Source organism: Oncorhynchus gorbuscha, linkage group LG01 (genome assembly GCF_021184085.1).
Source record: "Oncorhynchus gorbuscha isolate QuinsamMale2020 ecotype Even-year linkage group LG01, OgorEven_v1.0, whole genome shotgun sequence".
NCBI lineage: Eukaryota > Metazoa > Chordata > Actinopteri > Salmoniformes > Salmonidae > Oncorhynchus > Oncorhynchus gorbuscha.
The window spans coordinates 13,491,872-13,780,229 of record NC_060173.1 but is presented as its reverse complement, the minus strand read 5'-3'; the positions used below and the strand labels follow the sequence as shown (position 1 = coordinate 13,780,229).

Here is a 288,358-nt window from a genome sequence, read left to right as displayed (position 1 = left end):
GGCACTGCATCGCAGTGCTAGAGGTGTCACTACAAACACCCTAGGTGTAGGCTGCCATTGTAAATAAGAATTCATTCTTATTAACTGACTTGCCAAGTTAAATAAAGGTTAAATCAATTTAAAAAATGAACCCTGTCCCTCTCTTCATCCTCAGGCCCAGAAGTACCAGGAGTTGGTGGACGACCTGAACCAGGGGAGGCTGCAGCTAAACCTGTTCCAGCTGTACCACAACCAGCAGGGCCTGAGTGCCCTGTCAAAGACCCTGAGGAAGAGACAGGAGGCTGTGGCCGGTCAGAAGACAGGACTGAATGGGTGGGAGCAGAGCATCAAGGCCCAGAAGAAAGAACATGGACGCTTTACCAGAGAGCTGCAGCAGATTGAGAAGGAGATCCGGTGGGTAGGAGTCAGGAGGGAGAAGTGTGTGTAGAGAGAGGTGTGTGTGTTTATTACTAACTAAACTAACCTCTCCCTCTCCCCTAGTGGGCAGGAGCAGACCCTGTCCCTGCGTCGGTCCCAGTACATCAAGGCCAAGGTGAATACGGCCCACCACCTAAAGAAGGTAGATGATACCCGTGGGGCCCTGGAGAAGAGCCAGAGGATGGGTGCCAAGAAAGAGGAGGAGCTGGCTGAGTTCCATCAGGAGCTCCAGGAGCTGGAGAGGGCCTGGAGGGACTATGAGAGACATGCCCAGGAGGAGTTGACCGACCGGAACGCTGACATACAGCTGGAGGAGGAACAGGTAATAAGAGAGAAACCACAACACGACATAAAGAGAGACCTAAGACAACAACATAGCATGGCAGCAACACATGACAACACAGCATGGTAGCAACACAACATGACAACAACATGGTAGCAACAAAACATGGTACAAACATTATTGGGCACAGACAACAGCGCAAAGGCAAGAAGGTAGAGACAACAATACATCACGCGAAGTAGCCACAACTGTCAGTAAGAGTGTCAATGATTGAGTCTTTGAATGAAGAAACTGTCCAGTTTGAGTGTTTTTTTGCAGCTCATTCCAGTCGCTAGCTGCAACGAACTGAAAAGAGGAGAGACCCAGGGATTACAGCTTATGAAATATGGGACCAACACTTTACATGTTGCGTTTATATTTTTGTTCAGTGTAGTTTAGGTCCATGTGCAATGTGTGTGGCTTATTTTTTTTTCACCTTTATTTAACCAGTTAGGCTAGTTGAGAACAAGTTCTCATTTACAACTGCGACCTGGCCAAGATAAAGCATAGCAGTGTGAACAGACAGCAACACAAAGTTACACATGGAGTAAACAATAAACAAGTCAATAACACAGTAGAAAAAGCTGAGAAAACAGCTGCAGCGATCGGTTAGCTGCTCAGATAGCAGATATTTAAAGTTGGTGTGTGTGTATATTCTGTGTGTCTAGTTGGAGCGCTATAAGGAGCTGAAGGAGCTGGCCAGGAAGCAGGGGGCCCTCCTGTCCCAGCAGACTAAGAAGATGCACTGGGAGGTCAAGGCTGACCACCAGAAAATCGAGTTTGACCAGCGGAGGAAGAAAGAAGTGGAGGTAGGTACTAGAGAGTGTGCGTGTTTGTGTGAAAACAGAAATTGGTGTTGACTTTCTCTGTGTATATAGGTAAGCATTAAGCACAGCCATACTCAGCTGGGGGACTTCACGAGGAGAGCAGATAAACTGGAGGAGTACACCAACACCTGCAAGTAAGTCATGTGTTGTGGTGTATGTTATTGGTTACTGATGAGTGAAAAAATAGATACAGTTGAAGTCGGAAGTTTATATACACCTTAGCCAAATACATTTAAACTTAGTTTTTCACAATTCACGACGTTTAATCAAAGTAAACATTCCCTGTCTTAGGTCAGTTAGGGTCACCACTTTATTTTAAGAATGTGAAATGTCAGAATAATAGTAGAGAGAATGATTTATTTCAGATTCACATTCATCACATTCCCAGTGGGTCAGAAGTTTACATGCACTCAATTAGTATTTGGTAGGATTGCCTTTAAATTGTTTAACTTGGGTCAAACGTTTCGGGTAGCCTTCCACAAGCTTCCCACAATAAGTTGGGTGACTTTTGGCCCTTTCCTCCTGACAGAGCTGGTGTAACTGAGTCAGGTTTATAGGTCTTGCTTGCACATGCTTTTTCAGTTCTGCCCACAAATGTTCTATAGGATTGAGGTCAGGGTTTTGTGATGGCCACTCCAATACCTTGACTTTGTTGTCCTTAAGGCATTTTGCCACAACTTTGGAAGTATGCTTGGGTTCATTGTCCATTTGAAGACCCATTTGCGACCAAGTTTTAACTTCCTGACTGATATCTTGAGATGTTGCTTCAATATATCCACATAATTGTTCTTCCTCATCATGCCATCTATTTTGTGAAATGCATTAGTCCCTCCTGCAGCAAAGCAACCCCACAACATGATGCTACCACCCCCGTGTTTCACAGTTGGGATGGTGTTCTTCTGCTTGCAAGCCTCCCCCTTTTTCCTCCAAACATAACAATGGTCATTATGGCCAAACAGTTCAGACCAGAGAACATTTCTCCCAAAAGTACGATCTTTGTACCCATGTGCAGTTGAAAACCGTAGTCTGGCTTTTTTATGGCGGTTTTGGAGCAGTGGCTTCTTCCTTGCTGAGCGGCCTTTCAGGTTATGTCGATATAGGACTCGTTTTACTGTGGATATATATACTTTTGTACCTGTTTCCTCCAGCATCTTCACAAGGTCCTTTGCGGTTGTTCTGGGATTGATTTGCACTTTTCGCACCAAAGTACGTTCATCTCTAGGAGACAGAACGTGTCTCCTTCCTGAGCGGTGTGATGGCTGCGTGGTCCCATGGTGTTTATACTTGCCTACTATTGTTTGTACAGATGAACGTGGTACCTTCAGGCGTTTGGAAATGGCACCCAAGGATGAACCAGACTTGTGGAGGTCTGCAATTTATTTTTTGAGCTCTAGGCTGATTTCTTTTGATTTTCCCATGATGTCAAGCAAAGAGGCACTGAGTTTGAAGGTAGGCCTTGAAATACATCCACAGGTACACCTCCGATTGACTCAAATGATGTCAATTAGCCTATCAGAAGCTTCTAAAGTCATGACATAATTTTCTGGAATTGTTCAAGCGGTTTAAAAGGCCCAGTCAACTTAGTGTATGTAAACTTCTGACCCACTGGAGTTGGTGAATTAATTCACTACAGTGAATTATAAGTGAAATATTCTGTCTGTAAACAATTGTTGGAAAAATTACTTGTGTCATGCACAAAGTAGATGTCCTAACCGACTTGCCAAAACTATAGTTGGTTAACAAGAAATTTGTGTAGTGGTTGAAAAACGAGTTTTAATGATTCCAACCTAATTGTATGTACACTTCTGTCTTCAACTGTAGTTGCATATCACAATATTATTTTGGATGATATATAGATACTTTGACTTCAAAGTATTTGGGATTTTTTTTAAATAGATTTTTGCTAGGTACCGCTAGTCGGCTGTACCTGTGCCAAAACTCAGCTATTTTTTATCCTATAGTGTGTTCTCCATCTTCTTTTTAAATATTGAATCAACATGTTTTCAGCACTTATTTCCATGACTGATCAAACTCATTTTATAAATCTATCTGCAGCAGATATGTTTGGAACATCAAATTGCAATAAAAAACGAATCGCAATACATAGAATCATGAGAACCACGATACATATCGTATCTAAGTATCGTGATAATGTCGTATTGGGAGGCCCTTGGCAATTCCCACCCCTATTGTATGTATGTGTTGCTGTTATTTTTTGAAGGAGAACACTACTTAAATACATTTGTCAGTATTAAGCACCCCATTCTTTATAAAGCTTCTCTTGGCTGTGCTGACATACTAAACTACTGAGAGAGAGAAGGAGAGAAAGAGAGAATGAGAGAGCAAGAAGGAGAGAGATAGAGAGGAGAGAGATAGAGGAGGAGATAGAGAGATAGAGAGGAGAGATAGAGAAGGAGAGAGAGAGAGAGATAGAAAATTAGAGAGAGAAGGAGAGTGAAGGAGAGAGAGAAAAGGAAAGAGGGAGAAATCAGGGAAAAGAGTGACAAACTGTATTTGTTTTTCTTCTGTTCAGGAGCTCTCTGGAGGAGTCTCGTCAGCAGGAGGAGGTGCTGTCTGCGGAACTGCAGAGAGGGAGGGTGAGGGTGGAGGAGGTGAACCAGGAGTTAGGGGAGGTACTGGGAGAGCTGCAGAACGCCAGGCTGGACAGCCAGGAGAGTAAGAGGCAGCAGCAACGCAACGAGGTCCTGGAAAACCTCCGCAGACTCTGCCCTGACTCACTGGTGAGACATCCCTAGACATCCCTGTCTCACTGCCACCAACACCTCATTAGATCAAACTGGGAAAATATAATCTTCCATAGTGCACCCCCTCCTCCCCCCTCATCCCTTATTGCAGTCATTTGAATGTGAGCTTTTAGGGATTGCCTTGGTAGCAGTCTTGCTTAGGATCTCGCAGAATCTTGAGATATTTTAAGATCCTGTTACTAGTATCCAGTAAGATCTATCTAAAGGTCTCGTAGGATCTTCCAAGATCTTTGTCAGCATCCAGAGGAAGATTTCTGCCAGGGTGTATTTGTTCCTCTATTTCCCAGTTTGGTCGTTTGGTGGACCTGTGCAGCCCCATCCATAAGAAGTACCAGCTGGCCGTCACCAAGGTGTTTGGACGCTACATGAACGCCATAGTAGTGTCGTCAGAGAAGGTGGCTCGGGACTGCATCCGCTTTGTCAAAGAGGAGAGGGCCGAACCAGAAACCTTCTTACCCATAGATTACCTGGACGTGAGTCAGTGGACAAAGAAGTTGAGATTGTTTGTAGGCCTACTCCTTAATTTAAAAAACAACAAAACAGCAGCTCCGCTACATTTGCTATAAAGCTGAGGGATGGGGGAAGGAGAAACAACCAGAACTACCTAAAACTAACAACAGAGGCTTTGATTAACACACCCAACACACAAACCTCACTGAGGCTGTCCCACCTCCCTGTCCCTTCCCAGGTGAGCCCTCTGAATGAGCGGCTGCGCGGGGTGCGTGGAGCTAAGATGATGGTGGACGTGGTGCAGTGTTCCCCTACCGCTCCTCAGCTGAAGAAAGTCATCCAGTTTGTGTGTGGCAACGCTCTGGTCTGTGAGACACTCAAAGAGGCCAGAGCCATCGCCTTCGACGGGCCTGAGCGACTCAAGGTGAGTTAGTCAGTCATTCAGCTTGTTTGAGGGCTATGGGATTCAAGGAGATATATAGATCAGTAATTCTGCACAGTCTGACTGCAATGTACAGTAGACAATCTCAAACATGCACAATTAGTCAGTCAACCAGCCAGCCAGTCAGAGTCCCCCCCCCCATCCACTTTACTGTGGTAGCACCCACCTTGATATTTTCCCCCAGACGGTGGCTCTGGATGGTACCATGTTCTCCAAGTCAGGGGTGATCTCTGGGGGCTCCAGCCACCTGCGGAGCAAGGCCCGGCGCTGGGACGAGAAGGACATGACCAAGCTGAAGGAGCTCAAAGAACAGCTGACTGCAGAGCTACGTGTGAGTCTGGGTCTTTGCACACTTTCAGAATCTAGATTTTTAAAGTCTGGGAATCTAATACATTTTTTATTATTGTAAGTCTTGGTTCTATAATATGCACTGCAAAACCGCAAACTTATTCTCTCTGGCTCAAGGAGTGTCAATTTTCTGACCAATTATCTGAGACAGTCCTTTATTTCCACTTCCTGTGTCATGTGACAGGGTCTGGTGAAGCTGAAGCGTAAGGAGCCTGAGCTGAAACAGATCCAGTCTCAGGCTCAGGGGGTTCAGACCCGTCTGAAGTACTCCCACACTGAACTGGACACCCTCCGCAAGAAGAGCATTCCCAACTGCCACGCGGTAAACTACACTAACACTGTTACTGTAACTTACTCTGACTACACCATCTGCAAACCACCACTTCTACTTGAATTCAACATGTGTCTACTTATTTTTACTCCAAAAAGAGCATAGTAAGCCTTCAACAGTTTTTCAGCTTGGGTGATGTTTTTGAGTTTTGAAAATCTACTGTAAGTCTCTCAATACTGTAAGAGTTTTCTCAATCTGTGGCCCATGTCGCGCACATCTCATGTCTTGACAACTTGCATGTCTCTCCCTTCAGGAGATGTCTCGCCTGGAGGCTGAGCTGGCCAACGTGGAGTCTCAGCTGGAGATGCAGAAAGAGAACATGGAGATCAAGGAGCTGGAGATGAAGAAGCTCCAAGACAGGATCAACCAGGTCAGGACGCACTGCTACCAAGACTATTTAGAATAATGTCTAAATTGGCAGGTAGCCTAGCGGTTAAAAGCATTGGGCATTGGGTAACCAAAAGGTTGTTGGTTTGAATCCCTGAGGCGGCTAAGGGGGAAAAAAACTGTCGATATGCCCTTGAGCAAGGCACTTAACTCTAATTTCTATCAAAGTCGCTTTGGATAAGAGCATCCGCTAAATAGCAGACACCTGTTATTAGTGGCGTGTCATAGCTAACACAAACAACACCAAAGGTTTTACATCAATTAGCAGACGCTCTTATCCAGAGAGACTTACAGTCGTGAGTGCATACATTTTAAAAACTCGAAAACATCGGCCCAAGACTGAAAAACTGTTGATGGCCTACTATGCTCTTGTTGGAAAAGAAGAAAGTAGACACATGTTGAAGTCAAGTGGGAATTGAACCCAACACTTCAAAGTGGGAAGTGCCATGCTCTACCAACTGAGCCACATGGGACTATACTTTCACATAATTTATCAGACACTCTTATCCAGAGAGATTTACAGGAACAACGTGCCCTGGATCAAGATCACATTAACAGATTTTTCACGTTGTAGGCTTGGGGATTCAAACCAGTGACCTTTTGATTCCCAGCCAAACGCTCTAACCGCTAGGCTACCTGCCACACTACCAAATATTTGTAGTATGTCACTGCCATAGAGTAGGAACGTTCTGCCTACTATATCTAGGGGGACCAGGTTCGTGGTCATGTTGTTGTTATTGTTCTGTGTTCAGATGGAGGACGTGGTGTTCTCGGACTTCTGTGCTGAGATAGGAGTGGCCAACATCAGGGAGTATGAACAGGAGCATCTCAAACAGCAGCAGGATGTAGACAGGAAACGGTATTGGACTGGACCTCCCCACATTACATACGGTCCATATGGTCTATGGAACGATGATGCTAACAAGTTTATATGGACTGATTGTACAGTATGCTTGTTCTTATACGGTGTACAGTGCATTCGGAAAGTGTTCAGACCCCTTGACTTTTTCCACATTTTGTTACATTACAACCTTATTCTTAACCTTAAAAATAAATTTAAAAAAATACCCACATCAATCTACACAAAATACCTCATAATGACAAAACAAAAACAGGTTTTAAAAATTTTAGCAAATGTATTAAAGATTTAAAAAAAAAATGAAAAAAATCACATTTACATAAGTATTCAGACCCTTTACTCAGTACTTTGTTAAAGCACCTTTAGCAGCAATTACAGCCTCGAGTCTTCTTGGGTATGATGCTACAAGCTTGGCACACCTGTATTTGGAGAGTTTCTCCCATTATTCTCTGCGGATCCTCTCAAGCTATGTCAGGTTGCACGGGAAGTGTCGCTGCACAGCTATTTTCAGGTCTCTCCAGAGATGTTTGATCGAATTGAAGTCCGGGCTCCTGTGTTGTCTTACATGCTGAACAGACCAGACACGTCGCGTGCGCGAGCGTCGCAAATCCATGTTATTCAATTATTGCACCCACACTGCTCGTCTGTGAAGAAGTAATAGAAGTAATTCCTATTTCTGACGCAGATCACGCTGCGAGTCCTGCCTCTCCTCATTAGTTTATAGAAGCAGGTACCCACGTGCCATCTCCTCATTGGTTATACCCACGTGGGTGATTGAAAGACAAAATGTTTTGCCTATTGTTGTGGTGAAAGTGTAGAAAATGTAGATATAAATTCAAAGATGAAAAGGCCTGGAAGGAGGAGAGATGACTAGAAACGATTCAGTTGGCCATTTTATGTGTGGATTAATTGTCGGAGTAGAGAACCTTATGCATTTAAGGTAAAATACCTCAATGTTTATATCCAAGGACAAATTAGCGAGCAAGTGCAAGCTAACTAGCTAAATTGCCAAACATGTTTAATGCTTTACGACCTCTCCCCAAATTAATGTCATTGGTTCAGAGTTTGTTTTTATGTTTTAACCTGCGTGTCGTGATCGCGTTTGGTGTAGGGGGACAAAATAAATGTATGCACAATAGCGCACGATGGAGCACGCGCGCATATCTCTGTACTGTACCCCTTTCATCTTTCCCTCAGTCTTAACTAGTCGCCCAGTCCCTGTCGCTGAAAAACAGCCCCAGAGCATAATAGTACCACCAAAATGCTTCACCGTATGGATGTAGCCAGGTTCCATACATGACACTTGGCATTCAGGCCAAAGAGTTCAATCTTGGTTTTATCAGATCAGAGAATCTTGTTTCTCATGGTCTGAGAATCCTTCAGATGCCTTTTGGCAAACTCTAAGTGGGCTGTCATGTGCCTTTTACTGAGGAGTGACTTCTGTCTAGCCATTCTACCATAACGGCCTGATTGATGGAGTGCTGCAGAGATGGTTGTTCTTCTGGAAGGTTCTTCCATCTCCATAGAGGAACTCTGGAGCTCTGTCAGAGTGACCATCGGGTTCTTGGTCACCTCCTTGACCAAGGCACTTCTGCCCCAATTGCTCAGTTTGGCCAGGCGGCCAGCTCTAGGAAGAGTCTTGGTGGTTCCAAACTTCTTCCATTTAAGAACGGAGGACACTTTGTTCTTAAATGTTTTGGTACCCTTCTCCAGTTCTGTGCCTCGTAACTAAATGTGGCAAAAGTCAAGGGGTCTGAATACTTTCCGAATGCACTGTGTATTGTTCGCAAATATTATTATATTTTTTTCTGGCCATCTCCTCTCCCACATCTCTTTTCTGTCACTGCCTGAGTGTAATCAACCCAATTCTCTTTTCCCACCCCTCTCCCAGGTTGGAGTTTGAGTCTCAGCGGACCTGTCTGAAGGCCCAGTTGGAGTATGAACAGGGTCAACTGGAGCAGCAGAGGAAGAAGATGAAGAAACTAGAGGAGACCATTGCCAAGGAGCAGTGCAGAGTGGAAGAACAGAAGCAGGCAAAACATACCTCCTCTCCTCCGTTCTCTCCTTTTCTCAACTTCCCTCTCATGTTATCTCCTTTCTTGTCCCTTCATACTCCCTTCCCTTTTCCCATCAGCTTCTCAAATCCTCCTCTAAAATCACACAGAATGTAATCCCAGTGTTGTGTTGTTCTCTTGTGTCTCCGCTAGGAGGAAGAGAAGCTGCTGGTGGTGATGGAAGAGAGTCAATCTAAAGTGTTGGATCTGAAGAATCATCTGCTGGGGAAGAAGACCCAGGCTTTTGACTCTAAGGCCCAGGTGGACCAAACGATGAAGAGTCTTCAGGAGAGCTCCAGGTACTACTGACTGTGGCTGTTCTGCTGTCAGTTATTTTTGTCCAGTGTATCAAATTGATTGCAGGTCACTTCACTGGTCTCATCGCCCTCTCTAAAAGCTGATCTTCTCCTCTCTCCGCCCGATCCCTCTTCATTTTCTGTTTTCTCTTTATCTCCCTCCCCCTTCTCTTCTTCCTTTCTCTGTCCCCTCTCCATTGTCTAACCCTTCTCCCCACCAGAGAGCAGGTGAAGCTGCAAAGGGAGGTTATCTCAGCTGAGACAGCCCTGGAGCAGTTGAGGATCTGGAAACACAACCTGCTGCTAGGTTGTAAGATCCAGGGCCTGCCCATCACGCTGCTGTCTGGCAGCTTGGACGAGATCAGTGAGGTGCAGGTAGGACAGACTAGAGACCACAGGAGGTTGGTAGCATGTTAATTGGGGAATACGGGCTCGTCGTAATGGCTGGAGCGAAATAAATGTTTTTTATATGTTTGATGCAGTTCCATTTGCTCTGTTCCAGCCATTATTATGAGCTTTCCTCCCCTCAGTAGCCTCCACTATCAGAGACAGAGTGAGGGGGGGCATAGACCAGGGTAGTGTACAGTAGGGCTGTAAAATCCAGGACCTGCCCAGATGACGGGCTGTGTTCACGTTCTCCTTGTACTGAATGTGTATTGTGTACTTGGATGTACAGTTGTTTACCTCTCATATGTGTAATTCAAATTCACTATCGGGGGAGAATAAAGTTCTCTCTCTCTGTTATGTCTGATTGACTGATCTTGCCTTGCCAGCTGGACTCAGAGTCACTCACAGAGAGCACCTGCACCACTATGGACATCTACGAGAGAGAAGCGCTGATGGTCATCGACTACTCTGGCCTGGGAGCTGAGCTGAAGGTAGACCTCATTAATCAATCATCACTCAATACAGTATCCCTTCTCAGTCTCTTAGCTTTAAGAACTGATCAATATCATACAGTTAATGTACTATATTCACCCCAGAGGACAGTTATGTATCTAACGTTATGCTGTCCAAACCTGTGTGTGTGTGTCTTTATGTCCAACAGGATCTTGCAGGGGAGGAGGTGGACCCCCAGGTAGAGCGTCTTAAGGAGACAGTGTCCTCTCTAGAGGGGGTCCTACAGCGCTCCACAGCCCCCAACCTTAAAGCCCTGGAGAAAATGAGGGTGGTCAAGGACAAATACCAGGGGGTGGTGGACGGTACAAAGTGCAGAAACACACCTCAATACACCAACTGTATAGTGGCGACACACACCTCAATACACCAACTGTATAGTGGCGACACACACCTCAATACACCAACTGTATAGTGGCGACACACACCTCAATACACCAACTGGATAGTGGCGACACACACCTCAATACACCAACTGTATAGTGGCGACACACCTCAATACACAAACGCTATTGCTTTACTTGTCTTGGCGAGTGTATTGTGGGAACCCATTGAGGGCCCTAAAAAGTTAAAATCCAGAGGAGACAGGTTTTAGTGACAAACTTTTAAGATGCTAGACTGGCATATTTCAAATGCATTGCAGCATTTATTCTCCCAATACCACGGCAGGACCTAACTTTTTAGTGCCTAAAGATCTTTGATCGACATACATTTTAAATAGCCAGTTAAAAAAAGCCATATTCAGTGAGGTTCCATACATTTAAAAAACTTGACAGGGATAACACAATAAAGTGAATCACTTTTTTCTGTTGTGGTCCCTTAAAGTTAATGGTGCAATACATATCTGTGTGTGTGTATGGCTCAATGATGTTCATCTGATTGCCTTTGTCTCCCTCTGTGCTCCAGCGTTTGATGCCAGCACCAAGGCAGCCAGAAGGAGTAACCAGGAGTTTGAGCAGGTTAAAGCCAAACGCTCCAGACTCTTCAGTCAGTGCTTTGAACACGTCTCTGTCGTCATCGACCAGATCTACAAACAACTGTGCAGGAACACCAGCGCTCAGGTGTGAAGGCTTTACTCATACAGAAACACTTGTACACACACACCTGAAAGCAATCTTCATACTACTGTGTAATAGACACACTTATCAGGTTTGTGGATGTGTAGTATGTGTCGTGTTTGTAATGTGTGTGTGTGTAACAGGGTCTGCAAAAGGTGCTTGAGGTGCTTAAAGTACTTCCATTTGGAGTACCTTGAAAATCTGACATTTTCTCAAGTAGGTACTTCAAAAGTACTTCAATTCAAATGAGAGGAGAACATGAGCAAATGCATTTCTGAAAAATATCAGAAAAATGTATTGGTCTTGCAAATTAATTTCCAGGCAGACTACTGAGTTTTATTTCTTTACGTGTTTCGCGCTGTGGTTGCCAGGTGAGCTCACTCATTCAACCCACACTGCCACTGAGCCAGGCAGTGACAGAACTGGCTGATTAGGCACAGCCAAACGTCACATTGATAGCTAAAATGCCGGGCAATTGTAGATACAATTTTGTGCTAATGGAACATTTCTGGGATCTTTTATTTATCACAGCAACAATAAGAAGAGACTTGCTTTGGCCAAGAAACACAATCAATAGACATTAGACCTGTGGAAATCTGTCCTTTGGTCTGATGAGTCCAAATTTGAAAATGTTGTTGCCAACCGCTGTGTCTTTGTAAGATGCAGAGTAGGTGAACAGATGATCTCTGCATGTGGTTCCCACTGTGGAGAAGGAGGTGTGATGGTGTGGGGGTGCTTTGCTGGTGACACTGCCAATTATTTATTTAGAATTCAAGGCACAGCTAACCAGCATGGCTACTACAGCATTCTGCAGCGATACGCCATCCCATCCGGTTTGCGCTGAGTGGGACTATCATTTGTGTTTCAAGAGGACAATGACCCAACACACCTCCAGGCTGTGTAAGGGCTATTTGACCAAGAAGGAGAGTGATGGAGTGCGGCATCAGATGACCTGGCCTCCACAATCACCCAACCTCAACCCAACTGAGATGGTTTGGGATGAGTTGGACCGCAGAGTGAAGGAAAAGAAGCCAACAAGTGCTCAGCATATGTGGGAACTCCTTAAGTAGTAGATTCCCAAATGGCCAATAAATACAGTCATTAAGTTGGAATTGTGTAGTAATGTGAATAGGACATGTGTTCACCAGTAGGCGTGTCCCAAAACTCTGCTCATTAATACTCAAATTACAACACCATCATTACTGACTTACCACTCCTGTATGTAATAAATAAGTAGTGAAACACGTATTATTGAGAGGCACTTCTAAGGTAGTGATGACTAGTAAGTTAGTTCGTTATTTTCATGAGGTTGTGGCGATATACAGCCATCTGGTTGTGACTAGAAACAATTGCATAATAGGAAGTATTACAAATTGATGGTCCTTGAAAATAAATATTAGTGCTTGAAAAAGTCCTTGAATTTGACTCACCACTGTCTGTACAAACCCTGGTGTAATGTATGGGTGTGTATATGCCTGAATGTGTGCTGCTCCCTCCAGGCCATTCTGAGTGCTGAGAACCCAGATGAGCCCTACCTGGATGGCATCAATTACAACTGTATTGCTCCTGGGAAACGCTTCATGGCCATGGACAACCTTTCTGGAGGAGAGAAGGCCATCGCTGCCCTGGCTCTGGTGTTCGCAATACACAGGTGAGAGAGAAAGAGAAAAGGTTCATGGCCATGGACAGCCTGTGGAGGGAGAAGGCCATCGCTGCCTTGGCTTTGGTTTTGCCATACACAGGTGAGAGAGAGGGAGAAGTTCATGGCCATGGACAGCCTGTGGAAGGGAGAAGGCCATCGCTGCCTTGGCTTTGGTTTTGCCATACACAGGTGAGAGAGAGAGAGAAGTTCATGACGATGGACAGCCTGTGGAAGGGAGAAGGCCATCGCTGCCTTGGCTTTGGTTTTGCCATACACAGGTGAGAGAGAGAGAGAAGTTCATGACCATGGACAGCCTGTGGAAGGGAGAAGGCCATTTGGTTTTGCCATACATAGGTTCATGGCTGTGGACAACTTGTCTGGAGGAGAGAAGGCCATCGCTGCTCTCGTGTTGGCTTTACACAGCTAACACACACAGCAGACATGAGATATGCCCATCAGTATTTTTATTTATTTTTTATTTTAACAAGGCAAGTCCGTTAAGAAAAAATTCTTACTTTCAATGATGGCCTAGGAACAGTGGGTTAACTGCCTGTTCAGGGGCAGAACGACAAATGTGTACTTTGTCAGCTCGTGGATATGAACTTGCAACCTTTCGGTTACCAGTCCAACGCTCTAACCACTAGGGTACCCTACAGCACTGAACCACTGTCTGATGTTTGTGTTTTCTCAATCAGCTTCCGTCCAGCTCCGTTCTTTGTCCTGGATGAGGTTGATGCAGCCCTGGACAACACCAATATTGGCAAAGCAAGTTGACATTTTAATTGTGATTAAATATGGGCTGTAGCTACGAATATGGCAATACAGCTAACCTGTCTGTCTCTGTGGATGCAGGTGACCAGCTTTATCAGGGAGCAGTCGAGAGAGAGCCTCCAGATCATCGTCATCTCTCTGAAGGAGGAGTTCTACTCTAGAGCTGACGCTCTGCTGGGGGTCTACCCTGAGGTACAGTACCAAAACACCTTTATTCCAGACCATCTTTCTCTCGCGGCCTGGTTCTGCTGCCTTTCTCTCGTCTCTTCCTTGCCTTCTTCCCAAAACACCAAAGAAGAACCCAGGGTGCTTTCCTCCAATGTGTCTTGAGAAGGAGGCGAGGATATCAGTCCCTGTGACTTAACTGTCTTTCTTTTTCTCTCAGTTTAACGACTGCATGTTCAGCCGCATGCTGACGCTGGACCTAAGTCCCTATCCCCTGAACGAAGAGAACGGAACAGAGAGAGGGAAGGAGATGTAAAGAAAGAAAGAACAAACAATCAAAGATATACTTTATTGGCCTGATGTGATAGACCCTGACAGCTGATTTCCTGTTTCTCTTGAGATAGTACTAAACCAATCTTCAATTGATTGCCAAAAGAATTCACCTAAAATGTTTGTTTATTAATGTTAATATATTGCTTGTTACGTAGATTTTTATTCCGGAGGTTTGAGGATGTTGTACTCCCTCTCAATACTTTTCTATCATTGTTTAGCTTGAAGCATTTTAATATACCAGGGTTCGATTTCACTGTTTTACTTTATATTTAATATAAATCGTTTCCTCTTTATATTGTCTTTGTGTTCTTTTGGACTGATCTATTCATCATTACAACCCAAAGTCCCTGTAATCACACAGATCAAATGGCATTGTGCAATGCGAATAGTAGATAACAGGTGGCAGCACTGTGCCAGTTTATGAGTTGTAACAAGGCTTTTCAAATATACCATGTTATTACAGGTCAATGAGGACTTCTGATTACAACCATTTTTTTAAATGTAAAAACCAGCCTACTTTAAATATGCAGAAGTGGTTTGGCTGAACCTTCCCATGCCCCGACTGCTGTTTTCAGCTACATTTGGGTTTCCACTTTAAACCACATCCACAGTCAAAATTGGCTAGATGATAATAATTCATGAAAACAAAAATGTGCTTTTTGGTATTACTTTAGGGTTAGGCATAAGGTTAGCAGTGTGGCTAAGGTTAGGTTTTAAACAATTATGTATACTAACCCTGGATTGCTGATGCAATGTATAGGCCACTGAGAATCTGAAGCCAACGTTCACCCATACTGGCAATCCCCAGTAGAAGCAGTCCTCCATAGGAATGTTCAAAGGACAAAATTACTTGTATTTAAAAGGTTGTTTTTTTTGTAGTGGTGAAAGTAACATTTGTACTCTTTTTAAAAAATACTTGAAGGCGAATATATTTATATATTTTTTTATTTGTATGTTTAGCTCACATAATAATTTAAAAGTATGCATTAAGGTGTCTGTAATAAATCAAACATGTCAAAATATAATCTAGACATGAATGTATGCATTTCTATACCTTCCAACATATTTTTTACAATGGAGGAGTACGGTTGCTAACTTCCCTTGGCTCATAATTTGGACCGACGACAAAGATGGCCGTAGGGATTCCCCAAGGGCATAAGGCGAGGGTAAATGGAGGAGGGTGTGTCTTTTAGGAGTTTAAAACGTGTGTGGAATGCAGCCTCCCTTTAAAATGTGATTTTAAACCAGTGATGTGTATAAACCCAGGATGACTAACTGTAATTAAGTCACCGCGCAGCCATCTTGCTAACAAGCAGTGAGTGTACAATTATGTTCAATCCGGGTCCTGAAATGCCCCATAATTCAATTTGCGATGATTGTACATCCGCTAAGAAAAGTCAAGACAAAATTCAAAACCAACATTAATATGGAGAAGTCAACATACAAGTGTAAGTAAAAACAAATGTAAATAAGTTAGAAATTGTGAAAATAATTATGTTTTTGTTTGGTTAGCATTAGGAAACGTTGTCTTGCACATATACCCTGACATCACACTTATGCATTGCAATTTTCGACTTACCTGATATATTCGGATTAGTTAAAAACAATCGATGTCTGCAGAGGCGTTGTCTTCTAGCCAAGATATGAAATGCAATCATAATTGACTAGCGCATATAAACACACAACAGCTACCTGTGGTTCCACGATGACTGAAAACACAACCGTAGGATGAATGAAGTGATACAAAAGCGGTCCATTTTAAAATGAATTTATTATTCCCTTGCCCTGCAAGTGTCAATTTGTCAGACACCATGATACATCATCAGAAGTGTCCACTTAATTTGAGGGGAGAGGGTGTGACTTTTAAGTGTTTGCAATGCAGCCTTTCTCTTGGGGGAATCAATTTAAATGTGAGGTGCTTTATTGGTGTCACGTTCTGACCTTAGTTCCTTTGTGGTGTCTTTGTTTTAGTATGGTCAGGGCGTGAGTTGGGTGGGCAGGCTGTTCTTTTTTTCTATGATTTGGTATTTCTCTGTTTGGCCTGGTATGGTTCTCAATCAGGGGCAGCTGTCAATCGTTGTCCCTGATTGAGAACCATACTTAGGCAGCCTGTTTTCACCCTTGAGTTGTGGGTGATTATACTTTCTGTTTAGTGTGGTTTGCACCTGACGGAGCTGTTTCGGTTGTGGATTTTGTTGTTCAGTTAAAATAAATAACATAAACAAGTACCACGCTGTGCTTTGGTCCTCACCTTCCACCGACGACCGTTACAATTGGCATAGGAAACATATGTTTACGTTGCCAAAGCGAATGAAATAGATAATAAACAAAAGTGATGTTAATAAAATGTACAGTAAATAGCCAACTGTTTTAGAATTATTTGTGGGTATGTAATCTGAGGGAAATATGTGTCTAATAGGGTTGGAAACTTTCCAGTAAATTTCCAGAATTTTTCCATGGGAAGTTAAGTCTGGGAATTTTGCTTAAATTCATCAAATGTTAGCTTATAACAGTGAACCTTTTTTTGTGGGATACGCATAAGGCAATTCTAGGTCTTGTGGCCTATTTTCATATAACTAATCCCCAATACAATGGAATTGCAACCCTCTGCATGCACAGTGCATTCTTCCATCACATGTACACCTGTTTCTCAAGATCTTGCACACTAATGAGATGCTATTGAGCCCATACTACTACACTGTCTGAGCCAAGGACTGCATGCTTTCTGGTAAGTTTTGATTACAATACTGGGTGGGGTGAATATATTTTATATGCCCAACATGATTTTTTTGTTAGCAAGTAAATAGTAGCTTACAGCCAAGTGTGTTTTAAATCAGTTATAACTTAACAATGTCTGCTAATTAGTTTTTGCTACCATGTGGGTTTTAGCTTGCTTGAGCCTGCTAACTGAAGAGTGTTAATTCATCTGTTTCCATACATGTTTCATTTTAAAACATTTATCTTACAAAGGAGTTGTTTAATTAATCTGCTTACATATTACCTCAATTAGCCAGACTAACCGGTGCCCCCGCACATTGACTCTATACTGGTACCACCTGTATATAGCCTCGCTACTGTTATTTTCACTATTTTTTTTCTTTCTTTACTTATCTATTGTTTACCTAATACCCTTAAAAAATATATATCACTGTTGGTTAGGGCTTGTAAGTAAACATTTCACTGTACGGTGTACACCTGTTGTATTCGGCTCATGTGACAAATATACTGATTTGATTTGAGTTCTCTCTAGACAGCCGTCCATCTCCAGCCCCCCGGGTCTTGTTGGGGGGTGTTGTTGTGCTGGTCTGTTTTATGGGTTTGTCCTGTCTGGATTGTGTGGACTTGTTCTCTGAGCTCCATGTCTCTCTCCAGCTCTGTGAATTTATCCCTCTCAATGATGGAGGAGCAGTGCAGTTGTGGGAGCTGGATGTGTTCAGTGCTGGGGGGGGGTGTGACTATCCTCGTCTGCAGGACAGTTTGAAGAGGTGTGATCAGACTATCCTCGTCTGCAGGACAGTTTGAAGAGGTGTGATCAGACCATCCTCGTCTGCAGGACAGTTTGAAGAGGTGTGATCAGACCATCCTCGTCTGCAGGACAGTTTGAAGAGGTGTGATCAGACCATCCTCGTCTGCAGGACAGTTTGAAGAGGTGTGATCAGACCATCCTCGTCTGCAGGACATTTTTATTTTATTTTAATTTTTTTATTTTACCTTTATTTAACCAGGTAGGCAAGTTGAGAACAAGTTCTCATTTACAATTGCGACCTGGCCAAGATAAAGCAAAGCAGTTCGACAGATACAACGACACAGAGTTACACATGGAGTAAAACAAACATACAGTCAATAATACAGTATAAACAAGTCTATATACAATGTGAGCAAATGAGGTGAGAAGGGAGGTAAAGGCAAAAAAGGCCATGGTGGCAGAGTAAATACAATATAGCAAGTAAAACACTGGAATGGTAGTTTTGCAATGGAAGAATGTGCAAAGTAGACATAAAAATAATGGGGTGCAAAGGAGCAAAATAAATTAATTAATTAAATACAGTTGGGAAAGAGGTAGTTGTTTGGGCTAAATTATAGGTGGGCTATGTACAGGTGCAGTAATCTGTAAGATGCTCTGACAGTTGGTGCTTAAAGCTAGTGAGGGAGATAAGTGTTTCCAGTTTCAGAGATTTTTGCAGTTCGTTCCAGTCACTGGCAGCAGAGAACTGGAAGGAGAGGCGGCCAAAGAAAGAATTGGTTTTGGGGGTGACCAGAGAAATATACCTGCTGGAGCGTGTGCTACAGGTGGGAGATGCTATGGTGACCAGTGAGCTGAGATAAGGGGGGACTTTACCTAGCAGGGTCTTGTAGATGACATGGAGCCAGTGGGATTGGCGACGAGTATGAAGCGAGGGCCAGCCAACGAGAGCGTACAGGTTGCAATGGTGGGTAGTATATGGGGCTTTGGTGACAAAACGGATTGCACTGTGATAGACTGCATCCAATTTGTTGAGTAGGGTATTGGAGGCTATTTTGTAAATGACATCGCCAAAGTCGAGGATTGGTAGGATGGTCAGTTTTACAAGGGTATGTTTGGCAGCATGAGTGAAGGATGCTTTGTTGCGAAATAGGAAGCCAATTCTAGATTTAACTTTGGATTGGAGATGTTTGATATGGGTCTGGAAGGAGAGTTTACAGTCTAACCAGACACCTAAGTATTTGTAGTTGTCCACGTATTCTAAGTCAGAGCCGTCCAGAGTAGTGATATTGGACAGGCGGGTAGGTGCAGGTAGCGATCGGTTGAAGAGCATGGATTTAGTTTTACTTGTATTTAAGAGCAATTGGAGGCCACGGAAGGAGAGTTGTATGGCATTGAAGCTTGCCTGGAGGGTTGTTAACACAGTGTCCAAAGAAGGGCCGGAAGTATACAGAATGGTGTCGTCTGCGTAGAGGTGGATCAGGGACTCACCAGCAGCAAGAGCGACCTCATTGATGTATACAGAGAAGAGAGTCGGTCCAAGAATTGAACCCTGTGGCACCCGCATAGAGACTGCCAGAAGTTCAGACAGCAGACCCTCTGATTTGACACACTGAACTCTATCAGAGAAGTAGTTGGTGAACCAGGCGAGGCAATCATTTGAGAAACCAAGGCTGTCGAGTCTGCCGATGAGGATGTGGTGGTTGACAGAATCAAAAGCCTTGGCCAGATCAATGAATACGGCTGCACAGTAATGTTTCTTATCGATGGCGGTTAAGATATCGTTTAGGACCTTGAGCGTGGCTGAGGTGCACCCATGACCAGCTCTGAAACCAGATTGCACAGCAGAGAAGGTATGGTTAGATTCAAAATGGTCGGTAATCTGTTTGTTGACTTGGCTTTCGAAGACCTTAGAAAGGCATGGTAGGATAGATATAGGTCTGTAGCAGTTTGGGTCAAGAGTGTCCCCCCCTTTGAAGAGGGGGATGACCGCAGCTGCTTTCCAATCTTTGGGAATCTCAGACGACACGAAAGAGAGGTTGAACAGGCTAGAAATGGGGGTGGCAACAATTTCGGCAGATAATTTTAGAAAGAAAGGGTCCAGATTGTCTAGCCCGGCTGATTTGTAGGGGTCCAGATTTTTCAGCTCTTTCAGAACATCAGCAGAATGGATTTGGGAGAAGGAGAAATGGGGAAGGCTTGGGCGAGTTGCTGTTGGGGGATGCAGTGCTGTTGACCGGGGTAGGAGTAGCCAGGTGGAAAGCATGGCCAGCCGTAGAAAAATTTTGAAGAGGTGTGATCAGACTCACTCAGGATGGGGAGTCGTCACAGAGGGAGAGCTGTATCTGCTGTTCTCTCTCTTTGATCCAGTAAAAGTTCCGCTGGAACTGCATGAGGAGACCCTGCACCATTACTGTCCCAGATTTGTACACGTTTATAGAGGATGTTTCAATTTCCTCAATGTCTAGTATTCTGAGTTTCCACCCTGGGCCAAAATCGTCTCTCTTGACATAGGTGTAATGTGCTCTCATAGCACTGTGCTATGCCAGGGGATGGTCTGTGTGGAAAATGAAGTTGCTTATGTTCCCCTCTTTGTTGCCATCAGCAAATAGTGTCTCTGGATTGTCCTTGAGGAGCTTCTTTTTGTACTTATTCTGTGCAGGGTTATTTTCAATATCCATGTGGTACTGTATTGTAATGACCTCTGCACAGGGATAAGCCATTGGGGCTTCAAAGGCCTCTGCAGTTGGGTGGGGCTATGAAACTCTCCTGCCATTGTTAGGCTCAAGAGTTTTCACACTTCTCACTTCACACTTCAGTGCTAATTGACGTTGCAGCCAGGTCAGTTCTGTCCTAGCAGCTTGGTAGCTTAGTAGCCTTGTTTATTAAGCTTTATATAACAAAATTACCTAGAGATTATTCTATTTTACTTTTTGGCTTCAGAAGTAGTGTAGGTTCAGACTTAACATTACTCACTCCGTTTTGTGTTGGATAGTAATTACAGGTTCCACTGTGTTTCTTCTGCAGGTTTGTTAGAAGTTTTTTCTTGATAGTCCTTACTAGTATTAGTATATTTAGGTAGTTTTGTCCAAAATCACCCTTTTAGCTATGGAATTTTCATTTGGATTGAAGGTTTTGATGTTGAGGTTAGTATCCTCTAAGTCCTTGCAAAAATATTCAAGTTGATCTACATTTATCCAACTCTAATTCTATCTTTTTGCAGAAGAACTCAGGAACCCATGAGCTCAATACCTCTCTCTTGAAACAGGATGCAGTTTGATTGCCATCTTAAGTGTAGGTCCAATTCACAAACATTACCCCCTCTGCCCTCAATTTAGCTCAAGGGAGCGAGTGAAGAACTTTGATTACTTGTGGGGCTGATATGACCCACAATTCAATGCAAACTGTAGACACGTGTCAAACTCCGGTTGCCGCGAAGTGTCAAATTTTATCAACATGGAAGCATATTCGGCATGTGAGACACAATTATGATACTGTCTTGCAAAACAAATATATAGATGACATTTATTTTAGCGTTGGCAAATGGGAGTGCCGCTCATATTGGCTTAGTCTCGTAGTGAGGAGCCTATAAAACGTAGCTAGCTTCATAAACATATTTTGGGGAATTCTGAAATGTATTGGAATAAATAACCAAGTTATAAAATTAGCTAGCCAGCTAAGTATTGTAAGTATTACTGCATTGTCGGAACTAGAAGCACAAGCATTTCACTACACTCGCACTAACATCTGCTAACCATGTGTATGTGACAAATACAATTTGATTTGAACTCTAGCGATCTACCTGACAAAATGCTAGCTAGCTACGTTAGCTTGCTACATTAATAGCTTTAGTTTGGTGTTTTTTAAGCTCACCTTCAAGATTTCCATCAAGGACGTTGCATCAGATCATCACTCTCCCTCGCTTGGGCAAAGGACATTTAAGGTACACTCCGGTGAGATGATGTCTAACATAATTCGAGTGCTGAGGGTTTAGGGCCGAGGGCTGTCTACTTTGCGTTTGGGCTGCTGCCATAGACTTAGCAAAATCAGGTTGCCCCAAGCAGCACTGGAGATATTGAGATGAGCAAGATGCAAGACTTTTGCATCTTGCAAAACACACAATATCTGTGCATGTGCATGGGTTCGCTTCAAACTGTTCACAACGTGGTAGCCAGAGCACCAAAACAGCAGATAAGTTGAGACTCACACTTCAATGCTCTTAGTTGTTGTGAAAATAGTATTTACTTTCTGCATCTACGTCATATCGCTGAGAAGATAAATTGTATAAATAGACGTGTTTATCACTTTGTGGTGGTGGTAACTAGTGAAGTCATCCCAGAGAGTTTCATACTGTACCGTCTTTGACGACCCTGCAATCAATATACTGATAGAATTTAGGTAGCCTTGTTCTCAGATTAGCTTTGTTAAAATCCCCAGCTACAATAAATTCAGCCTCAGGATATATGGTTTCCAGATTGCAGTGAAGTTCCTTGATGGCAGTCTTGGTATCCACTTGCGGGGGAATATATATGGCTGTGACAATAACCGAGGAGAGTTCTCTTGGGAGATAATACGGTCGGCATTTGATTGTGTGGTAATTCTAGGTCAGGTGAATGAAAGGACTTGAGTTCTTGTATGTTGTTACAATTACACCATGAGTCGTTAATCATGAAACATACACCCCCTCCCTTCTTCTTACTGGAGAAATGTTTGTTATTGTCGGCGCGATGCACTGAAAATCCCGTTGGCTGTACGGATTCCGACAGCATGTCCCCAGCTAGCCATGTCTCTTTGAAACAGAGTATGTTACAATCCCGAATATCTCTTTGGAAACTCTTGCCCTAATTATGTCGACTTTGTTAACTAGGGACTAGCCCCACTAGAAGACCGCTCCGGCACCCTCTCCGAAGGATTGGCTTTGGGAAAGTCGTATTCTTGGTCGTAGTGCTGGTTGTCCTGGTAAGTTGATGTCTCTCTGATATCCAATAGTTCTTATCGGCTGTATGTAATAACACTTAAGGTTTTCTGAATTAACAATATAAGAAATAATACATCAAAAAACTAAATACTGCACCGTTTCCTAAGGACTTGAGAGAAGCTTCCGGGGAGAGTTCTCTTTTCTTTGTGAAGGGCAGGGTGCCCTGGAATGGGTTTGCCCCAAGAGAGGGGCTCAAGCCCTGGAAAGCATCTTAGTTCCAGCGGCTTCCTGTGAGCTCTCGCTGGCCCTTGAAAATCCTGGGATAGGGTGTAAATCTCACGCAGCAGGTCTCCATGGTAAACGGCCTCTGGCATGTTAGAACAATGTAGGTAAAGGTAGTCGGAAAGTCAGATCCGTAACTTTGCGAAAAGGATTGGCTCTAAGGGCTGGGTCAGTCGGGCTGGAGTGCGAAGTGGGACTCAAGCCGCGTCTGGGGGAGCAGTCGCTCAGTCGCCTTCCTCTCGCCACCATTGGAAGTTCGTTTTGCAGCCCATCTTGCGTGGTCTCGCAAGGGCCTGCGTGTGGGAGTTCGTCGAGGTGGTGTCTATCGGCGGGCCGAAAGCAGACCGGTGGGTGGTTGGGTCAGTTGGCTGTGACTCTGGATGTGCGCTAGCCCCCTTCTCATGGATCTCCCCTCCTACGGGTCTCACCGGCCCTGTTCGTGCTGGGTCTCCGGTGGGACGCATCGGACGGCACCTCGCAGATGATTTAGAAATGGTGCGGACCAGGGGAATCCGACTGATTTAATTAAAACAAAGCATCGTGAAGGCCCGAGGTGGGTGTTGACGCGATGTGATTTCTACCCAGTGCTCTGAATGTCAAAGTGAAGAAATTCAATGAAGCTAAACGGTGGGAGTAACAATGACTGTCTTAAGGAGTCCTTAGCCTTAGTAAGGGAGATAACGAGGTAGCCCTCTAGCAGGGCTCTTCCAATCCCTCCCTGTATGTCACATGCTTTCAGGTGTCGTAAAGGACGCAAACCAAACAGGAGTTACCTCGGTACTAGTCTGTACGCAAAGAGAGTCCTGCAGATGGTGACTGCTGTTGATCATTAATGGAAGGCGGCAGTCGGTCCTGGAATATGGGGCTTTTGGTCAAGCATGAAAATGTGAGGCCGGTTCCACCAGTGATTTGCTGCGGGGCTCTTGGAAACTAATCCTGACCTTGACAGGAAGCCAATCAGAGAATGATGGCTCGAATGCATCCCAGCTTTGGTTGGGAGGGGGGAGTTTAGTCCTGGGAGATGGCTGATGAAGGTGTACTACAGAGTGGCTGTGGTAAAACGCTTAAAGACGCGTCTCCCGTATATTTAGCTAACTCTAAACCGCAAAGGTTTCAATCGAACGCTGGCTTCGACTGGACCCGCTAACAGTGGAGCACTAAATGGAGATGGAATATGCTTAGCGGTTATGGACACTGCCAGGTCTCAGGTCCGCCTGGTTGCGGGACTCTACCCATTCTATTTGGGAGCTCTCCTCAACGCTCGTTGGAACATGTAGTGGAGATGGCATGTGCTTTACCATTAGCTGACACTACCAGGCCTCAGGCTTGCCTGAGTGCGGGACATCACACATTGTAGGTGGGGAGGTCTCCTCTACGCTCACTAGACTCGAGGCGGAGACTAAACCCATTTTGATAGGGCATTGCATGGATCTGGATCATGCCCTACGAAGTGGAGAGCTATCTCCAGCTTGTTTGGGGAGGGAGGCCTACATCTGATGTGGGTAGTACTATCCATGCCCATTGATTTGCTGCGGACCCATAAAACGGACGAGGCCTAGGTTCTGGGCACGGATCACTGAATATCAACTTGATGAAATTCAAAGGAGCGTACCCACCTGTCGTGGTCGCACTCAAATCACCCATGCACATTTGGTGTATGTGCATGGCTGAGGAGCCAATGGTGCGAAGCCACCATCTGTGGGATTATGACTGAATGCCTCTCAGTCAGAATCCCCCCTAAACGTAACAATACCGTAGCACCACGGATCTTCGGTTGGCCCGAGATGACCTGCCTCTTTTGGCAGATGAGTAGAGCCGTTCGTGACGGGGTTGGGGTGCACCTGGATGAGTTGTAGCCCCTCTCCTGATGCACACTGCATTTTGTGGGGAACCTGGTGCTAAATCACTTGTAGACGACCAGATTCTGGGTCAGGGTTTCGTACGTAGCAGAGCAGCTCACTCGTTGCAATCCATTGAAAGTCAGCCCTCGATCCAAGCTTTTGTTGGGGACGGAAGGCGTCTTCCTCTTCCTCCACCAGGTACGGGGCTAGGTGGTGGTCGCCATCTGCCGGGGCTCGTCCTCTGGTGGGACTGTGAGTCAGGTTGGGATTCGCTGTGGAAGTCAAAGGGTCACCAGGTGCACGAGGAGGCCTCTATCAAGGCGGGGGAACTCAGTCCAAGCAGGGGGTCTGGACACGGGGGCCATGGAGGTTTGAGTGGGGAGGTTTGAGTGGAAAAAAAGCGGGCGCGTCACCAGGTGCACAGAGCCTGTTTTGGGTTAGCAGATGCACGTGGTTCCAGACAGCTTGAATATAGACGTCTTCGTGTCCAGGGAGGATTGCTTAAGTGTGGGTACCCCAGGTTCGCCTGGTGGGCAAAGTTATGGAGATGGCTGAGCCCCTGCCGAGACGCAATGATGCCCAGTGAGAGGGGTGTTGACCAGGTAGGGAGAGTAGGTGTGGAGGCCTGGAGGTCTGTAGTTCCAGGGAGTAAGCAATACACTCTCAAGCCCAGGGAGAGGGCAAGCAGGCGGGCAGGGAGTGTAGGCATGGAGGCCTGGAGTCAGAGGTCTCCAGGTCAATGGGGGGCTGTCTGGAGGTCAGGAAGGCCCCAGGGAGAAGGCCCAAGTGAATAGGTGTGTGAGTGACACTGTCCTTCAGGGGAGCAGAGCAGGCAATTAATGTAAAATTGTGTGAGATGAAAATGGACAAACAAAAGGGTGTGCCATGTATAAGGCTAGTCAATGGATATTCTGAAAGTAGTTTGAGGGTTGTAGGTCACATGACCAGGGTACTATTGAAATGAAAACCGTGTGAGATGAAAATGGACAAACTAAAGGATGTGCACTATAGAAGGGTACTCTGTGGACATTCTGAACCTTTTCAAAGGTCATTAGGTCACATGGCCAAGGAACTATTGAAATTAGAAAGTTAGAAAAATGTATTTAAAAATGTGTGAGATGAAAATTGACAAACTAAAGGATGTGCAATGTGTAGGCCCGCTGATTGTACATTCTGAACCTTGTTTGAGTCCAATAGGTCACATGTCCAAGGAGCTATTGAAATTAGAAACATTGAAAATTAATGTAAAATCATGTGAGATTAAAATGGCCAAACAGTTTGTGCTACATATAAGGCTACTCAGTGGATATTCTGACAGCAGTTTGAGGGTTGTAGGTCGTAAGACTAAGGAGATTTTGAAATTTTTAATATTTAAAAAAATGATCGTAAAATCTCATAAGATGCAAATGGACAAACAAAAGGGTGTGCAATGTGTAGGCCCATTGAGTGTACATTATTAAACGTTTTTGAGGTGTGTGGGTCACATGACCAAGGTGCTTTTGAATTTCAGAAATTTAAATAAGTAATTTAAAATAGTGTGAGATGTAAACCGACAAAAGAAAAGTGTGTGCAAAGTGTTTCTATGCCATCGGGTTAGCTAGAAGCAGTTTTGAAAGTGTTAGGAGTAATGGTTAAAGAGCTATTGAAATGTGAAACATTTGATTGTCACTATGTTGACGGTCCCTAACTGCTGTTGGTGGATGTAAGGAAAACTGCAGGTGAATTTCCGTCGAATATCCAACCTGAATCTGTCTTTACCTCGGTAATGTCAATGACAATGTGCCTTGATATGTACAGGTTTGCAAGTATGTAAATACTTGATACAATGTTTTAAACGCTCTAAAAAGCCTTGTGCGCTTCCTTCACTCACCTTTCCACATGGGAAATGCAATGACATGCAAAATCTCTCAACAACATTGAGATATTATTAATGTACTTTAATACAATGAAAATGATGTATGTATACCATGTAATTAAATATCATGAATCATTGTGCTTGAATACATTCCTTTTTCAGTGTAAACCCCCTTGGACTTACATGCTTACATATTTACTGGCAGGTTAAATAGGGGTCAAATTCCATCAGTAAACTCAGTCATCATAGGAAATAATGGATGATAATCTCCTTAATTATGCATTGAATCAAAAATGTACTTCACCCAAACTAAGCTTTTTACCAGTCCTTCTGTGTCTTAGTCTCCTCCAGCTAAAGTAGGAGAGGCAGTAAAGGCTTCCATCTGCTGGCTACAGACTCATTGACGGCGCTTTCCTCTACCAGAATGAGGTGGGAAAGGGCATCCAGGCTATGATCCAGGAGGGTACTGTAAAGAGAGAGGAGCTGTTCATCGTCAGCAAGGTGCTACTTCAAATGTCACACTCATTCATAGCATACTGTGTGTGTGAGAATTGATGGAAGTGATTGTTAAATTGTGAATACTGTTATTCCATAGAATCTTTCAGGTGACGTAGCCTACTTGAGTGTTTTCCCAGGCTATGTCACCGAATGGCACTCTATTCCCTATAACCCATAGTGCACTACTGTCTGATCTGGCCACAAGTAGTGGCTTATATGGGGAGCCTGGGCCGTTGTGGATGCAGCCCCAATCAATCCAGATTGCCATTCCTGTGCTTCTCTCTCCACCAGCTGTGGTGTATCTTCCATAAGAAGTGTCTGGCTAGAGCAGCCTGTCTTAATACCTTGAGTAACCTTAAACTGGACTATCTAGACCTCGACCTCACCCACAAACCAATGGGAATGAATTTTCTTGACATGCATACTGTTTCAACATGTATTTGAAATATCCTCACCACTTGTCTCTTGTAAAGTATTGTAATAAACACTTGAACTGAATAAATTATTATTATTATTGTTTTTGTTCTGACGAAATGCTTGTATTTAAAGCTTATAGTGCATGGCTTGCCTTTACAAATGCATTTTGCTCACACTTTCATTTTGATTTAATTTCTTCAGCCCTTTTTGTCATGCATAATTTAGAAAAACATTTTCACACTTTGATGAAATGTTGGGGGCGTGATATGCACGGATCATCACTCAATCATGACTTGTTTTGTTGTAGATTAGGGATGAGCTCGTGGAGAGGGATTCACTGTTGCCGTGGAAACCAGATTCCTGGATACCTGGGAGGTGAGAATGACAGGAAGTTAAATTAAGACGATTTCTGGGTAATTTTTTACCACCTCACTCACACCCTTTTCCATTTGGGTGTTCTGTCTGTTCAGCGCCTCTCGGGAAGGAAGAGCTTGTGGATGCAGGGTTAGTAAAAGCCATTGGAATCTCCAATTTCAACAGCCATCGAACTGAATCCATTCTGAACACGCCAGGCCTCAAGAACAAAGCTGCCAACAACCAGGTGTTCTTTGCCCTCTCTCCCAGCCCAAAATGGCACTTTGCATTTGTGATCTTTAGAGCATAACAGGTATTCAGAGTTAATCACAGTGTCATTGAGTACGTTTACATGCAAAGCAATAATTCAATATTAAACTGATTATGGCAGTATGCAGATTATGCAAAAGTCATGTAAACACTGCTGCTTATCTTAATTGTCAGAAAGGTCAAAATCGAAGTAAGCATACGCTGATTAAAACACCTGGTTTTCTGAGCAATCTTTCAAATTACTAGGACCTGTAAACACCTTCATCAGCGTTCCAGTTGTGTATTTGATCTACGCATGTGCTAGCAACAACCCAAGCAAGCCTCCCTCTTTAGCAGGAGTGAAGTGAGGGTTCGGAACAACTGAATGTATGCACCTTAGAATTAGTTTTCACATAAAAACTTAGAATCCAATATTCTTCCCAAAAATTACAGGGTTGCTGTGGTAGAACAATTATATTTTGATTGGCAATTTTCTGCATTTTATCAGAGTAGCCTAATTTTCAGATGTTTCAGGATTATTAGGGAAATATGTCTCCTTGCAAAGAATGGAAACGTTTCAATCCATCTATTATATTAATCTGATTATCCACAATAATTGCATTAGTGTGTGTATGTAACCATACTATAACTTATGTAGTAGGCTGCCTCCCGAGTGGCACAGCGCCACTAAAGACCCGGGTTCGATGCATGAACACTGACTTAGGTGGCCAGTTGTACAGTGTTTCCTCCAACACATTGGTGCAGCTGGCTTCCAGCTTAAGCGAGCAGTGTTTCAAGAAGCAGTGCGGTTTGGCAGGGTCGTGTTTCGTAAGGACGCATGGCTCTCGACCTTCGCCTCTCCCAGGTCAATATGGGAGTTACACCTGTGACCATCGTTACGTGCATCAGCGCATTATGACACTCACCTGGACTCCATCACCTTCTTGATTACCTGCCCTATATATGCCACCCACTTTGGTTCCTTCCTGAGGCGTCATTGTTTCTGTTTCAGTTTCATGGTTGTGTGTTGTTGTTTCGTTTTTTGATTACATCACTCACTCCCTGAACTTCCTTCCCGACTTTCAGTGCACATTGTTACACCCTGTCTGCTCTGACCAGATTGAGTGCCACCCATATCTGTCCCAGCAAAAGCTGATAAACTATTGTCACTCCCAATGCATCACTGTCACAGCATACAGCCCCCTGGGTTTACCTACCAGGCCATGGTAAACAACACATGGATAGACACAGTACAGACACATGGAGGGAAATGTTACACACACACACATTATTCGTAAGTTTCTACAGTAATTATCTGATCTGATGTTCTTGTATTAGGGTCAAACCAGACAACCCCTGTTTATTTCAAGACTCAAACATCAAGGACATAACTGATAAGCACCAGAGGACTATATCTCAGGTAAAAGTGAGAGCCACAGTAACATAGTCCAACTGTTAGCTACATAGAGAAAATGGGTAAAGGGTCTATGGACCTCGCTCTGTGTTTTCCCTTAATCTCATCATGGGCCCATCCTATTAGGTGCTGCTTCGTTTTCTGGTCCAAAGTGAAGTGTGTGTAATTCCAAAATCAACCACGCCCCAACACATGTACCTGGGCAACCTCCAGGTACATTAGAATGATTGGGCGAGTTTGTTTTGCGTCGCCTGGTGCCCGGTTGGGTGGAGTTTGTGCATTTAAGACCATTCCATTGGTCCTGAAGTGAAATCTCCACCTACCCACGGCACAGGATGATGCAAAAGGAACTCGCCCATTGTGAGAGGATGCAAAGACATGAAAGATGATGTTTAATATTCTGGAACTTTCTTTCAATGTTGATGCAGTTTTCCCTCTGTTTTCAAAGACTGTAGATGTTGGTTTTCATTCCAGGTGTTTGACTTTGAACTGAGCAAAGAGGACATAAGGACCATGTTATCACTGAACAGGAACTACAGTTTTTCCTCTGCTCTCATACGTAATTATAGTGCCAATCACCTCTGTCAAACGTACATACATCTGTTTTTAAAGCCTCAACTGATCTTCGGTATCTCTGTGTGACTGTCCTCCGCTGTTTTCTTCCCATAGGGGGCTGAAGCACAAAGACTACCCCTTCAGTGATGAATTTGAAGAGGCAGGTATACCCGCTATTGAAGTCTCCAGCTTCACTCCATTACAGATCACATTCTACCTTATCTTAATATGGATGGAGGGCCCTCCCCTGTGCTGTCAATCATATTTAATTATTTATATTCATTATCACAAGAACAATATCTAGTACATAAATTGTATGCATAGCATGTTGCAGAAAACATTTCTATAGCCTGGCCTGTAATTTAAGATTCTCAAAGATTGTTGTTATTGTCACTGTTGTTCTCATTTCATTGTCTCATAGCTAATTTAACACTAAATATTTCATGAACACAGATTAGTATTTGTGAGAATAAAACAGAAACATTCTCACTCAATAAATCTACGGAGTTGCTTATTGTGGTCGGTCTTCCATCTGAAACCGTTGCTGAGCCATAAGATGGACCGCAAAATGAATACGTTGACCACGTCCCAGTGTTCCATTGCACCAATATAGCGCCTCTTCCCCTTCAGGAGGCTGAAAAGATTTGGCATGGGCCCTCGGATCTTCAAAACGTTCTACAGCTGCAACAACGAGTATCTTGACTGGCTGCATCACAGCTTGGTATGGAAAATGCATTGCCCTTGAGGACAGCTCAGTACATCACTGGGGCCAATCTCCCTGCCATCCAGGACCTCTATATCAGGCGGACTGTCCACTCTGCTACTGTCCGGCAAACGGTACCGGAGCATTGGCTCTCGGACCACCAGGATCTGAGTCAGCTTCCACCCCCAAGCCATTACACTGCTAAATAGTAAATTAATGGTACCCAAACTATCTTGCACTGACCCTACGCACACTCACTAGACGGCGGCTGGTGACACTTCATTTGGGAGGACGGGCTCATAGTAATGGCACTCCATTCCAGACATTTATTAGCTGTCCACCCCTCAGCAGCCTCCTGTGATATACACACTCACACTACATTGACACTCCCACTAAAACCCCACATACATTCACACACACCACATACAGTGCATTCGGCAAGTATTTAGACCTCTTGATTTTTTTCCACATTTTGTTACATTACAGCCTTTATTCTAACTTGATTACATCATTTTTTCCCATCTTCATTTAAAAAAAAATGTATTAAAAATGTAAAACTGAAATATCACATTAAAATAAGTAGTCAGACCCTTTCCTCAGTACTTTGTTGAAGCACCTTTGGTAGCAATTACAGTCTTGAGTCTTCTTGGGTGTGACACTAAAAGCTTGGCACACCTGTACTTGGGAAGTTCCTCCCTCCCATTCTTCTCTGCAGATCCTCTCAAGCTTTGTCAGGTTGGATGGGGAGCATCGCCTTCCTGACCAAGGCCCTCCTCCCCCGATTGCTCAGTTTGGCTGGGCATCCAGCTCTAGGAAGCGTCTTGATGGTTCCAAGCTTCTTCCATTTAAAAATTATGGAGGCCCCTGTGTTCTTGGGGACCTTCAATACTGCAGACATTTGTTGGTACCCTTCCCCAGATCTGTGCCTCGACACAATCCTGTCTCTGGGTTCTATGGACAATTCCATCAACTTCATGGCTTGGTTTTTATTCTGACATGCACTGTCAACTGTGGGACCTTTAGATGAGTGTGTGCCTTTCCAAATCATGTCTAATCAATTGAATTTACCACAGGTGGAATCCAATCAAGTTGAAGAAACATCTCAAGGATGATCAATGGAAACCGGATGCACCCGAGCTCAATTTCGAGTCTCATAGCAAAGGGTCTGAATACTTATGTAAGGTAAGGTATTTCTGTTTTATATATATATATTTCGCCAAAAATTTGTCGTGATGGTGTATTGTGTGTAGATTGATGAAACTAACTGCAGCTGTTTGTTAAGTGTTGCAATAATTTCAGTCAGAATACACTATATTAGGCCCAGCCTTTGGAACTTTGGTTTTCCTAAATATGGCTACTATATTGTGATCACTACATTAGTAGTAGTGGGGATTTATATTAATTTTATTTTCATGGTAGTACAGAATTGATCATGATTGATCGTACATTCCAGCACAGTAGATGGCAGCATGCACTTAAACGATTGTTTGCTGACGGCAATGATAGCATAGAAGAAGAAGAGGGGTGGTTGTGTGTTTACGGAAGTAGCTAGCTAGTTCGATATCTTTCAGCTTGTTAACATATTTACTTAAAATAATTATAGTTTGCTACATCATGAAACTATCATGATGGTAAAAATATAATAGAAATCAAAACAGGCGTGGTCTAACAGAACAAGATAAACACAACGAAGGTAAGAGATGTGCTAAGCTAGCTAACAGCAACTTAGCTAACGTGGCTTGTTTATCAGTCCAATGTCTGCGTGGTACAGCTAACGTTCGCTTGAAAACGAACTTATCTATGTTTGGCTGTAGGTCTCCTGAGGTGGTGAATTGAAGCCATAACATAACTGACACCATGGGGGCCGAGCAGAGCGGTGATTCTGAGCACAAACACACCGACTACAGTTCCTCGGGTAAGAAGGGAGGACCGGCATGTTGTCTGCAGTGTTGGGAAAGATACCTTAATAGAAAATGACTCGAGTGGAAGTCACCCAGTAAAATACTACCCGAGTAAAAGTTTTAAAGTATTTGACTCAAAAGTAAATGTAATTGCTAAAAAACGACTTAAGTAGTAACGTTACTTTTAAGTACTTTTACTTGAGTACTTTACATTACTGGTTGTCTGTGTGTGCGACCCAGTAATGTTATTTCTCCTGAAGTGTACACGTTCCCTACTTTCCACAACTCAAAACCATATTCCTTATATCAGCCATTTCCTTTCAAGTCAGTGAAAGGAGGTGAACAAGTGCATACTTTGGGAGGAAGGAGACGTAGCCATTGACACACAATGTTCTAATGCTATATTATTCCCTCAACTCTTGCACATAGGATACTCAAATGTGTACTTGACATTATTTTTTTCTATCAGCCCACTGAGAGAAGCACATGATTGAACTTCACTCAATTTTCTAGAGTTTTCCCTGTTAACACTGTCAATGTTTCCTTTTATTGTGGGAATTGTGATCGAATCAACCCACTATTAGCCACTTTCAATGCAACATAATGAATCAAAACTAACTATGCAAGATATTTTGTTGTAGGCAGAACACATCAGAGAAGGATTCTATTGTGCCCACAACTCAGCCTGTACTCTACACAGACCGGTTGTGGCATAACCAATCAGAGCTGCGGTAGGCCTATACGCAAATAGACAATTACAATGTATGGATCTGTGCCATTCACTTTGAACTGGATTGTGTTTACAGCTGTGGTTGTGAGTAGGGCTGTGGTGGTCACAATTTCGTCAGCTGGTGATTGTCAAAAAAATGACTGTCATTCTCACGGTAATTGACAGTTAATTAACATAAACACATTTAGCATCTCCAGGCCTCCACACGCAGCCTACAAGCCATTTTAAAAAGTAGAATAAATCCATGTAATATAGTCTATACCGTCACAATAACTCCATTATTTATTTTAGACAGGTCTAAAGAAGCACGGTATGAAGAAAATGTAGTCTATTTCGGAAGAAAATAATAGTGTAACAGTATAACTTTAGACCATCCCCTCGCCCATACCCGGGCGGGAACCAGGGACCCTCTGCACACATCAACAACAGTCACCCACGAAGCATCGTTACCCATCGCTCCACAAAAACCACTACTTCAAGGTCTCAGAGCAAGTGACGTCACCGATTGAAATGCTATTTAGCGCGCAACACCGCTAACTAAGCTAGCCGTTTCACATCCGTTACAATAGCATATTCTGAGTTGTCCTTATATTAGGTCCTGATGCCCAAGTGGATGTGGGCTACACTAGTTCATTTAGCAGAAAATAGTTATTCATTTTTGAGTTATTAATTTAACTTTAGTTGTTCTACAAATGTTGGGCTATATGCTTTGATTTAATACATTGTAAGGCTGTATGATGCGACTAATGATGATTTGAAAAAAGTTGCTTGAAAGGCATGAGCTCTGCTTTGATTTTTCTCGCAGGCTGCAATAGTCTTTCATTCACAATTTGACAAGTACTTGATAATGGCTCGAATTTCACAGCAGCATCCCCTTTGTGACCTTCATGCTCCCTAAAAAATACATTCTTTTTGCGGCCCTGAGTGCTGCGTTGTGTCCTTCTCCCTGAGTGTACTGCGCAATCCAAAGCTTCTCTCACTCACATGACTCTCCGTCACCTGATCAGGTCTTTCTCACAGGCTACAAGTGAAGACGGGCACATCAGGGACGCGACTGCGCTCGTCCTTATCCAATTCCGAGGCGCATCTTGAAGATATTGGAAGAACTGTCCACATTTACTTTTCGTCAGCCTACAAGATGAGTGACCTAACGAACAGCAAAAGCACTAGCCCATGTCAATCTACTATCCCCCATAGTACAAAAGTCCACCTATTCTGTGCGAGGAAATAAATATTCCAAACATGGTCTGCGATAGATCCCAAATTAATACAACCACTAGCATCAAAAAAACATGTTTTATGCAATGTGGCTGATGCAACAGATCAGAACATTTAACTTAAAATGTTGATAAACTGCTAGGCTATTTATTCACATTATAAGTGCAGCAATGCACTCATGGTAGTAGGCTATAAGCACGAATGTTCCATTAGTGGAAAACACCATTATCAAAAGTGGCCGTGAATGTAATGCTTTTATTATAAAAGGTTCATTTTTGGGGTGAAAATTATCTTCTCCAAACGTGAAACTCACGTGCTCCTTATATGCCAGTTAGGCTCTACACCCCTTGTAAAGCGGATTAATGTGCTTAATTTTAAGAAGTTATTTGGCCATAGGCCTATGGGCTAGGCCACATGAGGTGTGCGACTATGTTTCTAAAAAGTTGCAAAAAAAAGGCATTGTTTATTATGCTGGGCATCATTCACAAGTGATAATAATAAATTGTCTTTTTATCATTTTATGTCAGAGTGATTTAGAGGGACAATAAGAGTGGGAAATGGGGATACCTAGTCAGTTGTATAGGGAAAGGGGGATACCTAGTCAGTTGTATAGGGAAAGGGGGATACCTAGTCAGTTGTATAGGGAAGGGGGGATACCTAGTCAGTTGTATAGGGAAGGGGGACACCTAGTCAGTTGTATAGGGAAGGGGGACACCTAGTCAGTTGTATAGGGAAGGGGGACACCTAGTCAGTTGTATAGGGAAGGGGGACACCTAGTCAGTTGTATAGGGAAGGGGGACACCTAGTCAGTTGTATAGGGAAGGGGGACACCTAGTCAGTTGTATAGGGAAGGGGGACACCTAGTCAGTTGTATAGGGAAGGGGGACACCTAGTCAGTTGTATAGGGAAGGGGGACACCTAGTCAGTTGTATAGGGAAGGGGGACACCTAGTCAGTTGTATAGGGAAGGGGGACACCTAGTCAGTTGTATAGGGAACATGGGATACCTAGTCAGTTGTATAGGGAAGTTGGGGACACCTAGTCAGTTGTATAGGGAACATGGGATACCTAGTCAGTTGTATAGGGAACAGGGGGGACACCTAGTCAGTTGTATAGGGAACATGGGATACCTAGTCAGTTGTATAGGGAACATGGGATACCTAGTCAGTTGTATCAGGGAACAGGGGGGATACCTAGTCAGTTGTATAGGGAACAGGGGGATACCTAGTCAGTTGTATAGGGAACAGGGGGATACCTAGTCAGTTGTATAGGGAACATGGGATACCTAGTCAGTTGTATAGGGAACATGGGATACCTAGTCAGTTGTATAGGGAACATGAGATACCTAGTCAGTTGTATAGGGAAGGGGGATACCTAGTCAGTTGTATAGGGAAGTGGGGACACCTAGTCAGTTGTATAGGGAAGTGGGGACACCTAGTCAGTTGTATAGTGAAGGGGGATACCTAGTCAGTTGTATAGGGAAGGGGGATACCTAGTCAGTTGTATAGGGAAGGGGGATACCTAGTCAGTTGTATAGGGAAGGGGGATACCTAGTCAGTTGTATAGGGAAGGGGATACCTAGTCAGTTGTATAGGGAACATGGGATACCTAGTCAGTTGTATAGGGAACATGGGATACCTAGTCAGTTGTATAGGGAACATGGGATACCTAGTCAGTTGTATAGGGAACATGGGATACCTAGTCAGTTGTATAGGGAACATGGGATACCTAGTCAGTTGTATAGGGAACATGGGATACCTAGTCAGTTGTATAGGGAAGGGGGACACCTAGTCAGTTGTATAGGGAAGGGGGACACCTAGTCAGTTGTATAGGGAAGGGGGACACCTAGTCAGTTGTATAGGGAAGGGGGACACCTAGTCAGTTGTATAGGGAAGGGGGACACCTAGTCAGTTGTATAGGGAAGGGGGACACCTAGTCAGTTGTATAGGGAAGGGGGACACCTAGTCAGTTGTATAGGGAAGGGGGACACCTAGTCAGTTGTATAGGGAAGGGGGACACCTAGTCAGTTGTATAGGGAAGGGGGACACCTAGTCAGTTGTATAGGGAAGGGGGGACACCTAGTCAGTTGTATAGGGAACATGGGATACCTAGTCAGTTGTATAGGGAACATGGGATACCTAGTCAGTTGTATAGGGAAGGGGGACACCTAGTCAGTTGTATAGGGAACATGGGACACCTAGTCAGTTGTATAGGGAACATGGGATACCTAGTCAGTTGTATAGGGAAAGGGGGATACCTAGTCAGTTGTATAGGGAAAGGGGGATACCTAGTCAGTTGTATAGGGAAAGGGGGATACCTAGTCAGTTGTATAGGGAAAGGGGGATACCTAGTCAGTTGTATAGGGAAAGGGGGATACCTAGTCAGTTGTATAGGGAAAGGGGGATACCTAGTCAGTTGTATAGGGAAAGGGGATACCTAGTCAGTTGTATAGGGAAAGGGGGATACCTAGTCAGTTGTATAGGGAAAGGGGATACCTAGTCAGTTGTATAGGGAAAGGGGGATACCTAGTCAGTTGTATAGGGAACATGGGATACCTAGTCAGTTGTATAGGGAACATGGGATACCTAGTCAGTTGTATAGGGAACATGGGATACCTAGTCAGTTGTATAGGGAACATGGGATACCTAGTCAGTTGTATAGGGAACATGGGATACCTAGTCAGTTGTATAGGGAACATGGGATACCTAGTCAGTTGTATAGGGAACATGGGATACCTAGTCAGTTGTATAGGGAACATGGGATACCTAGTCAGTTGTATAGGGAACATGGGATACCTAGTCAGTTGTATAGGGAACATGGGATACCTAGTCAGTTGTATAGGGAAGGGGGATACCTAGTCAGTTGTATAGGGAAGGGGGATACCTAGTCAGTTGTATAGGGAAGGGGGGACACTTAGTCAGTTGTATAGGGAACATGGGACACCTAGTCAGTTGTATAGGGAACATGGGATACCTAGTCAGTTGTATAGGGAACATGGGATACCTAGTCAGTTGTATAGGGAAGGGGGGACACCTAGTCAGTTGTATAGGGAAGGGGGGACACCTAGTCAGTTGTATAGGGAAGGGGGGACACCTAGTCAGTTGTATAGGGAAGGGGGGACACCTAGTCAGTTGTATATGGAAGGGGGGACACCTAGTCAGTTGTATAGGGAAGGGGGGACACCTAGTCAGTTGTATAGGGAACATGGGATACCTAGTCAGTTGTATAGGGAAGGGGATACCTAGTCAGTTGTATAGGGAACATGGGCTACCTAGTCAGTTGTATAGGGAACATGGGCTACCTAGTCAGTTGTATAGGGAAGGGGGACACCTAGTCAGTTGTATAGGGAACATGGGATACCTAGTCAGTTGTATAGGGAACATGGGATACCTAGTCAGTTGTATAGGGAACATGGGATACCTAGTCAGTTGTATAGGGAACATGGTATACCTAGTCAGTTGTATAGGGAACATGGGATACCTAGTCAGTTGTATAGGGAACATGGGATACCTAGTCAGTTGTATAGGGAACATGGGATACCTAGTCAGTTGTATAGGGAAGGGGGGACACCTAGTCAGTTGTATAGGGAACATGGGATACCTAGTCAGTTGTATAGGGAACATGGGATACCTAGTCAGTTGTATAGGGAACATGGATACCTAGTCAGTTGTATAGGGAAGGGGGACACCTAGTCAGTTGTATAGGGAAGGGGGACACCTAGTCAGTTGTATAGGGAAGGGGGACACCTAGTCAGTTGTATAGGGAAGGGGGACACCTAGTCAGTTGTATAGGGAAGGGGGACACCTAGTCAGTTGTATAGGGAACATGGGATACCTAGTCAGTTGTATAGGGAAGGGGATACCTAGTCAGTTGTATAGGGAAAGGGGGATACCTAGTCAGTTGTATAGGGAAAGGGGATACCTAGTCAGTTGTATAGGGAAAGGGGATACCTAGTCAGTTGTATAGGGAAAGGGGGATACCTAGTCAGTTGTATAGGGAAAGGGGGATACCTAGTCAGTTGTATAGGGAAAGGGGGATACCTAGTCAGTTGTATAGGGAACATGGGATACCTAGTCAGTTATATAGGGAAAGGGGGATACCTAGTCAGTTGTATAGGGAAAGGGGGATACCTAGTCAGTTGTATAGGGAAAGGGGGATACCTAGTCAGTTGTATAGGGAACATGGGATACCTAGTCAGTTGTATAGGGAAAGGGGGATACCTAGTCAGTTGTATAGGGAAGGGGGGACACCTAGTCAGTTGTATAGGGAAGGGGGGACACCTAGTCAGTTGTATAGGGAAGGGGGGACACCTAGTCAGTTGTATAGGGAACATGGGATACCTAGTCAGTTGTATAGGGAAGGGGATACCTAGTCAGTTGTTTAGGGAACATGGGATACCTAGTCAGTTGTATAGGGAACATGGGCTACCTAGTCAGTTGTATAGGGAAGGGGGACACCTAGTCAGTTGTATAGGGAAAGGGGGATACCTAGTCAGTTGTATAGGGAACATGGGATACCTAGTCAGTTGTATAGGGAAAGGGGGATACCTAGTCAGTTGTATAGGGAAGGGGGACACCTAGTCAGTTGTATAGGGAAGGGGGACACCTAGTCAGTTGTATAGGGAAGGGGGACACCTAGTCAGTTGTATAGGGAACATGGATACCTAGTCAGTTGTATAGGGAAGGGGATACCTAGTCAGTTGTTTAGGGAACATGGGATACCTAGTCAGTTGTATAGGGAACATGGGCTACCTAGTCAGTTGTATAGGGAAGGGGGACACCTAGTCAGTTGTATAGGGAACATGGGATACCTAGTCAGTTGTATAGGGAACATGGGATACCTAGTCAGTTGTATAGGGAACATGGGATACCTAGTCAGTTGTATAGGGAACATGGTATACCTAGTCAGTTGTATAGGGAACATGGGATACCTAGTCAGTTGTATAGGGAACATGGGATACCTAGTCAGTTGTATAGGGAACATGGGATACCTAGTCAGTTGTATAGGGAAAGGGGGATACCTAGTCAGTTGTATAGGGAACATGGGATACCTAGTCAGTTGTATAGGGAACATGAGATACCTAGTCAGTTGTATAGGGAAGGGGGGATACCTAGTCAGTTGTATAGGGAAGTGGGGACACCTAGTCAGTTGTATAGGGAAGTGGGGACACCTAGTCAGTTGTATAGTGAAGGGGATACCTAGTCAGTTGTATAGGGAAGGGGGATACCTAGTCAGTTGTATAGGGAAGGGGGATACCTAGTCAGTTGTATAGGGAAGGGGGACACCTAGTCAGTTGTATAGGGAACATGGGATACCTAGTCAGTTGTATAGGGAACATGGGATACCTAGTCAGATGTATAGGGAACATGGGATACCTAGTCAGTTGTATAGGGAACATGGGATACCTAGTCAGTTGTATAGGGAACATGGGATACCTAGTCAGTTGTATAGGGAAGGGGGGACACCTAGTCAGTTGTATAGGGAAGGGGGGACACCTAGTCAGTTGTATAGGGAAGGGGGGACACCTAGTCAGTTGTATAGGGAAGGGGGGACACCTAGTCAGTTGTATAGGGAACATGGGATACCTAGTCAGTTGTATAGGGAAGGGGGATACCTAGTCAGTTGTATAGGGAAGGGGGACACCTAGTCAGTTGTATAGGGAACATGGGATACCTAGTCAGTTGTATAGGGAAAGGGGGATACCTAGTCAGTTGTATAGGGAAAGGGTTATACCTAGTCAGTTGTATAGGGAAAGGGGGATACCTAGTCAGTTGTATAGGGAACATGGGATACCTAGTCAGTTGTATAGGGAACATGGGATACCTAGTCAGTTGTATAGGGAACATGGGATACCTAGTCAGTTGTATAGGGAACATGGGATACCTAGTCAGTTGTATAGGGAACATGGGATACCTAGTCAGTTGTATAGGGAACATGGGATACCTAGTCAGTTGTATAGGGAACATGGGATACCTAGTCAGTTGTATAGGGAACATGGGATACCTAGTCAGTTGTATAGGGAACATGGGATACCTAGTCAGTTGTATAGGGAACATGGGATACCTAGTCAGTTGTATAGGGAAGGGGGATACCTAGTCAGTTGTATAGGGAAGGGGGATACCTAGTCAGTTGTATAGGGAAGGGGGGACACTTAGTCAGTTGTATAGGGAACATGGGACACCTAGTCAGTTGTATAGGGAACATGGGATACCTAGTCAGTTGTATAGGGAACATGGGATACCTAGTCAGTTGTATAGGGAAGGGGGACACCTAGTCAGTTGTATAGGGAAGGGGGACACCTAGTCAGTTGTATAGGGAAGGGGGACACCTAGTCAGTTGTATAGGGAAGGGGGACACCTAGTCAGTTGTATATGGAAGGGGGACACCTAGTCAGTTGTATAGGGAAGGGGGACACCTAGTCAGTTGTATAGGGAACATGGGATACCTAGTCAGTTGTATAGGGAAGGGGATACCTAGTCAGTTGTATACGGAACATGGGCTACCTAGTCAGTTGTATAGGGAACATGGGACCTAGTCAGTTGTATAGGGAAGGGGGACACCTAGTCAGTTGTATAGGGAACATGGGATACCTAGTCAGTTGTATAGGGAACATGGGATACCTAGTCAGTTGTATAGGGAACATGGGATACCTAGTCAGTTGTATAGGGAACATGGTATACCTAGTCAGTTGTATAGGGAACATGGGATACCTAGTCAGTCAGTTGTATAGGGAACATGGGATACCTAGTCAGTTGTATAGGGAAGGGGGACACCTAGTCAGTTGTATAGGGAACATGGGATACCTAGTCAGTTGTATAGGGAACATGGGATACCTAGTCAGTTGTATAGGGAACATGGGATACCTAGTCAGTTGTATAGGGAAGGGGGGACACCTAGTCAGTTGTATAGGGAAGGGGGGACACCTAGTCAGTTGTATAGGGAAGGGGGGACACCTAGTCAGTTGTATAGGGAAGGGGGGACACCTAGTCAGTTGTATAGGGAAGGGGGGACACCTAGTCAGTTGTATAGGGAACATGGGATACCTAGTCAGTTGTATAGGGAAGGGGATACCTAGTCAGTTGTATAGGGAAAGGGGGATACCTAGTCAGTTGTATAGGGAAAGGGAGATACCTAGTCAGTTGTATAGGGAAAGGGGATACCTAGTCAGTTGTATAGGGAAAGGGGGATACCTAGTCAGTTGTATAGGGAAAGGGGGATACCTAGTCAGTTGTATAGGGAACATGGGATACCTAGTCAGTTGTATAGGGAAAGGGGATACCTAGTCAGTTGTATAGGGAAAGGGGGATACCTAGTCAGTTGTATAGGGAACATGGGATACCTAGTCAGTTGTATAGGGAAAGGGGGATACCTAGTCAGTTGTATAGGGAAGGGGGGACACCTAGTCAGTTGTATAGGGAAGGGGGGACACCTAGTCAGTTGTATAGGGAACATGGGATACCTAGTCAGTTGTATAGGGAAGGGGATACCTAGTCAGTTGTATAGGGAACATGGGATACCTAGTCAGTTGTATAGGGAACATGGGCTACCTAGTCAGTTGTATAGGGAAGGGGGACACCTAGTCAGTTGTATAGGGAACATGGGATACCTAGTCAGTTGTATAGGGAACATGGGATACCTAGTCAGTTGTATAGGGAACATGGGATACCTAGTCAGTTGTATAGGGAACATGGTATACCTAGTCAGTTGTATAGGGAACATGGGATACCTAGTCAGTTGTATAGGGAACATGGGATACCTAGTCAGTTGTATAGGGAACATGGGATACCTAGTCAGTTGTATAGGGAAAGGGGGATACCTAGTCAGTTGTATAGGGAACATGGGATACCTAGTCAGTTGTATAGGGAACATGAGATACCTAGTCAGTTGTATAGGGAAGGGGGGATACCTAGTCAGTTGTATAGGGAAGTGGGGACACCTAGTCAGTTGTATAGGGAAGTGGGGACACCTAGTCAGTTGTATAGGGAAGGGGGATACCTAGTCAGTTGTATAGGGAAGGGGGATACCTAGTCAGTTGTATAGGGAAGGGGGATACCTAGTCAGTTGTATAGGGAAGGGGGACACCTAGTCAGTTGTATAGGGAACATGGGATACCTAGTCAGTTGTATAGGGAACATGGGATACCTAGTCAGTTGTATAGGGAACATGGGATACCTAGTCAGTTGTATAGGGAACATGGGATACCTAGTCAGTTGTATAGGGAACATGGGATACCTAGTCAGTTGTATAGGGAAGGGGGGACACCTAGTCAGTTGTATAGGGAAGGGGGGACACCTAGTCAGTTGTATAGGGAAGGGGGGACACCTAGTCAGTTGTATAGGGAAGGGGGGACACCTAGTCAGTTGTATAGGGAACATGGGATACCTAGTCAGTTGTATAGGGAAGGGGATACCTAGTCAGTTGTATAGGGAAGGGGGACACCTAGTCAGTTGTATAGGGAACATGGGATACCTAGTCAGTTGTATAGGGAAAGGGGGATACCTAGTCAGTTGTATAGGGAAAGGGGGATACCTAGTCAGTTGTATAGGGAAAGGGGGATACCTAGTCAGTTGTATAGGGAAAGGGGGATACCTAGTCAGTTGTATAGGGAAAGGGGGATACCTAGTCAGTTGTATAGGGAAAGGGGGATACCTAGTCAGTTGTATAGGGAAAGGGGGATACCTAGTCAGTTGTATAGGGAAAGGGTTATACCTAGTCAGTTGTATAGGGAACATGGGATACCTAGTCAGTTGTATAGGGAACATGGGATACCTAGTCAGTTGTATAGGGAACATGGGATACCTAGTCAGTTGTATAGGGAAGGGGGATACCTAGTCAGTTGTATAGGGAAGGGGGGACACTTAGTCAGTTGTATAGGGAACATGGGACACCTAGTCAGTTGTATAGGGAACATGGGATACCTAGTCAGTTGTATAGGGAACATGGGATACCTAGTCAGTTGTATAGGGAAGGGGGACACCTAGTCAGTTGTATAGGGAAGGGGGACACCTAGTCAGTTGTATAGGGAAGGGGGACACCTAGTCAGTTGTATAGGGAAGGGGGACACCTAGTCAGTTGTATAGGGAAGGGGGACACCTAGTCAGTTGTATAGGGAAGGGGGACACCTAGTCAGTTGTATAGGGAAGGGGGACACCTAGTCAGTTGTATAGGGAAGGGGATACCTAGTCAGTTGTATAGGGAAAGGGGGATACCTAGTCAGTTGTATAGGGAAAGGGAGATACCTAGTCAGTTGTATAGGGAAAGGGGGATACCTAGTCAGTTGTATAGGGAAAGGGGATACCTAGTCAGTTGTATAGGGAAGGGGGATACCTAGTCAGTTGTATAGGGAAAGGGGATACCTAGTCAGTTGTATAGGGAACATGGGATACCTAGTCAGTTGTATAGGGAAAGGGGATACCTAGTCAGTTGTATAGGGAACATGGGATACCTAGTCAGTTGTATAGGGAACATGGGATACCTAGTCAGTTGTATAGGGAACATGGGATACCTAGTCAGTTGTATAGGGAACATGGGATACCTAGTCAGTTGTATAGGGAAAGGGGGATACCTAGTCAGTTGTATAGGGAACATGGGATACCTAGTCAGTTGTGTAGGGAACATGGGATACCTAGTCAGTTGTGTAGGGAACATGGGATACCTAGTCAGTTGTATAGGGAAGGGGGGACACCTAGTCAGTTGTATAGGGAAGGGGGATACCTAGTCAGTTGTATAGGGAAGGGGGATACCTAGTCAGTTGTATAGGGAAGGGGGATACCTAGTCAGTTGTATAGGGAAGGGGGATACCTAGTCAGTTGTATAGGGAAGGGGGAACACCTAGTCAGTTGTATAGGGAACATGGGATACCTAGTCAGTTGTATAGGGAACATGGGATACCTAGTCCGTTGTATAGGGAAGGGGGACACCTAGTCAGTTGTATAGGGAAGGGGGACACCTAGTCAGTTGTATAGGGAAGGGGGACACCTAGTCAGTTGTATAGGGAAGGGGGACACCTAGTCAGTTGTATAGGGAAGGGGGACACCTAGTCAGTTGTATAGGGAACATGGGATACCTAGTCAGTTGTATACGGAAGGGGGACACCTAGTCAGTTGTATAGGGAAGGGGGACACCTAGTCAGTTGTATAGGGAAGGGGGACACCTAGTCAGTTGTATAGGGAAGGGGGGACACCTAGACAGTTGTATAGGGAAGGGGGGACACCTAGTCAGTTGTATAGGGAAGGGGGGACACCTAGTCAGTTGTATAGGGAACATGGGATACCTAGTCAGTTGTATAGGGAAGGGGATACCTAGTCAGTTGTATAGGGAAGGGGGACACCTAGTCAGTTGTATAGGGAAAGGGGGATACCTAGTCAGTTGTATAGGGAACATGGGATACCTAGTCAGTTGTATAGGGAACATGGGATACCTAGTCAGTTGTATAGGGAACATGGGATACCTAGTCAGTTGTATAGGGAACATGGGATACCTAGTCAGTTGTATAGGGAACATGGGATACCTAGTCAGTTGTATAGGGAACATGGGATACCTAGTCAGTTGTATAGGGAACATGGGATACCTAGTCAGTTGTATAGGGAACATGGGATACCTAGTCAGTTGTATAGGGAACATGGGATACCTAGTCAGTTGTATAGGGAACATGGGATACCTAGTCAGTTGTATAGGGAACATGGGATACCTAGTCAGTTGTATAGGGAAGGGGGATACCTAGTCAGTTGTATAGGGAAGGGGGACACCTAGTCAGTTGTATAGGGAAGGGGACACCTAGTCAGTTGTATAGGGAAGGGGGATACCTAGTCAGTTGTATAGGGAAGGGGGATACCTAGTCAGTTGTATAGGGAAGGGGGACACTTAGTCAGTTGTATAGGGAACATGGGACACCTAGTCAGTTGTATAGGGAACATGGGATACCTAGTCAGTTGTATAGGGAACATGGGATACCTAGTCAGTTGTATAGGGAAAGGGGGGATACCTAGTCAGTTGTATAGGGAAGGGGGATACCTAGTCAGTTGTATAGGGAACATGGGATACCTAGCCAGTTGTATAGGGAAAGGGGGATACCTAGTCAGTTGTATAGCTCGCATCCGCTACAAGACCATGGTGCTTGCCTACGGAGCTGTGAGGGGAACGGCACCTCAGTACCTCCAGGCTCTGATCAGGCCCTACATCCAAACAAGGGCACTGCGTTCTTCCACCTCTGGCCTGCTCGCCTCCCTACCACTGAGGAAGTACAGCTCCCGCTCAGCCCAGTCAAAACTGTTCGCTGCTCTGGCCCCCCAATGGTGGAACAAACTCCCTCACGACGCCAGGACAGCGGAGTCAATCACCACCTTCCGGAGACACCTGAAACCCCACCTCTTTAAGGAATACCTAGGATAGGATAAGTAATCCCTCTCACCCCCCCCCTTTAAGATTTAGATGCACTATTGTAAAGTGACTGTTCCACTGGATGTCATAAGGTGAATGCACCAATTTGTAAGTCGCTCTGGATAAGAGCGTCTGCTAAATGACTTAAATGTAAATGTAATGTATAGGGAAAGGGGGATACCTAGTCAGTTGTATAGGGAACATGGGATACCTAGTCAGTTGTATAGGGAAGGGGGGACACCTAGTCAGTTGTATTTAAAAAAACAAAAAAACAATTACCTTTATTTTACTAGGCAAGTCAGTTAAGAACAAATTCTTATTTTCAATGACTGCCTAGGAACAGTGGGTCAACTGCCTGTTCAGGGGCAGAACGACAGATTTGTACCTTGTCAGCTCGGGGATTTGAACTTGCAACCTTCCGTTTACAAGTCCAACGCTCTAACCTACCCTAGGGAAAGGGGATACCCAGTCAGTTGTACAACTGAATGCATTCAACTGAAATGTGTCTTCCGCATTTAACCCAACCCCTCTGAATCAGAGAGTTGCGGAGGGCAGCCTTAATCGACATCCACGTCTTCGGCGCCCGGGGAGCAGTGGGTTAACTGCCTTGCTCAGGGGCAGGCAACATATTTTTACCTTGTCAATTTGGGGACTTGATCCAGCAACCTTTCGGTTACTGGCCCAATGCTTTAACCCCTAGGCTACTGAGTGCTAGTGCTGAGTACCAGGCAGTTAGCAAGTTTAGTAGGCTACTAATGATCAGCAGCATCAGCGCTTGGAGAAGCCTAGTTACCGTTACCATACTAAGCGGTCATGTGGAATTTGACTGCCTTCATGTCTCGTGACCGCCAGTGTGGCGGTAATACGGGCACCACAACAGCCCGGCTATAATAAGCGAAGTAGCAGATAGACAGAGGGTAGCATAATTTGTCAGATTACCAGTAATAATGGTATCGGGATAATAATGCATTTTATTTTGTAAAGTGGTTTCTTGCGTCAAACACAAGATTTTCAGTCACCTTATCTGAAGGACAAGTGAATAAACAGGTTCATTTCAAGCCCTGCATATTTTGTTCTTCTCCAAAATTGCTATAGAATGTAGGCCTACATTAAACACCACACATTGGTTGCTACTGTAGGCTGAATGGGTCCTCAGATCCTCAAATGGTTCTATAGCTGCACCATTGAGAGCTTGGTTGCATCACTGCCTGGTATGGCAACTGCTTGGCAATACATCACTGGGACCAAGCTTCCTGCCATCCAGGAACTCTACACCAGGCAGTGTCAGAGGAAGGCCCTAAAAATTGTCAGACTCCAGTCACCCTAGTCATAAACTGTTTTCTCTGCTACCGCACGGCAAGCGTGTACCAGAGCGCCAAGTCTAGGTCCAAGAGGCTTCTAAACAGCTTCTACCTCCAAGCCATAAGACTCCTGAACACCTAAGCAAATGGCTACTCAGACTATTTGCATTGCCCCCTCTCTTTTACACCGCTGCTACTCTGTTGTTATCATCTATGCATAGTCAATAACTCTACCTACATGTACATATTACCTCAACTAAGCGATACCCCCGCACATCGACTCTGTACCGGTACCCCCCTGTATATAGTCTCGCTAATGTTATTTTACTGCTGTTCTTTAATTACTTGTTACTTTTATTTCTAATTCTTATCCATACTTTTTAAACTGCATTGTTGGTTAGGGGCCCGTAAGTAAGCATTTCACTGTAAGTTCTACACCTGTTGTATTCGGTGCATGTGACAAATAACATTTGATTTGAATGATAGAACAACTATTTCCATGTTAAAATGTTTTCACAATTATTTTTGATGGTAGTCCTCTCTGGTAAGCCTACATTATGATCAAATAGGCTCAGTAGCCTTCTTGGCCACCTTTTTATAACTGTAATTGAAAAAGTTTACTGCCTCAGTGTTCACAGTAAACATGCTTTGGAAGTTGCACAGAATTTTCACAACATTCATTTTGCGCTCAGCAGACCTGAAATGTGCTCAGTGCTGAACCTTTTTTGAGGGAACATTGGTTAAAAGTGCATTGTTTCATATTTGCAGGATGTTTCAAATGATACCCTGTTCCCTATTTAGTACATTATTGCTGACCAGGGCCCATAGTCTCATGTCATTTTTTAGGAGCCTCTCTAGCGGTTAGCTATCTTTCAACACAAAAACAGTTACTAATTGATGGAAAAATGTATTGAAATGCTTTGTCGTCGCAGTGGTGCCGTCTCCAGCGAAGCAGAAGGCTAAAATGGACGACATTGTGGTGGTGGCTCAGGGGACACAGTCATTGCGCAACATCCAAAATGACCCTGATGTCATCAAGCTTCAGGAAATCCCCACTTTTCAGCCCTTGTTGAAAGGTAAGCTAAGGGCCTCTAATCAAGATCTAGACCTGTCCTCTGTCTCTACAGTATTGTAATAATTTTCCATATGAGAATGTGTACAATTATGGATAGGCCTAGACATTCCTTTATGACCATGAGGTTGATAGAAAGAGTGATCATAGATTATGCTTTGAGGGTCAGTCTGTCCATGTCTCTAGGTGTGCTGAGCGGACAGATGTCCCCCAGCAGTTTGTGTCTAGAGAGGCTGGACTCTGCCCAGGTGCTGCAGCTCTGCATCCGCTACCAGGACCACCTGCACCAGTGTGCCGAGGCCGTGGCCTTCGACCAGAACGCCCTGGTCAAGAGGATCAAAGAGGTTAAAATCACCTCCCCCTGTCTGTGTATGCAGGCACCTCTCCTTTCCTTCATCTGCACTAGTCTGACAGACCGGAGTCTGACAGACCGGAGTCTGGGGAAAGCAGCTTCCCCAATAGGCCTCCATCTTCTTTCATTTGTCTTTGGGTTTCATATGCGCATAGATAAGGGAGGGGAAGAAGCCACGCTACGTCTATTGAAATAAAGATAATGTGAAGTTGTTAGAATGATCTCACACTTTCTCTCCCTCCCTCCCAGATGGACCTGTCTGTGGAGACGTTGTTCAGCATCATGCAGCAGCGTCAGAAGCGCTATGCTAAGTACGCTGAGCAGATCCAGAAGGTGAACGAGATGTCCATGATCCTGAGACGTATCCAGATGGGCATTGACCAGACCGTCCCCCTGATGGAGAGGCTCAACAACCTGCTGCCGGAGTGTGAACGCCTGGAGCCCTTCAGCATGAGGCCGGACGGGGACGTTGCAGCCAAGTAGAAATATCTCTGCCTGGGTATGCTGATACACTCACTGTCATGGCCCTCTAGTCTAGCCTTCACTGCCTCCGCCATTTTAAAAGCTCTTTATTGAACCATTCATGTTGAACAGAAGAGAGAGAGGGGGAGGGGAGGGGGAGAAAGACTCTGCCCAGCTTGCTCCCCAATCCATCCTAAACCCTTCACATCCACAACTTACCGGCCCTGGACATTTAGCTCAGCCACTCAGCATAAGCAGTCCTGTCCCCATGTACCAGATGTAGTGTGTTTCTGGGACAGCTACATCAGGGGTTTGCATGTCGCTGAGTGAATTGGAAGATTGTAAAACAAGAAGTTTACATGATGATTCACTGAAGGGAACCTGCTTGGCAAAATGACTTCCAAAAATGACTGAATCTCCAGAAGTAATATTAGTCAAAGATGAGCTCTGAAGATAAACCCCTGGAGCTTCCACTGGCAGTATTTTTGTTTTTTGGGGGGGGAAACATTTTTTATTACGCTAAATTATTTTGAGTGTTAGTTGACTGAATATGTTGGATTCTCTGTGAGTATTTTAAATGGCTTACATAACAACAAATGCAAATGTTTATTTGGGAAATAAATTAATACTTGAGAAATTTGAATCATTTAAATTTCTTGCAAAGTGTATAAAGGTTCTTATATTGTTCCGTTTAAAGAATCAGTTAAATAATCATATACTGACCCTCTCACTTGGATATGATGATTTGGTTATAGGATATAACATAGTATATACACTTAGTGTACAAAACATTATGAACACCTGCTTTTTCCGTGACCTAGACTGACCAGGTGAATCAAGGTTAAAGCTATGATCCCTTATTGATGTCACTTGTTAAATCCACCTCACTCATTATAGATGAAGGAGAGGAGATGGGTTAAAGAAGGATTTTTAAGCGTTGAGACCATTGAGATGTGGATTGTGTATGTGTCATTCAGAGGGTGAATGGGCAAGACAAAGTGCCTTTGATGAGGTATTGTAGTAGGTGCCAGGCGCACCGGTTTGAGTGTCAATAACTGCAACGCTGCTGGGTTTTTCACTCTCAATAGTTTCCAGTATGTATCAAGAATGGTCCACCACCCAATGGACATCCAGCCAACTTGACACAACTATGGGAAGCATTGGAGTTAACGTGGGCCAGCATCCCTGTGGAATATTTTTGACATTTTTGGGCAAAGTGGGTGCAAATCAATATTAAGGTGTTCCTAACGTTTTGTACACTTTGTGTAGGTTCCCCTTGTTCTATGTTATGTGAGGATGTGGCCATTGAATTTTGGTAGGAGCTGAAATACTTAATTGTCAAGCAAAGTTCTCTCTCTCTCTTCTCTGTAATGTTCAATGTATCCTCATTTGAATTATGATTGCCTCTGTCTGTCTGTCTGGCAGAGGAAGGCATATCAATGTTCTTGGGACCTTTTCTAATGTCCAAAATCACCATCTAATTCTAGTGATCCGTCAGCGCCTTTTCATATGTAAATTAACAAGGAGGATATCCCTTAACGTGCTTAAAGGGGAATTGTTTGAACATTGAAAGTGGAATGGAAATGCGAGTCAGTCTGAACAGAGAACATCATTTTAGTGCAGTTCCTTTGTGAACTGAGTGTTCTACTCTACCTGCCTTTGTGCTGTGAAGTGAAGAATGGGCCTAGCCAACTGATCTTCATAGCCTGAATATTAATACACCAAGATAATCCAAAACAATTTGCCATCAGGAACTTCATTTCTGAGAAATCCAATTTCCCCATATAGGCTTACTTCTCATTTGAATATAAAAGGGACAGTTTTTCCACTTTTTTGTTTCTGTATTCCGAATCGATCCACAGCTAGGAATATGAGTGAGAGAAGATTGAAATGGCCTGCTGTAAAGTGTACAGAACCATGGTTCTCTCTTTGTCTGAGGCTGGACTGGGTGCATACTAATGAGCAGCGCTATTAGCTGCCTGAATACTCTGCTGTTGTAGAGAACCCTTTTACGTCAAGTACCTTGTAGTTATATGATTATCATTTCAAATTGGATAAATATTCAATGTTTCTCTGAACAGGCTATTATACCTTTGTTTGAATTATTTATTGGGTTGTAACTTTTAATATATTGCCAGAAGAGGAATGGAGATTTGCATGTATTGACGGTCAGGGTTTCTGTTGGAATATGATTCAGCACTTTCTGCTATTTGACATAATCACCTCAATTGTTTGATATGTTATAGGGTAAAGTTGCCCTTACATGCTGATCTTGCGTCAGTTTAGTATATTTTAGGACAAATGGTTCGAGTTAGGATTGGGGCAGAGGAAGCTGATTCTAGCTCTGTACCGAGGGGAAACTTCATCCTGGATACAGCTGTTTGATACAGCTGCGACACAACCCACTGGGAAGCAGCCAAGAGACTCAGGAATATGACATCATCACTGTCACGCCGACTCCCGTTCCCTCTCTCCGGCGCTCAACGCCGCCGGCCTACTAACCACCGGTCCTGGCAACCCACATTACACACACCTGGCAACCATAATTTCGCACACCTTCTCCCCAACATTATGCACACCTGCTCCCCATCATTATGCACACCTGCTCCCCATCATTATGCACTCAGAGTTCATAATTGACCTTTATTTAGCCCTCAGTAGCCTCAGTCTTCAGGCAGTATTATATTCAAATCAAATTGTATTAGTCACATGCGCAGAATACAACAGTGAAATGCTTACTTAACCAACGATGCAGTTTAAAAGATATGAGTAAAAAATAAAAGGAGGGCCTCCCGGGTGGCGCAGTGGCCACCAGAGACTCTGTGTTCGCGCTCAGGCTCTGTCGTAACCGGCCGCGACCGGGAGGTCTGTGGGGCGAAGCACAATTGGCCTAGCGCCGTCCGGGTTAGGGAGGGCTTGGCCGGTAGGGATATCCTTGTCTTATCGCGCACCAGCGACTCCTGTGGCGGGCCAGGCGCGCACTCAGTGTTTCCTCCGACACATTGGTGCGGCTGGCTTCTGGGTTGGATGCGCGCTGTGTTAAGAAGCAGTGCGGCTTGGTTGGGTTGTGTATCAGAGGACGCGTGACTTTCAACCTTCGTATCTCCCGAGCCCGTACGGGAGTTGGGATGAGACAAGATAGTAGCTACTAAACAATTGGATACCACGAAATTGGGGAGAAAAAGGGGTAAAAAAAAAAAAAGAAGTTTTTTAAAAGACTATATAAAGGGGGTACCGGTACAGTCAATGTGCGGGGGCACCGGTTCGTCGAGGTAATATGTACATGTAGGTAAGAGTTATTAAAGTGACTGCAAACAGTAGCAGCGGCGTAAAAGAGGGGGCAATGTAAAGCCTTTTGGACCTAGACATGGCGCTCCGGTACCACTTGCCATACGGTAGCAGAGAGGACCGTCTATGACTGGGCTGGCTGGAGTCTTTGACAGTTTTTAGGGCCTTCCTCTGACACTGCCTGATATAGAGTTCCTGTATAGCAGGAAGCTTGGCCCCAGTGATGTACTGAGCCATACGCACTACCCTCTGTAGTGCCTTGTGGTCGGAGGCTGAGAATTTGCCATACCAGGCAGTGATGCAACCAGTCAGGATGCTCTCGATGGTGCAGCTGTAGAACCTGTTGAGGATCTGAGGACCCATGCAAAATCTTTTCAGTCTCCTGAGGGGGAATAGGATTTGTCGCGCCCTCTTCATGACTGTCTTGGTGTACTTGGACCATGTTAGTTTGTTAGTGAAGTGGGCACTAAGGAACTTGAAGCTCTCAACCTGCCCCACTACAGCCCCGTCAATGAGAATGGGGGCGTGCTTGGTCCTCCTTTTCCTGTAGTCCACAATCATCTCCATTGTCTTGATCACGTTGAGGGAGAGGTTGTTGTCCTGGCACCACACAGCCAGGTCTTTGGCCTCCTCATATAGGCTATCTCGTCATTGCCGGTGATCAGGCCTACCACTGCTGTGTCATCAGCAATCTTAATGATGGTGTTGGAGTCGTGCGTGGCTGTGCAGTCATGAGTGAACAGGGAGTACAGGAGTGGACTGAGCACACTACCCCTGAGGGGCCTCCAGTACGCCTTACCTGGTTTGTATTATCTTATGTTTCTTATTATTAAACACCTTCTGCACCTGTTCCTGGCTCCTTGTCTATACGTTACAATCACACACAGCAGGGAACGTTCTGCTCATAGATATCAACAACAAAATTCACAGCCAGACAACACATTACATTTCCCTTTTTATTGAAATGCCACCACATTTATAAGTTGTTTATTTGTCATTTTTTGAACCTTTTATTTAACTAGTCAAGTCAGTTAAGAACAAATTCTTATGTACAAAGACGACCTACCAAAAGGCCTCCTGCGGGGATGGGGGCTGGGATTAAAAATATATAAATATAGGACAAAACACATCACGATGAGAGCCAACATTACATAAAGGTAGACCTAAGACAACAACATAGCAAGGCAGCAACACATGACAACATAGCAAGGCAGCAACACATGACAACATAGCAAGGCAGCAACGCATGACAACACAGCATGGTAGCAACACAACATGTCAACAGCATGGTAGCAACACAACATGGTAGCAGCACAAAAATGGTACAAATGTTATTGGGCACAGACAACAGCACAAAGGACCAGAAGGTAGAGACGACAATATGATGGACTACATAAAGTACTAGCTATTCCAAAAATCCATCAGAACTCAATCCACTGGTGTAGAGAATAGACTTGGTAAGGTAAATGCTCAGTTCAACTAGTTCCTCCTTGCCCTCTACAAAACATACAGGACATTGAGGGTGTCAGTGATTCAGTGCCACAGGGCAGTTGTCATGACGGCAGAGTAACAGCATCATTTCTCCTTTAAAGGCCTGTGGCCAAACATCTCATTATGGCTCTGCTCTGCTTTCTGTGTGTTTTTTTCTGTCCGAGAACAAGGTGACATTGGGTCACATTAATGAAACGCATGGAAAATAATTACTTTGTCATCTTACGTTTCATTTATTACCGCTCACCAGAATTCAGCTAAAATTCCTTGAAATACATTTCAAGTGGGCTTGTATTGACAGCAGGTCAAGACAACCCTACACGTAGCAGGCCTACATTAGATGATTCATCCTGAAATATATTACTGCTCTGCAGTCTGGTTTTGTAGTTAGTCAGTTTTTCTTTTCTTTGCTTCTTCTGTTAAAGGAAACAGTGTTTTGTTGCCCACGTCACCCATGATTATACTGTTGGAGGAGAGTTGATGAAAACCCACATGACAGGACTCATGTCTGTCAAAGTCTGTGTGTGTTATTCACAGAGACAACTGAGCCAGTCAAGACCCTAGTCTGGTAGCCTGCAGTGGAGTCCATGTCACTTCTTATGATCAGAAACCACTTTTAAACTTTCATCAGGAATGTACATTTTATCTATGTTCTTATGCAGTGCAATATTTAATCAGATTGAAAATACAATGAGCCAGATCAGTTGTTCCATTTGCTCTTGATAAAATGGCACTTGAATCTACTTCTTGTTAATGACTTTGTTAGGAGCTGTTACTTACTATCAAGAAATGTTCTATAAATCCATTGTTGTTAATAATGTGCAGCCTATCCTGTCATAAACGTATGAATTGTGATCTCCCTGTTATGTATTCTAACCTTAAACAGTCATTGACCACCACTTCCACATTAACCTGTCACTGGGCTCTGCCTTTAATATTCATCGTTAACACAATATTTGGATTTAGATGGACTTGAATACATCAGTGACAACAACTCCCAATATTGGGTAGGAGGAACCACCTAATGTAATGCAATCATAATTACGTTGGAGCACTTACTTTTGGAGCGTGCTCTATTGAACAATGCCTGATTGGAAAGCCATTATTTATTCCTTTCAAATGCGGATTATTACATTGTTTTAGGAGAACTCTTCTCTTAAACAGGCACTTGTGGTTGATGCTTTTTGCTTTTGAAGTTCACATTGAAAGGAAAACAAAAGGCAGGGTTTTTCCCATCACAATGCATATCATTAATTATGCAGAGTATATCCTTGATAATTCTTTTTATTAAGTGTTCAAATCAAATGACTAAATTGCTATAATTGGGTGGAAATGAGAGATCAATAGACGTGCAGTACCAGTCAAAAGTTTGGACACACCTACTCATTCAAGGGTTTTTCTTTATTTTTACTATTTTCTACATTGTAGAATAATAGTTAAGACATCAAAACTATGAAATAACACACATAGAATCAAGTAGTAACTAAAGTGTTAAGCTTTGCACACTCTGCATTCTCTCAACCAGCTTCATGAGGTAGTCACCTGGAATGCATTTCAATTAACAGGTGTGCCTTGTAAAACAATCTGTGGAATGCATTTGAGCCAATCAGTTGTGTTGTGACAAGGTAGGGGTGGTATATAGAAGATAGGCCTATTTGGTAAAAGACCAAGTCCATATTATGGCAAGAACAGCTCAAATAAGCGAAGAGAACTTTAAGATCTGAAGGTCAGTAAATGCGGAACATAAAAATATTTTTAAAGAATCTTCAAGTGCAGCCGCAAAAACCATAAAGCGCTATGATGAAACTGGCTCTCATGAGGACTGCCACAGGAAAGGAAGACTCAGAGTTACCTCTGCTGCAGAGGATAAGTTCATTAGAGTTAACTGTAAAAGTAACAGACACATCTCAACATCAACTGTTAAGAGACTGCGTGAATCAAGCCTTCATGGTCAAATGGCTGCAAAGAAACCACTACTAAAGGACACAAATAAGAAGACTTGCTTGGGCCAAGAAACACGAGCAATGAACATTAGACCGGTGGAAATCTGTCCTTTGTCTGATGAGTCCAAATTTGATATTTTTGTTTGCAACTGCCGTGTCTTTGTGAGACGCAGAGTAGGTGAACGGATGATCTCTGCATGTGTGGTTCCCACTGTTAAGCATGGAGGAGGAAGTGTTATGGTGTGGGGGTGCTTTGCTGGTTACACTGTCTGTGATTTATTTAGAATTCAAGGCACAGCTAACCAGCATGGCTACCACAGCATTCTGCAGCAATACGCCATCCCATATGGGTTAGGCTTAGTGGGACTATCATTTAATTTGTCAACAGGACAATGACCCAACACACCTCCAGGCTGTGTAAGGGCTATTTGACCAAGACGGAGAGTGATGGAGTGCTGCATCAGATGACCTGGCCTTTAAAACCACTTGACCTCAACCAAATTGAAATGGTTTGGGATGAGTTGGACTGCAGAGAGAAGGAAAAGACACCAAGAAGTCCTCAGCATATGTGGGAACTCCTTCAAGACTGTTGGAAAAGCGTTCCAGGTCAAACTATTTGAGAGAATGCCAAGAGTGTGCAAAGCTGTCATCAAGGCAAAGGGTGAATTTTAAATATATTTGTATTTTTTTTAACCAGTTTTTTGGTGGTTCCATATGTGTTATTTCATAGATTTGATGTCTTCTACAATGTAGAAAATAGTTTTAAAAAATATGAAAAACCCTTGAATCAGTAGTTGTGTCCAAACTTTTGACTGGTACTGTATATTTGCATAATTGAAGAAATACACTTTGAATCAAAATCTCAGAAAACCAAATTTGTGGGTTTGATTGAATAGGCCCTAAATAACCTTTGTGAGCTGAACTTGAGCTGTCTTTGACAAGATAGTTCACCCTCCGACTCTCTACCCAAATCATTTCAACCTCAAGCAAAGCAAACTTTATTCTCTTCAATTACAAATCAGTTCCCAGGGTGCTTTGTGTCTGTCTCTTAATGACGTGGTTTGCTGCCAGTTACTTTAAGGTGATTTTGGCAGTAGGTCATTTCAAGCATGCTGATGGTGCCCCATTCACTCCCCCTGTTTTTCAGGTCATCAGTGCTAATGTACTTATAACACATATACATAATTGTATTGAATATTTCTGTGAATCTCACAACCAGAGATACACACTGGCAGCATCTGATCTGTGCAGTCAGTGTTTCTCCTATATTCATTTATTAGTGGTGTACCACTGCTGTTAAATTGTTGCCTCCACTCCCAAAAAACAGAAAATATATACACTGAGTGTACAAAACTTTAAGAACACCTTCCTAATATTGAGTTGCACCCCCTTTTGCCCTCAGAACAGCCTCAATTGATCTCTCTCATCTCATCAAATCATCTGAGAAGCCTCCAGGGTAACTAGTTAGCTATCTTATAATACTGGAAGTCTCTGCCACCACTGCTGAAAGAAAAAAAACAGAAGGAAAATATTTGTACAGTAGAAAGAGGATATTTTCCTGTTTCACTTACGTGGAATCTGAATCTGGGTGCCACTCTGCTTCATTAAATATTCAGTGAAATTAGGATTTCCCACAACACCTCAAAATAGAGGATATGAAAATTTCTGACTCTTCCAACTCCACAGGGACAGCCAGCCCGAACCTACATGGCAGGTTGGCAGGCTGATTAGAGTGACGACCTTTGTAAGAAGTCCTTTGCTCTCAAAGCATTGCACACACATTCAACTATGCATTCACCTTTGAGTAACACTAACCTGACACTAAAGGATAACCTTGATGCTTGTCAATCCAAGCGTGTAATCAGAGTATGTAAAGAGACAGTAATTAGCATCAGGGAAGCGTAACATTGACTTTGCCCTGGTTAAAACTTCCTACTATAAGAGCAGCATAATGTCAATCCAGTTTTTATGTGATTTACCTATTTAATGTTTCAAACCCAAATGCAGTTATGTTTATAAAATACATAAGTTATCTATTTACAGTTTTTTTTAAATCACTTTTGTGCAATTTTCACAACAGCCCAAAAAACAAAACAGATCATCAAAATGCCTCGTTTCAAAACAACTCTAAGCACATTTTCAATTGACTGAGTACAACAAACAAATTCAAAGTAATTTTTTCATCAAACTTTAATCAGTGTTTCATCTAGAAACACATGTTTGACATTGCAATGCATGTTCATATATAGTAATTGCCTTCCACAATGCAATGCTCACATTACTCTTCTTTTTTTGTTAAAATACATTTGACTATTTCTTAATCCAACTACTCTTTATTGACGATCACTTTGGTAAACCTATATAATTTTCATGTCAACTGGTCAGAAAATGTATTTCTGTAGAAACAGAAAGTATGAAATATGGTTTAATCGAATGTGCTAATATGATGACAATATGTATTTTATTTATTTTTAGGGGTAGATCAGCTTTAATATTGATTGTAGCTTCCATCAATGTAATCACTTCCAATCCCCCATATATTATTTTGCAAATATATATATATCCATACACTACCGTTCAAAGGTTTGGGGTCACTTAGAAATGTCCTTGTTTTTGAAAGAAAAGCCATTTTTTGTCCATTAAAATAACATCAAATTGATCAGAAATACAGTGTAGACATTGTTAATATTGTAAATGACTACTGTAGCTGGAAACCGCTGATTTCTTAATTTTTTAAATTAAATATCTTCATAGGCATACAGAGGCCCATTATCAGCAACCATCCCACCTGTGATCCAATGGCACGTTGTGTTAGCTAATCCAAGTTTATCATTTTAAAAGGCTAATTTATCATTGGAAAACCCTTTCGCAAATATGTTAGCACAGCTGAAAACTGTTGTCCTGATTAAAGAAGCAATTAAACTGGCCTTTTTTAGAGTAGTTGATATCTGGAGCATCAACATTTGTGGGTTCAATTACAGGCTCAAAATGGCCATAAACAAAGCACATTCTTCTGGAACCCATCAGTCTATTATTCTTCTGAGAAATGAAGGCTATTCCATGCAAGAAATTTCCAAGAAACTGAAGATCTCGTAAAACGCTTGGTACTACTCCCTTCACAGAACAGAGCAAACTGGCCCTAACCAGAATAGAAAGAGGAGTGGAGGCCCTGGTGCACTGAGCAAGAGGTCAAGTGCATTAGAGTGTCTAGTTTGAGAAAGCGATGCCTCATAATGGGGTAGTATTAAACCTGAAGACAGAGGGTCCGTAGAGTGACTGTGTGTGCCAACAGGTGTGGCTGTAATGAATGGCAAGGGGTTTGTTGTGATCAGATTAGCCGTGACGGGGTTGGTGTTATGGTTGAGGTTGGTGTTGAATTCCTCCAAGTTTGTCCGTGTTCTCACTAGGCTTAACAGGTCTTTTAGATCTCTGCTTACGAGTCAATGAGAACCTGTTGGTTTGCTGTTGTGTTGTGGTACTAAGGGAATGTGAGCCTCGCCAATGTTCTGTTCGCCGACAATACAGTTCATTGAAGCCTCTTCCAACGAATCCATCTGATGCACTGACTGGTCCTGTACTCACTGGTCACACTACCACGACCGGTCTTATAGGTTGCACTGGTCCTGTCTGGCTCAGTTGCTAGAGCATGGCATTTACAACGCCATGGGGGACCAGTACGAACAACTATGAAAATGTATGCACTCACGACTGTAAGTCGCTCTGGATCGAGCGTTTGCTAAATTACTAAAATGTAAGAAATGTAAAAGCAGTTCTGGCCAGGGTTGCAGGTCTTTTAGTTCATTGTCATACCGCAAATGACCCAAATGGTTGAGATGTCCAAAACAAGATCTTATACATGTTTTACCAGAATAGATTTTTAAAACACCTATTATCAGTATATTATTATAATACCTCTAGTTAAACAGGTCTACACACTCAGTGAAATGTCTCCTTTTCCCAACCTTCCTAGGGGTGCTGGATCTATGTGTTGAGCTTAACCCCGGCATGAACACTACACATTCTGCTTCAACACAATCAAATAATGAATAAATAAATACAAACAATATTAGGATTATTACAATTATTATTATAAAACCAAAGACACTGTGTAATCATCAAACACCTATTGCTGATTTAATGATACATTATCATAAGTGAAGCCAGCTGCTGCGTTGTGAGAGGAGCACAGGTAATGTCTCATACAGGCATATGGGTGTTTAATGATTACACAGCGTCTTTGGTTTTATAATAATAATTGTAACACGATCGCCTACAGTGACTGACCAGTCCATTGCTTTATAACCACGCCCAAACCCAATCCCCCTTACGCTTTAAGAAAATATCACTGGATAAAACATTTTGAAATGAATGAGTGGTTTTCAGGATAGTTGTGATTGGCTCAACTGTGAACTCCAGGGGCCTTTCTAACTCCGCCCTGTAGTTGCCATTGGACTGTTCCAACCCACGCTCTGCTTGACATAGATTCATAAAGGCCCCCACATTAATGGGCTATTTCTTTTTGTTCACTCATAATGTCCTTCATCGTCTGACTCAGGATTGTGTGATGACATAGGTACCAAAAAGCACACCCCTGCACTTTACCCCCTGCCATCTCCAGTCTGTGTTACAACGAGTCCTTGTTGCATAACATGTTTATAAAACACAAGGACCTATTATTATGCGCAGCACCCTGTCCTACATTCCTATAGATAAAGTATATAATCAATACTGTTAAAACCACGACAGTAGAGTTTGACACAATTTGAGGGCACTCCTCCATTATGCTATTCAATGGATAGGTAAGCATCATAAGATATCATATTCACTTGCTCCAAGGTCTGTGGAAAGGACATATTCACTTTCACCCTGGTTGTCTGGCATTAGTATGTGAAGAAGCCACGGGAACATCCTATCAACCCTGAATATTCCCAGGCCTCTGAAGCCTGAGGAAATGGGCGGGCTGTAAAATTGAATTGTCCTGCATGCCTAGCATGGGGTTGTGATGGATGTGATGCGAACAATCTTTCACCTGAATGAACCCTCAATAACACTCACATTTCCCACACTCACAACACACCCACGCACTTAGAGTTTTGAAAATATACCACTTACATCTGAAAATGTAACCAAAGTGATTGAAAAAGAATTGTATTGCTCTCATCTTGGCCTCAAAGACCCAATGGAAACATTCCTCTTTCATGATCAGAATAGTAAATGAAGTAGTAGTTTTGTAGAGGGACCCAGACACAGATCTGACCACTATTATTCCTGCCAATACACATGGTCGTCATGGTGGCTCATTGCCATAACCACGGCCAACAATGGCAGTAGTGACAATTCACTTGTTCTGTGGATAAAGGATAAAAACATGTTTTCAACATTTTGAAAATGTTCTGTCGAAAATGGCTTTTCTGAAAAGCTGAATGGCCCTACAATGCTACATGGTTGTGCCAATATAAAATTGACATACATGTCCTGTCAACCTGAATGAAGCTTTTCTCTGATTCTCTACATTTACAATTTATATTTGGAGTGACTCTTAACCAACAAGTGTCTATTTTATCACTTGACAGGCTGATATACAAGACTTTCAGGCAGACAGAATGGCATGTAAATTAGTTCCACACTGTGAGAGTAATTGGACGGACTGGAGGTTACTGTGAGAGTGATTGGACTGACTGGAGGTTACTGTGAGAGTGATTGGACGGACTGGAGGTTACTGTGAGAGTGATTGGACGGACTGGAGGTTACTGTGAGAGTGATTAGACTGACTGGAGATAACTGTGAGAGTGATTAGACTGACTGTAGGTTACTGTGAGAGTGATTGGACTGACTGGAGATAACTGTGCGAGTGATTGGACTGACTGGAGATAACTGTGAGAGTGATTAGACTGACTGTTGGTTGTCAGACAGCTTGAGTCTGACTATGGAATTACTAATGCATTGCAGGAACAACAGAGGAAGGTGTATTGGAGAAGAAGAGATGTTCACACAAGGGTGCGTTCTGAGCCCTCTCCTGTACTCCCTGTTCACCCACGACTGCGTGGCCACGCACGCCTCCAACTCAATCATCAAGTTTGCGGACGACACAACAGTGGTAGGCTTGATTACCAACAACGACGAGACGGCCTACAGGGAGGAGGTGAGGGCCCTCGGAGTGTGGTGTCAGGAAAATAACCTCACACTCAACGTCAACAAAACTAAGGAGATGATTGTGGACTTCAGGAAACAGCAGAGGGAACACCCCCCTATCCACATCGATGGAACAGTAGTGGAGAGGGTAGCTAGTTTTAAGTTCCTCGGCATACACATCACAGACAAACTGAATTGGTCCACTCACACTGACAGCGTCGTGAAGAAGGCGCAGCAGCGCCTATTCAACCTCAGGAGGCTGAAGAAATTCGGCTTGTCACCAAAAGCACTCACAAACTTCTACAGATGCACAATCGAGAGCATCCTGGCGGGCTGTATCACCGCCTGGTACGGCAACTGCTCCGCCCTCAACCGTAAGGCTCTCCAGAGGGTAGTGAGGACTGCACAACGCATCACCGGGGGCAAACTACCTGCCCTCCAGGACACCTACACCACCCGTTGTTACAGGAAGGCCATAAAGATCATCAAGGACATCAACCACCCGAACCACTGCCTGTTCACCCCGCTATCATCCAGAAGGCGAGGTCAGTACAGGTGCATCAAAGCTGGGACCGAGAGACTGAAAAACAGCTTCTATCTCAAGGCCATCAGACTGTTAAACAGCCACCACTAACACTGATTGGCTGCTGCCAACACACTGTCATTGACACTGACCCAACTCCAGCCATTTTAATAATGGGAATTGATGGGAAATGATGTAAATATATCACTAGCCACTTTAAACAATGCTACCTTATATAATGTTACTTACCCTACATTATTCATCTCATATGCATATGTATATACTGTACTCTACATCATCGACTGCATCCTTATGTAACACATGTATCACTAGCCACTTTAACTATGCCACTTTGTTTACTTTGTCTACACACTCATCTCATATGTATATACTGTACTCGATACCATCTACTGTATGCTGCTCTGTACCATCACTCATTCATATATCCTTATGTACATGTTCCTTATCCCCTTACACTGTGTATAAGACAGTAGTTTTGGAATTGTTAGTTAGATTACTTGTTGGTTATCACTGCATTGTCGGAACTAGAAGCACAAGCATTTCGCTACACTCGCATTAACATCTGCTAACCATGTGTATGTGACAAATAAAATTTGATTTGATTTGATTTGATGTTCCTAACCTCTCCTTTTACCTCCAACCTTTTAATGCCTGACCCTCTAGACTAGTAATCACATACCTGTCTGTCAAGAAGGCTCACTGAGTGTTGTAAAGCAATCAATACAATGTGTCGGTTAGGCTTTGATTAGCCTGCAGGTGTAATGCATTGTGATGCAGCTATAAATGGCGTTGTAAGAACGGTCAAAATCATACATGACCTCCTTTATAATATGGCACTTTGCATGTCAGTAAAATACAGGTTTGTTAATAGTCGTATGTTCGTTGACATTACATTACATTTAAGTCATTTAGCAGACGCTCTTATCCAGAAAAGCCATCATTTTTTGTCAAAGCATTCCTCCTGTCCTCGGTTCTTATTTTACCATTTGATTTTATTGGTGAAATTTGAGGGGGAGGCAGCCATTGCTTTAAACTCCCTCCCACCTGGCACAGACGTCAGTTCAACGTCTAGTTTTGATTTACATTTGGTTGAGGTTTCAACTAATGTGCATTCAACGTGAAATCAACAACAAATGTCACCATGTCATTGGATTTAGGTCAAAAGTTGTGTAAAAAAATAAAAGCCCTTAAGTTGAAGACTTATCCAAATCCAATCAGTTTTCCATATTGATTCTACATCATCACAATAGATCTTTGGTGGGTAGAAATGATGTGGAAACTAAGTTGATTCAACCAGTTTTTACCGAGTGCTGGATTTAAGTTGCAAGGTGAGTTAGTCACCCACGGATGCCCTTGAGAGAACATGATATCACAACATTCATTTTTTATGTATTTATTCATCTATTCATTAACTTAGTCAAGCTCATTTCCAAAGTACACATGAAGAATATCCTAAGTACACAAAGAGCCCCAGTTTAACCAACAGACTACGGAGCAGACTGTCTGTCGCTCATAATCAGGCATGGTAATTGTTCGGCGCTTGTTGTCTATTCTCCCTCAGGGTGACATTGCTGTAGAGTGCAGACAAAGTATACTTGAGGCGTTTTCACACTGCTGGCAATTTCACCCCAATGTGATTTACCCCTGGGCTCAACCTGAAGTTTCAACCTAGACTGTTAAAATCAGAGTTACCGTTCTACCTCATACTTCTTTTGAACATTGCATTATATTAGATTATTACAAGATCTTAGGGGATGTTCCTGTTGTATGTAGGATAACATGGTTTCCTCACTTCAAATAAAGCACAGTTGAATTGGGTTCATGCTTTACAGCAGTGAACCTCACTTGTGTCATTGTGTTCAAGGCGTTGTGTTCTAGCTGTGCCTGTTACATGGTGTGTGTTGAATGATTTAGACGAGACTGTTCCATTTAAACTGCAGCAGCTCATTTGAAATGCCTTAGTAACACCATGAGTACGCAGAGCGGAGCACTTTACACCACAAAGCCTCACCACTGCCATTGTTATTATTCAATATTCACACATTAATCTAGGATTCATATCTAGGCATTATAAATATTGCATGAGAGAGAGCACATCATGGATGGCACAGTATAATATGTACTGTATATATCTACATTTTTAGGTGTAGAAAGACACATTTTAATTCTAAATAAGTACGGGGACTGTGTAACTCTTGGCTCTTTACTTTCAATCATGCACCAGTACTCGCTTTACAATCACTGAAATCTGTCCCTTAACAACCTTAAAATATGCTCTTTGGCTGAATTTTGACTGATTTAAATCTCTGTCTGACTGAGAGTGAGAGGCTTATCTCAAGCCAAGGGGAGTTGAGGCTGGGGGGTGCATTTCAATATGTTACGACTTTAAGACAGAACATTGGAAAGGGGAGGAGGAGGGTTAGGAGAAGGAAAAATGGACAACCAATGAGAAGTAGGGTGTGCAGACACAGTCTGACACCTTGGTGAGGGGAGTCAGGGAGAGGGGCAGGGAGGTGGAGAGAGAGGGAGAGGGCTGAAAAAGAGAGGTGGAGATCAGAGAGAGAGAGAGAGGAATGGACACAGAGAGACAGAGAGAGAGGCTAGTAGCCGGCGTTATGATGAGTGTTTACTGCACTGTTCTGAGAACCAATGATCTGCTCTTGTGTGAGTCATGGAGATTATTTAGACTGGTGACAGCGTGCAGCACAGAACATCGGCAGAACTCCCTCACGCTCCTCACACTGACAACAGGAGACGTACAGCAGGCAGGTGAGTATGCATGCAGCTGCATGGGCTATTGAAGCAGATTCTGCTCTTCTATTCTGTGCTGTAATGCTGCTCTTTCTCTCTCTCTCGCTCTCGCTCTCTCGCTCTTTCTTTGTGGGTAACTATAACTTTTACCCTACTATTACCATGTTATTACCTCTTCATTTTGTGCTGTAATGTAAAAATGCTAACATGGGTATGTGTTGGTCGCATTGAACTACTGTTCCATTGTAAAACCCACTTTCCTCTAACTGAGACCGCTTTATCCTGAGTGATGGCGCTGTGTCCCGGGTTTTATCATGGCTTTGCTGGTGACACAAATCCCCTTCCTCTCAGCGATGTGGGAATAACCTGCTCTCATCTCCCCGCCAGATTACACTGAGGTGATGCACTACTGCTCTCACCTCTGTCAGCCAGGGTGTTTGTGGCTGGCTCGACCTATAATAGCATCATCTAATGGTATCCTATGTTGTGTCCTAGATGGTGTGTTCTCCTCTCTGTCAGACTGCACAGATTTGAGCAGCTTCCACTAAGCACATCGTGTTAGAACGTGCCAAACCAGTTGATACTTATGTTCGTGACCCCCTACACCTCCCGGTACTAACCGAGGTGTTAGACAAATGGCACCCTATTCCTTATATAGTGCACTACTTTTGACCAAAAGGGAAGAATTGTCTCTGGTTTAAAGTAGTGCATTATGTAGGAAATAGGGGGAAATTTGGGCTTCACTTGCAGCCAAATCTATATTAAATCAAATTGTATTGGTCACATACACATGTTTAGCAGATGTTATTGCAGGTGTAGCGAAATGCTTGTGTTTCTAGCTCCAACAGTGCAGTAATATCTAAGAAGTAATATCTAACAATTTCACAACAATACACACAAATTTAAAGTAAAGGAATGGAGTTAAGAATATATAAATATTTGGACGAGCAATGTCAGAGCGGCATTGACTAAGATACAGTAGAATAGAACACAGTATATATTCTCTTTCTGGTGCTAGACAATCATTTAGGGAGCCCTTAAGAGATTGAACAGGATCGTAAGCACTTACAAATTCATAACATATTGTGCAAATTGAAATTCGTAACATCCACATCCACGTTTCAGGATACAAAATAAATACAACATTTGGCAGGATGTATCAAACAAAATGGATGACGTTGTACACGATTGTGCACTATTTTTGGGGATAAATTTTGTCTCGTAAGCGTTACTTTCAAAACTACTGGCTGAAATTATACAAAACTTCTGTAGCATCACTTTTTAAATTAAAAAGTACTTTAATCACAGATTGGATATACAGTCAGTCAGACCGCTGTCCATACATTTTGGGTTGTGTGTCCCCAAATGTCAACCTATTCCCTATATAGTGCATTACTTTTGAACAGAGGCCTATCAGTCCTGGGGGCTCCTGAGTGGCACAGCGGTCTAAGACACTGCATCTCAGTGCTAGAGGCATCACTACAGACACTGGTTCGATTCCAGGCTGTATCACATCCAGCCTATGGGAGTCCCATAGGGCAGTGCACAATTGGCCCAGTGTCGTCCGGGTTAAGGTTTGGCCGTCATTGTAAATAAGAATTTGTTCTTAACTGTCTTGCCTTGTTAAATAAAAAATAAACAGTAGCACACTAAGTAGGAAACATGGTGCCATTTGAGACGCAAACTTGTTTGGGTAAAGGATGTACCTGGGGCTATTTTCATGTCGTTTGGCCTGGTCACTGGATACTTATCTTATTGCAAAAGTAACCTATCTCTTTTATTGTTCCCCTTCTATCAGTCTCACCACGAAAGCTGGGCTGGAGTTGCATCGTAACAGGAGTGTATTGACTGAAATATTGACTTTAAAAATCAATAGTTATTCCACCTTTTTCTTTGCTGATCTGTGTGGGGTGTAATGAGACGGTGACCAGGCTGGATGGGCGCTATGTGGGGAGCTCTTCTAGCACTGAGATAGACCTGTCAGATCATCTGAGAAAGTGACGCTGACAAATCTCATACCTGAGAGGCAGTTATCTGTAGAGCAGATGGAAAAAGATTCTGTCATGCTTTGATGTCAATTGAAGATTTCGCAAAAGTTATAGTTAGGTGCACCACAAATTTGAGATCAGAATTTTAAGACCCACAGTGTTACATTTAACACTTTCTTAGTGTGTATCTGTGAACCACCAGAATAACGTTAAAATAACACTATTCAGTGTTGATAAACTAACACCTCCAGTGTGTTGGCTCCCTACACCATGGGTGTTGCAAATTCCAACTTAAATGAACACTTTATTAGAGCTGAGGATGTTGTACTTTCTCAGTGTTAAGGAATAAACACCTGTGATTTTACAGTAACTCATTTTTCGTGGTTGTTTTAACACTGTAGGGTGTAAAGCCTATTTTGCACATTTATTTCCGAGGGTGCTTTTTGAATTTTAGAGGAAGCAGTACCACCCATGACTGTTTTTGCTAGTGACAGATGGCTTGCCGTCCTGTAGCCTTCACCATGTGAGTGTGTAAGTGCCTCAACACCAAGATCTTTTTAAATCCGCAAATTTGCTGTGATTGCAGATGTCAAGTTAAGATTGGGTCCTAATTGGTTCACACGTTAAACTCTCCCAAACACACCAGAAGATGTGTGACTTCCCATGGTCAAACTGTATCTATATCAAAGCTGTCATTGCTGATGTTATCTTTCACAGATATATTCACGATCAGCGGTAACTGTGGACCCCATAGTGTTCCATGCTTCTTCCTTAAAGACATCAAATCAAAGTTTATTTGTCACATGCGCTGAATACAACAGTTGTAGTAGACCTTACAGTGAAAAGCTTACTTACAAGCCCTCAACCAGCAATGCAGTTTTAAGAAAATACCTTTAAAAGTATAAATAATAAAAGTAACAAATAATTAAAGAGCAGCAGTAAAATAACAATAGGGAGGCTGTATACAGGGCGTACCGGTACAGAGACTAATGCATGCTAGGTGACGTGGAAAAGCTGTAGAATAGAATTAAATGGAATATAGTATAACAGAACTTTATTCTATACTTGAGCGATTTTGTTTTTACGTGATGTTTTAAAAGTGCCAACCAAATCCAGAACCCCCTAGAGTCTGTTGACGCACCGGTGCATCGATCGAAGTAACATAATGAAGCCCATACAAATGAATGGAAGTATGGAGATATATATACAGTATATAAACCTTAATCTGAAGGTAACCCATGCAAATTAGTGGAAGTATGGAGGTTGTTTTGTGCTAACAAAAATAAGGGGTTAAATATGTGTAAAGATATATATTTCCTGAGCTTTCTTATATCTCCTAGATTTAAGACAGACACTTCCAAACCTTATGATTTCTTTTTTTGACACTCATGAATGTGTTATTCATTGTGTGTCTATTTATTTATTTGTATTTCACATTTATTTAAATAGGCAAGTCAGTTAAGAACAAATTCTTATTTACAATGACGGTCTACCAAAAGGCAAAAGGCCTCCTGCGGCGACGGCGGCTGGGATTAAAAATAAGAAAAATAAAATAAATATATTAGGACAAAAACACACATCACAACAAGAGAGACACACAACACTACATAAAGAGAGATCTAAAACAACAGCATAGCAAGGCAGCAACACATGACAACACAGCATGGTAGCAACACAACATAACAACAACATGGTAGCAACACAAAATGGTAGCAGCACAAAACATGGTACAAACATTATTGGGCACAGTCAACAGCACAAAGGTCAAGAAAGTAAAGACAACAATACATTGCACAAAGCATACACAACTGTCAGTAAGTGTCCATGAATGAGTCATTGAATGAAGAGACTGTCCAGTTTGAGTGTTTTTGTTCCAGTCGCTAGCTAAAGCGAATTGATAAGTGGAGCAACCCAGGGATGTGTGTGCTTTGGGGACCTTTAACAGAATGTCACTGGCTGAACGGGCATTGTATGTGGAGGATGAGGGCTGCAATAAATATCTCAGACAGAGGGTTTTATAAATAAGCATCAACCAGTAGGTCTTGCGACGGGTATACAGAGATGACCAGTTTACAGAGGAGTATAGAGTGCAGTGACGTGTTCTATGAGGAGCATTGGTGGCAAATCTTAATGGCCAAATGGTAAAGAACATCTAGCCGTTTGAGAGCAACTCCCCCCCCCCCCCCTAACAGCTTAGGCCTTTATGAATTAAAGGGTTCTTCGGCTGTCTGCCTTGAACCAAAAAGGGTTCTACCTCGATCCAAAAGGGTTCTCCTATGGGGACAGCTGAAGAACCCCTTTGGAACCCTTTTTTTCCAACATGCTGACCACACCGCTCGCACGCATGTTGATTTTGTCCACCCACACCAGATGTGATCAGGACACGCGGTCAAAAAAGCATTAAACATTTATGGTAATTTAGTTAGCTAGCTTGCTGTTGCTAGCTAATTTGTCCTGGTATAACAGCATATTTACCTGAAATGCACAAGGTCCTCTACTCCAACAAAAAAATATATATTGTGTTGTTGACTGTATGTTTGTTTATTCCATGTGTAACTCTGTGTTGTTGTTTGTGTCGCACTGCTTTGCTTTATCTTGGCCAGGTTGCAGTTGTAAATGAGAACTTGTCTCAACTAGCCTACCTGATTAAATAACGGTGAAATAAAATACATTTATAAAAATAATCCACAGATTAAAGGGTAAACCGAGTTTGTTTCTAGTAATCTCTCCTCCTTCAGGCTTCTTGTTCTTCTTTGGACTTTATATGGTGGTTGACAACCAACTTTAAGGTGCATTACCACCACCGACTGGAGTGTGGACCTCAGTTCATCTTTCAATCACCCACATGGATATATGATAATAAAAACCAATGAGGAGATGGGAGAGGCGGGACTTGCAGCACGTCAAGCATCACAAATAAAACTAAGTTCTATTCTATTCTAGTTCTATTTTAGCGCGTGGCTACGCAGACGCTCATTGCTGTGTGCGAGTAGTGTGGGTGCAATGGTTGAATAACATATGTGTAAATGTATTTTGAAATGCTCGCGCATGCGATGCGGGCGTTGTGGTCAGCGTGTAGGAGTGTAGGAGTCAATGATGGATGCTACATTGACTACAATTATACCTAGTCAAAACAAGCTCACTGGAAAATAGAATACTGATGGAGATAGTTGTTATGAAGGTTGTTGTGAATGATACTCCAACATTCAAAAAGATGTCATAAATAGTGTCAGAAAGGTGTTATGAAAGGTGCCTTATGTGACTCACTCACCTGTTACCTTCTTATTTGGTCCATTTTGGTTATTCCTGCACGTTCGACTCCCGAACAAGGACAGCAAGGATCGTGTAAGGATAGCAAGGATCGTGTAAGGATAGCAAGGATCGTGTAAGGATAGCAAGGATCATGTAAGGATAGCGCTTTACAGATTTATTAGAACATTCCAGCATTGCATTAATTATATTTTGCCAACCAACTGCCATGGAATGAAGGGTGATTGATAGTTGCACTGTAAATGTGTTTCGGTAATGACCACAATGTTTTGGAGATGCCACTAATGAGTGTGGCCATTAGGCACAAATGACATTCTAAAAACCTTCAACTGGGGAGAAGGGCTGGAAGGCCTCAGGTTGAACAAGTTGAACAGGTGCAGGTATATATATATATATATATATATATATATATATATATATATATGTACATATTCTTATTCCATCCCTTAAGATTTGTGTGTATTCGGTAGTTGTTGGGGAATTGTTAGATTACTTGTTAAATATTACTGCACTGTTGGAACTTAGAAGCACAAGCATTTCACTACCCTCACATTAACATCTGCTAACCAATCTGATTTGATAGATACCAGCTGAAAATGTGTCTGGTATGTGTCTATGGCTTTAAGGCTAACATCTATGTTTGTTTTTTTGTTTTTCAGATGCGTGACTGTTTGATCTGTGAAAAAGCGGCCAGCGGGTCACACATATTGGCACAAAGGAGAAGCTGACAAAGTAAGAGCCTCTTGGTGGATTATTCACTCATTCTATTTCAATAGGATCTGACTTTGAGCTTCACTCTGTAAGCTCTGAAGAGACAGATCCTATTAACGGGGGCCTTCCGAGTGGCGCAGCTTGAGGTGTCACTACAGACCCGGTTCAATCCCAGGCTGTGTCACAACCGGCCGTGATCGGGAGTCCCACAGGGCGGCGCACATTTGGCCCAGTGTTTTCTGGGTTAGGGGAGGATTTGGGTGGGGGGGGGGGTTTACTTGGCACATGGTGCTCTAGCATCTCCTTGTCGCCTGCGGCTGATTTTGGTCGTCAGGTCCTCCGACACATTGGGGCGGCTGGCTTCCGGGTTAAGCGGGCAGGTGTTAACAAGTGCGGTTTGGCAGGTCATGTTTCGGAGGACGAATGACTCGACCTTCACCTCTCCTGAGCCCGTTGGGGAGTTGCAGAGATGAGACAAGATCCTAATTGGATATCACAAAATTGGGGGTAAAATACAAAAAAGTAATCTGTGAGCTCTAGAAGTGTGATGAGAGAAGTAGCATCCAGAGTTACAAGCCAATCTATTGCACTAAGGGGTGGCAGAGACAGTAGTGTTTTCAAGAAATCTGTAGTGGCCTTTCACTTTGTGGAAACAAACAACTTATGGATTAGCCTGAGTGTCACTGCATTTTTAAGTGTGTGATATTACCGTAATATGTGTGGGTTTGAAATGTTCTATTTTTTGTAAGTCGCTCTGGATAAGAGCGTCTGCTAAATGACTTAAATGTAAATGTAAATGTAAATGTTCTACTGTGTGTATCAGACGTGTGGTTAACTTCTTGATACACCCATCCCGTTAGCGGGATCATTTTCGTCAACATCCGCTGATCTGCAGAGCACAACATTTTAATTAAAATATTAAAAATATTAAATTTTCATGAAATCACAAGTACAATATAGCAAAACACAGCTTAGCTTGTTGTTAATCCACCTGGCGTGTCAGATTTCAAAAAATCCTTTCGGCGAAAGCATACCAAGCGTTTATGTAAGGACATCTCTCTCAGCAGACAAAACAGTACAAACAGATTGGTCATGAAAGTCAGAAAAGCAATAAAATGAATCGCTTACCTTTGATGATCTTCGGATGTTTGCACTCACGAGACTCCCAGTTACACAATAAATGTTCCTTTTGTTCCCTGAAGATAATTTTTATATCCAAAATACCTCCATTTGTTTGGCGCGTTATGTTCACAGGCTCGAGCGGTCACGATCGGGCAGACAAAAATTCCAAATAGTATCCGTAAAGTTTGTAGAAACATGTCAAAGGTTTTTTTATAATCAATCCTCAGGTTGTTTTTACAATATACAATCAATAATATTTCAACCGGACTGTACCTTCTTCAATAAGAGAGAGAGAGAAAATGTCTGCTGCAAACTGTTGCGCATGCAAAACAGCCATACAATGATGTGATGTGCTCTTTCTCGCTCATTTTTTCAAAATAAAAGCCTGAAACTATGTCTAAAGACTGTTCACAACATGTGGAAGCCATAGGAAAAGGAATCTGGTTGATATCTCTGTAAATGGAGTGAAGGCAAGCAATGGTACAGAGAGCTTTCAGGAAAAACAACACTCCCGGGTTGGATTTTCCTCAGGTTTTCGCCTGCAATATCAGTTTTGTTATACTCACAGACAATATTTTAACCGTTTTGGAAACTTTAGAGTGTTTTTTATCCTAATCTGACAATTATATGCATATTCTAGATTCTGGGCCTGAGAAATAGGCAGTTTCATTTGGGTACGTTTTTCATTCAAACATCAAAATACTGCCCCCTACACTCAACAGGTTAAAGAGTGTCTTTCTAATGTCATTACCAGTATATATCTACTTTAGTCGACATTTCCCTTTTTGTTTTGGCCAAAATCCATGACATAAAGTCCCTGGTAATTGCTTTTTAATGAAGTCATGCAGTAACATTTATACTGTGAGGAAAGACAATATATCAGTGGTACTGTGAGTTAATATCAGAATACTGTGTTGAGGTCAGGCAGCACTGTGTATGAAACAGGGTGAGGTGATCAGATTGTCTCTCTCTCTCTCTTTACGAGGCCCTAAGAACTGAACACGCCATAAAGCCGGACTGAGTTTGACAAAAACAATGAAGTGCGCTTTTTCCGGTGGCCTCGAGTGTCTCTCTGAATAATGAGATGGGCCTTGTGGACCACCCTCTTTCTCCTTTTCCCTCTCTCTGGTTTACTCTTTCTCCTTCACCCTCAGCCCATTCACTTCCCTGTGAAGATCCCAGAATCTCTGAAAAAGAGAAACTTGTGATTTTTGAAAACACCAAGGTAATGAGGTTATGTTGTTGAGCATTGCTCTTGTTTTCACAGTCCGCCACAACTAATGACAGAGCCACTAATGTATCCATCTATGACGCCAGCCTAGGCTCTCCTACAACCCACAAAGTAAATTGACTTTAGCGAGCAGGTATGTCTTCTGGTACATGCCTAAATGCCATGAATGCATTTTGGTTTGATTTCTTCAGTAATAAGCCTCTTCTACAGTCATAAGAACATTTTTATTTCCATCTATGCTTTTGGAGATTTGCTATAATGAGCCTGGGACGGCTTAAGTCCTTTTACCTGGAAGGATAACTGGCCGGTTAGCAGAGAAGTCCTTTCAACACCAGACACACAAGTATACAGTAGCAATAAGACTATACCAAGTAGTCTTTGAAAAACCCACTGAACTACATCCCAAAGGAAAGTCAACTAATTTGCTCTTTGTACGAGAGCATCTCAGTGCAGTGAGGCATCCCTATACCATCAGGCTTGAATGTTGACTTGCTGCGGGCAACAACACAGGGTTAAGCACACAGCCCCATCATGTGGCAAAATAAATATGTTTGACTGGTAGCCTAGTGGTTAGAGCGTTGGGCGAGCTGACAAGGGGAAAATCTATCGTTCTGCCCCTGAGCAAGGCAGTTAACCCACTGCAGTTAACCCACGCGGATGTGGATTAAGGCAGCCCAACGCAACTCTTTAATTCAGAGACGTTTGGTTAAATGTGGAAGACACATTTCAGTTGAATGCATTCAGTTGTATAACTGACTAGGTATCCCCCTTTCCCTATACAACTGACTAGGTATCCCCCTTTCACTATACAACTGACTAGGTATCCCCCTTTCCCTATACAACTGACTAGGTATCCCCTTTTCCCTATACAACTGACTAGGTATCCCCCTTTCCCTATACAACTGACTAGGTATCCCCCTTTCCCTATACAACTGACTAGGTATCCCCCTTTCCCTATACAACTGACTAGGTGTCCCCCTTTCCCTATACAACTGACTACATGTCCCCCTTTCCCTATACAACTGACTAGGTGTTCCCCTTTCCCTATACAACTGACTAGGTATCCCCCTTTCCCTATAGAACTGACTAGGTATCCCCTTTTCCTATACAACTGACTAGGTGTCCCCCTTTCCCTATACAACTGACTAGGTTTCCCCTTTCCCTATACAACTGACTAGGTATCCCCCTTTCCCTATACAACTGACTAGGTATACCCCTTTCCCTATACAACTGACTAGGTATCCCCCTTTCCCTATAGAACTGACTAGGTATCCCCTTTTCCTATACAACTGACTAGGTGTCCCCCTTTCCCTATACAACTGACTAGGTTTCCCCTTTCCCTATACAACTGACTAGGTATCCTCCTTTCCCTATGCAACTGACTAGGTATCCCCCTTTCCCTATACAAATGACTAGGTATCCCCCTTTCTCTACTGACTAGGTATCCCCCTTTCCCTATACAACTGACTAGGTATCCCCCTTTCCCTATACAACTGACTAGGTATCCCCCTTTCTCTACTGACTAGGTATCCCCCTTTCCCTATACAACTGACTAGGTATCCCCCTTTCTCTACTGACTAGGTATCCCCTTTCCCTATACAACTGACTAGGTATCCCCTTTCCCTATACAACTGACTAGGTATCCCCTTTCCCTATACAACTGACTAGGTATCCCCCTTTCTCTACTGACTAAGTATCCCCTTTCCCTATACAACTGACTAGGTATCCCCCTTTCTCTACTGACTAGGTATCCCCCTTTCCCTATACAACTGACTAGGTATCCCCTTTCCCTATACAACTGACTAGGTATCCCCCTTTCCCTATACAACTGACTAGGTATCCCCCTTTCCCTATACAACTGACTAGGTATCCCCCTATTCAACTGACTAGGTATCCCCCTTTCACTATACAACTGACTAGGTGTCCCCCTTTCCCTATACAACTGACTAGGTATCCCTCTTTCCCTATACAACTGACTAGGTATTCCCCTATTCAACTGACTAGGTATCCCCCTTTCACTATACAACTGACTAGGTGTCCCCCTTTCCCTATACAACTGACTAGGTATCCCTCTTTCCCTATACAACTGACTAGGTATTCCCCTATTCAACTGACTAGGTATCCCCTTTCCCTATTCAACTGACTAGGTATCCCCTATTCAACTGACTAGGTATCCCCTTTTCCCTATACAACTGACTAGGTATCCCCCTATTCAACTGACTAGGTATCCCCCTTTCACTATACAACTGACTAGGTATCCCCCTTTTCCCTATGCAACTGACTAGGTATCCCCCTATTCAACTGACTAGGTATCCCCTTTTCCCTATACAACTGACTAGGTATCCCCCTATTCAACTGACTAGGTATCCCCCTTTCACTATACAACTGACTAGGTATCCCCCCTTTCCCTATACAACTGACTAGGTATCCCTCTTTCCCTATACAACTGACTAGGTATTCCCCTATTCAACTGACTAGGTGTCCCCCTTTCCCTATACAACTGACTAGGTATCCCCTTTCCCTATACAACTGACTAGGTATCCCTTTTCCCTATGCAACTGACTAGGTATCCCCCTTTCCCTATACAACTGACTAGGTATCCCCTTTCCCTATGCAACTGACTAGGTATCCCCCCTTTCCCTATACAACTGACTAGGTATCCCCCTTTCCCTATACAACTGACTAGGTATCCCCTTTCCCTATGCAACTGACTAGGTATCCCCCTTTCCCTATACAACTGACTAGGTATCCCCTTTCCCTATACAACTGACTAGGTATCCCTCTTTCCCTATACAACTGACTAGGTATTCCCCTATTCAACTGACTAGGTGTCCCCCTTTCCCTATACAACTGACTAGGTATCCCCTTTCCCTATACAACTGACTAGGTATCCCCTTTCCCTATACAACTGACTAGGTATCCCCCTTTCCCTATACAACTGACTAGGTATCCCCCTTTCCCTATACAACTGACTAGGTATCCCCCTTTCCCTATACAACTGACTAGGTATCCCCCTTTCCCTATGCAACTGACTAGGTATCCCCCTTTCCCTATACAACTGACTAGGTATCCCCCTTTCCCTATACAACTGACTAGGTGTCCCCCTTTCCCTATACAACTGACTAGGTATCCCCCTTTCCCTATACAACTGACTAGGTATCCCCTTTTTCCTATTATATTTATGGACAAACAAAAGCCACTAATTCTCTCACACTTTAGGTAAATGCAGATGTGATTGTTATATTTTGAGGAGATTGTTATTCTTAATCTTACTTTGTCTCACTACCACTTGCAAGTTGTTGAAACGCTTTTAAAACATTTTAATGATCAAGTTCAATTTGAGCAATCCCCATAGAATAGAAAAACGATGAGTGAATACAGATTTGAGCACTATGAATAACCAGCTCTTGAAGTTGTTTAAAGTGAGAATGAGGGGATACAGATATACATCTGCTAGAATGGAGATACACTGTGGGTGAATGAACAATGTGCATTAAAGATTCATGCAAACAGCTGTTCTTCCTACAGGACAGACAACAGGAACCAAAGCCTGTGTGCTCACATTCCAGATCAGGGAGAAGGAGAGAGGAAGTGGGGAGATGTTTGCACATCATTATAACACTGTATATAGCCATAATATGACATTTGAGATGTCTATTCCTTTAAACATATGTTTCCCATGCCAATAAAGCCTTTTGAATTGAATTGAATAGGAGAGAGAGTATAAAAGAGAGAAAATACAGAATACAAAAACAAATAGAAAGGGAATAAGATAGGGACGGAGAGATTATCACCTGTCTGTCATCACCTGGCGGCTGATCAAAAGAGTCCATTGGCAGGCGGAGCACAGAATCCACTGGAGCCTCTTCTTTATGCCAAGTACCAGCTTCTCTGAGGTAGACAACACAAGAGTCTGGCTCCAGGCATGGAGTAGAGAGGAGGTGTGAGGAGGGAGGGAGGGAGGGAGGGAGTGTGTGTCCTAGCATTTTTGGGGCCCTAGGCAGATTTTTAGAGAGTTTGCAATTTTATAACTAATTTCACAGCAAGTTTGTTGCAATTCTACACATTTTGCCATAAGGTGGAGAAATATTTTTGCAGTTTTTAAGATAATTTCCCGCAATTCTACACATTTTGCCAGGACTTCTGCCATGTTAATATGATATCTGTGTGAGACTAACTAAATCAATGCGGGGCCCCCTGGAGGTCAGGTCACCTGGGCACGTGCCTGGTGTGTCCGGTCAGTAATTCGACCATGATTACAACAAGTTTAGATAGCTGACTAGACTAACTTACCAAAAATGGGAAAATTGAGTTACTGCATGCGCCGGGAATTGGAGTGTAGAATAAATGACCTGTCGGTTTGGAATGAGCTCTGTTTCAGTTCCTTTGTCAGGTTGAGTCATTCCAATTCTCCAATTCACACGTGTTAATTAATACACACTTGTGCATGTGTGAAATTGGACAAATACAAGCACCCACCAAATTAAATTATTATTATTTTAAAGTTATTGAGATTAACATTTCCCTTTTTTTTGTGACATTTTCAAAAACCACTCTGACTTAATGGGCTTTGTAAAAGTGACACTGCTGAAACTGGGCCTGAGTGTGTGCTGAAAAGCTACAACTAGAGAGAGAGAAGAGAGAAGAGAGAGAGAGAGAGAGAGAGAGAGAGAGAGAGAGAGAGAGAGAGAGAGAGAGAGAGAGAGAGAGAGAGAGAGAGAGAGAGAGAGAGAGAGAGAGAGAGAGAGAGAGAGAGAGAGAGAGAGAGAGAGAGAGAACTATAAGTACTATACATGATGTATATTAAAGCCTCTTGTGTTCAAATTAATTCACCAATGAAATATTGGGTGGTATTAAATTATGTGCATACTGGCTTCTTCTCTCTTGTTTAAAGAGTCTATCTACTTTGCAATCATAAATATAACTAAAGCGTTGATGTTTCAGACAGTTGGGATGTAGATTTCACATTTCACACTGTACGTAGATGTGCATTGTGCAAGGTCATTTTTTTGACCCCATAAGCATAAAACAGTCTCGCAGGTTTACCTCAAGTAAAATGTACACAAACTGAGTTTCTACACTTTTTAAATGTACCAAAATCAGTCTTGGGGAAAAGGAAACTTGGTGGCTTTTGAAGAATTAATAAGCCTGTCTCATTTAGATGTGTCTAGCGTCGCAGGCAGCGTCTGGAAGCCCCAGTTTCAGCCTCTGGAAGCCCCAGTTTCAAATTTTCTTGACAGTGCCTTTGATGATCACTGATAACGTAGCGAGACTCCCAGGGAGCGAAGCATCAACAATGCAGAGAGTCAGTGGAGACCAGCTCTACTGATCCTGACTGCAGAGAGTCAGTGGAGACCAGCTCTACTGATCCTGACTGCAGAGAGTCAGTGGAGACCAGCTCTACTGATCCTGACTGCAGAGAGTTAGTGGAGACCAACTCTACTGATCCTGACTGCAGAGAGTTAGTGGAGACCAACTCTACTGATCCTGACTGCAGAGAGTTAGTGGAGACCAACTCTACTGATCCTGACTGCAGAGAGTCAGTGGAGACCAGCTCTACTGATCCTGACTGCAGAGAGTCAGTGGAGACCAGCTCTACTGATCCTGACTGCAGAGAGTCAGTGGAGACCAGCTCTACTGATCCTGACTGCAGAGAGTCAGTGGAGACCAGCTCTACTGATCCTGACTGCAGAGAGAGAGTCTGATCCTGACTGCAGAGAGTCAGTGGAGTGGAGTCAGTGGAGACCAGCTCTACTGATCCTGACTGCAGAGAGTCAGTGGAGACCAGCTCTACTGATCCTGACTGCAGAGAGTCAGTGGAGACCAGCTCTACTGATCCTGACTGCAGAGAGTCAGTGGAGACCAACTCTACTGATCCTGACTGCAGAGAGTCAGTGGAGACCAGCTCTACTGATCCTGACTGCAGAGAGTCAGTGGAGACCAGCTCTACTGATCCTGACTGCTCTTTATTGTCTGGCCTCTCTCCAGCATCGCAAAGCCCATCAATGCCTTGGCTTAGCACTCTCATAAACAGTCGTTATCACATAAATGACACATTCCCTTGTCACAACATCACTGGGAGCGAGTACATGCGTGGCACCTTTCTCTTTTCTGCTTATGTGGCCAATCTCCTACATCGCACCTTTGTATTAGCTGGAGGTATATACGTCTGACTCGTAGCATTCATTCACACATTCTTTGAAATCATCACTGACTGAACTTTTTGAGTGCAAGACAGGCTGCATCTCATACGTATATGCCAGGTCTGGGGAACCACACAGTACCGAATTGATGTCTAAATGAGAAAAAAAATATGTCCAAGACAGTCTACCTGTTGTCTGTCTGTGGACTCCCATCTGGCCTCAGGTGTACCAGAGCTGAATCTTCAGTGTTGCTCTTATTCATTTGAGTGATGCTGTTTTTACCCGGTGGTGAACCTGTGTGTGAACCTCAAATCAAATCCAATTTATTTGTCACACACACATGGTTAGCAGATGTTAATGCGAGTGTAGCGAAGTGCTTGTGCTTCTAGTTCCGACAATGCAATAATAACCAACGAGTAATCTAACCTAACAATTCCAAATCTACTACCTTATAGACACAAGTGTAAAGGGATAAAGAATATGTACATAAAGATATGAAGGAGTGATGGTACAGAGCGGCATAGGCAAGATACAGTAGATGGTATTGAGTACAGTATATACATATGAGATGAGTAATGTAGGGTATGTAAACAAAGTGGCATGGTTTAAAGTGCCTAGTGATACATGTATTACATAAAGATGCAGTAGATGATATAGAGTACAGTATATACATATACATATGAGATTAATAATGTAGGCTATGTAAACATTATATTAAGTAGCATTGTTTAAAGTGGCTAGTGATATATTTTACATCAATTTCCATCAATTCCCATTATTAAAGTGGCTGGAGTTGAGTCAGTGTGTTGGCAGCAGCCACTCTATGTTAGTGGTGGCTGTTTAACAGTCTGTGCGTGAACCCGTGCGTGAACCCGTGCGTGAACCTGTGGGTGAACCAATGGATGAACCAGTGGGTGGAACCCGGTGGTGAACCTGTGGTGGAACTCTGTGGTGAACCTGTGGTGGAACCCGGTGGTGAACCTATGGTGGAACTCGGTGGTGAACCTGTGGTGGAACCCGGTGGTGAATCTGTGGTGGAACCCGGTGGTGAACCTGTGGTGGAACCCGGTGGTGAACCTGTGGTGGAACTCGGTGGTGAACCTGTGGTGGAACTCTGTGGTGAACCTGTGGTGGAACTCGGTGGTGAACCTGTGGTGGAACTCGGTGGTGAACCTGTGGTGGAACTCGGTGGTGGAACTCGGTGGTGAACCTGTGGTGGAACCCGGTGGTGAACCTGTGGTGGAACTCGGTGGTGAACCTGTGGTGGAACTCGGTGGTGAACCTGTGGTGGAACTCTGTGGTGAACCTGTGGTGGAACTCTGTGGTGAACCTGTGGTGGAACTCGGTGGTGAACCTGTGGTGTAACCCAGTGGTGAACCTGTGGGTGAACCTGTGGTGTAACCCAGTGGTGAACCCGTGGGTGAACCCGTGGGTGAACTTGTGGGTGAACTTTTAGGTGAACCAATGGATGAACCTGTAGGTGACCCGGTGGTGAACCTGTGGTGGAACTCGGTGGTGAACCTGTGGGTGAACCTGTGGGTGAACCCGTGGGTGAACTTGTGGGTGAACCCGGTGGTGAACCCGGTGGTGAACCTTTTAAGAGGCATACATAGGCAACCACAGCCCTGTTCACTTACAACACCTTACACTTTCCACACATTGTTACAAGGTTATACGACTGTTAGAACTTGTATTTAACCACATAACCTGTAGATTGATGCATTGAGCTACATTTAGACTGAAATAGCAGAACAATGAGCAAATTATCGCCCGAATGAAACCAATTACAATTGATTTGGTGAGAACATGGGTAGACTTTTCAACCGCCTGCAGTGAAGTAGTGATCCAGTGGTCTTGGAGGAAATATGTGTGGTAGTACTGGTGTTTCATTACTCTGTCAGACAGACAGACCTACAGAGGAGCAGATTGGGAACTAGACAGACAGACCTACAGAGGAGCAGATTGGGAACTAGACAGACAGACCTACAGAGGAGCAGATTGGGAACTAGACAGACAGGCCTACAGAGGAGCAGATTGGGAACTAGACAGACAGACCTACAGAGGAGCAGATTGGGAACTAGACATACAGACCTAGAGTGGAGCAGATTGGGAACTAGACAGACAGACCTACAGAGGAGCAGATTGGGAACTAGACAGACAGGCCTACAGAGGAGCAGATTAGGAACTAGACAGACAAGCCTACAGAGGAGCAGATTGGGAACTAGACAGACAGGCCGACAGAGGAGCAGATTGGGAACTAGACAGACAGGCCTACAGAGGAGCAGATTGGGAACTAGACAGACAGGCCGACAGAGGAGCAGATTGGGAACTAGACAGACAGGCCGACAGGAGCAGATTGGGAACTAGACAGACAGGCCGACAGAGGAGCAGATTGGGAACTAGACAGACAGGCCGACAGAGGAGCAGATTGGGAACTAGACAGACAGGCCGACAGGAGCAGATTGGGAACTAGACAGACAGGCCTACAGAGGAGCAGATTGGGAACTAGACAGACAGGCCGACAGAGGAGCAGATTGGGAACTAGACAGACAGGCTAGGCATGATAGAATGCCTCAGGTTAATTGAGTCTGGCTGTTCAGTGCCAATTAGTTGTTGGTATCGTTTTTGCAGAGTTGGCCGTTAGGTTGCCTTATCATTCTCTACAGAACTATTTGGCAGCCTTTTCTGCAAGTAATCCTAGTAGGATAAAAGGTGATTGGGTTTTCCACACTTAGTTCCACCCAAACTGTTTGTGGGATGGCAAAGCAGACAGTGCGAGTTCTGTGGATACAGGACGGGTAGTATGAGGAATATCACCCCTTCATCAGTATTCTACCAATAACTGCTGCTGCCTGACACATCCTGAACCTGTCCCTGATCCTGATCCTGTCTCTAATCCTGATCCTGTCTCTAATCCTGATCCTGTCTCGAATCCTGATCCTGTCTCTAAACCTGATCCTGAACCTGATCCTGTCCCTGATCCTGAACCTGATCCTGAAACTGAACCTGATCCTGTCCCGGATCCTGAAACTAACTCAGATACTTCTGCGTTAGTAGATGTTCACCCATCCTGTCAGCTGAGTCACTGTGTCACTGTGTTCTAGAGCAGCGCCTCCCTGCAGCCTCACTACCCAGCTCCAATAGAAGGGGTTGTCACCAACACCCTGTGTGATTAATCAACACTGCCTGTTGCAAACAATTGTATATAATGATGTTCATCAGTCATTACATTCTTTTTTCCCCTTTAGCTGTACCACTGAGATCAACCCTGCAGGACCCACTTATTGATGCTACCTTACAATTACTCTGGTGGTCACTATGGAGACCAACATCTAATCGAGACCTGTATACAGCACCATTGAATCTTCTCCTACTATCTCCTGAAATGTTAACTTCAAGACTGTAGTCATTTTTATTGGTATTTTTTGGGTTGTAAACACTAACAAAACATGCCCAGTGAATTTTACTACAAGGTAGTATAAGGGAGGGAAGTGAGGTGTATACAAGTCAATAGGCTTGTGAATACAGCTTTTATTTGACATGGGCAGGGCACATTACACAACGTTTCAGTGTTCACATCAATGTAAATGTGATGGACTTAGCAAAAGTTGTCATTTTCATCTGTAATAATATCTTACCGAATAATGTTATTCCCTATTGTATCCACAGCCATTCTCTCACATGTAAAATCATTTGAAATCAAATGAAAAATCAAAATAACAGATTTTCCCACAGTCTGATATCACCCCTATTCTCTTCTTGGCATTTGTGCAACAACACACACTGTCATGTCTCCTGAATGATCCATGGCAAGTATGGTCCCTCAGGGCATTATTGACAAGAGGGCTATTCGTCATTGGAAATGGGACTCAGACTAGCTGGATAGTTCCCAATCCTCCTCCTGGTGCAATGCTGAGAGACAGTCATCACACTGGGAAAGTCTCCAACAATATCATATTCCATAGCCTGATGGCCCAGGGCCTCAAGCAACTGGAATAATGTAATAACAGGGAATTGATTATATCTACGCTGGAGAGCAGACTGAGCAATGACCTCAGTCAAATGTGTTGTGAGTAGTGTACCCACCCACATGCCAAGATGCGAATCACCTCCCATTGTTGCTTATTGGGCCAATGGATGATTCATGAGACAAATACATCAACAATTGAGCAATTTTGTTCTGGGTGCCGAGATTAACGATTGAGTAAACTTTTTTTATTTTTTAAACGTCATTTCAACGTACTGTAGAAATGTGGGCCATTTTTGGTTGACACAGTCAGATGTCTACCTTTATTCACCCAGTCAAAAAGACTGCCAGAAGTTTGTTGAATTCCCTATGTGTAATCTTTTCAACCATCTAAAAGCACAACCAAATTCACATGGGAATACAATATCAGATGTTTTGTATTTATACAGCAACTTAATGTGTTATCACTATGCTTCATCCAGCAGAACCAAATGACCTGGATGGCAGTTGAGATTACATTAAAAGTACAGAGTGCAAGTGATCGATACTGTTGGAGATTCTGACATATTTATATTGTGAAGATCTCCACAGACCTGCGACATGCTATCTTGACCATGCATGCGTTCTATGTTTACATAATAGGACTTTTACAGTTACAGTAACCTCACTCATTTTAAGGTTGTTACATTAGTTTGTAAGATAGTCTAAAGTTAAGGCTATCTACTGTACAAAAGTCATATTGAATTGTGATACATTGACTATGCAACCAAATATCAACATTTAAAGGAGACAGGTCATTCTGAAAGTATTCTGACCTCTTGACTTTTTCCACATTTTGTTACGTTACAGCTTTATTCCAAAGTGTGAGGAGCTTACGCTTCACTAAACCCCATTATCTGGCTGTTCCTAAGGCATGCTACTGACATGATACCACTACAGGAAAGCTGATTAATTACTCCCTTTACCTTTTGAGGTTGCTCTTGATAAGTATCTATTTCACCCTGAGGGGGGAGAGAGAGCAGTGTTCTCTCTCCATCTCCCATCTTCTTTATTTTAAAAAATGTAACTAGGTGTAACAGTATAACTTTAGACCGTCCCCTCGCCCATACCCGGGCGCGAACCAGGGACCCTCTGCACACATCACATGGGACTCCCAATCACAGCCGGATGTGATACAGCCTGAATTTTAACCAGGCACTATAGTGACGCCTCTTACACTGAGATGCAGTGCTTTAGACTTCTGTGCCACTCACACCACCCCATAATGAAAAAGTGAGAACAGGTTTTTAAAAATGTTTGCAAATTTATTACAAATAAAAACCAGAAATACCTTATTTATATAAGTATTCAGACCCTTTGCTATGAGTCTCAAAATTGAGCTCAGGTGCATCCTGTTTCCATTGATCATCCTTGAGGTGTTTCAAAAACTTGATTGGAGTCCACCTGTGGTAAATTCAATTGATTGGACATGATTTGGAAAGGCACATACCAGTTTATATAAGTATCCACAGTTTACAGTGCATGTCAGAGCAAAAACCAAGCCATGAGGTTGAATGAATTGTCTGTAGAGCTCCGAGACAGGATTGTGTCGAGGCACAGATCTGGGGAAGGGTACCAACAAATGTCTGCAGTATTGAAGGTCCCCAAGAACACAGTGGCCTCCATCATTCTTAAATGGAAGAAGTTTGGAACCACCTAGAGTTTTCCTAGAGCTTGGCCAAACTGAGCAATCGATGGAGAAGGGCCAGAGCTGACAGAGCTCCAGAGTTTCTCTGTGGAGATGTGAGAACCTTCCAAAAGGACAACCATCTCTGCAGCACTCGACCAATCAGGCCTTTATGGTAGAGTGGCCAGACGGAACCCACTCCTCAGTAAAAGGCACATGACAGCCCGCTTGGAGTTTGCCAAAAGGCAACTAAAGGACTCAGACCATGAGAAACAAGATTCTCTGGTCTGATGAACTATTTAGCCTTAATGCCAAGCATAACGCCTGGAGGAAACATGGTACCATCCCTACGGTGAAGCATGGTGGTGGCAGCGTCATGCTGTGGGGATGTTTTTCAGCAGAAGGGATTGGGAGACTAGTTAGGATCGGGGGAAAGCTGAACGGAACAAAGTACAGAGAGATCCTTGATGAAAACCCGCTCCAGAATGCTCAGGACCTCAGACTAGGACAAAGTTTCACCTTCCAACAGGACAACAACCCCAAGCACACAGCCAAGATAACGCAGGAGTGTCTTCGGGACTAGTCTCTGAAGGTCCTCGAGTGGCCCAGCCAGAGCCCGGACTTGAACCGATCAAACATCTCTGGAGAGACCTAAAAATAGCTGTGCAGCAACACTCCCCATGGATCTGCAGATAAGAATGGGAGAAACTCAACAAATACAGGTGTGCCAAGCTTGTAGTGTCATATCCAAGAAGACTGGAGGCTGTAATCGCTGCCAAAGTTGCTTCAAAAAAGTACTGAGTAAAGGGTCTGAATACTTATCTAAATGTGATATTTCCAGGGTTTTTTTATATACATTTTCAAAAAATTCGAAGAACTTGTTTTTGCTTTGTAATTATGCAGTATTGTGTGTAGAATGATGAGGAGAAAAAAACAAACATTTTTATCAATTTTAGAATAAGGTTGTAATGTAACAAAATGTGGAAAAAGTCAAGGGGCCTGAATACTTTCCGAATGCATTGTATCTAATGCTTGGATAGTTTCAACTGAGCCATTAGCTTAATCCTATTTTTAAACTTTTATTTTTGGTTTAGTTGGAGATGTGAATCCAACATATAATTTGATAGCCTATTAACTTGTCAACAAGTTATTTACTGTATTTGCAAAAGTGACATTGAGTTTGTGTTTGGTTGTCAACACAAAATATCAACATTTGAAGGAGATGTATATTTTGTGCCAGTGATCTAGTGTGATTTTAATTCCAGTTTGTCTACAAATGTATAATTGATATGTTGCATTCACGTCTCCATCTCAACCAAAAAAATCTAAGTTAAAGAAAAGGACATCAAATCAAATTTTAAATGCACGTTTAATAAAGTTTTATTTGATTTAGTTTAACTTAGCTTTTGGTTGAAATGGAGACATGAATCCAACATATTCATTATTAAAGGTAAATTCCTCCCAAAACTATCTTTTGGGATTCTTTTCATTTGTCCATTGTTGCCATAGTTCTAACATGTTTTGCTTGACAGCAATGACATTTTCAAGATGTGTAACTTTCAAATTACAGAAATAATCAATTTATGATGTATGTATGATCAAATTCAACATATTTCATATTTCATTTGTCTATGTTGAAAATTGGTTCCGTGATGACATAATTAAGTGGGTGAAATGTCACTTTTTGCAAATCCAATATCTTTTCTACATAGATTCCACATCACAATACTTGACAAATTACGTTGAAACAACATTGATTCAACCAGTATGTGCCCAGTATAACTTGCACTGTTCACTGACTCTCTCCCTGTGTAGAAACACAGGGATCTGGATGGATCCAGTGGTCCACTAGTTCTAGATTTTACAATCTGTAAAATAATGTAGAGTAACCAATTGATCAGCCCTGGGAACTGACAGTTCATCTGACATCAAATATCAACAGTTGCACTGGAAACATTCAGGTGGAACAGCATGAGATAAAAACAGAGATGATGTAATTCACCAGTTAAGTGCAACTAAATGTAAACAAAAATGTAATCTACGCCTAGTGGTTAAAGCGATGGGCCAGTAACCGAAAGGTTACTGGATCAAATCCCCCGAGCTGACAAGGTAAAAAAATAAAATGTCGTTCTGCCCCTGAACAAGGCAGTTAACCCATTGTTCCCCGGTAGACCGTCATTGTAAATAAGAATTTGTTCTTAACTAACTTCCCTAGTTAAAATAAAGGTAAATTAAATAAATAAATAAATAGTCATAATTTATTATGAGGCAGCCATAAACAATAACTAGTAATGCTGCATACTCAAAGAAATTATTTTAAAAAAAATAAACTGCTGAAGACTCATTGGAGGTGACAGACAGCTGTTGCAAACAAGAGTTTCAATTGGACAAAGTCAGGTATTTTTATCCCTGTTTCGTTTGCCCCATGTTTAAGAAGTGTTTTTTTCAACAGAATTGGTGGAATGAATACACCCCTGATCACACGTAAACACAGATAATTTTCATAGCAGCCACGTTGTATTCCTTCTCGCCTCTATGTACTCTCCTCCTCTCACCCTTTCCCTTCTTTTGTGGACTTCAATGCACAACACATCAGCTGTACGTAACCAGGCTAAATAACCTTTCCAAACCAAACCATGTCCTAACCGTTACACACGGGGTACATCATTGTCCCCATATTAGCTCAAGTAATGTCCTAGTCAACATGGCTAATAAAACTGATGCGTTAGTAAACCCGCTACAATCGTGCAGTAACGTTAGTGTAAAGTCAATTAGCAGTTTAGCAGTTACACTGGCGGGCCCCGGTGGCATTACATTAATAAAACCAAAAACTTACCTTGACTTGGAAGAGTTCCAATGTTGTATTGGATAGTCATAGCCAACTAGCTAACATAGCGTCCCTCTGTTTGAGCCGGGTGTTTGTAAGTTAAGTTAAACTGAAAGTGAAAAAAAACATAATCATCTCTCCCTCTCTCTCTTTCTCTTAGTTCTACTTCATTCCTGAAGAAATCAATTTGCTGAAAACTGTTCAACTATTGTCTTTCTCTCTCTATGAGTCAACTACTCACCACATTTTTTTTGCATTGCAATGCTAGCTAGCTGTAGTCTATGCTTTCAGTACTAGATTCATTCTCTGGTCCTTTGATTGGGTGGACAACATGTCAGTTCAAGCTGCAACAGCTTCGATAGGTTGAAGGACGTCCTCTGGAATTTGTCATAATTACTGTGTAAGTCTATGGAAGGGAGTTAGAACCAAGAGCCTCCTAGGTTTTGTATTGAAGTCAATGTACCAAGAGGAGGATGGAAGCTAGCTGTCCTCCGGCTACACCATGGTTCTACCCTACAGAGTGCTGTTGAGGCTACTGTAGACCTTCATTGCAAAACAATGTGTTTTAGTAAATTATTTGGCGAAATGTCAATATATTTTTTATAGTTTTATCTAAAAAGGATAACTTTTTTATTGTTTTACAATTTGTATTTTTATGAAATTCACTGGGAAGGATGGTCCTCCCATTCCTCCTCAGAGGAGCCTCCACTGGTATGTTTAGTGTTAGAGAAAATGTGGATATTATTTAAGTCTCTTTAGGTCTAAATGTTTCACAGAGCTCTAGCTTGGCTTCCTGAACTCGTTAGGAACTCGCCTCCCACCTCAGTCTATGACAAACAGAAAGTGTTTCTTTGTTTAAAATCTATTAATTATTTTAGATGAATGGCTATAAATCTCTGAATGTGCTACAATGTAACGATGGTATTCTTTGTCAGTGGCTGAGCTGTAGGAGCCAAGAGTTGATGGACAGTCGGAAGAGCGAATGAAATGGTAGGTGGGACATCCCAGCTTCAAGTGGTTTCAGATTTCACATACTACTTCACACAGGTACAGAAAACAATGACTGTCTGTGGGAACCAGGGCTTTTGCTCAATGCAAGCCATTTCCATCTACATGTCGATTGTTAAGTAAAAATGATGGTCGGAACCGGTACCAGAAAGGACACCTTATATTTAAGAGGTTTTAATTAAAGGAATCCTGTGGCTACATACATATTGGCCAGCAAATCTCAGCTGCATTTCCAGCTCTTCATAGCTGTGTGCATGTCTGATGGATATATCCATATCATTTGGAAGAAGTACTCCATCTTCCTATTTCCTCTTCTTTGTTGTTTCAATAGTCATTGCTATTGTTATTAGTGACGTTATGAATGTTTTCCCCGAGACACAATAAAACAAACTGAAATGTCCACTAACACCCATGACCAAGATAATTGATTACTCTTTCCTTCAGCTGAGCTCTGACATCCCCACGCAAACAAGAGGAGAGAAAGAGCAGGCCAGGCCAGGCTCAGTGACCATCATCACTCATCCTGAACACCAGGCAATAATCCTCCATGCATTTCCAATCTGAGACAGAATGAAACAAGGTGACAAAATGGACTCCACAGCACTGTGCAGGGTGGGGTGGGGGGTGAGAGGACACTCAATGACACCATAACCATATTCAGCGTCACTGCTATTTGGAAGGAGAGAGACGGCCATTGTTTATGGACTGCTATAGCTGAGTGAATAAATGGTGTAGCTTTCTGTACACCATGATCATATGTTGAATATCATATTTTTAAGGCTATGGATAATAACAGTCATCATCCATTCAATAAGGGCCTCATAGATCAAGTAGCTGACTGGGTTGGTTGAAGAGATTGGTGTCACATGGTGGCTACTTCTCATTTTTACAGGGTAAATGTGACTGTAATTTGTAGTATAATTTAGTATTTTTAGTGGTGAATGTGATGAAATTGTAGGTTTAAGACCAATGAAGCTCTTCTGTGGCTGGCTGGTTGCAGTTCTTCAGCCCACACTGTAACATCACATTACTGTGCTGAAGACGACACACAGTGTTGGACATGAATATTTGAAGAGGCCGGTGCAAAGCTTGGAGAACTTTAAACTCGACTCACTGGTCCCCATGTTTGACACGGCAACAACAAGTTGGCTGATGCAGAAATAGACTGGCGCCTAGGCTGCATGTTACCTGAATGTTGACAGCAAACAAATTAACAATAGTGTTTACCAAAATGGCTTTGTTGTACAACACACCCGCTTATTAAAATGGCATCTCATTAGCCACGTTGAGCAGCCGTTTTACATAAGATTAATTGGCTTTTTTTAAAGCACTTTTTCTTCATTATCCTTCTGTGTTGCAAAAGGATTGACTCGAACAGCGATGTATATTCATATTAATTTTACAGGAAGTTTGGAAATTGTTAGGAAATGAGCCAAAGGTGGACCTCGGCTGGTGTGCTGGCAGTTGGTTGTCTGTAAAGACTATATTCACCTCTTCAATAATATGTTTTCTTTATGGGAAGAGTACGATCAATTTGTTCCTGTCAGCATACATTCATCTCAGAGGCGGTTTATACTGTACATTACAGAAAATGTTCATTTGTAAATCAGACAACCCTGCAATAGCACGGCTCATATTTCTACCAATATACTGCAGGTCTGTCAGCAACACTTCCAGGTACACCAAACTCTCTCCCACTTCTGTCCTATATTGGGGAACAATATGCTCCTATTGAATAAGGCTTTTGATCCAAGCTGCTTCCACAGTGTTATCTGGGTATTTACCTTTAAGGTCAGAAGGAAACATGAAAGGCTTTGTGGTTCCATCAGTGGCGAGCATAATGAGGACGGGAGGCGGGAGAAATGATTCATGTGTAAACGAGCCTCTCCCAGGCCCTTCTCAGAAGTTTACACTTTGACCCAGATTAGCTCTCTGCCAGAGGTCCACTGGGAATGGCTGGAGATGGAGAGCCGTACAACACACTGTACAAGTGTGTGTATGTCTCAGCGCACACACATGCACACATGCACACTACACATACATACATACACACACTCCCACACACACACACACAGTACATTACATGTATACATATGCATATCACCGATCCTCTGCCAAGTTTCACAGAGCGTGCGAGACCTGGAGAGGCCTACAAGCCACAGTGTCTCGTAACCACTGTGACATTTGGTGGAGGAACGGTGATGATCTGGGGGTGCTTCAGCAAGGCTGGAATCGGGCAGATTTGTCTTTGTGGAGGACGTGTGAATCAAGCCACGTACAAGGTTGTCCTGGAAGAAAACTTGCTTCCTTCTGCTCTGACAATGTTCCCCAACTCTGAGGATTGGTTTCTCCAGCAGGACAATACTCCATGCCACACAGCCAGGTCAATCAAAGTGTGGATGGAGGACCACCAGATCAAGACCCTGACATGGCCAGACCAATCTCCAGACCTGAACCCCATTGAAAACCTCTGGAATGCGATCAAGAGGAAGATGGATGGTCACAAGCCATTAAACAAAGCTGAGCTGCTTGAATATTTGCAACAGTAGTGGCATAAAGTCCCCCAACATCAATGTGAAAGACTGGTGGAGGGCATACCAAGATGCATGAAAGCTGTGATTGAAAATCAGGGTTATTTCACCGAATGTTGATTTCTGAACTCTTCTTAAGTTAAAACATTAGTAATTTGTCGTTTAAAAATAAATATGAACTTATTTTCTTTGCATTATTCGAGTTCTGACATCACTGCATATTTGTTTTATTATTTTGACCAGTTGTCATTTTCTGCAAATAAATGCTCTAAATGACAATATTTTTATTTGGAATTTGGAAGAAATGTTGTCAGTAGTTTATAGAATAAAACAATGCCAGCAGCATACCACCCTGCATACCACTGCTGGCTTGCTTCTGAAGCTAAGCAGAGTTGGTCCTGGCCAGTTCCTGGATGGGAGACCAGATGCTGCTGGAAGTGGTGTTGGAGGGCCAGTAGGAGGCACTCTTCCCTCTGGTCTAAAAAAATATCCCAATGCCCCAGGGCAGTCATTGGGGACACTGCCCTGTGTAGCCTGCCGTCTTTCGGATGGGACATTAAAACGGGTGTCCTGACTCTCTGAGGTCATTATAGATCCCATGGCACTTATTGTAAGAGTAGGGGTGTTAACCCTGGTGTTCTGGCTAAATTCCCAATCTGGTCCTCAAACCATCACGGTCACCTAATAATCTCCAGTTTACAATTAGCTCATTCACCCTCCTCCCCCCTGTAGCTATTCCCCAGGTTGTTGCTGTAAATGAGAACGTGTTCTCAGTCAACTTACCTGGTAAAATAACAAATAAATAAATACATCTGTTCATTTTACCCAAACACATACCTATAAACAGTAAAACCAGAGAAACTGATCATTTTGCAGTGGTCTCTTAATTTTTTTCAGAGGTGTACATAACTTACATATGCATACATGCACTGCTGAATTCAAACAAGCACAAAAAACACATTGTACAGGCAGTTCTGTGTACGCACTCACATAGACATACTGTACATTCAACAAAACTGGATTGACTTTGGGGGATGTAGATCAATATCACCTACCAGACAGTCTACAGACAGTCTTTTGCGAATGAAAACTACCAATTTGTTCAAACAACTTGCTTTAGGGGATTAAATAACAATCTTCCAGTGAGCTCCACAGGAAATCTGTGCACATCAATGATATCCTTTAACTGATTAGGCTCTGTTTTAATGCTGTTATTTCTCTTCCACCAGTGAGTGTCTCCATCATGAGGCTGGTGTGGAAGTCCCTGGACAAGATGAGGTGTTTCCGTAAACGCTCCACCATCCCCTTTCTGGGGGTCCTGATCACCTGTCTCCTCTTCTTCAATCTCTACATGGAGGATGGATACATGATGGTAGGCTGTCTCTGGATCTTCCTTCCTATGATGTCATATTTGTATTTTACATTTTGAGTAACAATACTGTCGTCGTTTTTTTAGGAGGCGGGTAAAAGACCGCTGAGAGAGACATCAATGCATCCTTCAAACACTGAGAGATATGTTCACACCTTCAGAGACCTCACTAATTTCTCTGGAACCATAAACGTCACATATCGTTACTTCGCTGGGAACCCACTGCCCCGAAAGAGTAAATGTACCTTTTAATATACCTGTAGATACACATGTATTTCATCCTGAAAGTCATTGATTTTGTCTTTTTTATTATTATTATTTATATAGTCATATCAATGTTTGTGTTTACAGAATATCTAACCATTGGATTGTCATCCGTAAAAAGAAAAAGAGGAAATTACCTCATGGAGACGATCAAATCTATTTTTGACCAGTCCAGTTATGAGGAGCTGAAAGAGATTGTGGTGGTGGTCCACCTGGCAGACTTTGACCTGGCCTGGTGTGAAAACCTGGTGCAGGACATCTCCAGGAAGTTTGCCCACCACATCATTGCTGGGCATCTCCTGGTGATCCATGCCCCTGAGGAGTACTATCCATCACTGGATGGGCTAAAAAGGAACTACAATGACCCAGAGGACAGGGTACGATTCCGCTCCAAACAGAACGTGGACTATGCCTTTCTCCTCAACTTCTGCACCAACCTCTCTGATTTCTACATGATGCTGGAGGATGATGTGCGCTGCTCACGGAACTTTCTGACATCCCTGAAGAAGGTGGTCACCTCCAGGGAAGGCTCCTACTGGGTGATGCTGGAGTTCTCCAAGCTTGGCTACATAGGGAAGCTCTACCACTCAAGAGACCTGCCACGCCTGGCCCACTTCTTGCTCATGTTCTACCAGGAGATGCCCTGTGACTGGCTCCTCATTCACTTCCGGGACCTGCTTGCCCAGAAAGACGTGATCCGCTTCAAGCCCTCCTTGTTCCAGCACATGGGCTACTACTCCTCATATAAAGGGGCAGAGAACAAGTTGAAGGATGATGACTTTGAAGAAGACTCCATTGATATCCCTGACAACCCTCCTGCTAGCCTGTATACAAACATTCACGTATTTGAAAACTATGATGCCACCAAGGCTTATAGCAGTGTGGACGAATACTTTTGGGGGAAACACCCTTCTACCGGAGACTTCTTTGTCATTATCTTACACAAACCAACTCAAATCAGCAAGATAAAAATTGTGACAGGAACGGACGATCGTCAGAACGACATCCTGCACCATGGAGCTCTGGAAGTAGGAGAGAAGCTGGTGGGGACAAAGAGAGGAAGGCAGTGTTCTTCCTACATCACGTTAGGGGAGTTTAAATATGGCAACATTGAGGTTCAAGACGTGGACCACAAGATTGCCTTTGACATTGAGTGTGTTCGTATTGTGGCGACTGCCAGTCAGAAAGAATGGCTGATTATTAGGAGTATAAGTCTGTGGACTACACAACCTCCCAGTCAATGGTACACGGAGGGACCATACCGTTTAGACTAAAGTTTTATATTCACGGGCCTATTCATTTATATTGATTATATGTTGGAGGCTCTATGGTTTCTTTTATTATCTGTTATATTTGACATACAATAAATATTTGAGGATTTGAACGTTATGTGGGTTCAACGTTGTATTTTTGTTATAAAATAAAATGCAGACAAATGTGTTTCCGTTTCCAAAAGAGCACTTAACAAAGTTAGTGATTTTCACAGTTTTACAGAAAATACCATCTCTATCATAACAAACCGTTCATAAACCAGTCAATATCTAATTTGTAGAGGAATGACCTGTGATTGCATGTTCTTCATATGTTTTCTCAATAGCAGATGTATAGCAGCCATGTATTTAATGTTGCAGCAATTATACTGACACAAGTGTGTTTTAAGATTCCTGTGTTATTTCATTGTCAAGTGGAGAACAAAACACTTGTTTTTTCCCATCTTCAGAGGAGCTGTGATACAGTCCAAACCACTCTGAGGAATGAGGTAGAGCTTTCTACACATACAGTATTGACTTCGGTGAATTGGGTGATGTGTGGCCCTCTTTTCCTGGAATTACAATAAACATTTTCTTTAAAAAAACAACAACCAACAACAACAACTTAGTGAAGCTCTTGAGCATTGGTTGATCACAGTGGAATGGCTGGAATGGAATAAACAGAACAGAGTCAAATGTGTGGTTTCCATTTCATTTATTCCATTCCAGCCATTACAATGAGCCCGTCCTCCTATAGCTCCTCCCACCAGCCTCCACTGGTTGAACATCTCTTTGAAGAACTGCATTTATGGGGTATTGTGTTCTACTTAGACCAAGAGGGGAGTAGTGCCCCCTACTGGTTCTTCAAAACCCCTTCTAGCAGTACAGTATTTGGCCAGAGAGGAGTAGATGGAGCAAGAGGCCCAACTCCCCCCTCACTTCCTTTCCGCCTGTGCCTTGGTACTTTAATTGCTGGTAGTTGTTCATGTTGGTAGTTGACCAGCAGGCATGCCACTGTGAACAGTTGAATGATTAAATCTGACAGGTATATCACTGTCTCAAAGAGCTTGTGGTCTTTGACTCTACGCATTGTCCTCTCTACCGGTCCCCTCAGTTTTGCAATGATCTGTGTCTCATCCGGCAGGTAGCCAGTAACCGGAAGGTTGCTAGACCGAGTCCCTGAGCTGACAAGGTAAAAATCTGTCTTTCTGCCCCTGAACAAGGCAGTACCAGGGTGCCGAAGACATGGATGTCGATTAAGGCAGCCCCCCGCACCTCTTTGATTCAGAGGGGTTGGGTTAAATGTGGAAGACACATTTCAGTTGAATACATTCAGTTGGACAACTGACTAGGTATCCCCTTACCCTTTCATCATCCATCACATTGCGCCCTGCTGGCATCTGTGTGCCCTTTGACCAGGAAGTTGGCCGTTGGAACTTAAAAGGTCGTCCACACTGGGGCCCTTATCCACCATAATGGCCACGTCTGTAGTGAGTAGGGGAATGATGCCACACTGCAGGAATAACTCCTAAACACTTACAGCTCCAGGATAGAGTGCAGATACAGACGTGACTGCGCCATGTAGTGCCATCCCCACCATTACCTTGAAGGTGGAGAAAGACTGTACAGCTGTGTCATGATGTTGCCTCTTTGGGTGTTGCGAGCCCCATTCCCCTCTCCCTACCTCCCCCTTTCCTCCTTCAACTAAGCTGCTGTGGCCAGAGAGACATTGTAAATTCCTGAGGATCTCCACAGTATAGAGAGAGTACATTTTCATAGAGAACAAAGGAATTCCTTGCACCTCACAGAACTTGATGTAGGAACAAATGTCATGTTCCAGAGAAAGTATAAAAGATCGGTGAAGAATCCAGCTACGAACTGGTCCGTTTGTCACAACTTGGGGAAGCTCATGGGAGACGGTGTGGCCACATTACCATAACACTGTTTATATAATAGCCTCAGATATGAGGTTTACATCTAATTGTTGTATAAGATGAATGAGTGAGTATGATACTGTTTACACAATTTTATGTGTAAATAGTATCATACTAATTGTGATTTTGGACTGTTTAATGAAGGAAAACTCAAAAAGGGAATTTGAGTTAACTAAATCAGAGGACCGCCCCTGAGTCCAGTTAGAGTCAGGCTTCCTGAGACAGCCCCTTTCTGCTGAATAATTCTGAATAAAACCCAACTTTGAGAAATTAGCACCAGACCATGTTTTTCTCCATTAGGAGGGGACAAAGGTTGTAGACCATTGCTGAATCTTTTAACCATACCACGTGGTTAAACTCTTAGACTATCGATAGCGACAGAATAAGAACAAGTCTTTGATATTAATTACTAGTCTGCAGTTAGGAATTTGGTATCATTGAACGCGAAGAATGACAATCGCCGAAACATTCATTCTATAACAAAAGAATGAATGTCTCTGAACTATCCATTCTAACCAAGACAGAGAGAGAGAGAGAAAGAGAGAGAGGATGAAACTCTCCAACAGAAACAAACTTTTCACCAGCGATCAAGACGACACACTGAGCGTAAATATATATATTGATTGCAATTGTTCCAGAATGAGTGAGGGTTCATGTGTAAAGGATTAGCATTTCAATTGTTATAATTATTAACTCTGTAGTGACTTCTTAGTCGACCCCCACTTCTCTTTTTGTCCATCAAGCTGTGATGCCGGTTCAGCCCACTAGGGCACATTCTCCTATCATTTCATGTAACCATATTTACTGTTTGTTTATGCATTTCTGTGAATTACTTAGTTAGTAATAAATAAATTATTTAAGACAATTGATGCATGGATGACTCATAGTGAAGACTGGGTTCGTGCAGATAGCCAACAATTTGCGACTTTTGGAATGAGACTAACGTGAGGTAAAGTAAATAATTAATTAATTCGAAGACTAATTGATCAGATAAAATATCTGAAAAGTTATTTTAGGAAATGATAACTATGTAATCTGAACATTTTTCCTTGGTGCCCCGACTTCCTAGTTAATTCAATTTACATGATTAATCCGTAATACTAATTACAGAGAATCTTTGATAAAAACTACAAGTCTTCAATGTAATGATAGTAAAGACACGACAGCAGATAGGAGGATGGTGAGTGGCAGCGGAGCTCTGTAAAGTCTACCAGAACCGTTATTTCTGCATAGTCCTTGAACTCCAGGGGCAGGTGGGCCCTGACGCTCCCTGGTGACATCCAGATGGACGCGGAGCCAAGCAGGCAGTACAAGATGTTGGCCCAAGAAGTGATGATGCGGCTCACAGTGGACTGGCAGACGCTGTAGCGATTGGCCAGGTCCCTCTGCTTCAGGCCCAGTGCAAGACGAGTCATGAACAGGAAACACTCATCCATCTGTGGCAGGGACTATTGAACACAAAGCAAAACATATTGGTCATCAAATAGATTATCCTTCATTTACATAACTCTTGAAATCAATAGTAATAAACATTATGTTTATCATAAGCAGAAATATTGCTTCATTGTTGGGAAAATAAGTTAAATGGCAGCATTACTTCCTCAAGACTTCCTGATTAGGCTCTATGATCTCCTGGATCATTAAACGCCTGAAAGCACTTGCCTCATTAGTAGTACCATTGTGTGTGTGTAGTATCATGCCAACTCCTTGTCACTCATTATCGTGACAAAGAATGTTTGGCTTGACAATGACAGCAATGGAGTTGGCAAGAGCCCAAACAGATCAGGAACCAGACTGGATCATCTTACAATACTGTACTATACTTGAGTAAGTAGTCACAGATTTTCTTCCAGGAAGGCTAGCCGTGGCTGTTTTAGCTTTGTTGACTCAGACCATCTTTGTTGTTGCTGCCGCCGGTTCAGTCAAATGCCAGAAGGTAATCAGGTGCTTGTGGCTTGCAAATCTTCAGATTATGACTGATATAAAGACAGTTAGTATAGTTAAACATAGTTGGATACGGTAGTTAAGATATACTAAAAAGTGCTTTTCAATGTCAGTTTTATCCCAGCATGTTCAGGGACACTGAAAACTATTTGGAACGCCCCAATGGACCTTGGATGAAAATCATGTCATCTGGACAAAAACATTTAAAAACAACATTTTGTTGTGTTACAGCCTGAATTTAAAATGGATTAAATTGTCAAAGTGGAATAATAATAATGTTTTTATAAATGTTTACAAAATTATAAAAAAATGAAAAGCTGAAATGTCTTGAGTCAATAAGAATTCCACCCCTTTGTTATGGCAATCCTAACCAAGTTCAGGAGTAAAACAGAGTTTTACTGTTCTTGCATGGAGTCACTCTGTGTTCAATAATAGTGTTTAACATGATTTTTGAATGACTACCTCACCTCTGTACACAACACATACAATTATGGTCCCTCAGTCAAATAGTTAATTGCAAACACCGATTCAACCACAATGATGAGAGAGGTTTTCTGATACCTGGCAATTTTTTAAACAAAAAAAGTATAATTTAACTAGGCACGTCAGTTAAGAACAAATGATTATATACAATGATGGCCTACCCCGGCCAAACTCTGACCCAGTTAACACTGGGCCAATTGTGCACGCCCTAAGGGACTCCCAATCACGGCCGGTTGTGATACAGCCTGGACTCAAACCAGGGTCTGTAGTGATGTCTCTTGCACTGAGATGCAGTGCCTTAGACCGCTGCGCCAGTTGAGAGCCCAACCGTATGTTCTCAACGGACCCAGCAAATCTCTGCAGACCAAACCAGTGTTGTGCTGCCAGATTCTTCAACTTCTACTGCAGTTCCTCTATCTCTAAGAAATTGGTCCTTGATCTTCATCAGGACGATATCCAGGGCTGTAGGCTCAGTGACTGCACATTACTGAATGTGAGTATTCTCCTGCTTCACATCGACTGCAAGGGGAGGGGAAGTAGGTCTAGGGGAAGGGGTCTCTCTACCCTTTCTCACACAGGTCTCTGTTTGGCCGGGATGATATCATTCCAATGGAACAAGGTAGGAAGCCTTTCTTGAGGCGTCTGCATCCTCCTACTGCGGTCACCTCTGCAAAGTTGCTCTCAACAATGAGCGCTGCATACTTTATGGTGTTTAATGAACTTTTATTTTTATGAGACATATTTTCCTGACTTCATCCACAGGAAGTGTGAAAACGAACAGTGGAGTTGTACCAATGATGTGCATAAACCCTGGATGACTAATAGGGGGCACTGTATTGAAGCCACCTAACAGCCATCTTGGCACTTCTCCTCAGTTGTAAAAAAATATTTTGGAAGCAATAGTGATTCATTTTTTTATGCATACATTTGTTTTTGACAAATGAATTATATTACAGACACCTTGATGCATACTTTTAAATTACACCATATATACACAAAAGTATGTGGATACTACAAATTACTGCATTCGGCTATTTCAGCCACAACAAAAGTTTATAAAAAAAGAAAAAAAAGTATGTGGACACCTGCTCGTCGAACATCATTTCCAAAATCATGGGCATTAATATGGAGTTACTGAAATAACTGACTCCACTAATTTGTAGATGTTGGAACATTGCTGCGGGTACTTGCTTCCATTCAGCCAAAAGAGCATTAGTGAGGTCGGGCACTGATGTTGGGTGATTGCGCCTGGCTCTCAGTCGGTGTTCCAATTCATCCCAAAGGTGTTCGATGGAGTTGAGGTCAGGGCTCTGTGCAAGCCAGTCAAGTTCTTCCACGCCGATCTCAACAAACCATTTCTGTATGGACCTCGCTTTGTGCATGGAAGCATTGAAATGCTAAAACAGGAACGGGACTTCCCCAAACTGTTGCCACAATGTTGGAAGCACAGAATCGTCCAGAAAATGTCATTGTATGCTGTAGCTTTAAGATGTCTCTTCACTGGAACTAAGAGGCCTAGACAGAGCCATGAAAAACAGCTCCAGACCATTATTCCTCCCCCACCAAACTTTATAGTTGGGGCAGGTAGCGTTCTCGGGAATCCACCAAACCCAGATTCATCCATCAGAATGCCAGCTGGTGAAGCGTGATTCATCACGTCAGAGAACGTGAGAGTCCAATGGCGGCGAGCTTTACACCACTCCAGCCGGTGCTTTGCATTGCACATGGTGCATAGGCTTGTGTACAGCAGCTCAGCCATGGAAACCAATTCGTGTTGCTCCCGACAAACAGTTCTTGTGCTGACATTGCTTCCAGAGGCAGTTTGAAACTGTAGGGGGTTTTGCAACTTCTCACAAAACATCTCAAAGTTCATAACAAAAAGGCAGACAACTTGGAGATAAGAAATAACTAAATATATTTATTAACTGAAGTAAACTAAATACAATTAACAATGGTGTGTGTAATCAGTAGTGTAAATGAGTGGTTGCATGCATAAATGTGATGAGGGGTGTTAGGTGCCAAAGCAAACAAACGGACACAACCAAAATCTAACAGTGTGTCTGCATGGAGTCACCTCAATGCCACTCAGTAAGCAATGGACCTGATCGGACAGCTCAGAGCTTCTGCTCTTTTCTGTCCATAAGAAACAAATGGATTGGTGGAATAGACAGGGCAGGCCAGGAACAAGGAAGGAGGGCGTGGTCAAGCAAGGCATCCCCCGAGGCTAGATGCTCTAAGGTTTTTATCAGAACGGGCATAGATTAGTTTCGCCTTTTTCTTTTCCCGACATGAGTTTGTGGTGTTTCCTTTTTTTAAAACTTTTTTTTTTTTAAACGTCATTAAAATTATAGTTCACAACTGTGCAGGGGGAGACACTTTCATACACACACAATTGATTGTTTTTTTTCTCCTTTCTCCCCTTTCCTCCCTTCTAGGTCAGTTTCAGCATTATGGACATGGGTGTATCTGTGGTCCATTTGGCCTGTATCTCCTCATTGAATGGGGAAGAGGTGTATTTATCCCGGGACACACCCAGGCACAGGTGTGTACCATGTCGCTGACGACCCTTCCAGCTCCGCCCACCGACATCCTATTAAGGAAAACAAGAGCAAAGAGAAGAAAAAAACGGCACAGAGTGGGAGGGTTGTCACAAACTGAGGACAGACAATTTTGGTCCCGCTCTGTGAGCTTGTATGACCTATCACATAGTGGCTGAGCCATTGTTGCTCCTAGATGTTTCTACTTCACAATAACAGCACTTATCACTGAGCTCTTCAGTAAGGCCATTCTACGGCTATTGTTTGTCTATGGAGATTACATGGCTGTGTGCTCGATCCCTCACGTCATTGTTATCTAAATATTGTGTAAATAAATATATTAGCCAATGTAAAAACAATATTTAGATAACAATGACGCGAGGGATCCTCTGATTGTGGTCATCATATTCGCCTTTTTTTGTGTGGAACTCACCACAACTAGCTAGCTACCACGACACCACAAACATCAACAACATAAAAACACAGGAAGTAAAACGGAAGCGCGTCACTGCTGGGCTGACCAATCGACGAGGAGTTGTACATTTGATCTAACCAATCACACACAACGACAGTGGCTTTGAAAGATTGGCGGTCGAAGCGCAAAGAATAGGGTGCCGTTTGGTTTTAAAGTTATTGTACTTCACATATAGCTAAATGCGTCAGTATGATGCAGGTAAGAGTTTAATTGTTAATTAAATTACTAAAGTTTCTTCCTACATTACTGTTGTCTCTAGCTAATAGCTTGCGTTAGCTTTGTTTGAAAAATGGCTTTGGCTAGCTAACATTAGCCAGGGTACTAGCTAGTTAGCTAAAACATCTATGGCCAACGTCAACTTCTGGGCAGTGCCAATGATGACGTTAGCCAACTTAGCTTGTTAAACTATTCAATCTCTTTGCAGAATAAGGAGAATTGTGATCCTAAAGGCCTACAAAGACCGGTAAGTTTCGCCACACTGGTCCTGTTTACCTTGATGATTCCCTCCTTTCCTTGCCGAGTTTTCCCAACTCCACGATGTAGCTACATCAATGGATTGAGTGTCACTAGTTACCACAATCAGTTAAAATGGCAATATCGTGTGAACTAACTTATTGGTCATAATGTAAGGTTAGGCTGCCCCAGTATCTGTGCGTTAGATATGATGGGTATTACGGTTCTCCTAACTAACGCGCTGGAAGCAACAAACCAAAAGCCCATTAGACAGCGCAGCAATCGTTATGTCAAAATACGTACGTTACTCACCAAATATGGAGTTTCGTATTAATTTACTCCCGTTATGGCCGATATATACTGAACAAAAATATAAACGTAAGAATTTCAAAGATTTTACCAAGTTAGTGTTCATATTAAAATAAATTCATTAGACCTAATCTATGGATTTCACATGACTGGGAATACAGATATGCCTCTGTTGGTAACATACCATAATTTGTATTTTTTTTAAAGTAGGGGCATAGTTCAGAAAACCAGTCAGTATCTGGTCTGATGACCATTTCCCTCATGGAGCATAACAGTTGATCACACTGATTGTGGCCAGTAGAATATTATCCCACTCTTCAAATGGCTGTATGAAGTTGCTGGATATTGGCAGGAACTGGAGTATCATGTTGTACATGTTGATCCAGTGCATCCCAAACATGCTCAGTGGGTGACATATCTCTGAGTATGCAGGCCATGGAAGAACTGGGAAATTTTTAGCTTCCAGGAATTGTGTATAGATCCTTACGACATGGCTGTGTATTATCATGCTGAAACATGAGATGATGGCGACGGATGACTAAACGCAGAGAAAAGGTCTGAGATTAACACAGGCTTATGAGATCTTATATGTTTTGTTCTGAGATATCAGTCAGGTAACCTCTGAATTTTAAAGCATTTATGTGCTTATTTAAAACATGTTTTATACAAATTCTTCTGTTAAAGATTTTCATAGAACAAAATGTATAAGATCTCCTAAGCCTGTGCTTACCACAGACTTATTATTTTTGTGAGTAACAAATGTATTTTGACATTAATACGCTTGCAGAGCTGTATGTTGGAATCGGAGCTTCCTTGGCGTTAGATCTAACCCACAAGCTTAGGGCAGGGTTAGGCATAAGGCTAGCAGTGTGGTTAGGTTTAAATTCAAAACGTTTTTGCGTGATATTCATAATCTCTAACACCACCCCAACATCAACATACTTTTGGTCATGTAGCGTGTAGACACCTGCTCGTCGAACAAAATCATGGGTATCTGGAGTTGCCCCCCCGCCCTTGCTGCTTTAACTGCCTTTACTCTTCTGGGAAGGGTTACCACTAGATGTTGGAACATTGCTGCAGGGACTTGCTCCCATTCAGCTACAAGAGCATTAGTGAGGTTGGGCGATTGGGCCTGGCTCACAGTCGGCGTTTCAATTCATCCCAAAGGTGTTAGATTGGGTCGAGGTCAGGGCTCTGTGCATGTCATGCTGAAACAGGAAAGGGCCTTCCCCAAACTGTTGTCACGAAGTTGGAAGCACAAAATTGTCTAGAATGCTCTGTAGCATAAAGATTTCCATTCACTGGAACTAAAGGGCCTAGTCAGAACCATGAAAACAGCCCCAGACCACTATTCCTCCTCCACCAAACTTAACAAGTTTGCACTACGCATTGTGGCAAGTAGCATTCTCCTGAGATCCGCCAAACAGAAATTTGTCTGATGGACTGCCTGATTGTGAAACTTGATTCACAGTCCAAGCTTTAAACCACTCCAGCCGGCGCTTGGCATTGCGCATGGTGATCCTAGACGTGTGTGCCGTATCTCGGCCATGGAAACACATTTCCCGACGAACAGTTCTTGTGCTGGAGTTGTTTCCTGGAGGCAATTTGGATCTCTGTATTGAGTATAGCAAACAAGGACTGACAAGTTTTACACGCTTCAGTACTCAGCGGTCCTGTTCCGTGTGCTTGTGTGGCCTACCACTTCACTGCTGAGCCGTTGTTGCTCCTAGACGTTTCGACTTCACAATAACAGAACTTACAATTGACCAGGGCAGCTCTAGCAAAAAAAATGAACTGACTTGTTGGAAAGGTGGCATCCTATGACGGTGCCACGTTGAATGTCAGTGAGCTCTTCAGTACAGCCCCTCCTATTGTCAATGTTTGTCTATGGAGATTGCATGACGGTGTGTTCGTTTTTATACACTGGTCAGCCACGTGTGTGGCTGAAATAGCCTAATCCACTAATTTTGAAGTGGTGTCCACCTAGTTTGTGTGTGTTGGGGTGGTGCTGGAGATGATGAATATGGAGTTCAAACATTTACATTTCCCTTTAAGAAGAAACATTGTAGAAGACGGCTGAGCTTTATCCATAATTATGATTTTGTTGTAACTAGTGACAACCCTGTAGCTCTGACTACATCGTGTCGCTGTCAGTCGATACTTATAAAATGTAAATTCTGAAACCCTTACTGTGTACATAATGTTTGTCCTCGGTAGGTTTTTTTTTAAACAACAAAAAAAAACGAAATGATTGAAATCCATCCTTTTTAATAAAACGTTGATCAAATATAACCACCAACTGTTTCCTCCTATCGATTGTGAGCGACTTGATCTAGTCGGAGGTACTCTACCAACAGTCGTCGCAACCCAACTCCACCGTGATGTACATCGTGGAGCTGGGAACCCCATCTACTCCATTCCTGGCTAGCCATAGTTGCTATAAAATAAAGTTGCCCATTTTGCTGGCTACCATTTTGAATTCATAACTTTGAACCAGTAATGGTGAGCTAGCGGCAATTAGGTTTAATCCAGGATGTTTTTCTACCTGATAGATGGCAACTTCAATGGTGTCTGTGGGTCCACAGAGAGTTCAAATACCCTCTGCCCCAGAGACTACAGACAAAAACGCAATTACAGGTACATTTCTATAGCTACCATTCTGTCTGATGTGCCATCTGAAACTGTATAGAAACACATCACACCACTTTTAATGGTGCTAACAATGTACCAAATATGTTTTTTTTCCTATTCTGAATCCCCATGATGTCACAACAGGTCCTGGGAGAGAGCCTGTCACCTCTTCCTCCGGTGCCGCTCCAGCAAAGTAAGTCTTCTGTCCAGTAATATCGTCACCTCACCCAGATGTTGTGCATTTGGAATTTCTTTAAGAAGGGTCAATTCGCCTGAGCATTTTTAGGTTTTTATCAACTAGATGTGTCATGAAGGTGTGGTTTTACAATCGCTACGTCTCTCCTCATCAGGAAATTCACCATCCATGACTTTGACATCGGGCGGCCCCTGGGCAAGGGCAAGTTTGGGAACGTGTACGTTGCGCGGGATAAGAAGCTGAATTTCATTGTGGCACTGAAAGTGCTCTTCAAGTCTCAGATGGAGAAGGAAGGCGTGGAGCACCAGCTCCGAAGAGAGATTGAGATTCAGTCCCATCTTAGGTCACTAGTACCTTGATTTGGCATTTCTCGACTTTTTGAATCTAGCCTAGTGGGGGTATAGGTTGATGTTGCCTTAATATAGTGATTTCTCTGCGGGAAATGTTTTGACTTGCTGGTTAACACCAACATCATGAAATATACTTCAGTAAGTAGATTTCAGCTGGTGTTTAGAAACTGACCAGTATTCCCTTTATAATTCAGGATGTATTTATTTTCTCAGGTTGGGGAAGGTAGATTTAAATAATTCCTTCCTCCTGTTCCTTTAGACACCCCAACATCCTGCGCTTCTACAACTACTTCCATGACCACTCAAGGGTCTTTCTGATCCTGGAGTACGCCCCACGGGGTGAGATGTACAAAGAGCTGCAGAAATGTGGTCGCTTCGATGACCAGCGCACTGCTACGGTAAGAGAAGTTGGCATTTTATTGTTGCATAGACAAGATAATTATATTCTGAATAATCAGTATCCGTTGCTTCTTTCACCCAAGACCTCCAATCATAGCATTTGGTTGTTAGATAGTATATTTGTAATAATAAAGTAATCATTTGGTCTGATAATGGTAGCTACATTTTGGCATTGATTTAAGTTGGCATTACTTTATTTGCATTTTAATTGCAACGTGGAAATGAGTAATGTCCAATATCTGTGTGTCCTTTTTTAGTACATGGAGGAGTTGGCTGATGCACTGCAGTACTGCCATGAGAGGAAGGTGATACACCGTGACATCAAGCCTGAGAACCTGTTACTGGGTCTCCGTGGGGAGCTAAAGATAGCAGACTTCGGCTGGTCTGTCCATGCCCCATCCTTAAGGTGAGCGACCCCTGAACTGAACCCTCTATAGCCTCATATGTTTGCTTCACAACTAAATACTGTCCATTTGTATGTTTGAGACTACATTACTGTCAGATTGTACAGAATTACTGATCTACAAATCACCTTGTTGCATCCCAAATAACTACTTGTTTATGTCAACAAGATTGGAGATTCTGTACCCTGCCTAGCTCAAACTGATCTCCTCAAATACACTGAATGTCATGAATTCACTGGGTTTTTCTTCATCTTACCCCCTCTAGGCGCCGCACAATGTGTGGAACGCTGGACTACCTGCCCCCAGAGATGATTGAGGGGAAGATCCACGATGAGAAGGTGGACCTCTGGTCCATCGGGGTGCTCTGCTACGAGTGCCTAGTTGGAAACCCCCCGTTTGAAACTGCCAGCCACTCCGACACATACAAACGCATCACGAAGGTTCGCTTTTTTTAAATCGGCAATTACTTGTATATCCAGTAGTAATATTATCCCTAATTCAAGTGTAATCGCTTGAGTAGTTCCATTGTGATTTCTGACTATTTAAATAGAATAGGCATACATGTAGTAGTTAGATATTCACCCAAGGCGCAGCTTTTAAACTGTAATGAATGACCTCCCATCTCTCAGGTTGACCTGCAGTTCCCCAAGGTGGTGTCTGATGGTGCTCGGGACCTGGTCTCTAAGCTGCTCCGCCACAGTCCCTCTATGCGGCTCCCCCTGCAGAGCGTCATCAACCACCCCTGGGTGAAAAGCAACTCCCGACGGGTCCTACCTGTCGTCTTTGCTCCCAAGAAACCCTAACTGTCCAATGTTCCAGCCTGTCTACACTGACAAGAAACCCCTAAACCACCATAGACCTACATATTCATATGTTTATCGGTAATAATTTAATATTCATGTTTATAAATAATTGAACACCACTCAGTATGTTCCAGCCTGCCTTTTACCTGGCTGGAGGACTGACTCTTACCCTGCTGATTGGGAGTTTCCAACTTTCAGGGTTTCACTTGTTTTTTTTTTTACTTACCCGGACAATCTTCATCCACAATTTTAGTTGCACTCGCAGATATAGATGGATCTGTTAAGCTGGGACAACCAAAGGACTATAGACTACTCTCATTTTAATTTACATTCAGCCCCAGAACAATTCAAGGGCGCCCTCTACTGTGAGATTATTTCTTGCGTTTCTTTAAATAGATTTTATAAATGTATTTACTTTGTCTTTGGTTTCCTTTCTCCTTTTTTTCTCTTTTCAACATACCTTTTTATACAGTCTGCATGAAACATCCTCTACAAAGCTTATTCTTTATGTGTTCCTTTTGCAACTGTTTTGAAATAAATATGGCATTGGGTGCTTCACAGGATGATGCCAAATTGATTTATGGAAAAGAGTGGCAAGTATCAATTAAGGTTATGAATGAAGTAGTGGGTGAAATTCCATTTTTTTACCTCTCCTTTTCCAGGTGATGTCAGTGTTCTTTTGTCCACTGGGACTATCATTATCCTCAGTTCTGCAAATGATCGTTTTTGTCTGGGAACTGCATGACTGCTGAGGGTGTATCTGAGATGGCCATAGCCCTGGTCAAAAGGAGTGCCGTTTATAGTGAATAGATTTGTTACACAGACCGGGACACTGAGAGGAAGATAAGGACAACTCTTAATACATTGTAAAGCATGGCTGGGACTGTAATAAATGCACTGAGTAATTCTACTGTCTGGTTACACCGGTCTGGCTGTCGCGATAACAGAATAATGCAGAGATTGAATACGGAGGCTATGAAGTGAATGCGATGCTCATTGAAAGAGATTTTATTTTATTCAGACCCTGAGCCCAACCAAAGCACACACACTTCATCCCCCAGCCAGTACCCAGTGAGAGGTCATATGTTAAAGGCCATTTGGGAGATTCAGTTAAAAGCAACCCCAGGGTGCCACTGGCACGTTCTATACCGTGTGAATGGACCCGTGTTTAAGCCCTCTTAGCTTGACCTATAACCCCATTCTGTTATTGTATGTCTAGGAAATATCAGTTCTCTCCATGAACCTGGTAATCTAATGGGTGTGCAAATTATTTTTCTATAGCTGGAGGTAAGCCTCTTCTGGTGTCTTTTCCCATCCTTACTGCTGGTCTGGAGGACTCGCAGCTCTCTAACGAGGCACTTGACTTCAAATCTAAAGCTTTCATAAAACTTGATATTACTTTACATTTTCCCTCAGCAGTACAGTATTTCTGCCCAAATTTCAATGAAATGAATATTACCACGTTGGTTGAATGACCACAGCCTCAGTCTTTGACTAGCTGAAAGTGTGGCAATGCATCATACAGGCATCTGTAAATGAGCTGTGATACAGTGTGAAACTACAAAAATGACAAATGTGCGGCACCTCGAAGCCAGAATTTGATCTAGAGGAAATTACCGGTCTTATAAGCTCAATAGAAATGTATGCAGATCTGTTAAAAAAAAAAACATCTTATAAGAACTCCCATTTGTATTACATGCTTGAATATGAAGTTAACATGTACACTGACCATTTATTTATACTTTTTGCTTTAGGAGTGCCCTAATGTATTTGCTCTCTTTTACTACAATATGGGAGTGGCCCAAATTAGTTTGACAAAGTCAAATCTGCTACCTTTTATCCAATGATTGCTGACCTCAAGTCTAGTCGTGTGTGTCTGTCTCCCACTTTTCAGCAAGACCGTTTGCTCGGTTTGTGTGTGAGGAGAGGGGGAAATAGAAGATCAATGAAGTCCCATTGTCTCATTATCTCTTCTGGGAGCTTTAGAGACTGAGGACGTACACAGTAATCACTCATCCTGTCAGTGGGGCTGAAGTTCACAGTCACACCATCACTATCACAGTCACACAGCTACACTGTCACAGTCACTTATCACAGCTACACCTTCACAGTCATATACACGTCACACGGCTACACCATCACAGTCACACAGCTACACCATCACAGTCACACACCGTCACTCTCACAGTCCCACGGCTACACTGTCACAGTCACTTATCACAGCTACACCTTCACAGTCATATACACGTCACACGGCTACACCATCACAGTCACACAGCTACACCATCACAGTCACACACCGTCACTCTCACAGTCCCACGGCTACACTGTCACAGTCACTTATCACAGCTACACCTTCACAGTCATATACACGTCACACGGCTACACCATCACAGTCACACAGCTACACCTTCACAGTCATATACACGTCACACGGCTACACCATCACAGTCACACAGCTACACCATCACAGTCACACAGCTACACCTTCACAGTCATATACACGTCACACGGCTACACCATCACAGTCACACGGCTACACCATCACAGTCACACAGCTACACCATCACAGTCACACGGCTACACCATCACAGTCACACGGCTACACCATCACAGTCACACAGCTACACCATCACAGTCACACAGCTACACCATCACAGTCACACAGCTACACCTTCAGTCGTTCAACCATCGAGTAAAAAGAACCGTAACAAAACAGGAGGAAATGGTCCTTGAGCTGAGCTGTGGCTGCAGCATTGTAGCGAGGAGACTACATGGTGGGAGATGATGTCAGATGTAATTCTCCCTACAAATGTCTCTGCTACAGGTGAAGTGAGGCAGCAGCGGACTGTGAAATTACATTTTAAATTACAGATGAGGGCTGTACTCTGCTGGGCCGTGCAGTCAGTGCACAGAGGCCATATTGCTCTGATGGGGGTAATAAAGGAAACCATTGCCTGGCCCAAGGGCAGATAGACCTCCAGGGTGTATTCCAATGATGTACATAAACATGTATGTTTATGGGTGTATTCACTGTGGCTGAGTGGATACAGGAGATTCCACAGTGGAGGTCAGCCATTGGTGAAGGGAAAGGAGAGATTTGGAGAAGATTGTGGGGTTGTTGGTAAACGAATAAGCAACTAAATGTGTTTCTGAGTGGGGGGGGGGTGACCAAAGAAATATAATCTTATTCTAGTTTTGTGAATTGGACACCACAATCTGAGCTCTCAGTAATAAAGCGTGTTGTCTAGAGCTTGTCCTATAAGGTTGACAAAACCTTACATCTGCTACTGGCAGTGATGGAATGCTATCAGGGTTAATATGGCGCCCACTGAAGCAGAACATGTGGTCACACAGGGGTCAATAGCATTCTGAGGAGAACTCCATGATGTTGTGGAGGTGCCCTGCTGAGTTATATAGACTAGAAACACCACACCAGCCACCTCCTGTCCATTACGAACGTATGCCTGACTGCTGTGGAAATCATGACAGTGTCCTCTCACATCATGAACCTCCCTTCAGTCTTAAATGTCTCCAGGTGTATGAGAGAGTTATTTGTTGCATCGTCTCTACTGAATACTGACCAGTAGGTGTTAATCACTGAAAGAGGAAAATAATGTTGTTTTGTTGATACCACACATTAAAAGCGAATTGACACATCCTGTAATATCCATTGGCTCTGTAGTTGGGTTCACTTCTTACAGATGACTGAATTGCTATGTGTTCTTTGTTGATACCACACATTCATAACTGACAATCCCCATAATATCCATTGGCCTGTCTCTATTTGTGTTAACTTCTTCTGGTTTGCCTCTGCAGGGTTTGAGTGTGTGGCAGAATGTATATTAAAGGGCACTGATAGACATCAGCACCCAGTCCACAGACATTAAACAAGCTGGGTCACCTAATCAGGACTGTCAGGGGAGAAAATTCATTACAGGTGCCTAGACATAGAGAGACAGATGCATAGAAGACAGGCTGAGATGGGCCTTTTAGTCTATTGATAAATGAGTGGAAGTGATGGGGGACTTGATGTCCTGCCTAATACAGCAACTGAGCCACATCATAGGGGGACAAACATTTGAAAATGGCTCAGAGAGATGAAGGGATCTGGAATATTCACGTTCCTATTTGTCAAATATTTTGTATTTAATTGCCTTGAAAAACATCAATGTTTATGAAAAACAAAGGGTGCGGACATAAAGTTAGGGTTATGGTTGAGCCGGGGTATGAACATAAAGCTAGGGTTATGGTTGAGCCGGGGTATGAACATAAAGCTAGGGTTATGGTTGAGCCGGGGTGTGGACATAAAGCTAGGGTTATGGTTGAGCCGGGGTATGAACATAAAGCTAGGGTTATGGTTGAGCCGGGGTATGAACATAAAGCTAGGGTTATGGTTGAGCCGGGGTATGAACATAAAGCTAGGGTTATGGTTGAGCCGGGGTGTGGACATAAAGCTAGGGTTATGGTTGAGCCGGGGTATGAACATAAAGCTAGGGTTATGGTTGAGCCGGGGTATGAACATAAAGCTAGGGTTATGGTTGAGCCGGGGTGTGGACATAAAGCTAGGGTTATGGTTGAGCCGGGGTATGAACATAAAGCTAGGGTTATGGTTGAGCCGGGGTGTGGACATAAAGCTAGGGTTATGGTTGAGCCGGGGTATGAACATAAAGCTAGGGTTATGGTTAGCGTTATGGCTAAGCCGGGGTGTGGACATAAAGCTAGGGTTATGGTTGAGCCGGGGTATGAACATAAAGCTAGGGTTATGGTTGAGCCGGGGTATGAACATAAAGCTAGGGTTATGGTTGAGCCGGGGTATGAATATGAAGCTAGGGGTATGGTTAGCGTTATGGCTAAGCCGGGGTGTGGACATAAAGCTAGGGTTATGGTTGAGCCGGGGTATGAACATAAAGCTAGGGTTATGGTTGAGCCGGGCTATGAACATAAAGCTAGGGTTATGGTTGAGCCGGGCTATGAACATAAAGCTAGGGTTATGGTTGAGCCGGGGTATGAACATAAAGCTAGGGTTATGGTTGAGCCGGGGTGTGGACATAAAGCTAGGGTTATGGTTGAGCCGGGTAGAACATAAAGCTAGGGTTATGGTTGAGCCGGGTAACATAAAGCTAGGGTTATGGTTGAGCCGGGGTATGAACATAAAGCTAGGGTTATGGTTAGCGTTATGGCTAAGCCGGGGTGTGGACATAAAGCTAGGGTTATGGTTGAGCCGGGGTATGAACATAAAGCTAGGGTTATGGTTGAGCCGGGGTATGAACATAAAGCTAGGGTTATGGTTGAGCCGGGGTATGAACATAAAGCTAGGGTTATGGTTGAGCCGGGGTATGAATATGAAGCTAGGGGTATGGTTAGCGTTATGGCTAAGCCGGGGTGTGGACATAAAGCTAGGGTTATGGTTGAGCCGGGGTATGAACATAAAGCTAGGGTTATGGTTGAGCCGGGCTATGAACATAAAGCTAGGGTTATGGTTGAGCCGGGCTATGAACATAAAGCTAGGGTTATGGTTGAGCCGGGGTGTGGACATAAAGCTAGGGTTATGGTTGAGCCGGGGTATGAACATAAAGCTAGGGTTATGGTTGAGCCGGGGTATGAACATAAAGCTAGGTTTATGGTTGAGCCGGGGTATGAACATAAAGCTAGGGTTATGGTTAGCGTTATGGCTAAGCCGGGGTGTGGACATAAAGCTAGGGTTATGGTTGAGCCGGGGTATGAACATAAAGCTAGGGTTATGGTTGAGCCAGGGTATGAACTTAAAGCTAGGGTTATGGTTGAGCCGGGGTATGAACATAAAGCTAGGGTTATGGTTGAGCCGGGGTATGAACATAAAGCTAGGGTTATGGTTAGCGTTATGGCTAAGCCGGGGTGTGGACATGAAGCTAGGGTTATGGTTGAGCCGGGGTATGAACTTAAAGCTAGGGTTATGGTTGAGCCGTGGTATGAACATAAAGCTAGGGTTATGGTTGAGCCGGGGTATGAACATAAAGCTAGGGTTATGGTTAGCGTTATGGCTAAGCCGGGGTGTGGACATGAAGCTAGGGTTATGGTTGAGCCGGGTATGAACATAAAGCTAGGGTTATGGTTAGCGTTATGGCTAAGCCGGGGTGTGGACATGAAGCTAGGGTTAGGGTTGAGCCGGGTTGTAATTGAAGCTAGGGTTAGGGTTGAGCCTGGTTGTGGTTGAAGCTAGGGTTAGGGTTGAGCCTGGTTGTAATTGAAGCTAGGGTTAGGGTTGAGTCTAGTTGTGGTTGAAGCTAGGGTTAGGGTTGAGCCGGGTTGTGATGGAAGCTAGGGTTAGGGTTGAGCCTGGTTGTGATTGAAGCTAGGGTTAGGGTTGTGCCTGGTTGTGATTGAAGCTAGGGTTAGGGTTGAACCTGGTTGTGATTGAAGCTAGGGTTAGGTTGAGCCTGGTTGTGATTGAAGCTAGGGTTAGGGTTGAGCCGGGTTGTGAACATGAAGCTAGGGTTGGGGTTGAGCCGGGTTGTGAACATGAAGCTAGGGTTAGGGTTGAGCCGGGTTGTGAACATGAAGCTAGGGTTGGGGTTGAGCCGGGTTGTGAACATGAAGCTAGGGTTAGGGTTGAGCCGGGTTGTGAACATGAAGCTAGGGTTATGGTTGAGCCGGGGTATGAACATAAAGCTAGGGTTATGGTTGAGCCGGGGTATGAACATAAAGCTAGGGTTATGGTTGAGCCGGGGTATGAACATAAAGCTAGGGTTATGGTTGAGCCGGGGTGTGGACATAAAGCTAGGGTTATGGTTGAGCCGGGGTATGAACATAAAGCTAGGGTTATGGTTGAGCCGGGGTATGAACATAAAGCTAGGGTTATGGTTGAGCCGGGTGTGGACATAAAGCTAGGGTTATGGTTGAGCCGGGTATGAACATAAAGCTAGGGTTATGGTTGAGCCGGGTGTGGACATAAAGCTAGGGTTATGGTTGAGCCGGGGTATGAACATAAAGCTAGGGTTATGGTTAGCGTTATGGCTAAGCCGGGGTGTGGACATAAAGCTAGGGTTATGGTTGAGCCGGGGTATGAACATAAAGCTAGGGTTATGGTTGAGCCGGGGTATGAACATAAAGCTAGGGTTATGGTTGAGCCGGGGTATGAATATGAAGCTAGGGGTATGGTTAGCGTTATGGCTAAGCCGGGGTGTGGACATAAAGCTAGGGTTATGGTTGAGCCGGGGTATGAACATAAAGCTAGGGTTATGGTTGAGCCGGGCTATGAACATAAAGCTAGGGTTATGGTTGAGCCGGGCTATGAACATAAAGCTAGGGTTATGGTTGAGCCGGGGTATGAACATAAAGCTAGGGTTATGGTTGAGCCGGGGTGTGGACATAAAGCTAGGGTTATGGTTGAGCCGGGGTATGAACATAAAGCTAGGGTTATGGTTGAGCCGGGTATGAACATAAAGCTAGGGTTATGGTTAGCGTTATGGCTAAGCCGGGGTGTGGACATAAAGCTAGGGTTATGGTTGAGCCGGGGTATGAACATAAAGCTAGGGTTATGGTTGAGCCGGGGTATGAACATAAAGCTAGGGTTATGGTTGAGCCGGGGTATGAACATAAAGCTAGGGTTATGGTTGAGCCGGGGTATGAATATGAAGCTAGGGGTATGGTTAGCGTTATGGCTAAGCCGGGGTGTGGACATAAAGCTAGGGTTATGGTTGAGCCGGGGTATGAACATAAAGCTAGGGTTATGGTTGAGCCGGGCTATGAACATAAAGCTAGGGTTATGGTTGAGCCGGGCTATGAACATAAAGCTAGGGTTATGGTTGAGCCGGGGTGTGGACATAAAGCTAGGGTTATGGTTGAGCCGGGTATGAACATAAAGCTAGGGTTATGGTTGAGTTGGGTATGAACATAAAGCTAGGTTTATGGTTGAGCCGGGGTATGAACATAAAGCTAGGGTTATGGTTAGCGTTATGGCTAAGCCGGGGTGTGGACATAAAGCTAGGGTTATGGTTGAGCCGGGGTATGAACATAAAGCTAGGGTTATGGTTGAGCCAGGGTATGAACTTAAAGCTAGGGTTATGGTTGAGCCGGGGTATGAACATAAAGCTAGGGTTATGGTTGAGCCGGGGTATGAACATAAAGCTAGGGTTATGGTTAGCGTTATGGCTAAGCCGGGGTGTGGACATGAAGCTAGGGTTATGGTTGAGCCGGGGTATGAACTTAAAGCTAGGGTTATGGTTGAGCCGTGGTATGAACATAAAGCTAGGGTTATGGTTGAGCCGGGGTATGAACATAAAGCTAGGGTTATGGTTAGCGTTATGGCTAAGCCGGGGTGTGGACATGAAGCTAGGGTTATGGTTGAGCCGGGGTATGAACATAAAGCTAGGGTTATGGTTAGCGTTATGGCTAAGCCGGGGTGTGGACATGAAGCTAGGGTTAGGGTTGAGCCGGGTTGTAATTGAAGCTAGGGTTAGGGTTGAGCCTGGTTGTGGTTGAAGCTAGGGTTAGGGTTGAGCCTGGTTGTAATTGAAGCTAGGGTTAGGGTTGAGTCTAGTTGTGGTTGAAGCTAGGGTTAGGGTTGAGCCGGGTTGTGATGGAAGCTAGGGTTAGGGTTGAGCCTGGTTGTGATTGAAGCTAGGGTTAGGGTTGTGCCTGGTTGTGATTGAAGCTAGGGTTAGGGTTGAACCTGGTTGTGATTGAAGCTAGGGTTAGGGTTGAGCCTGGTTGTGATTGAAGCTAGGGTTAGGGTTGAGCCGGGTTGTGAACATGAAGCTAGGGTTGGGGTTGAGCCGGGTTGTGAACATGAAGCTAGGGTTAGGGTTGAGCCGGGTTGTGAACATGAAGCTAGGGTTGGGGTTGAGCCGGGTTGTGAACATGAAGCTAGGGTTAGGGTTGAGCCGGGTTGTGAACATGAAGCTAGGGTTATGGTTGAGCCGGGGTATGAACATAAAGCTAGGGTTATGGTTGAGCCGGGGTATGAACATAAAGCTAGGGTTATGGTTGAGCCGGGGTATGAACATAAAGCTAGGGTTATGGTTGAGCCGGGCTATGAACATAAAGCTAGGGTTATGGTTGAGCCGGGGTATGAACATAAAGCTAGGGTTATGGTTAGCGTTATGGCTAAGCCGGGGTGTGGACATGAAGCTAGGGTTATGGTTGAGCCGGGGTATGAACATAAAGCTAGGGTTATGGTTAGCGTTGTGGCTAAGCCGGGGTGTGGACATGAAGCTAGGGTTAGGGTTGAGCCGGGTTGTAATTGAAGCTAGGGTTAGGGTTGAGCCTGGTTGTGGGTGAAGCTAGGGTTAGGGTTGAGCCTGGTTGTGATTGAAGCTAGGGTTAGGGTTGAGCCTGGTTGTAATTGAAGCTAGGGTTAGGGTTGAGTCTAGTTGTGGTTGAAGCTAGGGTTAGGGTTGAGCCGGGTTGTGATGGAAGCTAGGGTTAGGGTTGAGCCTGGTTGTGATTGAAGCTAGGGTTAGGGTTGTGCCTGGTTGTGATTGAAGCTAGGGTTAGGGTTGAACCTGGTTGTGATTGAAGCTAGGGTTAGGGTTGAGCCTGGTTGTGATTGAAGCTAGGGTTAGGGTTGAGCCTGGTTGTGATTGAAGCTAGGGTTAGGGTTGAGCCGGGTTGTGAACATGAAGCTAGGGTTGGGGTTGAGCCGGGTTGTGAACATGAAGCTAGGGTTAGGGTTGAGCCGGGTTGTGAACATGAAGCTAGGGTTGGGGTTGAGCCGGGTTGTGAACATGAAGCTAGGGTTAGGGTTGAGCCGGGTTGTGAACATGAAGCTAGGGTTAGGGTTAGGACCTTATGCATGCGCCGCCATTCTAGAGTAGTTTAGTAAGCCAACCATCCCTGTGCCTTATTCTGGTGAGTGTGAGGAGCTCACACTTCACTGAACCCCATACAACCCCATTATCTGGCTATTCCTAAGACATGCTACTGACGTGTATCAGACACACGCTGTTCCCACATGATAACACTAAAGGAAAAATGATTAATTACTCTCTGTACCTTTTGAGGTTGATCCTGATAAGTATCTATTTCACCCTGCCTAGGGAGAGATAGCAGTGTTCTATCTCTCTCCCTCCCCCTCTTCTTTATTTTACCAGGCAAGTCAGTTAAGAAACAAATTCTTATTTACAATGACAGCCTGCTCTGGCTAAACCCAGATGGCGCTGGGCCAATTGGGACTCCCAAACACGACCAGTTGTGATACAGCCTGGCATCTAACCAAGGTCTGTAATTACGCCTCTAGCACTGAGATGTAGTGCCTTAGACCGCTGTGCCACTCGGGAGCTCTTCTGCCTCTTGGCTGCAAACAGTTTGTTTAGGAGATGGCATCTTGAGGAGTCCTTTAGTGGGATGCCAGTGTTCATTAAAGGACTATCCCCTGACACACGCACGCGCGCACGCACGCACACAATGAACTGGACCCAGAGCTTTGGGATTTTCTCTGCTGTTGGGAGCAGGGAGCTGTTTCAGGACTAAAAGCTATTAGTTCTGCATCATTGGCCCTACAAGCACACTCGACACATAGATCAACAGAAGCTGTTAGGAAATAACACACAGAAACTCTCACCTCCAGATACACATTCAAATACATTTACTGAAATAATAAATTATTAGTAATGAGTATGAGCTTATTATGGTGTTGATTATTCATTTCAGCCATAATTTGTTTATCTTTCCTTAAGTCAGATTTGTTTTAAATAGGCCTATATTGATGAATTAAATGCAATAAATAGTAGTTATTTTTCACTGAACATGTTTTACTGCTTGTTTTTAGCAAATATGATGAGCACGATATCCAATAGAAAATATTTCCAATCCACTCAATAAAAATGTGATAATTAGTTTTTTACAACAATGTATTTCTTCTCAGAATGGTCTTGGTCTGAGAAACAAAGTATGGTGTAAGGGGAGACGAAAAGAGGTGTAGAAATAAATCAATTACAATTAATCTTGGTTGAGAAAGTAATTAAACTGGTATTGGGCACTGGCCAGTTAAATGTGGAAGAGCTTATCCCTGCCAAGCACAGATGTTTAGCTCGCCTCGCTCTGCCGAGGCGTTTATTCCTGCTGAATGGCTAAAAGGTGCTGTATCGCTACCAGGCATTGGTGATGAAGAAAACAGAAAATTGTCAGATCTGGATGCACTCTGACATTGTAGGTTTACTAATCATAACATGGAAACTATAAAATAATTATAATTGTATTTCAATTATTCAGGATATTGCCCTGAAACGAACCTGTTAAGTCGCATTTCTCTTTATGTGACGAGATTAATGTCGGTTTTTATTGTTTTGTGTATTCCCTCGTGTATACTTGGTCCATTAATTTGTCCAGCCAAACACCAGAGCTGGCAGCGAACGACGAGTGACAAAGCCTGCAAACGGCATTAGGCATGAATAGTTGTTCCTGTAAGAATTGTGAATCTCCAACTGAAGATGCATTGAATACATATTAGCAGTAAAACGTTCCTCGAAGGGCACCTTGCAATACTCTGACGTAGGCTAAATAAACTCCCACCGACAGAGCTTTGCATTTGCAGTTTCTTTCAATCTCGCTGCAGTCCTGACTTCTCTTCTCAGCTTCCGGCTGTCCTGGAATTTACTACAAACATGGTGAGATGCGTTCATTGATCCTCAATTCCTAGCCTAAACAATGATTGTGGCGACGTACAGTTATTTTAGACTAAAATGTATGAAAAATCACAAGTGGCACTTATTCAGTCAACACTGAGTGGACTACTGTAAATTGTACAGTAGTCGAACCACGGTCGCCGTCCATGGTGCTGAAATGCATTGTGCTGAAACTATGATGCGTCTATTTACAGCTCATTCCCTCTACTCCAGGCAGCGAAACATTCCTTACTCGACTTCTTCTGTTCAGTTTAATTGTAACTTCTGTTCAGTAATTTTATTGGCTAATCTTATTCTAGCATATATTTTTTAATTTTTGCAAGATTCTCTTCTATTGTCAGTAGCTTAGTCATGTTTATAGCATATGTGCCTGTGTTTGTGTGTTTTTACTTTGGCAAAGTAGTTTTATGTATCTCAATTTTAAAACAATAATGATTTTTGGTTCTACGCAGGTAATCATTTGATCTGTTTGGTGTGTTTACGTTTTACTGCCGTGGAGAATGCTTGCTGGGCTGGGACTGGGGGAGAGGGGCTCAACAGCTTGTCTATTGCCTATTCAATCAGAGAGAGGGGCCGCTGCTGCTGCTGCACGGAATGACCGAGAGCAAATGAGCCGTAAAATTAAAGAATCTCTGCAATAATGAATAAATAACCAATCCAGAGTCGACCAATGCCCCACCAAGGAATTGCCACAAATATGCAATACTAGTATTGAACTAAAACAACACATGCACTAGGCCTAACTGTATATATGTTATCCAATATGTGAATTGCCACCAATTAAGCCACTTGATTTTCCAGTCTATTTTACCATTTACTTTGTACAGTTGTATGTATATGCCTATATTCTAACGAATTTTAATTTCACCTTTTGTAGGATTGTTCTGAAGAGATGAACAACCGGCAGGTATCTGATCCTTCCACTCAGGAGTCGTTACCACAATCAGATACTGGAGCGGCAGGAGTAGCAATAAACAAACAAGATAATGTCCCAGATATACCCTCTTCAAACTGGCAGCATCCTTCAAAACCCGAGGAACAAACTTTTTCTCAACCGGTGGATAGGCCTAACACAAGAAATGGAACGTATAAAACCGACGCACCTGCAACGCATAATACCGACGTTGATGGAGCCGAATGTGCCTCTGTGGATCATTTTACGACACACAGTCATGGCACAGATTCCTGTCCCAATGAAAGTGTTACAACGATCCCAGTAGAGCAAAATGGCACGGGGACGGAGATTAGTCCCACCACTGTGATACTGAGGACAGATGAAAACATTTCGGTTCTACCTGGCACAGTGACTGGGGACGGGGTAAGAGTCCGTTATTTTACTACTCAGGCATGGCGCGAGTAAAAAGCATGCCCAGAACATAGCCAGTGGCTGATTTCATCTGTCAAGTGTAAACTGGTGTGCTGCCTAAACGAATTTCACTTTCCTGATAGCATGTTGCTGGTGTTCCGTCCCAATGCATTACTTACTGCAGAGCAGGGTGTTGCGGAGTAGTTTGTAGCTGCAGGCCCTCTCCTCTCCTTCCCTGGGGACCTATCAAACCAAATAGCGCCCTTTGTGTGGAAGTGATGGAACGCATCATGATTGTAGCCTAATCGAAACAGAATCATTAGAATGAATAGTCCTACATTTATAATTACAAAAATGGTGAAATGTGCAGGAACAGATCAAATTGATCGGTGATAATTAAAGACTTTTCGCATCAATCATATATTTGTGTTTTTAAAGAACCGTTAAACGTTAATTGTTTCCTTCAGGATGATGATGACGAAGGAGGGGATGAGAATAAAGCGAGAGGAAACTGGTCCAATAAAATGGACTTCATTCTCTCAATGGTTGGATATGCTGTTGGTTTGGGAAACGTCTGGAGATTCCCATACTTAGCCTTCCAAAATGGAGGAGGTAAAGGACACATATATGTAGCAAAACAATTTGATTCGTTTGCACCCTTCATCAACTGCATCTGCTATTCTCAGCAAAGAAAACAGAATATATCAAATAATTAAATCCCGATCTGTTTATTTATTTTGGAGACTTTATTCGTTTTAGCGTTTGACTTTTATTTCAAAAGTCTTTTTTAATCTATGAAATAATAATAAATGAACCATTTACATAAAATAATAATAATCATCTTTTATAATTAATTGATTCGTTTAATATTGATACTAATGCAGTTTATATTATTAAATAAAACGAATAATAATTGTGATTCAACTACAATTTACATTTATATGCTGTGAAATTACATATTTCTTGTCCAATAATTTCACCATTCAGCCTGTTTCATGCAAAAGTGTAATCGGATTGAGCTGCCTGCCATTCAACTCCGTTTCCACTTCCTTCCTGAAGGTGCTTTCTTGATTCCTTATCTAATCATGTTGGGTCTTGCTGGAATCCCCATATTCTTATTGGAGGTGTCCTTGGGGCAGTTTGCAAGCCAAGGACCCGTGTCGGTATGGAAAGCAATCCCTGCTCTTCAAGGTAAGCCAAACAACAGCGATCATACTTGAACAGTACGTAAGCATAGTCTATTTTTTATTATAACCTATACATTTCAGGTGCAAAAGAGTCATTTCTATATTTCGTCTCATTCGTTATTTTAGGTTGCGGGATTGCCATGTTGATAATATCAGTCCTGATAGCCATATACTATAACATAATAATGTGCTGGACATTGTACTACCTGTTCGCTTCGTTGAAGGGCTCACTCCCCTGGGCGAACTGCAAGAATAAATGGAACACTCAACACTGCAAGGACAAAGACATGCTTCTTCTTGGTAAGTATTCAGAAGACAGAACACCTTCCAATTTGGAATGCAAGGATTCATTGTTGTTAGAAATGTTTATTGTGAGAAAATACTGTGCATTTAATTTATTCAGGGATATAAAATCCTTTGGATTGTAAGTCATATAAATAGGCCACAATCGAATACTATGGCAAAGCATTTAATGTAAGATACCGTGCAAATGCTTACTTGACACAATTCTCCCTGGAGGAAAGGCTACTGTGGCGCCCTCTAGCGTCCATCTGTTCTTCTTGCGCTGCATCGTGGATTTATTCATACCATCAATTTTAGCCACCACAGAACTTTAACTACTTACACATGCTACCACCCACTTTCTTCGCTTTTGTTGTCCTGTCAGATTCATGCATTCTGCGGGATGCGAACGCCACCTCTATAAGGAATACTACACTATGTTTGTCTGCTGATGTCATTGGGAATCTGAGCAAACTCACTAACATCACATCTGAGATCAACAATACCTATGTCAGCCCAAGTGAAGAGTATTTTAAGTACGTATTGTTTATCATGTTAGGCTATGTAATACAATTTTTTTTAAATATGTCTGCTGTGTGTGTGTGTGTGTGTGTGTCAGTGAAAATAATATCTTATTGATTTGAAGGCATTGCATTGTAGCCTGATGTCTCCCACTCCCTCTCTCCATGCAGATATAATGTACTGAACATCTCCAGAGGAATAGAATACCCAGGGGAAATCCGCTGGCCTCTGGCCCTCTGTCTTCTCTTGGCATGGGCTATTGTCTACGCCTCACTGGCTAAAGGAATCAAATCATCTGGGAAGGTAATCATTGTCACTTTCCAGCCAACATACTTATATTATTCTTTTGATGCTTTTCCTAAGAGATATATGTTGTGGTCATTGGTGTCTGTTTTTGTATTGTTGTCTTTGTGCCTACGTTGCTGCACTGATTGACAATAGGATTATAGGATTATTAACGTTTTTCTATTCTATTTTATTGGGTTGGATTCTGTTGGATTCTGTTCTATTCTATAGGTGGTGTATTTCACAGCTACGTTCCCCTACGTGGTGCTGGTGATTCTGCTGGTCAGAGGAGTTACTCTGCCTGGAGCTGGGGATGGCATCCTCTACTTCATCACTCCCAAGTGGGAGAAACTCTACGATGCCAAGGTGTGGAAGGATGCTGCAACCCAGATCTTCTTCTCCTTGTCAGCAGCCTGGGGTGGACTCATCACGCTGTCCTCCTACAACAAGTTCCATAACAACTGCTACAGGTGAGCAGGGTTAAACCTTATGGGACGGTTTCCCGGACACAGATTCTCTATTGGGTATGCTTCTTACTCCAGAACTAGTCTTAAGGGTCCAGGAAACATGCCCTACATGCAAACTATACTGTAGATGCAATTTCAGACTGTCTTTGATCTTTTAGGGACACCATCATTGTGGCCTGCACCAACAGTGCCACCAGCATCTTTGCAGGGTTTGTCATCTTCTCTGTCATCGGGTTTATGGCTCATGAGCTGAAAGTGCCCATCGAACAGGTGGCTGATGGGGGTAAAGAAAACCGTTATTCTAGTCTATTAAAATCACTTTTTGAGGTAATATTAGTGTAACTAGACAGTTCTGTTGTCTTGTTGTGATTCTGCAGGTCCTGGCATAGCCTTCGTAGTGTATCCAGAGGCCCTCACCAGACTTCCTCTCTCTCCTTTCTGGGCCATCATCTTCTTCCTCATGCTACTCACCCTGGGACTGGATACCATGGTAACTATTGTTCTGCTTTCTGTTTTCTGTGCATGTAAGTGTTTGTATTTAATTACTTGGTGGTCTTTTATTTAAATTTAATCTTTATTTAACTAGGCAAGTCAGTTAAGAACATATTTTTATTTTAAAATGCCGTCCTACCAAACCCTCCCCTCATCCGGACGATGCTGGGTCAATTGTGTGTCGCCCTAATGGTTCATTAGGTTGATAAGACCTCTGCAAGGTCTTCATGGTTGATAAGACCTCTGCAAGGTCTTCATGGTTGATAAGACCTCCGCAGGGTCTTCGTGGTTGATAAGACCTCCACAAGGTCTTAGTGGTTGATAAGACCTCCACAGGGTCTTAGTGGTTGATAAGACCTCTGCAAGGTCTTAGTGGTTGATAAGACCTCCACAAGGTCTTCGTGGTTGATAAGACCTCCACAGGGTCTTCGTGGTTGATAAGACCTCCACAGGGTCTTTGTGGTTGATAAGACCTCCACAGGGTCTTCGTGGTTGATAAGACCTCCACAGGGTCTTTGTGGTTGATAAGACCTCCACAGGGTCTTCGTGGTTGATAAGACCTCCACAAGGTCTTCGTGGTTGATAAGACCTCCACAAGGTCTTAGTGGTTGATAAGACCTCCACAGGGTCTTAGTGGTTGATAAGACCTCTGCAAGGTCTTAGTGGTTGATAAGACCTCCACAAGGTCTTCGTGGTTGATAAGACCTCCACAAGGTCTTCGTGGTTGATAAGACCTCCACAGGGTCTTTGTGGGTGATAAGACCTCCACAGGGTCTTCGTGGTTGATAAGACCTCCACAGGGTCTTCGTGGTTGATAAGACCTCCGCAGGGTCTTTGTGGTTGATAAGACCTCCACAGGGTCTTCGTGGTTGATAAGACCTCCACAGGGTCTTCGTGGTTGATAAGACCTCCACAAGGTCTTCGTGGTTGATAAGACCTCCACAAGATCTTCATGGTAATAAGACCTCCACAGGGTCTTCGTGGTTGATAAGACCTCCACAAGGTCTTCGTGGTTGATAAGACCTCCACAAGGTCTTCGTGGTTGATAAGACCTCCACAGGGTCTTCGTGGTTGATAAGACCTCCGCAAGGTCTTAGTGGTTGATAAGATCTCCACAAGGTCTTAGTGGTTGATAAGACCTCCACAAGGTCTTCGTGGTTGATAAGACCTCCACAATGTCTTCATGGTTGATAAGACCTCCACAAGGTCTTCATGGTTGATAAGACCTCCACAAGGTCTTCATGGTTGATAAGACCTCCACAGGGTCTTCGTGGTTGATAAGACCTCCACAGGGTCTTCGTGGTTGATAAGACCTCCACAAGGTCTTAGTGGTTGATAAGACCTCCACAAGGTCTTCGTGGTTGATAAGACCTCCACAAGGTCTTCGTGGTTGATAAGACCTCCACAGGGTCTTCGTGGTTGATAAGACCTCCGCAAGGTCTTCGTGGTTGATAAGACCTCCACAAGGTCTTCGTGGTTGATAAAACCTCCACAAAGTCTTAGTGGTTGATTAGACCTCCACAAAGTCTTAGTGGTTGATTAGACCTCCACAAGGTCTTAGTGTTTGATAAGACCTCCGCACGGTCTTAGTGGTTGATAAGACCTCCACAGGGTCTTCGTGGTTGATAAGACCTCTGCAAGGTCTTAGTGGTTGATAAGACCTCCGCAAGGTCTTAGTGTTTGATAAGACCTCCACAGGGTCTTAGTGGTTGATTAGACCTCCACAAAGTCTTAGTGGTTGATTAGACCTCCACAAGGTCTTCATGGTTGATAAGACCTCCACAAGGTCTTCGTGGTTGATAAGACCTCTACAGGGTCTTCGTGGTTGATAAGACCTCCACAGGGTCTTCGTGGTTGATAAGACCTCTACAGGGTCTTCGTGGTTGATAAGACCTCTGCAAGGTCTTAGTGGTTGATAAGACCTCCACAGGGTCTTCGTGGTTGATAAGACCTCTGCAAGGTCTTAGTGGTTGATAAGACCTCCGCAGTGTCTTCGTGGTTGATAAGACCTCTGCAGTGTCTTCGTGGTTGATAAGACCTCTGCAAGGTCTTAGTGGTTGATAAGACCTCCACAGGGTCTTCGTGGTTGATAAGACCTCTGCAAGGTCTTAGTGGTTGATAAGACCTCCGCAGTGTCTTCGTGGTTGATAAGACCTCCGCAGTGTCTTCGTGGTTGATTAGACCTCCACAGGGTCTTAGTGTTTGATAAGACCTCCACACGGTCTTAGTGGTTGATAAGACCTCCGCACGGTCTTAGTGTTTGATAAGACCTCCACAGGGTCTTAGTGGTTCATTGAAGTATGTGTAGTACCAAGATTATGTCATTTTGCTTTCTGTTGCTCAACGGAATCTATTGTATTAACTAAGTATCTACTGTCCCGGTCTCAGTTTGCCACCATTGAGACCATAGTGACGTCTGTGTCAGACGAGTTCCCCAGATATCTGAGGAAGTACAAGGCCCTCTTCACCCTGGGGTGCTGCACCTCTTTCTACATCCTGGGGTACCCCATGATCACAGAGGTAAGGCCTAATCTGATCCTCAGCATTCACTCAGCATTCACTGTAGCGTTGCTACAGATGCTTTGAGAAGGCGCTGTGTCGTGCGCTGCTCTGCAACAACTAGATCCCGGCCCTAGTAATTTTGTCAACATCGCAAATGTATTATACAGTTTAGGTGTCTGAGTGGCACGTCTCAAACATTAAGGATACACAGTCAAACTAATAGAATGACATTGAGAGTCAGTGAGGCTGTGTAGAGGACTGCTATGTTTTCAGTGCTCTGATGGGTCTTGTATCCCATCCTGGCAGAATGGAATGTATATGCTTCAGCTGGTGGACACATATGCAGCCTCATACTCTCTGATCATCATCGCCATCTTTGAACTTGTGGGAGTATCATACATTTATGGTGAGTCATGTATAGTCTTGACAGGCACTGATCCAGTGTTTGTACAGTTTTTTTCAGACTGTATTCGAAAGATACCTTATTCGACAAAGACCTTATATGGCATAAGCCTTCCTGTAAATGTTTTCAAGATATGCTTTACTAATTGTGGTTGAGTAACATTATCAACCTTGGTATTGTGTGTGAAAGGACTCACACTATCTGGTTGTTGTGTTCTAGGTCTGAAGAGGTTCTGTGAAGACATTGAAATGATGATCGGGTTCCAGCCAAACATGTTCTGGAGGGTCTGCTGGGCCTTTGTGACCCCCACCATTCTCACAGTAGGTGCTACCATCCCCAGGCCAAGATTAAATATATTCTGTATTCTCATGTTGCTCTGTGTGATTTTATATAGAACATGTTGCTTTCAGCATAAGAAACAGTGTTAACTGCATAAAAATCTAATTACATGGGCATTGTGCATCACTTTACCATGTCAGTCATATTGAGTGTTTCCATGAGTGTTCCAGTCCAGGGTTTCCCAAACTCGGTCCTGGGGCCCACCCTGGGTGCACATTTTATTTTTTGCCCTCGCACTACACAGCTGATTGAAATAACCAACTAATCATCAAGCTTTGATTATTTAATCATCTGTGAAATGTGCCAGGGTAAAAACCAAAACGTGCACCCAGGGTGGGCCCCAGGACCAATAACGTGCACCCTGTTCTAGCCAAATGCAGGGGCTTTATCCCTTCTAATAATTACATTTCTATAGTTCACCTAATGCTCAGAAGAAGCCTTTAATGTCTTGGTTGTCCCTGTCTTCTGCCTGTACTACAGTTTATCCTGGGTCTGAGTCTGTACCACTGGAAGGTGATGACCTATGAGACCTACACCTACCCCACCTGGTCCATGGTGATGGGCTGGCTCATGGTGGTGTGTTCTGTTATCTGGATCCCCATCATGTTTGGCATCAAGATGCACCTGGCCCCTGGCACCTTCATCCAGGTATGAAAGGAATTACTGTAGCTATCCCCCTGCTAAAGACATTTAATGTAGCTCCCCCCTTCCCCTGAAAAATACATTTAATGTAGCTCCCCTCCCCCTGATAAAGACATTTAATATAGCTCGCCCCTCCCTCTGAAATATACATTTAACGTAGCTCCCCCTGCTTAAGACATTTAATGTAGCTCCCCACTCCCTCTGCTTAAGACATTTAATGTAGCTCCCCCTGCTTAAGACATTTAATGTAGCTCCCCCTGCTTAAGACATTTAATGTAGCTCCCCACTCCCTCTGCTTAAGACATTTAATGTAGCTCCCCCTCCCCTGCTTAAGACATTTAATGTAGCTCCCCCTCCCCTGCTTAAGACATTTAATGTAGCTCCCCCTCCCCTGCTTAAGACATTTAATGTAGCTCCACACTCCCTCTGCTTAAGACATTTAATGTAGCTCCCCCTGCTTAAGACATTTAATGTAGCTCCCCCTGCTTAAGACATTTAATGTAGCTCCCCTCCCCTGCTTAAGACATTTAATGTAGCTCCCCCTCCCCTGCTTAAGACATTTAATGTAGCTCCACACTCCCTCTGCTTAAGACATTTAATGTAGCTCCCCCTGCTTAAGACATTTAATGTAGCTCCCCCTGCTTAAGACATTTAATGTAGCTCCCCCTGCTTAAAACATTTAATGTAGCTCCCCCTCCCCTGCTTAAGACATTTAATGTAGCTCCCCCTGCTTAAGACATTTAATGTAGCTCCCCACTCCCTCTGCTTAAGACATTTAATGTAGCTCCCCCTCCCCTGCTTAAGACATTTAATGTAGCTCCCCCTCCCCTGCTTAAGACATTTAATGTAGCTCCCCACTCCTCCTGCTTAAGACATTTAATGTAGCTCCCCACTCCCTCTGCTTAAGACATTTAATGTAGCTCCCCCTGCTTAAGACATTTATTGTAGCTCCCCACTCCCTCTGCTTAAGACATTTAACGTAGCTCCCCTCCCCTGCTTAAGACATTTAATGTAGCTCCCCCTCCCCTGAAAAATACATTTAATGTAGCTCCCCACTCCCTCTGCTTAAGACATTTAATGTAGTTCCCCCTCCCCTGCTTAAGACATTTAATGTAGCTCCCCCTCCCCCTGAAAAATACATTTAATGTAGCTCCCCACTCCCTCTGCTTAAGCCATTTAATGTAGTTCCCCTCCCCTGCTTAAGACATTTAATGTATCTCGCCCCTCCCTCTGAAATATAAATTTAACGTAGCTCCCCCTGCTTAAGACATTTAATGTAGCTCCCCACTCCCTCTGCTTAAGACATTTAACGTAGCTCCCCCTGCTTAAGACATTTAATGTAGCTCCCCACTCCCTCTGCTTAAGACATTTAATGTAGCTCCCCACTCCCTCTGCTTAAGACATTTAACGTAGCTCCCCCCCTGCTTAAGACATTTAATGTAGCTCCCCACTCCCCTGCTTAAGACATTTAATGTAGCTCCCCACTCCCTCTGCTTAAGACATTTAATGTAGCTCCCCCCTTCCCCTGAAAAATACATTTAATGTAGCTCCCCACTCCCCTGCTTAAGACATTTAATGTAGCTCCCCACTCCCTCTGCTTAAGACATTTATTGTAGCTCCCCACTCCCTCTGCTTAAGACATTTAATGTAGCTCCCCCTCCCTCTGCTTAAGACATTTATTGTAGCTCCCCCTCCCTCTGCTTAAGACATTTAATGTAGCTCCCCCTCCCTCTGCTTAAGACATTTAATGTAGCTCCCCCTCCCCTGCTTAAGACATTTAATGTAGCTCCCCCTCCCCTGCTTAAGACATTTAATGTAGCTCCCCCTCCCCCTGAAAAATACATTTAATGTAGCTCCCCCTGCTTAAGACATTTAATGTAGCTCCCCCTGCTTAAGACATTTAATGTAGCTCCCCACTCCCTCTGCTTAAGACATTTATTGTAGCTCCCCACTCCCTCTGCTTAAGACATTTAATGTAGCTCCCCACTCCCTCTGCTTAAGACATTTAATGTAGCTCCCCCTCTGCTTAAGACATTTAATGTAGCTCCCCCTCTGCTTAAGACATTTATTGTAGCTCCACACTCCCTCTGCTTAAGACATTTATTGTAGCTCCACACTCCCTCTGCTTAAGACATTTAATGTAGCTCCCCACTCCCCTGCTTAAGACATTTAATATAGCTCCCCACTCCTCCTGCTTAAGACATTTATTGTAGCTCCACACTCCCTCTGCTTAAGACATTTATTGTAGCTCCCCACTCCCTCTGCTTAAGACATTTAATGTACCCCCCCCCTCCTCCTTTAGACATTTAATATAGCTCCCCCCTTCCCCTGCTAAAGACATTTACTGTCTCTCTCATCTTCCATGTTATGTAGTGGTCCAGTAATGTATCCTAATAATGGTTAATGTAGCATAATAATGCCTAAGGTAGGTTGATAGTGAAATTGAGATGCTTGGTAAGATCATCCTACAAAAGAGTGAAAATAATTGGAATATTCTTCTAATGGTATGTTACTACATTTGTTCCAGGACATCTGTCTCAAGGGACAATGGTTTTATACAACAGTGTTCTAATGTTGTCCTGATGTGTGCCCTGGTATTATGACATGTTTTGGTGATGCATTTGACTGTGTTTCAGCGTCTGAAGCTAGTGTGCTCCCCTCAGCCAGACTGGGGTCCCTTCCTGATGAAGCACAGAGGAGAACGCTACAAGAACATGATCGACCCGCTAGGAACCAACTCCCTGGGGCTCAAACTCCCTCCTAAAGGCCTGGGCCAGACCCAGTGCTAATGTCTGTTCCTGGACAAGTGACAAAGTTCACCAACTCTGCAGTAGTCATCTGTTGTTCGCTCTATTCAACGTTTGCACACTTTTCTATAGATTACACAAAGGGAAATTGAAAGTCAAAGTCAAAGATTATGCATGTTGTCTTCTGACAAAGACTGTCCCTTTAATACAGCAGTAGGCCTATGATCGATTTTACAGTGAACAGGGCTGATTTGGTGCCTACTGTGCTTAATCTCCAGTCTTCCACAATGCTGTTTATTTAATTTCTATTTAACTATTCTGAGCCCACTGGTTAGGAGAATGGTTATAGACATGTCCTCCCAGCACTCAACAATGTTACTAAATAGATTTGAAAAAAGAATGAGGTTTGTTGTGATGCATGTCATTGTCAAGATATCTGCAATAGGAAACATGTTGATGAAAGATACATTGCCACCCCTATCTGTTTGCGTGTGCTGTAGTATAGTTATAGGTAAACATGCCATGTCAGCTGCTCAATGAACTAATAAGCACATCCCAACAGAGAAAAACTGTGGCTACAATGAATGAACCAACCTCAAACTTCCCCTGTTCTAAAATGACACTGCCTTTTGTATAAGCAACGTGTAACTTTGTATGTCAAATAATTTGTGTTGCATGTACCTACAACTGAATCAGAAAACATCGTAATTTGTCAAGAATTTGGCACGTTACACATAATGTTGATCACACCGTTCTTGTATGTCATGCTTCTATTTGTCTTTGGCTGCTGAGAGTGTTTCTAAATGTATTGTATGCTTGCACTTGTTTGAATACAGCCCTCCTCTTCCCTTGTATGTAGTCACAAAGCATGCTTGGAGGCTGTACTGTTGAATCTACTGCATTACGCGTAGCCATTACACTTGTAGTTTCCATCCGGCAGAGGCACAAATAGACTTTGTACAGGGGTATTTTGGGGTGGTAAATCAGTTTACTAATTGATCTCTGAGATTTCTGCCCCATGAGAATACGACTAAGGGACGGTCCAAAAACACATTACCCATTCTGTCATCGTACTTAGAATATGCCAATATGAATCTACTGTGTTTCCATTCTTTTACACCAATTTAGGATATACAAAACCAAAGATGGCATGCTTAGTGAAAGATTTGGAGACAGAAACATCTACGGGAAGTTGAATATACTGCCAGTCAATTTCAATTTGATCACAAATGTTTTCCAGCATGTTTATACCACATCTTCAGGTAACCTTTGACCTTTGAGATGTACTCGAATTTTAAAAGATTGTATGGATTGAAAAAATAATTAAGTTATGAGATTGTTTTAAATAGTGTGCTTTTTCAGCACTTTATGGATATTTGAGGCAATACCGCAGATTTTGTATTTATCTACACAATTGCGATATGTATATTTACCTTTATTGTAAATGTTGAAAATACAACTTTAAGACTTGGATTCAATCCGACGCATGCTATAGCGCAGCTAAGGTAGAGGGGACATTTTGCATTTGAAAAGGTCATTTACACTTGAGCCGACATTCAACGCGTTAACCATGAATGTGAACTCAGCAAACGGCTGGGAAGTCGCCTTTTACAGGCACATTGTCAGCTGTCTAGCGCAGTAGCATTATAAACCATGTTCGGATTAAATCTTGGCCTAAACCTGTTGAAATCCTGAAATACCTTTATTAAAAAACATTTTGTGTATACTGAACAAAAATATAAACGCAACATGCAACAATTTCAATGATTTTACTGAGTTACAGTTCATATAAAGAAATCAGTCAGTTGAAATAAATTCATTAGACCTTAATCTACGGATTCCACATGAACTGCAGAGAGGCGAGAGAAACGCACACCTGTTAAAGCGAGGTGCTGGCTAGAGGAGTTCAACACTTGAAAAAGAAAAGGAGATCCGCACACTCTAGGAGCTAGCTCAGATGCAATACCTTAATAACCTCATAACCAACGTTTCGACTGACAAACTGTCTTCATATAATGACGAACACTGCGGGTCACTAGTTAATATAGTGTCAAAGAACACACACGTGTCTGTAACCATGGCCAGGTTTGGTTTGATATCATTGGTTAATTTACAGTTGATATCATTGGTTAATTTACAGCTATAAATAGAACATATAAAAACCACAAATGAATAGGATACGATCATAGATGCAATTTGGCTACATAGACCTACAAACATTTTCAATGAATAGCACAATTACAATAACCACAAGAATGGCTTCAGATCAAAGTCTACGTTGAGACCGAAGGGAGCAAGGTTCTTTAAATTAAAGACCCAGGCAAGCCTCTCGTTTTAACAATAAATTGTCGAGGTCAACCCCTCTCCTAGAGAGGGTGACGTGTTCGATTCCGATAGAACGTAGGGACATATCGAGTGGTTCGCTTCCAAAAAGTGGTCCGTAACTGGATACGTAGAGTTCTTTTTACCACAAGGACAAGTTATAAGATATATAACTGCCTTATTGGAGCACGTGATAACACATTTGATTGGGATTTGTTTCCCTGTTTGGGGGTGTTTGAAGGAGCTACATTTGTAAGTGCCATTGCATTACGCGCAGCCATTACACTTGTAGTTTCCATCCGGCAGAGGCGCAAATAGACGTTGTGCAGGGGTATTTTGGGGTGGTAAATCAGTTTACCAATTGATCTCTGAGATTTCTGCCCCATGAGAATACGACCAAGGGACGGTCCAAAAAACACATGACCGATTCTGTCATCGTACTTGGAATATGCCAATGTTTGTAAACGATTCCCTTAATTTGTTCAGAGCATTTTGAATAGCAATAGTATAAACGCAAAAATGCTTCTTTTTATATATAGACTTTTTATATATAGACTGTCGTTGAAAGATATCATGTTTCAATTTGTTTTAGATTTTCCCAATGGCAGTATTAATCTGACAATTTATCCCCTCGAATTCTCTTTGTGTCTCAGCCATATTTCTGTCAGAATCTGATTGTTTATGGCAGATTCTTTCAAAAAGGGCACAGCCTTGGGTTGGCATAGGCCCGCCCACTGGGGAGCCAGGCCGAGCCAATCAGAATGAGTTTTTCCCCACAAAGGGGATTTATTACAGACAGAAATACTCCTCAGTTTCATCAGCTGTCCGGGTGGCTTTGATGATCCCACATGTGAAGAAGCCGGATGTGGAGGTCCTGGGCTGGCGTGGTTACGTGTGGTCACCGATTGTACATACTGGTAAATTCTTCAAAATGACGTTGAATGAGGCTTATGGTAGAGAAATGAACATTTAATTATCTGGCGGACATGCCTGAAGTCAGCATGCCAATTGCACATGCCCTCAAAACTTGAGGTATCTGTGGCATTGTGTTGTGACAAAACTGCACATTTTAGTGTCCTTTTGTCTCCAGCACAAGGTGCACCTGCGTCATGATAAAGAATAAAATGCAAAACATAGTTTGTTCAAAAACAAACTTGCTTTATTGCCATTTTCACTACAGATTAAACACTCATAAGAGCAACAATTTAAGATTACTTCCATTTGAATTAAATAAAAACAATGAGAGTCAGAATGAGCAACATTCTGCTACAGTACGCAAGATGGGCACATCATTAAATCAGCAGATTTTAGTAATGCAAACTTTATTTACAAAACATGAATTCCTTCATGCCATGCTCCTTCCTTCACTTTGAGAACAGAATCCTTCAGGTTTTATGAGTCTTAACTTCATAGATGAAAAAGCTCATTAGCAAGTGCAGCAAACAGTGGTATAAATTAACAAGGCCAGGAAACAGGTTTGGGGTCAATTCCATTTCAAAAGTAAATTGACATTCCAATTCTGATTTTCCTCAATACTTCTGTATGACAAAAAATAAATAAATTGGAATGTCAGTTTACTTCATGAATTGAAATGGAACACACTCCAACCCTGCTGGAGGCTCAGAGAAATGTTATGGTTTGACCATGGAATTCTAAAACCTAAAAAAGGACAGGTTAAGTTACACATATTACAGCATTTTGCACATGGAAACTGTACACTATAACCCTAACTTGACACTTAAAAGCATTGAGTGGTTAGCACACATGAGTATATACAAACAATTGTGCCACGATACTAAACAGAAACTAGTCCACTTATAGAATATTATACAATGACAGGTTCTTTTTTTCAATTTATACACAGAAGAGGGGATTGCCCTGAAAAATAAGGCCAGGATAAGAGATGGGTTTGGGGGTGGGTAAAGCCAATGCTCGGTGGGTTTCAGGGTGGAGGCTGGCTAACACATTGGATAGACTGGATATAGAGGTGGTGTTAGGGGTCACTCATTGGATAGACTGGGTATAGAGGTGGGGTCAGGGGTCACTCATTGGCGGTTGCTCTTTATCCGCTCCAGCCTCTTCTTGAGGTCGTCGAGGTTGGCGGCAGGGGACGAGGAGCGTGTGGGGCTGTGGGAGTGGGACTGCTCCTGCTGGAAGTGGGACTCACGGGACTCCTTGAGCTGAGACAGTTTGCTTTGGAGCATGTCTGTGGAGGAGGCCACCGAGGGCTTGGACAGCAGGGACGTGATGGGACGCGTCGGTCCACTGTCCCCCTCCACCTGCTGCAATAGCTGAGCCTGCTGTAATGACAGAGAGAAGGAGGGAGAAAGAGGGGAGAGAATATATAGAAAAAAAGGTAGGAGAGAACAGGTGATAAGGTTTACAATTGTGGGACACTCATCAATAGCTATAATATAATGGGGACACTCATCAATAGCTATAATATAATGGGGACACTCATCAATAGCTATAATATAATGGGGACACTCATCAATAGCTATAATATAATGGGGACACTCATCAATAGCTATAATATAATGGGGACACTCATCAATAGCTATAATATAATGGGGACACTCATCAATAGCTATAATATAATGGGGACACTCATCAATAGCTATAATATAATGGGGACACTCATCAATAGCTATAATATAATGGGGACACTCATCAATAGCTATAATATAATGGGGACACTCATCAATAGCTATAATATAATGGGGACACTCATCAATAGCTATAATATAATGGGGACACGCTCATCAATAGCTAAAATATAATGGGGACACTCATCAATAGCTATAATATAATGGGGACACTCGTCAATACAGCAAGTATTACAAATCTACATCGTAATATAAATATATAAATCTAAATGTGAAATTGGTAAGCCAAGTGGCATCAATGGGATCGATATTAAACTAACCCTGGAGTTGTTCTCCAGTCCCTGTCTCTGTCTCAGTATCTTCAGTCTCTCATAGTACACAGCAGGTTTCATCTCCTCTCCGTTCAGAGGCACTGAGCCAGAGTCTAGGCCATGTTGGGGAATCCCTGGAACAGAGAGAGAAACATCCCACTTCAACTCTTCACAGCTATTTGTAAGTCGCTCTGGATAAGAGCGTCTGCTAAATGACTTAAATGTAAATGTAAATGTACTGAGCTGCTTTTTAACCAGTACAGCAGATGCATATAATATCAACGGATTGACATACAGTAGCTAGCTACTAGTAAACCACAACAGTAATAACACTCCTTATACCAGAGCACTGGAGCCAATGTTATAGGATTCCATTCCCTACTGCTCAGGTAAAGGGTTGGGACTAAAGTCTGTGGGTTGGCCATGGTAGACACTAGTCATATCAGATAAAGTTATTATTATTGATAAAGTTATTATTATTGATAAAGTTATTATTAAAGTTATTATAAAGTTATTATTATTATATTATTGGTAAAGACCAATAATTCCCTTTTAATCCTGCAGGGTTATTACCTGTGCTAGAAGGCTGGATCCTGCCTTTGCCCTCTCTCTCAGACTCAATCATGCGTAGGCCTCTCTCCACGTAGCTCTGAAAGAACTGAGACGTGTTCCTCAGGAAGGGCTCCAGATCAGCGTCTGAGTACTTCTGTTTGTACTCATACAGCTCCGTCAGACCCTGGAGAGATCACACCACACACAGCCAACTTAAAACAATTCTGGAGTGGGACTGGAAATGATTGAGAACACATCTTTTACAATTAGGAACTGAGCAGGGGGATGAAAACAGTAAAACTCAGGTATGAATACACGAACAGGAATAATAAAGAAAATAAATCACCTCTTTTGTGTTTTCCTTGGAACCAATCTTCTTGAATATCTCAGAGAGGATGTCGCTCACTTTAGCTTTCGACATCCTGTCATCCTGGAAGCAGGAATAAGAGATGAGGCTTCATGGAAGCTTGACAATTCTCTTTAATTCAGTGTATTCACTTGGTGTTCAATAAATCTAATAAAGGTTGGGTTAAGTGAACATACCTGTCCTTTCTCAGTGCCCCTGTCAGACTTCATGCCAGAGAAGTTTCCAGAGTGTTTAACCACACGTCTCAGGTGGGCCTCCAGCTCAGACTCATTCCTGTTCTCGATCATGGACATGTGGTCTAGGATCTAGCCACCACAAAACAACATTTACATTTACATTTAAGTCATTTAGCAGACGCTCTTATCCAGAGCGACTTGTCAAAACAACCACAACAGCCTACCTATGGTCTACTTAACAAAAACCAGAGAAAATAGACAGCAGTACTCCTGAATAATGAAGACCAGTGAAAATAGACAGCAGTACTCCTGAATAATGAAGACCAGTGAAAATAGACAGCAGTACTCCTGAATAATGAAGACCAGTGAAAATAGACAGCAGTACTCCTGAATAATGAAGACCAGTGAAAATAGACAGCAGTACCCCTGAATAATGAAGACCAGTGAAAATAGACAGCAGTACCCCTGAATAATGCACTAATAAATAGTAAGGTGGTTCAATTCAATACAACTTAATTGTTCCTCAAGGGGGAAATTAATCTGTGTACATAAAACATAACAAATCACTAAACAATTGGCTTTGAATGACGTGTATGTATAGTACAGTGGCTCCAGTGAGTTTACACAGTGTGTGTGTGTCCGTCCGCGCAGTAGCTTGGCTCCAGTGAGTTTACACAGTGTGTATGTGTGTGTGTGTGTGTGTGTGTGTGTGTGTGTGTGTGTGTGTCCGTGCAGTACCATGGCTCCAGTGAGTTTACACAGTGTGTGTGTGTGTTTCCGCGCAGTACCTTGGCTCCAGCGAGTTTACACAGTGTGTGTGTGTGTTTTTTTCCATCTACGCAATATTGCAAAAATCAGAAACTTTCTGTCCAAAAATGATGCAGAAAAATTAATCCATGCTTTTGTTACTTCTAGGTTAGACTACTGCAATGCTCTACTTTCCGGCTACCCGGATAAAGCACTAAATAAACTTCAGTTAGTGCTAAATACGGCTGCTAGAATCCTGACTAGAACCAAAAAAATTGATCATATTACTCCAGTGCTTGCCTCTACACTGGCTTCCTGTCAAAGCAAGGGCTGATTTTAAGGTCTTACTGCTAACCTACAAAGCATTACATGGGCTTGCTCCTACCCATCTCTCTGATTTGGTCCTGCCGTACATACCTACACGTACGCTACGGTCACAAGATGCAGGCCTCCTAATTGTCCCTAGAATTTCTAAGCAAACAGCTGGAGGCAGGGCTTTCTCCTATAGAGCTCCATTTTTATGGAACGGTCTGCCTACCCATGTCAGAGAAGCAAACTCGGTCTCAACCTTTAAGTCTTTACTGAAGACTCATCTCTTCAGTGGGTCATATGATTGAGTGTAGTCTGGCCCAGGAGTGGGAAGGTGAACGGAAAGGCTCTGGAGCAACGAACCGCCCTTGCCGTCTCTGCCTGGCCGGTTCCCCTCTTTCCACTGGGATTCTCTGCCTCTAACCCTATTACAGGGGCTGAGTCACTGGCTTACTGGGGCTCTCTCATGCCGTCCCTGCAGGGGGTGCGTCACCTGAGTGGGTTGATTCACTGTTGTGGTCATCCTGTCTGGGTTGGCGCCCCCCCTTGGGTTGTGCCGTGGCGGAGATTTTTGTGGGCTATACTCAGCCTTGTCTCAGGATGGTAAGTTGGTGGTTGAAGATATCCCTCTAGTGGTGTGGGGGCTGTGCTTTGGCAAAGTGGGTGGGGTTATATCCTTCCTGTTTGGCCCTGTCCGGGGTTGTCCTCAGATGGGGCCACAGTGTCTCCTGTTCCCTCCTGTCTCAGCCTCCAGTATTTATGCTGCAGTAGTTTGTGTCGGGGGGGATAGGGTCAGTTTGTTATATCTGGAGTACTTCTCCTGTCCTATTCGGTGTCCTGTGTGAATCTAAGTGTGCGTTCTCTAATTCTCTCCTTTCTTTCTCTCGGAGGACCTGAGCCCTAGGACCATGCCCCAGGACTACCTGACATGATGACTCCTTGCTGTCCCCAGTCCACCTGGCCATGCTGCTGCTCCAGTCCACCTGGCCATGCTGCTGCTGTTCTGCCTTACTATTATTCGACCATGCTGGTCATTTATGAATATTTGAACATCTTGGCCATGTTCTGTTATAATCTCCACCCGGCACAGCCAGAAGAGGACTGGCCACCCCACATAGCCCGGTTCCTCTCTAGGTTTCTTCCTAGGTTTTGGCCTTTCTAGGGAGTTTTTCCTAGCCACCGTGCATCTACACCTGCATTGATTGCTGTTTGGGGTTTTAGGCTGGGTTTCTGTACAGCACTTTGAGATATCAGCTGATGTACGAAGGGCTATATAAATAAATTTGATTTGATTTTGATTTGTGTCCTCGCAGTACCTTGGCTCCAGTGAGTTTACACAGTGTGTGTGTGTGTGTGTGTGTCCGTCCGCGCAGTACCGTGGCTCCAGTGAGTTTACACAGTGTGTGTGTGTGTCCGCGCAGTACCTTGGCTCCAGTGAGTTTACACAGTGTGTGTGTGTGTCCGCGCAGTACCTTGGCTCCAGTGAGTTCACACAGTGTGTGTGTGTGTGTGTGTGTGTGTGTGTGTGTGTGTGTGTGTGTGTGTGTGTGTGTGTGTGTATGCGTGTGCAGTACCTTGGCTCCAGTGAGTTTACACAGTGTGTGTGTGTGTGTGTGTGTGTGTGCATGCGTGCGCAGTACCTTGGCTCCAGTGAGTTTACACAGTGTGTGCAGTAGGGTCTTGAGGGTCCTGTGGGGTACATCACTCTTCAGCTGCTTGAGCTTCTCTTTGGGGAACACCTTCATGAAGTTGTGAACATCCAGTAGGATGCGGTCCAGATTGATGCTGTTGATGGTCTCTGGCAGGAACCGGATCATACGCCACAGGCACTGCAGACACAGAACAAAATAAATTCCATTTAATTCCAGTCATCAGTTTGAGATTGTACAGGCAGTGTAAAGGGAGAAATTCACCACTTTTTAAAGTCAAATTCAGTATCCTCCATTTATGTGTTCGTTGGGAATACAAAGAATAGGAAGTTTATGTCTGAGAAAATCACGTGACAATGTACATAGTATGTAGTGATGGGGGGGGGAAATAGACAGTTCAAATTGCAATATTATACCGATACTTTGATGGCAAGTATTCATTTGTAAAAATATAAATAATAATTGCTAGTCGGCTGTACCTGTGCCAAAACTCAGCTATTTTTCATTCTATAGCTTTGTTCTCCATTTTCTTTTTAAATAGTAAGCCAACGTGTTTTCAGCACTCATTTTCTCATGCTCACTTGTCTCTCTGCAGCAAACACATAGTGAGCAATGTTTGTAACATCAAATCGCAATAAAATCGCAGTAACGAATCGCAATACATATCGTACCGTGATAATATATTGTGAGGTCCCTAAAAATTCCCAGCCCTAATAGTATGTAAAACAACAAAAGTAAACTCTCCCACAAGAAAATAGTGAAACAGAGATATTACCTTCATGACCAGTTCAGCGAACATAGGTGACCCTGATGAAGTGGTAAGACTGTCCTGTAGCAGCACTAGAAGAGCGCTGCATAGACATAGAACAGAGACTCCGTATAAACACTAGATACTGGAACTCACTGGAAACTCAAACATATACAATCAGGAAACATAGGATGTTTGTTTGGGGGTAGGTACATTTCAATATGAATAGAAGATGAGAAAAGTAGAAACTCCTTATTAAACCAGGAAGAAGAAAAATGAGAGTGAGTGGAATCTGACCTGAGGATGTTGGTCTGGTCAGACTTCTCCAGTACTCTGACCACCAGCAGGTTGACAGAACGGATGAGCTGCTGACCGTCCTCGATGTCCTCCACCCGGGCATCCAGCATCAGGGTGATCAGACCGTGCATCATGTCCTTCAGCACACCCATCGACGCCTCCCGTGCAAGGCTCTCCATAGAGAACAGCTACAGGGGGCAGACCCAGGACAGGGACACAGATGTCAACACTATTCTACTAAGCCTACTCAGGTGTGCTTGGCTAAAAACGTTTGGTAAAATGTTTTAATAAATACAATGACAAAGAACAATTCCTTTGCCAATCTTCAGGCCTTAAAATGGTCAAACAGAACCCCCTAGTGCTGTTCATGTGTAGTCACACTCACTGAGAGCATATTGCCGATGATGCAGCTGTAGAGCTTGAAGATGTCCTTCTTGTCGAGGCGGTCGTCAGCCATGTGTGTGTTGTAGATGAGGCGCAGCTGCATGAAGGTAGCGATGAGGAACTGGTCAATGTGACCTGACATGGCCTCCGCTTTGTCCTCCTGCCTCAACACCTCGTCAATCTGGGGGAGGGGGAGGCACAAGGGTTACAGACAGAGAGACAAGAGAAGCCCACACCACACACACTTTGGTACTGCCATTATCAACCGTTTACTCTCTCCTAACCAGAGCAGAGTACCTCAGGTAAATACATGGGTGTTAAGAGATTACCTTAATTCCATTTCTTGTGGTTATTATTGTGAGAACTTGGTTGAATAGGATTTCTAATGTTTTCATTACACATTGCAACAACAAAAATAAAAACGAGCTGAGGTTTAAAGTTGAACAGTAAAGCCTGGTATTTCCCCAGTGAGTGATGTTGCTATGCCTCAGTGGAGGCTGCTGAGGGCAGAACGGCTCATAATGTCTAGAACGGAGCAAATGGAATCAAACACCTGGACACCATGCGTTTGATACCGTTCCACTGATTCTCCCCAACCAAGGTGCCACCAACCTCCTGTGCCTACACTAGAGTCAATGATGTACCTGGGCCAGAGCCTGGATGCTGGTGTTGATGTCACCACTGGCCACCTGGGAGATGACAAAGTTGATGGTGGACGCAGTACTGTTGTGGAGGTCGTCAAAGTGGGGCGACACAGAGCGGATCCTGAGGGAAGACAAGCAACTCACATCTTATATAACCATGTGTCTTATGAGATCTCTCGTGATGATTGGTCTTATGATGACAGGGTCCTTAAGTCTCTTGCACTTAAGATCCATCAACACACATCTCTCCCAGCCAGCTAAGAACACAGCTATTTCAGAACAAGGTTGGCCGGGTAGAGTACCAGGGCTGCTCAGGGCAGCCGGGTAGAGTACCAGGGCTGCCAGAGTACCAAGGCTGCCGGGTAGAGTACCAAGGCTGCCGGGTAGAGTACCAGGCTGCTCAGGGCAGCCAGGTAGAGTACCAGGGCTGCCGGGTAGAGTACCAAGGCTGCCGGGTAGAGTACCAGGGCTGCTCAGGGCAGCCGGGTAGAGTACCAAGGCTGCCGGGTAGAGTACCAAGGCTGCCGAGTAGAGTACCAAGGCTGCCGGGTAGAGTACCAAGGCTGCCGGGTAGAGTACCAAGGCTGCCGGGTAGAGTACCAAGGCTGCCGGGTAGAGTACCAAGGCTGCCGGGTAGAGTACCAAGGCTGCCGGGTAGAGTACCAGGGCTGCTCAGGGCAGCCGGGTAGAGTACCAGGGCTGCTCAGGGCAGCCGGGTAGAGTACCAGGGCTGCTCAGGGCAGCTGGACACTTACTTGGGCTCTGGCATCATGATGGGCTCCAGCAGTTCCTCCAGTTTGTGTTGGACCAGGTCAGGCAGCTCACTGACCCGTGTGTGGTCGTTCTCAATCATGTCTAGATCCAGCTGAAACTCCTTGGGGATAGAGGGGTGTGAGTGTTCCCGTTCTGCATTCTGAGCCCGTGCTTGGCTGGTGGAGGGAGGACAGAAGAGGATCATTCAGAATCAGAACCATGTCATGGAAACCAACACATACAGAGAGGCAGGCAGGCAGCACACAATAGCTCTGTTCCAATATCCCCCACTAGCCTACTACTTAAAATGCATGCCCAATACAGTGTGGTTGGCTAGTATGGACACTGGAAGGTTACCATGGACACATTAAGACAGTTGCAACAAACGAGGAGGGGAGGACACAGTAAATTAACTACTTAGTTTAGACTGGTGAGTGTTACATTACAGCCCCATTCGGAGTGCTTCTGGAGAAGAGCAGAGGGCACTGGGAGAGGCACTGGGAGAGGCACTGGGAGAGGCTCGGCAGTACTCACATCCTATATGTGCGATACATTATTCTGTCCATGGAGAGCAGAGCAGCGATAAGAAAAGAGCAATTATAAAGGAGAAGAGAGGCTCTGGATTAAGAGACCACACCATGCAACGATACTGGGAAAACTAAAGGGTGACTGACCAGCAGAATTTTATAATTTGTTCAATTTAGGTTTGAGGTTTGCGTTAGGGGTTTGTTCAAGGTTAGGGTCAGTTTAGGGTTGCCGACATTGGACTGTCAATGAGTTGCAGGCCAGTCACATGCCTTTAGTTGTACCCAATGAAACATAGGTTAGAGCAGGAGGAAAGACATTCAAGAGACATTGAGAAGGAGCATTAAGATATTTTTACAAGGGTTTGTAGTCTTAAGACATGGACAGAATTTCTTTACCATGAATGTTAGTAATGGTAAAGAATCACCAAACATAAGTATAGTAAAAACCCCATAGGTAGGTTTGTTAGGTTGTTAGGAGAGAGCCATGCTGTGGCAGGTAGTTGAGGAGGCACTAGGCCAGGGACTTAAGCCTTCCCATACTTGAGCTTGTTGGGCACTTCTTCCTGAGGTTGCTGAGCAGGCTTCCTCATGAAGGTAGCATTGGGGTTGGAAGGGTGCTCTCTCTGGAGCCTCTCCCTCTCTGCAGTCTGTCTGTTGGGTGGTGGGGCAGCTGCCGGGGTCTTCTTAGCCGAGCGCTTGACCCTCTCCTCTAACATACTCATCTCCTTCTCAGACAACTGCAGGAGAAAGACAGGATGTTTGAGATTAACACCGGAGATGATATATCCAGAGGGGTCTAGTCCAAAGCAGGATAGTAAATTGGCCAACTTTGATAAACATTCAGATTTTAATGGTTCATTAATAAATTAAATGGTTGTTGGTTGAAACAGTCCATGCCCATTTCAAGCATATCTTTTAAAATGTATTAATTCCAGAAGATTTAAGCAAGTTAGCTGGTTAACTCAATGATCCTGCGTTGTGACATACCCTCTATTGTACTGAAGTTTACACTGTGTACAAAACATATTGAACACCTTCCTAATATTGAGTTGCGTGTTGCAGTTCTTGACACACTCAAACCGGTGTGCACTTGGCACCTCAATACTCCATTCAAAGGCACTTACATTTTTTGTTTTGCCGATTCACCCTCTGAAGTGCACACATTCAATTGTCAAGGTTTAAACATCCTTATTTAACATGTCTTCTCCCTTCATCTACACTGATTGAAGTGGATTTAACAAGTGACATCCATAAGGGATCATAGTTTTCACCTGGATTCACCTGGTCAGTCTGTGTCATGGAACGAGCAGGTGTTCCTAATGTTTTGTACACTGTTTCAGTACATTGTACTAGTGAGTAGCTTACATTGCCAATGAGTTTGTAGACTTGGTCGCCACAGACGTTGTACACAGCCACCACTGTGTTGAGGGCAGCGTTGCGTACGGAGTTGTCCCTGTCTCCGATGTGAACAGCGATCTCTTTCAGGGACTTGGCCGGTGTTGGCTGACACACATTCATCCCATAGTTTTCTATCAGACAGCCCAGCTCCTCAAGACATTCTGGGGAAATACAGGGAGAGATGGTAAGATCTGGAGTTTTTCAGACAGGAATGTCACACTTCAGGTATTCAGACAGTTTCCCCAAACACAGATTAAGCTTAGTCTTAGACTAAAACATATTTTAATATTCCCCCCATAAAATGTAATAGCTTTTATCCAGGATTAAGCATAATCTGTGTCTGGGAAACTAGACCCATAGAGTGTTTATTAACCTCTCTAGGGTAGGGGGCAGCATTCGGATTTTGGATGAAAAGCATGCCCAAATTAAACGGCCTGCTACTCGGGCCTAGAAGATATGATATGCATATAACTGGTAGATTTGGATAGAAAACACTAAAGTTTCAAAAACTGTTAAAATATTGTCTGAGTATAACAGAACTGATTTAAGCAGGCGAAAACATGAGAAAAATCCATTCAGGAAATATTTTTTGTTTTTGTAGTTTTCTATTCAATGCCATTACAGTATCCATTGATTTAGGACTCCATTTGCAGTTCCTATGCCTTCCACTAGATGTCAGTCTTTAGAAATCTTTTCAGGCTTGTATTCTTCTAAATGAGAGATTAAGACCAGTCTGAACAGTGGACCCTACCGTGTTGCAGAGCTTTTTCATGCGCATTTCTTGTTTACCTTTTATATTGACAACGTTGTTTTTTGCCACTATATTTATTTTTATTTCACCTTTATTTAACCAGGTAGGCTAGTTGAGAACAAGTTCTCATTTGCAAATGCGACCTGGCCAAAATAAAGCATAGCAGTGTGAACAGACAACACAGAGTTACACATGGAGTAAACAATTAACAAGTCAATAACACAGTAGGAAAAAAAAAGAAAAAAAGGGGGCAGTCTATATACAATGTGTGCAAAAGGCATGAGGTAGGCGAATAATACAATTTTGCAGATTAACACTGGAGTGATAAATGATCAGATGGTCATGTACAGGTAGAGATATTGGTGTGCAAAAGAGCAGAAAAAAAAAAAACAGTATAAAAACAGTATGGGGATGAGGTAGGTGAAAATGGGTGGGCTATTTACCAATAGACCATGTACAGCTGCAGCGATCGGTGAAGATCATCAAAGGTATGGGATTCATTTTATCTCTATTTCTGAGTTTTGTAACGCTTCTGCTTGGCTGGTTACCGTTTGTAATAATTTGTCAACTGGGCTATGTTCTGGGCTAGGTATGTTCTGGGCTAGGTATGCTTTTGCCGAAAAGCATTTTATAAATATGACACTGTGGTTGGTTTAACAAGAAGCTAATCTTTAAACCTATGTAAAATAGGTTTTGTTTTCTGAATTTTTATAATGAGCATTTCTGTAATTGAATTTCGCGCTCTGCAATCTCACTGGATGTTGGCCAGATGGGACGCTAGCGTCCCACGTACCCTAGAGAGGTTAAGAACCTGAACGTTTTTACAATGAATTACAACATTTCTGACACAATCACTTACTGTAATGAATTCTATAACCTGTTTTAGTCCTTATAGCCTTGGTCAACCTCAGTCACAACTAAAATCTCGGTCTTACCAGCTCTCTGTTTGGAGTTTTTGGACTTGGTCCCGTCCATGAGGAATGGGAAGACTTTGCTGGCAGGGTAGACCTTACACAGCATGGTGAGGATGGCGCGCACATCTTTACGCACCACATCCTTCGACTCGCCAACCTGTCAGGTGAAAGAGGGTTACAGATGGCTAGTCAATAGTCATATTAGCATTTGCAGCTTCACAGTGTAAATATTTAACCAAACCTTTCCTTTTTTGTTAACCTCTTATGCAAGGGGGCAGTATTTTCACGTCTGGATGAAAAGCGTGCCCAAATTAAACTGCCTGTTATTCAGACCCAGAAGCTAGAATATGCATATAATTAGTAGATTTTGATAGAAAACACTCTTAAAGTTTCCAAAACTGTTAAAATAATGTCTGTGAGTATAACAGAACTCCTATGGCAGGCAAAAACCTGAGAAAAATCCAACCAGGAAGTGGGAAATCTGAGGTTTGTAGTTTTTCAAGTGATTGCCTATCCAATATCCAGTGTAAATGGATGTCCACTAGATGTCAACAGTCTTTAGAACGTTGTTTCAGGCTTCTATTGTGAAAGGGGAGCGAATAAGAGCCGTTTTAACCAGTGGTCTGGCTGAAAGCATTTAGTTTAGTCACGCACGAGCTCCGTTCCCTTTCCTTTCCGGTTGGAATATTATTGAAGATTCATGATAAAAACATCCTAAAGATTGATTATATACACATCGTTTGACATGTTTCTATGAACTGTAATGGAACTTTGACTTTGTCTGGACTTAGTGCCTGCGGTTTGTGCATTTGGATTAGTGAACTAAATGTGTGAACAAAAAGGAGGTATTTGGACATAAGTGGACTTTATCGAACAAAATGAACATTTATTGTGGAACTGGGATTCCTGGGAGATCATTCCGATGAAGATCAAAGGTAAGTGAATATTTATAATGCTATTTCTGACTTTTGTTGACTCCACAACATGGCAGGTATCTGTATGGCTTGTTTTGGTTGCTGAGCGCTGAAGTCTGACAGCAGTTGCATTAAGGAGAAGTTTCTTTAAAACCGTGTATAACACTTGTATTTTCATCAACATTTATGATGAGTATTTCTGTATATTGATGTGGCTCTCTGCAAAATCACCGGAAGTTTTGGAGGCAAAACATTACTGAACATAACGCGCCAATGTAAACTGAGATTTTTGGATATGAGCTTTATCGAACAAAACATGCATGTATTGTGTAACATGATTAGTGATTAATTTTATCTCCATTTCTGCTTTTTGTGACTCCTCTCTTCAGCTGGAAAATGGCTGTGTTTTTTTGTGACTAGGCGCAGACCTAACATAATCGCATGGTATGCTTTCGTCTTTTTGAAATCGGACACTGTGGTGGGATTAACAACAAGTTCATCTTTAAAAATGGTGTATAATACTTGTATGTTTGAGGAATTTTAATTATGAGATTTCTGTTTGAATTTGGCGCCCTGTACTTTCACTGGCTGTTGTCAAATCGATCCCGTTAAAGGGATTTGAGCCCTAAGAAGTTTAAGACTTGTTTTTTTATTTTATTTAACCTTTATTTAACTAGGCAAGTCCGTTAAGAACAAATTCTTATTTATAATGATGGCCTAATCGAGGAACAGTGTGTTAACTGCCTTCAGGGTCAGAACTACAGATTTTTACCTTGTCAGCTCGGGGATTCAATCTAGCAACCTTTCGGTTACTGGCCCATAGCTCTAACCACTAGGCTACCTGCCACCCAAAATCATACATGTAAACAAATTTTACGGCACAATTCACAGTGAGTCTACTTAGAGGAGGAGGTAGGGGTGACCCCCCCCCCCCCCACTTAGAGGACGAGGTGGGGGTGACCACCCCCCCCCCCCCTTACTTAGAGGACGAGGTAGGGGTGACCCCCTACTTAGAGGACGAGGTAGGGGTGACCCCCTACTTAGAGGACGAGGTAGGGTGACCCCCCTACTTAGAGGACGAGGTAGGGGTGACCCCCCTACTTAGAGGACGAGGTAGGGGTGACCCCCCTACTTAGAGGACGAGGTAGGGGTGACCCCCTACTTAGAGGACGAGGTAGGGTGACCCCCCTACTTAGAGGACGAGGTAGGGGTGACCCCCCCTACTTAGAGGACGTGGTAGGGTGACCCCCCTACTTAGAGGACGTGGTAGGGTTGACCCCCCTACTTAGAGGACGAGGTAGGGGTGACCCCCCCTACTTAGAGGACGTGGTAGGGGTGACCCCCTACTTAGAGGACGTGGTAGGGGTGACCCCCCCTACTTAGAGGACGTGGTAGGGGTGACCCCCTACTTAGAGGACGAGGTAGGGGTGACCCCCCTACTTAGAGGACGTGGTAGGGTGACCCCCTACTTAGAGGACGAGGTAGGGTGACCCCCCTACTTAGAGGACGTGGTAGGGGTGACCCCCCTACTTAGAGGACGTGGTAGGGGTGACCCCCCTACTTAGAGGACGTGGTAGGGGTGACCCCCCTACTTAGAGGACGTGGTAGGGTGACCCCCCTACTTAGAGGACGTGGTAGGGGTGACCCCCCTACTTAGAGGACGTGGTAGGGGTGACCCCCTACTTAGAGGACGTGGTAGGGGTGACCCCCCCTACTTAGAGGACGTGGTAGGGTGACCCCCCCTACTTAGAGGACGTGGTAGGGTGACCCCCCTACTTAGAGGACGTGGTAGGGGTGACCCCCCTACTTAGAGGACGTGGTAGGGTGACCCCCTACTTAGAGGACGTGGTAGGGTGACCCCCCTACTTAGAGGACGTGGTAGGGGTGACCCCCTACTTAGAGGACGTGGTAGGGTGACCCCCCCTACTTAGAGGACGTGGTAGGGGTGACCCCCACTTAGAGGACGTGGTAGGGGTGACCCCCCTACTTAGAGGACGTGGTAGGGGTGACCCCCTACTTAGAGGACGTGGTAGGGGTGACCCCCCTACTTAGAGGACGTGGTAGGGGTGACCCCCCCTACTTAGAGGACGTGGTAGGGTGACCCCCCTACTTAGAGGACGTGGTAGGGGTGACCCCCCTACTTAGAGGACGAGGTAGGGGTGACCCCCCACTTAGAGGACGTGGTAGGGGTGACCCCCCCACTTAGAGGACGAGGTAGGGGTGACCCCCCACTTAGAGGACGAGGTAGGGTGACCCCCCTACTTAGAGGACGTGGTAGGGGTGACCCCCCCACTTAGAGGACGAGGTAGGGTGACCCCCCTACTTAGAGGACGAGGTAGGGTGACCCCCCTACTTAGAGGACGAGGTAGGGGTGACCCCCCTACTTAGAGGACGAGGTAGGGGTGACCCCCTACTTAGAGGACGAGGTAGGGGTGACCCCCCTACTTAGAGGACGTGGTAGGGGTGACCCCCTACTTAGAGGACGTGGTAGGGTGACCCCCCTACTTAGAGGACGTGGTAGGGTGACCCCCCTACTTAGAGGACGTGGTAGGGGTGACCCCCCCTACTTAGAGGACGTGGTAGGGTGACCCCCCCTACTTAGAGGACGTGGTAGGGGTGACCCCCCTACTTAGAGGACGTGGTAGGGTGACCCCCCTACTTAGAGGACGTGGTGGGGGTGACCCCCCTACTTAGAGGACGTGGTAGGGTTGACCCCCCTACTTAGAGGACGTGGTAGGGTGACCCCCCTACTTAGAGGACGTGGTAGGGGTGACCCCCCTACTTAGAGGACGTGGTAGGGGTGACCCCCCTACTTAGAGGACGTGGTAGGGGTGACCCCCCTACTTAGAGGACGTGGTAGGGGTGACCCCCCCCTACTTAGAGGACGTGGTGGGGGTGACCCCCCTACTTAGAGGACGTGGAGGACGGGTGACCCCCCCCTACTTAGAGGACGTGGTAGGGGTGACCCCCCTACTTAGAGGACGTGGTAGGGGTGACCCCCTACTTAGAGGACGTGGTAGGGGTGACCCCCCTACTTAGAGGACGTGGTAGGGTGACCCCCCCCTACTTAGAGGACGTGGTAGGGTGACCCCCCTACTTAGAGGACGTGGTAGGGGTGACCCCCCTACTTAGAGGACGTGGTAGGGTGACCCCCCTACTTAGAGAGGGCGTGGTAGGGGTGACCCCCCTACTTAGAGGACGTGGTAGGGGTGACCCCCCCTTAGAGGACTTAGAGACCCCCTACTTAGAGGGGTAGGGGTGACCCCCCACTTAGAGGACGAGGTAGGGGTGACCCCCCACTTAGAGGACGAGGTAGGGTGACCCCCCCACTTAGAGGACGAGGTAGGGTGACCCCCCCACTTAGAGGACGAGGTAGGGGTGACCCCCCACTTAGAGGACGAGGTAGGGGTGACCCCCCACTTAGAGGACGAGGTAGGGGGACCCCCCACTTAGAGGACGAGGTAGGGGTGACCCCCCCACTTAGAGGACGAGGTAGGGGTGACCCCCCTACTTAGAGGACGAGGTAGGGGTGACCCCCCTACTTAGAGGACGAGGTAGGGGTGACCCCCCTACTTAGAGGACGTGGTAGGGGTGACCCCCCTACTTAGAGGACGTGGTAGGGTGACCCCCCTACTTAGAGGACGTGGTAGGGGTGACCCCTACTTAGAGGACGTGGTAGGGGTGACCCCCCCCTACTTAGAGGACGTGGTAGGGTGACCCCCCTACTTAGAGGACGTGGTAGGGTGACCCCCCCCTACTTAGAGGACGTGGTAGGGGTGACCCCCCTACTTAGAGGACGTGGTAGGGGTGACCCCCCTACTTAGAGGACGTGGTAGGGTGACCCCCCTACTTAGAGGACGTGGTAGGGTGACCCCCTACTTAGAGGACGTGGTAGGGGTGACCCCCCCTACTTAGAGGACGTGGTAGGGGTGACCCCCCCCCCCTACTTAGAGGACGTGGTAGGGGTGACCCCCCTACTTAGAGGACGTGGTAGGGGTGACCCCCCTACTTAGAGGACGTGGTAGGGTGACCCCCTACTTAGAGGACGTGGTAGGGGTGACCCCCCTACTTAGAGGACGTGGTAGGGGTGACCCCCTACTTAGAGGACGTGGTAGGGGTGACCCCCCCTACTTAGAGGACGTGGTAGGGGTGACCCCCCCTACTTAGAGGACGTGGTAGGGGTGACCCCCCTACTTAGAGGACGTGGTAGGGTGACCCCCCCTACTTAGAGGACGTGGTAGGGGGTGACCCCCCCTACTTAGAGGACGTGGTAGGGGTGACCCCCTACTTAGAGGACGTGGTAGGGGTGACCACCCCCCCCCTACTTAGAGGACGTGGTAGGGGTGACCCCCCACTTAGAGGACGTGGTAGGGGTGACCCCCCACTTAGAGGACGTGGTAGGGGTGACCCCCCACTTAGAGGACGTGGTAGGGGTGACCCCCCACTTAGAGGACGTGGTAGGGTGACCCCCCACTTAGAGGACGTGGTAGGGGTGACCCCCCACTTAGAGGACGTGGTAGGGGTGACCCCCCCTACTTAGAGGACGAGGTAGGGGTGACCCCCCTACTTAGAGGAGGTAGGGGTGACCCCCCTACTTAGAGGACGTGGTAGGGTGACCCCCCTACTTAGAGGACGTGGTAGGGGTGACCCCCCTACTTAGAGGACGTGGTAGGGTGACCCCCCTACTTAGAGGACGTGGTAGGGGTGACCCCCCTACTTAGAGGACGTGGTAGGGTGACCCCCCTACTTAGAGGACGTGGTAGGGGTGACCCCCCTACTTAGAGGACGAGGTAGGGGTGACCCCCTACTTAGAGGACGAGGTAGGGTGACCCCCCACTTAGAGGACGAGGTAGGGGTGACCCCCCACTTAGAGGACGAGGTAGGGGGACCCCCCACTTAGAGGACGAGGTAGGGGGACCCCCCCACTTAGAGGACGAGGTAGGGGGACCCCCCCACTTAGAGGACGAGGTGGGGGTGACCCCCCCTACTTAGAGGACGAGGTGGGGGTGACCCCTACTTAGAGGACGTGGTGGGGGTGACCCCCCCCCTACTTAGAGGACGTGGTAGGGGTGACCCCCCCTACTTAGAGGACGTGGTAGGGGTGACCCCCCTACTTAGAGGACCCCCCTACTTAGAGGACGTGGTAGGGTGACCCCCCTACTTAGAGGACGTGGTAGGGGTGACCCCCCTACTTAGAGGACGTGGGGTGACCCCCCCCCCCCTACTTAGAGGACGTGGTAGGGGTGACCCCCCTTAGAGGACGTGGTAGGGGTGACCACCCCCCCTACTTAGAGGACGTGGTAGGGGTGACCCCCCTACTTAGAGGACGTGGTAGGGGTGACCCCCCCCCCCCTACTTAGAGGACGTGGTAGGGGTGACCCCCCTACTTAGAGGACGTGGTAGGGGTGACCCCCCTACTTAGAGGACGTGGTAGGGGTGACCCCCCCTACTTAGAGGACGTGGTAGGGGGTGACCCCCCTACTTAGAGGACGTGGTAGGGGTGACCCCCCCCTACTTAGAGGACGTGGTAGGGGTGACCCCCCTACTTAGAGGACGTGGTAGGGGTGACCCCCCCCCCTACTTAGAGGACGTGGTAGGGGTGACCCCCCTACTTAGAGGACGTGGTAGGGGTGACCCCCCTACTTAGAGGACGTGGTAGGGGTGACCCCCCTACTTAGAGGACGTGGTAGGGGTGACCCCCTACTTAGAGGACGTGGTAGGGGTGACCCCCCACTTAGAGGACGTGGTAGGGTGACCCCCACTTAGAGGACGTGGTAGGGGTGACCCCCACTTAGAGGACGTGGTAGGGGTGACCCCCCACTTAGAGGACGTGGTAGGGTGACCCCCCACTTAGAGGACGTGGTAGGGGTGACCCCCCACTTAGAGGACGTGGTAGGGTGACCCCCCCCACTTAGAGGACGTGGTAGGGGTGACCCCCCCACTTAGAGGACGTGGTAGGGGTGACCCCCCCACTTAGAGGACGTGGTAGGGGTGACCCCCCACTTAGAGGACGTGGTAGGGGTGACCCCCCCACTTAGAGGACGTGGTAGGGTGACCCCCCACTTAGAGGACGTGGTAGGGGTGACCCCCCACTTAGAGGACGAGGCAGGGGTGACCCCCCCACTTAGAGGACGAGGTAGGGTGACCCCCCACTTAGAGGACGAGGTAGGGGTGACCCCCCTACTTAGAGGACGAGGTAGGGGTGACCCCCTACTTAGAGGACGAGGTAGGGGTGACCCCCTACTTAGAGGACGTGGTAGGGGTGACCCCCCCTACTTAGAGGACGTGGTAGGGGTGACCCCCCCCTACTTAGAGGACGTGGTAGGGGTGACCCCCCCCACTTAGAGGACGTGGTAGGGGTGACCCCCCCCACTTAGAGGACGTGGTAGGGGTGACCCCCCCCCCCCACTTAGAGGACGTGGTAGGGTGACCCCCCACTTAGAGGACGTGGTAGGGTGACCCCCCCCTACTTAGAGGACGTGGTAGGGGTGACCCCCCTACTTAGAGGACGTGGTAGGGGTGACCCCCCTACTTAGAGGACGTGGTAGGGGTGACCCCCTACTTAGAGGACGTGGTAGGGGTGACCCCCCTACTTAGAGGACGTGGTAGGGTGACCCCCCACTTAGAGGACGAGGTAGGGTGACCCCCCTACTTAGAGGACCCCCACTTAGAGGTAGGGGTGACCCCCCTACTTAGAGGACGAGGTAGGGGTGACCCCCCCCTACTTAGAGGACGTGGTAGGGGTGACCCCCTACTTAGAGGACGTGGTAGGGTGACCCCCCCCTACTTAGAGGACGTGGTAGGGGTGACCCCCCCCCTACTTAGAGGACGTGGTAGGGGTGACCCCCCTACTTAGAGGACGTGGTAGGGTGACCCCCTACTTAGAGGACGTGGTAGGGGTGACCCCCTACTTAGAGGACGTGGTAGGGGTGACCCCCCCCCCTACTTAGAGGACGTGGTAGGGGTGACCCCCCCCCTACTTAGAGGACGTGGTAGGGGTGACCCCCCCTACTTAGAGGACGTGGTAGGGGTGACCCCCCCCCTACTTAGAGGACGTGGTAGGGTGACCCCCCCCCACTTAGAGGACGTGGTAGGGGTGACCCCCCCCCACTTAGAGGACGTGGTAGGGTGACCCCCCACTTAGAGGACGTGGTAGGGTGACCCCCACTTAGAGGACGTGGTAGGGTGACCCCCCACTTAGAGGACGTGGTAGGGGTGACCCCCCCACTTAGAGGACGTGGTAGGGTGACCCCCCCCCCACTTAGAGGACGTGGTAGGGGTGACCCCCCTACTTAGAGGACGTGGTAGGGGTGACCCCCCTACTTAGAGGACGTGGTAGGGGTGACCCCCTACTTAGAGGACGTGGTAGGGGTGACCCCCCCTACTTAGAGGACGTGGTAGGGGTGACCCCCCTACTTAGAGGACGTGGTAGGGGTGACCCCCCTACTTAGAGGACGTGGTAGGGTGACCCCCCACTTAGAGGACGTGGTAGGGTGACCCCCCACTTAGAGGACGTGGTAGGGGTGACCCCCCCACCCGTGGTAGGGGTGACCCCCCTACTTAGAGGACGTGGTAGGGGTGACCCCCCTACTTAGAGGACGTGGTAGGGGTGACCCCCCCACTTAGAGGACGTGGTAGGGGTGACCCCCCCCCACTTAGAGGACGTGGTAGGGGTGACCACCCCCCCACTTAGAGGACGTGGTAGGGTGACCCCCCACTTAGAGGACGTGGTAGGGGTGACCCCCCCCTACTTAGAGGACGTGGTAGGGGTGACCCCCCCCCCCACTTAGAGGACGTGGTAGGGGTGACCCCCCCCACTTAGAGGACGTGGTAGGGGTGACCCCCCTACTTAGAGGACGTGGTAGGGTGACCCCCCACTTAGAGGACGTGGTAGGGGTGACCCCCTACTTAGAGGACGTGGTAGGGGTGACCCCCCACTTAGAGGACGAGGTAGGGGTGACCCCCCCCACTTAGGTAGGGTGACCCCCCCACTTAGAGGACGTGGTAGGGGTGACCCCCTACTTAGAGGACGTGGTAGGGGTGACCCCCCTACTTAGAGGACGTGGTAGGGGTGATCCCCCCACTTAGAGGACGTGGTAGGGGTGACCCCCCCCTACTTAGAGGACGTGGTAGGGGTGACCCCCCCCCACATAGAGGACGTGGTAGGGTGACCCCCCCCCCTACTTAGAGGTAGGGGTGACCCCCCCCTTACTTAGAGGACGTGGTAGGGGTGACCCCCCCCCCTACTTAGAGGACGGGGTAGGGGTGACCCCCCTACTTAGAGGACGTGGTAGGGGTGACCCCCCTACTTAGAGGACGTGGTAGGGTGACCCCCCCTACTTAGAGGACGTGGTAGGGTGACCCCCCCTTAGAGGACGTGGTAGGGGTGACCCCCCTACTTAGAGGACGTGGTAGGGGTGACCCCCCTACTTAGAGGACGTGGTAGGGGTGACCCCCTACTTAGAGGACGTGGTAGGGGTGACCCCCCTACTTAGAGGACGTGGTAGGGGTGACCCCCCTACTTAGAGGACGTGGTAGGGTGACCCCCCCTACTTAGAGGACGTGGTAGGGGTGACCCCCCTACTTAGAGGACGTGGTAGGGGTGACCCCCCTACTTAGAGGACGTGGGGGGTGACCCCCCTACTTAGAGGACGTGGTAGGGGTGACCCCCTACTTAGAGGACGTGGTAGGGGTGACCCCCTACTTAGAGGACGTGGTAGGGGTGACCCCCCACTTAGAGGACGTGGTAGGGGTGACCCCCCACTTAGAGGACGTGGTAGGGGTGACCCCCCTACTTAGAGGACGTGGTAGGGTGACCCCCCCACTTAGAGGACGTGTGACCCCCTACTTAGAGGACGTGAGGGGTGACCCCCCACTTAGAGGACGTGGTAGGGGTGACCCCCCACTTAGAGGACGTGGTAGGGGTGACCCCCCACTTAGAGGACGTGGTAGGGTGACCCCCCTACTTAGAGGACGTGGTAGGGGTGACCCCCCTACTTAGAGGACCCCCCCACTTAGAGGACGTGGTAGGGGTGACCCCCACTTAGAGGACGTGGTAGGGTGACCCCCCACTTAGAGGACGTGGTAGGGGTGACCCCCCACTTAGAGGACGTGGTAGGGTGACCCCCCCCCTTACTTAGAGGACGAGGTAGGGTGACCCCCCTTACTTAGAGGACGTGGTAGGGTGACCCCCCACTTAGAGGACGTGGTAGGGGTGACCCCCCACTTAGAGGACGAGGTGGTAGGGGTAGGGGTGACCCCCCACTTAGAGGACGTGGTAGGGTGACCCCCCCACTTAGAGGACGTGGTAGGGGTGACCCCCCACTTAGAGGACGTGGTAGGGGTGACCCCCCACTTAGAGGACGTGGTAGGGTGACCGTGGTAGGGGTGACCCCCCACTTAGAGGACGTGGTAGGGGTGACCCCCCCCACTTAGAGGACGTGGTAGGGGTGACCCTACTTAGAGGACGTGGTGGGGGTGGTGACCCCCCACTTAGAGGACGTGGTGGGGTGACCCCCCCCTACTTAGAGGACGTGGTGGCAGGGTGACCCCCCCCCCACTTAGAGGACGTGGTAGGGGTGACCCCCCCCTACTTAGAGGACGTGGTAGGGGTGACCCCCCCCTACTTAGAGGACGTGGTAGGGGTGACCCCCCTACTTAGAGGACGTGGGGGTGACCCCCCCCTGACCCCCCTACTTAGAGGACGTGGTAGGGGTGACCCCCCTACTTAGAGGACGTGGTAGGGGTGACCCCCCTACTTAGAGGACGTGGTAGGGGTGACCCCCCTACTTAGAGGACGTGGTAGGGGTGACCCCCCTACTTAGAGGACGTGGTAGGGGTGACCCCCCTACTTAGAGGACGTGGTAGGGTGACCCCCCTACTTAGAGGACGTGGTAGGGGTGACCCCCTACTTAGAGGACGTGGTAGGGGTGACCCCCCTACTTAGAGGACGTGGACCCCCTAGTGACCCCCTACTTAGAGGACGTGGTAGGGGTGACCCCCCTACTTAGAGGACGTGGTAGGGGTGACCACCCCCCTACTTAGAGGACGTGGTAGGGGTGACCCCCCTACTTAGAGGACGTGGTAGGGGTGACCCCCTACTTAGAGGACGTGGTGGTGACCCCTACTTAGAGTAGGGGTGACCCCCCTACTTAGAGGACGTGGTAGGGTGACCCCCCCACTTAGAGGACGTGGTAGGGTGACCCCCCCCCTACTTAGAGGACGTGGTAGGGGTGACCCCCCTACTTAGAGGACGAGGCAGGGTGACCCCCCCACTTAGAGGACCAGGCAGGGGTGACCCCCCCACTTAGAGGACGTGGTAGGGTGACCCCCCACTTAGAGGACGTGGTAGGGGTGACCCCCCCACTTAGAGGACGTGGTAGGGGTGACCCCCCACTTAGAGGACGTGGTAGGGGTGACCCCCCACTTAGAGGACGTGGTAGGGTGACCCCCTACTTAGAGGACGTGGTAGGGGTGACCCCCCCCTACTTAGAGGACGTGGTGGGGGTGACCCCCTACTTAGAGGACGTGGTAGGGTGACCCCCCACTTAGAGGACGTGGTAGGGGTGACCCCCCACTTAGAGGACGTGGTAGGGGTGACCCCCTACTTAGAGGACGTGGTAGGGGTGACCCCCTACTTAGAGGACGTGGTAGGGGTGACCCCCCACTTAGAGGACGTGGTAGGGGTGACCCCCCCCTACTTAGAGGACGTGGTAGGGTGACCCCCTACTTAGAGGACGTGGTAGGGGTGACCCCCCACTTAGAGGACGTGGTAGGGGTGACCCCCTACTTAGAGGACGTGGTAGGGGTGACCCCCTACTTAGAGGACGTGGTAGGGGTGACCCCCCCCCACTTAGAGGACGTGGTAGGGTGACCCCCCTACTTAGAGGACGTGGTAGGGGTGACCCCCTACTTAGAGGCCGTGGTAGGGTGACCCCCTACTTAGAGCACGTGGTAGGGGTGACCCCCTACTTAGAGCACGTGGTAGGGGTGACCTCCTACTTAGAGGACGTGGTAGCGGTGACCCCCCCCCTACTTAGAGGACGTGGTAGGGGTGACCCCCTCCCCCTACTTAGAGGACGTGGTAGGGGTGACCCCTCCCCCTACTTAGAGGACGTGGTAGGGGTGACCCCCCCCCTACTTAGAGGACGTGGTAGGGGTGACCCCTCCCCCTACTTAGAGGACGTGGTAGGGGTGACCCCCTCCCCTACTTAGAGGACGTGGTAGGGGTGACCCCCTCCCCTACTTAGAGGACGTGGTAGGGGTGACCCCTCCCCCTACTTAGAGGACGTGGTAGGGGTGACCCCTCCCCCTACTTAGAGGACGTGGTAGGGGTGACCCCCCCCCTACTTAGAGGACGTGGTAGGGGGACCCCCCCCTACTTAGAGGACGTGGTAGGGGTGACCCCCCCCCTACTTAGAGGACGTGGTAGGGGTGACCCCCCCCTACTTAGAGGACGTGGTAGGGGTGACCCCCTCCCCTACTTAGAGGACGTGGTAGGGGTGACCGCCCCCCCTACTTAGAGGACGTGGTAGGGGTGACCGCCCCCCTACTTAGAGGACGTGGTAGGGGTGACCCCCCTACTTAGAGGACGTGGTAGGGGTGACCGCCCCCCTACTTAGAGGACGTGGTAGGGGTGACCGCCCCTACTTAGAGGACGTGGTAGGGGTGACCGCCCCCCCTACTTAGAGGACGTGGTAGGGGTGACCGCCCCCTACTTAGAGGACGTGGTAGGGGTGACCCCCCTACTTAGAGGACGTGGTAGGGGTGACCGCCCCCTACTTAGAGGACGTGGTAGGGGTGACCGCCCCCTACTTAGAGGAGGACGTGGTAGAGGGTGACCCCCCCTACTTAGAGGACGTGGTAGGGGTGACCGCCCCCTACTTAGAGGACGTGGTAGGGGTGACCGCCCCCCCTACTTAGAGGACGTGGTAGGGGTGACCGCCCCCTACTTAGAGGACGTGGTAGGGGTGACCCCCCTACTTAGAGGACGTGGTAGGGGTGACCCCCTACTTAGAGGACGTGGTAGGGGTGACCCCCCTACTTAGAGGACGTGGTAGGGGTGACCCCCCTACTTAGAGGACGTGGTAGGGGTGACCCCCCTACTTAGAGGACGTGGTAGGGGTGACCCCCCATCTCCCCCGGGAAATGTCACCAACCTTTTGGGTCAAGATCACAGAGTCCAAAAGCCAGCAAAGATCTACCTCTCAGATTTATTACTATTATTTTTTGTTGTTGAAAGCATGGCTTAAAAACTTCAGCCTACACATTAACCTATTAAAACCATAAGCTTATTCTACATTAACCTAACAGTTCTGTAGCAATGAGGTTTGTACAGTAAGCTATAGGCCCAATACATTATCACTGCATATTGGCTATGCTTGAATTACCCTGTCATTGTTCTTCACAGACCATTATGAAATTAAATTTCAAAATTGTTGGTATATGATCACACTGGTAATATATGTGTTGTATTACTTTTGAGGCACAGCAGAGAGAGCATAATAATTAGCTTTTATTTTCATTTTACTGGACTGATGGCCTGCATCTGATGGTCAGTCTAAGGGGAGGCTGTCTCTCACCATCTCGCCCTCCCTCCGCTGAGAAAAGGGGACACAGTCTTCCAGCTGATGACGAAACTGAAGTCTCACTGCATTATTTCTGCCTCATGCACCAACTTACAAAGTTACTCCTATGACCAGAGAAAGTGAAATATTCCTTGATATTAAAAAAGAAACAAGCCGCTAATAATAACAATGCAAGCTTATGGGAACACTTTCCTATACTCATACTTTACAGCTGCACTGCTGGTTTTAGCACGAGTGGAAGTAGGGAGAATGCACATGTTATGTGTTGACAATGCTGAATAACAACTTAAACATGAACTTACTCATAAAAACAGCAGCTATTTGCTGTATTCATTGAGTCGCTAGTCATGGTTTTAAAAGTTTAGAAAACTCACAGTATCAACTGCTGTGTGTTCGAGGCTTCTTTCATAGCCTACGGCTTGAGGAAACTATACAGACACGGTGATCTGAACACTTGATTTGCTTCCTAGGCCTGCCGGGTATGCAGAGTTCTACTTTCAGGCACATGAAATGGTTCATAATGGGAATACCTTTCTTTCCAGGCACTAGGGCTGCTGAATCAAGTGCACCAACCGCCAACAGCGCAACACCCACTCCACCCCCCAAAAAGGAACGCAAGGCTTAATCGTTTTTTTTTTTTTTTTTTTTACATAAGTGTTTGGTGACCGACTACGAATGCCTTGGAAATCGACCAGTTGGTGACCACTGAGGTAGGGAAATTACTTACTTTGAGGATGAGGTAGGGAATGAAGGAGGAGGCCTCGTATTCATTGAGGTGGTAGTTCTCTCTGCTCAGTGTGGGGAAGAGCTGCTTGAGGTACTCCAGCACCTTCATCAGCACAGTGCTGTTGGTCTCAAAGAAACGCAGCGTGAACCACTTCAGGATCAGGTCCAAGCAGCTGACTGTGCCCTCAAGCTCATCCTCCATTCGCTACAGAGTGGAAACATAAGATTGTAGTCAGTCAAGTAACCAAGCAACTCCATTAGGTTTCTAAGAAACACTAATGGTTTTGGTCTAAGAGAAACTAAAAAACAAGATTTGATTTTTGAAGCCTTTTCACTCTTCAGACTCAAACAACAAAAGTATGTACAGAGTGCAGGTCCAGATTGCTAAAGAGATTTCATCTCAGTAACACACACCTGTATAAATAAAGGTTCAAGAAAAAAAGAAAACACTCAATCAAGGGCTCCGTCTAATAATTAGTGCGTTTCACTGTCTCCGACAGGTTCTCACCTCTCCCATGACCCCGATAGCCTTGACCTGGCGTTGGAAGTCAGAAGCATGGAAGAGCTCGTCCTGGAGCCATCTGGCGAAGCAGGTGGACATCTGAGTCTTTAGCTGATCCACGTACTCATCTCGAGGGGTCTGGAAGTTCCACTTCAACACCTGCATCACAAGTTAGATGATTATCACTAGTCAAGAACTATAAAATCAGCATTCTTATTCACATTACAAGTTATTTCTTGTTCAGCAAGAAAGGTTTTCAAAGTAAATAAGAATGTTAAATTATTTGCCAGGTTAAATAAAAGGGTAAAATAAAACATTATTTTCCTTGACACTTTTGCAGGGCTCCCTTGCAAAAGAGACTTTGCTCTCAATGGGACTTCAAGCTTAAATGAATAATTAAAATGTCTTGCTCAGAAAACAGTCTTATCCTGGGCATCCAGAAAACACTGCCAGGGAGGAGATGAAACATGACTGTCCTTTATAGCAACCTCTAGCTTCCATCTCCACTGCACAATTTATTTAGATGTTTTATTTACTCTTTATTTAACCATAGAAGTCACATTGAGATGTACATATCTTTTTCAAGTGATTACAAAGAGACACCTCCCACACTCCTTTTATCAAAAGTGAAAAGGTCAAAGGTGACGTGCCTTCAGCCCTTTCTCTTCCTTTATCCTCTGCTCCTTGCCATTGGGGACCAGGATGAAGATGACACCAGACCGGTCCTCCTCATCCTTGGCCTTCGTGACCGGGGCCTTCTTCCCAAGCACACCCTGAAGACGGGACGGGGGAGAGAGATGGGGAGGTTTACAAGCCAAAGCACAGAAACATCATCATTACAAGATCCAAAGGTAGATAAAAGCTAAAGGGTTGTGGTCAGAATATGTGGTAGAGGTTAAAAAGACAGAAACATTACTACAACATGTAAAGCTATATATAAAAGCTGTAAAACTCATGTATAGCGTGGTCAGACGAAGACAAAGGTTAAGACAAGACCACAAGACCATCCTCTTCATAATGTAAAGAGCTTTGTGATTTCAGCCTGTAAATTAAAAAGCGCTACACATTAACTATATTTTTCACCAAAAATACAAAGATGAATATAAAGCTAGATTTAAAAGTCTTGGATATTGTGCAACGCCTTGGACAGAGCGCAGTGCCTCAACACCCGACGCAAGGCTCCACCCAGTTAGTCATTCCTGAGTCACACATTAGTAGCACAGAGGTGCTTGAATCCGAACATGTACCTGCTGGCTGCTAGGCTTCCCCTTTGTAAGTCTTTTAGGACTACCGACTCTATCTTTATACGAGCTCGCAACAGATTCCTGTAGGGCGTTCTATTAAATGCAAAATGAAATATCAACTTCACAGAGAGAAAAGCTGGCACATTGTAGGAGTTTGGTTTCCCGAGAGCTGAAAGAGACGGGACTGAAATGAGACGGGACTGAAATTATATTTTCATGACATTGGCAAGTAAAATTCCCAGGGACTAGAGATGAACATTATCAGTCCAACTATATGTGGAACAATGCATCAAATGTAACTGCATGGTCCCTGACAAATACATTTAATACAAAAGAAAAGCTGAATAAATGCACACCTTTTTGGCTGCTCCAGGCTTGACCACTTTCTTAGACTTAGTCTCAGGCTCAGGATCGTCATCATCATAGTCATCAATGACAGGTTTAGGTTTAGACGGACCTGCACAAAAAACAGTGGTCAGGAAGTTCTCTCTCTCTCTCCACACTAATATATATATACATAAATAAAACAGACATCTTACAAGACAGGTTATGAGTCCAAGGGAGCTAGGCGGTGTCAGAGGAAAGCCCCAAGAAATTGTCAACGACTACAGCCACCCAAGTCATACACTGTCCTCTCTGCCACAGCACAGCAAGCTGTACAGGAGCGCCAAGTCTGGGACTAAAAAGCTCCTGAACAGCTTCCACTCCCAAGCCATAAGACAGTTGAAAAGTTTATCAAATGGCCACCCAGACTATTTGCATTGCTCCTCCACCCCACCATTTCTGGCACTGGCTCTATGCACACTCACTGGACTCTAACACACACACACACACCACACACACATGTTCAAAATGTCCTTGTTTTTTAAAGAAAAGCAATTTTTTTGTTCATTAAAATAACATCAAATTGATCAAAAATACAGTATAGATATTGTTAAAGTACTAAATGACTATCATAGCTGGAAACGGCAGATTTAACTTTTTATTTTAAAACCTTTTGGTGTTATGGGGCGCCATTTTAATTTTTGGATAAAAAACGTTCCCGTTTTAAACAAGATATTTTGTCACGAAAAGATGCTCGACTATGCATATATTTGACAGCTTTGGAAAGAAAACACTGACGTTTCCAAAACTACAAAGATATTGTCTGTGAGTGCCACAGAACTGATGTTACAGGCGAAACCCAGAAAAAAATCCAACCAGGAAGTGCCGCATTTTTTGAAACCGCCTCATGCCAATGACTCCTTATATGGCTGTGAATGCGCTACGAATGAGCTTACGTTTTCCACGTATTCCCCAAGGCGTCTACAGCACTGTGACGTCTTTTTAGGCATTTCCATTGAAGAATGGCTGTAAGGGACCATATATAGCATGTGGTCACATGGTGTCTCCCGCAGAAAATCTTGCGTAAAATACTGAGGTAGCCATTTTTCCAATCGCTTCTTATGAGAAACCAATTGCCTCGACGGATATATTATCGAATATATATGTTAAAAACACCTTGAGGATGGATCCTAAACAACGTTTGCCGTGTTTCTGTCGATATTGTGGAGCAAACTTTGAAAAAAGTTTGGCGTTATAGTTGTAGCATTTTCCGGTCGATTTCCGGCCCATCTTAATCTTTTATTTTTATTGGTCAGTCTGAGATGTGGCTTTTTCTTCTGCAACTCTGCCTAGAAGGCCAGCATCCCAGAGTCGCCTCTTCACTGTTGAGACTAATGTTTTGCAGGTACTATTTAATGAAGCTGCCAATTGAGGACTTGTGAGGCATCCGTTTCTCAAACTAGACACTAATGTACTTGTCCTCTTGCTCAGTTGTGCACCAGGGCCTTCCACTCTTTCTATTCTGGTTAGAGCCAGTTTGAGCTGTTCTGTGAAGGGAGTAGTACACAGCGTTGTATGAGATCTTCAGTTTCTTGGCAATTTCTCACATGGAATAGCCTTCATTTCTCAGAACAAGAATAGACTGACGAGTTTCAGGAGAAAGTTATTTGTTTCTGGCCATTTTGAGCCTGTAATCGAACCCACAAATGCTGATGCTCCAGATACTCAACTAGTCTAAAGGACAGTTTTATTGCTTCTTTAAATCAGGACAACAGTTTTGAGCTGTGCTAACATAATTGCAAAAGGGTTTTTAAATGATCAATTGCCTTTTAAAATGATAAATTTGGATTAGCTAACACAACGTGCCATTGGAACACAGGAGTGATGGTTGGTGATAATGGGCCTCTGTTTTAATGGAATATCTACATTGGCGTACAATCAGCCACTTCCAGCTACAATAGTCATTTACAACATTAACAAGGTCTACACTGTATTTCTGATCAATTTGATGTTATTTTAAACGGACATTTGTTTGTGCTTTTCTTTCAAAACAAGGACATTTCTAAGTGACCCCAAACTTTTGAACGGTAGTACACACACACACACACTGCTACTCTGTTTATCTACCCTGATTGCCTAGTCACTTTTAACCCTACCTACATGTTACCTCAATTACCTCTTAAGCCTATTGACTCAGTACTCCTTGTATAAAGCCTTATTATTTTATTGACTCAGTACTCCTTGTATAAAGCCTTATTATTTTATTGCGTGACCATTTCCTTTTTTCCTTCTTATTTGCCAAAAATGTTTATTTTCTTATTTTTTTAATTCTGCATGGTTGGGAAAGTGCTCATAAGTAAGCATTTCACGGTATAGTCCTCACGCATGTTACAAATACCCTTTGATTGGATTATTGCTCAAGATTAGAACATTGGAAAGATTGATCCCCCTTGCTGACATTACTTAGTTGGTGTAGCACATGATAAGGAATGTACTGGTGGTTGACATTGTGTCGCAAGTGACACCTTATTCCCGACACAGTGCACTAATTTTGATCAGAGCTCTATGGACTCTGGTCAAAAGTAGTGCACTTAATAGGGTGTAATTGGGGATGAACCCTCATCCATCATTCAGACAGTAACGGAGAGGCAAGCCAACCTGACTTTGAAGCGGGGGCGCCGCCGCTGCTAGACTTGGCTGCGCCAGCTTTGCCAGGTGGTGGAGCAGGCTTGGCTGGCATCACTGCCCGGGCCTTCTCCAGCAGGACAGACACTGGCTCCTTGGAGGCCGGCTGCAGGGAGAGGAAGACATGGACACACAGAGTCAGATGACAGAACAATACTTCCCAAGCACAGTGTCTTCCGAGTCCCTACCCAATAACAATACCCCAGCCCATTGTCTTCCGAGTCCCTACCCAATAACAATACCCCAGCCCATTGTGTTCACACAGATGGCGTCATTCTAACACGAGTGTTACCATGAACCACTGCACTATGTGAACTAAGACAATGTACTCTAGCCTCAAAATCCAGACTGAATTCAGCTCGGTTTTCCTCTATGTATTAGTAATTCAAATTATACTCTACCATCTACTGTAATTCAACTGTTTTCAAAAGCTATCCAATGAACTTGCACCTCACCATCTCTGGTAGATATATTTTAGCCAAGTTATCTTTAATTTAGCCTGTCCTAGTCATCTCTTCCATCCATAACCCACCTTGAGTTAACGTGTCTAAGTCATCTCCATGGCATAATATACCTTCAGTTTGCCAGTGGCCTTCAACATCTTCTCATAGCCCAGGTGCATCATGAAGGTGGGCAGGGCGTCCTGGGCCTTCTTCCTCACATCTCCGTTGCGGTCCTCCAGACAAATGAACAGGTAGGGCACACACAGCATCAGGTCGGAGGGCACCGTACGCATGGTGGGGAGCTTCTCTGCCAGCCAGCCCAGCACCTGGGGAGAAGGGGGTTACATGGGTTTTTCTCAAACATGGTTGGAGGTATTATGCTTCTCCTTTTTTTAACAGTCCAAATGCCCAATGAATCCACACAATACCCATGACACAGCCAACTAACCACATTGTCAGTACACATTACGCCAGCTACAAGAGGTAGGCTTTAACAGAGATTCTAAGAGTTGACCTGAAGGGCTATGTTTGTACCTCCTGCCTAAGGAAAGGGTTCTCCCTCTTGAGCTCTTCAGAAAGGTCCTCTCCCTCCAGCCAATCCTTCATGCCGGTCTGTTCTACCCAGGCCTGCAGGGTTGTCATGGCAGCAGCACGCACATTGGTCTACAGGGGAGGAGGGGACACAGAGCACCAACGCCATTATTCCCTCAATCCAATACAGAGTGTGACAAGTGATTCTGACAACTCTACACTAGTCTATCAATGGTATGAGATTATTATGGGTGTAATATATATGTACTATATAATACACTCTATCACATTAATCCTAATGTCTACTTATGCCTTTGTGCAGGTATTTTAGAGTATGATAGTCTTTACCTTACTGTCTCCCAGTACAGTGATGATGGGCATGCCCAGGCTCTTAACATGTTGTTTCAGAGCTGGGCCCATCGCTACGGCTATTTGTTGAAGAATAGTCAGGGTTTGCTGGCACTGGGGAGAGACATAATTCAGTGTTAGAAGTGCCTACAATATGGCAGGACATCTATAAATGATGTTTGCACTGATACTTCCAATATCCTGGAGAAAAACAGATTGCGTAGGATCTCTAAAAACATAGATTTTTTTTTATGTCATGGTATCTGTCAGAGCAGAGTCCATTTCTTACCAGGATCTTGTTGGAGTCGTTGAGTCGGCCCTTCAGTGCCATGGGCAGCTCTCCTATACTGGGCTGGATGAACTTGGCCTCAGAGATGACCGCTGCCACCTCATCCAGACCTTCCTTACGGATCTTCCAGTTCTTATCAGCCATCTTATCCACCATGTCTTGTGTGATCTTATCACTGACAGGAGATGAAGAAAATACATTCATAAGGTGAAATGGCTAAACCATTTAACATCAAAGCCAAAATAGTCCAAGTACTATAGGGCTTTTCACACTGAGCCAGATGAGCCAAACCAATCAAAGCAGGACCACCATACTTGTTGAAAATGTGGAACAGTGCTGAGAAGGAGCGGTGAGGTAGTGTGTGAATTCAAACCTGACGTCAGATCTAGGTAGCAGATCCATGATGTCAGGTGCTCCTCCTCCATCCTCCTCTTGTTCATCTGCCTCCTCACCGTCCTCCTCTGCTCCTCCTTTCTTGGTTCCTCTGAAAGCAGCCGGAGGAGACTGGCCTTGCATCTGAAGAGGCAAAAGCAGCAATCTCAGTCACATTGGAAAATATATACCTGTGCATATAAAACATATCTTATATGCCTTCCTGACATCAATCTTATGTTAATCTCAGTTAAAACAAAGAAAATATTGCGTAATTTGGTCCGATCCTCAATTAGGTTTGGGGGAGATTAGAAATGTAGATTTCTGGTCTTGAAGTCTCCACTAGGGGTGCAAATTTCAGTCAATTTTGCTGCCGACTAACTGACCCTCAACAAACAGTTACATTTTGAAAAATAAGTAAAATGACATGACCAACAGAAAATACTATCAGATCTGCAAACACAAGATGTTTATGTTTCCACCCCAACAATGGCAAGGCGGGATGGCAGGTGACATAGAAATCGCACTGGGCTTATTTTGGCAAGAATGAAACCTCTCGCTTCGCTTCTTCCTCCCTGATACATACAAGCATACAAGGACTGGATATTTTTCATGAATAGCAAGTCTATCGTCTTACAGTCAAAAAAGCTATAGCCTATTATTGAACAAGCAACTGCTGTAATGAAGCAGCTAATGAATAGAATTCACCTAAAACAGTTATTTCAAGGAAAACACAGTTCTAAAATTACACACCTAACGGCAAGCAGTTTCATGTGAGAGACGGAAATCTCTGTTAGAAACGTAGAAAAGGGGGGAATCTAATAGCAACTAGTATAATGGGTTGCTAATATGACTTGTCCAGAAGCCAAAGGCACAATCCAACAAAAGTAAGTGAATATGAAATCCAATAGAACAGGAGAGAAATGCTGGGTAAAAACTAAAGGCAGTATTCGGAGGTTCGGATGACTGACATGCCCAAAATAAACTGCCAGTTACTCAGGGCCAGAAGCTAGGATATGAATATAATTGGTAGCATTGGATAGAAAACTCTGAAGTTTCTAAAACTGTTAAAATAATGTCTGAGTATAACAGAACTGATATGGCAGACGAAAACCCAGATTTCTTGTTTTTTCCAATTGCTTGTCATTCCAATGCTTGTCTATTGCAGTTCCTATGGCTTCCACTAGATGTCAACAGTCTTTAGAAAGGGTTTCAGGCTTGTTTTTTGAAAAATTAGTAGTTGTAGTTTTTCAAGATGGCTCTCACTTGGACTGTAGTCTTGTGGCGCGTGTGGATGAGGGCGCGCACTTCGTTATTTATCTCCGGTATTGAACATACTACATTCAGTCTTAAATTGTATTGTTTATTTACATATTAGGGTACCTGAGGATTGATTAGAAACGTTGTTTGACTTGTTTACAAAGTTTTCCTTTGTCTGCATGTTGAACGAGTGGAACACTGAACCAAACGCGCCAACTAAACTGACCTTTTTGGGATATAAAGGACTTCATTGAACAAAACCATTTGTTGTGTAGCTGGGACCCTTGGGATTGCAAACAGAGTAAGATCTTCAAAGGTAAGTGATTTATTTTATCGCTATTTCTGATTTTTGTGACGCCTCTGCTGATTTGGAAAATGCTGGTGTATGCAGAGCGCTGTCCTCAGATAATCGCAAGGTATGCTTACGCCGTAAAGCCTTTTTGAAATCTGACAAAACGGATGGATTAACAAGAAGTTAAGCTTTTAAACGATGTACAACACTTGTATTTTCATGAATGTTTAATATTACGATTTTTGTATTTTGAATTTCGCACTCTGCAATTTCACCGGATGTTGTCGAGGTGGGGCTCTAGCATCCCACCCAGACCAAAGAGGTTTTAATGGCATAAGGAAGTATTTAGAAAATAACTGCCTGAAAGCTTCTATGGATGGATTTTCACAAGGCTATTTTACTTCAAAATAAGACATCCAGCTCGCATTACACTACCCTGCCTCCAGCTCGCATTGAAAAGTGGGTGATTGCTTACTCTTGACTATCAGCACGTCTATAGCCTATGAACCCTTAAGGCAAATGGGTGCGCTTCACCAAAAGAAAAAAAAGGGGATATTGTGGACACCAAAGTTAACACGCGAATGCATTTAGAATTGTTATTTGTTGCCAATGACTGGGCTTATAAAAGCAGGTTTCACTCCAGTAACCTACAGGCTTTTTAAGGAGCTACTCTCGTGCTGACTGACAGGTGGTAGGCTATTCAGCTCCTCAAACTAGGGTCTGTATGCTGTGATAAATGAAATGCATGACGACTAACAAAAATACATACGTACCAATTTAATTCCACAAAATTATGAAAATAACCTAGACCATTAAGCATGTATTTTCAGCAGCTAACCGATTAACATCACTCGTCTCCACCCTTGCAAAAATAAAACAGCCCCACCCCCCTGATAATTCCAGCTGTTTTTAACCAGGCTGGATATCCCCACCCCCAGTTGAACCACTGCCTTTGCCCAAACCCGATTAGTCAAAATAACCAGTGATGAAAACAAACACTGAACTAATTCTGCTCGTTATCTCATGCAGCCTAAAGCCTGATGACAGATCGACGGTACCAGAATGTTTAAATAGTCTGTTCACAAGAGAGTCATCTTATGTAGATCTAACAGATCAAATTTGAAATAAACCTCTAGCTACCAATTTCAAAAGAGGCCAGTCATTAGGAAGAAGGAAAAAAAAGACATACATCAAATACTATATTGTTTACTTCACTCAACATGCTGCTCACATGTTTTTTTCCTACCTTTTCAAACTCATCATCTATCTGTTTCAGCAGGGCAGGTTTCTCATCCTCAAAGAACATGCGTAGAGGAGCACCCATGTACAGGTACATGACTCCTAGGAGGGTGATGGCTGCTGTCCGCACCGCAGGGTTGGTCGCTCCCAACGCCGTCTTTACGTTGTTGATGAAACCCTTCACATTGATGCTGCAGGGGACACACATTATCATAAATGTTTATAACACAAAGCATTTTACCTGCAGACTTGTGTTACCACAATGATTTGGTGAATTAAAATATCTAAATCATAGGATAGCGAAGGCTTTGATACTGTTATTGGTAGATGAATACACCTCCAATAATGGAAAGCAAGACTAACCCAGTAAATCCAAATTCCTTCATGGCGTTAGACAACCAGTTGAGGGTTTCAGCTTGATTTTTTGGATTCTTCTGTGCAAAAACCATGGAGACCACCTGAGGGATGAAGCACATTAGTGAACAACTATGCGATGTCCATGAAATTCCTGGGAACGTCCTAAAAAAGGTCCTGACATGGTCCTCAGTAAAGTCCTGGGAACGTACAGGGAACTAGACAAAGGTCCCACAGAGAATGTTCCCTTAGGACCATCAGGCGACGTTCTTAGAGAAAGTGGAATCATATCTATAAACCAGTAATCCTCTTTCATGTTGTCTGCCTTGGACCCTATCCCAGTCAAATCATTACAGACCAGGCCAGGGAGGGACCGATTGAAAAAAAAAAAAAAAAAAAAAAGCCCATGACTGAAACTTAAGAGGATCTCAGTTTGATTGGTTGGGGCCAAGTTAAACTCCCTTTCATGTAAGCAGGGTTCTCCCCTCTTAAAAAAAAAAATCTAAAGCCAAAACTGCTTTCAAAATATTTGCAAAAACCTCTTTCAAAAGTGTTCTCACAATTGCATTAAGACTGCTTGTCAGAATACACGTTTCCCCTCTTATGGCTCTCGCGACTTGAACCTTGAGGAATATTTACCTTGCATAGAACACACCGCAACTAGCAGAGGTCATAGGTCAACTATGGGGCTGTCTGATTTAGTTTCATTAACACCGTTACATGGCAAAGATAGCACTGGAAAGTTCTAAAGTATCGGCTTTGAATGACTTTGCCAGCAACTACAGTAGGCTAGACACTGCTGTCTGAGTTGAGCTCCACTGTGATGTCCATTATAGACCATTTAATGATGTATATCAGAATGGCATCAACAATCCTGCATGTCAAGTTCAGCGCACATATTTTAACAGAAAAATGAAATATTTGGGAATATATTTACATTTAAGTCATTTAGCAGACGCTCTTATCCAGAGCGACTTACAAATTGGAATATATATTTTGTAGAACAGACATATGACATACTAATCTCCAAACCAGTCCTGGGATCCCTGTGATATTTATCTTACTTGTGTTCTTAGTCTGTTTTTGAATGAAAATAACAAAACTAACAGAACAGCAGTGTCATAAACAAATAGTGACAAAAACCTGTTCAGCGGTCCAGGGGAGGGAGCAGGCCTCGGCAGTAGCAGTCAGGCCCTCCTTAGCTTTACCCCCACACTTCACATCTCCTATTTTATCAACCAAGCCGTCCAGCACCACGAAGGCAGACGTCTTGGAGAAGGAGCCCTTCTGGGCTATCAGACCCACAATGTGGAGCTTCATCTGCATCACCTGAACAAACCCAAGCGCCAAAAGTCAGTTATGAAGACCATGTGGGTGGATCAAATCAAATTTTATTTGTCACATACACATGGTTAACAGATGTTAATGCGAGTGTAGCGAAATGCTTGTGCTTCTAGTTCCGACAATGCAGTGATAACCAACAAGTAATCTAACTAACAATTCCAAAACTACTGTCTTATACACAGTGTAAGGGGATAAGGAACATGTACATAAGGATATATGAATGAGTGATGGTACAGAGCAGCATACAGTAGATGGTATCGAGTACAGTATATACATATGAGATGAGTGTGTAGACAAAGTAAACAAAGTGGCATAGTTAAAGTGGCTAGTGATACATGTGTTACATAAGGATGCAGTCGATGTTGTAGAGTACAGTATATACATATGCATATGAGATGAATAATGTAGGGTATGTAAACATTATATTAGGTAGCATTGTTTAAAGTGGCTAGTGATCCATCTAGTGAATACGTTTTCTTTCTACACGCATCCAAAATAATGACAGGAGCTGGACAAAAACAAGGTCCAATACCAAAAAAAGGGACTGTCCACTAAAATATATACTTGTTTGTGATACTTCCATTTTATCGGTAAGTGTTTAAAGTTGGTATAATGTACCTGGAAGTTAGTCTCTTTCCAGCCTGGTTTCTTGGCCAGCATCCTGACCAGAGCCTGGCATGGCATCTCATTCTTGTCCATCTGCTCCACAGCCTGATGACAATCACATGAAAGAACATAGCATAAGATAACAGTAAATGACGCCGCCACTTAAAGTATGTCTCTAACCTATTTACACATGTAAAGTCAGGTTAGAGCTAAAAAAAAATAATACATTTAAAAATTAAAAAAAGAGGTTTATATGCCAGTTGTTGAGGCTAAAAATACATTGGAATTCAGATGACAATACCATTATGTTGTATGGAGCATGTTCATGATATGAGCAAAAGCACCGAATTAAATAGAACACAAATGTATCTTATTATGAGGTACAGTCCATTTGGAAAGTATGACTTCATCCACATTTTGTTACGTTACAGCCTTATTCTAAAATGGACCAAATCGTTCCCCCAATCTACACACAATACCCCATAATGACAAAGCCCAAACTATTTGTACATAACTACTGTACATAGCCCATCTATAATTTAGCCCAAACAACTACCTCTTCCCCTACAGCATTTATTTATTTTGCTCCTTTGCACCACATTATTTCTATTTCTACTTTGCACATTCTTCCACTGCAAATCTACCATTCCAGTGTTTTACTTGCTATATTGTATTTACTTCACCACCATGGCCTTTTTTCCTTTACCTCCCTTATCTCACCTCACTTGCTCACATTGAATATAGACTTATTTTTCTACTGTATGTTTGTTTTACTCCATGTGTAACAGTGTAATGTATGTGTCGAACTGCTTTGCTTTATCTTGGCCAGGTCACAATTGTAAATTAAACTTGCCTACCTGGTTAAATAAAGGTGAAATAAATCAATTGAATCCATTTTAGAATAAGGCTGTAACGTATCAAAATGTGGAAAAGGGGAAGAGGTCTGAATACTTCCTGAATGCACTGTAAGAGCAAAAAAGAAGTCAAACTATATAATGTCAAAACTAGTTACCTTCTGAAACTCCTCCATGCTGGCCAGTCTCTCCTTCCAGTTAGCAGAGTCCAGCAGCTGCATGCAGGAGGCAGGGAGCACCGCGGCCGACTTCTCCTCACATACCTCAATCTAGAGGACACAGACAGAAGAACGCACTCAAGTTAATGAAAATAGTAAAAACTCCCTAGAAAGAAGAAACCTAGAGAGGAACCGGGGTCAGAGGGCCAGAGCCAACCATAGAGACGACGGCTTCACTCATGTTGAAACAGATCACTAAAGCATCAAAACACAACGGAGTATTCCTACGGTGAAATGGCTGCACATTACAATCTGCGAAACAGCCGTGAAACGTTATGAGCCAACTTACCGACAGCTCTGTCTCTATGAATTCCTTTGTTTCAGGAACTTTCTTTCCTTTGGCACTCAGAGCAGAGGCAGATTTCCCTTTCTTAGGAGGTCCACCAGACTGCAAAAATAATGAAAAACACAAAAAATATATAACTTTTAATTAATAGTAGTTGGCCACCTAATCATTGCCCGAATCCCCAATTGGCATTCATCACTCCTCAGCTCTCCACCATGATAGCTGATGCATGGTGAGCGTTCCGGCACAAAATTATTGCTGTGCATCACCCAACTGTTTGCTACATATTGTGGTGGAAGTGGTGACTTTCCCCACTTTACTATGCAAAGCGCTTTGAGCACCTACTTGAGGTGGAAAGGTGCTATATAGATGCATTATTATTACTACTACTACAACTACTACTACTACGGTTCCTGTGTCTCATTAGGGGCAGTGTAGTGAGCCTGGTTAACAAAACTGGTAGCCTGGGATTCACTTTGAAATGTTGTCTCAGGCCAGAGTGGCTTTATATGCATTATAATTGTATAATCAATCACCCAATCACACCTTAGCTGCTGAGGCCTTCTTGGGTGGTCCAGAGGATCTAGCTGGATTCTCAGCAGGCGGTGCTACCTTTGCAGGCGGTGCTATCTTTGCAGCAGGTGCTATCTTTGCAGCAGGTGCCTTCTTCTCCGCCCCTCCACCTCCTTTCTTTCCAAGCAGTTCCACTTTATCAGCACTTTCTTTAATCTGTTCATTTAGAGATGGAGGTCAGGTCATTTCATTTGTCGTCAACTCTTTAACAGCTAAACTTCAAAAGGGTACAACCTCACTCACTCATAATATAACCCTTATCCAATAAAGAACTCATCTACATTGACCTCAACTAGTCTGAAGGGGTAAACTAGTTTTTCACAGGATAAGCAACACAAGATAACAATAATAAGGAATATACACATATATGAGAGAAAATGATAGACTGATACATCTTTTATATAGACTTGCCTAGGGCTGTGGCGGTCACAAAATTGTCAGCCGGTGACAGTCAAGCAAATAACTGTCGGTCTCACGGTAATTGACAAACACATTTAGCATCTCCTGGCTTCCATACAAGCCACTGATGCAGACCTTTCGATCATCTACATTTTAAATCCATTTAATATAGCCTACACCATCACAAATCCATTTAATATAGCCTACACCATCACAAATCCAGTATTTATTTTAGGTCTAAAGAAACATGATATGAAGAAAATGTAGTCCATTTCAGAAGAACAGAATAGCATACGCTGAGTTGTCCTTATGTTAGGTCTTGATCTGGCTATGCCATATGGCTGTGAGCTGCACTAGTTAATTTAGCAGACAACATTTGCTTAGAATTCCGTGGCATTATTTTATAATTTGAAGAATACAACTAAACAAAGTTGAATTAAAATACAAAGGATATTTTCTCCTAATGATTTGAGGGAGTAATACATGTGGCTATTCTGTGTTGAGCGGTTAACAAACAAAAGGTGTACTCCTATATGCTTAATTTAGAGTTAGTAATTTAACTTTAGTTCTACAAATGTTGGGCTATATGTTTTGATTTAATACATTTGTAATGACTTGAAAAGCTGCACTTCATCAAGTCTCTTCACAATTTGACAAGCACTTGATAATGCCTCGAATTTCCCAACGGCATCCCTTTGTGTGGCCATAATGCACCCTAAAAAAACTTGATGGTAGGGATATCCTTGTCTCATCGAGCACTCGCGACTCCTGTGGCGGACCGGGCGCAGTGCACGCTTACCAGGTCGCCAGGTGCACGGTGTTTCCTCTGACACATTGGTGCGGCTGGCTTCCGGGTTGGATGCGCGCTGTGTTAAGAAGCAGTGGTTGGATTGTGTATCGGAGGACGCATGACTTTCAACCTTAGTCTCTCCCGAGCCCGTACGGGAGTTGTACGGATGAGACAAGATAGTAACTACTAATAATTGTGGAGAAAAGGGGGTAAAATATATATATTTTTTAACTATTAGGCTATTTCATCACATTATAAGCGCAGCAATGCGCACACGGCAGGAAGCTATAAAGGGTGAATGTTCCATTAGTGGAAAACACCATTATCAAAAGTGACTGCAAAATGTGATTATACATGTAATGCTTTTATTATAAAAGGTGTATTTTTATGGGGAAAATTATCTTTCCCAAACTTGAAACTCATGGGCTGCTTATATGCCAGTTAGGCTCTCCTTGTAAAGCGGATAAATGTGCTTAAATCTAAGATGTTATATTTGGCCACTTCGTGTTTTGATAAGGTTTGTAATCACAACTAAAGGACTATGGACTAAGCTACGAGGTGTGCGACTGATTCGAAAAAGTTGCGCAAAAAAGAGCATTGTTTCTTATGCTGGGCATCATTCACAAGTGATAATATACTGTCACCCATCAGACTATTCTTGATTTAATCTTGTCAGGTTCTAATTTCATAGTGACACTATGAAAGCTTAACCAAGTTTATTCTTCCCAGAGGATCAGTAAAGCTGCATTAGACAAAAACCTTTTCACACAAGCACTGATATTTAACCCTTCCTCCTAGGCCGAGTCTCCTCCTACACATCTGTGCAAACATTGTATCTTTACTGCAAGGCAGGACAGTGATACGGGCCATAAACTTTTATTTCTCCCTTAACGTAACCTGACCTAGAACCCCTTCATCAGTAATCCATGGCTCTCCCCCCTTATCAATGCCTGCCACATGTGATTGCTTTCCCTGCACTCAGTATATTCCAAGCTTAGTTGCACACACTATATACCTTTCTCCTACAGATAACCATTATCTTCTGGTGTAGACCCTCTAAACCATAGCACTCAATATTTCAAGAGGATACCTGATAATTAACCTTATCCCAAGTTTAGAAGTTTAGCACCCAGAATCCATCAACATATAAGTGTGAAGTTTGGATTTAGACGGGTGCATGACAATGGTCCGGTAGTGGGAAAAAAAATAATGTCATCTATGTACTTAAATAGTGAATGGAGGACACTTTTCCTGTGGTTCATTTTCATGCCAGCCAGGTAGGCTATACTCCTGTTGTAAAGATAAGCAATGTGCTTAATATAGGGAAAGTTGAGAAATGAATATAGTAGGGCTAGCCTATAGAAAGCTGTTGGGATCCTCCTGTTTTTAATAGAAGCCATCACTCTGTTCTCACACAATTGCATAGCCTATAGAAATGTTGCACAACATGAGCTCATGGGCTCTCATGAAGTGTTAGATTAGATTTTCGAACACATTTGCATTGATGTCAGAGTGATAATAGAGTGCTGAGTACCAGGCAGTTAGCAAGTTTGGTTGGCTACTAATGACCATCAGCAGCATTACTACTGGGAGATTACTACTACTAGGAGATTCATCACCTTGTCAAGCTTGAGTTTATCCAGATCAGCCAGGAATGGGTTGACAGCCTTCTCACCCACCACCTTCATGGCTGTACCCAAAGCTTCATACGCAGCATCTCTCACCTCTGGGGCCGAATCATTCACTTGCTGAGAGGATTAATCAAGAGATCAGGAGTAGGAGCATTACTCCACACACTCAATCACAAATTGGCGGACAGAGTATAATTTGAACAGAGGGCCATTTCCCCAGAAACAGATAAAGGCTAGTCCTAGACTAAAAAGCATTTACAATGTTAAGAGTCTTGACTAGGCATGCATTTTAGTGCAGGACAACGCTTAATCTGTGTCTGGGAAACCAGCCCTGAATTTGCCTGCTTAGAAATAGAAAATGTTCAGATACCTTGAGAAATGCAGGGCAGAAAGCTTTGAGCATGCTCTTTGGCAATGTGGCTTGGGTACAGTGGCGGAAGCTTCTGGCCAGGAACAGAGAGGCCTGTTGTTTGATGGAAGGGTTCTTATTGTCCATCACCCCCAATACATCCTCACTGATATTCTGGAGAGTTGTCTGAAAAACATGGATAGCATTGTGTTAAAAACAAGACATTGAGGGCCTCCTGAGTGGCGTAGCAATCTAAGGCAGTGCTAGCGGAGTCACTACAGATTTGGCTTCAATCCCGAGCTGTGTCGCAGCCGGGAGACCCATGAGGCTGTGTATAATTGGCCCAGCATCATCAGGGTTAGGAAAGGGTTTGGCTGTCCGGGATATCCCATCGCGCTCTAGAGACTCATGTGGCGGGCCGGGAGCATGCACTTACACGGTCGCCAGTTGTACGGTGTTTCCTCCGACATATTGGTGCGACTGGCTTCTGGGTTAATCAAGAAATTGAGGAACTAATCGAATTAACAACCCAAATAACACTAACAGTAATCCAAATGCAATCTATACGCATCTACACTGGATGAAACTGTATACTCACAGTAAGGAAGACTGCATCAATAGCCTCTTGCAAGGCCTGGACCACTTGAGGTTTCTTCTCTTTAAACTTTTCTAAAATTGTTGGCACCACCTTGAAAACATTGCGCATAACATATAAGTACTTATGTTTAGTCATATATATATAATAATATAGTCATAAATCAAGATGTATAAAGAGACGTTCCCTCTGCCATGAGGATAGCTAGCTAGTTAACTTACATGTCCTGCATATGTTCCAAACTTCTTCCGTAGCCCAGCAGCTAGTCCAGCCAAACATTTGGCTGCCAAGGTCACCAACATAACATTTGCATCTTTCCCAATAACCTGGAAAACAAGACAGAGTTGTTCAGTAGATTTTTCATTGTCGACCAATCTACTTCCTTGAGACACATTCCATTTCCCAGGATCCCTGGCATCTCCATGAAGCAGATATGCATGTTACTGTACCTTTTTTAGTGCTCTGACCAAGTCCCCATAGTCACCATTCTCCAATTTAGGGTTTTTAGCCAAGGTCTCCAATGCTTCTAAGGCCTCTTTCCTCTCCTGCCATTTTTTGGCCTCCTATGATCAGAAAAAAAAATCAGTTAGTTGTTACAAGAAACAAAATTGCAGTGAAACTCATCATATAAAATACTTTAGACACATTCAGCATTACATCACATCCAAAGATCCAATAGGGCCTTTCCTAAAACACAGGGGCCCAAACTTACAATTTTGTCATAGAAATCTTTAGGTAGTTTTGAGAGGATCTCCACTGGTTCCAGCAGCTCATAAGGATCAACTTGAGGTGCAGGTTCGTCATCGTCATCTCCTGAAAGAGTTTACAGACTGAGACCATCTGATATTGTAGTCCTAGACCCATCTCATTAGTAAGAGTAGTGAAGAAGAACAAAAGACGAGGGGGATATATTGGAGACGGTTTGATGTCGACGCTTCAGCAAAAAGGCCTTTCTCAAGACCAGTTTCCATCATACGTCAATCTTCTTGTCTGTCAACAACACCTGGGCATTTAAAGTTCACTTTCACAAAGATATAAAGCATTGCACAAATTCACTCTCAAAACGCCATTGATGAAGAACAATTGTTCCACAAATGGAATTAAGCTGCAGGGGGTAAAAAGCAGCCTAGTCACAGATCTGACTGTGCCATCTAGCCAACATTTCCATAAAGAGTGGGCAAGATCGCACAAACACACCACCACCCAGGCTAGGAAAAAGGGGGGGGGGGGATAAAAAGCTTAAATGCGAACATCAAAACCTTTTAGGAGAAAGCCTACCGTCTGCCTCGTCTCCTCCAGCCGCCTGCTGCTGTTCAAACTTGGCCTTGAGGGCCTGCTGGGAGCGGAGGAAGCGACTCTGTTTAGGGGCCGTTGTTGGCAGCTTCACCCACTCCTCTTCCAGCTCTTTCAACTGTGGAAGAAAGAGGAAGATACCCAACTGTTAGATATCCCATTCATCGGTTGTTCCGGCATTTAGGGAGACCCATACTGCACATGAGCATATGGAAACTCTGGCTGCATCTCAATTTGTCTTTCCACAATTCCATGCTATAATCCTATTATTGGAGAAGGTCCAACGTCCCTCCCCACAGAACTTATTCTCCTATGCGTTTTGAGAAGGCAGAGAGGATGTGTATGAAAGTGTTCAAAAGTGTCATCACACCTGAACAGAGTTGATGCCCTGGAGAGGAGGTCGCAGAGCATCCCGGATCCATTTATAGATCTCTACTGAGAGTAGTTTGGCCTCATCTCGGACTGCCTTTTCTCTCGACTCAAACTGTTTGGGCAAAACTTTCACCACTGGCTTCAGGGTAATAATCTTGGAGCCAAATTCACTGGAAATAAAATTTAAAAAATAATGTTACATTTCAGAATTTAGGCCTATGTATGTAATGAAAATAGCAATGGTAAAAAAAGAGAATTAATTGTTTGGAGAAATCTCTAGGAAAACTAAGAAATTGAACAACTCACCTCAGTGCCTTCCTTAAAGTTTCAATACAGGTGACAACAATCTTAGGGTTTTTGTTATCGAGGCCTTTGATGAGCTCGTCCTGAACCACCTCAGCCCTCTCGATCTCTATGTACATGAGGCAGATGTCGGAGCCCAGCTCTTTGGCCCTGGCTTTAGGCTGGTTAAACACTTTACTGACCACTCCAGACACCACCTCTCCTGATGTTCTGGAACACAAGCACAATACAGAGAAGAATACTTAAACAACCATTCAAATACAAGCCGTTGAAATTATGTAATAGGTGGGATACATACTGTGGAGTGTACATCATATAACAAGGGTTTGTGGAAACAATATTTGATATTAGATACCATTGTAGAATGCAAGTGATTGTTTTTGTATAATATAATACCATGTTGTTCATAGCCAGAAGCTGTCCAGGGGGTGTAAGAGGTCATCTGGAAATACCACCTTTTAGCTAAACTCAGTATCTACCAGTCATTCAATAGTGTAATCCTTGCCCAATAGGCTGCACACAATAGACAGCTATGATGTCAGACTGACTAACGCCATAAATAAATATCAGACAGGCATCACATTTCTCCTGACTGTGTTGCAGGTTACTGGAGCTTTCCACAACAAGCCCATATTCACACAGAGAGCAGTACCTATAACACAAACAGAAAGCTTTCACTGGGAGGCTGTTGTTATATTCACCCAAATAATTACGATGAGTCATGTATTATAATTCTATGAAATCACCTAACTTGTAGACCCAGGTTATACGTTAGGCCTATTAATTAATTCTTTAAACAGTGTTTACATCAGGAGATATTCAAGTAGCCTGAAGACTGAAAACAAGTTAGGTATGACTTATTTTTACACAGTACAGTCTGTGTAGTCAGATGACAGATGTATGTTTAATACTTACTTGCCAGCCAAATGAGCATTCTCAACATAAGCAAGTGCTGCCTCGAGACCCTTGAGCTGGGCCACAGCATTTGAGTCTGTCACAAACTTCTTAAGCAGGCCCAGGTATTTGCCCCATTCTGGGCTCTTCTCGTCCTCTATACGCTGGAAGAGCTTCAGGGCTTCTTCATAGCCATTTAGTCTGGCCTTCCATACCTTGGTAGGGATGAAGCAGGAGAATAGTGAGCATTGTGAGGAGAGGGAGTCAAGAGGTCAGTTGGAGTTTATAACTAAGGGATAGGGTGATGTGATCCAGGTTCTAGATGGAATGGCAGGGTAGAGAAACACATTTAAAATGGCCCTTCTTTGGATGTTATATTAGGCTGTTGATTGGCCCAGCATATAATCCATTGTGATTGAAGCAGTCAGTAAGGGGTTTCGATCAACTGAGAGAAACTCTGAAGAGGGATTAGAAACTATAAATCATAAGCATTACTGGGTTTTAAGTTATCCTTTTGGAAGAAGCCAATAAACCTTCTCCAGTCTAGCTCTATGCTGCTGGAAATCCAGTCTAAATTAGATTAGATGTTTTGTTGGAAAAAAAACATGTTCAATAAAAGCTGCTCTATAAATGATTTTACAATAAGAATACTGAGTGTGCTATTGGATAACATTTTATGAAACAAAACCACAGCTGCTGAAATGCATCCAGCAAGGATTCAACACTGAGGAAAGTCAGGTTTGCTTTATAGTGTGTGTGTGTGTGTGTAAGGGGTAATCACCTTGTGTTCACACTTCTGGTCGATGGGCAACTTCATCCACTCACTGTCGTCACCCATGATGACCTCTGTGTGTTTGCCTTAGGCCTTACAAATTCAACTGTAATGGAAATATGAAAACAAAGTGAGTCACCATTTTTTAAAGTAGGAATGAGTGCTGGTATGTCAATAGTGCAGTCATTTCCATAGTTATCATACCAATGTGAAATTAGAAAACATGATGCAATGTATTCATGAAAGCATCAGTATGATACTCTGGCCTACACCACTAGCACTTGTGTACAAAGTGCAGACATAATTCAGTAGAACCATTAGCTTGCCTAACGCAATGTCTGAGCAGGGATCTAAAGACAAAACGTAGCCATTACAATAACCCGCTAGTTGTGGTTAAAATGGCTGTGCTACAGCTCTATTTGAAAGGACAAACCATGCGATTCTCCCCTAATGCATTCTCAGGCGAGAGGCTGCCTTGTCAGATTTCATATTGATCCATGCAGTTTGGGGTAAACAGCTTTAACACATGAAGTGCATATTTCGTCAACAATATGTTAGTCATCTAACGTTAGTTATCTAACTAACGTTAGCTAGCCAAATTAGTTACTTGCAAACATAACCTATATGGTTTTATTTGCAAATAGCTGAGCGATATGTAAAGATTTGCCAAAAAAACATGGCAACAGAGTCTGGCAAGCTATGATATGGCAGACTGGCTGGCTGGGGTGAGTTCAATATTTTGGCTGGGTACAGTTAGATGGCTTAGCTACACTCACTAACTAGTTAAGTTAGCTACATTAGTTAACTGCGAGTCTGCGACACTAGCAAACATCGATTGAACTAGTTAGCAAAGTAATGCCAAACATAGTGTGTTCAATGATAATACAATGAATACATGCATGGCAAGTTGGAAAAGGCTTAATCTTCAACACAATCTCAATAGGTTAACTAACGTTAGGCTAATGATAAACATTCCTGACAAAACCTCGCCCGCATCTAGTCTAGTTATGTTCGGGAACATAACGAGATAGATATATATATATATATATATATACATACATACACTCCAGAATCAAGGAGCACAGTTAAGCATCAATGCACAGATAGTTAGCTAACTAACGATGCTAAGCTAAGACTGTTCTAGCAAACGTCAGCTGACAACATCAACTGAAGCTAGCTAATAATGGTTAGCAACAGTAGCTAGCAACTTAGCTAGATGCGCCTGTCAACACGCCCAAAACCCAACCAACCATTTGGACTATTTACAACGATACTTTCTCACCAACCAGTATAACGTGGAGTAAAATATAAGGCATGATGACATTGTATTAAGCTGGCATATGCACACAATAAGACTCAGTATTGTCTGCCACAAAGCTAATCCATCCGCGCACCACAGGGCCCAGAAATCGCAGAACAATAATGTCGAAGTCTGATGGAAAACGCGGGCTCGCCTCTCAGTATGTAATAGCTAACACGCAAAACAACGAATAAAGGCCTTTTGGTTACCTGGGGGTTCTTTCTTGTAGGCAAAATGACATTAGCTAGCTAACGTTAAATAGATAGAGACGATATTTGATCATTACTCTCTGCGATATTTGAAACGCCTCCAAGGGCGGAGAGTCAGAGGGAGTTCCACAGAGAGGGGCACCGCCTCAAGCAGTCACCCTACGTCATTGCCAGTTAAACATTTAAACATGGCAACATTCAATCACAAGTAGTCTGATGCCAATTCCTGCTCATAGAGCAAATTGCATATCTGCATATAGCACAAGGCATATGCATTAACATAATGTGAGCCCTGAAACTGTAAAGGTACAGACAGACAGCATGATCATGGTCTATTCTATTTCATCCCCAGTGCTTGAGGGTTAATGAATCAGTCCTCACTGTCTGCCCCGAGGTGAGCTTGGTGCTCTCTCTATTGTCCCCTGTCCTTTCCTTTCTCTGCCTTGTCTGCCTTCTGCTGCTTGCCCTGGCCTTGATCTCTGCCTACAGTACACATATTTCACTCATTGACTGATGTATACAGCATAGACATAAACTATTTACATGGTATACTGTAACAGTATGCTGTGAGCTTGTACATGCACATTTCCGTTTGTGTACTTGCATGTTGGCGCATCTATGATAATACTGAGAGGACTATGGCTTTTCTTGCCTCCATGATCTGATTTTGCCTCATTGTATGATTTCTAAAGACAAGGAATGCACACATGCATGTAGTTGTCAGAACAGCAGGAACCAAATGGATGGATGGACTTCTGGAAACAGCATACCCATCATGTTCTGGATGCTCAGACAATGGAGAGAAATATTAATTATAATATTTAATTATTTATTTGTTTCTTTCTATGTGTGAGTTGTATTAGTCAGTACGCCAATGTAACGTTATTGATCTGTCAGTTTCCCAAGCTAATTCCCTACTTTTCACACTGACACAGTAATAAACAGCTATAACATTACAGGCTTCACTGTCATGATGCACAGTAGAGGTCTGCGCAGGACCAATTGCTTCATCCTGCTCCCGCCAGCACCACACCCTGTGGCAATATTTATTTACAGACACTGTAGTACACTACAGTCTAATCATATTTAAGTTAATTTCACATTCAAGTTTACTGCCACGTGATTCTCCGGCCTATGTAGGCAGCCTACTCTATTTCAATGAGACCAGACATACTAGGCGCACCAGAACTCTCACGCCAAACTAGAAGAGGTAGGCTACTGAAGTTGAAGCAGCGAATTCTGAGTGTGTGAATAATGGGACATATGTGTTATTAATACAAAAAGTAGGCTAACGCATACAAAGCAGAACAAAGATGGTTTCAAAAGAATCTGTGGGATGACACAAATAGCCAGGGAAGACCAGTCTGTGACAGAAGTGAGGTGAATTTTTGCAGATACAACACTTTATTCTCTCTGTCCTGCAAATACTGGACAAGCCAGATGCTATTTTAAGGCAGTCTGACAAACCTCTAAAGTTGATTTCAAAACTGTATCAAGAGTTGATAGAGGTTTTTCCCGATGGCACAAAACATATAAAACAAAAATGTGAGGAAGACCTGGGAGACGTTATTGATGATGATGAATGGATACAGATATGTCCAATTTGTAAGTCGCTCTGGATAAGAGCGTCTGCTAAATTACTTAAATGTAAATGTAAATATGTCAGACTGCCCAGTCATGTTCATATCATCTCAGACATAAATTAAGACAGTTTAAGACCATCCAGAGAACACACTACTGTATATGCCAATGCAACTGAATATCATGCACTCCGAAATGGTATTATTCTGCTGGAGGTGTAAAAGAGAACATATTTGCATATGTTGTGGTCTTGTGAAGGCTGGCTGAATTCTGGCAAAGAGTATGTTCTTTTATCTCAGCATGTCTACATATTGTCCCTTCTCCCTGTTTTTGTTTGCTTGGAAATGTTGATACTTGAGATTGTTATCAGAAGAAACTGTGTAACCGAGAATGTATAATGGCTAATAAAGGCATTGCCATTAACTGGAAGGTTGGTTATCCTTCCACAATGTATGGAAGAAATGTCAAGTTATGTACAGTATCACTAGATTTGTTTTAAGATTAAGGGTAAACTGTGCAACTTTCATAAGGTCTGGATGCCTTATATGGAACACTGTACGACAAAAGGAGACTGTATTGAAAACATGCCCACGTCAGGGGAGATACCTATTTAGGCAATCCCTAGCTGCTGGGTTGCTCAGTCCTGTCCCTGGGGCTCTGCGGTACTGTTGATGTCACTCTGGCCTTGGCCTAACACACCTGAAACCAATAATAAATGTTTCACTAAGATCCTAAAGCTGAGTGGGGTGTGTTGGGTTGAGGTTCTGTAGGGCAGTGGACCCCTAGGGGCAGGACAGGAAGACCCAGCTATATTGTGTGCAAGTAAAAAGAGCTCTACAGTACTAATAGGCTTATGGTATAAATTATATGGAAGGTGTACTGTTTCTGTGTGTTAATGTGTAGGTGTATGTGTGTTTTCATTCAACTTTTGTTTTCCAAACCTTTCCCTTGATACATAAAAAGAAAGACTGGAAGGCAGTTGTGTTGGGGAGAGAGTTAAGTTAATGACTAGACTGGTGGGGGTCGGGTGTGTAGGCAGCTTGGGTTGGTTGGGTTGTCTTCCTGAAATTTGATATAGAGGATGTCCTTGTACTTTATTTGTAAGAGTTGTTCATTTGTCAGGCTATTGGTTAAAGGTCCAACACAATATTGATTATTGAATGATCATGGATCAAGTTCATTCTTATCAATCACTTCAACATATTTAATCATCTCTTACCTAGCTTGATGACTGTGGGCATTTTTGCTGGCATTTTTGTTGTTTTAAATAGAGAAGGCTAGAAGGGCCAAGGGTCATATTAGATTGTGTAGAAATGTAGGAAATGTGCTTTAGATGCCCCCAAAAATGGGAGGACCCCCAGACACCCTGCCAAGTTATGTCCCTTTCTGCAAATAGCACTGCTGGGTGATTTAAAAAGTCATAGTCAATCGATCAATAATTTAATAATACTCTCAGCAATTAAAAAAAAAAAGTACAATATGTAGAATCGATGTAAATAGAACGGTTCAGAAGATTAGTGAAACAACACACCACAGTTGAAAAATATATGGATGGTGTTCAGAGATAGTGTCACGCCCTGACCTTAGTATTTTTTGTTTTCTTTATTGTTTTGGTTAGGTCAGGGTGTGACATGGGTGATGTATGTGTTTTTGTACTGTCTAGGGGTTTTGTAGGTTTATGGGGTTGTTTATCATCTAGGTGTTTATGTAGGTCTATGGTTGCCTAGATTGGTTCTCAATTAGAGGCAGCTGTTTATCGTTGCCTCTGATTGGGAACCATATTTAGGCAGCCATCTTCTTCTGGGTATTTTGTGGGTTATTGGTTATGTCTAGTTGCCTGTGTATGCACAGTTATATTATAAATTCACGGTTGTTTTGTTTAGTCTCAGTCTTTATTCAAAGTAACATATCACGCTGCGCCTTGGTCTTCTCCGTACAACGACTGTGACAGATAGATTGGAGGGGTTAAGTGGAGCTGGATGGGACTAAAAATAAACAAAAGATAACTATTGTAAAATATACTGGCCGGTTTCCACGTCCTCAGATAATCCACATAAAGTACAGTATTGTGTTAAATTAGAGGCATGTGTGAAAGTGAAACCATTGTTGAAATACTATAAAATACTAATATAATGGGAAAATTCGAATGAGAGATGGCTGATCTTGCCCTGTTGGAAGATTTAGCACAGGCTGCATTCCGCAGAGAGTGTGTTTTTAGAGACAGGTGGGACTTTTTTGCAGAAAGTACAGATTGGCTCATCAGATATACTGTAGTTTCCAAAAACCAATCACGTGTGATCTTTGAGAGGATTTAAGATCTACTTTAGAAAAGCAAACACTTTCCGCTGCACATCAAAGTGCTATCCACCATAAGGTTTTTGGCAACGGGTACTTTTCAGTGGGAGCTTGGCGATCACCATCTCACATCCCTCAATAAGCCAATGTTTTGGGTTCAATCATCAGTAAGATGAACTGTAACATTCAATTTCCATATACCATCGTACAACAGGTTAAATTCAAGAGGGGTTTCTTTTCCATCAACGGGTTCCCAAATACGAACGGAGTAATAGACGTAATCCACACAGCTATCCCAAACGACTTCAACTAACAGAAAAGGCTTCCACTCCTAAAGTGCAGGTGATGGGTTGTGTGATTCCCCAAAAACGCTATTGTATGTGGTGGCTAGGTGGAACGTACTACTGGTTCATTCTGGAGAACAGCAATGTTGGCCTATCTTTAGTCAAAAAGTCCTATAGCATTTGTGATTTTTCAAATAGAATCCCACAGGATTCTCACAATCCTGTAGGGTTTTGCAACACCTCAATCAGAATCCTATTGGAATCCTATGGGACTACTTTTTCCCTGTTGGTTAAGTGCTTGTAAGTAAGCATTTAACAGTAAGTTGTATTTGGCTCATGTGACAAATAACATTTGATTTGATTTGATTGAAATTAAAAAGTTTCAAATTGGATCCTGTAGGATTCTCACAGTCGTATAGGATTTTGTGTCACCTGTATCAGAATCCTATTGGAATCCTATTAGACCCATTTTTTCCGATTGTAAATAAAAAGTAATACTGTTTGACCCTATAGGATTCTAGCAATTCTATAGGATTTTGTAATCACCTCTATCAGAATCCTGTTGGAACGGTTTTGTTAATTGCACCCATTAATTTATATTCTGAACAAATATGCAGTTCCTATAAGGAAATCAGTCAATTTAAATGAATTCATTAGGACCTAATCTGTGGATTTCACATGCCTGGGAATACAGATATGCATCTGTTGGTCACAGATACATTTCATCATGTAGTGTATGTGAACACCTGCACATCTCATTCCAAAATCATAGGCATTAATATGGAGTTGGTCCCACTTTTGCTGCTTTAACAGCCTCTCACTGTCTCTCTAATAGCAGTACAATCTCCATAACTTCACTTACTAAATCAGTGAATACATTTCATAAGCATCACCCTCTAATTCAACCTTACAATACCAATGTTCCATAGGGATTTAATTAATGAAACCCAAAACTTCTGGTGCTGTTTCCTATGTGAACCTACCAAGGCTAACTCACAACATTAACAGGAAAATGTAATGTCAGCTGTAAAATGTAAGCAGTAAATACATTAAAATATATATATATTTAACCTTATAATTACAGACCCTGCAATTAGCATGAAAATGAATCCTGATCGTTTCAACTCTAACATCTCCGTTGATAAGTGCCCAACCGGCCGAAAGATGGTGCTATTATTCCTTTCACATCCTTTGTCATAATGGTGGTGTGAAGACGTTCTAAACGGATGCTTCATAATGGTGGTGTGAAGACGTTCTAAATTGATGCTTCATAACGGTGGTGTGAAGACGTTCTAAACGGATGCTTCATAATGGTGGTGTGAAGACGTTCTAAATTGATGCTTCATAATGGTGGTGTGAAGACGTTCTAAACGGATGCTTCATAATGGTGGTGTGAAGACGTTCTAAATTGATGCTTCATAACGGTGGTGTGAAGACGTTCTAAATGGATGCTTCATAATGGTGGTGTGAAGACGTTCTAAATTGATGCTTCATAATGGTGGTGTGAAGACGTTCTAAACGGATGCTTCATAATGGTGGTGTGAAGACGTTCTAAATTGATGCTTCATAACGGTGGTTTGAAGACGTTCTAAATGGATGCTTCATAATGGTGGTGTGAAGACGTTCTAAACGGATGCTTCATAATGGTGGTGTGAAGACGTTCTAAATTGATGCTTCATAACGGTGGTGTGAAGACGTTCTAAATGGATGCTTCATAATGGTGGTGTGAAGACGTTCTAAACGGATGCTTCATAATGGTGGTGTGAAGACGTTCTAAACGGATGCTTCATAATGGTGGTGTGAAGACGTTCTAAATGGATGCTTCACATTTACAGCCACTGTGACATGTCTGGGTTTTCCCTGTTGCCTGTGGCTTAGCCTAGTTTACTATCTTATTGATCTAGCCTACATTCACCATGATCAGCTGACATAGCCCACCCCAGTAGTGGTTCGAGTAAATTATACTTTCAACAAACTCGCTTTCATCTGTGAAACTAGCTTGCTTAGCCTGCAATGTGTGATGATTAAGTGTTTTTTTTTTTCAGAAAATGTTGGCCAATGTTGAACATAAATAATTTTTCTACAGGAGCAGTTAATTAAGTTTGATGTATTTATTTTTGGTTGTGGTTTGCCCTTTTTTCACTTTGACAACCTGTGGCACCCAAGCTGCATGGCTCTGTCACACTGGGAGTACCACACCATACAAGACTAATACATTTGGCTATAACAAGCACATATTGTACTCACACATGCCTATTGTCATGTTTTGTCATAGATTGTCATGTCTTGTCCCTGTGCTTTCTCTTCTATTCGTTTCCCCCTGCTGGTCTTATTAGGTTCTTTCCCTCTCTCTATCTATCTCTCTCTCTCTCTCTCTCTCTCTCTCTCTCTCTCTCTCTCTCTCTCTCTCTCTCTCTCTCTCTCTCTCTCTCTCTCTCTCTCTCTCTCTCTCTCTCTATCGTTCCGTTCCTGCTCCCAGCTGTTCCTCATTCTCCTAACTACCTCGTTTACTCTTTCACACCTGTCCCCTATTTTGCCCTCTGATTAGAGTCCCTATTTCTCCCTCTGTTTCCGCTTCTGTCCTTGTCGGATCCTTGTTTGATGTTTGCTGTGCTGTGTTCCGTCGTGTTTTTGCCTTCATCAGATGCTGCGAGTGAGCAGGTGTCTCTATCAGCTACGGCCTGCGCCTACCCGAAGCGACCTGCAGTCTGTGGCCGCTTCTCCTGTTATTCCCCTCTACAGACTAGAGGATTTCTGTTATTCCCCGTTTGGACTTTTCCTGTTAAGAATTCAGGATTAGTCGTTTTCTGTTTGGACTGGAATAAACTCTGTTTCTGTTAAGTCGCTTTTGGGTCCTCATTCACCTGCATAATACCTATACCCAGTGAGAGTTTGGAAGTGTAAAGCTACATTCTGGGATTCGACAAAAAACAAAATGGCTTGAACCACTACTTTTTATACAGGGAAGGGATGTGGTAGGGAAATATAACACCACTCAAATGCATAGACAGTGCTCTGACAGTCTGTGACATCCACATCATAGTTTTGAACTTATTTTTAAAGGTACATACACTGTTTGTTTACGTTCATGTTTGTGGAGTAATGCAAATTTGTGGTCTTAAAAGAGAAGAATTTATGAATTATATTCTTCAAGAATCAATAATTGAAATGACCATTGAACGGACTCCCAGATCTTAGACTGTACCTTTCGGAAACCTTTCAAAGGATTTTGTAACACTTTCGTCTGTTGAATGAAGAGAGTCGGACCGAAATGCAGCGTGTAGGTTATTCAGGACTTTAATGAAAGATATGACGGTACATGAAATAACTGAAATACGGAAACAACAAATGAAACGTGAAACTAATTACAGCCTATCTGGTGACTACAACACAGAGACAGGAACAAACACCCACGAAATAACAAAGCGAACTCAGGCTACCTAAATACGGTTCCCAATCCGAGACAACGAGAATCACCTGACTCCAATTGAGAACCGCCTCAGGCAGCCAAGCCTAACTAGACACACCCCTAATCATACACAATCCCAATGCTAATAAAACCCCAATACGAACCCAACACATAAACCCATGTCACACCCTGGCCTGACCAAAATATATAACGAAAACGCAAAACATATTAACCAAGGCGTGACAGATTTGACAATTATGGCAGTATCATTCATGGTTAATAATGACTCATGAGAGAAAATAATGTGTACACCAGTTTTATTGACAACAAACCACAGAATCATTACTCAACATTTATGCACAACAAGTAACTAAAATGTTAATTTTACCGAAACAAATCATTTAAAAAGTATTTGACTTGTGTGTTCAGTTAGGATGCTGACACTATGGAAAAACGTTTCTTTTTCAGTTGAGTTGATGTTTTGCTTGATTTAACAGGTTTTCAGTGCGCACACCGAGGGCAATTTTTCTCCACAGTTTAAATCGTTCCACTTTTTGTCACCTTCAGAGCAAACACAGAACAGAAATTAACTCTTAAACCAACTCAGATATAGACACAAGAATATCATTGTCTGTGTGTGTGCCAGATTCCTTTGTTAAATGTACAATTTAGAAGTTACATTTGATGAATGGATCAGTGAATGATAGTGGGCTAACTGTACCTCCATAGTTCATTTCAAGACAGTGCTCCCTGCCACCATAATTATTGGGCTCTCCTTGCTCCCAGTTCTTGTAATCAAATTTGGAGCCGTCACTCCAGAACCAATGTTGGTCCTGTGGGGAAGAAGTAAGGTCTCAGTTTCAAAGAAATCCCATATTATCATTATAAATATTTTTAGGATTATTATTGGTATTATTGTAGTAGGTGTGCTTGCTGAAACATACTTATGTTCTTTCCTGCACCACCTGTAGTGCCAAACCACAAAATCTACCAACACAAAACAACTGTAAAATGTGTAGACGGGCACTGGTACTCTTGCTTGAAAAAGATGTGTTGATACTTATTATTCCCTGAGTGTATAAAACATTAGGAATACCTTCCTAATATTGAGTTGCGCCCCCTTTTGGCCTCTGATCAGCCTCAATTCGTCAGGGCATTACTCTACAAGGTGTCGATAGCGTTCCACAGGGATGCTAACCCATGTTAACTACACTTTGTACCACTACTACTACTATTACTACTACTACTATCACTACTGAATTCACTACCCCACCACTACTACAACTACTACCATTCCTACTGCCGTCAATATCCCTACCACTACCACTACTATTACTACCCCTACCACTACTATTACTACTACTACCACTACTACTACTACCATTCCTACTGCCGTCACTACCCCTACCACTACCACTACTATTACTACCCCTACCACTACTATTACTACTACCATTCCTACTGCCGTCACTATCCCTACCACTAATACTACTATTACTACCCCTACCACTACTATTACTGCTACTACCACTACTACTGCCGTCATTACCTACCACTACTACTGTTATTACTACTACCATTACTACTTCCGTCACTACCACTACAACTACCACTACTATTACTACCCCTACCACTACTATTACTACTACTACCACTACTACTGCCGTCATTACCTACCACTACTACTACTATTACTACCCCTACCACTACTATTACTACTACTACCACTACTACTGCCGTCATTACCTACCACTACTACTGTTATTACTACTACTACCATTACTACTTCCGTCACTACCACTACAACTACTACTACTATTACTGCCGTCACTACCACTACTACTACTACTACTACTACTACCACTACTACTGCCGTCATTACCTACCACTACTACTATTATTACTACTACTACCACTACTACTGCCGTCACTACCTACCACTACTACTATTATTACTACTACTACCATTACTACTGCAGTCACTACCACTACAACTACTACTAATATTACTGCCGTCACTACCACTACTACTACTACTACTATTACTGCCGTCATTACCTACCACTACTACTGTTATTACTACTACTACCATTACTACTTCCGTCACTACCACTACAACTACTACTACTATTACTGCCGTCACTACCACTACTACTACTACTACTACTACTACCACTACTACTGCCGTCATTACCTACCACTACTACTATTATTACTACTACTACCACTACTACTGCCGTCACTACCTACCACTACTACTATTATTACTACTACTACCATTACTACTGCAGTCACTACCACTACAACTACTACTAATATTACTGCCGTCACTACCACTACTACTACTACTACTATTACTGCCGTCATTACCTACCACTACTACTATTATTACTACTACTACCACTACTACTGCCGTCACTACCTACCACTACTACTATTATTACTACTACTACCACTACTACTGCCGTCACTACCTACCACTACTACTATTATTACTACTACTACCATTACTACTGCCGTCACTACCCCTACCACTACTACTACTATTACTACTACTACCATTACTACTATTACTACTGCTGTCACTACCACTACTACTACCATTACTACTATTACTACTGCCGTCACTACCACTACTACTACTACTACTACTACCATTACTACTGCCGTCACTACCCCTACCACTACTACTACTATTACTACTACTACCATTACTACTATTACTACTGCCGTCACTACCACTACTACTACCATTACTACTATTACTACTGCCGTCACTACCACTACTACTACCATTACTACTATTACTACTGCCGTCACTACCCTTACCGCAACTATTACTACCTCTACCCTTGCTACTGCCATCACTACCCCTACCACCACTACTACTATTACTACTACTACTATTACTACTGCCAACACTTCCCCTAATACTACTATTTCACAACCATAAATACTTAATGAGTTTTGTATTATTGTTACTTTCGTCATTGTTATTATTATTATAATAATAGTGTGCCAGTGAATACTGAAGTGGGCATTTTTGGGGGGAGTACATCTATAAAATCGTTCAAACCTAGATCTGACTTCACAAGTGACCCTTGAGATAATGATGAGCAAATATCCTATTCATCTGTGAGTATACTCTACCTGAACAGCATCAACTCCTCCAATCCAGATAGTTTGATGTTGGCCGGTGTTTTTCAACACCAATTGCTGTAAATTATAGTTGTCCCCACAGTTGTGCACAGAGGCCAGGTTTGCTTGATGGGACAGACAGTAGCTCTAGAGAAAGTGGCGGACAAGGACAAAGACATTTCATAATGTAGGTATTAGTCAGTAGGTCTGTGAGAATTTGTCTTCTGGACTCACAATAACGTCAAAACAAATAAGCGAGTTGATTTCAATTGAACTTCTACTTTAATTCACAGTAGTGGGTAAGAATGATATACTTCAGCCTGGGTCCATGTCATTGCAGTGTTGACAAACAAAAAGCAAAGTGATCCGTATTTGGTCCAACCACTGGGGCATGGATGATCACTCTCTGCTACTCCTGCCTCCTGCTGTTCCTCCTCCACCCCAGCCTCTGTAAGGAGGGGACACAGTGCACGTTCCACATTGCAGTTGACTTTAAAGGTGAGAGGATACTGACTGATCTACAAATCACCTTGCATAATAAATAACTATTCAATATTACTTGAAGGTCAGTCAGTCACACACACGCACACACACACACACACACACACACACACACACACACACACACACACACACACACACACACACACACACACACACACACACACACACACACACACACACACACACACACACACACACACACACACACACACACACACACACACACACACACACACACACACACACACACACACACACCTCTGTTAAAACATAAAAAATACAGAATGAATGAATTCATAATGTAAAGTGTAAAATGGATTCCCTCTCACTTGTGGCACGTAGATCAAAGGCCTCGCCCAGAACAATGGCAGCGCTGAGAAGCAGAAGGATGGTCAACATCGCCATTGATATAGTCTTCTGAGAGAGAGTGAGCGAGAGAGCGTCACAAAGACAGACAGAGAGACAGACAAATACAGTGAGAGAGAGAAGCCATTAAGACAAATTCAGTGAGTACTTCAGAGTAGGTGAATGCAGTTTCCCTAGCCTCTCCTCGATTACTCCCAGCCATTCCACTTAGCTGATGTATTCCACTGCTATCACATCAGATTCAATTAATGAAGGGCTTGGTGATTAGTTGACCATTTGTCAGCTGTGCTTGTACTGGAATAAATCCAATAAATGGAACTGGGGGAACTGGAGGAGAGGTTATGGAAAAACTGTGTTGGGTGTGGAACTCCTTTGGCAACATTTCCCCAACTCGGTCCTGCGGTCCTGCGGTGCACATTTTGGACCGAGTTTGGGAAACGCTATGCTAAGGAATACCAGGTATCATTCCTTCAACCACATACAAGAGAATAGCCACGCACACAGGAATATGTATGCTTCCTAAATGGCACCATATTCCCTTTGTAGTGCACTCATTTTGACCATAGCCCACAGTGCACTAAATAGGGATTAGGGTACCAATTGGAATGCAGACAGGTACAGTTTTAAATTAATAACTGTTGAAATCTCACCTTCTGAAATCTTCAGTTGTAGCTTCACTTCTTCAGAGATCTTCAAAGAACTTCACTGGGTTCCAGCTGTGTCCTAACTTCTACCTATCCCTCCTTTAAATAGGTTTTTCAGAGACACCTTCTTCAAGAGCGGAGGAGGGTTGGTTTGTAATAACTCTGTTTGCTTCCCTGAAACAGCTGTGAAGGAAAACGTGTCACATGCCGACTTAAGGCTTTAAGGCCACTGCATGGTGATCAGCCCTCCAGGCCTTTTAATAAGAACCACCACAGACGATGGCCAAATTCACCAGATGATCCTTGACCTGTTTGTTTGAATACAGAATAAGAACCCTCTCTGTACCACAAGTTTTCCTACACTCTCAGAAAATGGGTACGGATAGGGTACATTATTGTTCCCTGAGGTATAAAAATGTCAAATTACACATAATGTACCTTTAGAGGTTCGGTATCTTTTAGGGTACATGTGCAAATAATCTAGTATTATGGTACATGTTTGTACCTATTATGTTTTATGTGAAGGTAGAATCATTGGCGGTGTGGCCAAGTGGGGCCGTGGCTTTCAGTTAGTTATTTTTGGCAACCCGCAAAAGGAAGTGTTGTACCACTTTAAGTCATCTATGGATATGTTAATTAGTGTGTGAGCATGTCTGCTAACTGTTCTGAAGTCTTTAAAAAGGCTTACATAATAGCATTTGACATTAAAGTGCTGAGCAAAAAGGATTCTCGGTGAGCCGTATAATTTAGCTCCATTCGCGTAAAAGAGCTGTTCATTTGGCTCCCACATGGCTCTTTGCTCAAAATGTTTAAAAACTGACAGAGAATCATGAAAAAATTGCAAATCTCCGATGTAAAGTCTAAAAAAGTAGCCTACCATTATGTGTTGAATGTTTGAATGTCATGAAATGTTTTTTTACGCACTGCAAAAATGACCGTGACCCAGAATGAAACACTCTCCCCAATATTGATTGTTTCTGTGGTGAGAATTCAACATATTCAGAGAATGATTCTGAACTGAACTGCAGAGAATTGTTGTTCGCGGCTCAAAAAGCAATAGTAGAGGTATGCAAATCAGGGAGCCAAATCTCTTTCATCCATTCGATTCAGTTCCTGACATTCACCAAAATATATATTCAAAAGGAGCAGTTCAATCGCAAACCCATCACTAATACAGGCCTCTTGGGGTAATGATTAAGGTGCTGGTTTGACAAACCTGCAAGGGTACAAATATTCACCTATAACTAATGGTACTATAGACCTTGTAGGGCCTTATAGGGTATAAATATTCACCTATAAATAATGGTACAATGAACGTACCTTATAGGGGACAGCTACAGTAGAGGTTCCCAAGTCTTTTTTGGCCCGCAACCCCATTTGATTAAAAAGAAATGTGCAACTTCAACATGTAAAAAAACCGATGTAATCAACGACCAATATTAACTGGGGCGATGATATGACAGTATATTACAAATCAGTCTGACAGTACTTTAGACTGTAATTCAATCTGAAGGAAGGTTGGTTTGAAGTGACTGAAATACATCAGAAAGGTATTGGGCAGGTCAGAAGATCATCAGGCAATGATTTGTATGATTTTAGTGTTGAAAATAACATTCTCCCTCCAGTCTGATTTAGTGCCTTGTCTTGTCCATTCTGTTCTAAGGAGGCTTGTGGGCATTGAAGAGGGGAAGAGAAAACACATATGTGTTCCCGAGAGTCTTATCTTTCAGTCATGCGGTGATAATATTATCCACTTAAACCATTCAAAAGATATGACCCCATTTGTAGGAAGAAAACAGAAACAGCTTGGTTTATTACACACATCTAGCGGCTACCGGTTACTGACCCAGGTTCTATAAACCAAGAGCAAGTTTATCTCACGACCCCATGTTTGGTAAACGCTGCACTACAGTGACAAGGGTTTGTACCCCTTTAAGTACAATAGTTGGTCATATGCACAGACACACATCCACACACAGTTATTGAGAGATATGCTATATGCTATATTATGCTTCAACATTTTAACACTGTAATGGAGTATCCTTATTCTGAATTATGTATGTTAGTGTGAAAGAGGACAATTAATAGTCCATTTGTAATTTAGTTATGGTTTATTGATCAAATTGTGAAATTTATCAATGAGTAAAACGGACTCCTTGCAAGCCTGATAATTATGCCAGGCATGACGCTCTCTAGATAAGGTACTCTGTTTATTTTAGACAAGCCTTCTCCATAAAAAAGTCAATATTTCAATTAGATCATTTAGATCATTATAATTCAATAATATAATAATTCCAAGAAATGTTTACCCAGTGGCATCCTGAGGCATTGACAGATCACAAGAGAAGAAAAACAACTCTCAATACACACAGTCACTAATCACTAACCTTGATTGTCCCACCTGTGAGTATATCAGAGGGTTGGTTACCGTGGCAGAAAGAATATACATTTCTGTTGCATAACATAAATAAATACAGAAATAAACATCTATTTGAGTAGTCTTTCATTTTGAAAACTCCTTATGAAAACCCAGAGTTAACTGCTAAAATGAAGGAAACACTTCAGTAAATGAGGGATACAAAGTATATTGAAACCAGGTGCTTCCACACAGGTGTGGTTCCTAAGTTCATTTAGTAATTAACATTCCATCATGCTTAGGCTCATGTATAAAAATGCCCAGTTGCCCATTATTTTGACTACCATAGCTAGAAGAGATATCAGTGACTTTGAAAGAAGGGTCTCAAAGGAGTATAAGGGGTTTAAAGGGTGTTGGTGAGAATCTCAGTCACCAGATCTCAACCAAATTGAGCTCTTATGGGAGATTCTAGAGCTGGTCATGAGACAGCGGTTTCCACTCCCATTAACAAAACACCAATATATGGAATTTCTTGTGGAAGAATTGCGTTGCATCCCTCCAATAGAGTTGTAGAAACTTGTAGAATCTACACCAAGGCGTATTGAAACGGTTTTGGCGGTTCATGGTGGCCCAACGCCCTATTAAGACGCTTTACGTTGTTGTTTCATTGATTTGGCTGGTTACCTGTAAATGTGTGATGAAAGTGTTATGAAGGGGAAGGGGGAACATAGTCAGTTGCCCAACTGAATGCATTCTACCGAAATGTCTCTTCTGCATTTAACCCAACCCCTCTGGTTTAATCAGGTGTTATTGATGCCTAATGTATCCCCCCTTTAAATAAAGTGTTACCCATTGTTTAAAAAAAAGTGATTTTGTTTTTAAGTTATTGATTCTATTTACATTGCCGAAAATGTGGCATCAAAGTAATTTCCTCAATGGGTTCCGTCAGGGTTGAGCATGTCGGAGAACTCGGGAACAGAGATGATTCACTCATTCTGCATTCAAACAAACAGGTAAAGGTGAACAGGTGAATTTGGCCATCAGTTGGCCAGGCAATAATGGGACAGTAAAAATAGTAAAAATATGGGAGTGTAAAAAAATATGGGACAGTGTGTTAGAAATGCTGGGGTTGATTACTGGTCGAGGGCAAAAGGCAGGTGCTCAGCCATCCCTAGACCTCTAGATGTGCACGTGTCTGCTTTTAAACTGTAAGAAAGTATTTTGGCATATAAAGTTCAAATTCAATATTTTAACACTGTAACGGAGTATCCTTATTCTGAATTATGTCTGTTTGTGTTACAGAAGACCCTTAATAGTCCATTTATCATTAAGTTCCTTTGATTTCAGTTTATTAATCATATTATGAAATGAATCAAATGTACAATGAGTAAAACTGGCTGCTTGCAAGCGTGATAATTATGCCAGGCAGGACTTGCTTTAGGTCAAGTACTCTGTTTACTTCAGACACGCCTTCTCCCGGATATCATCACAGAAAAGTTATTTATTCAATAAGATAATTCACTTAATAATAATTCCAGGGAACGTTTACCCAGTGGCATCCTGAGGCATTGACAGAATACAAACAACTCTCAATACACACAGTCACCACGCCAGGGTTTAACATGTACTTGCAGGAATAAAGTTACTGCATTGTACTTAAAGCATAATGCTATATTTCCCCCTTTTGTATTTTCTGTATTCATATAGCCCGGCGTTATTGGCTAATTTTATTGTTAATTCATATAGAAGAATAGTTACTTGAGGAACGTATAGTATAGATTTTTTGGGGGGGAAGGGGTAAAGAATATTGTTTCAACTGATGATAGTTGGTCTTAATCATCACTGTATGTAGCCTAGTGTGCTCATTGATTTTTTCCTCTATGTCATCTCCTCAATGCAGGGGGCTTTCCTTCTTTAAATGGAAAGGTTTCTTGCAGCTTGATTAGGGCTTCATAGGTGCTTGTGAATTCATCCTTTGTGTTCCCTTCCAAGCCCACAGCACAGCAGGGAAGCGCAGCTGAGATTGATCCCTTTCTCCTCCAGTGACTGTCTGATTGGAATCTTTTCCTTACGTTTTTTTCTTCTAATGCCTAGCAAACGTGTCCTGGACGAATCGAATGGACTGGCAGTGGATTTTGATTTCCTTTGCCCCTTGTGCCTTCAGAATGTTAATTTTGGTCTGATAGTTCCACAGTTTGAAGATTGAATTGAATTTGACAATTACAAAGGTATTTAGCGTTCTTCAGTTTCACTCTGATCTTATGGCATCATTTTAGATCTTCTGGTGAAATACCCACGTCAAGTTATTCAGATATCAGTTTGACCACATAGCTGGAAAGGTCTCCCTTTTCCTTGTCTTCGGGTGAAGACAATATTTTCACGTTGTTTCATCTCATTCTCTTTCTTGCTGGTCCAATTCATTTACTTAAGTTTGCAACTTTGTTCCATAAGGCTAATTTTATTTTCTTGTTTGTTTATGCGCATGCCTTGTTTGTGTGTGTCTGACACGATAGCCTCTACTTTCTTTTGAATCAAATCAACTTTTAACCACAGATTGTAGCAGTTTTTTATTTGCATTGAGGGCATTTTAGCTTGGCATGTTGGATTCATATCGCTGTGTCGCTTTGCCAACTGATTGGCTCGCAGTTGTACATAACTGACTGTTCACTCTCTCCCAGTTGCTTGGGGATATGTTGATTTATTCATTTTAGAGTCTTAATATAAACTTTGTTGTCTGGTTTCTACATTTAAACCACTGTTTTGTCTGTACTAACCGGTGCTATTCACACCCCATGCGTCGTATCGGTATGTGCATGCACCTCTATGTTCTTGATCTCCCACAGAAATGCCCCTGATGTCATTGCTGCACCATTTTGCCTCAGCCATTGGTTTTATCACCAACGAGGACAGTCCAGGCAACAAAGGACAGCCTTGGCGACAACACCTACCAATAGAAAATATTAATGATTGGCGACCATTTGTGTTAACTGCTGCTGATGGAGCGGACTACAGTAATTTTACAAAATTAATAAAAATGATCACCCAGATTCACCTTTTCGGCATCTACAGAGACAATGAGTAAGAGGTCTTTCTTCATCCCAAGATGGTTTATGATATTCAAAATGTGTCTCACATTGTCCATTCCAAATCTGGATTTGACAAAACCAGTCGGATCTTAATAGCAGGACTTCCCATCTGCAAGCAAGTGTCTTGGCAACTATCTTAACATCAACTTCGACAAACTAATTGGTCTAAACAAAGAGCCCTCTAATGGACATTTTTCTTTTTTCAGTAACAAGCTAATGTAGGCAGTTTGCCAGGACTCTGGTCTGAGGTCTCTTTCAAACATATCATTAAGAGCAGGTTATATCTCAGGCCAAAACCTCTTACAAAACTTTATTGAGTAGCCATCTAGACCAGGTGCTTTTCCTGAGGGCATTGACTTAATAGCTTCCCAAACCTCTTCAGAAGTAAGGTGGACATTTAACGTAGTTCTATGCTCATCTGATATAGTGGGTAAAGTGATCTTATTCAGATATTTTGTGATTTTGTCAGTTGCTCTATTATACAGTGGTGGGAAAAGTGCCAAATTGTCATACTTGAGTAAAAGTAAAGATGCCTTAATAGAAAATTACCCAAGTTTTTATTATTTTTTATTTATTTCACCTTTATTTAACCAGGTAGGCTAGTTGAGAACAAGTTCTCATTTGCAACTGCGACCTGGCCAAGATAAAGCATAGCAGTGTGAACAGACAACACAGAGTTACACATGGAGTAAACAATTAGCAAGTCAATAACACAGTAGAAAAAATGGGCAGTCTATATACAATGTGTGCAAAAGGCATGAGGAGGTAGGCGAATAATACAATTTTGCAGATTAACACTGGAGTGATAAATGATCAGATGGTCATGTACAGGTAGAGATATTGGTGTGCAAAAGAGCAGAAAAGTAAATAAATAAAAACAGTATAAAAACAGTATGGGAATGAGGTAGGTGAAAATGGGTGGGCTATTTACCTATAGACTATGTACAGCTGCAGCGATCGGTTAGCTGCTCGGATAGCTGATGTTTGAAGTTGGTGAGGGAGATAAAAGTCTCCAACTTCAGCGATTTTTGCAATTCGTTCCAGTCACAGGCAGCAGAGTACTGGAACGAAAGGCGGCCAAATGAGGTGTTGGCTTTAGAGATGATCAGTGAGATACACCTGCTGGAGCGTGTGCTACGGATGGGTGTTGCCATCGTGACCAGTGAACTGAGATAAGGCGGAGCTTTACCTAGCATGGACTTGTAGATGACCTGGAGCCAGTGGGTCTGGCGACGAATATGTAGTGAGGGCCAGCCGACTAGAGCATACAAGTCGCAATGGTGGGTGTTATAAGGTGCTTTAGCGACAAAACGGATGGCACTGTGATAGACTGCATCCAGTTTGCTGAGTAGAGTGTTGGAAGCCATTTTGTTGATGACATCGCCGAAGTCGAGGATCGGTAGGATAGTCAGTTTTACTAGGGTAAGCTTGGCAGCGTGAGTGAAGGAGGCTTTGTTGCGGAATAGAAAGCTGACTCTTGATTTGATTTTCGATTGGAGATGTTTGATGTGAGTATGGAAGGAGAGTTTGCAGTCTAGCCAGACACCTAGGTACTTATAGATGTCCACATATTCAAGGTCGGAACCATCCAGGGTGGTGATGCTAGTCGGGCATGCGGGTGCAGGCAGCGATCGGTTGAAAAGCATGCATTTGGTTTTACTCGCGTTTAAGAGCAGTTGGAGGCCACGGAAGGAGTGCTGTATGGCATTGAAGCTCGTTTGGAGGTTTGATAGCACAGTGTCCAATGACGGGCCGAAAGTATATAGAATGGTGTCGTCTGCGTAGAGGTGGATCAGGGAATCGCCCGCAGCAAGAGCAACATCATTGATATATACAGAGAAAAGAGTCGGCCCGAGAATTGAACCCTGTGGCACCCCCATAGAGACTGCCAGAGGATCGGACAGCATGCCCTCCGATTTGACACACTGAATTTCAAATTCCTTATATTAAGCAAAGTAGCCTGCTACGTATTCTAGTTTTTTATTTATTTACAGATAGCCAGGGGCACGGTCCAACTTTCACTCAGACATCATTTACAAACAAAAAGTGTTTGATGAGTCCGCTAGATCAGAGGCAGTAAGGAATAACCAAGGATGTTCTCTTGAGAAGTGTGTGAATTAGACAAATTTCCTGTCCTGCTAAGCATTCACAATGTTAGGAGTAATTTTGGGTGTCAGGGAAAATGTGTGGAGTAAAAAGTACATTATTTTCTTTCTTTAGGAATGTAGTGAAGTAAAAGTAAAAGTAATCAAAAATGTTAATAATAAATTAAGGTAGTTCCCCAAAAAAACTACTTAAGTAGTACTTTAAAGTATTTTTTACTTAAGTGCTTTACACCACTGCTAGTAAACTGTATTGAGAAGTATAAAGAGATTTACAGAAGTCACCAAATTTATCATTGATAAGCAAGGTGGTGGAGACATCTGCCATCTTTACAGACTCAATAGATCTTTCTCTCCGTTCATTTTTAAGTTGGTGTGCAAGTAGATGGCTCGGTTGGTTGCCAGTGTTATGCAGGTGAATGAGGACCCAAAAGCGACTTGGCGAAAACAGAGTTTTTAATCCAGTAAGAAACTTTACAAAACAAAAAGCATAATACTACTCGTAAAGACGAGAACAGACTGGAGACTTGATCGAGAACTGCAGGTTGCCTCGGGAAGGCACTTGAACCTAGCAGACTCAGACACCTGCTCACCACGCAGCATCTGAGGGAAACACGACACGACAGGGCAAAACATAGACACAGCACGGTGAATATAGATGAGGATCCGACGGGGCAGGAATGGAAAACAAGGAGAGAAATAGGGACTCTAATCAGGGAAAAGGATCGGGAACAGGTGTGGGAAGACTAAATGATTGATTAGGGGAATAGGAACAGCTGGGAGCAGGAACGGAACGATAGAGAGAAGAGAGAGCGAGAGAGTGAGAGAGTGAGAGAGGGAGGGGGAGAGAGAGGGATAGAAAGAGGGAAAGAACCTAATAAGACCAGCAGAGGGAAACGAATAGAAGGGGAAGCACAGGGACAAGACATGATAATTAATGACAAAACATGACAGTACCCCCCCACTCACCGAGCGCCTCCTGGCGCACTCGAGGAGGAACCCTGGCGGCAACGGAGGAAATCATCAATAAGCGAACGGTCCAGCACGTCCCGAGACGGAACCCAACTCCTCTCCTCAGGACCGTAACCCTCCCAATCCACTAAGTATTGGTGACCCCGTCCCCGAGAACGCATGTCCATGATCTTACGTACCTTGTAAATAGGTGCGCTCTCGACAAGGACGGGAGGGGGAGGGAAGACGAACGGGGGTGCGAAGAAAGGGCTTGACACAGGAGACATGGAAGACAGGATGGACGCGACGAAGATGTCGCGGAAGAAGCAGTCGCACAGCGACAGGATTGACGACCTGGGAGACACGGAACGGACCAATGAACCGCGGAGTCAACTTACGAGAAGCTGTCGTAAGAGGAAGGTTGCGAGTGGAAAGCCACACTCTCTGGCCGCAACAATACCTTGGACTCTTAATCCTGCGTTTATTGGCGGCTCTCACAGTCTGTGCCCTGTAGCGGCAAAGTGCAGACCTCACCCTCCTCCAGGTGCGCTCACAACGTTGGACAAACGCTTGAGCGGAGGGAACGCTGGACTCGGCAAGCTGGGATGAGAACAGAGGAGGCTGGTAACCCAGACTACTCTGAAACGGAGATAACCCGGTAGCAGACGAAGGAAGCGAGTTGTGAGCGTATTCTGCCCAGGGAGCTGTTCTGCCCAAGACGCAGGGTTTCTGAAAGAAAGGCTGCGTAGTATGCGACCAATCGTCTGATTGGCCCTCTCTGCTTGACCGTTAGACTGGGGATGAAACCCGGAAGAGAGACTGACGGACGCACCAATCAAACGACAGAACTCCCTCCAAAACTGTGACGTGAATTGCGGGCCTCTGTCTGAAACGGCGTCTAACGGGAGGCCATGAATTCTGAACACATTCTCGATAATGATTTGTGCCGTCTCCTTAGCGGAAGGAAGTTTAGCGAGGGGAATGAAATGTGCCGCCTTAGAGAACCTATCGACAACCGTAAGAATCACAGTCTTCCCCGCAGACAAAGGCAGACCGGTAATGAAGTCTAGGGCGATGTGAGACCATGGTCGAGAAGGAATGGGGAGCGGTCTGAGACGACCGGCAGGAGGAGAGTTACCCAACTTAGTCTGCGCGCAGTCCGAACAAGCAGCCACGAAACGGCGCGTGTCACGCTCCTGAGTCGGCCACCAAAAGCGCTGGCGAATAGACGCAAGAGTGCCTCGAACACCGGGATGACCAGCTAACTTGGCAGAGTGAGCCCACTGAAGAACAGCCAGACGAGTGGAAACAGGAACGAAAAGGAGGTTACTAGGACAAGCGCGCGGCGACGCAGTGTGCGTGAGTGCTTGCTTAACCTGTCTTTCAATTCCCCAGACTGTCAACCCGACAACACGCCCATAAGGAAGAATCCCCTCGGGATCAGTAGAAGCCACAGAAGAACTAAACAGACGGGATAAGGCATCAGGCTTGGTGTTCTTGCTACCCGGACGGTAAGAAATCACAAACTCGAAACGAGCGAAAAACAACGCCCAACGAGCTTGACGGGCATTAAGTCGTTTGGCAGAACGGATGTACTCAAGGTTCTTATGGTCTGTCCAAACGACAAAAGGAACGGTCGCCCCCTCCAACCACTGTCGCCATTCGCCTAGGGCTAAGCGGATGGCGAGCAGTTCACGGTTACCCACATCATAGTTGCGCTCAGATGGCGACAGGTGATGAGAAAAATAAGCGCAAGGATGAACCTTATCGTCAGACTGGAAGCGCTGGGATAGAATGGCTCCCACGCCTACCTCTGAAGCGTCAACCTCGACAATGAATTGTCTAGTGACGTCAGGAGTAACGAGGATAGGAGCGGACGTAAAACGTTCTTTTAGAAGATCAAAAGCTCCCTGGGCGGAACCGGACCACTTAAAACACGTCTTGACAGAAGTAAGAGCTGTGAGAGGGGCAGCAACTTGACCGAAATTACGAATGAAACGCCGATAGAAATTAGCGAAACCTAAAAAGCGCTGCAACTCGACACGTGACCTTGGAACGGGCCAATCACTGACAGCTTGGACCTTAGCGGAATCCATCTGAATGCCTTCAGCGGAAATAACGGAACCGAGAAAAGTAACGGAGGAGACATGAAAAGAGCACTTCTCAGCCTTTACGTAGAGACAATTCTCTAAAGGCGCTGTAGAACACGTCGAACGTGCTGAACATGAATCTCGAGTGACGGTGAAAAAATCAGGATATCGTCAAGATAGACAAAAACAAAGATGTTCAGCATGTCTCTCAGAACATCATTAACTAATGCCTGAAAAACAGCTGGCGCATTGGCGAGACCAAACGGCAGAACCCGGTACTCAAAATGCCCTAACGGAGTGTTAAACGCCGTTTTCCACTCGTCCCCCTCTCTGATGCGCACGAGATGGTAAGCGTTACGAAGGTCCAACTTAGTAAAGCACCTGGCTCCCTGCAGAATCTCGAAGGCTGATGACATAAGGGGAAGCGGATAACGATTCTTAACCGTTATGTCATTCAGCCTCGATAATCCACGCAGGGGCGCAGAGTACCGTCCTTCTTCTTAACAAAAAGAACCCCGCCCCGGCCGGAGAGGAAGAAGGCACTATGGTACCGGCGTCAAGAGACACAGATAAATAATCCTCGAGAGCCTTACGTTCGGGAGCCGACAGAGAGTATAGTCTACCCCGAGGAGGAGTGGTCCCCGGAAGGAGATCAATACTACAATCATACGACCGGTGAGGAGGAAGAGAGTTGGCTCGGGACCGACTGAAGACCGTGCGCAGATCATGATATTCCTCCGGCACTCCTGTCAAATCGCCAGGTTCCTCCTGAGAAGTGGGGACAGAAGAAATGGGAGGGATGGCAGACATTAAGAACTTCACATGACAAGATACGTTCCAGGATAGGATAGAATTACAAGACCAATTAATAGAAGGATTATGACATACTAGCCAGGGATGACCCAAAACAACTGGTGTAAAAGGTGAACGAAAAATCAAAAAGAAATAGTCTCACTGTGGTTACCAGATACTGTGAGAGTTAAAGGTAGTGTCTCAAATCTGATACTGGGAAGATGACTACCATCTAAGGCAAACATGGGCGTAGGCTTGTCTAACTGTCTGAAAGGAATGTTATGTTTCCGAACCCATGCTTCGTCCATGAAACAACCCTCAGCCCCAGAGTCAATCAAGGCACTGCATGTAGCACCCGAACCGGTCCAGCGTAGATGGACCGACATAGTAGTACAGGATCTAGATGAAGAGACCTGAGTAGTAGCGCTCACCAGTAGCCCTCCGCTTACTGATGGGCTCTGGCCTCTTACTGGACATGAATTAACAAAATGTCCATCAAATCCGCAATAGAGGCACAGGTGATCCTCCGTTCCCTCTCCTTAGTCGAGATGCGAATCCCTCCCAGCTGCATGGGCTCAGTCTCAGAGCCAGAGGAGGGAGATGGTTGCGATGCGGAGCAGGGAAACACCGTTGATGCGAGCTCTCTTCCACGAGCCTGGTGACGAAGATCTACCCGTCGTTCTATGCGGATGGCGAGAGCAATCAAAGAGTCCACACTGGAAGGAACCTCCCGAGAGAGAATCTCATCTTTGACCACTGTGTGGAGTCCCTCCAGAAAACGAGCGAGCAGCGCCGGCTCGTTCCAGTCACTAGAGGCAGCAAGAGTACGAAACTCTATAGAGTAATCCGTTATGGATCGATCACCTTGGCATAGGGAAGCCAGGGCCCTAGAAGCCTCCCCACCAAAAACTGAACGGTCAAAAACCCGAATCATCTCCTCTTTAAAGTTCTGGTAATTGTTAGAACAATCAGCCCTTGCCTCCCAGATAGCTGTGCCCCACTCTCGGGCCCGGCCAGTAAGGAGTGAAATGACGTAAGCAACCCGAGCTCTCTCACTAGAGTATGTGTTGGGTTGGAGAGAGAACACAATATCACACTGGGTGAGAAAGGAGCGGCACTCCGTGGGCTGCCCGGAGTAGCAAGGTGGGTTATTAACCCTAGGTTCCGGAGGCTCGGCAGGCCAGGAAGTAACAGGTGGCACGAGACGAAGACTCTGGAACTGTCCAGAGAGGTCGGAAACCTGAGCGGCCAGGTTCTCCACGGCATGGCGAGCAGCAGACAATTCCTGCTCGTGTCTGCCGAGCATGGCTCCTTGGATCTTGACGGCAGTGTTACGAGCCTCTGTAGTCACTGGGTCCATTCCTTGGTCGGATCCTTCTGTTATGCAGGTGAATGAGGACCCAAAAGCGACTTGGCGAAAACAGAGTTTTTAATCCAGTAAGAAACTTTACAAAACAAAAAGCATAATACTACTCGTAAAGACGAGAACAGACTGGAGACTTGATCGAGAACTGCAGGTTGCCTCGGGAAGGCACTTGAACCTAGCAGACTCAGACACCTGCTCACCACGCAGCATCTGAGGGAAACACGACACGACAGGGCAAAACATAGACACAGCACGGTGAATATAGATGAGGATCCGACGGGGCAGGAACGGAAAACAAGGAGAGAAATAGGGACTCTAATCAGGGAAAAGGATCGGGAACAGGTGTGGGAAGACTAAATGATTGATTAGGGGAATAGGAACAGCTGGGAGCAGGAACGGAACGATAGAGAGAAGAGAGAGCGAGAGAGTGAGAGAGTGAGAGAGGGAGGGGGAGAGAGAGGGATAGAAAGAGGGAAAGAACCTAATAAGACCAGCAGAGGGAAACGAATAGAAGGGGAAGCACAGGGACAAGACATGATAATTAATGACAAAACATGACAGCCAGACTCATAATATTTTTATTTGGTTAAAAAAAGGGCTTTGTGTGGTCTAAATTGAGTTTGGACTTAATACAAGTTAGGGAGTTCCAGTTTACCTGAGTTGGCTGTTTGTGTAAAAGTTCTAAGTTCTTTACCTCAGCTTCAAATTTTCCCTCTTTTCCAATCTAAGTTCCTTGATCAGAGATGATCGGGAGATAATACATCCCTTTATGGTTTCTTTAGCAGGATCCCAGATGGTTGCAGCTGAGACAGGAGATAATTATTTGTCAAGCTAGTAATGTCATAACTTATCTTTAATCACAGAATCATTCATTGTTAAGGAGAGATGCGTTCATTGTTGAGTTCTGACGACACTTGTAAATTATGGTATGAAGTAAACCAAAACTTGTTTCTCACTATTGGACAGTGGTGTAAAAAAGTTATTGATTGTCATACATCAAATACCTTATTTTAAGCAACCCAGACAGCATGATTTTCTTATTTTTTTCCATTTATGGACAGATAGGGCAACACTCCAACACTCAAGACATAATTTACAAACACAGTTTTTGTGTTTATTGAGTTTGCCAGATTAGAGGCATTATATTGATAGGTGCATGGATGGACAAAAGGTGTGATGAGAGAAAAGCAGGTTGAGGTTGCCAGGATCAGAGTAGTACAGAAGATGTTATATGCTGAGAGTAGTGAAGGAAGATGGATACAGGTCAAGGGATCCTGAGAGGATCTCTGTGAGTAGGCCGAGGTCAATAGAGAGTGATATGAATAATATGTGATTCAGTAAGGTGTGTTTCTTAGCGGTTATACCCATGGTTGTATAAATGTACTGCAGAAATGGAACGTACAGTGCCTTCAGAAATGGAACGTACAGTGCCTTCAGAAATGGAACGTACAGTGCCTTCAGAAATGGAACGTACAGTGACTTCTGAAATGGAACGTACAGTGCCTTCAGAAATGGAACGTACAGTGCCTTCAGAAATGGAACGTACAGTGCCTTCAGAAATGGAACGTACAGTGCCTTCAGAAATGGAACGTACAGTGCCTTCAGAAATGGAACGTACAGTGCCTTCAGAAATGGAACGTACAGTGACTTCTGAAATGGAACGTACAGTGTCTTCAGAAATGGAACATACAGTGCCTTCAGAAATGGAACGTACAGTGCCTTCAGAAATGGAACGTACAGTGCCTTCAGAAATGGAACGTCCGGGTTGGTGCCCGTTTCGGGTTCATGCCGTGGGGGCGATCTTCATGGGGGTGGCAGCGTAGCCTAGTGGTTAGAGCGTTGGACTAGTAACCGGAAGGTTGTGAGTTCAAACCCCCGAGCTGACAAGGTACAAATCTGTCGTTCTGCCCCTGAACAGGCAGTTAACCCACTGTTCCCAGGCCGTCATTGAAAATAAGAATATGTTCTTAACTGACTTGCCTGGTTAAATAAAGGTAAATAAATAAATAAATAAAATGGGCTATAGTCGGCCTTGTCTCAGGGTAGTAGGTTGGTGGTTGAAGATATCCCTCTAGTGGTGTGGGGGCTGTGCTTTGGCATAGTGGGTGGGGTTATATCCTGCCTGTTTGGCCCTGTCCGGGGGTATCGTCAGACAGGGCCACAGTGTCTCCCGACCACTCCTGTCTCAGTCTGCACTATTTATGCTGCAATAGTTTGTGTCGGGGGGCTAGGGTCAGTCTGTTATATCTGGAGTATTTCTTCTGTCTTATCCGGTGTCCTGTGTGAATTAATAATTCTAATTCCCTCTCGCTCTCCTTTTTTCTCTCGGAGGACCTGGGACCATGCCCCAGGACTATCTGGCCTGATGATTCCTTGCTGTTCCCTGTCCACCTGGTCATGCTGCTGCTCCAGTTTCAACTGTTCTGCCTGCGGCTATGGAACCCTGACCTGTTCACTAGACGTGCTAACTTGTCCCGGACCTGCTGTTTTGGACTCTCTCTCTACTTCACCTGCTGTCTCTAACTCTGAATGATCGGCTATGAAAAGCCAACTGACATTTACTCCTGAGGTGCTGACCTGTTGCACCCTCTACATCCACTGTGATTATTATTATCTGACCCTGCTGGTCATCTATGAACGTTTGACCATCTTGGCCATGTTTTGTTATACTCTCCCCCCGGCACAGCCAGAAGAGAACTGGCCACCCCTCAGAGCCTGGTTCCTCTCTAGGTTTCTTCCTAGGGAGTTTTTCCTAGCCACCGTGCTTCTACATCTGCATTGCTTGCTGTTTGGGGTATTAGGCTGGGTTTCTGTACAGCACTTTGTGACATCGGCTGATGTAAAAGGGCTTTATAAATACATTTGAATGATTGATTCAGAAAGTATTCACACCCCTTGACTTTTTTCACATTTTATTGTGTTACAGCCTGAATTTTGAATTGATTAAATTGAGATTTGTGTCACTGGTCTACACACGATACCACATAATGTCAAAGCGGAATTGTGTTTTTCGATTTTATTTTAAACAAATGAATAAAAAATGAAAAGCTAAAATGTCTTGAGTCAATAAATATTCAACCCCTTTGATATGGCAAGCCTAAATAAGTTGAAAAATGTCTTAACAAGAAGGACAATATGGTGCATGGACTCTGTGTGTAATAATAGTGTTTAAGATGATTATTTTTGATAAGGTCCCTCAGTCGAGCAGTGAATTTCAGATTTAACCACAAAGACTAGGGAGGTTTTCCAATGCCTTGCAAAGAAGGGCACCTATTGGTAAATGGGTACATTTAAAAAAAGAGAAAAAAAAGCCGACATTGAATATCCCTTTGAACATGGTGAAGTTATCAATTACACGTTGGATGGTGCATCAATACACCCAGTCACTACAAAAGATACAGCTGTCCTTCCTAACTCAGTTGCCAGAGACAAATAAACCATTCAGGGATTTCACCATGAGGCCAATGGTGACTTTACAACAGTTACAGAGTTTAATGGCTGTGATGGGAGAAAACTGAGGATGGATCAACATGATAGTTGTAGTTACTCCACAATACTACCCTATTTAGAGTGAAAAGAAGGAAACCTGTACAGAATCCAAATATTCCAAAACATGCATCCTTGCTTGCAAAGCAACTTTTTGTCCTTTTTTATTAAATTGTTATGTTTGTATTGTATTTTCTCCAACACATTACTGACTACCATGTTCCATTTTTCAAGGATACTGGTGGCTGCTTCATGTTATGGATATGCTTGTAATCGTTAAGGACTGGGGAGTTTTTCAGGATAAAAAATAAAATGAAATGGAGCTAAGCCCAGGCCTGGTTCAGTCTGCTTTCCACCAGACACTGGGAGATGAATTCACCTTTCAGCAGGCCAATAACTTAAACCACAAAGCTATATCCAAACTGGAGTTGCTTACCAAGAAGACAGTGAAAGTTCCTTATTGGCCGAGTTACATTTTTTACTTAAATCTGCTTGAAAATCTATGGCAATACATGAAAATGGTTGCCTAGCAATGATCAACAACCAATTTGACAGAGCTAAAATAATTTAAAAAATAATAATGGGCAAATGTTGCACAATCCAGGGGTGGAAAGCTCTTAAGAGACTTACCCAGAAAGACTGACAGCTGTAATCACTGCCAAAGGTGATTCTTACATGTATTGACTCAGGGTTGAATACTTATCGAATAACATATATTAGTGTTTAATTTATCATAAATTCTTCACAAAGCCATAAACCCAGCCTACTTCTACAATTTATCTTCTTAAAAGTGTTTTAAACCTAACCATAACCACACTGCTAACTTTATGCCTAAACTTCAATTCGTTTTCATGAATGTTTATGATATATAGCCAATTTTTACTTTGTGGCTGGGGTAACTAATGGAAAACAATATTTGGTCCTCACTCATGTTGTATTTGATTTCCTTTGTGATTGGTTGACAGCTTCAGCAGTGTGAAGAATGGCAACCATGTTCTGTTCAGAGAGTTTATTAGCTACATCAAGGTCAGAGCTCATAAAAGGGCCTCCTTTATCCACATTCTCTGGAGGTGCTTCAGACATATTGGAAAGAACATAGGTAGGCCTAATGTGTCTGTGTGATGGTAACACTGTCTTTGACCATATGAGAAATGTGAATATAATTTATTAAAAAGGTTATGGAATTCTACTGTATTATAACAAGGACCTCCTGTGTGTGTCATTGAGTTATATTCAGTAGATACAGTGAATATCCCTGGTGTTTGCCACTGTTATAGGTTATGTGCTCTGCTTGCTACAGACTTCCTGGCCATGTTGGAGTACAACTCTCTTCTGCAGCTCCTCGGTCCAGACAGTTTAGTGGAGTTGGTACAACACGCAGCAAGGTCCGTGATTTGGCATTATTCATTGATATTGTACAGTATTACATTACACTATGTTACACACAGGGTCCCCAGTGGCTCAGTTAGTAGTACATGGTGTTTACAGGAGAATAGGGTCCCCAGTGGCTCAGTTAGTAGTACATGGTGTTTGCAGGAGTATAGGGTCCCCAGTGGCTCAGTTGGTAGTGTATGGTGTTTACAGGAGAATAGGGTCCCCAGTGGCTCAGTTGGTAGTACATGGTGTTTGCAGGAGTATAGGGTCCCCAGTGGCTCAGTTGGTAGTGGATGGTGTTTACAGGAGAATAGGGTCCCCAGTGGCTCAGTTAGTAGTACATGGTGTTTACAGGAGTATAGGGTCCCCAGTGGCTCAGTTAGTAGTACATGGTGTTTGCAGGAGTATAGGGTCCCCAGTGGCTCAGTTGGTAGTACATGGTGTTTGCAGGAGTATAGGGTCCCCAGTGGCTCAGTTGGTAGTACATGGTGTTTGCAGGAGTATAGGGTCCCCAGTGGCTCAGTTGGTAGTACATGGTGTTTGCAGGAGTATAGGGTCCCCAGTGGCTCAGTTGGTAGTGGATGGTGTTTGCAGGAGTACAGGGTCCCCAGTGGCTCAGTTGGTAGTACATGGTGTTTACAGGAGTATAGGGTCCCCAGTGGCTCAGTTGGTAGTACATGGTGTTTATTTTATTTTTATTTTTTTATTTCACCTTTATTTAACCATGTAGGCTAGTTGAGAACAGGTTCTCATTTGCAACTGCGACCTGGCCAAGATAAAGCATAGCAGTGTGAACAGACAACACAGAGTTACACATGGAGTAAACAATTAACAAGTCAATAACACAGAGAAAAAAGGGGTATAGGGTCCCCAGTGGCTCAGTTAGTAGTACATGGTGTTTGCACTGGGGACCCTATACTGCCAGCTAGCCTACAAAGTCAACAACGCAGCCACTGCCAGCTAGCCTACTTCAGCAGTACTGTATCATTTTAATCATTTTAGTCAATAAGATTCTTGCTACGTAAGCTTAACTTTCTGAACATTCGAGACGTGTAGTCCACTTGTCATTCCAATCTCCTTTGCATCTCCTGTAGCCTGTCAACTATGTGTCTGTCTATCCCTGTTCTCTCCTCTCTGCACAGACCATACAAACGCTCCACACCGCGTGGCCGCGGCCACCCTAATCTGGTGGTCCCAGCGCGCACGACCCACGTGGAGTTCCAGGTCTCCGGTAGCCTCTGGAACTGCCGATCTGCGGCCAACAAGGCAGAGTTCATCTCAGCCTATGCCTCCCTCCAGTCCCTCGACTTCTTGGCACTGACGGAAACATGGATCACCACAGATAACACTGCTACTCCCACTGCTCTCTCTTCGTCCGCCCACGTGTTCTCGCACACCCCGAGAGCTTCTGGTCAGCGGGGTGGTGGCATCGGGATCCTCATCTCTCCCAAGTGGTCATTCTCTCTTTCTCCCTTACCCATCTGTCTATCGCCTCCTTTGAATTCCATGCTGTCACAGTTACCAGCCCTTTCAAGCTTAACATCTTTATCATTTATCGCCCTCCAGGTTCCCACGGAGAGTTCATCAGTGAGCTTGATGCCTTAATAAGCTCCTTTCCTGAGGACGGCTCACCTCTCACAGTTCTGGGCGACTTTAACCTCCCCACGTCTACCTTTGACTCATTCCTCTCTGCCTCCTTCTTTCCACTCCTCTCCTCTTTTGACATCACCCTCTCACCTTCCCCCCTACTCACAAGGCAGGCAATACGCTCGACCTCATCTTTACTAGATGCTGTTCTTCCACTAACCTCATTGCAACTCCCTCCAAGTCTCCGACCACTACCTTGTATCCTTTTCCCTCTCGCTCTCATCCAACACTTCCCACACTGCCCCTACTCGGATGGTATCGCGCCGTCCCAACCTTCGCTCTCTCTCCCCCGCTACTCTCTCCTCTTCCATCCTATCATCTCTTCCCTCTGCTCAAACCTTCTCCAACCTATCTCCTGATTCTGCCTCCTCAACCCTCCTCTCCTCCCTTTCTGCATCCTTTGACTCTCTATGCCCCCTATCCTCCAGGCCGGCTCGGTCCTCCCCTCCCGCTCCGTGGCTCGACGACTCATTGCGAGCTCACAGAACAGAGCAGAAATGGAGGAAAACTCGCCTCCCTGCGGACCTGGCATCCTTTCACTCCCTCCTCTCTACATTTTCCTCCTCTGTCTCTGCTGCTAAAGCCACTTTCTACCACTCTAAATTCCAAGCATCTGCCTCTAACCCTAGGAAGCTCTTTGCCACCTTCTCCTCCCTCCTGAATCCTCCCCCTCCTCCCTCTCTGCAGATGACTTCGTCAACCATTTTGAAAAGAAGGTCGACGACATCCGATCCTCGTTTGCTAAGTCAAAGCGACACCACTGGTTCTGCTCACACTGCCCTACCCTGTGCTCTGACCTCTTTCTCCCTCTCTCTCCAGATGAAATCTCGCATTTTGTGACGGCTGGCCGCCCAACAACCTGCCCGCTTGACCCCATCCCCTCCTCTCTTCTCCAGACCATTTCCGGAGACCTTCTCCCTTACCTCACCTCGCTCATCAACTCATCCCTGACCGCTGGCTACGTCCCTTCCGTCTTCAAGAGAGCGAGAGTTGCACCCCTTCTGAAAAAACCTACACTCGATCCCTCCGATGTCAACAACTACAGACCAGTATCCCTTCTTTCTTTTCTCTCCAAAACTCTTGAACGTGCCGTCCTTGGCCAGCTCTCCCGCTATCTCTCTCAGAATGACCTTCTTGATCCAAATCAGTCAGGTTTCAAGACTAGTCATTCAACTGAGACTGCTCTTCTCTGTATCACGGAGGCGCTCCGCACTGCTAAAGCTAAAGCTAGCTTCCATGGACTGCCTCGGTTCCTCTCACAACGACGAGAGAACTTGATTTACTACTAGATACCTGACATGATCAGGTCTCTATTGAAAACATACCTGTTTAATTAAATAGCCCAGCCTCTGACTTCGGAGACTCTAGACTGTGGGGAAGACTGAAATGTCACCGGTTTCCTTTTAACTCACTGAGTTCCTGGAGATCATTGCTGTGATGTGATCTACTAGGGCCTGCTGTCAGGGAAGAGTCCCAACACTGTAATCATCCCCACCTCTGCCTCTGGTGGCCACATAGGAAACTGAGGCTCAGGAAGGAGTGGGTTCATCAGTGTTTGGAGAATGCTTTGAGGTGCTTTGTGAGAGGTTCAAATGCAAGTAAGGAACAGTGTCATCACAATACATTGCTCTAAATAAATCTGAATATTACAATGGCAATACAAATCATTAATGATTTTTCAGTCAACAGTAGTACTCACAAGATGATACTTATTTTTGAGGCTCTTCCTGGGCTTAGTAATTGCCTTAAGGGGACAAATAGAGTTGTATTGAATTGTACTAGGATGCATAATGCTTGATTAAGTTTGAGTGATTTATTGATATTGTGTGACTCTTCATAGCCATCCTTCTGCACCTGCCATGACCTATGGGTTTGCGATGGCTCTGGTTAGACACGAGGACATCAACCAGGACTTTGGTGAGAACACAAGTGTTGTTTTCTGTTCATAACAAAGACTATTGTTCCCATAATGCAATACAAATGCAAGCCATGCATTACAATTAACACTGGCAGGCTTTTCATTTGAACATATTACCATTGCAATGGGCGTGGGATGCTCATCTAGTGTTAATAACCGAGTGTTGTCGCTGCTAGGGGGCCTGCCAAACAAGTCTGATTTGACCCTGATTTGACCCTGATATGGACCAGGAGGTGGATAAACTAGGTAAACTGAGGCACAGAACCTACTTCATTTAGTTTCATTCTGACCAATATTGAAACCTTACATTCACCTATGTTTCTAATACTGTTGAAAATATGTATAGCTAGAATCCTTAATTGGTGAAACTGTCACGTCCGTTTCGGATATTACAACAAAGAAGTTACTGCAAACAACTAACACTGTTTTTTCGCCATTCGGCCATCATTGCACGCAACAGAAGAATATGATTATATACATATATATTTTTGGCACGTTGCCGAATCCTCCTCTCCTCTGTTTTCATTATAATGTTACTGGGGCGAAGAGTGGCTTTGTTTCCCCTAATGCAGATTCGATATTTAATATACACTTGTTAACACAGCTTTAGGTATAGCTAATAGCAACTAACTTCAATGTACTGTTGTTATGGAGTAGGTTATAGAATCACATATTTTAAACTCACATTAAATGCCTTGAAATCAATCCAATATGACTCTTCAGTGTTGTCACCCCCAGCATCAGATAGTATTATATTGTATCTCTATGCTCTTGCCCAGATTGCTATCAGTCCAACAGCAGCAGCATCGCACCGGGACACAAAGACCCCCCGAGGAAGACATGTTTCTAATCGCCCCCCCCCTCACATCCACCCACTGACAGACTAAATCTCTTATTGACCTTGTTATATCCATTTACAACCCTGTGTAGCGGGTGGCCTAGTGGTTAGAGCGTTGGACTACTAACCGAAAGGTTGCAAGATCGAATCCCTGAGCTGACAAAGTACAAATGTGTCATTCTGCCCCTGAACAAGGCAGTTAACCCACAAATAAGAATTTGTTCTTAACTGACTTGCCTAGTTACATTTTTTAAAATCCTCCCACTGACAGACTAAATCTCTTATTGACCTTGTTATATCTATAACCCCCCCTCCTCTTAACACACCTCCTCCCACTAACATACTAAATCTATTATTGACCCCGTTATATCTATAACCCCCCTCCTCTTAACACACCTCCTCCCACTAACAGACTAAATCTATTATTGACCCTGTTATATCTATAACCCCCCCTCCTCTTAACACACCTCCTCCCACTAACAGACTAAATCTATTATTGACCCTGTTATATCTATAACCCCCCTCCTCTTAACACACCTCCTCCCACTAACAGACTAAATCTATTATTGACCTTGTTATATCTATACCCCCCCTCCTCTTAAAACACCTCCTCCCACTAACAGACTAAATCTATTATTGACCTTGTTATATCTATAACCCCCCCTCCTCTTAACACACCTCCTCCCACTAACAGACTAAATCTATTATTGACCCTGTTATATCTATAACCCTCCTCCTCTTAACACACCTCCTCCCACTAACAGACTAAATCTATTATTGACCTTGTTATATCTATAACCCCCCCTCCTCTTAACACACCTCCTCCCACTAACAGACTAAATCTATTATTGACCCTGTTATATCTATAACCCTCACCCCTTCACAGCGAAGAAAAAAGTTTGAGCTATATTCCTGCATTTCTACCCATTTTTCCATGGGGCGTAGAGAAGATTTAGCAGTTTTAGAACTAATTTCATGCAATTCTACTTAGTTTTCCATGGGGCATAGAGAAGATTTAGCAGTTTTAGAACTCATTTCATGCAATTCTACTTAGTTTTCCATGGGGCATAGAGAAGATTTAGCAGTTTTAGAACTCATTTCATGCAATTCTACTTAGTTTTCCATGGGGCATAGAGAAGATTTAGCAGTTTTAGAACTAATTTCATGCAATTCTACTTAGTTTTCCATGGGGCGGAGAGAAATGATTGCAGTTTTTAATATGATATCCGAGTGACTGTGACTAAGAAAATCAATGGGGGCACCCTGGTCGGTAATCCGACCATGATTACTACAAATTTAGATAGTTGGTCGCTAGATTATTATTTACCAATCAACATATTTTTAGCTGACATGAGCTAATTGAGTGACTGACATAACAAGAGGAAAACTGCTAATGCACAACCAAAATTCAAAACGGCACCTTTTGTATTCTACTAGTCTAACTTTCAACAGTAATTGAGACCCCGACTGAGTTTCAGAGAAGATGTAAACACCTTCAGATTTAATGACAAGAATTGACCTCCTGAGTCTTTCTCTACATTGTTTTGTTTGACATTGATATCATGCAATACACACTGGGTTTGATCAAACCTACTGTAGGACATTTCATTTACAAACAGCATATTTCTATTGTACAGGTAATACATCTGTCCCACAGTGCCAGAACCATCTCAAATAAAAAGGAAATACATACTGTAAACAGTAATCACAATAATTAGAAAATAGGCACTACTTGTGGTTTTGATTTTTTAGAAAAAGTGCCTTCTGGATGACTTTTAAAGTGGTAAGACCACAGTGATGCCAAGATCATACTTGTTGAAATATTTTCCTTATTCAGTAATTCCACCATACAATTTTGGCCAAACATTGTTTCTAAGTTACAGTAGGAGGAAATATTAATACATAGGGCTTTTTTGTCTGTAGATTGTCATTTTCAAGGGTCACCCGGGATAGAATTCCACACATAGAGCGTGATTGAATTAGGTAGGAAACAATGTTGTTAGGATACCATCCTTAACTTACACCTGCTTACCCACCAATATACATAGATTATTCAATAACAGACTACTATTTTATATTTCTTAATTTAAATTACATTCCTTTCAATACAGTAAAAAAATAAGAGTTAATTCACCTTTTTGGTATTGGCAGATAGATGACAAGCCCTAGTCAGAGTTCATTTTCACATAGTTAATTGGTGAGAATGCACTGACGGACTGCATTTAATTTAAAGCCTGTTATGATGTGATGGACTATTAATCCATAAATAAACTTTCCAACATTTATACAAACTGAATCTGAAATCAAACAGTGTGACACTAAAAACAGTCCAGGGACACGTAGACAGATTGAAATCACTGTCACTGTCTTCCTCCGTACAGAGACAAGGTTTCCAGGTGACTTGATAGTGATCTCATATCATTTGGAATAGCTCATAAAGCCACATAAACATATTCTATCTTGATATGGAGTGTGATCTGTAACTACTTGTTGGTTTCTCTGCACTGTAGTACCCGTTCTCACATTTGTCTGCACACTTTACAGTTAACAGTACTGTACTTTTGGCCAACAACCTTTGTGAGGAAGATACATGTAGGCTCTTTTGGATGGGACCGGTAAATGCTTTAGCTTGGGTATTTCTGGAGACATGTTTGTTCTGTAGAAACATGGCAGTGAGTAGAAAGCTGCACCAAGTAGACTGTGTTGCAGATCAGTATTACTAAATGGTTATTTACTGGCATATTGTAAAGATTTATTTTCGGAGTCGGCCAAAGCGTTATCATTCAATGCAGTTTAAAATCCACCATGCAAGTTGTTTCATCATAACACAATATTGGAGAAATATACTATTGAGAGAACGCTATTCAATGAAGATATCCTCTGTTGGGCAGGAGTAGCCCACAGTTTCCTTGTAGTACAGTTGGAAGGCTTTCCTATATGTATAGGAACAACAAAGAGGAGTTAGGTACAAATAGTCAGTAGTCATTTGTTAATAGAAAAATGTGTTATATAAACAGTGTGATGCACATGTTCATTAGCATATGTGGATAGTAAGAAGGGGTGGCAGAGAGAAAGGACGAGAGATTACCCAACAGACTCAGCGAGCGGCATCATGGAGTCATCTGACATGAATACATGACAAGCAAACCGCTGATGATCAGGATGTTTAGTGATGAATCCAAAATACCTGGATGGGAGAGACACGATGCAATATGCTCCAGATACAGTGTCTAGAGTTGAGAAGCAACTCTCAATTGCTAGTCTTTGTATCCTTGAGTTACAGCTTTTTAAACACTTTATGCAATGAATCTGCTTTCATACAGTATTCGAAAAGCTTGAAGTTGAATTACTTCCTTAGTTTAGCATGTGTCATGATAGTTAATTTACTCACTTGTTATGTTTTGGGTGACAGCCGCAAAAGGAGATGTTCTTAAGCTGAAAAAAGTGAAAGCACTTATCCCCCTGTGAAAATATACATAGAGATTAGAGATAGTTACGGTCAGTTCCTGCACTAGCGTGTGATGTCAGAGACGGTACAGTTCTAGAATTAGAACAAGTACTCATAGAATGTAGCCTACTCATTCTATTTTTATGGGCACAGTGGCTATGGGCCTGAGTGAATGCATCATACTAGCATGGAAGCCCATCTGTTTCTGCGCATGTTTGACATGGCAATTCAATCATCAGAAACAGACTGACACGCAGGCCATACCAGTAAAAACACAACCTAATATTAGGCTGAGACTCTATGGTCTGTGTCTGAGAGCTTGTTCATACATTAAACCAGTCCAATAGGGCACACTGCCGGTGCACCTCGAGTGAAGAGGATTAAAAAGTCTTAAAACTGAGTGGTCTTTATGCAAGAGTGTGGTTATGTAAATGGCTACCACAGTATCCCAAACATCCTCACGAGGGCAGTGTCCACCCTGCTAACAGACTGCTCCTTCTACTGAAGACTGGCAGTGTCCACCCCACTAACAGACTGCTGCTTCCACTAAGGATTGGCAGTGTCCACCCTGCTAACAGACTGCTGCTTCTACTAAAGACTGGCAGTGTCCACCCCACTAACAGACTGCTGCTTCCACTAAAGACTGGCAGTGTCCACCCTGCTAACAGACTGCTGCTTCTACTAAAGACTGGCAGTGTCCACCCCACTAACAGACTGCTGCTTCCACTAAAGACTGGCAGTGTCCACCCTGCTAACAGACTGGCAGTGTCCACCCTACTAACAGACTGCTGCTTCCACTAAAGACTGGCAGTGTCCACCCCGCTAACAGACTGGCAGTGTCCACCCTGCTAACAGACTGCTGCTTCTACTAAAGACTGGCAGTGTCCACCCTGCTAACAGACTGGCAGTGTCCACCCTGCTAACAGACTGCTGCTTCCACTAAAGACTGGCAGTGTCCACCCTACTAACAGACTGCTGCTTCCACTAAAGACTGGCAGTGTCCACCCTACTAATAGACTGCTGCTTCCACTAAAGACTGGCAGTGTCCACCCCGCTAACAGACTGGCAGTGTCCACCCTGCTAACAGACTGCTGCTTCCACTAAAGACTGGCAGTGTCCACCCTGCTAACAGACTGCTGCTTCTACTAAAGACTGGCAGTGTCCACCCTGCTAACATACTGCTGCTTCTACTAAAGACTGGCAGTGTCCACCCCACTAACAGACTGCTGCTTCCACTAAAGACTGGCAGTGTCCACCCTGCTAACAGACTGGCAGTGTCCACCCTGCTAACAGACTGGCAGTGTCCACCCTGCTAACAGACTGCTGCTTCTACTAAAGACTGGCAGTGTCCACCCCACTAACAGACTGCTGCTTCTACTAAAGACTGGCAGTGTCCACCCTGCTAACAGACTGGCAGTGTCCACCCTACTAACAAACTGCTGCTTCCACTAAAGACTGGCAGTGTCCACCCTGCTAACAGACTGGCAGTGTCCACCCTACTAACAGACTGCTGCTTCTACTAAAGACTGGCAGTGTCCACCCTACTAACAAACTGCTGCTTCCACTAAAGATTGGCAGTGTCCACCCTGCTAACAGACTGCTGCTTCCACTAAAGATTGGCAGTGTCCACCCTGCTAACAGATTGCTGCTTCCACTAAAGACTGGCAGTGTCCACCCTGCTAACAGACTGGCAGTGTCCACCCTACTAACAGACTGCTGCTTCCACTAAAGACTGGCAGTGTCCACCCTGCTAACAGACTGCTGCTTCCACTAAAGACTGTCAGTGTCCACCCTACTAACAGACTGCTGCTTCCACTAAAGACTGTCAGTGCCCACCCTGCTAACAGACTGACAGTGTCCACCCTGCTAACAGACTGCTGCTTCCACAAAAGACTGACAGTGTCCACCCTGCTAACAGACTGGCAGTGTCCACCCTGCTAACAGACTGGCAGTGTCCCACCCTGCTAACAGACTGGCAGTGTCCACCCTGCTAACAGACTGCTGCTTCCACAAAAGACTGACAGTGTCCACCCTGCTAACAGACTGGCAGTGTCCCACCCTGCTAACAGAATGGTAGTGTCCTCCCTGCTAACAGAATGGTAGTGTCCACCCTGCTAACAGAATGGTAGTGTCCACCCTGCTAACAGAATGGTAGTGTCTACCCTGCTAACAGAATGGTAGTGTCCACCCTGCTAACAGAATGGTAGTGTCCACCCTGCTAACAGAATGGTAGTGTCCACCCTGCTAACAGAATGGTAGTGTCTACCCTGCTAACAGAATGGTAGTGTCTACCCTGCTAACAGAATGGTAGTGTCCACCCTGCTAACAGACTGCTGCTAAGAATTTGTTCTTAACTCTCTTGCCTAGTTAAATAAAGGTTAAATAAATAAATATCTAGCAAATCCAAATGAAACATGGGTCTTGAACACTGATGCATAAACTAATAACAGTGAAGCATTGTGAACACACATTGTTGTTAGCAGTCATGGAATAAAGTCATTTTAGGGTTTAAGAGAAGACATACTCTTTCCGAGGTCCTGCATTCATCTTGGACTATGATCTTCACCCCCTTCATGTTGATCTCCAGAACACATGTAGAGGGAGGCTGCATGGTCATCCGCCGGTTGGTGGCAATCTGTTGACGGAAACAGGTCCAACATAGTCAGATTGAAATACGGTGTTGACTTGGCTGTAAATACACTTAGCTTCCAGATCACATTCCTCCTGTATTATTCCAAATAAGGACTGTGAAAGGAGGGTTTAGATTAGAAACTCCAGCTCACCACTGGGGGGGGGGGGGGGTGGGGGGGGGCTAATACTCTACCTTTTGCATAGCAGCACAAAGCACATCGTTGCCTTTGTGGTACGGTACGTTAACAGAGCCTAGGAACTTCACACGGAATCTGTCAACCCAGTCATCTTTGTCATCTAATTGATATAAGAGGAGAGAACGGTTTGATTTACCGTTAGGAGCATTACATACTGATATTAACAGCAGTGAAAAGCTGAATTATTTGGGTAAGACAAGGGCAAAGACAAAGTTCAATAACATTCAATGGTGGTCCACACAGATTTAATTTAATCAGCACAGTATACAGTAGAGGTTCATTCAAAGCCAAGTAATACTATTTAAAGATCTTATCCTGTTCGTGCTCTTGTGCCAAAACGCCAACTCCAACTGGCAAACATGTTTGGCATGACAGTGAGTGGCAAGGAGTTGGCAAGAGAGCATGAACAGACTGGCACCCAGGCTAATTTATTTCAGGCATTTCTTAGAATGCCCTTACTGATCCTATAACCAAACATTGATGCCCAAAGTGTATCGATGGCATTACCTTTGCTATGTTCAGAGCCTGTATAATAGATGAAATAAACCATATTTGATACCTTTGCTTTGTTTCTGTGTGACCTTGGCAGCGTAGTAGGCAGGGAAGATGCCGCTGGCCCCAGTCCTCATGTTGTAGGCCTTACACCACAGGTCATCAGCCTGAGCCTCCATCAGTAGGGGGTCATCCACCTCTAGCTCCAGCTCATCGTCATGGCGAGGGACAAACCTGTCAATCACACAGACAGCACGGTTAATCAATAAATCAATCAAATGTATTTAGAAAGTGGTTTTTACCAGTTGTCACAAAGTTCTTTACAGTAACCCAGCCTACACCCAAAGAGCAAGCTGGAGCACAGTGGGAAGGAAAACCACTCCATAGTGGATGCAAATGAAACACTACGAGCATGGAATATCTTGCTAACGAGGTAGTGATTACATGAGGACACTAGCTAAATGTGAGACCACTATGATGTTGTGTTTGATGTTTATCCATGTAATGAATCTTTAATGTGTTTGTCAGCTCCTGAAGGAGGACCCTGTGTAAGATTGCTTTCTGCATTCATATATATGTAGAACCCATGTACAGAGCATTTGGAAAGTATTCAGACCCCTTCCTTTCCCCTCACATGTTGTTACGTTACAACCTTATTCTAAAATGCATTTAAGAAAACATGTTCCTCATCAATCTACACACAATTCCCCATAATGCCAAAGTGAAAACAGGTTTTTAGAAATAAAATAAAAAATAATTTATTTGCATAAGTATTCATACCCTTTGCTATGATTTGAGCAAAGAAGCATCCTGTTTCCATTGATCATCATGTTCTAAAACTTGAATGGAGTCCACATGTGGTAAATTAAAATGATTGGACATGATTTGGAAAGGCACACACCTGTCTATATAAGGTCCCAAAGTTGACAGTGCATGTCAGAGCAAAAACCAAGCAATGAGGTCGAAGGAATTGTCCGTAGAGCTCCGTGACTGGACTGTATCAAGGCACAAAATTCTGCAGCATTGAAGGTCCCCAAGAACACAGTGGCCTCCATCGTCCTTACATGGAAGAAGTTTGGAACCACCAAGACTTTTCCTAGAGCTGAGCAATCGGGGGAGAAGGGCCTTGGTCAGGAAAGTGACCAAGAACCCGATGGTCACTATGGCAGAGCTCCAGAGTTCCTCTGTGGAGATGGGAGAATCTTCCAGAAGGACAACCATCTCTGCAGCACTCCCCCAATCAGGCCTTTATGGTAGAGTGGCCAGACGGTAGCCACTCCTCAGTAAAAGGCAATTGACAGCTCGCTTGGAGTTGGCCAAAATGCACCTAAAGAACTCTCAGAGCACGAGAAAGAAGATTCTCTGGACTGATGAAACCAAGATTGAATGCCAAGCTTCACGCCTGGAAGAAACCTGGCACCATCCCTACGGTGAAGCACGTTGGTGGCAGCATCATGCTGTGGGGATGTTTTTCAGTGGCAGGGACTGGGAGATTGGTCAGGTTTGAGGGAAAGATGAATGGAGCAAAGTACAGAGAGATCCTTGATGAAAACCTGCTCTAGAGTGCTCAGGACCTCAGACTGGGGCAAAGGTTCACCTTCCAACAGGATAACGACCCTAAGCACACAGCCAAGACAACGCAGGAGTGGCTTCAGGACAAGTCTCAATGCCCGGCCTTGAACCTGATCAAACATTTCTGGAGAGAGCAGAAAATAGCTTGAGAGGATCTGCAAAGAAGAATGGAATGAAACTCCCCAAATAAAAGACTCAAGGCTGTAATCGCTGCCAAAGGTGCTGCAACAAAGTACTTAGTAAAGGGTCTGAATACTTACACTACCGTTCAAAAGTTTGGGGTCACTTATAAATGGCCTCGTTTTTGAAAGAAAAGCTAAAAATGTTGTCCATTAAAATAACATCAAACTGATCAGAAATACAATGTAGACATTGTTAATGTTGTAAATTACTATTGTAGCTGGAAACGGCTGATTTTTTATGGAATATCTACACACGTTTACAGAGGCCATAATCAGCAACCATCACTCCTGTGTTCCAATGGCATGTTGTGTTAGCTCATCCAAGTTTAGCATGTTAAAAGGCTAATTGATCGTTATAAAACCCCTTTGTAATTATGTTAGCACAGCTGAAAACTGTTGTCCTGATTAAAGAAGCAATAAAACTGTCCTTCTTCAGACTAGTTGAGTATCTGGAGCATCAGCATTTGTGGTTTCGATTACAGACTCAAAATGGACAGAAACAAATAACTTTTTTTCTGAAACTCGTCAATCTATTCTTGTTCTTAGAAATGAAGGCTATTCCATGCGAGAAATTGCCAAGAAACTGAATATCTCGTACAACGCTGTGTACTACTTCCTTCAGAGAACAGCGCAAACTGGCACTAACCAGAATAGAAAGAGAAGTGGGAGGCCCCGGTGCACAACTGAGAAGAGGACAAGTACATTAGAGTTTCTAGTTTGAGAAACAGACGCCTCACAAGTCCTCAACTGGTAGCTTCATTAAATAGTACCCGCAAAACACCAGTCTCAACGTCAGCAGTGAAGAGGCGACTCTGGGATGCTGGCCTTCTAGGCAGAGTTGCATAGAAAAAGCCATATCTCAGACTGGCCAATAAAGATTAAGATGGACAAAATAACACAGACAATGGACAGAGGAAGATTGGAAAAAAGTGTTATGGACAGATGAATAAAAGTTTGAGGTTTCAGATCACAAAGAAGAACATTCGTGAGACACAGAAAAATTAAAAGATGCTGGAGGAGTGCTTGACGCCATCTGTCAGCATGGTGGAGGCAATGTGATGGTCTGGGGGTGCTTGGTGGTGGTAAAGTGGGAGATTTGTACAGGGTAAAATGGATCTTGAAGAAGGAAAGCTATCACTCCATTTTGCAACGCCATGCCATACCCTGTGGATGGCGCTTAATTGGAGCCAATTTCCTCCTACTACAGGACAATGACCCAAAGCACAGCTCGAAACTCTGCAATAACTATTTAGGGAAGAAGCAGTCTGCTGGTATTCTGTCTATAATGGAGTGGCCAGCACAGTCACCGGATCTCAACCCTATTGAGTTGTTGTGGGAGCAGCTTGACCGTATGGTACGTAAGAAGTGCCCATCAAGCCCAAGCCAATTCAACTTGTGGGAGCAGCTTGACCGTATGGTTCATAAGAAGTGCCCATCAAGCCCAAGCCAATTCAACTTGTGGGAGCAGCTTGACCGTATGGTACGTAAGAAGTGCCCATCAAGCCCAAGCCAATTCAACTTGTGGGAGCAGCTTGACCGTATGGTTCGTAAGAAGTGCCCATCAAGCCCAAGCCAATTCAACTTGTGGGAGCAGCTTGACCGTATGGTACGTAAGAAGTGCCCATCAAGCCCAAGCCAATTCAACTTGTGGGAGCAGCTTGACCGTATGGTTCGTAAGAAGTGCCCATCAAGCCCAAGCCAATTCAACTTTTGGGAGCTGCTTGCCCGTATGGTTCGTAAGAAGTGCCCATCAAGCCCAAGCCAATTCAACTTGTGGGAGCAGCTTGACCGTATGGTACGTAAGAAGTGCCCATCAAGCCCAAGCCAATTCAACTTGTGGGAGCAGCTTGACCGTATGGTTCGTAAGAAGTGCCCATCAAGCCCAAGCCAATTCAACTTGTGGGAGCAGCTTGACCGTATGGTTCGTAAGAAGTGCCCATCAAGCCCAAGCCAATTCAACTTGTGGGAGCAGCTTGACTGTATGGTTCATAAGAAGTGCCCATCAAGCCCAAGCCAATTCAACTTGTGGGAGCAGCTTGACCGTATGGTACGTAAGAAGTGCCCATCAAGCCCAAGCCAATTCAACTTGTGGGAGCAGCTTGACCGTATGGTACCGTATGGTTCATAAGAAGTGCCCATCAAGCCCAAGCCAATTCAACTTGTGGGAGGTGCTTCAGGAAGCGGGAGGTGAAATCTCTTCAGATTACCTCAACAAATTGACAACTACAATACCAAAGGTCTGGAAGGCTGTAATTACTGCACATGGAGGATTCTTTGATGAAAGCAAAGTTTGAAGGACACAATTATTATTTCAATTAAAAATCATTATTTATAACCTTGTCAACGTCTTGACTATATTTCCTATTCATTTTGCAACTCATTTCGTGTATGTTTTCATGAAAAACAAGGACATTTCTAAGTGACCCCAAACTTTTGAACGATAGTATATGTAAATATGATATGAATTTTTACATTTTTATATTTTTAACATTTGTAAAAATGTTTGAAACCTGTTTTTGCTTTGTCATTATGGGGTATTGTGTGTAGATTGACAAGGGGGAAAAAACAATTTAATCAATTTTAGAATAAAATGTAACGCAACTAAATGTGGAAAAAGTCAAGGGGTCTGAATACTTTCCAGAATGCACTGTATAATGGCTTATTCATGAAGGTTATTGTATAGAGTAACCCCAAACAATGTCTCACCTGAACACAGCTCTGTGGCTCTGCTCTTGCTCTACCCCGTCTAACACACAGGAGAACAGGCCAAAGGACTCTGCACCTGGAGGATACAAGGCAGTAGAGGAGCTTCACGGCACTATCACATTAGTAGTGTCCAAACATCTTGATACAGGAGTGACTTTGGTCTTTGAATCATGTTGAATCTGGTCATTCTTTAACCTTTGTAGTTCCTGTGTGGTAAGTGGTAATCTTAGCACTCTTCCTTCACAAATATGGTTTCAATGAAATTGCAATACAACTGAGAAACAGCATAACCTTAAGCCAGGTATCCTTCGAAAAAAGGTTATTCATCCCAAGAGACTTCCTGGTTCAATAAAGGTTTAAAAATAAAATGTTAAAAAAGGATGGCAGCAGCCGGTCACAGAACTCACCGGAGGAGTGTAAACGTCCGTTCACAAACACATTGAGGAACTTGCGTGTTCGAGGTCCCCCGCCAACACCTGCCTCAGAGGATGAAGAAGCCCTGGACAGGCGTGATGACTTTCTCCTTTCTCTTTTCAGCTCACTGTGATCCACCTCATAGTCCTCCTCGTTGGCTGACTCATACACCGTCTCTGTGTCGCTGTCCTCACTGTAGCTCTGGTAGCACTGCTTCAAGCTCACCAGTTCTAGCTGGGCGTGCTCGTCCACCACTAGGGTGTACTTGACAGAGTCATAAGACAGACCATCAGCCTCGGAGCTCTGAGTGTGTGCAGTTCGCAGAGCCCCCGACCCCCCCTTAGATCTAGACTTAGAGCCCCTGTCCCACATCCCCCTGTCCCGGTCCCCTCCCTCACTGACGGATGGCCTAAGGCACGAGGAGGAGGAGCGTGGAGGAGGTGCAGAGGGGTGCAGGTAGACCTCGTCTTCCTCGCTGATGGAGGGGTTTGTTCGGTCAGGGAGGGTGGTGTTTGTGTATGCTGGGGGCCCCTCTGCATCGGAGCTGATAGACATGCGATTGCCCTCGCTGCTCTGAGACAGGAAGGGACGGTCAGTGTCACAGTCAGTGTCAGGGTTCTTCTGGTGTACCGGGGTCAGGTAGATCTCCACGGTGGCCTCTGGCTGGCGCTCCTCCTCCTGGCAGCACCCCCGAACCTGACCTCGCCCGGGTCCTCCTCCTCGCCCCCTGCTACCATCCCTATTCTTATCCCCCTCCACAGCCGTGTCTCTCATGCTGCCTGCTTTGGGTTTTGCTGCTGTAACCTGGTTGTGTGGAGCAGCAGAGGGCTTCTTATTCCGCTGTTTGGCGTCTCGCTGTCGGCCTCGTGTTTCTGTAACTCCGTGTGAGATGAACGTGGAGTAGTCCTTGTTGTGTGCCTTGACTGCCTGCTCTTTCCCTCTGTTTGGTGGTGGTTTGGCCACAGAGCCGTCACCGCTGTGCTGCTGGACAGCCTCGTCATTCACCTGCTCATTAGTGGGATCCCCTTTAACACAAACGAGGCACGCAACAACAACAACACAAACAAAAGATTATTCATTAGTCACCAAACTTTACAGTGAAGGATAATTAAGGGCTACAGTAATAATAAGATCCATTCTGCATACTGTATAGAGTTTCATAATGAGAGCCATTGGTGGGTTTCGAATCTGTCATACAGAAATATGGGAATATTGAGAAGCCGATGGGCTTACATGTTCTATATCTTGCACATTTTAAGGATTATGACTGTGATGAGTGTTCAAGTCATGGTCTAGGCCCAGTCATTTTATGAAGGAATGAGCGGATTAGAGTATAATGAAATACTGCCGTGCAATTACTCTGTGCTCATTGACATGAAATAAAACATGTCTAGACAAATTTCATCAAAGTATTAATTTCCTTAATACTTTCACTTCTGCAAAATCATCAATTTGTTGCTTTGTTTAAAGTTGATGTTGGTATTATTCTAAAAACAGGTACTGTCTACCAGTACATGTTTATGCTTTAAACCGATGGATATCCCATTCTCACCTGTGATGTGGGGGGAGGAGGAGTTTGTGTTTGATACATTCTCCTTCCACGTGTCCTTCTTTCCAAACGAATTGTTGTTAATAGTGTCCTTGTCCTACAATGATATTACAGACAGAGAGAGAGAGAGAGGGAGAGAGAAGGCGGGGAGAGAGGGAGAGAGAAGGGGGGAGAAGGGGGAGAGAAGGGGGGAGAAGGGGAGAGAAGGGGGGAGAGAGAGAAGAGGGAGAGAAAGAGAGAAGGGGGAGAGAGATACATTTTAATGTGATAAACATTACATCAAATCAAACTTGATTTTCCACATGCGCCGAATATAACAAGTACAGACTTTACCGTGAAATTCTCACTTACAAGCCCTTAACCAACAGTGCACTTCAAGAAGAAGAAAATATTTACCAAGTAGGCAAAAAAAAAAAGTTATAATAAAAAGTAACAATAAGAATAACAAGGCTATATACAGGGGTCACCAGTACCGAGTCAGTGTGCGGGGGTACAGGCCAGTTGAGGGAATCTGTACATGTAGGTGGGTGGCAAAGTGAATATGCATAGGTAACAAACAAACAGCGAGTAGCAGCAGTGTACAAGAGGGAGGGAGGGGGGGTGAATGTAAATTGTCCGGTGATGATTTTTATGAGTTGTTCAGCAGTGTAATGGTTTGGGGGTAGAAGCTGTCGAGGAGCCTTTTGGTCCTAGGCTTGGCGCACTGATACCGCTTGCCATGTGGTAGCAGAGAAAACAGTCTATGACTTGGGTGACTCGAGTCTCAGACAATTTTATGAGCTTTCCTCTGACACCGCCTATTATATAGGTCCTGGATGGCGGGAAGCTTGGCCCCAGTGATGTACTGGGCTGTTCGCACTACCCTCTGTAGCGCCTTATGGTCAGATGCTGAGCAGTTGCCATACCATGCAATGATGCAACCGGTCAGGATGTTCTCGATGGTGCAGCTGTAGAACCTTTTGAAGATCTGGGGGCCCATGCAAAATCTTCTCAGTCTCCTGAGGGAGAAAAGGTTTTGTCGTGCCCTCTTCACGACTGTGTTGGTATGTTTGGACCATGATAGTTCATTGGTGATGTGGACACCAAGGAACTTGAAACTCTCGACCCGCTCCACTACAGCCCCGTCGATGTTAATGGGGGCCTGTTCGGCCCGTCTTTTCCTGTAGTCCACGATCAGCTCCTTTGTCTTGATCACATTGAGGCAGAGGGTGTTGTCCTGGTACCACACTGCCAGTTTCTGACGTCCTCCCTACAGGCCATCTCATCATTGTCAGTGATCAGGCCTACCACTGTTGTGTAGTCAGCAAACTTAATGATGGTGTTGGAGTTGTGTTTGGCCACGCAGTCGTGGGTGAACAGGGAATCAGGAGGAGACTAAGTACACACCCCTGAGGGGCCCCAGTGTTAAGGATCAGCGTGACAGACGTGTTGTTGCCTACTCTTACCACCTGGGGGCGGCCCGTCAGGAAGTCCAGGATCCAGTTGCAAAAGGAGGTGTTTAGTCTCAGAGTCCTTAGCAGATTGATGAGCTTCATGGCACTTTGGTGTTGAACGCTGAGCTGTAGTGGCTTAACAGCATTCTCACTTAGCTAGAGCTTTTGTCCAGGTGAGAAGGGGGGGGTGTGGAGTGCGGGAGGATGCTGTTGATGTGAGCCATGACCAGCCTTTCAAAGCACTTCATGGCTACCGATGTGAGTGCCACGGGGCGGTAATCATTTAGGCAGGTTACCTTTGCTTCTTTGGGCACAGGGAAATATGGTGGTCTGCTTGAAACATGTCGGTATTACAGACTCGTCAGGGAGAGGTTGAAAATGTCAGTGAAGACACTTGACAGTTGGTCCGCGCATGCTTTGAGTACACGTCCTGGTAATCCCTCTGGCCCCGCAGCTTTGTGAATGTTGACCTGTTTAAAGGTTTTGTTCACAACGGCTACCGAGAGCGTTATCACACAGTCATCCAGAACAGCTGGTGCTCTCGTGCATGCTTCAGTGTTGCTTGCCTCGAAGTGAGCATAAAAGGCATTTAGCTTGTCTGGTAGGCTTGCGTCACTGGGCATCTCGTCTGGGTTTCCCTTTGTAGTCCATAATAGTTTTCAAGCCCTGCCACATCCGATGAGTGTCAGAGCCAGTGTAGTAGGATTCAATCTTAATCCTGTATTGATGCTTTGCTTGTTTGATGGTTCGTCTGAGGGCATAGCAGGATTTCTTATAAGCATCCGGATTAGTCTCCCGCTCCTTGAAAGCGTCAGCTCTAGCCTTTAGCTCGATGCGGAGGTTGCCTGTAATCCATGGCTTCTGGTTGGGATATGTACGTACAGTCACTGTGGGGACGAAGTTATCGATGCACTTATTGATGAATCCGATGACTGAGGTGGTATATTCCTCAATGCCATTGGATGAATCCCGGGACATAATCCAGTGATAGAATTGTAGTTAGATTTGCCAAATGGAGGGTGGGGGAGAGCTTTGTATACATCTCTGTGTGTGGAGTAAATGTGGTCTCAGATTTTTTTCCCGCAGGTTGCACTGATTTAAGTTTGCCTGCATTAAAGTCCCCGGCCACTAGGTGCGCCGCTTCTGGGTTGGCATTTTCTTCTTTGCTTATGGCTTTATAGAGTTGGTTGAGAGCGGTCTTAATGCCAGCTTCGCTTTGTGGTGGTAAATAGACGGCTACTAATAATATAGATGAGAACTCTCTTGGTAGATAGTGTCGTCGACAGCTTATCATAAGGTACTCTACCTCAGGCGAGCAATACCTCAAGACTTCTTTAATATTAGACATTGCGCACCGGCTGTTCATGACAAAAAGACACACACCCACATCCCTCGGTTTACCAGAGGTAGCATCTCCGTTCTGCACGTTAGCAAGGGGAATGTGTACAGTGCACACACACACACACAAAAGGAGTGGTTGTTAGAACGCCTGAGTGTTGTTTTGTTTTGTATTATTACCAGAGAGCCAGCCTCCCCCAGCCCCCCCAGCCCCATCCAGCCCAGTCCCACCCAGCCCACAGCTATTTAAGCCAAGCAGCACTGCGATCAATGACTGTCTCAGTTTCCAATCACATATACCCAGCCCTAACCCCAGTTACAGCTTCCTGCAGCCAAATGAAGAACCAGATCCACCTAAATCTAAACCTATCTAAATATATGGCTCTGGCGAGACTAACCAAGCCCTGATGACATCACACACGCCACCACAATCAGATCCGTCTGCCAGGAAGATGAATCAGGAATGAACCAGTGAAGAGGAGGAAGTCAAGGCTCCTACACTAACACAGCTCACTGTCTGTCATAGAGACCATTCACAGTGATGGTGCTGACTCACTGTGGTAATGCAGCTGCTGCTGACGGGCACTGGCACGGTTACCATGGTTACCCTGCCCCAGAACCGGAGGAAAGAGAGAGTGTGTATGGGTTTCTTTGGTGTGTGTGTGTGCTGATAGAACAGTTTGATGTTGAAATGTTCATCGTGAAGAATTGGTTATATTTATGAAATAAAGGAGAGTCATTTTGGAGTTTATGATATCCACCGGGTATCAAACTCAATACTTACTGTGTGGGCCCTCTGGTAGCTAACAAGTCTTCACGTCTCCGGTAAGGTTACTCATGATTTGAGCCTAGCTTTACAAACCACCCCTGGAAGACTTCGCCCTCCTTCCTCCTGCCCACAGCAACCCCAGCAGCTGATAACCATCCACTGTGTAATCTGAGTCATGGCACCGACAGGTTAGCCCACGCTACAACCTAGACATATTTCCTCTGAGAGATAAAGGTCTTTTGAGATCTTGAACAAATCACCTGGCACAGTTAAGAGTGGAATCTCTATAGTTTCAAGTTGAATTAGTCGTATGTACGGGATACACCTGGTACGCAACGTCCAACAAAATGCCTATTTGCAGGTTCCTTCTGGACAATGTGAAATCAATAAGAAATAATAACAGATAAGAATACGAACATAAAGTCAATGCCTCAGTAGAATAGAATAGATATTTTAGCATCAGAATAAAACAGAAAGGCACAATTTATAGCCCAAAATGTGGGAAGGGGAGGTGTTTAATTTGTGCAGTATTTAGCATAATAAGAGTCTGATAGCAGCCCTCTCTCTAGGGACTGGGTGACATATTGGCTGGGAGTCCCTCTCTCTAGTCTAAACAAACGCTAAATCCTCCAATGTACTTGAACACATTATAAACCTGACTGGGTGTGGCATATAGACACTTAATCTGGAGGGGGATCTGAAAATAGGCAGTACCAACATTCAGATAACAGATCTGGGACCAGGCTAAGTGCAGCCTTGCTACAGCAGAAACATATCTGGGACCAGAGCAGGCAGTCTGAATCAAGCTTTCACTGTCTATTCCACAGTTCTTGAGATTAGCTCCTTAATGAAGTGTCTCTGTCTATACCAGGCTATCACTCTGACAGAGTAAGAGTGAGATTTAAAACATGGTAAACCTAATCCTAATCCTCCTCCTAACCCCAACACAGGGTGAGATCACGACTCACCAGCAGCAGCAGGGCTCAGGAGTAGAGTTCAGGACGTGCCACACACAGAGACGTGACCAGGACTGACAGGGACAGAATTAAGGATTACACTGCTTGAGGAACAGCATCCACACAGGCATCCCTCTATCTTCCTCATGGACCATGTTGCCATGGGTTCAAATACAATTTGAAATCTTTCAAATATGTTTAGCATTTGCTTTAGCCTGCCTAGAGTGCCAGAGGAGCGGTGTTTCATGTTTTGGGACTATGCTATTGGTCCATTAAACCAGGCAAGGGTAAACAAGCACAGCTGAAGTATTTTAAGGATTTCAAGTGCTATTTGAACCCAGTTCTGACACACACACACACACACACACACACACACACACACACACACACACACACACACACACACACACACACACACACACACACACACACACACACACACACACACACACACACACACACACACACACACACACACACACACACACGGCCTCTCTCCATCCTCCCCAGACGTGGAAGTGATGTTAGGTTATCTGAAGGAACCTGACAGTAAATACTGGAGCAGGTTATTATCCTACATCTGGTCATACTACCTTATCCTGCTCTTTCCTGATCTTCTGTGAATTTCAACACATACTCAGAAAGACATTGTGCTCATCATGGATGTCCTTGTGAACTATATTTTCTGGACTTTTTCTTTACCATTTTAACAACTGGTGATAACTGATTATAACTGGTTTCTGGTTTATACTGGTTTATAACTGGTAGCCTACAGGACAGCACTCTGGCAAGAGGTGCATTCTGAGGGGAAGATCAAAGATCTTCAACAGATCAACAAGATGCAAGGGATGAAAGCTGATCATCATTCCTTTACCCCTTCTACATAGAACTATTGTAAACGGCCCTATCCTTGGACTGACACTGACGGACTCTGACCTGTCCTTTTCTATCGTTATCACTGGTGAGCACACCCTTACTTCCCTGTTTGTTGCCATTCAGCTGACAGGGAAGCTGACAGACTCACAGAAGGACAGTTCTATTTTCAGAGAGCAAAGACCAAGGACAGGAGCGTTTGCTACATACACAGTGGTAAACCCTGGCTCCGTCAAATGGAGGGCGAAAAAGCCCTTTCAGTATCACATGATTGAACGTTCCCTCTACTGTAACAACGCCTTGATTGAGAACCACAAGAGTTCCAGCATTATGATATGAGAACTGATCATCCTTTTCATTCAAGGACATTAAGTTACAATGCAGACATTTACATGACAGGTCTGTATGTCGGTGCCTGGGGAACTGCCTTCGATACAGATCCCATTCTATCTGATCTCCCATGAAGGATTTAAATCAAACAGATGATCTGGAATCACAGAGGAGAAAATGAGCAGAATCTCTACTGTATATTGATGCTCGCACGCTACCAGCTTCTACAATTCCTCTATACAGATCCTATCCTGTCCAATCTCATCGTTCAAACAGACATCATTTGATCTATGATCTGCCCTCTACTGTTTGGATACACATCTTAACATATTCGGTATCTAATCCAACATTATTTTAACCAAACGGATGATCTGATGATCCGTGTCCTCACAGGGTAGAAATAAACAGCCCCCACCTGAGTCCTGGGAGGCTGAGGCTGTGGAAACAGTGCTAGGGTGGTTGGTCTCTTGGGCCTGTACGTATCCATAGTGACCCGATGTTCCGCAGATTCTGATTCTATGACATTAGGCTGTTTCTGTCTGACAGGCGTTAAAACAATGTCCCTTCTCTCATCCTGGTTGAGCCTGTTGTCGTCTTGGAAACCATGGATCAGGCCCCAGTGCTCCAGTTCCTCTTGGATATCCTCCTCAGCATCGATCAGCTCCAAGTGGATCATCTCTGCCTGCAATTCCCTAAACCCGCCCGTCTGTCTTCCCCGCCTCCCTACTGGCTGGCCACGTCACATGGTCCTGGGAAGATCCAGACAGCAGCAGTGTTGCAGCAGAGAGAGAGAGAGAGAATGATTCAGTGAGGAGGAGAGCAGAGGGAGGGGGAGAGAGCAGAGACGGAGCCAGCCAATCGGGGCTCGGCAATGACATCAGCAGAGTCTGTGGCTCTTTCTCTCTCATGCTCACTTTAATGTTATTCTAATCCAATCATACTGTAGCAGGATAAACCTCCCTGAAAACAAACACAGGCAGGGCTGGGCTATTGTTTTGTTCTGTGAGGAATACAACAGCACTGTGTAACACCCTGACTGTCTTTACACTGATGTCAAATCTAATGATAATTCTGAATAATTTTATTAACCACACAATATTAAGATGTACACAAACCTAACTGAGGCTACATCAATGCCATCCTAAAACTCCTACAACCTCCCCTAAGCGAATGCCTGGTCTGAAGACTCCATTTGACTGATATTAAAATGACAGTTCTCCCTAGCAGCTAGTGTTGTAGAATCTCTGCATGGCTAAAAGGCTGAAGGCCAGGCTGTAATGACGTGTCATATGTTAGATTGACTTAGCTCTGGACTACATGTGTATCAGGACTATCCCCGGCTGCAATCATTCATCTGATAAGTGACTTTGGCCTACTCTGGACTTTGCTCTGTTTCTTCTATCGCTGCAGCTACTCTCATTCTCACAGTCACAAAATAAAATCACACGATGGGAGCAACATTTATCTCAACGCTCTATAACGAATGTTCATATTATGAAAAGTAGACTGCAGCAGAGTCAAGTCAAACAGAGTGCATTGTGGTAGAATGGAGGACAGGGGAGTTAATGGAGGGAAGCAGGTGCAGAGGAGCTTGAGGCTGCGTGTACCAGAACTAAACTATTATTTAAAACATTTGCAAACACTTGATCTGTGTTTGATTGAGCTTGCCTGGCATAATAGACCAATATAAGTCGCAAAACTGCAAACCCAGCCCAATTGACAACTTGAAACAGTATTTGAACCCAGGTCTGGTGTGTGTACATGTAGTTTATCTTACTTGTGAGTCAAGGTTGTCATAGTTGAGGCTTGCTCCAGCCTCGTCAGTGATCTCTGTGGCCTGGGAGAGATCCTCGTCTTCAAACTGCTCCAGGCTGATGTCATGAGTCAGCCTGGACACACACACACATTGTGTCACAAATCAATGCGAGGGGAGAACACACAACACGTCACACACATCAATCAAAGGGTAATCACAGGCGTGTCTGTCTGCAGATTAGTCATACTTTCATTTTATAATGGCAGTCATACTACCGCCAGATTATACTTCTAGTCTGTCTACATGCTGGGTGGACTACCAGGAGAACTACCAGGTGGGACAACCAGGTGGACTACCAGGTGTACTACCAGGAGAACTACCAGGTGTACTACCAGGAGAACAACCAGGTGTACTACCAGGATAACTACCAGGTGGACTACCAGGTGGACTACCAGTAGAACTACCAGGAGAACTACCAGGTGGACTACCAGGAGAACAACCAGGTGTACTACCAGGATAACTACCAGGTGGACTACCAGGAGAACTACCAGGTGTACTACCAGGATAACTACCAGGTGGACTACCAGGAGAACTACCAGGTGGACTACCAGGAGAACTACCAGGAGAACTACCAGGTGTACTACCAGGTGGACTACCAGGATAACTACCAGGTGGACTACCAGGATAACTACCAGGAGAACTACCAGGAGAACTACCAGGTGGACTACCAGGAGAACTACCAGGTGTACTACCAGGTGGACTACCAGGAGAACTACCATCTGTGACGATATCAAAATGCTCTAATAAACCCTAGAACACATTAAAATTGTTGTAAAGAAAGAAAGAGATAGAGAAAGAGAGAGACAAAGAAAGAGAGAGAGACAGAGAAAGAGACAGGCAAAGAGAGAGAGACAGACAGACTAGTATGACCTCCATGTATATTAGCATAGAGCATTACTGCCAAGCAGTCTGGACTTATGGCAAATGTGCTGGTTTGCTAATCCGGTGAACACAAGGCAGCTGCATGTCCTGCTTAGGAGGTTCTTCAATTACTACACCAGTCAGAGTTTCACTACCCACCTCTGCTTACCAGGTGTGTATTCATTACGCCGATTCTGTTGCACAACATTTCTTATGGTGCAAACGGAAAACGGTTTGCAACGTAAATGAGAGTTTCTACTGGACAAATTCAGATAGGTACCTTTCTGTTGCGAGATGTAATGAAAACACCGCAGAATAAATACTGATGTTCAAAAAGAGCTGTGCAGCATAAACATAGTTTATCTTCATTTCTCATATGCATTGTGCAGAAAAGCTTGACAACAAATATAAAACCGACTGTGTAAACTAGCAGCACAGTTATCTGTAATTCTACAGACAAATACATGAATCGGTATGTTATGCAAAGCTACTAATGTTAAACAAAACAGGCTCTACAGTGACGCATCTTGCACTGAGTGTCTTAGACCACTGCACCACTCAGGAGCCCCCAAATAAGGCATCCTGGGTTGTGCCGTTACCCTGTTTCGAAAATAACCATCTGATGATACTATGCACCGTATCTTTACCACAGGTAAAGGTCTATAACTCTGCCTGAGACATTAATTAGGCACCAAACAGAAAATACGGACTGAAACTTGAATGGAAGCACTTGAAGTAGTCCAAAAATAAAACACTTGTTTTTACTTTCCCATTGCAAAACATTTAGTTACGTTTTGTCCTAATGAATACAACCCTGGTTTAACTCTAGAAGTGCAGCCCTTCTGTACCATTTCTCCCACTGGTCTTCTATCCACGTCTCTCTATCCTCCTCCCCCAACCACTGTACTCCATCCTCGTTGTACTCCATGGCCAGACTGAGGCAGAGTAACATCAGCAGGGCAGGGCAGGCAGAGGGACAAGGAAGTGATCGATTCAACAGGCAATTAAAACACTTCCTCCTTTCAACAGAGCATCATTCACAATCCTCCCAGCCTCTTCACTCACCATCCACTCTGGCCAACACATCAACTACAGCATCAGCACCACAAGACAGAGGTAATGCACATATTTTATTAGTACTATTGTTTGTATAATTTGCATATCATTGTATTTAAAATGTGTTTGACTTTCCTTGTCTGACAGTGTATCAGTGTTTTGTTAGTTGTCATGTTCTCTATTTTGTGTGGACCCCAGGAAGAAGGGGCATCCTAATAAACAAACACCAAGGGATCCAGTCAAAAGATAGACCAGCTCATTTTCCACACAGCATAGATCTCGTCTTCACCACTGGCTCCACCAAGGCACTTGTTTAGTCTCTGTATTTGTGTCCCCCTCTGGTCCGGTATAATGACTGGGGGATGATGGGATGGGGGAGGTGCAGCCCTGTCTGATGGAGAGTAGTGAGACTGGGGAGGGGGAAGAGACTCACCCTCTTAGTCCCAGCCCATCAACCCTGGTTGGGTAGGGTCTCCTCCTGTAAGGCCCTGCCTCCTGTATGATGGAGGGCTTGGATCGATGCAGCTTTACTCAGGTTGTCTGCCTCCTCCTCCCCAGGACAGCCAGCCATACACAGGCTAAAGGAAGGGAAGTGGTGACCGGGGCAGGCTAAAGGAAGAGAAGTGGTGACCGGGGCAGGCTAAAGGAAGGGAAGTGGTGACTGCCAGGATCAATGGAGCTGCTGCTGAAAGAGTATTCTTCTCATCATCTTGATCTGAGGGAGGACATGGAACGTCCCTGGCCCTTAGAACATCATGGCTTCCACTGTGTTGTGTAGTAGTAGTATGGTTCATGCCCTGAACAAACTGTGATATGTGTAACGGTGCAGCAGAGATAATTTTCAGCTTACATACGTCTAGTCTATCATGTTTAAAATAATGTGATTTGCTGTCCCTATTGGCAAGTCATGACATGTACACACACTACAACACTGGCTAGCCACTAACACATGCAGGGCTTGTAAAATACAGCTCCTATAAAGTGAATACACTTACACTAACTCCTATCAACTCAAGCGTTGAACCTCACAAGAAACAGCAGGTAAAATCCCAATATGAAAGTGTGACATTTACTTTACTGTTGTGCCATGTAAATTAAACTGGGTCTGTGTTCATCCATCCTAACAATACCCTCGGTCTTTAGTTTATCAAGTTACTGATTAGGATAATTATACTGTGCAGGGAAGCTCAAGTTTCAGTTTTACTGGGACAATTCTTTACCAGATATCAACATGGTACTTAAAAGACAGCCTTTAGCTCATTTGTCAATCATCCATTTCTCTTTTACTGTAAGAGGATGTTACACAACCATACATTGTTTCTATCAGAGTGGACAACAGGAGATAAAGACAGAGAGAGAGAGGACTCTGGCCATTAGTAGTGATCTCTGAGGAGATTACGTCAGTGTTACTGCTGGTCAACAAAGCACTGTTAAACCTCCTCCTCCTCACAGACTACAACTGGCCTGCACAGTAAGACATCATTTTCCTCTATAGCTAGAACTGATCTGAGCCTAGCCATTAAATAAACAAACCTAAGGCCTTAAAAGTGTTAAATATTGAATAATCAATATAAGTCATTACAAATCGGTAAGTCAATCCTATTTTCACAAGACAATTAAAAGGTTGTTGGAGTGAATTTTTATTGGTTGCATCAATGAATAGATATGATTAGCCGACAATAGTTCTAGCTCAGTCCTAGACCTTAGATTCAATACGATCTTGTCTACCAGATACCAAACTTCCAGTATATTCCTGTGTCAACCTACTGCATGTGGCCCTCCAGTGACTAAATGACATAACCTCAAGACAAAGAGCTGTAGCCATCCATCAGTAAATATACAACGCAATGACATTTATTACAAACTATATATCTTCTACCGTTATTGTCATCATTACAATAGTGAATTCCAGAATGTGATAGTAAGGTCCATAAAACAATTACAACCAAGAATAGTGAAATGGGTCACAATTCTATCAGGGCTTTAATGAAAATAAACTCCTTTGTACAATTCAAAACAAATAAATACAACTATTCAACAAAAGCTCATCATGGCAACTTAAATTATAGTGAACGTACACTTTTGCTTGGGATGTACAATAGTTGGTGACTGACAAACAATTAGAAGATGGTGACTGTGTTAATGGAAAATATAAATTGCCTACCAATGGACTTAAAATGATTTTAATGCTACCAAGGTTTTAGGGAAAGTCATGTTTGTTTTGACAAAGATATATTTAACAATAATATATATATATATATATAAGAGAGAGAGATACACACACAAGGCTGATTTACACAGAATATAGCGGAAACTAATATAAATCCTTTACACATATGGTATTTAACTGAAACAAGTCATTATTTTATTAGTAGACAGCATTATCATTAACTGTAGTGTTGTAGCCTGATCGATGGATTCACAAAATCTAAAACATATTGAGCCAAAAGGATTTTCTGTAGGATGATGTGCTACAGAAATGACAAATGTCCATCAGCAGTTGTTTTTACATAAGCAACTTATATGTGAGAAGTTTAAATGAGGTGAATGGACAGTGGCGGATGCATATGTATTTTTCATCCGTGTGTGACCGCAGCCTCACTACCCATAATGGGTAGAAACAGGTGGGTGCCGTTCTTTTTCCAGTAAGGTTTGATAGAATATGATTCTCTATAGCTTTAATGAAGGGCACCAACAATTGTTGGTTATTTCACTGATTGATAATATATATTCTCTGCCACAGGCAAAATATTAGTTTACAGACCAATCACATCATTGTGATAGAAGTCAAAATAACAAACAGCAAAATAGCAAACAGATATATGGACAGTGGAATCAGAGACACGAACATGTTGGGAATGGAGGTTGTTCGCAACACATATCCACATCTTTGAAATGCACATACAAATCATATCAAATCTTTATAGACCATTTGACCTGCGTATGTGTTCAGTTTTTGGGGGATTTAAAACATTTCCCCCAGTTTGAGATTGCCCAGTGAGTTCTTAACACTAAGGTTAATATCTTTGAGGGTCTATTGCAGTCTTAAAGAGGTTATTCACACACTAATAAAATGTTGTGGTAAATGTTTTGATTTTATTTTAAATGCTAGATTAGGAAAGCTGAAAGGTGTAAGAACTAACCTTCTTAGAACAAACTTCATTGTAACCTTGTTGTATACACATACATTATTAGCCAGTATGGTACTGTTTTTAACACTGATCTGGAGTTGCTGTTATTCTTAGATTTTAGAAAGTGGTTATGGTTTGTTAAAACGCTGTGTGTGTGTGTGTGTGTGTGTGTGTGTGTGTGTGTGTGTGTGTGTGTGTGTGTGTGTGTGTGTGACTCATCTTGCCACAAGGATAGGGGTGTGTGTGTGTGTGTGTGTGTGTGTGTGTATGTGACTCGTCTTGCCACAAGGATAGGGGTGAGCGCGGGACATCAGAGGTCTTCTGCCATGTCCTTCTGTTATACACCATCCCACATGGCAAGATCCTAAAGACACAGGCAATAAACCAAAGCTTCAGTTAAAATCACACTCCTTTCACCTCATTAAATCACCAGTAGACAGGATGCAGCTCATCTCAATAGGTGGTAGAGGTGTGACGTTTGTTTGACGTAGATGCAGAAAGTAAACGGCATAATGGGTATATTTCCACAACAACTAAGAGTGTTGAAGCACGAAGCGAACCCGTGCACATACGGTGTGTGACTGTGTGAGAGCAAAGTGTTACATCTCACGCATTTCAATATCCTAGCCTATTCATTGATGACAGGCCCTGCTTTGCTGAAGTCGGGAGACATTGCAAGCCAAGAAATTGTGGGACACAGCTTTTAACTGCCGATAGACGGGCCTAGTGCATGGTTCTGACGGTCTGCCTGATGGCCGACCTACCTATACTGTGCCCCTCCCCTCTCTGTCCCTCACTAGCACGCTATGAAAGATGCAAGTGTTTGTGTTCTCAGAAGTAAGGCAAAAAAAAAATATCTGTCTCCTCCCTTCCAAAAAAAGGTATATATATTAGGAGTCGATTTCTTGCAGAATCAAATCTTGACATTCAACAGGGAGTCTGCACAACTACGTCATCGTCGTTAACAGTAAAAAATGTTTTTTTTAAAGGGCCGTTTAAACAGTGATATTTTTTCCATTTGTCATATACCTAATAAGTGGTCCAGGTATCCTCATGACACGGCACAAGTGAGGGGTGGACCTTTCCTCTTTTGTTCACTATTGCACCTCTAGTGTTCCTGAAGCAAGCGGGGAGGCCGATGACCTCACATCAGATCAACTCCCTGAAGTTTTCAGTTATGTCCCAAAGATTATATTTTGCTCAAAATATTGTTGTTATACCCTTAAGAGTGTGTACATTACCGTATAAAAGAGATTTTGTTTTCCAAAAGGAAAACTTCCAAAATAGCTGGGGTGCGTCTAACTTCTTACAAACAGCCCAAAAAAAGAGCATTGACTGATTTGATTTTAATTTATTTGATGACTTCTGAAAAATGAATCTCATCATTTTAAAAACTAATTAAAAGAACAACCCATTGTCTTCAGATAGTTTAGCTAATTACCGTGTGTCACTGCAGATCCACTGGCTGATGCTCTGACTGTTCCTCCCATTGCTCCTGTTGTTGCACCTGGTCTCCTTTGGCAGTGCTGGTGTGCTGGTGTTTTGTGTGGGTGCACATCTGGGTGCTTTGTGGTTCGGAAGACCTGCCTCTCTTCAGAGTGTTGGACTGGGCAGACGAAGTGTGTGGGGGTGACTCTGCATTCAGTAGTTTAGATTAGTAATGTCTATTCCTGTACATTTAACTCATTCACTTTCTGTTATAGACATTTCATTGTCTAGCTGATTCATTGAAACTTTCAGAAAAGACAAGCCAATGTGTTAGAAGCTTCAAGTGATTCAATTACAAAATAATTTGCTTGTTTTTTTATTGAACCAACTAAGCAGCAACTAAAACGTGAAAAATGCTGGTTAATTAAAGGATGAATAAACATTTGAAAAAAGACTACAAAATAAGAACTACACCTCCAAACATACCACAGGTGCTGCTACTGGCCTGAGAGTCGTCTGTCGGGGGAGGCTCTGCCTCTTCCTGAATGGTTGGCACAGATGCCAGGAGACCTGACAGACACACACAGACCGACGTTACGTCAATGTTACCATGGCAACGCGGACTGGAAATAGCCTACATTAGGACTGACGCAGAATGAAAACAACAAGGGCAAGTCATCCAATGTAAACTGAAAAACAACCATTTTTATTTTACCACTAGGAGGCTCTCTAGAGCCATAGAATAAACCGGAGCTGTGCTTCATGAAACAGGATGCTATTCTGTGTTGTTAGAACTCAGACAGACAGCCCCATCCATAAGACAGCAGTCAACAACAGTCATCTACTGCAGTACAATACCTACATCTGTGGTAGACGACCCTGTTCCTCGAGTGACGCAGGGATTGCAGGATATTGTCCCAGCAAGGCACCACACTGACCTACTAAGCTAATTGATCAGTTCAATGATTGCCTCAATTTAGCACACCTTGTCTTCCAGGTCGGTTAAAACATGAAGTGCCTACCCCTGACCTGCATACATACAGAGATCTATTCCCAGTAACGGGGACAACATGGATGTACAGTACCGTGGTAACCATAATACTTCTACTACATGATCAGTGAGATGACAGAATGGACAGACAACAGCAGCTCGTGACAACAGGTCATCGTGACAGTCATGCAGCTCATGACAGGAGGAGTGCGTTGTTGGCAGTAGGAACCATTCAGACTGTCCATCAGAGGCCAACATAACAGCTCTTAGAGAAATGACAAGGAGTATGGTGGAGCTGGGGGCCATTAAACGACGACCCATAAGAGGCAAATTGCTGCCGTTATCTCAGCAGGAACTGTGAGAGAACCAGGATGTGGTTTTAGACGAGAGAGCTCCTTTCAGACTATATGAAATGAAACCAAACCATGGTCGTGACTCATGTTCAATAGGGCAAACCACAGCAAAACGGTTCGCAACGGAGAGCAATAATCTGTGGCGTTATTGAAAAAGATAAATAAAAACTCCCCACTGAGCATGACCACTGTAACCAACCTCAGATGTCTCAGCCACATGGGGCCTTTAATGAGGACGGGTGAGGTGGACTTTTTCTATCGCTGCTGTCTTCAGAGCTTGATCCTAGGTTTTTATTGTAAATAACTATGTTCTTAACTTGTTCACCTGTATAAATCAAGGTTAAATAATATAAAAGTTAAAGACTCACTGAGGCCTCTGTAGTGGGAGAGTTGCTGATAGACCTGCTTCATTCTCTCTATGTTGAGCCTGCTGCCCTCTGCGTGGTTGATCATGGGCTTGGGGTAGTCTACTCCCACGATGCAGTTGGCTGCCTTCTGGACAGACTCTGGGGCTCTCCACGGCTCATAGATGTATCGGTTGGGATAGTCCTTCAATTTAGGAATGTAGCGCCTAGGAGATAGACAATCACAGATGTTCGAGACATTCATTGTTATTATTTATGCCACTGAATTACATATAGAACTGATTCATATGGTCTCTATGCAGTTTATTCAATTGATTCCACTGGTTGTTTATTCTATTGATTTATGTATTTTGTACTTGAAAAAGAGCACCACGAACTGGTCTTTCGAGTCGGATAGGTGCAATTGGCCTGGGACATGACCAGTAGAAACAGGATGCAGTTCATGCAGCATGCCATACCCCAGACGAGGCACACACGCTGGCAAGAGGAGGACTGGGAAGTCCAGCAGACTGGAGCCTTGGAGAGGTTTTACCTCAGGTTCGTGTCCAGCAGCCGGAACCAACCCAGCCTCCACGGCTCCAGCCCTAGAGCCAGCCGAGCAGTTGCCAGAGCTGCACTCAGTCTTGCTGTCCAACGCGCTCCGGCCAGCCAACCCGACACCAGTGGTGCAGCCAGACCAGCGACTGTTACAGAGGCTCAAGCTGTTTCAGCATCTGGCCAAGCTCCATTCCACACTCCAGCCGGTGACACCACGAGCAGCACCGGAGCCAGACAGTGCTGAAGCCTGACCAGCAGCTGCCGGCGCTCTGGCATGCCCCACCTCCGCCTGCCACCGGTGCCTGAGCTGGCACCCCAACAGAAACCCCAGCCAGAGTGTCACCTGGACCAGCTGTCACCGGTGCCTGAGCTGGCACCCCAACAGAAACCCCAGCCAGAGTGTTACCTGGACCAGCTGTCACCGGTGCCTGAGCTGGCACCCCAACAGAAACCCCAGCCAGAGTGTTACCTGGACCAGCTGTCACCGGTGCCTGAGCTGGCACCCCAACAGACCGGTGCCTGAGCTGGCACCCCAACAGAAACCCCAGCCAGAGTGTTACCTGGACCAGCTGTCCCCGGTGCCTGAGCTGGCACCCCAACAGAAACCCCAGCCAGAATGTTACCTGGACCAGCTGTCACCGGTGCCTGAGCTGGCACCCCAACAGAAACCCCAGCCAGAGTGTTACCTGGACCAGCTGTCACCGGTGCCTGAGCTGGCACCCCAACAGAAACCCCAGCCAGAGTGTCACCTGGACCAGCTGTCACCGGTGCCTGAGCTGGCACCCCAACAGAAACCCCAGCCAGAGTGTCACCTTAACCAGCTGCCACCGGTGCCTGAGCTGGCACCCCAACAGAAACCCCAGCCAGAGTGTTACCTGGACCAGCTGTCACCGGTGCCTGAGCTGGCACCCCAACAGAAACCCCAGCCAGAGTGTCACCGGACTCAACTCCGGTTCAGGTCTCTACTGTTAACACAAAATGACCAGTTTAACAACATTTACTTCCCCGTATTTCTACAGTACACAGTTGCCATCACACTCAGGCCAGGTTCATCTCCAGTGAGACTACTGCACAGGTGTACTAATAACAGAGTGATAGCACCACAATAACAGAAATATAAGGATACTTAAACCATGAACTTAATAATCTCCCACTTTTCTTTAAAGACAAATAAAACATCAACAAAATAATTAAATGTCACAAGTTATTATATAAGTTCTCCATTACAAAATGGGTTGTGTGACAAAGTCACGCCTCAGTGGCGCAGCGGTCTAAGGCACGGCATCTCAGTGCTAGAGGAGTCACAGGTTTGATCCTGGGCTGTATCACACCCGGACGTGATCTGGAGTCCCACGGTGCGACGCACAAGTGTTCCAGTGTCGTCCGGGTTAGGGGAGGACGTCATTGTAAATAAACATTTGTCCTTTACTGATTTGCCTAGTTAAATAAAGGTAAAAAATGTTTTGGTAGGTTTTGTGTCTGTTAATGTGTCCTTTGTCATTTTCAGTAAGAGGCCGATTCTCAGCAACAGGCCCTCATCTTGTTGATCAATTTACTTTCTGCCGTCTGGAGCGATGGACTCTAACAATGGTGCCTCTGTGCCTCACAAATATCACCACACCATCTTGGCCAATGACTACTCCCGGTCCTTTCCACTCTTGACAGTCAACTCGTTTGTAGTACACTTTGTTTCCAGTCTCGTACAGCTCATCGGTGGGTTGTTTACGCAGAGCCCTGAGAATTCTCTCTGAACACTTCTCGCTGTATGTCGTGCTGAAAGGTGCTGTCCCACCCATGCACTCACACTGGTACCTTCTAGTGCTGAAAGGTGCTGTCCCACCCATGCACTCACACTGGTCCCTTCTAGTGCTGAAAGGTGCTGTCCCACCCCCATGCACTCATCACACTGGTCCCTTCTAGTGCTGAAAGGTGCTGTCCCACCCATGCACTCACACTGGTCCCTTCTAGTGCTGAAAGGTGCTGTCCCACCCATGCACTCACACTGGTCCCTTCTAGTGCTGAAAGGTGCTGTCCCACCCATGCACTCACACTGGTCCCTTCTAGTGCTGAAAGGTGCTGTCCCACCCCCATGCACTCACACTGGTCCCTTCTAGTGCTGAAAGGTGCTGTCCCACCCATGCACTCACACTGGTCCCTTCTAGTGCTGAAAGGTGCTGTCCCACCCCCATGCACTCACACTGGTCCCTTCTAGTGCTGAAAGGTGCTGTCCCACCCATGCACTCACACTGGTCCCTTCTAGTGCTGAAAGGTGCTGTCCCACCCCCATGCACTCACACTGGTCCCTTCTAGTGCTGAAAGGTGCTGTCCCACCCATGCACTCACACTGGTCCCTTCTAGTGCTGAAAGGTGCTGTCCCACCCCCATGCACTCACACTGGTCCCTTCTAGTGCTGAAAGGTGCTGTCCCACCCATGCACTCACACTGGTCCCTTCTAGTGCTGAAAGGTGCTGTCCCACCCCATGCACTCACACTGGTCCCTTCTAGTGCTGAAAGGTGCTGTCCCACCCATGCACTCACACTGGTCCCTTCTAGTGCTGAAAGGTGCTGTCCCACCCCCATGCACTCACACTGGTCCCTTCTAGTGCTGAAAGGTGCTGTCCCACCCATGCACTCACACTGGTCCCTTCTAGTGCTGAAAGGTGCTGTCCCACCCCCATGCACTCACACTGGTCCCTTCTAGTGCTGAAAGGTGCTGTCCCACCCATGCACTCACACTGGTCCCTTCTAGTGCTGAAAGGTGCTGTCCCACCCATGCACTCACACTGGTCCCTTCTAGTGCTGAAAGGTGCTGTCCCACCCATGCACTCACACTGGTCCCTTCTAGTGCTGAAAGGTGCTGTCCCACCCCCATGCACTCACACTGGTCCCTTCTAGTGCTGAAAGGTGCTGTCCCACCCCCATGCACTCACACTGGTCCCTTCTAGTGCTGGTGGCTTGTCAACCAGTACAGAGGGAAGATTAGGGTTCTGCCCCAACACTAGTTGCTATGGGCTGTAACTATGAACATTGTGCATTGAGTTTTTTTGCCATCACAGCCCATTCTAGGGCTGTTTTCCAGTCACATCCATTGTTTTGCTTCAATTTCAGCATAATCTCTGAGTGTTTGATTGTCTCTCCAGAAGTTCATTGCTCCATGGACTGTATGCAGCAGTTGTCTTTACTTCCATGTTGAATTTCTCTGCCATTTCTCTTATTATTATTGAATTCTCCTCCATTGTCACTGTACAATTTCTGGGGCAGGCCGTGCACACTTATCCAGGAACGAATGAAGTGGTTGACGATGTCACTGGGTTTCTTTGTATTCACAATGCTTCCAGCGCTGAAGCGTGTTAAGCGGTGGATTATGTGAAGGTACCACACACTCAGTTCTAGCTCATATAGATCTACAGCCACTGTTTCATTGTACTTGGACGCCAGTGGCAAACCAACAGCTGGTCTGGGCTGTTTCAATGTGACTCTTAGTCTGACCAATTTTTGCTGGTATCTTAAATCTCTTGGTAGAATACCTGGTTAAATAAAGGTGAAATTCAAAATTCAAAATGGATAACTCTCCCATCTCCAAATTTGAAGTCACTGTTGCTTGGTGTGTCAATCATATTTTGTACTTATTTTATATTTATTTCACTGACATAACTATCAAGACATGTTGCACCACACACTGTGCGTGTACATGCAGTATCAATCACAGCAGATCCTAAAGATTCAACTATAAATATCTCAGTATCAGAAGCAGATTGTCTCTCTCTCTCTCTGTTTTTACATGTTCCTCTGTTAGTTTAACTTGTTCATTTGTTTATGAGGACAGTCTTTAACCCAAAGGTAAGTGCTTTGACAAATACCACATTCTGATCTTCATGTCCAGTGCGTGTCCAGTGGATTTGTGCTGGGCAAATGCTTTGATCAAAGTTCCCATTCCGTTTCCTTGTTCAAATCCTCCATGTATATTCCCAGTGCTGTATCTCTCGCTCTTTCCTCGAGCGATAAAACCACCGCAAGTGTTTGCTTTTTCTTATATAATATACACTTAAAACATTAACTTAACACCTACTACATCTGCTGCCTTGCAGATATGCTTGACCTGGGCCCATCGCCAGACCCAGCCCTGAATCCAACGCCCGGCACTGACCAGGACCCACCGGCTGACCAGGTTTCAATCCTGGGTCCACAGGCAGACACCAAGCACAGCCAGACCCACAACCAGCACTGACGCTCAATCCTGCCGTCAGCCATTAGTGCTCATATCAATGTGTTCTGATATATGCCTGTGTCTTTATTGTGCCTGTATGAGCCTCTATGGATCAATAGAGTTTCTTTAATTATTCAGCCAAAGCACAAACAACGTGGTAATCACGAACCAATCACTGTCCTCTGTCCAATGCCCACAGGTTAGTGTGTGTCTGACGTAGTGTGTGTGTGTGTGTGTGTGTGTGTGTGTGTGTGTGTGTGTGTGTGTGTGTGTGTGTGTGTGTGTGTGTGTGTGTGTGTGTGTGTGTGTGTGTGTGTGTGTGTGTGTGTGTGTGTGTGTGAGACAGAGTGTGTGTGTACCTGATGTAGTCTCCGCTGGGGTCTGTCCTCCTTCCGAAGCCCACAGGGCAGTAACAGTGGAAGAACTGCTGGAAGAAGGCACTGCAGGAGAGCCACATCCAGCTGCCTGCGTTCACACTCCAGTCTGCATCCAGGAGCAGCTCCTCAAACACCTGACAGGCAGAACCAACCAGCACAGAATACAGTTAGATACCAGTGAAGCGACACCACTACTGTCTCACGTACGTCTTGATGCTTTGTATATACAGTAAATACCCACGTTTTCCTTGTCCATGTAAACCCCCAATGCCTTTGTGTAATTGTCCATGTATTTCTGTTATTGGCCTGCTTTATGGAAGTACTAAGGTAAAGTAAACACTGTGTGTGTTGACAGTCTGTATTCAGTAAAAGCTCTAACACCTGGATAAAGGACTAGAGACAAGCCCCAGCACTACATGATAAGACACTGACAGTCTGTATTCAGTAAAAGCTCTAACACCTGGATAAAGGACTAGAGACAAGCCCCAGCACTACATGATAAGACACTGACAGTCTGTATTCAGTAAAAGCTCTAACACCTGGATAAAGGACTAGAGACAAGCCCCAGCACTACATGATAAGACACTGACAGGCTGTATTCAGTAAAAGCTCTAACACCTGGATAAAGGACTAGAGACAAGCCCCAGCACTACATGATAAGACACTGACAGTCTGTATTCAGTAAAAGCTCTAACACCTGGATAAAGGACTAGAGACAAGCCCCAGCACTACATGATAAGACACTGACAGGCTGTATTCAGTAAAAGCTCCAACACCTGGATAAAGGACTAGAGACGAACCCCAGCACTACATGATAAGACACTGACAGGCTGTATTCAGTAAAAGCTCTAACACCTGGATAAAGGACTAGAGACAAGCCCCAGCACTACATGATAAGACACTGACAGGCTGTATTCAGTAAAAGCTCTAACACCTGGATAAAGGACTAGAGACGAACCCCAGCGCTACATGATAAGACACTGACAGGCTGTGGTTTATCTACAGCCTGGCAGGTAGCCTAGCGGTTAGAGAGTTGGACTAGTAACCGAAAGGTTGCAAGATTGAATCCTCGAGCTGACAAGGTAAAAATGGTTCTGCCCCTGAACAAGGCAATTAACCCACTGTTCCTAAGCCATCATTGAAAATAAGAATGTGTTCTTAACTTACTTGCCTAGTTGAATAACAGTTACAATACTGTAGGTTCACTCCAATCCTAATCTATCACACCTGATTAGAATAATTAGCTGGTTGATAAACTGAACCAGGTTAGTTACAACTGGGGTTGGAGTGAAAACATACAGGAAGGTAAGCTCTCCAGGAACAGGGTTGGACACCCCTGCCCAGACCTACCGACGCTGATGACAAGCTCTATAGGTTACTGCTACATGTCCTCCTAATATACTAAAGCTTCTCCACAACTCTTGTTGTGGTATGGTAGTTCATGTTGGTTCTTTCTCAATTACTTTGAGTCATTGCATGCCCTCTCAAAGCCCATTGCAGGAGAAGGTCAGAGGGGAGACCTTTGATTTTCCCCTCCAATGCATTTGAGAAGGAAAGGGACTGAAGACGCGAGCAACTGAGGAAAGATGAATCGAGAAAAAGTGAATGTAAATGACTGAAGAGGGAAGGGAATCTAACCTACCCTCATGCCACTCTCCCAGCTTATCCACAGGTCTCCCCGAGTCAGGAAGCAGGCCACTGCGTGTCTGGCCAGGTGGTGGATCCAGCCCTCTTGCCTCAGCTGTGTCATGATAGCATCTATCCAGGGGAAGCCTGTGCTCCCCTCTGCCCACTTGGCCAGGGCCTCAGGGTTATGGTCCCAGGGGATCTGAACACAGATGGGGTTGCCCTCCATCCGGTCGAAGTTAGGGTTGTTGGTTCCCGCTGCATAGAAGAATTCTCTCCACAGGAGCTGGCCGAATAAAGAGAGCGGGGGACTGCAATTCTTCCGCAACTGAGTGGGAACGATGGATAGAGAAATACCTATCAAAATCACTTCTTACATCAGCAGTTGTGCTTTACAGTAACCCAGCCTGTACCACAGAGAGCATGCAGAAACAAAATGTTATTTTACAATTACATGATCAAACAGCTTCTTTATCCCATTCCAAACAGCAACATGTATTCTTGTAAAACAAAATATATAAATATATATATATTTTAAAAGATTTCTATTGTGGTGATCCAAGGTCTCGGTACCTTCATGTAGAGTTCCCTCAGGTTGTAGTAGAAGACTCGACAGGATAAGCATCCAAAGCGTAGATAGGGGCTGAGGCCCGTGGGACTGGCGATCAGCGAACACATGTTGATCCTGGCTCGCTCAAAGCTAGCTACCCAGGCTTTTCTGTCTAAGTGTTTGTTGAGTCTCTCTAGTGCTTCAGACTCCCCTCCCTTCCACACCGCAGGGTCCAGGCCTTGTGTCTTGAATCCTGGAGAACAGAACAGAGAGCACAGAACAGAAAGCACAGAAGAGTCAGATACCATGTGCATTGTGACTACATTTAGCCTCACACACAGTACATGGTGATACACAGGATGTTACAGTTCTGGAGAACCAAATGGTGTACATACATTAGCAACAATAACTATTATACTGTACAAACACACCATTGTTTTAACATGTGAAAAATATATATACACTACCGGTCAAAAGTTTTAGAACACCTACTCATTCAAGGGTTTTTCTTTATTTTGACTATTTTCTACAATGTAGAATAATAGCGAAGACATCAACACTATGAAATAACACATGGAATCATGTAGCATTCTCACATAGGTGTTCCTTTTGTCCAGGTGGGAAAGGGCGGTGTGGAGTACGAGTGAGATTGCATCATCTGTGGATCTGTTGGGCGATATGCAAATTAGAGCGGGTCTAGGGTATCTGGGAGGATGCTGTAGGGACTATAGTGGTCTGCTTGAAACATGTAGGTATTACTGTTAAGGGATTTTTATGAATAATGACTAAATTATGTACAGTGGGGCAAAAAAGTATTTAGTCAGTGTCACGCCCTGGTCAAAGTATTTTGTGTTTATCTTTATGTATTGGGTCAGGCCAGGGTGTGGCATGGGGTTTTTGTATTGTGGTGTGTTTTGTCTTGGGGTTTTGGTATATAGTGTGATTGTAGCTAGTGGGGTGATCTAGCAGAGTCTATGGCTGTCTGGAGTGGTTCTCAATCAGAGTCAGGTGTTTATCATTGTCTCTGATTGGGAACCATATTTAGGCAGCCATATTCTTTGGTTGTTTTGTGGGTGATTGTCCTTAGTGTTTTGATGTCCTTATTCTGTGTCAGTTTGCACCAGTTTAGGTTGTTTTGGTTTTCATTAGTTTTGTTGAGTTTGTGGTTTGATTCGTGTTACGTTGTTTTATTAAACATGGATCGCAATCTACAGGCTGCAGTTTGGTCCGACTCTCCTTCACCACATGAAAACCGCTACAGTCAGCCACCAATTGTGCAAGTTTAATTTTTTTTATCATAGGTACACTTCAACTATGACAGACAAAATGAGAAAAAAAATCCAGAAAATCACATTTGTAGGATTTTTAATGAATTTATTTGCAAATTATGATGGAAAATAAGTATTCTGTATTAAGCCAGTCACTGGTACTTCCTGCTTTAGTTTTCGCTTGTAAGCAGGAATCAGGATAGAATTATGGTCCGATTTGCCAAATGGAGGGCGGGGGAGAACTTTGTACGCATCTCTGTGTGTGACATTTTGTATGCATCTCATCTCATGTGTCATGCTGGTAAAAAATTGCTAAAACATAATTAAATTTCCCTGCATTAAAGTCCTTGACCACTAGGAGCGCTGCTTCTGGATAATCATTTTCTTGTTTGCTTATACAGCTGGTTGAGTGCGGTCTTAGTGCCAGCATCGGTTAGTGGTGGTAAATAGACCGTTACGAATAGTATAGATGAGAACTCTTGGTAGATAGTGTGGTCTACAGCTTATCATAAGGTAATCTACCTCAGGCAAGCAATACCTCGACTTCTTCAATATTAGACATCACGCACCAGTTGCTATTGACAAATAGACGCACACCCCCGCCCTCGTCTTACCAGATGTAGTTTCTCTGTCCGGCCGGTACCATGGAAAATCCCGCCAGCTCTATATTATCCGTGTCGTCGTTCAGCGATGACTCAGTGAAACATAAGATATTACAGTTTCTAATGTCCCGTTGGGAGTATAATCATGATCATAGGTCATCCATTTAATTTCCCAATGATTGCACGTTGGCCAATAGAACAGATGGCATTGGGAGTTTACTCACTTGCCTACGAGGCAGCCTGACCTCTGCCCCATTTTTCTCCATCTTTTCATTCCAAAACATGATTCCATTTGTGCCATTTCATAGTTGACGGCTTAACTATTATTCTACAATGTAGAAAATAGTAAAAATAAAGAAAAACCCTTGAATAAGTAGGTGTTCTAAAACGTTTGACTGGTAGTGTATATGGTACACCCAAGTCAAAATGAATGGAGTCTATGCTGGGTTACTGTAAATGCATTGATTGCTGATATCAAAGGAGTATTAAAATACATCTGATTGATTGATTACCAAGCTCTTCCAGAGAGGGGACACTGTAGTGTTCGTCGTGGTTATCAGCGATCTTCGTCCGACAACTGCCCATCTGTTCTTGTGTGATGGTGGGCAGGGGTTTCATAGGCAGCTCAAGCCTGTTCACTAAGGCCTGGAACCTCTTGAAGGTCAGTGGAGGACTGCCGTTGTTCATCTCAACGATCCTGATAACAGTAGAAACATGAAGGATCGTGAGATTAAAACACATTGACATACGGGACCGTATTCATAAAGCGTCTCAGAGTAGGAATGCTGATCTAGGATTAGGTCCTCACCCTGCCCCTGTTATCTTATTCATTACAATGTAAAAGGCTAAACTGATCGTAGATCAGCACTTCTAAATCAGACGTTTTGTGAATACCAGGCCCGAGGTAACTTTGTTGAAATGTCCATAATAATACTGCTGTGGTGAAGTGATGCTGTTGAGGAAAACGCACGGGTGATTCTTGACCGCGAGTGGAGGGCAGTTGTTCATCTCAATGATCCTGAAGATGATGGTGTAAATGTAGAGGTAGAAATTATGAAAATGTCATTTCAGGATTAAAACAGAGCATTACTTGTTGAAAGGCCAATTGATACTGATGTGGTGATCTTTGCACGTCAGCAAACTGGTGGGGAAATTAACTGGCCGGTAACTCATTTCTCAGCACAAATCAAAACAATCAATACAGTTCTACTTTTCAGTCGACATGATGTAGTTTTGACATTCTGTACCATCTAAAAACCTATACAGTATAAATTATTGATAGTCAACATAATAATGGTACTGGATTGGATCACAGTTATCAAGCTGTTATGCATCTTTTCTATTACCTCATATAGCCCTGATATACATAAAGTACTTAAACGTATTTAAAAAATAATAATCTGGCATCTTGACTCATAACAGAGCAAAGCATTGTTGGTGAGATTGGCTCAAACACATCAAGGAAAGAAATTCCACAAATTAATTTTTAACCAGGCAAACCTGTTAATTGAAATGCATTCCAGGGGACTACCTCATGAAGCTGGTTGCGAGAATGACAAGAGTGTGTAAAGCTGTCATCAAGGCAAAGGGTGGCAATTTTCAAGAAAATATATTTAGATTTGTTTTACACTTTTACTACATGATTCTATGTGTTATTTCATTTTTGAGGTCTTCACTATTATTCCACAATGTAGAATCATGTAGTAACAGTGAACAAAGAAAAACCCTTGAATGAGTAGGTGTGTCCAAACTTTTGACTGGTACTGTAGTTATCCCCTAACAATGGCCTGATTATGTTACAGCATGAATCTTATAAAATAGGTCCCATCTTACGCAACGCTCATATATATTGGCACCGTTTGGGCCCTTTCAGATATTCTTATTGGATCAACTCATTTTGTGGTCTGGGCCGAGTAGGCGTCAGGAGCCCCCGTGTGTCTCCAGCAGCAATGTGGTTGGGATGGCTGAGCACTGCCACCCCACCTGTCCGCCACGCACATGTCTGCCACAGTGACTGCCTCCCTGCTCAGCCATTTCCTCCTCCCACTGCCTGGAGCCTGCACATGTTGTGTGGTGTGACAGTTAGTTACATTAACCCACCACTAGGAAGCATCACAGAGCGATGGGATTCTATGGGACTGTGTGTTTGTGGGAAGTAGAACATTAAAACTCTTTTAGCTCATTCTACATCAGTGCTTTTCCCCATTGAGCTCTGGAGCTCTGCTTACAGCATGTGTCTTTACAGCATGAAATCACAATTATGTTACCCACTGCATTGTTCTCCAGTTTGACTTCCGGTGGTATACTGACATCACTTAGCCTACTGGATAGACAGACACAATAGACTGTTGAAATCTTATGGACTTCTCTCTGGTCAAATAATCGGTTAATTCAGCATTTTACAGTATTGCTGGGGTAAGTTTATTTCCCACACTGCTCTGTTGTGGTTGTGACGACACCAGACTGTCAGCTGGCTGTCTCCGTGACATAACACGTAGCATCATCTCAGATGTGTTACAGCACCACAGCAGTAAGGTTTCCCCTGCGACACACTTTGCTCTGGTTTATCCAATAAGATGTTGAATAGGGAAAGGGGGATACCTAGTCAGTTGTATAGGGAAAGGGGGATACCTAGTCAGTTGTATAGGGAAAGGGAGATACCTAGTCAGTTGTATAGGGAAAGAGGGATACCTAGTCAGTTGTATAGGGAAAGGGAGATACCTAGTCAGTTGTATAGGGAAAGGGAGATACCTAGTCAGTTTTATAGGGTAAGGGGGCATACCTAGTTAGTTGTATAGGGAAAGGGAGATACCTAGTCAGTTGTATAGGGAAAGGGAGATACCTAGTCAGTTGTATAGGGAAAGGGAGATACCTAGTCAGTTGTATAGGGTAAGGGAGATACCTAGTCAGTTGTATAGGGAAAGGGGGATATCTAGTCAGTTGTATAGGGAAAGGGGGATACCTAGTCAGTTGTATAGGGAAAGGGGGATACCTAGTCAGTTGTATAGGGAAAGGGGGATACCTAGTCAGTTGTATAGGGAAAGGGGGATACCTAGTCAGTTGTATAGGGAAAGGGGGATACCTAGTCAGTTGTATAGGGAAAGGGGGATACCTAGTCAGTTGTATAGGGAAAGGGGGATACCTAGTCAGTTGTTTAGAGAAAGGGGGGATACCTAGTCAGTTATACAATTGAATACCTTCAACCGAAATGTGTCTTCCGCATTTAACCCAACCTCTCTGAATTAGAGGTGCAGAGGGCTGCCTTAATCGACATCCACGTCTTCGGCACCTGGGGTACAGTAGGTTAACTGCCTTGCTCAGGGGCAGAATGACGGATTTTCAATAGCACTGGGAACAGAGTGAGCTCAACATTCAAATGACTAGGTAAGCACTAGCCTGATCCCAGATCTGTTTGTGACATCTTGCCAACTCCTATGGTCATTGTCCTGAGGCTACACAGGACAAAACGATTTGGGACTAGGATAGATAAGCAGTATAATGGGGAAATATACACTTGACTTATTGGACCCTTCCTACTGAGTTTGACAGTCAGTAACTAACCTGTCCAAGTTGTAGAGTGTGTGAGAATTCCTCACTATGGTCTCCACTCCAAACTCCTGGGCCATTTTAATGATGGCCCCATCTCTCTCCTTCCCATAGGGCTCAGAGTCATACTCAAAGGTCAACCGGGTGACGTTCCACTCCTACAGACAGGAGCAGAGAGAGATGGGGATAGAGGTGGAAATGAGAGAGGATGAAAGATAATACATGTTAAGTCACAATGGAAAGCTAACTGGGGTTGAGATCCATTTCTCTGATGTTATTGGGACAACACCTTATCTCCCAGACATGGGCCTAAAGATCTATGAACAGTACACAGTATCATTACAATCTAGTCTACATGGCAGGTGGCTAGAGTCTAGGCTACACTAGGGGAAAGGTAAAAATCAGACAGGATTCTCCGTCAGTGCTACAGTAGGCCCTGCTGCTGAACACATGATAATGAGAGCTTAGTGCTGAAAGTGAAACGTACCGAGTTCCCTCTCCGCCTCTCCTCAGACCTGATGGTCTCTTACATAAACAACCCTTTCTCCAACCTGCTGGTCAGTGCGTCACCCACTACACGTATTCTAAACTGGACATCTGAAAAACTAAAGTGGCGAAGTGGTAATTCAGAAGCAAATATCTTCCCGAATTACCGTATTATGACAAGCAGCCTTGACAACAGAGGCAATGAGGTGATGTGTATGGCTCTCCTCTTAGTCATCAACCTTCATAGAGGTGAATTGATACCTGCAAAATAAGTCCCGTTTCTCAGAAGTGAGAACAGGTGTGTGGATGTGCAGAGTGTTTGTTCCTGGCAGAAGATCATTTGTTCTTTACAGTTTGTTCAGTGTTCCTTGATTTACTTACCAACTGTACCATTGGCTGTATTTCCTAAATGTTCCCGGAGAGACAAAATGGTGATCCATCAGCTTGTCTCATGCATGACCAAAACTTCATTGTCAGATTAAAATGAGTATGTATGGTAAAAAATGTGGGTAATTAATAGGGATGTAATAATTAACAGAGAAACATTTGAACTGGGGACCGATGAGTAAGAGACGAGTGCATCGGTCTGCGGGACCCCAAAACAGATCCAAATGGATCATGCGTCGGTCAGGAAATCGATTCAAACATTACGAATTGTCAGTTCACACTATTTTTTCTCTCAAATTACTACGCCTTCCGAAAATACCTAATCTTTTGTGACAACTGTGTTCTCTCCTTCAGTGTTGAACTTGTTATTATGTTGACAGTCACTGATCTACAAGTCATTTTGCATGCCAAACAACCCCAGGGAATATCAGTAGTCTAGTCAAACTGTGTACTTTGTGCAACTCTGCGCGCTGACCAACAACAGATTTCCCCTGATCTGACACATCTGCTCAGCACCTTCAGTAGTCAAATGTTTGTGCGATGGCTTTGCACAACAGTATACTCTCTTAGTTGAGTGGCAACCAGTGAAATTTGCTAGGTATTAAAAAAAAAAAAATGCACTGTAGAAAATTGTGTTTAACGAGAATAAAAGTAGCCTAAGCAACTGCCGGAGAAAACTCATTTGGCTATACATGTCGATTTAGGAAGTAAACATTTATTCTTATTCAAATCATATTTTCCCTAACCCAAAAGTACTATTAAGTAGTTCTTAGGAGCATATTTTTGTTTACAACTTATACTTATCACTCCATACATTTTCCCTGACATCCAAAAGTACTTGTTACACTTTGAATGCTTAGCAGGGGAGAAAAATGGTTCAATTCACACACTTATCAAGAGAACGTCCCTGGTAATCATACTGCCTCTGATCTGGAGGACTCACTAAACAGAGAACGTCCCTGGTCATCTACTGCCTCTGATCTGGAGGACTCACTAAACAGAGAACGTCCCTGGTAATCATACTGCCTCTGATCTGGAGGACTCACTAAACAGAGAACGTCCCTGGTAATCATACTGCCTCTGATCTGGAGGACTCACTAAACAGAGAACGTCCCTGGTAATCATACTGCCTCTGATCTGGAGGACTCACTAAACAGAGAACGTCCCTGGTAATCATACTGCCTCTGATCTGGAGGACTCACTAAACAGAGAACATCCCTGGTAATCATACTGCCTCTGATCTGGAGGACTCATTAAACAGAGAACGTCCCTGGTAATCATACTGCCTCTGATCTGGAGGACTCACTAAACAGAGAACGTCCCTGGTCATCATACTGCCTCGGATCTGGAGGACTCATTAAACAGAGAACGTCCCTGGTAATCATACTGCCTCTGATCTGGAGGACTCACTAAACAGAGAACGTCCCTGGTCATCATACTGCCTCTGATCTGGAGGACTCACTAAACAGAGAACGTCCCTGGTAATCATACTGCCTCTGATCTGGAGGACTCACTAAACAGAGAACGTCCCTGGTAATCATACTGCCTCTGATCTGGATGACTCACTAAACAGAGAACGTCCCTGGTAATCATACTGCCTCTGATCTGGAGGACTCACTAAACAGAGAACGTCCCTGGTAATCATACTGCCTCTGATCTGGAGGACTCACTAAACAGAGAACGTCCCTGGTAATCATACTGCCTCTGATCTGGCGAACTCACTAAACAGAGAACGTCCCTGGTAATCATACTGCCTCTGATCTGGAGGACTCACTAAACAGAGAACGTCCCTGGTAATCATACTGCCTCTGATCTGGCGAACTCACTAAACACATGCTTCGTTTGTAAATTATGTCTGAGTGTTGGCGTGTGCCCCTGGCTATCCGTAAATTAAAAAAAATAAATAAAAATGGTGCCTCTAGGTTTGCTGAATATAAGGAACTTGAAATTATTTATACCTTTACTTTTGATACTTAAGAATATTTAAAACCAAATTGTTTTAGACTAACACAAGTAGTATTTTACTGGGTGACTTTCACTGGAGTCATTTTCTATTAAGTTAACTTCCACTGCCTAACCCTTAAGCCTAAAATTGCATTTTAACAAATTCAGGACATTAAAAATGTAGTATTGTTTTACTACCTTGTCAGGATATACACACATGACATGAGTCAGCTCAGACAAATCCAGCCCATGAGCTCCATCAGCAGCAGATTGTGACTTTAGAATGGAAAATGAATGTGTTTAGTGCATCGAATTGATTCGTGCATCTAATCAAACCACATAGTTTCAAACTAAAACGTATCGCTACTGTATCGTACCACAGATCCTAATCGAATTGTCTTGAAAGGGAACGATGCACATCCATAGTAAGTAAGCAGGATTATGTTCTCTGTAAGAATGCATATTCTCAGAACTCATTTTTATTTCTTTGGGATGAACATTGAGGTGGGTGGGTGAAAGGCTGTGTAGTATTAGGGCTATAGTTGTCTTCTGAGAAACTAAACCTATTGATGGACCCAAATAGTCCTATATATGCCCGAATTTATGTGCCATCACTATTAAAAACAAAACAGGGATTGAGTTTTACAATTTGGGTTATGGAACGTCTAGTAGGGCCGGGACGTACCAGTATCGCGATACTCACTAGTATTAAAAAATAAATCTGCAGCTTAACTATACAATAATGAGGATAATATTATGTTACTCGTGGTCATATCTTTTGTGAGTGGAGCTCAAAGGTGACCCTTCCAAAACAATGAAAACCTTTTGTCAGAGAGTTAGGGAGACAATTCTCACATTGCAGTATTACTCAAATACATGGTTCTGTAGAATACTATTGTGATAATCCGAATGAAGCCATACCACGGAAGATGTTCACTGCAATTACCCATGATTCAAGGTGTAGTGTACAATTAATACACCCACTGATTCCAGTCATTACGGAGTAGTAGCCTAGTCTACCTCACATCCAGGTAGGAAAATACTTGCATATTGACAAAGCTGGCAATGTGAGAATGAGATTGTCTTGTGCTAAAGTACAGTAAAGTGCATAAGTTTAGGCCTATATGTTTTTTTAAGTAACTGCTTGCAACTGTATGGCTTATGAGCTTTTGCTGGACCCAATTCAATGAAAATGCTCATTACATAAAGTTGTATAACCCCAAATCAAAGCTGTAGGGCTAACCGTGACTTGACTACAGTACCTTAAAGAGACTGGGAAACACATTAGCAGGTTGGCCTCGCACCACAAACAGCCTAGAATCGAGCTTCCTCAAACTGCTGTCCAGGTCCTCCAAAGACTCCAGCAGAAACCTGTGAAAAGAATATCTCAACCAATCAACAAATGTGAACATTTCTTTTTACAAGGAAATTTGTCATGGTCACAGAGCTCTTAAAAAAAACGAAGTCGAAACTTAGATACGGCCGGGACTATAACAGTATTGTGGCAAGGAAACAAAACACAAATTATATTTCACTTCTTTAGGAAAACAACCCTAATGTTGGGAAGAAATATCATTATGTTGTCATCCAGAGTCACATGTATTTATTCTCCAGGCTAAAACACACAAACACAATATTTTAAAGGAACAAGGAGTTTGATCTGCTTCATGTTTTCATTTTGGCCATGGAAAACAATAATAGCGATACTGGTATCGCCCTGACCCTAAACTTACACGCTTTTTTAGACTAACACAATATGTGTTGCCAGCGCTGTCTTTCCTTAACATCCGATTTGGCCTTGGATGTGGTGACTTTGTGGACAGGGGTTGACAGTGGCAACCATATAGAATAAAGAAATCTTACGAGGAACTCGCTGAGTCCATATAGAAGGATCCCCATTATCATCTGGTAGTCAGCCACAACAGGATACATAGATGGGAGAATAGGAGAGCCATAACGGCTTGGCTCACCCACATACAGTTCAACTTCAGTGTTTCCACAGTGCCTTCGGAAAGTATTCAGACCCCTTAACTTTTTGTTACATTACAGCCATATTCTAAATTGATTTAATAAAAACATTTCCTCGGCCATCTACACACAATACCACATCCTGACAAACCCCAAACTGAAATTTTAGCAAATGTATTCAAAATAGAAATACCTTATTTAGATAAGTATTCAGCCCCTTCGCTATGACACTCGAATTTGAGCTCTGGTGCATCGTGTTTCCACTGATCATCCTTGAGATGTTTTTACAACTTGATTGGAGTCCACCTGTGGTAAATTCCATTGATTGGACATGATTTGTAAAGGCAAACACACAACGGTCTATATGAGGTCCCACAGTTGACATGTCTGAGCAAAAACCAAGCCAAAATTTTGTCAAGGCACAGATGTGGGGAAGAGTACCAAACAATTTCTCCAAGAACACTGTGGTCTCCATCCTTCTTAAATAGAAGAAGTTTGGAACCACCAATACTTTTTCTAGAGCTGGCCGCCCAGCTAAACTGAGCAATCAGGGGAGAAGGGCCTTGGTCAGGTGACCAAGTACCCGATGGTCACTCTGACAGAGCTCTTTATGGTAGTGGCCAGTGTGAAGCCACTCCTCCGTAAAAAAGGCACATGACAGCCCGCATGGAGTTTGCCAATAGGCACCTAAAGACTCCAAGATCATGAGAAACAAGATTCTCTGGTCTGATGAAACCAAGATTGAACTCTATGGTCTGAATGCCAAGCGTCACGTCTGGAGGAAATCTGGCACCATCCCGCCGGTGTAGCAAGCATCATGCTGTGGGGATGTTTTTCAGCGGCAGGATCGAGGGAAAGATGAACGGAGCAAAGTAGAGAGATCCTAGAGTGCTCAGGACCTCAGACTGGAGTGAATGTTCACCTTCCAACAGGACAACAACCCTAAGCACACAGCCAAGACAATGCAGGACTGGTTTCGGGACAAGTCTCAATGTCCAGCCAGAGCCTGGACTTGAACATGATCGAACAGGAAATATCTGTGCAGCAACGCTCCCCTTCCAACCTGACAGAGCTTGAGAGGATCTGCAGAGAAGAATGGGAGAAACTACCCAAATACAGGTGTGCCAAGCTTGTTGTGCCATATCCAAGAAGACTTGATTCCGTAATTGCTGCCAAAAAAAGTACTGATTAAAGGGTCTAAATACTTATGTAAATGTAATACTTAAGTTCTATATTTTTAAGAAATTAGAAACAATTTCAAATAAATGTTTTTTGCTTTGTCATTATGGGATATTGTGTGAAGGTTGGTGAGGAATAAAAACAATTTAATCAGTTGTAGAATAGTGAGGACATCAAAACTATGAAATAACACATATGGAATCATGTAGTAACCAAAAAAGTATTATATATTTGAGATTCTTCAAAGTAGCCAGCCTTTGCCTTGACAGCTGAACCTCTCAACCAGCTTCATGAGGTAGTCACCTGGAATGCATTTCAGTCTTGTTAAAAGTTCATTTGTGGAATTTCTTTCCTTCCTAATGCGTTTGAGCCAATCAGTTGTGTTGTGACAAACTAGGGGTGGCATATAGAATATAGCCCTATTTGGTAAAAGACCAAGTTCATATTACGGCAAGAACAGCTCAAATAAGCAAAGAGAAGTAGTCCATCATTACTTCAAGACAAAAAAAGTCAAGAACTTTGAACGTTTCTTCAAGAGCCGTCACTAAAACCATCAAGCGCTATGATGAAACTGGCTCTCATTAGAGTTAACAGCCTAAAAAATTGCGGCCCAAATAAATACTTCAGGGTTCAAGTAAGAGATACATCTCAACATCAACTGTTTGGAGGAATCAGGCCCTCGTGGTCGAAAAGCTGCAAGAAACCACCACTAAAGGACACCAATAATAAGAAGAGACTTGCTTGGGCCAAGAAACATGGAAATCTGTCCTTTGGTTTGATGAGTCCAGATCTGATCGGAGATTTTTTGTTCCAATCGCCGTGTCTTTGTGAGACGCAGAGTAGGTGAACAGATGATCTCTGCATGTGTGATTCCCACCATGAAGCATTGAGGTGGTGGTGTGATGGTGCTTTGCTGTCTGTGATTTATTTTTAATTCTAGGCACACTTAACCAGCATGGCTACCACAGCATTCTGCAGCAATACATCATCCCCATCTGGTTTGTGCTTAGTGGGACTATCATTTGTTTTTCAACAGGACAATGCCTGGGGAAAAAACACACCTCCAGTCTGTTTAAGGGCTATTTGACCAAGGAGAGTGACAGTGCTGCATCAGATGACCTGGCCTATTATTCTACAATCTAGAAAATAGTACAAATAAAGAAAAACCCTAGGTGTGCCCACATTTTTGACTGGTACCATCTGTATTTGGGATGGTAAAATGTTTTCACTGTTAACTTAAAACAACTATCAGATATGTAGAAAAGATAATGGAACTATATATATATTTTTTTAAATAATGTAATCTTTGAGAACAAACAAATCACCTAAATAAAAACTGGGAGTCAGGGAGAATCTAAAATTAAAAGAGTGTCACGGCATGGGGCCACCATTGATTTTGTTATATATCACACGCACGCTGCACACATATAGCCTATAGATCGGTGGTCACCAACCGGTCGATCTTCAAGGCATTCCTAGTCGCTCAAACATTTCTTTAGAAAAGCCAAAGAAAAAGGCTTTCGCTACTTGTTTTGTTATTTGTGTTGCGCAGTTGGCTATAACTACACTTGATTCAGAAGCCCTGCGCACCGAGTCGGCAAAGTGTAACCGTTTGGAACCATTTAATGTCTGAAAAGACAAAGTCAGTCTGCCTGACGGACCTGTAGTGGCTAAATCGAGTTTGTCTACTGCGCTGGCCAATCGGATCGCTCAAATCCCCGTTCCTACAGCTTCCACGACCCCGGCCACAGCCAAGTTTGAAACTAGCCTACGTGAGATTTTATAACTTTTAAAACCATGACCAGAGAGAGACTCACAAAGAATACAGCAAAGAGCTGCTGGTTTTTATGAGTGAGTTTGTATCTAAATTTTTATTCAGCAATGTCAATGGTTTAATTCAACACTATTGTGAAACATAAAATGTGCTTCTCTCCATTTCCACTTGCGCTGCAGCTGCAATAAATGAGTAGCCAAGTGTATCGATAGTCTTGCGTTTTTACTATTAATAGCAGCTCGTCACGTCTATTTTAATATTGAGGAATAGTTATTTCTCTGGTCATAGGAGCAACATGGAATTTGTGCAGATGTGGTGCGACTCGAATTTCGCCATCATGTGGAAGACTGTCCACTCTCTGATCAGTCTCAACGGAGGAAAGGAAGGAGAGAGCAGGGACCGTGAGAGGTGGACCGTCTGCTGCTTTCTCCATTCCTCCGCTGAGATCCGACTGGGAAATGAGTTTTGAATGGTCAAACTCGGAATTCCAATTTTTAAAAACGGGTATCTTTCTAGAGCTCCGACTTTCAGACCTGAAGTTCACTGATGTCACGATCTGACCTATTTTTCCCCTGAGTTCCCAGTTGTCCTGAAAGCACCATGCCCATCAGATGCATGTACCATCGGTCCAGTAAAATAAAATATGCAAATTTGCTAATTATTTCTATCTATGCTCTTTCGTTTGTTTAACGCCATTTCAATTGTAGGGTGTTGCGCTAGTCTGTTGTCCGCTTGTTGAGGTTATAATGAGCAAGACAACATTGAATAATGGCTTCAACATGGTTTTCCATACAAAGTGTTCCATTACAATGGGAACCCGGTTATTGGTTGCTTTCTCATTTTAAAACAGGATACAGTAACCTCTCAATAACTCTTCAACATTTCAAATGGCGAGATTGACTACTGGCTACCACATGGACTTCATGTGTTTTGTGTCGGTAGCGGTCTTTCGCCAATAGCGCGCACTGGCTCCCACCAAGTCGGGCATATTAATTGAGTGAATTGTTTTCCCTTTGTTTATCAATGTATTACCAACTGAAACAATGTGTTTCTCCTGTCTTGAATGGATGTCCTATTTTGCTATCTCCCAAAATAAAGGCGATTTCTGACTAGAGACTAGGCTCTCAAACTTTCGTGTTGTGAAACCCTCCCTATGTTCTCCATCCAGTCAGACAGTACGAAGGATAGGCTAAAACAGCTTCTCCAGCAGAAATCCCCGATCACACTTGTAGGCGATGTTGGTTGTTAGTTGCTGTTAAATGATAGTTACATTTGTTTTTGAAAAAAAATATAGGAAAATGTATCAGTTTGTCACTTCCACGAGGTTGGAGTAATAACATGTTCAACTACTTAAGTCATTGGCTCGAATCTAGCTTGGGCCTTTAGATTTTTCTTCTCAAACCCTGACCTGGTCAGTTTGGTCTGTTTCGCAAGCATTCCTGGAAGTCTGGATTTAGCTTCAAACACACCGACAGGGTTATTGCAGTTCGGTACACCAGAATTACATACATTTCAAATGAAACACCGCGTTTGCCTTTGTAATTGAACCTTTATTTAACTAGACAAGTCAGTTAAGAACAAATCCATATTTACAATGACGGCCTACACCGGCCAAACCCAGACGACACTAAACCAACTGTGCAATGTCCTATGGGACTCCCAATCACAGCCAGTTGTGATACATACTGTATTCGAACTGTAGTGCGTACGTCAAACTATATGGTAGATGGCTTGACAGAAATGGTAGCAAAAGGTGATGTTATACTTTTGGTACATACAGTTCCAGATGATACTGCGTAATATTTTGCGCCCCACACTGTCGGTGTGTTCGAAGCGTTAGAAATTATGTGGTCCGGTAGTGAAACGAGATTACATGAAGATGACCTATAACGTACTGACGGAATTGCATGAATAAGATTTATAGTGTAATGAAATTTGTCACGATATAAACGGGCCTCGTGCACACCGGTTGCTTGACGCTGTATGTATTCCGGAAGAAGTCCATTCGTTTAATTGGGAGGCAATCTACACCGCTGCAACTCTTCTGCTGGACAAGGTTGCGGTGCGTGGCAGTGTTGGCTTTCTCTCTCTCTCCAATCTTGTGCGTTGTTTTGCAGTACAAGTAGTAAACTACCGAAGAAGTTGCTAATTTGTAGCGTGATTATTTGTTGTTGTGATGCGGAGCAAGACAATGCCCGATGTCTTGCCAGCATTTTCAGTGATGCAGATGTGCTTCGCTTTTCCACTAGCTAGTTTGTGTGTACTTCCTCAAATTCTTATTTACAATGACGGCCTACCCCGGCCAAATCTGTACAACTGGGACTCCCAATCACGGCCGGATGTGATACAGCCTGGAATCGAACCAGGGACTGTGTGATGCCTCTTGCACTGAGATGCAGTGCCTTAGACCGCTGCGCCACTCGGGGCCACGCTGATTATACAGCTAATAGTTTCATGAAGTTATAGTTAGTCGTTTTAGTAATGTGTGCATTGACACTGACCTCCATCTGTTGATGCCGACGTTGGCGGAACCAGCAAACCACGGATCCAAAATATAAACACATCGCACAGTGTCTGCGCTATTTAGAGCTTCCTGTAAAGCCGGATTATCGTGTAACCGCAGTCCCTTACGGAACCAATGCACTGAATTCACAACCATGATTCCAAGCTAGTCCATAGTAGTACCAAAAATAACAAATTGAATCAAGATAAATCCTAAAATGTCTTAATTTTACGATGTAACAGATAAGCTTTCAGTCCTGTCAACAACACCAAGAAATGTGGAACGGACGGATCCAAAGCACTACTACGTAACCACTTTCTTTTTCTCTCTTCCCCCATTGGTCAGAGACTGACCGTTTAGCTCAGCGTCAATTGGTTGCTTCGCACGTGTTATATCAGAACGCCACGTTTTCTGAAAGTTGAACCCTTCTTATTAAAACTCAATGCGTGGAATACAGATATAATGATCGTTAGTTATAAATGTTAAATTCTAATTGTTTTTTGTTGATGTTGTTTTTGGTCTTCTTACTTTTGTTTATTTCACCTGCTTTGGCAATGTAACCACACGTTTCCCATGGCGATAAAGCCCATTTGAATTGAATATAACACAGAAGACGTTAAGCGAGAGGGATAACTGGGCCCAACACCTGTCTTCTCCAGCAGGTGGCGTTTTTTAACTCTCAAAGTGATGAGTTTTTGTATAGAGGTCAATGAGCATGTCGAATTTGGTTAACAAACACCATGATGGTTTATTTGTTCAATAGAATGCAATGCTTACGTTATGATTGTACTGATATAAGTAGAACATGTGACATCCCGGCAACTTTGAAAAATCAACTTTCTATCGGACTTGTTGCTGTTGTTCACACTCGCATCTGCCCTCTAATTGGTTAAGAATGGTCCCATCTGATCTTGCCTCCTCCGACTGCCTGCAATTTTTTAAGACATTTATTTTCGTGGTTATAGAGGCCACTTGAGTATCTATCTGATCAACAATGGATAAAATGGTTATAACAAGGAGGCTTAGTTATACAAACTATTTGAGTGGAAGCTATGCTTTAATGTAGTTAGTAGATTGATTGACTGTTTTCCCTTAAACTGATTTAGGATCAGCGCCCTCTGTCTCATGTCTCATATGTTAGAAGTGAGTGTAAGCCATCACCTAGCTGCTCTTGGAGCAGTTATTATGAAAACGATTTACAGTACTCATATTTTGTCAATTGATCACAGTCCGGTGGGAACGTTGCAGGGTTAAAGATGAACAATTAGCAATGGAAGCGACTGAAGTATCCACCGATGTACTCTTAAAGGTCACGATTCATTTGTCTGCTTAGTGATCTATGCATTGACCTACATTACGTTGAGTATTTAGACCAAAATGAACTGAACCAGAGAAGGACGGCCTGAACCTAGCGGATAGTCTAAACCTGTCCTGCATGAACGCAGCACAAAGGTTTTCAATATGAAGTCAATACTACCTTCCAGTGGTGAGTTTTATTAATTGCAGAAGGTTTCAATACATAAATATTTAATCTCAAGATGAACTAGTGCATTCATTTCTTATTTCTGACCTCACAAACTAATGGGAGTTTTTGTCATGTTTTGTCTTATATCATCTTGTCATTTTGCTTTTCCTTCTGTTCGTTTCCCCCTGCTGGTCTTATTAGGTTCGTTCCCTTTTTCTATCCCTCTCTCTCCCCCTCCCTCTCTCTCCTCTCTCTATCGTTCCGTTCCTGCTCCCAGCTGTTCCTATTCCCCTAATCATCATTTAGTCTTCCCACACCTGTTCCCGATCCTTTCCCCTGATTAGAGTCCCTATTTATTCCTTTGTGTTCCGTTCCTGTCCCGTCGGTTCCTTGTATTGTATTCACCATGCTGTGATTGCGTTTCGCCCTGTCCTGTCGTGTTTTTGCTGTGATTGTGTATCGCCCTGTCCTGTCGTGTTTTTTTTGCCTTCATCAGATGCTGCGTGTGAGCAGGTGTCTCTGTTTTACCCGGCGACCTGCAGTCTGTGGCCGCTTCTCCAGTTGTTTCCCTCTACAAGTCTAGAGGATTTCTGTTATTCCGTTTTGGACTTAAATAAACTCTGTTTCTGTTAAGTCGCTTTTGGGTCCTCTTTCACCTGCATGACAGAAGGAACCGACCAAGGAATGGACCCAGCGACTTCAACTGCCGTCAAGATCCAAGGAGCCATGCTCGGCAGACACGAGCAGGAATTGTCTGCTGCTCGCCATGCCGTGGAGAACCTGGCCGCTCAGGTTTCCGACCTCTCTGGACAGTTCCAGAGTCTACGTCTCGTGCCAAGAGCCTCCAGAACCTAGGGTTAATAACCCACCTTGACTCCGGGCAGCCCACTGAGTGCCGCTCCTTTCTCACGCAGTGTGAGATTGTGTTCTCTCTCCAACCCAACACATAAACGTCATTTCACTCCTTACGAGAATGGGGCACAGCTTCTTGATTGCTCTAACAAATTCCAGAACTTTAAAGAGGAGATGATTCGGGTTTTTGACCGTTCAGTTTTTGGTGGGGAGGCTTCTAGGGCCCTGGCTTCCTTATGCCAAGGTGAACGGTCCATAACGGATTATTCCATTGAGTTTCGCACTCTTGCTGCCTCTAGTGAGTGGAACGAGCCGCTGCTCGTTTTCTGGAGGGACTCCACGCAGTGGTTAAGGATGATTCTCTCCCGGGAGGTTCCTTCAGATGTGGACTCTTTGATTGCTCTCGCCATCCGCATAGAACGACGGGTAGATCTTCGTCACCGGGCTCGTGGAAGAGAGCTCGCATCAACGGTGTTTCCCTGCTCCGCATCGCAACCATCTCCCTCCTCTGGCTTTGAGACTGAGCCCATGCAGCTGGGAGGGATTCGCATCTCGACTAAGGAGAGGGAACGGAGGATCACCAACCGCCTGTGCCTCTATTGCGGAGTTGCTGGACATTTTGTTAATTCATGTCCAGTAAGAGGCCAGAGCCCATCAGTAAGCGGAGGGCTACTGGTGAGCGCTACTACTCAGTCCTCTTCATCTAGATCTTGTACTACTATGTCGGTCCATCTACGCTGGACCGGTTCGGGTGCTACATGCAGTGCCTTGATTGACTCTGGGGCTGAGGGTTGTTTCATGGACGAGCATGGGTTGAAACATAACATTCCTTTCAGACCGTTAGACAAGCCTACGCCCATGTTTGCCTTAGATGGTAGTCATCTTCCCAGTATCAAATTTGAGAACCTTTAACTCTCACAGTATCTGGTAACCACAGTGAGACTATTTCTTTTGATTTTCCGTTCACCGTTTACACCTGTTGTTTTGGGTCATCCCTGGCTAGTATGTCATAATCCTTCTATTAATTGGTCTAGTAATTCTATCCTATCCTGGAACGTTTCTTGTCATGTGAAGTGTTTAATGTCTGCCATCTCTCCCTACTTCTCAGGAGGAACCTGGCGATTTGACAGGAGTGCCGGAGGAATATCATGATCTGCGCACGGTCTTCAGTCGGTCCCGAGCCAACTCCCTTCCTCCTCACCGGTCGTATGATTGTAGTATTGATCTCCTTCCAGGGACCACGCCTCCTCGAGGTAGACTATACTCTCTGTCGGCTCCCGAACGTAAGGCTCTCGAGGATTATTTGTCTGTGTCTCTTACGCCGGTACCATAGTGCCTTCTTCTTCTCCGGCCGGGGCGGGGTTCTTTTTGTTAAGAAGAAACGGTACTCTGCGCCCCTGCGTGGATTATCGAGGGCTGAATGACATAACGGTTAAGAAATCCGCTTCCCCTTATGTCATCAGCCTTCGAGATTCTGCAGGGAGCCAGGTTTTACTAAGTTGGACCTTGTAACGCTTACCATCTCGTGCGCATCAGAGAGGGGGACGAGTGGAAAACGGCGTTTAACACTCCGTTAGGGCATTTTGAGTACCGGGTTCTGCCGTTCGGTCTGGCACGCCAGCTGTTTTTCAGGCATTAGTTAATGATGTTCTGAGAGACATGCTGAACATTTTTGTTTTTGTCTATCTTGACGATATCCTGATTTTTCTCCGTCACTCGAGATTCATGTTCAGCACGTTCGACGTGTTCTACAGCGCCTTTTAGAGAATTGTCTCTACGTAAAGGCTGAGAAGTGCTCTTTTCATGTCTCCTCCGTTACTTTTCTCGGTTCCGTTATTTCCGCTGAAGGCATTCAGATGGATTCCGCTAAGGTCCAAGCTGTCAGTGATTGGCCCGTTCCAAGGTCACGTGTCGAGTTGCATTTTTTTAGGTTTCGCTAATTTCTATCGGCGTTTCATTTTAATTTCGGTCAAGTTGCTGCCCCTCTCACAGCTCTTAAACGTGTTTTAAGTGGTCCGGTTCCGCCCAGGGAGCTTTTGATCTTCTAAAAGAACGTTTTACGTCCGCTCCTATCCTCGTTACTCTGACGTCACTAGACAATTCATTGTCGAGGTTGGCGCTTCAGAGGTAGGCGTGGGAGCCATTCTATCCCAGCGCTTCCAGTCTGACGATAAGGTTCATCCGTGCGCTTATTTTTCTCATCGCCTGTCGCCATCTGAGCGCAACTATGATGTGGGTAACCGTGAACTGCTCGCCATCCGCTTAGCCCTAGGCGAATGGCGACAGTGGTTGGAGACCGTTCCTTTTGTCGTTTGGACAGACCATAAGAACCTTGAGTACATCCGTTCTGCCAAACGACTTAATGCCCGTCAAGCTCGTTGGGCGTTGTTTTTCGCTCGTTTCGAGTTTGTGATACCGTCCGGGTAGCAAGAACACAAAGCCTGATGCCTTATCCCGTCTGTTTAGTTCTTCTGTGGCTTCTACTGATCCCGAGGGGATTCTTCCTTATGGGCGTGTTGTCGGGTTGACAGTCTGGGGAATTGAAAGACAGTTAAGCAAGCACTCACATCCTAGTAAGTCTGGCTGTTCTTCAGTGGGCTCACTCTGCCAAGTTATGGTCATCCCGGTGTTCGAGGCACTCTTGCGTCTATTCGCCAGCGCTTTTGGTGGCCGACTCAGGAGCGTGACACGCGCCGTTTCGTGGCTGCGTGTTCAGACTGCGCGCAGAAGAAGTCTGGTAATTTTTTTCTGCTTCTGCTCCTGGTCTTGCTGGGTCTCAGTCTGTTCCCTGCCATCGCATCTCTCCTGTTCTTGTTCCTGCCCTTGCTGTGTCTCAGTCTGTCCCTAGTTCTCATTTTTTTTTTAGACCACGGTCCTGAGGAGAGGAGTTGGGTTCTTTCTCACGTGCTGGACCGTTTGATCTATGATTTCCTCCGTTGCCGCCAGTGTTCCTCCTCGAGAGCGCCAGGAGGCGCTCGGTGAGTGGGGGTACTGTCATGTTTTGTCTTATATCATCTTGTCATTTTGCTTTTCCTTCTGTTCGTTTCCCCCTGCTGGTCTTATTAGGTTGTTCCCTTTTTCTATCCCTCTCTCTCCCCCTCCCTCTCTCTCCTCTCTCTATCGTTCCGTTCCTGCTCCCAGCTGTTCCTATTCCAATCATCATTTAGTCTTCCCACACCTGTTCCCGATCCTTTCCCCTGATTAGAGTCCCTATTTATTCCTTTGTGTTCCGTTCCTGTCCCGTCGGTTCCAAATTGTATTCACCATGCTGTGATTGCGTTTCGCCCTGTCCTGTCGTGTTTTTGCTGTGATTGTGTATCGCCCTGTCCTGTCGTGTTTTTGCCTTCAACGGCCTGCGCCTACCCGAAGCGACCTGCAGTCTGTGGCCGCTTCTCCAGTTGTTTCCCCTCTACAAGTCTAGAGGATTTCTGTTATTCCGTTTTGGACTTAAATAAACTCTGTTTCTGTTAAGTCGCTTTTGGGTCCTCTTTCACCTGCATGACAGTTTTCTTCTCAGCCTTGGGAAAATACAATTTTTTCATATCAGTCTGTCCTCTTATATGGCACAAAGTATGTAATCATGTGGAGAATGGAACCCAACAAAATAACCACCCTCATCCATGACCAAACTTATTATTCAGATCACATCAAGAGAGAGTATGATGGAGACATTTACAAATACAGTATTTTGATTTCAGGTGTGAGATGCTTTAACCACCAGGTGGTGTGTGTATCCAAGTTATGGAAGAGAACAGCTTGTTGATATGTTCTCTCAATTCAATTCAAGGGCTTTATTGGTCTGGGAAACACATGTTAACATTTCCATAGCAAATTAAGTAGATAATAAACAAAAGTGAAATAAACAATAAAAACGAACAGTAAACATTACACTGACAAAAATTCCAAAATAATAAAGATGTTTCAAATGTCATATTATGGGAAAATATTATATTTCTTTCTTTCTTTCTTTCTTTCTTTCTTTCTTTCTTTCTTTCTTTCTTTCTTTCTTTCTTTCTTTCTTTGTCACTCTCTTTCTCTCTCTGTCTCTCTCTCTCTGTCACTCTCTCTCTCTCTCTCTCTCTCTCTGTCTCTCTCTCTCTCTCTCTCTCTCTCTCTCTCTCTCTCTCTCTCTCTCTCTCTCTCTCTCTCTCTCTCTCTCTCTCTCTCTCTCTCTCTCTCTCTCTCTCTCTCTCTCTCTCTGTGATGGTTGGGCAGAGCTTCACACAGAAAGATCTAACAGATGTAGCAGCATTGAGGTGCTGGTCTAACTTCTCATCCTGTTTCTCTGCAGCATGCCAATGCAAGGGAAAGATATGGCTTATGATTTATCATCAGGATTGATAGAATGACAAATACTGGCTTATTTTAGCCCCATATGAAACGTGTGCATTCATGATCTACTAATGTACGAACACACACATCTATCACAAATAGGAATCTGTAGAAAAGTTGTTTTTTACTGTTCTGGAGCTGAAATCGACCAATCATTCTCCCAATTTATATTCAGTATAGTACTGTAGGCCTAACACATCCTTTAGGTGGTGCTATAACCATTTATTATGATGGCCCCCCTAGGCCCCTTTATCGGAACCTCATTTGAGTATAGTCCCTGAGGAATACATTGTATTATGAACAATGAAACCAGAGCATGCTGGTTATCATCACTGTTTAAATCAGCAGCTTGATGGTGAAAAGGATGCCTCAAACTATCAATCAAATGTATTAGGCATTGAGTTGAGTTTAGGTTTGAATTTGAGTTTATCTTTGAAGTACATTGCATTTGTGTGTATTTTTATGAACTGCAGGATGACCTCAGGCCTCTGTGCATGCAGGAAGATTTCAGATGACCTTGTCTTGTATTTGAAACTTTACCACTTTATTTTTCTTCTTCTAACTATTTCAACTCTCTGAGATGATCACATCTCTTCAATAATTGTGTTAATCCTTCAATTTCGGTAATCCTTTTTTAATGCATTGGGGCCATATCAAGAGTGAACAGAAAGTACAGTATCTTTCAATGCATGCTAACACTATTAGTCCTCTAATCTCTCTAAAATTGGCCAAGTGGAGAATGAATTGTATACAGTAACAACCTCAGTCTCTGCTATGTAAATCTCTTTTTAATACCAAAAAATAATTTATAAAAATCACATCTTGAACCGTAGGATGTTACAGAATTTTGACTGTGCCATTTTCCTGCACTTCTAACTGGGAGACATTTAAGGGATATTGATCATAGTCCGTCGTTATATTCCTCCCACCTATTCCTCCTACTTGAACTAATAATATATTCCACAGTGGAATATGATAAATAGCTTGTCTTATAAAGATAGGAGATCAGGCAGTCTTATTTCTGTAACAGTTCTTTTAATCAGAGCAGCTAAACGCTCTGTGATTTAAACTTGATTTCACAGAAGCTGGAGCTGATGACATTTGGAGTTTTATCTGAGATGTGATAACATTATCTAATGTTAAATTAAACACCTCGGAACACCTCAATGCAAGGCACAGTTTATGGTACCCTTGGGGTTACCTTCGGGCTACCTGGTATGACAAGATAATCATGTTTGTTAGATAAAATGTGTGTCTAAGAATTCAGTAACATTCAGCAAATGGAGCATTTGGGTAGTCTTTTTTAATGTAAAAAATCTGTATTGTTGGAATATTGCAAGCTTTTGCGTGCATTAAGCATGTTTTGATTTTTGCGAGACAATCTACTTGTCACGTCGTGTATGTAGGTGGCAGGGAAGTCAAGAGCAGGATAATTAAATTTGGTATAATTGGAGTATTTGAATAACTTAAAACAAACTCCAAAACCAAAGTCCATAATAAAATAAATGTGGGTACAAGAACCCGCCGCACACCAATCCATAAAACATGAACATAACAATAAACAATCTTTGACAAGGACAGGAGGGGAAACAGAGGGTTAAATATACAACACTTAATGAATGGGATTGGAACCAGGTGTGTAAGAAGACCAGACAAAACCAATGGAAAATGAAGTTGTGACACTACTGTAGATTAAAGAGTAGGATCTCTGCAGGAAAATCACTGATTCAAATCACATATTATATATTATAAACTGGGTGGTTTGAGCCCATAATACTGATTGGCTGTATACCATGGGTATGACAAAATATTTATCTTTACTCTTTTAATTTAGTTGGCAAGCAGTTTATAATAGCAATAAGGCACCTCAGTGGTTTGTGGTATATGGTCAATATACCATGGCTAAGGGCTGTATCCAGGCACTCCACATTGCATCGTGCTTAAGAACAGCCCTTTGCCATGGTATATTGGTCATATACCACACCCCCCAGTCCTTATTGCTTAATCAAATTATGTATAATGTGATTTAATAACAAGATACAGTTTTGTGATTCATTAAAGAGCACTATGATAGAAGACTGACCATGACTGTAAGTCGCTTTGGATAAAAGCGTCTGCTAAATGGCATATATTATTATATTACTGACCTTGAATTTTACACCTTAAAGAATCATATGAATAGTTCCAGAACTACTTGAAGTACACTTTAAGTTTTCAGAATCTTATGAATACTTCCAGAACTACCTAAAGGTTACTTTAAGTTGCCTCCAATTCACCTCCTCCCAGGACCACCTCCTTGTGGGAGAACAGGTGTTAGTGTGTGCATTAAGTTAGGGTTAGGGTTATGGTTGAGGGTTAGGGTTAGGGTTGAACTGGGATGTGGATATGAAGCTAGGGTTAGGGTTGTGGTTGAGGCTAAGATTAGGGTTTTCATTGAGAATTAGGGTTGATTTGGGATGTGGATATGAAGCTAGGGTTAAGGGTTGTGGTTGAGGCTAAGATTAGGGTTTTCATTGAGAATTAGGGTTGATTTGGGATGTGTATATGAAGCTAGGTTTAGGGTTGTGGTTGTGGTTGAGACTAGGGTTGAACAGGGATGTGGATATGAAGCTAGGGTTAAGGGTTGTGGTTGAGGCTAAGATTATGATTGCCGTTGAGAATAAGAGTGGAATTGGGATGTGGATTTGAAGCTAAGCTTAGGGTTGTGGTTGAGACTAGGGTTGAACATGGATGTGGATATGAAGCTAGGGTTAAGGGTTGTGGTTGAGGCTAAGATTAGGGTTTTCATTGAGAATTAGGGTTGATTTGGGATGTGTATATGAAGCTAGGTTTAGGGTTGTGGTTGTGGTTGAGACTAGGGTTGAACAGGGATGTGGATATGAAGCTAGGGTTAAGGGTTGTGGTTGAGGCTAAGATTAGGGTTTTCATTGAGAATTAGGGTTGATTTGGGATGTGTATATGAAGCTAGGTTTAGGGTTGTGGTTGTGGTTGAGACTAGGGTTGAACAGGGATGTGGATATGAAGCTAGGGTTAAGGGTTGTGGTTTGAGGCTAAGGTTAGAGTTGAATCGGAATGTGGATATGAAGCTAGGGTTAGGGTTGTGGTTGAGGCTAAGATTGGGGTTTTCGTTGAGAATTAGGGTTGATTTGGGATGTGGATATGAAGCTAGGTTTAGGTTTGTGGTTGTGGTTGAGTCTAAGGTTAGAGTTGAACCAGGATGTGGATATGAAGACATAGTAAAGATCAAGTAAGTCTTATTACCATGTTTTTTCCCCAGTAGAGTAAAGAGGAACAGTTTAAGGTGATAAGGTCCTCTGTGAGTATCAACCAGCATACTTTTAAGCAGATATTAGTGGGCTAGAGTGAGGTGAGGAACCAAGACAACAGAGAAAGTCATTATGTTAGGTGCCTTGTGTCACATCCTGACCTTAGTTCCTTTTTTATGTCTCTGTTTTAGTTTGGTCAGGGTGTGAGTTGGGGTGGGCATTCTATGTTTTGTGTTCTATGTTTTCTATTTCTATGTGTTTGGCCTGGTATGGTCCCCAATCAGAGGCAGCTGGTAATCGTAGTCTCTGATTGAGAACCATACTTAGGCAGCCTGTTTTCCCACTATGGTTAGTTATTTTCTGGTTAGTGTTTGTTGCACCTGTCAGAACTGTTAGTTTATAGTTGTGTTGTGTTGTGTTGTGTTGTGTTGTGTTGTGTTGTGTTGTGTTGTGTTGTGTTGTGTTGTGTTGTGTTGTGTTGTGTTGTGTTGTGTTGTGTTGTGTTGTGTTGTGTTGTGTTGTGTTGTGTTGTGTTGTGTAGTTGTTGTGTTGTGTAGTTGTTGTGTTGTGTTGTTGTTCTTCTTCTGCTTTGTGTTCATTCTGGATTAAAAGTATTATGGATACGTACCACACTGCGCTTTGGTCCTCCTCTCCTTCTCCCGACGACATTCGCTACACCGTGGCAATATGATTACTTTTACCTTCCTGGCAGTAACAAATGACAACATATTGGTCACAGAATGCTGTCCAAGAAAATACCCCACTTGCTCCTTTTAACACTGTGGTAAAAGGTCCAAAGTAAACCCCCCAAAGCAAGTCTTTGAATTGGTAGAATAGCACATCGAACCAAATAATTTATTTTTGGTCACATACACATATTTAGCAGATGTTATTGCAGGTGCAAAATGCTTGTGTTCCTAGCTCCAACAGTGCAGTAGTATCTCACAATTCACAACAATAAATACTAATCTAAAAGTGCAAAAATGGAATGAAGAAATATATAAATATTGGGACGAAACATTGCATTGGAAACAGACAAAGGGTTTGATGTAAGAGCATAGATAATGTCCTGTTAGAAAAATGCCTGTATAGCCTGCTGTTGTACAAAGACCACTGCCATTTATTGTATTTTTCTGCCAGTTGTTTCAATGCAGATAACAAAAATAAGTATGGTGAGAGCTAGTTGTCATAGTGTATGGTGATAGTGTTGCCATTCTTCTATGCATCCATTTTTACAGCAGCATCTATTGAACGGAATAATACATTAATTAAATGGAATAATACAAGTAGGAAGATGTGTCAATGTTTACATGTGGGACAATGTGCAACAAATTATTCTAATGCCTTGTGAGGAGCATTTCACTGACACAGGAGCATTTCACCGATGACACCGAGGAGCATTTCACTGATACTGAGGATCATTTCACTGACACTGGGGAGCATTTCACTGACACTGAGGAGCATTTCACTGACACTGAGGAGCATTTCACTGATACTGAGGAGCATTTCACTGACACAGGAGCATTTCACTGACACTGAGGAGCATTTCACTGACACTGAGGAGCATTTCACTGACACAGGAGCATTTCACTGACACTGAGGAGCATTTCACTGACACAGGAGCATTTCACCGACGACACCGAGGAGCATTTCACTGACGCTGAGGAGCATTTCACTGACACTGGGGAGCATTTCACTGACACTGAGGAGCATTTCACTGACACTGAGGAGCATTTCACTGACACTGAGGAGCATTTCACTGACACTGAGGAGCATTTCACTGACACTGAGGAGCATTTCACTGACACTGAGGAGCATTTCACTGAGACTGGGGAACATTTCACTGACACGGAGGAACATTTCACTGACACTGAGGAGCATTTCACTGACACTGAGGAGCATTTCACTGACACTAAGGAGCATTTCACTGACACTGAGGAGCATTTCACTGAGGAAGCATTTCACTGACACTGAGGAGCATTTCACTGACACTGAGGAGCATTTCACTGACACTGAGGAGCATTTCACTGAGACTGAGGAGCATTTCACTGACACTGAGGAGCATTTCACTGAGACTGAGGAGCATTTCACTGACACTGAGGAGCATTTCACTGAGACTGAGGAACATTTCACTGACACTGAGGAGCATTTCACTGAGACTGAGGAGCATTTCACTGACACTGAGGAGCATTTCACTGACACTGAGGAGCATTTCACTGACACTGAGGAGCATTTCACTGACACTGAGGAGCATTTCACTGACACTGAGGAGCATTTCACTGACACTGAGGAGCATTTCACTGAGACTGAGGAGCATTTCACTGACACCGAGGAGCATTTCACTGAGACTGGGGAACATTTCACTGACACGGAGGAACATTTCACTGACACGGAGGAACATTTCACTGAGACTGGGGAACAATTCACTGACACTGAGGAACATTTCACTGACACAGAAGCATTTCACTGACACTGAGGAGCATTTCACTGACACTGAGGAACATTTCACTGAGACTGGGGAACATTTCACTGACACTGAGGAACATTTCACTGACACGGAGGAACATTTCACTGACACTGAGGAGCATTTCACTGACACGGAGGAACATTTCACTGAGACTGGGGAGCATTTCACTGACACTGGATAATGGACCATTGCCTTTCAATTATGTTGTTTTTCCTAAATGTGTTAGACTCTTTTGTGTTATGGCTGATATTTAGAGCCAGAAAGATACCGTCTGTGTCCAATCATTCTTCTTGTTCCCAGATTCTCCAGGAGGGAGAGAGGGATGGAGAGAGGGCAAGAGAGAGAGAGAGAGAGAGAGAGAGAAAGCGAGAGAGGCATCAGGTGTGAATCTGGAGCTCTGGAGCAGATGGTACAAAGCCGACTCTGGAGAGTTGTCTGGCTGCTGTCTCTCTCTCTCTCTCTGTGTGTTCACATACATGGGGTTTTGTGTGCTCGTGCATTGGTGTGTGTGTGTATGCGCACGTGGACAGGCCATATCTGAATATGATACAGAAAATGTTCTAGTGATTAATGTAGTTTTACCCTGGTCTCAGGGCTGAATGTACTTTTACCCTGGTCCCAGGGCTTGCTAAACTACCATCTGGTATTGGTCTCCTTCCTCTGGATTTCTCTGTACCATCTAAATCTCTGTCGACTTGCTCTAAAAACTCAAGGCCTCTGGGTTTCCCCCTCTTTTCCTTGTTCCCTCACTGGCTTCAGGCTGCTAGTAGCCATCCTTGTAGTCTCTTCCCATAGCTGCCGTGTCTCCATGAGTCTGGCAAGCAAGTGGACCCACCTTGTGAATAGAGGACAAGGATGCTGTGCATAGACATCTCTCACATACAGTAGCTGAGGTTGAGGGTTTGCATTTTGAAGAGGACAATTATTTTATGTCCAGAACAATGAAAACAAAGCTTAACACCCTGAGGCACAGTACAGTCAGATATTCATCCCCCAAATCATGCAACCCGCCTCACCCAATGTGGTACGGATCTGCAATTTTTTAGACCTTATAACTGGAACCTCCATCAGAAGCTAGCCAGATAATTAGCTACTTGCTATTTAGTCATTGTTAGCCACTGCTAGCGGTTTTTACCGTTAGCTCGGACTCCAGCCCCTTTATCCCGGGTAGCCCAGATAATACCTGCCAGTCTGCACAGCGCGATTTCAGCTCTGAGCATATCAGACTGCTTTTTTTCCCACTACATCTTTGGATTCCTGCCGCAAGCTCTGGACCAGATCTTCGCAGCTAGCTAGTTGCTACCCAGTGGCTATTGTGACTAACGCCCTTGTTTTACATTTACATTTAAGTCATTTAGCAGACGCTCTTATCCAGAGCGACCTTGTCCAGAAGCTTGCACCAGTTAGCCTCGAGCTAGGCCCATCTCCCGGCTAGCAAACGAAGTACACCAACTACAATACCTCTCTTGCCAATTGGCCTGGACCCTTTGTCGACACGGAGCCCGCTGATTCATCACGACTGGTCTGCTGACGTAATTTGGCCAATGTGCTCGAAACCGGACTTGGCGTCGTGGATGTTGGTGATGAACCATCTGCTATCCCCGGCCTGCTAGCTTCCTGAACGCTGTGTCTCCCGCTCGCCTAGCGTAGTAATCGACTACCAAACGGCTCCCTGTTTCATCTATTGCTGCTCATTGGACCATATGGTCACTCGGCTACACAGGCAATGCCTGCTGGACTGTTCATTAACACGGTTCTTCCTTTTGTTTATCTGTCGGCCCCAGCCTCGAACTCAGGCCCTGTGTGTAGTTAACTGACCCTCTGCCCATTCATCGCCATTTACCCGTTGTTGTTGTCCTAGCTGTTTACCTGTTGTTGTCTCACCCTTTGTTGTCTTAGCTCTCCCAATCAACACCTGTGATTGCTTTATGCATTACTCTAATGTCAATATGCCTTGTATACTGTTGTTTAGAGCAGCTCTCATTGTTTTATTTTACTGTGGAGCCTCTAGTCCTGCTCAACATGCCACAGATAACCCCCTTGTCTCACCCCCCACACATGCGGAGACCGCACATAGCTTAACTGGCGCCTCCAGAGATGCAACCTCTTTCATTGTCACTCAATGCCTAGGTTTACCCCACTGTACTCACACCCTACCATACACTATGCCCTGAATCTATCCTACCTCGCCCAGAAATCTGCTCCGTTTATTCTCTATTCCCAATGCACTAGACGACCAGTTCTTTTAACCTTTAGCCGTACCCTCATCCTACTCCTCCTTTGTTCCTCTGGTGATGTAAAAGTTATCCCAGGCCCTCTATCCCCCCCAGGCGCTCTCATTTGTTAACTCCTGCAACAGTAAAAACCTTGGCTTCATGCATGTTAACATCAGAAGCCTCCTCCCTAAGTTTGCTGTATACACTGCTTTAGCACACTCCGCCAACACTGTAAAGTCCATTTTGAATAAGAGTACTTCCTCCCAGCTGCCCACTGCACTGAGACTAGGAAGCACTCACTGATAAATCCACGATAATCGAGAATTTGAATAAGCATTTCTCTACTGCTGGCCATGCTTTCCACCTGGCTACCCCAACCCCGGCTAACAGCTCTACACCCCCCGAAGCAACTGGTCCACCCCCCCCCCCCTCCCTACAAATCAGCTGGGCTAGACTATCTGGACCTTCTCTTCCTAAAATTATCTCCCGCCATTGTTGCAACCCCTATTACTAGTTTGTTCAACCTCTTTCGTATCATCTGAGATTCCTAAGATTGGAAAGCGGCCACGGTCATTCCCCTCTTCAAAGGGGGAGACACTCTAGACCAAAACTGTTACAGACCTATATCCATCCTGCTCTGCCTTTCTAAAGTCTTCGAAAGCCAAGTTAACAAACAGATCACCGATCATTTTGAATCTCACCGTACCTTCTCCGCTATGCAAACTGGTTTCCGAGCTGGTAACAGTTGCACCTCAGCCATGCTCAAGGTCCTAAACCATATCATAACCGCCATCGACAAAAGACAGTACTGTGCAGCCGTCTTCATTGACCTGTTCAAGGCTTTCGACTCTGTCAATCACCGTACTCTTATCGGCAGACTCGACAGCCTTGGTTTCTCTAATGACTGCCTCTCCACTAACTACTTCGCAGATAGAGTTCAGTGTGTCAAAACGGAGGGCCTGTTGTCCAGACCTCTGGCAGTCTCTATAGGGTGCCACAGGGTTATATTCTCGGGCCGACTCTTTTCTCTGTATGTAGTGTATCAATGATGTCGCTCTCTCTGCGGGTGATTCTTTGATCCACATCTATGTAGACGACACCATTCTGTATACATCTGACCTTTCTTTGGACACTGTTTTAACAAACCTCCAAACGAGCTTCAACGCCATACAACACTCATTCCGTGGCCTCCAACTGCTCTTAAATGCTAGTCAAACTAAATGCATGCTTTTCAACCGAATGCTGCCCACACCCACCCACTCCCCCGACTAGCATCACTACTCTAGACGGCTCTGACTTAGGAAATGTGGACAACTTTAAATACCTAGGTATCTGGCTAGACTGTAAACTCTCCTTCCAGACTTACATTAATCATCTCCAATCCAAAATTCAATCTATAATTGGCTTCCTATTTCGCAACAAAACCTCCATCACTCATGCTGCCAAAGATACCCTCGTAAAGCTGACTATCCTACCGATCCTTGACTTCGGTGATGTGATTTACAAAATAGCCTGCAACACTCTATTCAGCAAATTGGATGCAGTCTATCAGAGTGCCATCCGTTTTGTCACCAAAGCCCCATATACCACCCACCACTACGGCTTGTATGCTCTCGTTGGCTGGTCCTCGCTACATATTCAACGCCAAACCCACTGGCTCCAGGTCATCTATAAGTCTTTGCTAGGTAAAGCTCTGCCTTATCTCAGCACACTGGTCACCATAAAAACACCAACCCGTAGCACGTGCTCCAGCAGGTACAGTGCCTTGCGAAAGTATTCGGTCCCCTTGAACTTTGCGACCTTTTGCCACATTTCAGGCTTCAAATATAAAGATGTAAAACTGTATTTTTTTGTGAAGAATCAACAACAAGTAGGACACAATTATGAAGTGGAACGACATTTGTTGGATATGTCAAACTTTTTTAACAAATCAAAAACTGAAAAATTGGTCATCATCAAAGCCAACATCTTCTTTGGCCGCCGATCCTTCCAGTTCTCTGTTGTCAATGACTGGAACGAATTGAAAAATCACTGAAGTTGGAGACTTATGTCTCCCTCACTAACTTTAAGCATCAGCTGTCAGAGCAGCTTACTGATCGCTGCAGCTGTACACAGTCCATCTGTAAATAGCCCATCCAACCAACTACCTACCTCATCCCCATATTTGTTTTTGTTTTTCTGCTCTTTTGCACACCAGTATTTCTACTTGCACATCATCATCTGCACATATATCACTCCAGTGTAAATTGCTAAATTGTAATAACTTTGCCACTATTGGCCTATTTATTGCCTTACCTCCTTACTTAATTTGTTCCACAGCGGCCATGGATGCAACTGTCAGTCGATTTCCTGACCGGTCTCCCCCTCACAGGGAACACTACGATCCTGGTCGTTGTGGATTGTTTCTCTAAGTCCTGCCGTCTCCTCCCTATGCCCGGTCACCCTACGGCCCTACAGACTGCGGAGGCCTTGTTTACGCATGTCTTCTGGCACTACGGGGTGCCTGAGGATATAGTGTCTGATCGGGGTCCTCAGTTCACGTCAAGGGTCTGGAGGGCGTTCATGGAACGTCTGGGGGTCTCGATCAGCCTTACCTCGGGTTTTCACTCCGAGAGTAATGGGCAGGTGGAGAGAGTGAACCAGGATGTGGGTAGGTTTCTGCTGTCTTATTGCCAGAACTGGCCGGGGCATGGGCAGCATTCGTGCCCTGAGCCGAGATGGCTCAGAACTCAGTCCGCCACTCCTCCACTAACCTCTCCCCCTTCCAGTGCATACGCGCCTTGGCATCAGAGTCAGATCGAGGCTCCTGCGGTGGACAACTGGTTCAGGCGCGCGGAGGAGACCTGGGACGCCACCCATGTTCACCTTCAGCTGGCTGTGCTTCGCCAGAAAGCCAACGCAGACCGTTACTGCAGTGAGGCCCCGGTTTTCGCACAGGGGAACCGGGTCTGGCTCTCGACCCTCCACCTGCCCCTCCACCTGCTCTGCCGGAAGCTGGGGCCGCGGTTTGTGAGGCCATTTAATGTCCTGAGGAGACTGAACGAGGTTAGTTACAGGTTACAGCTTCCGCCTGATTACCGTATTAACCCCTCGTTCCATGTGTCTCTCCTAAGGCCGGTGGTGGCTGGCCCGCTCCAGGAATCTGAGGTGCGGGAGGTTCCTCCGCCCCCTCTGGACACCGAGGGGGCCCCGGCGTATTCTGTTCGATCTATACTGGATTAGTTGGATGTCATTTTGGGTAGAGCAGACATTTCCAGTCCTATTTATGATATAGTTTACAAAGATTATACCATTTAAAAAAATAATTTAGAAGCATTTTGTTTTGTATATTTGAGTTTAACCATAATATTTGTTGTAATATTTGTTCGGTCTTTTCTGGTGGATTAAAATGAAATTGAAACCAACTTTCAATGGCTTGTTATAAAAAATAGCGATATGTTTTAGATTATATTATTTTCAAATTAACTGAAAGTGAGAGTTTGTAATCGTAATAAAGGGAAAAAGGCCATTCTTGAACATGGGATGAGACATTCTTACTAATCTGCTAGAGCAGAGGTTCCCAAACTTTTTATAGTCCCGTACCTCTTCAAACATTCAACCTCCAGTTGCATCCCCCTCTAGCACCAGGGTCAGCTCACTCTCAAATGTAGTTTTTTTGTCATCATTGCAAGGCTGCCACACACTATACGATACATTTATTAAACATAATAATGAGTGTGTATTTTTGTCACAAGCCGGGTCGTGGTAAGTGACAAAGAGCTCTTATAGGACCAGGGGAGAAATAATAATATAATAATAATCAATAATTGTGCTCTTTATTTAGCCATCTTACATATAAAACCTTAGTTGATCATCAAAAATTGTGAATAATTCACCACAGGTTAATGAGAAGGGTGTGCTTGAAGGGATGCTCATAACTCTGCAATGTTGGGTCGTATTGGAGAGAGTTTCGGTCTTAAATCCTTTTCCACACACAGTCTGTGTCTGTATTTAGTTTTCATACTAGTGAGGACCGAGAATCCACTCTCACATAGGTACGTGGTTGCAAAGGGCATCAGTGTCTTAACAGCATGATTTGCCAAGGCAAGAAACTGAGTGCAGCCCTATCCAGAAATCTGGCAGTGGCTTCTGATTAAATTGTTGCACTTTCGATGAGCCTCTCTTGTTCAGATATTGGTAAGTGGAGTGGAGGCAGGGCATGATAGGGATAACGAATCCAGTTGTTTGTGTCGTCCTTTCCAGGAAAGTACCTGCGTAATTGCGCACCCAGCTCACTCAGGTGCTTCACTATATCACATTTGACGTTGTCTATAAGCTTGAGTTCCTTTGCACACAAAAAATCATACAAAGATGGAAAGACCTGTGTGTTGTCCTTGTTAATGCAGGTAGAAAAGAGCTCCAACTTCTTAATTATAGCCTCAATTTTGTCCCGCACATTGAATATAATTGCAGAGAGTCCCTGTAATCCTAGATTCAGATCATTCAGGGTTTGCAGAAGAGGATGTCTTAATTAATTGATCCCCCATAAACGTAACGGACATATAGCAGGAGTTGTGCCAGGTCCGCCACGCCTGTTGACTCATCCATGCAACTTTTCAGGGAAGTTAGGAACCAATATACACAGGCAGTTAAGAAAGCTAAGGCTAGCTTTTTCAAGCAGAAATTTGCATCCTGTAGCACACACTCAAAATAGTTCTGGTACACTGTAAAGTCCATGGAAAATAAGAGCACCTCCTCCCAGCTGCCAACTTCACTGAGGTTAGGAAACACTGTCACCACTGATAAATCCACTATAATTTAGAATTTTGATAAGC

At 44.0% G+C, this 288,358-nt stretch overlaps 10 protein-coding genes and 1 long non-coding RNA gene across 20 annotated transcripts in view; 7 read left to right on the top strand and 4 right to left on the bottom strand.

The window, feature by feature from the left end:
* The window catches only part of smc1b (structural maintenance of chromosomes 1B), a 17,326-nt gene extending 2,669 nt beyond the window's left edge, over positions 1 to 14,657 (top strand). Inside the window, exons 5-25 of the mRNA XM_046302359.1 lie at positions 155 to 393; positions 481 to 739; positions 1,408 to 1,548; positions 1,618 to 1,700; positions 4,100 to 4,307; positions 4,619 to 4,804; positions 5,020 to 5,205; positions 5,408 to 5,554; positions 5,756 to 5,893; positions 6,156 to 6,272; positions 7,042 to 7,148; positions 9,040 to 9,181; positions 9,356 to 9,501; positions 9,720 to 9,873; positions 10,272 to 10,376; positions 10,547 to 10,700; positions 11,302 to 11,456; positions 12,953 to 13,104; positions 13,791 to 13,860; positions 13,948 to 14,058; positions 14,252 to 14,657. Of these exons, the coding sequence (XP_046158315.1) occupies positions 155 to 393; positions 481 to 739; positions 1,408 to 1,548; positions 1,618 to 1,700; positions 4,100 to 4,307; positions 4,619 to 4,804; positions 5,020 to 5,205; positions 5,408 to 5,554; positions 5,756 to 5,893; positions 6,156 to 6,272; positions 7,042 to 7,148; positions 9,040 to 9,181; positions 9,356 to 9,501; positions 9,720 to 9,873; positions 10,272 to 10,376; positions 10,547 to 10,700; positions 11,302 to 11,456; positions 12,953 to 13,104; positions 13,791 to 13,860; positions 13,948 to 14,058; positions 14,252 to 14,347 (3,096 nt within the window). The 3' untranslated portion in view covers positions 14,348 to 14,657. The remainder of the gene's footprint in view (positions 1 to 154; positions 394 to 480; positions 740 to 1,407; positions 1,549 to 1,617; positions 1,701 to 4,099; positions 4,308 to 4,618; positions 4,805 to 5,019; positions 5,206 to 5,407; positions 5,555 to 5,755; positions 5,894 to 6,155; positions 6,273 to 7,041; positions 7,149 to 9,039; positions 9,182 to 9,355; positions 9,502 to 9,719; positions 9,874 to 10,271; positions 10,377 to 10,546; positions 10,701 to 11,301; positions 11,457 to 12,952; positions 13,105 to 13,790; positions 13,861 to 13,947; positions 14,059 to 14,251) is intronic.
* An 873-nt stretch (positions 14,658 to 15,530) lies between these two features.
* Positions 15,531 to 32,045, top strand: LOC124033372 (aldo-keto reductase family 1 member B15-like). 3 transcript variants are annotated; one of them, XM_046345403.1, is made up of 9 exons: positions 15,531 to 15,812; positions 27,065 to 27,224; positions 27,946 to 28,013; positions 28,109 to 28,142; positions 29,580 to 29,661; positions 29,782 to 29,868; positions 30,130 to 30,214; positions 30,325 to 30,374; positions 31,987 to 32,045. In XM_046345403.1, exons 3-8 carry the CDS (start codon positions 27,953 to 27,955, stop codon positions 30,330 to 30,332), a joined length of 357 nt encoding a protein of 118 aa, XP_046201359.1. In that variant the 5' UTR covers positions 15,531 to 15,812; positions 27,065 to 27,224; positions 27,946 to 27,952; the 3' UTR covers positions 30,333 to 30,374; positions 31,987 to 32,045. The 3 variants fall into 3 exon arrangements, 2 of the variants coding, with proteins under 2 accessions (XP_046201359.1, XP_046201352.1); XR_006838370.1 differs by lacking the exon at positions 31,987 to 32,045 and having other exon boundaries at positions 28,109 to 28,239; positions 30,325 to 30,561; XM_046345396.1 differs by lacking the exon at positions 31,987 to 32,045 and having other exon boundaries at positions 30,325 to 30,561.
* An 8-nt stretch (positions 32,046 to 32,053) lies between these two features.
* LOC124033357 (BLOC-1-related complex subunit 5-like) lies at positions 32,054 to 49,970 on the top strand. Of its 2 annotated transcripts, none has more exons than XM_046345383.1 (5): positions 32,054 to 32,095; positions 32,728 to 32,828; positions 48,374 to 48,517; positions 48,700 to 48,857; positions 49,115 to 49,970. In XM_046345383.1, exons 2-5 carry the CDS (start codon positions 32,771 to 32,773, stop codon positions 49,346 to 49,348), a joined length of 594 nt encoding a protein of 197 aa, XP_046201339.1. In that variant the 5' UTR covers positions 32,054 to 32,095; positions 32,728 to 32,770; the 3' UTR covers positions 49,349 to 49,970. The 2 variants fall into 2 exon arrangements, with proteins under 2 accessions (XP_046201339.1, XP_046201331.1); XM_046345375.1 differs by lacking the exon at positions 32,054 to 32,095 and adding an exon at positions 32,407 to 32,606.
* A 15,296-nt stretch (positions 49,971 to 65,266) lies between these two features.
* Positions 65,267 to 90,003, top strand: LOC123997734. The gene is made up of 4 exons (XR_006832180.1): positions 65,267 to 65,494; positions 71,394 to 71,466; positions 89,337 to 89,391; positions 89,854 to 90,003. It is a non-coding gene; the product is annotated as an uncharacterized LOC123997734 (long non-coding RNA).
* Positions 90,004 to 93,146: 3,143 nt separating this feature from the next.
* On the top strand, positions 93,147 to 95,079 carry LOC123997662 (alpha-1,3-mannosyl-glycoprotein 4-beta-N-acetylglucosaminyltransferase C-like). The gene is made up of 3 exons (XM_046302158.1): positions 93,147 to 93,312; positions 93,397 to 93,544; positions 93,661 to 95,079. Exons 1-3 carry the CDS (start codon positions 93,184 to 93,186, stop codon positions 94,845 to 94,847), a joined length of 1,464 nt encoding a protein of 487 aa, XP_046158114.1. The 5' UTR covers positions 93,147 to 93,183; the 3' UTR covers positions 94,848 to 95,079.
* Positions 95,080 to 102,244: 7,165 nt separating this feature from the next.
* Positions 102,245 to 108,304, top strand: LOC124033346 (aurora kinase B-like). Of its 2 annotated transcripts, none has more exons than XM_046345364.1 (9): positions 102,245 to 102,394; positions 102,621 to 102,659; positions 105,511 to 105,595; positions 105,734 to 105,782; positions 105,940 to 106,002; positions 106,395 to 106,533; positions 106,792 to 106,940; positions 107,204 to 107,378; positions 107,568 to 108,304. In XM_046345364.1, exons 1-9 carry the CDS (start codon positions 102,386 to 102,388, stop codon positions 107,739 to 107,741), a joined length of 882 nt encoding a protein of 293 aa, XP_046201320.1. In that variant the 5' UTR covers positions 102,245 to 102,385; the 3' UTR covers positions 107,742 to 108,304. The 2 variants fall into 2 exon arrangements, with proteins under 2 accessions (XP_046201320.1, XP_046201312.1); XM_046345356.1 differs by having other exon boundaries at positions 102,249 to 102,394; positions 105,940 to 106,128.
* Positions 108,305 to 120,426: 12,122 nt separating this feature from the next.
* LOC124039633 (sodium- and chloride-dependent glycine transporter 2-like) lies at positions 120,427 to 130,658 on the top strand. The gene is made up of 15 exons (XM_046355848.1): positions 120,427 to 120,433; positions 120,568 to 120,665; positions 121,121 to 121,265; positions 121,713 to 121,844; positions 121,967 to 122,140; positions 122,508 to 122,658; positions 122,815 to 122,947; positions 123,161 to 123,399; positions 123,555 to 123,679; positions 123,774 to 123,886; positions 126,277 to 126,408; positions 126,697 to 126,796; positions 127,013 to 127,113; positions 127,613 to 127,780; positions 130,411 to 130,658. Exons 1-15 carry the CDS (start codon positions 120,427 to 120,429, stop codon positions 130,561 to 130,563), a joined length of 1,971 nt encoding a protein of 656 aa, XP_046211804.1. The 3' UTR covers positions 130,564 to 130,658.
* A 3,322-nt stretch (positions 130,659 to 133,980) lies between these two features.
* On the bottom strand, positions 133,981 to 183,011 carry LOC124033323 (cytoskeleton-associated protein 5-A-like). 4 transcript variants are annotated; one of them, XM_046345322.1, is made up of 45 exons: positions 182,875 to 183,011; positions 181,375 to 181,471; positions 180,615 to 180,808; positions 179,703 to 179,909; positions 179,395 to 179,566; positions 179,010 to 179,142; positions 178,444 to 178,544; positions 178,181 to 178,294; positions 177,953 to 178,057; positions 177,735 to 177,824; positions 177,158 to 177,322; positions 176,776 to 176,904; positions 173,941 to 174,123; positions 173,398 to 173,496; positions 173,049 to 173,159; positions 172,049 to 172,141; positions 171,230 to 171,415; positions 170,096 to 170,190; positions 169,740 to 169,923; positions 166,943 to 167,085; positions 166,570 to 166,744; positions 166,281 to 166,394; positions 165,936 to 166,064; positions 165,533 to 165,727; positions 164,932 to 165,064; positions 162,306 to 162,406; positions 161,953 to 162,042; positions 161,356 to 161,478; positions 160,712 to 160,864; positions 160,205 to 160,408; positions 145,998 to 146,133; positions 144,279 to 144,472; positions 143,454 to 143,650; positions 142,921 to 142,944; positions 142,389 to 142,562; positions 141,634 to 141,754; positions 140,991 to 141,170; positions 140,606 to 140,793; positions 140,336 to 140,411; positions 139,552 to 139,740; positions 136,856 to 136,984; positions 136,659 to 136,742; positions 136,334 to 136,496; positions 135,770 to 135,894; positions 133,981 to 135,143 (listed from the first exon to the last, which is right to left on the bottom strand). In XM_046345322.1, exons 2-45 carry the CDS (start codon positions 181,429 to 181,431, stop codon positions 134,889 to 134,891), a joined length of 6,213 nt encoding a protein of 2,070 aa, XP_046201278.1. In that variant the 5' UTR covers positions 181,432 to 181,471; positions 182,875 to 183,011; the 3' UTR covers positions 133,981 to 134,888. The 4 variants fall into 4 exon arrangements, with proteins under 4 accessions (XP_046201278.1, XP_046201280.1, XP_046201288.1 ...); XM_046345324.1 differs by lacking the exon at positions 142,921 to 142,944; XM_046345332.1 differs by lacking the exon at positions 161,953 to 162,042.
* A 7,765-nt stretch (positions 183,012 to 190,776) lies between these two features.
* LOC123997555 (ladderlectin-like) lies at positions 190,777 to 195,193 on the bottom strand. Of its 2 annotated transcripts, none has more exons than XM_046301962.1 (6): positions 195,102 to 195,193; positions 194,415 to 194,502; positions 193,896 to 194,029; positions 193,594 to 193,728; positions 191,165 to 191,276; positions 190,777 to 191,004 (listed from the first exon to the last, which is right to left on the bottom strand). In XM_046301962.1, the coding sequence occupies exons 2-6, from the start codon at positions 194,488 to 194,490 to the stop codon at positions 190,934 to 190,936; spliced, it is 528 nt and encodes a 175-aa protein (XP_046157918.1). In that variant the 5' UTR covers positions 194,491 to 194,502; positions 195,102 to 195,193; the 3' UTR covers positions 190,777 to 190,933. The 2 variants fall into 2 exon arrangements, with proteins under 2 accessions (XP_046157918.1, XP_046157995.1); XM_046302039.1 differs by having other exon boundaries at positions 194,415 to 194,499; positions 195,102 to 195,159.
* A 23,376-nt stretch (positions 195,194 to 218,569) lies between these two features.
* Positions 218,570 to 236,768, bottom strand: LOC124033315 (C-Jun-amino-terminal kinase-interacting protein 1-like). Its single transcript, XM_046345310.1, has 10 exons — positions 236,407 to 236,768; positions 230,296 to 230,389; positions 228,737 to 229,768; positions 228,330 to 228,405; positions 223,937 to 224,103; positions 223,374 to 223,477; positions 223,074 to 223,184; positions 220,493 to 220,563; positions 220,190 to 220,288; positions 218,570 to 220,034 (listed from the first exon to the last, which is right to left on the bottom strand). The coding sequence occupies exons 1-10, from the start codon at positions 236,665 to 236,667 to the stop codon at positions 219,962 to 219,964; spliced, it is 2,088 nt and encodes a 695-aa protein (XP_046201266.1). The 5' UTR covers positions 236,668 to 236,768; the 3' UTR covers positions 218,570 to 219,961.
* Positions 236,769 to 243,094: 6,326 nt separating this feature from the next.
* On the bottom strand, positions 243,095 to 269,271 carry cry2 (cryptochrome circadian regulator 2). 2 transcript variants are annotated; one of them, XM_046345290.1, is made up of 12 exons: positions 268,945 to 269,271; positions 262,785 to 262,893; positions 258,721 to 258,863; positions 256,130 to 256,177; positions 255,672 to 255,856; positions 253,313 to 253,542; positions 252,756 to 253,067; positions 251,096 to 251,247; positions 245,996 to 246,198; positions 244,770 to 244,853; positions 244,297 to 244,490; positions 243,095 to 243,219 (listed from the first exon to the last, which is right to left on the bottom strand). In XM_046345290.1, exons 1-11 carry the CDS (start codon positions 269,100 to 269,102, stop codon positions 244,303 to 244,305), a joined length of 1,812 nt encoding a protein of 603 aa, XP_046201246.1. In that variant the 5' UTR covers positions 269,103 to 269,271; the 3' UTR covers positions 243,095 to 243,219; positions 244,297 to 244,302. The 2 variants fall into 2 exon arrangements, with proteins under 2 accessions (XP_046201246.1, XP_046201255.1); XM_046345299.1 differs by lacking the exon at positions 256,130 to 256,177.
* Positions 269,272 to 288,358: the final 19,087 nt, after the last annotated feature.

Coding starts and splice junctions, on each gene's coding strand:
- LOC124033372 (XM_046345403.1), top strand. CDS start 27,953: ATGAGCTCGTGGAGAGGGATTCACTGTTGCCGTGGAAACCAGATTCCT. Junction 28,143..29,579: donor GAAGAGCTTGTGGATGCAGG/GTTAGTAAAAGC, acceptor TTCTTGTATTAG/GGTCAAACCAGACAACCCCT. Junction 29,869..30,129: donor TGTACCTGGGCAACCTCCAG/GTACATTAGAAT, acceptor TTTTCATTCCAG/GTGTTTGACTTTGAACTGAG.
- LOC124033357 (XM_046345383.1), top strand. CDS start 32,771: ATGGGGGCCGAGCAGAGCGGTGATTCTGAGCACAAACACACCGACTAC. Junction 32,829..48,373: donor CACCGACTACAGTTCCTCGG/GTAAGAAGGGAG, acceptor TTGTCGTCGCAG/TGGTGCCGTCTCCAGCGAAG. Junction 48,858..49,114: donor TGGTCAAGAGGATCAAAGAG/GTTAAAATCACC, acceptor CCTCCCTCCCAG/ATGGACCTGTCTGTGGAGAC.
- LOC123997662 (XM_046302158.1), top strand. CDS start 93,184: ATGAGGCTGGTGTGGAAGTCCCTGGACAAGATGAGGTGTTTCCGTAAA. Junction 93,313..93,396: donor TGGAGGATGGATACATGATG/GTAGGCTGTCTC, acceptor TCGTTTTTTTAG/GAGGCGGGTAAAAGACCGCT. Junction 93,545..93,660: donor GAACCCACTGCCCCGAAAGA/GTAAATGTACCT, acceptor TTGTGTTTACAG/AATATCTAACCATTGGATTG.
- LOC124033346 (XM_046345356.1), top strand. Junction 105,783..105,939: donor TCCGGTGCCGCTCCAGCAAA/GTAAGTCTTCTG, acceptor TCTCCTCATCAG/GAAATTCACCATCCATGACT. Junction 106,534..106,791: donor ATGACCAGCGCACTGCTACG/GTAAGAGAAGTT, acceptor GTCCTTTTTTAG/TACATGGAGGAGTTGGCTGA.
- LOC124039633 (XM_046355848.1), top strand. Junction 123,887..126,276: donor CCCTGGGACTGGATACCATG/GTAACTATTGTT, acceptor TCCCGGTCTCAG/TTTGCCACCATTGAGACCAT. Junction 126,797..127,012: donor GGGAGTATCATACATTTATG/GTGAGTCATGTA, acceptor GTTGTGTTCTAG/GTCTGAAGAGGTTCTGTGAA.
- LOC124033323 (XM_046345322.1), bottom strand. CDS start 181,431: ATGGGTGACGACAGTGAGTGGATGAAGTTGCCCATCGACCAGAAGTGT. Junction 165,065..165,532: donor AGGCCACTGGCAAACTGAAG/GTATATTATGCC, acceptor CTCTCCCTGCAG/CCGGCCTCCAAGGAGCCAGT. Junction 160,409..160,711: donor CTATCGGGGTCATGGGAGAG/GTGAGAACCTGT, acceptor TCCACTCTGTAG/CGAATGGAGGATGAGCTTGA.
- LOC123997555 (XM_046301962.1), bottom strand. CDS start 194,490: ATGGCGATGTTGACCATCCTTCTGCTTCTCAGCGCTGCCATTGTTCTG. Junction 191,277..193,593: donor GAGGAGTTGATGCTGTTCAG/GTAGAGTATACT, acceptor TCTTCCCCACAG/GACCAACATTGGTTCTGGAG. Junction 191,005..191,164: donor TCTTGAAATGAACTATGGAG/GTACAGTTAGCC, acceptor TTTGCTCTGAAG/GTGACAAAAAGTGGAACGAT.
- LOC124033315 (XM_046345310.1), bottom strand. CDS start 236,667: ATGATCCACTTGGAGCTGATCGATGCTGAGGAGGATATCCAAGAGGAA. Junction 223,185..223,373: donor TTTGTGCTGCTATGCAAAAG/GTAGAGTATTAG, acceptor TTCCGTCAACAG/ATTGCCACCAACCGGCGGAT. Junction 220,289..220,492: donor TGTCACCCAAAACATAACAA/GTGAGTAAATTA, acceptor TCTCCCATCCAG/GTATTTTGGATTCATCACTA.
- cry2 (XM_046345290.1), bottom strand. CDS start 269,102: ATGGTTGTGAATTCAGTGCATTGGTTCCGTAAGGGACTGCGGTTACAC. Junction 262,894..268,944: donor GTCGGCATCAACAGATGGAG/GTCAGTGTCAAT, acceptor TTCTTTTCACAG/GTTTCTGCTGGAGTCTTTGG. Junction 253,543..255,671: donor CCCCTCTCTGGAAGAGCTTG/GTAATCAATCAA, acceptor TCTGTTCTCCAG/GATTCAAGACACAAGGCCTG.